The 228,057-nt window shown below is 58.4% G+C and overlaps 9 protein-coding genes across 25 annotated transcripts in view; 5 read left to right on the plus strand and 4 right to left on the minus strand.

Annotated features, from left to right (window-relative positions):
- Positions 1–2,711, minus strand: part of AK2 (adenylate kinase 2) — a 7,492-nt gene extending 4,781 nt beyond the window's left edge. For both annotated transcript variants that reach the window (XM_082329507.1, XM_082329506.1), the window contains exons 1-3: positions 2,573–2,711; positions 1,908–2,033; positions 1–18 (exon numbers count right to left, since the gene is read on the minus strand). The exon at positions 1–18 is cut by the window's left edge and continues 93 nt beyond it. In XM_082329507.1, the coding sequence (XP_082185633.1) occupies positions 1–18; positions 1,908–2,033; positions 2,573–2,689 (261 nt within the window). In that variant the 5' untranslated portion in view covers positions 2,690–2,711. The remainder of the gene's footprint in view (positions 19–1,907; positions 2,034–2,572) is intronic.
- On the plus strand, positions 1,969–10,504 carry AZIN2 (antizyme inhibitor 2). 5 transcript variants are annotated; one of them, XM_082329503.1, is made up of 11 exons: positions 1,969–2,056; positions 4,032–4,465; positions 6,413–6,579; positions 6,678–6,851; positions 7,639–7,811; positions 7,913–8,044; positions 8,398–8,563; positions 8,685–8,847; positions 9,119–9,231; positions 9,511–9,725; positions 10,136–10,504. In XM_082329503.1, exons 2-11 carry the CDS (start codon positions 4,204–4,206, stop codon positions 10,275–10,277), a joined length of 1,707 nt encoding a protein of 568 aa, XP_082185629.1. In that variant the 5' UTR covers positions 1,969–2,056; positions 4,032–4,203; the 3' UTR covers positions 10,278–10,504. The 5 variants fall into 5 exon arrangements, 4 of the variants coding, with proteins under 4 accessions (XP_082185629.1, XP_082185628.1, XP_082185630.1 ...); XR_014230105.1 differs by lacking the exon at positions 1,969–2,056 and adding an exon at positions 3,021–3,394 and having other exon boundaries at positions 9,204–9,231; positions 10,136–10,214; XM_082329502.1 differs by lacking the exon at positions 1,969–2,056 and adding an exon at positions 3,021–3,394.
- Positions 10,505–11,272: 768 nt separating this feature from the next.
- On the plus strand, positions 11,273–12,639 carry NDUFS5 (NADH:ubiquinone oxidoreductase subunit S5). Its single transcript, XM_082329458.1, has 2 exons — positions 11,273–11,608; positions 12,340–12,639. Exons 1-2 carry the CDS (start codon positions 11,393–11,395, stop codon positions 12,442–12,444), a joined length of 321 nt encoding a protein of 106 aa, XP_082185584.1. The 5' UTR covers positions 11,273–11,392; the 3' UTR covers positions 12,445–12,639.
- A 13,506-nt stretch (positions 12,640–26,145) lies between these two features.
- Positions 26,146–167,247, plus strand: MACF1 (microtubule actin crosslinking factor 1). 12 transcript variants are annotated; one of them, XM_082329574.1, is made up of 99 exons: positions 26,146–26,315; positions 57,633–57,694; positions 58,880–58,969; positions 61,650–61,727; positions 63,507–63,599; positions 69,928–70,094; positions 70,305–70,417; positions 70,510–70,616; positions 71,068–71,187; positions 71,293–71,388; positions 71,643–71,770; positions 71,884–71,977; positions 72,743–72,897; positions 73,037–73,313; positions 73,762–73,890; positions 74,170–74,247; positions 74,406–74,567; positions 75,182–75,286; positions 75,887–75,982; positions 76,354–76,479; positions 78,708–78,860; positions 79,345–79,499; positions 79,931–80,057; positions 80,500–80,683; positions 81,297–81,466; positions 81,740–81,918; positions 82,116–82,254; positions 82,731–82,924; positions 83,089–83,251; positions 83,563–83,646; positions 83,755–83,862; positions 84,491–84,589; positions 84,769–84,921; positions 85,023–85,111; positions 85,565–85,700; positions 88,806–94,079; positions 94,574–94,723; positions 95,146–95,361; positions 95,468–95,617; positions 96,451–96,684; positions 98,120–98,269; positions 98,358–98,591; positions 99,204–99,431; positions 99,874–100,395; positions 100,754–100,930; positions 101,444–101,567; positions 101,899–102,107; positions 102,494–102,811; positions 103,633–103,799; positions 104,912–105,068; positions 105,894–106,011; positions 107,493–107,555; positions 108,353–108,594; positions 109,033–109,162; positions 109,974–110,173; positions 110,894–111,389; positions 111,999–113,470; positions 133,059–133,220; positions 133,367–133,537; positions 134,476–134,642; positions 135,394–135,553; positions 135,990–136,316; positions 136,987–137,071; positions 137,940–138,181; positions 138,337–138,543; positions 139,405–139,524; positions 140,657–140,764; positions 141,132–141,350; positions 141,952–142,155; positions 142,947–142,955; positions 144,070–144,301; positions 145,044–145,270; positions 146,260–146,382; positions 146,488–146,589; positions 147,037–147,138; positions 147,245–147,418; positions 147,523–147,678; positions 147,845–148,042; positions 148,392–148,520; positions 148,844–149,017; positions 149,816–149,971; positions 150,110–150,316; positions 150,449–150,568; positions 150,799–150,968; positions 151,139–151,298; positions 152,001–152,195; positions 152,902–153,030; positions 153,111–153,254; positions 153,392–153,580; positions 153,924–154,041; positions 154,580–154,743; positions 155,926–156,088; positions 156,237–156,391; positions 156,647–156,721; positions 159,721–159,838; positions 162,403–162,614; positions 163,208–163,318; positions 165,227–165,350; positions 165,704–167,246. In XM_082329574.1, exons 1-99 carry the CDS (start codon positions 26,222–26,224, stop codon positions 165,958–165,960), a joined length of 22,299 nt encoding a protein of 7,432 aa, XP_082185700.1. In that variant the 5' UTR covers positions 26,146–26,221; the 3' UTR covers positions 165,961–167,246. The 12 variants fall into 12 exon arrangements, with proteins under 12 accessions (XP_082185700.1, XP_082185698.1, XP_082185706.1 ...); XM_082329580.1 differs by lacking the exon at positions 26,146–26,315 and adding an exon at positions 33,541–33,559; XM_082329569.1 differs by lacking the exon at positions 26,146–26,315 and adding an exon at positions 49,667–49,784.
- On the plus strand, positions 65,750–67,441 carry LOC309598669 (uncharacterized protein; the record flags this gene model as incomplete). The annotated part of the gene is made up of 2 exons (XM_082329430.1): positions 65,750–67,041; positions 67,417–67,441. The coding sequence occupies exons 1-2, from the start codon at positions 65,990–65,992 to the stop codon at positions 67,439–67,441; spliced, it is 1,077 nt and encodes a 358-aa protein (XP_082185556.1). The 5' UTR covers positions 65,750–65,989.
- A 1,092-nt stretch (positions 167,248–168,339) lies between the features above and the next one.
- Positions 168,340–180,276, plus strand: LOC309598609 (bone morphogenetic protein 8A-like; the record flags this gene model as incomplete). Its single annotated transcript, XM_082329349.1, has 7 exons — positions 168,340–168,766; positions 175,708–175,900; positions 176,454–176,602; positions 177,346–177,540; positions 178,183–178,262; positions 178,628–178,738; positions 180,127–180,276. The coding sequence occupies 7 exons, from the start codon at positions 168,340–168,342 to the stop codon at positions 180,274–180,276; spliced, it is 1,305 nt and encodes a 434-aa protein (XP_082185475.1).
- Positions 180,277–182,306: 2,030 nt separating this feature from the next.
- On the minus strand, positions 182,307–186,228 carry PPIE (peptidylprolyl isomerase E). Its single transcript, XM_082329382.1, has 11 exons — positions 186,182–186,228; positions 186,010–186,108; positions 185,859–185,902; positions 185,198–185,224; positions 184,920–185,001; positions 184,225–184,325; positions 183,975–184,098; positions 183,706–183,891; positions 182,980–183,122; positions 182,547–182,889; positions 182,307–182,326 (listed from the first exon to the last, which is right to left on the minus strand). The coding sequence occupies exons 1-10, from the start codon at positions 186,210–186,212 to the stop codon at positions 182,821–182,823; spliced, it is 906 nt and encodes a 301-aa protein (XP_082185508.1). The 5' UTR covers positions 186,213–186,228; the 3' UTR covers positions 182,307–182,326; positions 182,547–182,820.
- Positions 186,229–187,786: 1,558 nt separating this feature from the next.
- Positions 187,787–202,239, minus strand: PABPC4 (poly(A) binding protein cytoplasmic 4). Its single transcript, XM_082329586.1, has 15 exons — positions 201,487–202,239; positions 195,243–195,436; positions 194,763–194,878; positions 194,145–194,284; positions 193,781–193,875; positions 193,039–193,176; positions 192,344–192,439; positions 191,566–191,838; positions 191,211–191,298; positions 190,918–191,037; positions 190,220–190,347; positions 189,482–189,575; positions 189,220–189,350; positions 189,034–189,133; positions 187,787–188,126 (listed from the first exon to the last, which is right to left on the minus strand). Exons 1-14 carry the CDS (start codon positions 201,677–201,679, stop codon positions 189,047–189,049), a joined length of 1,893 nt encoding a protein of 630 aa, XP_082185712.1. The 5' UTR covers positions 201,680–202,239; the 3' UTR covers positions 187,787–188,126; positions 189,034–189,046.
- A 4,270-nt stretch (positions 202,240–206,509) lies between these two features.
- On the minus strand, positions 206,510–216,163 carry HEYL (hes related family bHLH transcription factor with YRPW motif like). The gene is made up of 5 exons (XM_082329392.1): positions 215,928–216,163; positions 211,711–211,777; positions 211,159–211,242; positions 210,614–210,695; positions 206,510–209,131 (listed from the first exon to the last, which is right to left on the minus strand). The coding sequence occupies exons 1-5, from the start codon at positions 216,005–216,007 to the stop codon at positions 208,464–208,466; spliced, it is 981 nt and encodes a 326-aa protein (XP_082185518.1). The 5' UTR covers positions 216,008–216,163; the 3' UTR covers positions 206,510–208,463.
- Between the last annotated feature and the right edge of the window lie 11,894 nt (positions 216,164–228,057).

Consider the following 228,057-nt stretch of genomic DNA (forward strand, 5'->3'; position numbering starts at 1 on the left):
CACCATCTCGTCGCTCACCTGCGGAGAGGAGAGACGGGCGCACGGTCAGGAGGGACACCCCGATTTTACACATAGCCGCTGGCCTCAGGCCAGCGCCCAGGCTGCATCAGACCCGTTTTACAGCTGTCCCCGGTCCCAGAGGCAGCAGCCACAGCGCAGGGCGCTGCTGGTAACAGGGCGAAAGCTGCGTGTTCAGGCCTGCCCACGTCAGGGAAGCACTCCCTGCCATGGGTGTCAACACTAAGACGTGGCTAACGAGACATTTCACGCCAGGGACACTCCAGCCCGCGCAGGGACTTGGACCAGCGCTGTAACCTCACTGTTACAAAGGTTGCTGTATTTCAAGGGAGACCGCCAGCTTGAAGACAAACTCCCTAGATTATTTTGTGTTGTGAATGGGTTTTAAAAAAAAGAAAGATATCGACATAACCTTTATTTCCTGTTACTTTGTACCTTCACCCACACATCCCCCTCAGCAGGCAGGCCTGGCCAGGAAGGGCAGAGTTGCTCATTGACTCTCGTAAACCTTGCGTGAAGGTAAATGCCCAGTAGCTGCTGACGAGCTCTGGCCTCGCTGGATGGTTTTTCCCATATCACGATCTCAGCATACTGCTGGGATTAGTGCCTTTTCTACACTGCAGCATCTGGACAGTACTGACAGATGCTGCAGCCCCAACAATAGCTGTTTATTCAAGAGCGGTTCTCCTCAGCAGCGCTGTTTTCTCCAGCACACACAGCTGGGACCCAGCAGCATCGGGGACCAGACTGTCACAGCACACGTAAATAAGAGCCCTGGCGCGGGAAGCGTACGGGCGGGAGGCAGTTTGGGTGAAGCAACAAGTCACTTCTGTGCTTTCCTGATTACCCCTTTTGGAGAAAAGCGTCCTGCTTCATAATCGAGCATAAAAACCCATCCCAGGCTCCGAACGCTGCTGTGCTCCCAGCTGGGTTATCACAGAGCCAGAGTACGTTGCGAGGACGTACCTGCGGAGCAGCCCGGTGCCGGCTGCTGCACGCACGTGGCAGATACCGCCAGCCTTGCCAGATAACGTCCCTATCTTTCATAACCAGCTGGGATATTGCAGGCTCGGTGTTGCAATGCAAGCTTTGAGTGAAAGCTGGAGATAAGCCACGTCGCTCTTGCCACCCGGGGCCTGCAGATTCTCCGTGGAGCGTTACAAGCCCATGACAGCCAGCAGCGATGCCCGAGATCTGCCCCGCACTGCTTCGCTTTGGGGCAAGTCGCTGCAATTTGCCATCCTTCAAGTTTCCCCAAGATATTTCAGTCATTTTGGCAAGATAATTAGATCCTGAGAAAATGAATGTGTCAGAGGTCCTAACTCTTGTCTCTTGGGGATCCAAAGTCTCTCTTTCACACAGCATTACACAGCGCCCACTGTAACTACCCCAGCAACACCCCTAAGTCTATTTTCACCTTACAGTTACAAGCATTTATGCAAGAGTTGGGATGTAGATGAACCCTCTGAACAAACTCTTCCACCCCACAGGGGTCCAGGCATTATGTCAAGAGACACAAGAGCCGCGAAGCATGGCTGCAACGTCCTGCAGCTCCAAGGACAAGCCTTCACCGCAGCGTTCAGGAGCCACAACCTGGACCGCACGCCGTGAACGTAAAAGCACCGTGGTGGAAAGCGCCAGCCCAGGGACAGAGAGGCTGCGGGTAAGCATGGAGTAATTTTGAAGAGCAACCATATTTGTATAGGACGTTTCTCCTGCAGGACAATGAGAAGGAGAACCCCCACCCCTGCCTTCACCCTACAATCTGCCCTTCCTCCACTAATTATCTTTTGTCACCGAGGCTTCTAATTAAGAGGTGAATTTTGGCTGCTCTCAAGCCCGGTGCTGCCAGACCGTCTCCCCTCCCAGCGCATCTCCCCACTACCCACCAGCTTCCCCGCATCCATCGTCTCTTTCAGCCGCTTGCCCAGCTCGGACCCCGAGGCCACCATGGCCCGCAGCATGTCCCCGGTTGCCAGGTGGCAGACGCAGTAGGTCTCGGCCAGCTTGGGAGCCTGCGGGAGAGGACAGACGCGAGGTGAGCTCGCCGGGAGGGTTTCAGAGCCGGGACCGCCGGGAGGGCTGAGGCCGAGCCGGGGCTTGGACCCCCCGCCCCGCTGGGGCCTTGCCCCCACCGGCAGCAGCGGGACGGCCTGTGACCGGCCAACACGTGGCAGGGCCCGGCACACAGCCCCGAGGGCCGGGTGCTCCGGGAGCGGGGCCAGGGCACCGGAGCCCCGCGGCCGGCCCTAGGGAGGGGATCCGCGACGAAGGGCCCCGGGTCCCTGGGGGCGGCGGGTCCGGATGCCCGAACCCCCGGGGGAGGGAGGCCGGGGGCCCTCCGGAGCGGGGCAGGCCGCACGCCCCAGTCCCTCGCCGGGGAAAGGAAGGTCGGACACCCGCGTCCCTCCAGGCGGGGGCTCAGACGCCGGGCCCGCGGGTGGGGAGAGCCGGGCGGCCCGGTCCCGCCGGCCGCTCTCGGGAGAGGCGACCCAAGACGCCCGCGACCCCCCAGGGAAAGACCCCGCCTCGCCTCGCCCCGGTGCCCCCTCACCTGCGTGCCCTTGCCGGCGCCGGGCGGCCCCAGCAGGACGGCGCGGATGCCCTGCCGGAGCCCCGGGCCCGGGGCCTGCCCGCCGCCGCCGCCCCCCGCCTGCGCGCTCGGAGCCATGGCCGCCGCCGACTGCGCGCCCGCCCCGCGGCCAATGGGCGGGGCCGCCGGCGCCGCGCGCCTCGTGGGCGGGGCCACGCTCCGAGCGGGCGGGGTTTCGCGGGGAGTGGGCGGGGTTTCGCGGGGAGTGGGCGGGGTTTCGCGGGGAGTGGGCGGGGTTTCGCGGGGAGTGAGTGGGGGTTCGCGGGGGAATGGGCGGGGTTTCTCAGGGAACGGGCGGGGTTTCGCATGGGGTGGGCGTGGTTTATCAGTGAGAGGGCGGGGTTTCGCATGTAGCAGGCGGGGTTACTGAGGGAGTAGGCGGGGTTATTGAGGAAGAAGGCGTGGTTAATTGTGAAGCGGGCGGGGCTATGGTGTGTGGGCGGGGCTAGGCGGCACCGCCTGTGCTTGCCCCGGCGCTGCGTGGGCTACCGGCCCCTGCGTGGGCTGTGCTGGCCCCGCTGCACTGCATGGGCTGCGCGTCGCGGCACTGCTGGGCGCGTCCAGAAGCCGGTGGGCACTGCGGCGCTCCGCACCACGGTGCCGAGACCCCGTGCCGCCCTGCCTTCCGCCCAGCGCGGTGCTCTCGGCGCGGCTCCCCGCCGTCCTGCACAGCACAAGGCAGGGCTGGGTGCTGGGCCGGAGCGGCGGGAGAACAGGCCAGGATCTCACAGGAGACAAAAGCTTCCTCGGCCCTGGTTGCCAGGAGAGTCCGTGGCTTGTAAAGTAAGTGGGAAAGACAAACTAAATTTTCTGATTAGACTTTCTAATTAAAAAAAGAAAATAGAAATTTAAGACTTTTTTTTTTCTGAAGGGACCAGCAAAGAATATATTGCAACCAACCGTCTCTGTCTTTGGCACTAATTGCATTTTTCCACAAGCAGATGAAAATCAGCTGATAGGAACAAAACCCCAAGATATCCAATCCAGTTATTGAACAAAATATTTAAGCAATTAAAAAAAAATTGCTATTTGATAACAGATTTAATGATAATCATGAGATCCTCTGTGGGAAGGGCTTAGATGTATAAGATAGTTATAAATAGTACAGATCTCTATATATTTAATTCCTGTGAAACTTGGTATCACATCCCTTACGTGACACATTCACAGCAGCTGCAAAGCATCCTTTGGTTCCAGCAACACTCCCAAGACTGGCTGCATTGTCCGTCTTGTGTTTATCAGAGACATTATTGGTGGCCAAATTCAGTTTATTAAATGGGGGATCAGGCGCTTCAGGAGACCTCTGTGTTTACCTAGGGCTAGGTGGTAGTACTAGCTGTGGAGGTACACCGATATTAAGGTAGTGCAGAAACACACTAAGTGAAAAGTGCTATTTCTGTTTCTGTTTCTCCTCTCAAAGCCAAGACCACGGTGTTGAATACAGGCGCCCAGGATAAGTCGGTCCCGCTCACCTCCTCAGCGGGGGCAGCTACCCCTCCACGCGCAGAACGTTGTCTCCTCAGCGACACCAGAGATCGCAAATTAACAAGAAGAAGAAAAAAATCCCCTGCTCAGCCTGTGGTGTTTGTGGGATGGTGCAGTGGAACCGTTTCCAAGTGCAGAAATGCAGGCAAAGCACAAATGCAGGCAAAGACAGGACTGATCGACCAGACGGGGCCTCTGCACCTACGGCAGAGCTGGATCTGCTGCTGGGGAACCCACTGAAACGGGCAGCAGCACAACCCGGGCAGAATCAGGCCCTGACGTCTTCCCGACTGCCTCCCCAGCCAAAGAGGCGCTGCTCAGCCTTTAGTCTGCAGGCAGCCTCGTCTCCCTGGCAGCAGTATTTCACAGGTATTTTTGGCACTCTTCCCCCCCGAGGGTTCCTGCGCGCGCGATGCACGCGCAGCCACGAGCACCGTGGCACTGGGGCCGGGCGGCGGGCAGGCTCGCGGCGCTCTGCCCTGTCAGGCTGGGGATGAGCTGCCGGCGCGGCGGGGACTCGGTGAGAACCTGGGGTGGCTGCTGGGGGGCAGCCCCAGCCCTGGGAGGGGGTGGGCGAGGGGGGGGAGCATTCCCCGAAAGGGATGAAGGATGCTCGGAGGCAGCTCAGCCAATGGGATGGCTGGGTTTGGTTGCCATGGCCACGGTTGTGAGGCAGAGCAGGGAGGGGGGTGCTGGGATACAAGGGGTGCAGAGCCCCCCCCCCCCCCCCGCAGGGATAGCTGGTCCAGGGGCTGGGGCAGGCAGGGAACTGGGGCAGGACCAACAGCCGCTGCTGGGGCCAGTTCATTCTCTTCGGAGACCCATGGGCATAATCTGTTTAAATGATTTCTAAGGTAACGGGGTGGGGGGGACTGCGGGGGGCTGCTGGGGAAGCTGGCTTGCCTGGCACAGTGAGGAGGGGGCCGATGCGGGATGCCTGTAGATCCTGAGTTTTGGGAATGGTGGGTGGGGGGCATCCTGCCGTCAGTGCCCCTCTCCCTCGCTAACCCCTCGCACTGCCTCTCCCCAGAGACCTCGGAGCCCCAGCGACAGCTACGCCTCGGGGTGCTGCGGGAGCTCGGCGTTCCTCGGGGGGCCCCCCTGGCAGCAGGCCTAGCCACCCGGGGGGGAGGCGTTGGACCCGGGTAAGGAGGGGATGTCCGAGGCTGGGGCACGTTTGCCCAGGGCTGGCAGGAATGACCCACTTAATTGCTCATCGTTTCTGGGCTGCGTGCTGGTTAGTGATGTCTTTGGGGAGCGAAGGGTAAGGCTGGAGGAGTCGCTCTCCTTTCCCAAGTATGAAGCTTTAAGAGCTTCAAAACCCAGTTTTTCTCCCCGTTCCCCATCTCTGGAGGTCACTGGTGGTGCTTGCTCAATGCATTACAACACCCCGCCGTTCCGGGCTCAGCGTGGTCTTTCTCCTAGTGCCCATCCGAAATGTCGTAAGGAGGTCTCTGCAGAGGAGGAGGTGGTGGGCAGCTCTGAGAAAGGAAACCTCTCTCTGCCACTCACTTCAGATCAGAGGGACCATGTTCCCGTAAGAGCCCTGGCGCTAGACCTGGGTTATTGGCGTGGAAATGTTTCCTGTGAGCTCGTGCTAGGTTTTCAGCTCCTTGGGTTATGGGATGGGCTGGAACCAGGGGAGGAGATTGTTAAAGCTAAGCGTGCGAGCTTAAAGCTAAAGCTCTGCTAAGTGTGTGAGTCAGGAAACACCGTGCAGCTCAACTTGTCCTCCCTGTGTCACGGGAGAGATGTGAAACTGGAACCACGGCGCGGATCCAGACCATCCCCAGGTCAGCCGGCATCAGCGAGCGGCCCGTGCCGTGCTCTTTAAAGATGCCTTCTTTTTCATGGGGCTTGTGTGCCTGGGAAGGTGGGTCCCTGAGACTTCAGCTATTTGAAAACCACAAGGGAACTTCACCCCGTGCGACATACAGCAGATCTAGCTACGTGTCCGAGCGTGAAGGGACACGTTCTGGCTTATACAGGCCATCCGCTTTGCAGTGAAGTTGGCTTTGTTGTTAGCTGTGCTGGTGCCTGAACTGCTGCTGAAGAAGGCAGGGCTGCTGCGTGCCAAAACAAAGCTCTGAGCTGCAGAGAAATGTGTCTCCTCCCCCTGGAGAAGATGCTTTAACCCACAGTAGGGCTCTCAGCTGAGGCGCTGGTTTGGAGGAGAGCAGCAGAGAGCTCTGCCCAGGGCAGCGCTGCCGTGTACGGCCCGTGGGAGGGACGGGGAGCACCTCGGGGTGCAGGCTGGGTGGTGTAGGCTGGCGGAGCTTCTGGGCGCTGCCTCTAATATTCCCTTTCTTTTTCCAGTGTGTTGCACACTTAGAGGCTGTACTCTACTCGAGGAGGCTTTAAACGACTGTTATCACACCTTGGCCATGAATGGGTACTTGAACGAATCCAACTTCACGATGGTGGAGGAGGGCTTCACCACCAGAGACCTCCTGGAGAACCTCCTCATGGAGCTGTGCCCGGCGGTGAGGGCTGGCAGCTCTGCTGCTCCCCGGCAGCCAACACTCCCTTGGCAGCGGCGGTCGTGGGGAGGCGGCTGTTGCTCACTCCGGCTTTCTCCTAGAGCGACCAGCAAGCCTTCTTCGTGGCAGACCTTGGGGACATCGTGAAGAAACACCTGCGTTTCCTGAAGGCCTTGCCCCGTGTGAAACCCTACTTCCCGGTGAAGTGCAACGGCAGTGACGGAGTGATACGGCTGCTGGCTGAGCTGGGGGCAGGCTTTGCCTGTACCAACAAGGTAGGGTCGTGGGAGGACAGCTCGGGATGAGCATCCTTTGGGCATTTGTGGGAGAGCGGCAGAGCTCACCCTCCTTTCCCAAGTTTCCACTCATTACATGGACATTTACAGGGGCAAGAGTCTCCCTCTGCTGTCAAAACCCTCCCAACACAGCCCAGAAATCCCCGTCCTCTCTTGTCTGGTGACTCAGGCTTGTTCCCTTTGACAGACGTTCCTGTCACTGGCACTGGTGTCCTGGGTGGCAGGCTTGGCTGGTGGCAAGGCACATCCCTGGGGTGCCACTGCCACAGCCGTCCAGCTCTCGGGGGCTTTCAGGCTGAGCCTAAAGCTCCCTGCTCCCTCCCGCTTCTCATTTACTCACAGCCAGATTCCCAGGGAGGATCCAAAGTTAAGTCACTTACTTGTACGTAGTTAAATAGGACGGGTTACCAGGAGGAGAAAGTGCCAAGAGTCGTGACAGCTCAGACCAGCGCCGCAGCCGTAACCCTCGCTGCAGCTCACATGGGACACACGCACCAAACCCACGCCTGCTAAACCCACTTGTTTTCCTCTCCTCCTGGTCTCATGTTGCTTGTAAACATCTTGCCGCAACTCACCTCTGCCAGGAAAAAGTCCACTGTGATCCCTTTGAGCTCTTGCGGATTTTCCCTGGAAAAGCCCAGGCTGCAATGCTGGCGGTTTGCCCTTTGCAATGCTGCAAGCTGGCCGAGGCTCAGGACCGATCGTGGCCGGGCACGGGCAGCGCCGGTCCCGGGGACCTGCCTACACGCGTGCCGTTTCCCTGCAGGCAGAGATTGCACGGGTTCAAAGCATCGGAGTCCCGGCTGACAAGATCTTCTACAGCAGCCCCTGCAAGCAGGTTGCCCACATCAAATACGCAGCCAGCCACGGCGTGCAGCTGATGACCTTCGACAACGAGGTGGAGCTGAGCAAGGTGGCCAGGAGCCACCCTCATGCCAGGTGGGTGTCTGGCAGCGGGGGGCCGCGGTAGGGGCTGGGGAGATGGCTGCCAGGTGACAGAGGGCCTGAAGACCCCTCAACACCGTGGCTTTGCTCTGCAGGATGTTGTTGGGTATTGCTGCTGACTCCAGCCCCTCTGCCCATCCGAGCATGACGTTCGGGACCACGCTCAAGTCCTGCCGGCACCTGCTAGAGACAGCGAAGGAGCAGGCTGTGGAGGTAGTTGGCATCAGGTACAGCGCACGGTCTTTCTTCCATAGGGGTGCTCAGCCCATGTTGGAGGGGACTGTGGGGAGCTCCGCCTTGCTGGAGCAACGCAGGGGTCCACGGAGCCACCGGCTGCTCTGGCTGGGAGTGAGGTGGAGGCTGGGACCTGGGGAGGCTGACCCTTGTTGGAACCGATTTGGGGCAGGTTTGGCCCTCAGAGAGGGTCTGGGGGGCTCTGCGGGGCCGGCCAGGCAGTCTCACTCGGGGTGGGGTGTGGGAAGCAAGAGCTGCCCCCAGTGACTGATAATCCCAGTGCCGTGTCCCCTCGCTGCCCTCTGGGGACGGGCAAACCCTGCTGAAACAGGGACTGTGCCCTCAGCTTTCACCTTGGGAGCTGTGGCCTGGAGCCCCAGGCCTTCGCTCAGTCCGTGGCCGCGGCGCAGCTGGCCTTTGAGATGGGCACAGAGCTGGGCTACCAGATGCACCTCCTGGACATCGGAGGGGGATTCCCCGGCACCGAGGACACCAGAGCCCGGTTTGAAGAGGTACACGGCTCCTGATGCCTGCACTCAGCAGGCAGAGAGCGAGGCCGGAGGGTCTCCCCTGGGTCTGGCTCCCTGCAGAGGGACCGAGCTAACCGAGAGGGAACATCTTCTTCCCATCCAGATAGCTGCCGTGATAAACTCTGCCTTGGACTTGTATTTCCCAGACGGCTGCGGGGTGGAGATCGTTGTGAGACCTGGGCGATACTACGTCAACTCCGCCTTCACCTTCGCTGCCAGCATCGCTGCCATGGAAGAGGTTCCCGCGGAGCAGCCCGGCTCTGACGGTAGGTGGGACGGTGGGACGGTGGGATGGTGGGACGGTGGGATGGTGGGACGGTGGGATGGTGGGACGGTGGGACGGTGGGATGGTGGGATGGTGGGATGGTGGGACGGTGGGACGGTGGGACGGTGGGACGGTGGGACGGTGGGATGGTGGGATGGTGGGACGGTGGGATGGTGGGACGGTGGGATGGTGGGACGGTGGGATGGTGGGATGGTGGGATGGTGGGACGGGCCCGCCCGTGTGCCTGAGCCCTCTCGCTGCTCTCCCCGAAGAGGAAGACTCTGGTGGGAAGAAGAGCCTTGTGTATCACCTCAGCGATGGCATCTACGGCACCTTCAGCTGCCTCCTGTTTGACAGCCCCTGCCCCAGACCTCAGCTGCACAAGGTGAGGCTCCGGCCCGGTTTGAGGAGAACCCAGCGGATCCCTTGCGTTGCGTCCCGTCGCCTCCGCCGGCCCTGCCCTCCCTCGCGCGGTGGCTGGCCCCAGGCTCCGTGCCGGAGGAGAGCAGAGGCCATGGGGAAGAGGCTGCGGTGGTGGAGCAGGAGGGCTGTAGCGAGCCCGTGGGCTCCCGGGGTCGGACCTTCAGGGCGGGTGGAGGCAAGGCAGGTCACCGGGCACCGGTGCATCCTCATCCCCTGCGGCTGCTCCGTCTCTCCGCCGCAGAAACCCTGCGCAGACCGCCCCTCGCGCAGCAGCAGCCTCCGGGGCCCCCCCGGACAGGCAGAGGACCGCATTGCCGACGGCCTGGAGCTGCCTGAGCTGCAGGTCGGGGACTGGTTGATTTTTGAAGACATGGGTGCCTACACCATCTCAACCTCGTCCCTGCTTGAGGGGTGTCCCCAGCCACAGATCACCTACGCCATGTCCCGCGTGGCCTGGTAAGAGACGGTCCTGCGGGAGCGGGGCAGGGGGAGAGGGCTGCGTCCCGTGGGAGGGGCTGCTTTTCCCTCCAGCTGGGCTCTTTGCCCAAGGGAGAGGCTCACATCTGAGTCCCAGAATCTGGAGATTCAGGGTAAAAACCTGGCGTCAGGGGTAAAACTCCCATTTTTTTAAACATTGACAAACTTGAGCCAGTTTTTGACTGGGGAATCATAGAATGCTTTTGGATCGAAGGGACCTTTAAAGGTCGTCTTTAAAGCCACGGGCAGCTCAGCTCTGGCCACGCAGACCGGGCTGTTGCTCTGGGGGACGTGAGATCCCCTGAGCTCCCCCTTCCCCGGGCCCATCCTGTGGCATTTCGGGAGGGGTTGCTCCCCTTCGCTCCCCCTCCGGTGTCTCCCACTTGCAGGAAAGCCGTCCAGCTCTTCCAGGGAAAGCCGCCGCAAACAGAAGACGACCGCGAGAGCGTCTGCGCCCCGCTCTCCTGCGGCTGGGAGATGGCGGAGACGCTCTGCGTCACCCCGGTCTTCGCTCCGGCCAGCATCATCTGAGCTGTGCCGCTACCCCGGGGGGTAAAGGTCCCGCGGCGGCCGGGCTGCGGCAACGCCTCCCGCCCAACCTGCCGCCAGCATCGCCCCGCTCCGCTCTCCCAGGGCACCCACGGGCGACCCACGGGCGAGGGCTTTGAAGTATGCACCATAAATCCCGTTCCTCCTGCCCGGGCGGTGTCGCGTGGCTGCTGAAGGGGTTTGGCGAGGGGGTGGCTGGTGCCGAGCAGGTTTGGGCTGGGTTTTTTTTTAAGAGTTATGGTAATAAACGGTTGTCCAGCGCGGCTCGGGGTTTTGTACGAGGAAGCCCCCGGCTCTTCCTCCCCGCCCTGCGCCGGAGGCGGCGGAGAATCGGTGTGATAAGCAGTTAGCTGCCTAACGAGGCTTTGCTCGTTAGGGAAGGTGGCTCACCCAAGCCTTGGACGCTGTTCAGGCATCCGCGGAGACCCTGGGATTTCAGGGGGTATGGAATGGGGGGGGGGTTCTGGCCTGGCAGCGTCCCCCCGGTCCCCGAGCCCTCGTCAGCCCTAACGAAGCCCCCAGCCCCTGGGGCGCGTGCGGGGGGTCCCGCCCGGGTACAGCGCTGCGGCGGGGGGAGCTGGGGACCGGGAGGCCGGAAAGCCAAAGAACGGGGACGCTACGAGACCCTGAAAGGCAGGGACTGGGGCAACTGGGGGGCACTGGGAGGACCCTGAAGCATGGGGGTGGGGGGTACTGGGAGTAATGGGACACTGGGGGTTATTGGTCGGGGGAGCACTGGGAGGGGACACTGGGAGCCCTGGGAAGGCACTGGGAGTACTGGGAGGACGCTGGGAGTACTGGGGGAGCCTCGGGAGCGGCCGCCAGGGGGCGCTGGGGCGCGGCGGGCGGCCTCCCCTCCGCCCCGCCAGGGGGCGCTGCGGCGGCGAGGGTCGCTCGTGCCGCTCGTGCCGCTCGTGCCGCTCGTCTCTCTGGCTCCGCCGGAGTCGCCCAGCCGCAAAGCGCGACGTGGGTGTCGCGGCGGCGGTTGCGCTTGACGGCGGGCGGCGTCGTGAAAGGCCGGTGAAGGACGGCGGCGGGGCCGGCCCTGGGGGTGTCCGTGTCGTGACAGTGTCCGTATCGCGACTAAGCGCGGAATCATGCCGTTCTGGGAGTTGCAGCGGCAGCTGGGCATCGATGTGGACCGGTGGCTGCTGCGGCAGAGCATGCGGCAGCCCTACGGCAAGGCCGGGGCCTGTCACGCCTTCGAGCGGGAGTGGGTGGAGTGCGGGCACGGCCTGGGCCAGACCCGCGCCCGCCGCGAGTGCCAGCCCGAGTACGAGGATTTCATGGAGTGCATGCACCGCACCAAGCTGGTGAGGGCCGCCGGGGCGGGGTGCGGGCTCGGGGGGGCCCGGACCAGACCGGGGGGGCACTGGGGCGGCTGGGGCGGGGGCTGGGAGCACCTGCGGCGCTGGGGAGGGAGTGCTGAGGGCCCAGGCCAAGCTCTTGAGAAGGTCTGGGGGCTCCTGGCCGGGCTGGGGAGGGGGTCGGGGTGGGGAGCGCTGCCGGGGGTTTTCTGGTCATCGAGGGCCCTGCCTCGATGGCACCTGGAGCCCCCGGCACCGCGGCTCGGCCGGCAGCGGGCCCTACCCAGCACCAGCGGGGGCCTGGCCCTGCGGCAGCCCCTTCCCCGCGGGGCGGCGGGGGCTGTGGTAGCGGCAGGGCCGAGTCCTCCGCAGTCCCTTCCTCCCTGCCTGCATGGCCCTCCTCCTCCTCCTCCTCCTCCTCACCAGCAGCAGCTACGGGCAGCTCTCAGCTGCAGCAGCCACGGGAGAAAATACAACCGGGTCAGCTGTGGCTGAAAACCCGATTGTCCTTGGTAGTAAAACGCGATGGAAGAGCCTGAAAGCCCCAAAGCCTTTGGCAGAAGGCGCGAACCCACGTCTCGGGTGTGGGAGGACCCCGCGGGCAGGGTTAGCGCGGGTGCCGCATGCCCGCGGCTCCTGGGGGGCTGCCGGGACCTGCGCTGGGGACCACCTCAGCGCTTCCCTGACTGCTGCCGCCCCGCGGTGTCTCTGCCCCGCCCCTGTGTGCGCTTTGCCAGGCCATGCGGCTGAGAACCATCCTCGAGCAGAGGGACAAGATGATCAAGGAAGGGAAGTACACGCCGCCTGACTACCACAAGGGCAAAGAGGAGCCGCGGCCTTGATTCGCGGGGGACGTGGGGCCGTCGGTCACCTGTGGAGTCGTTGTCCTGGAATTCCTCTCGGAAGAAAACCCGCGGCACAACCGGGTGACGCTGTAGCGGTGGGGTGGGGTCTGCGTGGGGGCCCTGCCCCTGCTGAAGCGGAATGACACCGCACCGGGCACCGCTTGGGCGAGTAAATGTCTCCTTCGGAACAGCGTTTGGCTCTGTCTTGTCTTTTTTTTCCCTGAGTAAAGCGTGGCTTGAGGGTCTCTCTCTGTAGCAGCGCTGCCGGGGGAGCTTTTGAGACATGCTAAAACACCGCAGCGGTGCTGGGGACGCGCCCTCCAGGAGGTGAAACGCTCCTGGAGCTGGAGGGAGCTGGTGCCGCCGGCCGTCCCTTGGTGCTTGCAGCCCGTCCCTCCCGCTGACCTGCGGGCAGGCCGCCCCGGCGGCAATCGCTGCTGGAACAGGAGGAATGACCTGAAAGAGTTAAATAAAAAAAAAACAAACCAAAACCCTATCCAAGCTTACCCTGCGAAACTTCATCTCAATTTACAGCCAGCCCGCGGGACTGGTGTGTGCTGGGCTGTTCGCAGGTACTCCCCAGCTGGCGGTAGCGGTGTGTGAGGTGAAAACCTGGCTAAAACAACTCGCTTCTGCCCGGATTCAGAGCGGTAGCGGATGGATTCTGTTTCTCTCCTGCCCTTTCGGTGCCTCGGAGGCAGATCTCCCCGCTGGGGGCTTTGCTCGGAAATGCCGCCTGTCAGCGGGATCCATTGAGCTCTGCGCTGGGCCCTGCTGACGGCGGCCAGCGGGCGGCCCTGGCGCGGCCGGGGCGGTTTCTCCCTCGGCGCGGGGCCCCGCGGGCGCAGCTGCTGCCCCTCCCTTCCCAAGGGGGTCTTTCCCCCCGTCCCCTCCAAATCCAGCACCGTTTTGTAACAGCATTAAAGTAGGTGAGTACCTGGAAGCAGAGAGGGGACAGATCTGCGCTTTAATCCACGTTTTTAATACCGATGACTGTGGGTTTAATGCTTAATCTTTGATGCAGGTGGAGCCTGTGAGGTTCCTGATCCTCGCAAATCCCCACGCCGGGATGATAAACGCTGACCTGAGCGCAGTGTAACCTCCGGCAGGCGGAGGCGGCCGCTGCCCCTCGCCGAGCTGTGCCGCGCGGGGCTGTTGCTCCCGCTTGAGGTCCTTAACTCCTGCCGCTGCCTTTGTCCGTGGATCGGCAGTGCTTGGGTGCCCGCCTCTGCGTTTGTCTCCAAAGAGAAGAGCTGTCCCCTCTCGAGGGCCGGAGGCGGCCGTGGCAGACCTCCTCTTTCGCCAAACGCCTGGCAAATGATTAACTGGGTGGGGGAGAAGAGCTGGTTCGATGAGCGGCCTGTGTTTAGATAGCGCGTGCCTGAAATTTGGGGGGTTCAAATTAAAATACCGCCTAACAGGATAGCCTGTGAAATTAAAATATCGCCTGTGACAGGAGTGAAAGCCCAGACTCCCGGCTGGGACCCCTCCCCTGCCCGCAGGGAGGGAGCTGCCGCCGCTTTGAGCTCCTGGGGGCCCGGAGCCCTCGGTGGGCACGGGGAGCCCTCGGGGGGTGGCTCACAGAGCCCTGACTGGGGGCGCAGACCCCTCGGATAGGATGCGCCACGTGGGTGCTGTGTTTTTGGGGCTCTCTGCCCTGCCCCTGTGCCGTCGCGGGGTGCCCGGGGTAGGGACCCGAACCAGGAGCGTTTCGTTATTTGCACGTGATTGAACAAAATGGAAGAAACTTCCCCAGTTTTCACCCCGGTTCCGCGCGGGCTGTGGCAGCGACGGTCTCGCAGGTTTTCTGCTGCTCCCCGTTGAGCTCCTCTCCCACAGCTCCCTCCGATCCGGCCTTTCCGAGCGCTGCCGGGAGCTTTCTCCCTTCCCCCAGGCCCAGATGGATCAATTACTACGGCCCAGATGGGTTCCCTCCGCTCGAGCTAATTCACGGCTGCAGTCATCCCGGCGCGTGGGACGGAGCCACGTTTCTCCCTGGCAGGGACAGGCAGCATCCGAGAGCCCCGAAATCCGGGTCCGGCTGCGATGAGGCCCCGGTTCCCGGAGACGGGGAGCTGCTCTCCCTGTCTGTAACGGGCTGATAATCCTCAGGGATTTTGTTTGGCGCTTTCAAATATGAAAACTGTTTGGTGGCGATTAGTTTCAGCAGAGGAAAACTTACGTAACGATGCCGGCGCTCCGGTGGATTACGGCGTTTTGGCTATAAAAACAGGCGAGGGGGAGCTCCCCGGGCAGCAGCGGAGGGAAACACCGGGCAGATGCGAGAGCGGTGTGAAGAAACGGGCGGAAATGTGACCGGTTTCAGGTGAAAACGCCCTGCGCGGCTCCCGGCCCTCAGAACGAATAAACGATGAACAGAGAGGGAAAACCGTGGCTGGGGATGGAAAGCGAACGCCGCCGCGTGAGCCGTCGGCTGCGGAGAGCCGCCCGGGGGGCTCCGGGGAGGGGGCGGAGGGGGCCCGGGGACTGCACGGGGGCCAACACGGCACCACCAGAAAGCGCCCTGTGCCCTGGGGCACCGGGAGCCGTTTCCCCACCGAGCCGGGCCGCCCTTCGCCCGCTGTCAGCCCCTGGCTTTCAACCAAGGGTGGAAATTTGGGGAGCGGGGCCAGGCGGGAGGTCAAATCCGGGGGGAGCCCCCGCGCCGTGCCTGCACCCCCTCCGTTGCAATCGCTCGTTAGGGATGACGATTAATTACCCTCCCCTTTCCCAGGAGGCGTTACGCTTCGGGGAGGCAGCAGTTTGCAGGGCCGGCCTCGCCAACGCCGACTCTTCTTGGTGGCAGCTCGACTGCGACGGTCGTTAACCGGGCGGCGTTGCGAAGCCCTGGCGAGCAGGCTGCGAGGGCTGGCACGCTCCCGGGAATCGCTGGTTTGCCAAAAAACCCAAAAGGCTGTGAAAGGGAAGGGTTGCTTTTCCAGGCAGAGGGGGAAAAAAAAAAAAGGGCTCAGCAAAAAGCCCGGCAACTTGCTGGTGTCGAGAGTGACTCATCTCATCAAGCTGTCCAGACGTCGGAGGAAATACTGAAATATATCTAAACACTTCTGCCTCCCGAGTGGCTCTTTAGATCCATCCGAAATCTAATTGTTCTGGCGATAGATGTTAACACAGCCAAGGGCAAGCGGTGAAATAGCAGGGACTGGGAGGAGCGGCTCTATTTGTCGTAGTTAAAAGCTCTATCAGAAATTTCAGCCAATAAGGAAAATAACCAAAGACCTGATGAAAACGATCGAATTCATGGAGAGAGAAAATAAAACGCCTCCCAGCTCTGACGGGAGGAGACCGCGGCCGAGGCTCCGGCCGAGCAGCAGCGATTGAAAATGGGTCTGATCATCCCGAGTTCCCCCGGGCAAAAGGGATTTGGAGCATCCTCAGCTTCTGAATGTAGTTCACCATGGAGCCCTGAACAAGATTCATTTCCAGCGGGCAGTAGATCCAAATTTATATTTCACTGTTTGCTTTTTTGGCGTTTTTTTGGCACGGGGTGAAGCCACGTCCCGGCTGGGTGAGAGGTCTCCGCCGGGGAGCCGCTTCTGCCGCCGGCACAGCCTCGGCCGGGCAGGAGCCGGCGCGGGCAGCGCTTGCATCGCTCACCGGCTGCTTTCCCAGCGGCTTCCCTCCCCCCAGCTCCCCCATTCCCGTTTTCCTACAACACTCGGCCACCCGGGAGCGGGAGCTGGGGTCCGGGGAGCGGGTGAGCCCCCACCTCCTGCAGCTCCCGCAGCCCCGGCCGTGCCGGGAGCCTCCAGCAGCATCTGCAGCTCCTCTCTGCCTCGGAGAGGCGGAATAAACAGCTCTCGGGAGATGAATAATTTATCAAAAGTCAAGGGAAAGGCAGATTTCATCTGCGGGCTCGGGCGAAGGCTTTAATGAGGGAGAGGGGACAGATACTGGGGCAGAGCCGGGTGCCGGATGATTTGCACCGGCACAGCCACGGCCCGGGAGCCTCCCCGTGCCCCCGTGGATGCTGAGCGGGACCCCAGGGGCTCAGCACCCACGGGCGGGCGTCCGCAGGGCCCCGGCAGGGAGGGGGGTCCCCGCGGTCCTGCTGCGAGGCGCAGGGATGGGGAGATGAAATGATTTAGGGAGGCCTCCCCCCGCCCGCCTCCCCCCGCCTCCTGAAATAACGATGCCCCGTCCCCACGTAGGCAAAACAAGGCACCATCTTAACCCAGATTCGTAGCGCAAATAATCCAGCGCCGCCGGGCGCCGTGAGGGATTTCTGGAAAGGTGTTTTGGGTGTGAAATCCGCGCAGGCTGGAACAGGCACCGTCTCCCGGCCGCCCTCGCTCCTCCACGGTTTGACGTGGTTCAAATCGGCCGGGTTTGCTCTGAGGGCACCGCGAGGCCGGAGCCCGGCCGGTGGCACCGAGCGCGGGGTGACGAAGGGACGCGTCACCCCGCAGCCAGCTGCGCGGTGAATCGTGTGCCTATGCCCCGAGGGCGAGCGGCGCCCGGCCGCGGTGGGTGGGAGCGGGGGCGTCGCGGCCATCGCCCCGCTGCGCGCCGGAGGCCGGGCTCGCCGCGGCCGGGCTCGCGGGGCCGTCAGCCGAGGACCTTCGCGCGTCGCAAACACGCGGCTGAGCCGCCCAACCCGTCCGGGAGCTTTGGGAACGGCACGAACAGCGTCTGGCTCTTCAGGCGCTTTCTTCCTCCCAACGCGTCTGGGGCCACGGGCTCCGGTGGGACGAGCCCTCCCCGCTCCCCGGCTCTTGTGGATTTTGGGGTCCCTCGTGGCGCTGGGACCCACAGCCCCCACTTGAGCGCAGCGGCTGCATTTGTCCGCCAGTGCCCAGTACAGCCCTGACCACCCGCTCAAGCGGTGCGAGACCTGCACGGGGGGAGAGAAGAGAAAGCAGTGCCGGGGCGGCGGGGCTGGCACTGGGGCGGCGGGGCTGGGGCCGGCCCACGAGGACTCCATTTTCCAGTATACCCTTTATTCTGGCCCGGCCGCAGCGGTATTGGGGCTCCTGGGTCCGGGGAGCTCATGCCCTCGTCACCAGCCAGTGCTCATGTCCGCGAGGCCTCGGCCGCTGCATCTGCGGGCTCGATACATCCCACCGCGCACCCACAGCCGGGCGGGTTTTGGCCGAGTGCGTCCTCCTGCGCGGCTCTCCCCGTCCCGGCTGCGCCCAGGCAGGGCTGCAGGGCAACACGTGCTCTTGAACAGCCGCATCCCAGGTGTCCAGGAGCAGAGTGTCACCACACCCCGTGCCGTGACCTCCGCTGTGTCCCACTCCTTCGCTGGAGGGACTCGAGGAAACAGCCGCTGGGAAGCAGAGGGACTCGTTGGGATGAAATCTGAAAACTGGTGGGGGAGAGATGCCCACGAGGCAGCCGGCTGTGCCAAGACCCCGGGAGGACTGGGGCGACGGGCTTGGCCCGGCCGCCTGCGACGCCGTGGGAGCAGCCGCGCTGGCCCGGGGCTGTGGCACGGCGCTGCTGCTCGCTGGGTCCCGCCGTCGGTGCGGGGCGGCTGGATCTGCCGTCAGCCGGAGCGGTTTATCCTGCTTCACTCCTGCCAAGCGGCTGGGGTTGTCCTGCAGCTCAGCCACCCCTTCGGGCTGCTGCTGGTGACCCTGCCTGCGCCACGGCTGCTGCCGGCGCTGCCCGGGCCGGGGCTGGGATGCCTCGCCGCCCCACAGGTGAGACCCCGGGTGGCCCAGGGCTTTCCCAGCGCAGCCCTCCGGCCCCTTCCACGCCTGCCCCTGCTCACGTCCCCCCGCGCCCTGCTCGTGTCCCCTCACCCCGTGCTCCCGCCGCGGCTGCGGGCCCCAATCGATGGGTGCTCTCATTACCCTGGGCCTGGAGGGATCCAGAGGATGGGGTGGAGCGGGGGGGTGCTGGGAGTGGGGTGCCGGGGGGGGGGCTGGGTGGGGTGTGGGGAGCTGCTGGGTGGTTTGGGGGGACCCCCTGTGCAATGGGGGTGCGGGGGGGGGTAGGGGCAGCCCGGGGGGGTGGCAGGCACCGGGGTGCCCCGGGGAGCCGGGTCGGGGGGAGCCCCTGGGGGGGTGCCCGGGGCCGGGCTGGCGCAGGGGCGGGCAGCGGGACCGGTCCCCGGGGCTGCGCGGGGCGGGAGGCGGCCGGGACCCCCCCGCCGCTCCGTGCCGCCCCGGTGGGCAGGGCCGGGCCGGGCCGGGGGAGGCGCCGCGGCGGCGGGAGCGGCGGGAGCGCACGGCGGGGCCGGGAGCCGCCGTACCGGGAGCGCACGGCCGGGAGCGGGAGCGGCTGCGGGAGCGGGAGCGGGAGCGCCGCGTCCTGCCCGCACCGAGCCGGGAGCGGGAGCGGGGGTGAGCGGGGCCGGGGCTGCGGGTGCGCAGCGGGGAGGGAAGGGCGGCGGATGGAGCGGGGATGGCAGGCGGAGGATGGGGATGGGGATGGACCGGGAACGGCGGGCAGCAGGCGGCGGGGCTGGGCTGGGGCTGCGGGCACCGGAGGGTGCCGGCCGGGGGGGGCAGGACCGGGGCGGGGGGCCGGCACCGGGGCGGGGGGGGGGGGGGCAGGACCGGGGCGGGGGTACAGCACCGGGGCGGGGGGTCCAGGCCAGCCCCGGGTGCCCCCGCAGCACCGTGCCCGCACCCCGCTGCCTCCCGCGCCTGCTGCCCCCCCTGCCCGCACCGCGAACCCGGGCTCCCCGCAGCCCCCGCAGCCCCCGCAGCCCCCGGCCCTGCCCCCCCCGCCCCCTCAGCCCCCCCAGCCCCTCGGTGCAGGCGTCGGGGCCGCCGGAGGAGACGCGGCTTTGGGCCGCCGTTCATTTTTTTGCAGCTTTTCCATGGGGGGTGAATGACTCATGGAATCCTTTCTCCCTTTCTTTCAATGTTTTTTTGGGTCTCTTTGTTCCTGTTTTGCTGATTAAATGATGATAATAAGGAAAGGCTCCGCGCGATGGAGGCGGCTCCTCTGCCGCGGCGCATCGGTTGTAGGAGCCTCAGTCATTTCTTGTGCATTTTTCCCGGTCGAGCTAGAGGACACAATGAGAATTATTTTAAATATGTCTCATGCAAGGTGCTTATTTGCCCAGCATGTGTACGCGGCACAGCTCGCTCCCTGCCTGCCACAGAAAGCCCTACCATTTTCCCCTACCATGATTAATAGGATTTTTAAAGCTGTTCCCCCTCTGAGAGGGGAAAAAAACCGCAGGTACAAAGAGCAGTGCCGATCTGATGGCTGCTTCTTGTGCTGAGCACAAAGAAATCAAACCCCAAAGGTTTGCTTTGTGGGAGTAAACCGGGGCCGGGGACGGCGGCGTGGGCTTTGCTGGTAGGGGTGGCCGTGCCACCGTCCCCGTCCCCGGGAGCCCCAGCTGTCAGACCCGCAAGGGGGAAACTGAGGCAGCGTTTAGGAGCTCTGGGAGGGCCGATTTCCCTGCCCAAGGGGGTGCTTGGGCACAGGCGCGAGGGCAGAGACGTCCGTGGTGGGACGGTCCCTTCTCCATCACCCCCAGCACCCACGGCGGGGAGGGAGCCGTGGCCGGCAGCCCGGCATCACGCGCTGTTTGCTCCTTCTGCAGGCTGCTGCCCGCAGGGACGTCCTGCCTGCCCTCCTGCCCACGCCGCGGGCCATGTCGTCCTCCGACGAGGAGACCCTCAGCGAGCGGTCATGCCGGAGCGAACGATCGTGCCGGAGCGAGCGCTCCTACCGCAGCGAGCGCTCGGGCAGCCTCTCCCCCTGCCCGCCCGGGGACACCTTGCCCTGGAATTTGCCCCTCCACGAGCAGAGGAAGCGGAAGAGCCAGGACTCGGTGCTGGACCCGGCCGAGAGGGCTGTCGTCAGGGTCGCAGGTAAGGCGGCGCCCTGTTGTGCGGCGGGTCCCCCCGGGGACGGGGAGATGGGGCTCCCCCCGCCGTGGTTGAGATGGTCTCGGGGCCGTCCCTGTCCCCCGCTGCTCCGCAGGGAGCCTGGGGATGGATGGGATGGGGAGGGGGGGATGGATGTGGCCTTTGGTGGCCAAGGCCCGGGCTGGCAGTTCGGCTCTGTGGTGGCTTTGTCCTGTCCGGGCAGGACTCGCCGCAGGTTGGTTCATACCCTCCGCACGCTGGCGTTAAGGGATGACTGGGCACCTCCAACGCTCGGGTTGGGTGACATTAAAGCACTTAATTAAGGACTAAATGGCTCCTTGGTGGAACAATGCCCTCGGCCAGACTCCGGGGAGGAATTTGCCCTGGGAGGTTTGTGATTCCCAGCCGGCTGATGGAGCTGGGGCTGCTCCATCGTGTGGTGGTGCCCATCGGCAGCCCCGTCGCTGTGGTCGCTGGGACGCCCCGGGGTCCCTGCGCTGCTGCGTCGTGGAAGGGGCCCTGCCCCCCGTGTCCCCTCGCCTGCAGCGCCGCCGTGGTGCCCCCCGGCTGCTGTCACACCCCCGGGGAAGGGACGGGGACGGGAAGGAGAAACAAAGACAGGGATGGACCCACCGTGGCTGATGGCTCCTTCTCCAGGCGCCGGTTGATGGGGCCGGTGGGGACCCCGCTGCGGGGCCGCTGGGGAGGGAGGAGGGAGGGAGGATGGAGGAGATTTGTTCAAGGTGGCGGCCTTGGGCACCGAAGCCAGGATTTGCATCTTCACCTGGGACAAACGGCCGTCGGGGGTTTGATCTGCGGCTGCCAGCGCAAAAGGGGATTCGGGGCCATGCCGAGGGCCCCCGCCGAGCCCTGGCCGGGCTGTTCCCGGCTGCCGCCCCAAGGGAACCCCGCGGCCCAGCTTTCATCTCGCTGGCGGAGGCGTGCACGAGGGCGGTGAGCTCCCGAGGCGCCCGCTCTGCCCTGCCTGCCCCTGCCAGCCCCCAGCCGACGGGCAAATCAGCCCCAGCGCTGGGCCCCGCACCCTGTGGGGACTCAGACTGGAAGGACTGGGAGCGGGGGGACCCCGGCCCCCGTGTGTCTGCAGCACCCAGCACCCGGGCAGATCCCACCAGGGCAGGAGCGGCAGCGGGATGCTGGCTGCCTGCCCTCCCTGCCTGCCCTCCCTGCCTGCCCCGCGCGGGCCCGGCGGGGTGCGCGCAGCTCGGGCCGTGCCGCGGTGCCGCTCGGGCGGGTTGTGCCGGGCAGGAAGAACCAGTTGATTCAAATGATGGTTCTCGAAAAACGCGCTGTCTGGGGCTGGGGGAAGCAAACGCGCAGGGTGCGGCCGGCCTTGCCCCGAACACCGGCACCGTACCCATCACCGCTCATGGACCGGCTCTGCCCCGAAAGCCCCATCCTGCTGGGTGCTGAGCACCCTCCCGCTCCCCGGGGCCGGACCCTCCTGAGGCACAGCCATTTCCCTAGCTGCGTTTCTCCCCGCCTGCCCGGGATGCCGAGTGCTTGGCGTCACGCTGGCTGGATCCAGCCCGTGATTAAAGGCAGGGGGATGTCACAAAATCTGGTCTCACGCAGATTCCCCATTAAAAATAACTTGCGAGGTGCAGCGAGACAGTGCTGAGCTGGGAAGAAAGAGTTTGGAGACAGTTTTGTGTCACCAGGTTTGAAAATGAGCTGAAATATTGATTCAGATCCTTGCATTATTCAGCGGGACTGTCTGCAGCGCGCCGGCTGCCCCGGTGCCCGTCCCCGCCGCGGGGCTCGGGGACGGAGCTGGGCTGGGGACCGGGGACGGCGGCTGGCGGAACGTGGCCGGGGCGAGCTGGCACCTCTCGGTGTGCCTGGGGAGGGGGACGGGCCGCGGCGCCCCGGGACCCCCGGGAAGGGGCACCGGGAGCCAGCCTAGCAGCGGGGACGGAGCCTGGGCATCGTGCGGGGCCAGGGAGCCCCGTCTTGCGCCCGGCCGTGGACATCGCAGAGGCGGCGCAGGAGCGTTAGCACCTTGGTGGTTTTGGGGGGACACACGGAGCTGGGGTGCTCTTCCTCCTCGCTGTCCATGGCGTCCGACAGTCGCTGCATCCCTTCTGGCCACAGGGCCAAGGGAAGGAGGATGGACCGTGCCCAGGGAGGGGACGTGGCAGCGAGGACCTTGCGGGAGGTGCCGGGGCCGCGGTGCGGGGGGCTGCGACACGTTGCTCTCCTCCCCAGGCTGCCTGCGCCTCCGGTATCTCCGGTGCTGGGCCAGGTCCCCAGGCAGGCTCTGGAGCCGTCCCCTGCTTTGCTGGCATCGCCCTGGAAGGCGGTGGCACGGGGGAGGCAGAGGGGGAGCGGGACGCGGGGGGTCGGAGTCCGGCCCTTGGCCCCGCGTCGCTCTGTCTCGCTCCAGCCGCTTGGCAGCGGGTGAGGGTGGTGGCGGGGGGGGGCGCTGCTTTCGGAAGAAAAGGCTCTTTCATCCTAAACCTCTTTGCACTTGATCTTGCCAGGGGTCTCGGTCTGCTGGTGGGGTGCTGGGGTTCGAGGGGCCGGGGGCAGCGAGCGGGGGTGATGGGAGAGGCGTCGCGGGGGCTTTCCAAGGGCCGCGCTTCGCCTGTTTGAAAAGGCTCCTGGGAGCCCTTTGTCATTCGGGAACGTCACCCCAGCCCCTGGCAGAGGCAGCGCCTTGGCTGAGCGGAGGGAGCTGTGCCTGCGCGGCATCCTCGGGGACGTGGGAACAGACCTCCTCCTTCTCCGCTGCCCTGGGAGCAGCAGAGCCGCCCGCTCGGAGGGACGGGGCAGTTTCGAGCAGCCCTCCCGATGCCCGAGGAGGAAGCACGCGCTGCCAGCTGGCCGGCGCAGATTTCCCCGTTCCCCGGGAACGCGTTTTCGGGTCAGACGGACGTTGCGAGTGCAGGCACCTCCGCAGGGCTCCGCGCGGGGCGGCATCGCGGGCAGAGCCGGAGGAGCCGCGTCCCCTGTGGCCGTGCCCTCGTGCCCAAGGACGGTTGCCCTGCCTCAGCTCTGCTGGCCACAAAGGCAGCCCCGCCACGAGGCCGCCGCGCCGGCGCGGTCGCCCGGATTTAAACCCTCCTCCCTATGGAGGCACTGCCGGGGATGCAGCCGGGCACCGGCGCTCGGTGCGACGTTAATTACTTTTCCTGATTAAGGCACCATGGTGGAGGGGAGATGCCTCCGAAGCCGGGGCGAGGGGGATGATCTGTGTAACCCCCCCAGGCCGAGGGCTGCGGGAGGAGGAGGAGGAGGAGGAGGATGGTGATGATGGCGGTGGCTGCCCGTGGCCCCTCGCCATCCCCCGGAGGGATGCGGGGTGCTGCCGGGGGGGCCCCTGGGTGATGCTGGGGTGACACACGATGTCTGGGCTGAGCGGGATGGGGCTTTTCTCGTTGCCATGGTTACCCAGCTGGCAGAGCCTGGCCCTCCGGTTGCCATGGGAACGGCGCAGCCAGGGTGAAAAAGCAACATCTTGTGTTGGCCAAAAAGGGCCGGGATTTGCCCCGGCGGGTGGGGGGCACGGGGCTGCCCGGGGGGGCTGGGTCCGGCCGGGGGAGGTGAGGGGGTGCCCTGCGGGCTGAGCGGGGGGGGGGCGGGTGTTGGGGGGCCGGGGGTGTCCCCTGGCCTGGGGACAGCCACCCGCCTGGGGACAGCCACCCGCCTGCCCCTGGAACGGCCGTTTCTGTGGGAGTTTTTGCTCTGCCTCGTCCAGAATGGCCGGGAGGGCCGGGGTTTGGGGGGGCTGATGGGGTTTCCGGTGGGTATGGGGGTGCCAGGCAGGTTTGGCTCTGCCACTCCATCCCCAGTTCCCCATGGGGTTTGCCCCTGGCCCTGCCGTGCCCCTTGGTGGGGTCCCCCCCGTCCCCCAAAGCCCCCCGGGTGATGCCAAGGGGCTCCCTGTTCCCCCACGGCCCCCCAGAGCGATGCCAAGGGGCCTGGCTCTCCCATCTCCCGCACCCCGTTCCCGTCCCGGTGGGAGGCTGCGGGGCGGGAGCTGCGGCACCCGGTGGCAGCGGGGACAGACCCCAACCCAGGAGACCCGGAGCCTGAGCCCCCGCCCCGCGCTGGGAATATCCCAGGGGATAAATCCCTGCCGAACCCAGCCTGAGATCAAAGGAGGTTGCAAAGCCGGAGCAGGGGGTCCCCCCCGCGCCCCCATCCCCAGCGGCGTCTGACTCGTCCTGGGCCTTCGCCCGTGCGAGGCTGGGTTAAAAGACCCCGTGGGGGTATTTTGGTGGGGGTCTAATCGTGTCCAGCACCCCACGGGTGAAAACCGGGGCTGGAGCAACGCGGGGCTGCCCTTGGGCACAGCCTCCGCCTGGCTGCAGCCGGGGCCGCTGCCGGGGGCCCCCCGGGGCCGACGGCCCCCCAGCCGCTGCCGTGCTGGCGGCAGGCGTGGGGTGCAGAGCCCCAGCGTTCGGCCTCGGTGGCTGGAGCGGCCGCCCGCCTGGCCGGCCGCGGGTGCCGAGCAGGAGCGGGACCCCCGTCCCGGTGGGCAGCGGGGCCCGGGGCAGCCACGATGCTCCCCTGCTTGGGTGTGCTGAGGAGCACTGGGATGCGCTGGGATGCGCTGGGATGCAGGGCTGTGGGCACAGTGGGAAGCAGTGCTTTGGTTGTACTGGGGGCACTGGGAGGTAATGCCCTTGTTGTGCTGGGCTCACTGGGGTGCACTGGGATTGCGCTGGGCTGCAGCACGCTGGGATGCACTGGGCTGCAGTGCTCTGGTCTCACTGGGGTGCACTGGGCTGCACTGCACTGGGATGCACTGGGATGCAGTGCTCTGGTCTCACCTGGGTGCACTGGGCTGCAGCGCACTGGGATGGACTGGGCTGTACTGGGCTGCAGCACTCTGGTCTCACTGGGGTGCACTGGGCAGCAGTGCTCTGGGCTGCACTGGGCTGCAGCGCTGTGGGTGCACTGGGGTGCACCGGGCTGTACTGGGCTGCAGCACACTGGGCTGCACTGGGGAGCACTGGGCTGTAGCGCTCTGAGCTCACTGGGCTGCACTGGGCTGCACTGGGCTGCACTGGGCTGTAATGCTCCGCGCTCACTGGGCTGCACTGGGGAGCACTGGGCTGTAGTGCTCTGAGCTCACTGGGCTGCACTGGGCTGCAAAGCTGTGGGCGCACTGGGCTGCACTGGGAAGCACTGGGCTGTAGCGCTCTGAGCTCACTGGGCTGCACTGGGCTGCACTGGGCTGTAACGCTCCACGCTCACTGGGCTGCACTGGGCTGCAATGCTGTGGGTGCACTGGGCTGCACTGGGGAGCACTGGGCTGTAGTGCTCTGAGCTCACTGGGGTGCACTGGGCTGCACTGGGCTGCACTGGGCTGTAACGCTCCGCGCTCACTGGGCTGCACTGGGCTGCAATGCTGTGGGCACTCCGGGCTGCACTGGGCTGCACTGGGCTGCAATGCTGTGGGCGCACTGGGCTGCACTGGGCTGCACTGGGCTGCACTGGGCTGCAATGCTGTGGGCGCACTGGGCTGCACTGGGCTGCACTGGGCTGCGCTGGGGGGCGCTGGGGGGCGCTGGTTGCCACTGGGGAGCTCTGGGAGGCAGCGCGGCGCTGGGCGGCGGTGACGGCGCTGGGCGGCGGCCCCGGGAGGCCCCGGCTGCACGGGGGGGCCCGGCTGCACGGGGGGGCCCTGCCCCGGCCCTGCCGCCCCCCGGGGCCGCCCCCCCCGGTGCCGCCCCCCGGTGCCGCCCCCGCCCGGGGGCGCCCCGCGCCGCCGCCAGGGGTCGCTGCGGGGCCGGGGCGGGTGCCAGGGGGCGGGGCCGCGCTCGGGGGAGGGCGGAGCGACTACGAGGGGGCGTGGCTCCTGCGGGGCGGGGCCACCGGGGGCGGGGCCGCCGGCGGTGGGCGGGGCCGGCGGTCGGGCGGCGGCGCGGGCGGAAGCGGCCCGGGCACAGACCGGCCCTGGCCGCCGCGCCGGCAGCTGCACCGAGGCCGCCGGCACAAAGGCCGCCATGGCCGGGTACGTGCCGGGGCAGCTCCCGGCCAACCGCAGCCAGGAGAAGGAGTTCGTCCAGGCCTACGAGGACGTGCTGGAGCGCTACAAAGGTACCGCGGGCCGGCGGGGCCCGGTGTGGGGCCTGGAGCGCGGGCGGGACCGCCCCGCGGGGGCTGAGCCGGCGCCGTCCCGGTGCCCGCGGCCGGGGCTCTGGCGGCTCCTCGGGGCTCCCGTTTGGTCGGGGTGGTTGGGGTGAGCATCCCGGCGTGGGCTGCCCGCGGGCCGAGTGGCCCTGGTGTCCCCGGCGTGGGGTGCCCAAGGGATGAGTGTCCCTGCATCTGAGCCCTGTGGGTTCCCCAAGGGAAGAGTGGCCCTGTGTGTCCCCTGCGTGGGGTCCCTGGGGTCCCTGCGTGTCCCCTGCGTGGGGTCCCTGCGTGTCCCCTGCGTGGGGTCCCTGGGGTCCCTGCGTGTCCCCTGCGTGGGGTCCCTGCGTGTCCCCTGCGTGGGGTCCCTGCGTGTCCCCTGCGTGTCCCCTGCGTGGGGTCCCTGCGTGGGGTCCCTGGGGTCCCTGTGTGTCCCCTGCGTGGGGTCCCTGTGTGTCCCCTGCGTGGGGTCCCTGGTGTCCTTGCGTGTGCCCTGCACGGGGTGTCGGGGGCCCTGGTGTCCCCCGTGGGGTGCCTGGCATTCCAGCACCCCACCTTGCCGCTCAGAGCACCACGACATCCATCATCCCTGTGCCCGTACCCCAGGCTGGCGTAAGGTACGTGGGGACCCACCGTCCCCCATCCCCGCTCCGGCTGCCCCGGTGTTCCCGTAAGCCCCCCGCGGTGCCGGGCTCCCCCTCCCTGAGCCGCAGCTGGGCAGGGGCGAAGGGCCGCCGCACTGCCCGGGCCGCTGTGCCGGCGGCTGTGCCGGTGTCGGTACCGGCAGTGAGTGTGCAGTTTTGATGTCAGTGGCTCATCTCCGGGAGTTGCGTGCGTTTCCATTCTTATTATTATTTTTTTTTTCCCCTCCTTGCTGCAGAGATAGACTTGTCTTGGAGCCCAGATTTCAGCCCCACAGGGCTCCCAGCGCTCTGTTTTGTAAGTTTAGCAGCCAAGTCTCTTTAAAATGCGGATGGCCGAGCCGAGAGGAGCCAGGCGCTCGCAGCGCCCGTTTCCTTTTCCTTTCTGCCTGCAGAGAAAGGGGAATAATGGATTCCCCGGCTCCCTGATTCAGGGGGTGCCACTCAAACCTCCCAGAGGTGGGAGAAACGCGCAGCCTCGCTCCGCTTTCACAGGGAGTGGGGAATAAAAGCCTCTTCGGGAGCCTTGGAAAGGCGCTGCATAATGTGACTCGGGCTCGTCCAAGTACTTGACAAACTTTTATTAATAAAAAGCCCCTTTGATGTAGTTGGGTTCAGCGTGGAGACGCGGAGGAAACGGTGCAGTGGGTGCCAGCGGCTGGCATGGAAAGAGCTGTCGTTTGCATTGGTTTTGCTTTGTTCCAAAAAAGAAAATGAAATTACAGTGCCTGTCCGTGCCGGTCCAGCTGGAGCACCACCGGCCGGCGGTGCCGGGCTGGGCCCCCCCTCGCCCGCGCCGTGCTCTGGCTGTCGGTGCCTTCGCTGAGCGGCCGGGTTCCCCCAGGAAGGAGGGCTTTTTAGGTAATACCTAATTTCTACACCAGGTTATGGTAAAAAGTTTGGAAATACCCTGCTGGGTGTTGTTTGATCTTGTTTGTGGTGCCTGTTTGGTGTAGGAGAAATGAGTGTTTATACTGGATAAAAGCTTTCCTTTGCCTTCGACCCCTTTCCAGCTCCCCATCCCTCCCGGGATGTCCCACCCGTGCTGCAAGGGCTGGGTGGGAGCCCCCAGTTCGGGTCGTTGGGCTCCGAGCTGGTGGACGTGTTGTCTCTTCCCTGCTTTCCCCCATCGCAGCTCCTGTGAACAGTTTGGTTTTTCCTGTCCGGAACAAGTTTTCCACTGGCTCGTCCCCTCCCCCTCTTAATCCTGCAAAAATGGAGAGTTTTCACCGAAACGTGACTGCTGGGGGCTGAGCCGCCTGGGGAGACCCGTGGGGTCGGTGTCTGGCTCGTGGTGGCCACCCCGTACCTGCTGCACCCGGGGCCTGGCGCTGCTGGCACCGGCTCGCGCCGTCGGAGGGCAAGGAGGACGCTTGGCGCTGCCGAAGCCGGGAGCCATGGGGAGATTGTGCATGCCTGCCTGCATTTCTATTAGACAGCTCCGCTCTATTTCTAATAGAAAATAGCCTAAAAACCCCAATCTGAGCAGCGGGGCCTCCACCGTCGAGCAAGCCGGGGCAGGTCTGGAGGCAGGGAGGCTGACGGCATGGGAAGGGTCCCAGAGCCGGCGCAGTGAGCTGCGAATCCTGCCTTTTACTGCCGAGCAGGGGTTAACCAGCTGGCAGATCCCCGTGATTTCTTTCTTTATCAAAACTCCCACCGTAGGCAGAGGAGAGCTGCCTGCGCGGAGGGACCGGGGCGCCGGGTAGGTGTGCTGCATCGCTGCGGCACCGGTGCTCGCCGGGGTGCTCCCGCTCCCAGGCATGCTGGGGGAGGAGGTTTGCATCAGTGCTGCGAGCTGGCGTGGGTGCTGCGGGGGCACGCGTCCCTGCTGCCGGCGGACCCGGTACTGGGTGCTGGGCGATGCTGTGCGTCGGTCCCGAGGGGGCTGGTTGAACAAGGGGATGGGAATGGGGCTCAAGGGGGGAATTCGGGGGGGGGCGTAGGCTCCGGTGCCACCTCGCAGTGCTTGGAGCGTGGCAGAGCTGCCCTGATCATGGCTTCCTTCGGCTGCTGGCATCCTCGGGGGGCACAGCACGCTCCGGGTTGTGCTGTCCCAAACAACGCCCAGCACCTGCAACTGGAAGGTCTCCAGCACCAAGACGTTCACCAGTCTGGCCCAGTTGAAAGCCAGCGGGCCGGTTTCCCAGGGCTGTGCTGGGGAGGTATGGCGCAGGGTGGCTTCCAGCCCCTCTTGCCTCATCGCTGGATCATGGTGCCGCAGCACATGCCGGGACGTGCAGTGCCGCTGCCGCGGGTGCCGGTGAGAACGACGGCAGCAGCGCGGGGGATGACGGCAGAGCTTTTGGGGGCCCCTCTGGGTGCTGGCGCCGGTCAGAGGGGTCTGGGTAGGAAGGGAAGCCCTGGTCCGTCCTCCCACGGGCGCATGGCATGCTGAGTGGGGCTCAGCGTCCGAGGGCTGCTCTCCGTTCCCGTGGCGCGTACCTCATATCATGTTTTGGGGGATGCTGACCCTCGCTGTCCCCCTGGGAAAGCAAGAGCCAGCACATGGCTCCCTGCTGCCGCAGCCCCCGGGATGCCGGGCAGCGCAAGGGTGCAGGCAGCGCTGCCGGGCTCCGTTCAGAGCACCGGTCACGCTTTCCGTGTTCAGAGCTCTGTAAACATTAACTAATCAATCTAGGTGAAATCCTTTCTTTTCGATAATTAACCCTTTTTGTCCTTGGGGGTAGAAACCTGGAGCTGTAGTGTCGGAGAAGCCCTTTCCCAGCCCTGGCGCCGTCTCTGCCCGCTCCGTGGTGCCCGGCACGTGGCCTGGCTTGTTTGGACTGGGACAGCAGGGAATGGCTTGTCACCTTGTCCGCCTAACCTGACTCCTGTTAGGAAGGGGACAACCTTCCCAGGGACTGGCGGAGAGCCCGGGGCAGGCAGAAGAGATGTGGGACCCTTGTATAAATGAACTGGAACGCGTTGGACCCCTCCTCGTGGGACTGGGGCCTTCCTGGTGGTGGGCAGCCATCCTGGCCATGCCCATTTGGGAAGAAACTCCTTTTTCCCCCCTCCCACTTGTCTTGTCTTCTGCTGTAAGAAATACAACTAGAGGTGTCTGGACCCCAGCACTGGGAGCTTGGGGCTTGAGGACCCCTTGCTGCGGGTGCCGGGTTGCTGCAGCCGAGTGGCTGTGCCAGCCTGGCAGCACATGGCTGCCTGCTGCCGCGGGGCCGCTGCCACCGGGATTTCATCCCGCAAGAATAAACATCGTTCCTGGACGGCGCTGAGTGGGCTGCACGAGGCCTCCGCTGTCTGCAAGAGCGCTGACGGGACCGGCAGCGTGGCGGTGACTCCTCGCCGGGGGGAGAGGAAGCCTGTCTTCCTCTTCATCACCCAGGAGGAGGGGTGGCCGAGTGCCGCTGTCGGAGCGGAGAGTCCCTGGCTTGAGCAAGTGTGGGGGAAGCTGGGGCTTTCCACTAAAGGATTGGATAGCGCTGATTTTTTTGGGATGCGTGTGGGAGTTGCTGGCTTCCCTGGTACGGGGATGGGGACCAGAGATCGATCGAGGAGGGCTCAAGAAGGTGGCAGGAGCCTTGGGCTGCCCCCAGGGACGGCCGGACCCGGGTGACCGAGGTGGACCCTCAGCGTGCCGTGGAAGGTGCTGTTTCGCTCATGTTTATTTTGGCCAACAGAGAAATGAAATTGGTGGTTTTTCAGGTGAGAGGATCCACCCTGCCTCACCCGGCCAGCTTTCTGCTGCCTTCACGGTGGAGTCATCGCCATCCCAAGCACCCGACGGTGCCTCCTGGCCTGGGCTCGCCTTGCCGAGAGCCTCCAGCATCCCCGGTCACAAAATCGGCAGAAGTGATTGCAATTGCCATCGTCGTCCTGGTGTCCCGCTAATGAACCAGGACCGTGGCTGAGCCCTGCTCTCAGGTCCTGGGGCTGTCGGCTGCTTCTCCTTGTTTCCATGTGCTTCTGGGCGAGAGAGAAAAGCCCCTGGGGAGGCTGGGATGGTGGGTGCCTGTGCGAGGTGGCCGCATCCGCGGTACCTCCCTGGCATGGGCACCAGGACGCGGCGTGACTCCCGCCGGTGTGCTGTGCCGTGCCGGAAAGCTTTGATCTTGTTTGACTTGATCTTGTTTCAGCGGCCAGCTCGCCACCGAGCCAAGCGTTTGCAAAGGGCTCGCGCTGTTCTCTCGCTCCTCTTCTTGCTGCCGAGCCGAGCGTTTGCAAAGGGCTCGCGCTGTTCTCTCGCTCCTCTTCTCAGCACTGCCTGCACGCGTTCCCGTCGGAGCCTTTTCCTTCCCTGCTCATGCTTTGGGGCGAGACCGGAGTCTTTGACCTCCGTCTGCTGGTTTCTGGCCAACCTCCTTTCCAGGCTCGTCTCGCTTGTGTCAGCTAAGTTTAGACTGCTCTGGACATACCGTGGCTGATGCCAGCAGCATGAAACCTCCCAGACGGAAGTAGAAAAAGAGGCTTTATTTAAATTTAAAGTGTCTTAACACCGTTGTTTGAATACCAGGGTGATGAGTCCCTTTATAAGCCATTTTTTGCCCCGTTTCTCCTGCACAGAAGGGCCGGGAGCCCTCCCTGGGGCTGTGGGCTCAGCCCGGTGGCTGCGGCCGAGCTGGTTCCTGCACGGGGCAGTGTTTCGCCGCTGGCTGGAGCAGGAGGGCCGGGGCAGGCGTGGGGCAGCGGGGAGGATGCACCGGGCAGTGCCGGGAAGCCGTGCGGCTCCTCCCGGGCCTCTGCTTGGCCAGGGTAGCCCTGGAAGGAAGGTTTCAGGGGGCACTTTGGGGTGAGCTGATCCCAGCCGAGGCTGAGCCGCAAGCAGCCGTGTGGGTGCTGGAGAGCAGAGCCGGCGCCCGGGGTGGGATTTGCGATTGCTCAGCCTTTGGCATTGCGGCGGCTCCGGTTTGAAGGGGGTGACCGGGGCGGTGTCGGTTTGAATCCATCACTTCTCTGGAAAGGAGCACAAATGCGTTGTCATTAATATTCCCCGGGGATGGTTTCCATGAGCAGCCTCTGATGTGTGCCCGTGACGGGGAGTGTGGGCAGGGCTGGCTGATGCCTGGTGCAGGCTCTGCTCACCCCGGGGGGCGCAGGGATCGCAGGGGACGGCATTTCCTCGGGGCTGTCCCCCTCGAGGTGCGACCGCGCTCCCTGAGCTCAAATCCATCCCTTCCCCGCTCCTCTCTGCGGCTTGGCCGTACCCAGGGCGTTGCTGCCTCGGGAAACTCGGCGCTGTGGATGGATCCTGGCAACGCCAGCTGAGTTTTCCAGGGCAGATGAGGCAATCGCTGCCCGCGGGGTGAGGCGGTGCAGTGCTGGGTGTGATGGTGCACCTGGGACAGGGACAGTAGCCTGCCATGAGTGGGGCCGTGGTGGGAGCCCTAATTTCTGGGGCTGGTGGTGGCTGTCACCCACGACCTGCCCCCCTGCCTGGCATGGTGGTGCAGAGCCAGCCTTGGCGGGTCTGTGGGCAGGACCTACAAACCGGCTCCTCTCCGCACCCCGACTGGTTGCTCACGCCTTGCCCATCCCATCGGAGTCTGCGGGTGGGGTGGGAACCAGCGGAGCTGCTGCTGGGTGGCGGTGGGAGAGCAGGGGGTGGAGGCAGGGTGCCGGTCTCCCCGGCACAGGGAGGAGAGCGGCTTCCTGGCAGCTTTTCCCTGCTGCCGGCAGCGTGGTCCCCTGCCTGGGCGGTCCCCGTCCCGCATCCCAAGCAGCCAGGCTTGCAGCATCCCTGCTGGATGCTGACCTCAAGGTCCCCCTTCTCCTTCCAGATGCTCCTTCTCGAGGCTTTTTGGAAGCTCCACATTTGACATCTCAGCGTTGCTCTTGTCTGGGGGGGCTGGGCCCGCTGCTGGGTTTGGGGGTGTTCAAACAGCCTCCAGCTCGGAGAGGGAAGCCGCCGAGGAGGCCCCCTGCACAGCAGCGGTTGCAAAGCACGGAGGATGCTTGTGTGAATAAGCCGGGAAGTTTCGTGTTGTGAGTTGTTGTGTGTCTGGATGGATCCCACCCGGCTCGGGGGGCAGGGAGGGGGATCCTCCAGCGCTGGCTTCCCGAGGAGATGTGTGGTGGGGCTGGGAGGCTGGGCGATCAGACGTGATGTATGTCTGGCTGTGGACATGGTTAAACAAGTCCTCAGATGTGATCTGCAACGTGTGCCCTGCCTCTGGGTCAGATAAGCCGAGTGATTCCTGGAAGGGGGAAAGCGGGGAGGGCTGTTGGGCAAGATGGTTTGGGAGATTTTGGGCAAGGAGTGGGATGCTGATCCCAGCAGGAGGGCTGGCAGGACGGGCCAGGGCTCCCTCTCGCCCGTCAGAGCAGGCTCTGATGGTGCCGATGGGAGGCTGGATCCATCGGTACCGGCAGCGGTGAGACGAGTTGGGCTGCAATGAGCATCTTGTGTTCGTGCCCGGTCCCTGCAGCCGTGGCCTCGCAGTGCCGGGAGTGCCCCTCCGTCACCCCTCCATGTGTCAGTGATCTGGACCAGAGAGTTCAGAGCGGCTGGCTGGGCGCTGCCAGAGCACGGTCACGTTTTTTTGTTGTTTCCCTGTGCATGACATGCTGCATTTCCATTTTTCATTTCCTGTTGGACCCTGTTTCCCTCCGGTGAGTCCAAGCCTGCCGGCGTGGACTGCGGGGCCGGCGCTGCGCCCGTGTGCTTGCAGCGGCTGCCTGCTCTCCCTGCCCTCCTCTGCTCAGATGAAGCATTTTTTACCGATGCCGGGGAAGCTTTGCCAGCCTCCTGCCTGTGATGGATGCTGTGTTTTGCACCTCTGCAGCACCTGTGTGGGTCTTCTCCTCTCCCAGCCTCTGCTTTTGCCCACCTCGAGCTCTGCTGGGGCCCCTGTCCCCTTCCTTGAGCTCTGCCGGGACCCCTGCCTGGGTCGAGGGCAGAGTCCTGGCATGGTTGGGGCCAGAGCCAGCTCTGCCCCGTCCTGCTCCCAAGCCCTTGCTCTTCCCTTGCTGGCTCCTGGCCAGCTGCCCCGCTCCCGTGTGGCCGTGGAGCTGCACCTCTGCTTCGGTGCTGGTGGGACATTTGTGCTGACTTCTGGTCACGTCAAATAAGGGTGTAACTTCTGTCTTGCTTTTTATTAATCGCCATTCAGGTCCACGGTGGCCTTTCAGAAGTGCTTCTGCCAGCAGCTTATTTTTCCCTGCAGGAAACCGTATACAAGGGCGCCCGTGGCAATGAGATTCGCATTGACCTTGGGCAGTTTTGCTACAAGAGCCGTCCTGGTAAAACCGTCCAGCGGGAGTGACTCCTTTCCGCACGGAGCAGGGCCAGGCCATCTTCCCAGCCCGGCGGTCCTGCACCGCGCATGCTGCCGGCAGCTGCCCTGCCAGCTAATTAGCATGAATTAGTAGCCCCTGCACCACCTCCCTGGTTGGAGCACCAGTTGATAAGAGGATCGCTATGAGTGATGCTGGGGACAGCTGGTGTGGCCGTGGCCATCGCCGTGTCCCCGCTGGGGGCTCACTGGAGCAGTGACGGTGCAGCCCTGCCGGCAAGGCTCTCCTAAAATAAATGCATCCCGCACCCCAGGCTTGCTCCCGCAGCTGCTGTGGGGCACCCGTCTGTGCCCTGGCTGTGGCAGCGTCCTTGGCATGGTGTGAACGGCCTCTGCCCCGCTGCTGGCGATGGTGGGGAAGGGCAGCATGGTCCCCTGCTGTCCCCCGACTCGTGTGCACACTGGGGAGCAAAACCCCCACCACGGGGCACTGCCCCAGGGCGAGGGTGGCGGGGACAGCCATGGCGCAGGAGGGTTTATTGCAGGCGGCTCCAGACGCTGCACGCGGAGACATTTCATCCTCGCCAGCTGTTTGGGATGCTTCTCGTTCTTGCTGCGGAGGGCAGTTGCCGGGCTGGGAGATGCTGGGATTCCTCAGCCGGCCGGGTACGTGGTGGCCGTCCCGGGAGCTGGGGGCTCCCCCCTGGCCCCGGTGCGCTGATGGAGCCAGCTGGAGCGATCCTCCCTGCTCCGGGAATTCCTGGCGTTCCCGGCGGGGAGAGGGAGCCGGGATGCTTGTGGATGGGGTCTGGCGGCATCAGACCTGCCTCCCCTTAACCCCCTCGGGACGGGAGGAGGGAAGCACCCTTCGCCCCATCGCCGTGGGGTTTGGAGGGTCCGGCGGGTGTCGGGCTGCCTTCCCGTACCACTGACCTGCTCTGGTGTTAGATGGTGCGTTAGGGAGAGGGGCAGGAGGCAGGCACCGAACCCCTGCAAGTGTGGGGTTACCCTTATCACCCTGGGGGTACAAAGCCACGGCGGCTGCTGGGGGGAGAGCTGGGGTGCTGGGGGGGGCCAGGATTTGCCTGGGGCAGCCACGTCTCCCTCCTGTGCTATAATTTCAGAGCGGTTGCCTGCTTGCTGTGTCCGTGGCCATCCTGGCAGTGCCTGGTCTCTCCCCTGTGCTGGGAAGGGGAGGATGGAGATAAATAAACTGGGGGCGTTGGCGGTGCTGCCTGCTCCCCCGCGCTGGGCTCTGCTCTCCCTGCCTGCGCGGGGGTGACGGAGGGGAAGGAGATGGTGTCCCCCGCACCCCTGCACGGGGCTGTTCCTCGCTTCCTTCTCGCAGCCCCTTTGTCAGCAAGAAGCATGTTTTTTTTTTTTCTTATTTTTGCTTTTTTTTTTTCTTTAGAGGAAAATTCCATTGTGCTATTTTTAGTGGTGACAACTTGGCTTCTCACAACAACTTTATTCTGCTCCCGGCTCTGCCGGCAGGCGCGGGGGGATGTCTGCAGGAGTGGCCCCGCGATGCTGGGGCTGCAGCCGGGCTGCGGTGTCCTGGCAAGCGAGGGCTGCCACCCCCTGCTGCCAACCAGGCTCCTCCGGCTCCGGCACTGTGCGTGAATCCTCAGCGAAGGCCGGCACAGCCGGGCTCTTCCACATGGCTGCGTGCCGGCGATTGGATCGGCTCCCTCTCGCCGGGATGAACGGGTGCCTGTCCCGGCTGCTGTGGACCCGTGCGTCCCCCGCAGGACTCGGGCAGCTCCCTTCGATGGCAGTGGGTCCTCCGGGTGTCACCTCCATCCCAGCCGAGCCCGCGGTGCGTGCGGGTGGTGCAGGGGGGCTGCGGGCGGCACCTCGCCACCCGCCCCTGTTTCCCCCTCGGAGCTCCCGGAGCGATTTTGGCTCCCCGGTTCCCAGGCAGACAGCTGTCGGGGGCACAAGCGGCAACTGGCCCACGGGGTTTGCTCCGCTCGCGAGGGAAAGCGATACCCCTGGTGTGCGTCTGTCCCCAGAGATGCGTCCGTCTGTCCATGGAGCCGCAGAGGAGCGGGGCCCTGTGCCCCCCTCCAGGGTTGCTGGGTTGTGCAAACTGGTTTTATTAACGTTTTTATGGGTAACGTGGGGCGTTGCCATGGGATGCTGATGGCTTTGGGAACGGGTGGATCCGCTCCCCTAGCACGCGGTGAAGTAGCCGGGGATTCATGTGCCGGTGCCTGCGGACAAGGGGAATCTCCTCACCCTGGCGAGATGTGGGGAGCTGCCACCCTTGGCTTCTGGGGGGTGATTTGGCTCCTGCAGCACATCCTCGCTCTGGTTTCTCTTCTTTCCCTCCAGAGAAGCTCAAACGCCGTGTGGGTGTGCCAGGACGGCTCTGCCGGGAGGCGCCGGCCGTGCCGAAGCCCAGGCGGGCAGATCCTGTGCTGTGCGGTGGGTCTTGCTCAGTCTGCTGGGATCTTTCTGGAGAGGCAGTGGGGCGATGCAGGGAATGCGTGATCTGCCTCCATGACAAGCATGTTTCAACACTGCTGATGGTGATGATATTGTTATTTATTCTTTGATTTGATAGAAGTCCAGGGACATGCCCGGTGGACACCAGTCTGGCTGAAGGGCAGCGATGAGCGGAGCAGGCGCTCAGATCCCCTCGGATCACGCTGGGCTGGTTCCTCCTGCCAAATAGTCCTTTAAAATTAATAAATCTCCTTTTTGGCTTTGTAAGTGCCTCGCTGCCAGTGCGCGGTGAGCATGTGGCGAGTGGGGGGAGCAAAGGTAGGAGGGACCCGGCCCCTGCCTGCTCCTGGGTCTCTCCTGGCCCTTTTTTCCAGCACATTATGGGAATTTTCTGGTGGCTTCTCCCACGCTGGTGGCCTGGTGTCAGAGTCACCAGGGTGGCTTCTTCCATAAGGAGAGGACCCTGCACTCTGCCACTGACTGAATTTTCCCTGTCTTCTGCCTGCCAGTCTTAAAGCCTGTTGGGTTTTTTCCTTCCCCTCCCAATTCCCTCGAACGTGCTCCTTGCTGGAAATATCCCCCGGACATTCAATCCCTGAAACCTCCGGCGTGGAGGGAGGGGTAAGGGATGCCGGGAGCCCTGATGGTCTGGGGCGCTTGTTGGTAGCGCTGGGCTCATTTGCAAAAAGGGAGGTGGCCTCGGCCATGGGAGGTTTTAATGCACTTCATCAAATAAGGAAACGCGAGGGCTGTGCCGCAGCTGGACTTGCCGGTGGTCAAAGGGTGACGGCGGTGAGGCCGGCAGGGCTGGCGAGCCGGTGACGGCGGCTGGGGCTTGTGGGTGCCCCAATGCCACCCAGCTGAGGAGTGGGGTAGGCTCGGCTGGAAAATGAACTCGGAGAAGTACAAGAAGTTCCTGGATGGACTTGGCACCCTGAAAGGTATTTCTCACCCTCCGTAGTGTGGATGTGCAGCACGGAGAGAGGCTGAGCCGCTCTGGCGTCGCCTCTGTGGGCTCCAGCAGAGTCCGACCATCTGCCATCGATCGCTGATTGAGGCAAATCGAGTCCCCCTGGGATGCCGAGGAGTCACTGGCTTCCCAGGGAGGTGGCCGGGAGGGGTGGTGCTTTCCATGGCTCTGCTTCACTTCCCTCTTTTGTCTTTTATTTGGATTTTGAACGGTGTGTCTGGGCACAAAGCGAGTGCTGGGGCAGCGGCTAAGCCAGCCCTGTAAGGCAGGCAGGGAGGCAGGGGAAGCTGCTTTGCAAATAACAACTGGAAAAGAAATTGAGCTCAAAATCCTGCTAAAGGGAATGGAGCTGGCTGCTGCTCCCGCGGGCCGGGGGCTGATCCGGCTCCGGTGAGGGTATTTTCACCTGCGTGGGTCCCACCGGCCATGGCGTGGGTCCTGCTGGTAGTGGGTGCACGGTGGCACCCGGGTGCAGATCGGTTCTTTTTTTTCCTCTCCCTTCTTTGCAAAACTGCTTCCCGATGCTCTGCCGTCTGCCGCCTCGCAGGCTGTCCCCGGAGGGCCGGCTGCGACACCCGATCGTGCTGGGCCAGCCCCTGGCAGGTGGCTGGAGGCCGGCGGCCGTTGTCCCCGCTGCCGCAGGCAGTGAGCCCGGGCTGCGGGCGCAGGGGCAGCGGGAGAGCAGCTCGGTTTGCCTGGCACTCCAGCTGCAGCAGGAGGGGATGCTTCCCTTGCTTTTTCCCCCTTTCTTTCTTTTTTTTTTCCCCCCCCTTCCTGCTGTCAGAGGAGCTTTTTGCTCTGGGACTCCCACCAGCCTCATCTTGCTGCAGACGGCTAGTGGGATTCGCCTGCTGGAAGGAAAGCGGAGAGGAAAGCAGACGGCACCCGGGATGCCATCACCTGTCATCTAATAATGCTCTTACCGACTTGCCCCCTTTACGGCACTGCCTCGGCGTGGCTGGGCTTTACCAGCTGATCCCGCTGTATAACAAAGGTGAATCAATTCAATGTTTAATTTAGCAGGGAGCCAAGGGAGTTGTCACCAGTCGGGCTGGCAGCCTCCCCACCCTCCCGTGCCGCTGCCGGGGCTGACGCGAAGGGTTAATCCCGCAGCTCTGTGGCTGACAGCTGCCCTGAGTTATCGTGTCCGGGAGTAATATAATTCACTTTCTTATGCTGGCGTGGTGTCTGTCATAAATTTTTCCTGAGCCTCGCTGCAGCTGGCACTGGGAATCAATGTAAAAGGAGCCCCCAGTCGCCGTGTGCCGTGCCGGAGCCTGGCTCCATCCCGATGCTGTGTTCGTCCCCCCCGTCTGCAGCCCCTCGGCAGCCGGAGCATGGATGGGCGCTGGGCTTGGGTGCCGGTGACCCCCCTCCGTGTTTTGGGGCCACTGCGAAAGCACCTGCGCTTGTGCAGGGGGTTTCGGGCCCCGTCTGCAGCTGCAGCTCGGCAAATTCCCCTCCTGCCTGCGAGAATGAGGTGCTGAGGAGCCCAGATGACATTATTAATAGTGTTTACAAGGTGACTGGCTGCAGGAGCTGATCTGGCAGCTCTCCCCTCTCCAGGTGCTGCCCAGAGCCCTGCCGGGAGCGCTGGCTGCCTGCGCTGGCTCCCGCATCCCGGCGCTCGGGGCGCTTTCTCTCTCCGCTCTTGTGAGACTGTAACAGGAACGCGAAAACATGGGTGGCGAGTCCCCAAGAAACCAAATCTGCAGTTTTTGGTCTGTTTTGCTGCCTCTAGCCTGAGCGATGCTGACTTGCTGGTTGTCACCAGCTGTGTTTACCGCAGCCCTTTGTGGCTTTAATTCAGAAAGTGGTGCAGGCAGGGAGACGGAGGAAACTGCGGCGTGGCAGGGAAGGGGCAGGGGATGCTTGGGGAAGGCGAGATGGCTCTTTGAGCAGGCACAACCACCCCTTTTGCACTGTTGGGGTGCTTCCCCATGCATCCAAGCGCAGAAGGGGTGCCCGCCTTTGCGAGCGGTTATGGTTAGCTCTGCCGTGCCCGCCGGCGTGGAGACAGCTGTGCCGTGCCTCTTGCCGTCGTGGTTTGGCATTTGCCGTGTAGCTAAGTGTGCTCTTCAGGGCTGAAAGCAGCCCCAGCCAGCCTGCCCTTGAGCTGCAGGGCTGGACAAAGCTGGAGGAGAGGAAGGTTTTATTGCTGGAGAGGTTTCTTTTCCCCTGCCTCCCCCCATCTCTATTCATCTCCCCAGGGAGGTGGAGGCAGCAGCGGATATTGGAGCTGGGAGCATTTCATATGTAAATGCCTGTGTGTGTAAGTCCAGGCCCCTGACCCCCGGCGCGGTGCCAGCATCCATCGCTGTCAGCCCCGCCGGCTCCGGGCAAAGGGCTTGGAGAGCATCCCGAAGGGCTTGGAGAGCATCCCGATCCCCTGTGCCCTCCTGGCTGCGCTGGAGCTGGGCGGCTCTGCTGCATCCCTGCCTCCGTGCAGGGACAAAGGATGCTCCTCTGGGACCGACCCTGCCCCAACAGCCGCTGCCCCGCTGGGTTTGGGGTCACCCAGCCTTTCCACGCTGTCTCCATCTCGGGTTTCCCGGAGCAGCGGCTGTCACAGCCCTGAGGTGATGAGACCCTTGGGCTTGGCTCAGGAAACTCATTTGATTACAAATTTATTGCTGGGTTAATTTTACCAGTGGCATGAGGATGGCTGGTTTCACTTTCTGAGGAGTTTGTTGTTTATTTGGCAGCCGGATAAAATCCAGCATCTTCTTGGCCTTCTCCCGTGCACGCCAGCTAATCTCCTGCCTTCATCTGACCTTGTCGCTGCCACGTGCTTTCCCCAGGGGAACCGGGCTCAGATTTTGCCTGTGGCCAGGCAGCCACGAGTGGGTCCGTGCTTGTTCCTACCACCTCTACAGCACGCGCGTGCCCAGCTCTGCTGGGTTTCTGATATTAAAAAAGAGGATTTTTTGAGATGTAATGTGCTGGGGGGGGATCGGAGCAGGAGGCGGCAGGAGCAGCATCCTGCCCTGGCACGGGCAGTGGGGCTGGTGCCGGAGCGGTGCTGTGGCTCGTCCCCGTGCGCCGCCGTCGCCGTTTGCTTTCGTCCCATCATGTGATGGCTTCCCCGAGGAGCAGCCCGGGCCGGGGCCGCCCAAGGTGGCCGGGTGCGATAAGAGATCCAGGGCCGCCATCTGCCCTGGCCGCTGCGGGTGGAGGCCCCGGTGGGTTTCGGTTCCTCCGGCACATGGCTCTCCTGGCCCCGTCTCCCCGTGCGTGCGGAGGAGATGCGGCCGGTTGCTCCTGGGGAAGGGTGGTTGCCTCTCCTCCGGCACGGCCACCCCGCGAGGTGTCCCCTGGGGAGCACAGCCGGCTGGGGGGACTCGTGGGCCGTGCCCTAACTGAGGATCCCCGGTGATTTACAGCTCTCCCGCCACAGCCTCGCGGTGCCAGAGATGGTTTTTGCTCCGGAAAGGTCCAACTGAGCCGGCCTAAGAGCATCTGATGGGCTTGGGCCAGGCTGGTGGGATCCAGCAGATCAGGTTGCTGCGCTGGTGCTTGAATGAAGCAGGCAGAGCAGCGTTAGCAACTGGATTATTTAATTTGTTTTTTAATGGGGATTAAGTTTCTCTGCAGGAGAGCGGGTCTCTAGGGAACAGAGGTTTTGGGCTCCTGCCTTCCTCTGTTTGGTTTGGTTTTTGTTTTTTTTTTCAATCCCAAATTCCTCTCTGCTGCTGCGTGCCAAGGCCGGCCCAGTCAGGAGCCGGGGGCAGCAGCTGGGATGAAGCATCACTTCAGAGCACGGCGCAGCCATGAGCAAAGCCCTGGCTGAGCCCACGGGCGGGATTCCCAGGGGTGTTTGTGCTCCGGGCAAGCAAGTGCGGAAGGACCAGGGCCGCATCCCGGGCAGGCGCAGGGTGCCGTTGGGAGGGAGCTCTGGGTGCCCTGCTCCCCAGCCCTGGCTTCCTCAGGGGGTCGGGACCCCCCGTCTTCGATCAAAGGGTGCTGGGGCTGGCTGGCGGAGCGGGCTGCCGCCCCTTCACCCGCCTCCCGCACGGTGCTAATCAGGTTTCACACTGCTTAGTTTGGGACATCTAATGAGATTAGGGCGCAAGGTTGCCTGCCCGTCCTCCATTTGCAGGGGAAAATGAGAGAATCGTCTTCTTCCTTCTCTTTGACCTCCATTTCTAAGATCGGGCTTTGCGCATCTCCTGTCCCAAGCAGGCTGGGGGCTTGCGGGTCCCCCAGCTGCCCTCGTGTTTGCAGCGTGGTGAGGCCGGTCAAACCCCGGGCTGCTTTGTGGGGCACAGCTGGGGGGTGAAGGCAACCAAAGCGGGGGCCGCGGCTTCCTACCAGCAGCTTGGGCTGCGAGGTGTGCGCTTGGCCCGCACGCTTGGGCTGCGAGCTCCCCTTGCCTTTTCTCTTGCTGTTTTCTATCGCTATTTGCAGGAAACGGGGAAAGGGGGACCGGAGCCGGGAGCTGTCGGGGAGGCCGTGCCCGGGCAGCCCGGTCGGGGGGAGCCCGGCCCTGACACCCCCGCGTGCGTCGTGAGCTGCTGCGTGGAGCCTGTGCAAACACAGCGCCCAAGCGTGGCCCAAACAAAGCGCAGCCAGTTCCCACTAGCCTAACGTTTTCCTATTTCTCCCGCTGCCAAGCAGCCTTTGGTTGGCGTTGGAATAACAAGCCTCTTTGCGGAGACACCGGGCCTTTTGTTAGCTGGTAAAAAAGGAGTTTTGATGCCGGCGATCCCCCCGCCCCCCGGCTTTCCTGCTCCCTAAGCCACTGCTGTGGGAAGCGCAAAGCTTGGCCTTGAGCGGCCGACAATGATCCCGCCGCCGCTGCTCCGACCCGGCTCCCCACGGTCCCTCCCCGGGCTCGGCTGTGCCGGGGCGCAGCCCCACACCCCAACCAGTTACCCCGCCACAGGGTCCGGCTCCTCCGAGAGGGGCTGGGGCCTGGGACTTCATTGAGGGGATTTTTCCAGGACTTGGGGTGTTTACTGGTGCTCAGCCCCTGTGCAGGCAGTGGGAGCAGGTGCAGGATGCGGCCAGGGCTTGGGCTGCTCTCCGGCACGGGGCTCTGCTGCTTGCCTTTGCTGGGGCTTCCATTAAATCTTGTGGTGGGGATTTTTTTGTGTGTATTTTATTTTGTTTTGGTTTTGCATGGCTTTCTCTCCGCCGAGGTGCCAGTGGGGCGTGCTGGGAATTACGGAGCGGGTGTTTACCCAGCCGTGGAGACAGTGGCTCTAGGGAGGCATGCGGCGTTGTCTCCGTGGCTGGAGGGGCAGGGAGGGACCTGGAGATGGCATCGCCTTCCTCCTCCTCCCCCGGCCTGGGAAAGGTGCCACCTCACCGAGTCAGGACAGGCCCCTGGGAAAGCGCAGACGTGTGTGTCCTCTTGCACGTGGGTGTGCGAGCAAGCCTTCCTCCACGCCCAGAGCCGGGATGGTGTTGCTCACTCCCAAAAAGCCGGAATGTTTTCTGCCAGGAGACCTATGCTGTTCCTCCGCCTGTGCATCCTCATCCTCCTCGCCTCCGGCACCGGCTTCACCTCCTCCCTCTCACCCAGCAGCTCCATGTGCATCGAGAGCTGCCCTCGCTGCTTGGCCATCTGCCTCCCGACATGCGGTTTTTATCTGTGCCCTGGTACCCAGCCGCTGCCTGTCCCCATCCCCTGCTCCCTCCTGCCCACTCCTCGCAGGGTGATGCCGGCGAGTCGATGCTGGCTCAGTGGGGTTTGGCGCTTTCCCGGAGCCTGGGGTTCGTGGCTGTGAATTTCATGGCATCATTTAATGAGCAAGCGCGGTACGGCTCTCTGCCAGCGTCCTCGGAGGGGTGACAAACCAGGGGAGGCTTCCGAGAAGTGGGAAGCGATGAAATAATGCCTGAACCGCTGCGTCAGCAAAAACCCAATGGCCTCGGCAGTCATCTGGGGAGGCTGCCGGGCGGGTGGATTGCTGGAGATTTTTAACACTGGGAAAGAAGCGGTGAGATCACCCTCGCCACCTCTTCAGCGTGATGTGCTTGGTTTCCTGCCGAGAGGGAGGTTAAAAAGCCCGGGCAGTGTTGGAGAGCGTCTGAACGAGACGTGTCTAGGATGCACGTGGTTCAGCAAAGCCACCGGCTGGGTGCGAGGATCTGCTGGGGTCCGTGTTGTGGGAGAGGGGGTCTGGGTCGCTTTGGGGGACGCGTGGAGGGGGCTGCGCTGGGGGCAGCTGGGCCGGCAGTGCTGATGGCTACGGACGCCCCGGGGAAAGGTGCTGAATCTGGGGCACCAAAAAGCAAACCCCACCAAGGAAAGGAGGCTGGAGCTCCATGCCAGCGCCCTGGGGACACCAGCTTCGTTCCTGCCCGCAGAGCTGTGGGCTCCAGGCGAGCGGCTCTCCCCACTGGTGCTGCAAAGGGAAATGGTCGCCTTTTGGGTCATTTCGGAGTTTCTTGAGGCCCTGGGTCCTCCTGTTGGCTCCATCCATCCCATCTGAGTCGGTCCCGTTGGATGGCCCCAGTTTGGATGTCACATTCCTGTAAACCCCAGAACTGCTGGTGTGCTGGGGGATTTCCACTCCTGCCCGGGAGCAGGAGTTAATGCTGAGCTGTGCTGCTGGGGAATGATTAAGCTGTGAGCAGGTGGCGGGTCCAGCTCCGCTGTTTGCTTTGCAGAATGAAAACAGGCAGGAATGATGTTTGCTTCCAGCCTTACCTCGAACCATCTTACCTCTGCCCTCCACCTCCATCTCCCAGCAGTGAGGTGGTCCTCGGGGTCCTGTCCCGCGTCCCCCTCACCGCCCCAAAGCAGCACCGGCTGCAGGGCAACAGCTCTGCCATGGGAAGGGAAGTCTTTTTTTTAAGATATAAGTCTTATTTTGGTGCCCAGACGTCTGCTGGAAAGGGGAAGATCTCTGCTCTTATCATCAGCGCTTCCTTTCCCTGGTTCCTCGGAGCTCAGATTTTACCGCTGATGGTGGCGGGGGGGGTCTGAGGTTCCCCCCCGTGCGGCCCCCTTCCCTCTCCCCGTGCTTTGCTGTGTCCAGCCAACCTCTGGCAGTGCGGGCAGGTCCTCTGCTGAGATTTGTGGTTAAATATTCACTTGTGCTGCCCTCTCGGTGCCGATGCTGGGCCAGAGGGGGCTGATGCAGAACGGCCCTTGAACCCTGGGCTGGACGGGGCTGCCCTGGTCGTTACAGGTGAAGCCCAGCTCAAGCCGCCCGGTTCCCTGTGCAAACACGGGGGTGATGACGGGGCGCTTGGAGCCTCAGCCCTTGCACATACACTTCTCCCAGGCCAAACCCCCTATTTGCACAAAACCCAGTGTTTGGGAGGTTGGTTTTTCCAGGGCCACGAGGAGCGCTGCCGCTGGCGAGGTTTTGTAGTCCCAATTTTTTCAGACCTTTTTCAGCCCTGGAGTTCGGCAGTGATGCCGAGGGGCTGGCGCGGGACCCTGCGGACTCGTCCCCGTCCCTCTTGGCGAGGCCATGGCCGCTCCAGGATGATGAAAGCCAGAAGGAAATGCAGGGAATGTGCCTGCTCTGCCAGGAGCTGCATGGGTAGGGCTTGGCGTCGGGGCCCGCCGAATGGCGAGGGGATCGGTGGCTCTGCCCGCACACGCACGGGCGGGTGATTCACCGGCGGGAGGAGAGACTTTTTTATTCAAAGTGGAGGAGCTCGTCCTGTGGGGATGTGCTGGGCAGCACCGGGAGTCGCGACCTGCCTCATTCCACCTTGTTTTTAATAGCCAGGATCACAAGAAACATCATCTTTGTTCTTGCTTTCCTTTCCCATGGCTCCTGGCGCCGCGGGCAGGGTGGAGCGAGCCCCCGCGCCCCGGAAGGGCCCTGCCCGTGCTTGCAGGAGGGGGTGCGCCGGCACGTGCAGATGCACTCCGCAGCCGGGGATGCATCTTGCTGAGCTGTCTGTCTGTCCGCAGCAGCGCTTGCTGTTGTTTGCAAGGAAGGCGTGATGCCGTGGGTTTAGCCAAGCTCTGGGTTTCGCAGGGGGAAAAGCTGTGATCCGGGGGGGAAACGACCCCGGCTGAGCACCGGTGTGGGGCACTGGCTCGGTCCCCTGGCTCGGGGTTAGGGGTGCAGTGGCTTAGCTTGAGCACTGTGCCCCCTATCCAGTCCCCGCAGAGGCCAGAGCCAAGCCGGGCTCCTTGCCCCGCTCTGGAGCGGGACCTGCCCCTGGGGCCGTGTCGGGGAGCAGCGGGTGACGCGTGTCTGCGATTTACCTGGGGCGTCCCTGATCCAGAAACCCGCAGCCTCCTTCCGCTCCTCAGCAATTCTCGGCCACTGCCATAAGTGACCGAGATTTGCCCTCGAAGCTCCCAGAAAGGAGGAAAAAACAACAGAAAGGGTAAAGCAGCGCAGAGGAAGCACGGCAGGAAACCTGGGCCCTGTACTGCAGTCACGAGTTTGTGTGTGCTCAGCCCCGCTGCCAGACAAGCCCTTTTCCCCACCATGGGGAGCGGGGTGTCCCCTGCCCGGTGTGGGGTGACCCCACTCCCCATTTGGGGCAGAGAAGCCCCTCAGTAAAACCCCACAGGGTCCCCTGGTGCACTCACAGCCGCTTCCATGTCCAGTGGTTCCCGCTGCGGGTGATGGGAGGGACTTTGGTGGCCTTGGCTGGGGGCACTGGCAAGCACCCCAGCCTGCTGTGGCCACAGGGGTGTCCAGGCAGAGCCCTGGAGAGACGCTTCACCCAGGTACCGTGCTGCTGGGGGCCAGCTCCGGCCGCCATCCCCAGCACCATCCGGTGATGCCCGCTTCAGCGTTTCGACAGTGCCACCTGGCTGCCACCTCCCGGGGCTGGGACACGTGTCCCTGGCTGGAGGCCATGGGGCCTCGGCTGCCTCCCGGGAGGCCACGGCACCCGGGGGACGGAGGAGCATCCCTGCAGCATCGCCCACCCCAATGCCGGGGTGCCTCCACCCCCCGAGTGGTGCCGGGGAAGCGTGGGCTGTGCCTGGCTCCCGTGTGCCGCTGCCCGGCAGCTTCCCCAGTCATATAAGGAGATGCCGGAGCCGGCAGCCGCGGCAGGGCTGTGTCGGCTGAGCATTACTCACCGGGGAGGCGCATGGCGGGGGGGGGATCGGCCCCACAAAACGCTTGGCTGGAGCCAAGGGTGACTCAGCTCCGGGCAAGAGGCACGGCCGGAGCGAGGGGGGCCCCAGGGCAGCCCGCGTCCCCAGAGCCGTCCCGTGGGGTACCCTAAAACCCAGGCAGGGCACTGGGGGGGAGCGGGTGCAGCGATGGGGGTGACACCAGTTTGGGTGGTGCACAGGGCTGTAAAGTGCTGGGCAGGGCACCCCGGGAAGCGGGGGGGTGCCCTGCAGGGTGGGGACTCCCCATGGCAGGGGCATGGCCTCTCCGCTCCCCAGATTCCTGCGCAGGCGGGAGATGGGTGTCCTCTCCCCACCCCTTTCCTTTCCGGGTCGCGGCAACCGTCGAAGCTGAAAAAGCCGCCTTGCAAGGAACTAAAATGAGCTGTTTGTGTTTCGGGTGCGCAGGGCGGTTTCCATGGCAGGGTGGGGGGGTGGCCTCAGGCTGCTCCCCCCCGGGTGAGCGGAGCGGGGCCGGCGGCCGCATCCGGGGCTGGGCGTCCCCCAGAGCCCCGGGGGGTCACCCCGAAACCCACCGTTGGCTGCCCGCACCCCGGCTCTGCTGCCGCCGGCTGGGCTGCAGCCGTTACCGGCTTCCTGCAGCGGCGAGAGGCGGCTGGGCCGGCTTGTGCCGAACTTCTGCCGGCAAGGGGAGCGCGGAAAAGAAGGGGGGGAACAGCGTTAAACTGGGTGGGATGAAGTGGGGGACCACCAGTGTCCCTGGGGCGTCCTGGTGCAGGGGAGGGATGTATTTATATATGTAAATATACATTAGTTTTATATGTATATGTGTTTATATATATATATATATTTAAAAACCCCATATATTTCTATATGGTTATATATGCTTTATATATGTATATATGTTCCTTTTGTCCGAAGGCTTGTCCGGCTGGAGCAGCTGGCAGTGCTCCGTGCGTTTTATCGGCCCCTCTGCACATGCAGCACCCGGGAAGCACAGGAGCGGCTGAGCCCCCGTGGGTGCAGCTGGGGCGAGGGGATGGGGAAAACCAGCTCCTGCTTCCCGGAGCCTTTTCTGCCGGCACATCCCAGCCCCAGCAGCCGCAGCCATCTGCCTGGCAGGGCACTAACTGCCCCGCTCGGGGCCATTTATGGTGGCCTCGTGCCTGCCATTACTCCTGCAGTGCTTCCCCTGCCTTAACAGAAAGCAGATTGCTTTAGATGAAAACTATACTGGGATATTTTTCATCCAGGCAGGGCTGAAGCTCTGGAAAATACATTGCAACAGCGGTGAGCCCCGAGGTAAATTATCTGTATTTTCTATCGCCCGTCTCATTAGCCTGAAGGGCGTTAGGAGGTCGCGGGTGGCGCGGGTCCCCCGTGGAGCGGTGCAACATTTGGGTCTGTTGAGTTTTGCTCAATATGGTTTTCTTGGGGGGCCTGGCCAGCTTGTGGCTGTTGGGTTTGGGGAGCTGCTCAGGGGTTATAATTTAAATCTCTGCTTGTATCTGGCCGGCACCCCAGACCTCGTGTGGTTTCACCATCCCATGCTGCGGAGCGGGTGCTGCTGGATGGCGGCCGGTCCGGGGCTGGCCACCGGCGAGCCTGGGCTCCCGGCTCTCTCTGTCAGCAAAGCCTGAGCCACGCTGAGGTTTTGCAGGTCTGCGGCCCTGGGCTGCGGCGTGCCGTCCTCGCCTTAACGGCTTTCCCCTTCGCTGCCGAGCGCCGGTAGCAGAACAACCCTCTCTTGTCTGAGCCCTTCTGGGAAGGTAAAGGCAAAAAACGAGCATTCAGTTCTGTACAACTTTCTGTCCAAGAGCAAGTTTTTTCCCCTGGGAGCTGGTGGGGGGACCCGGCACATGATGGGCTCTGAAAGCAAAACAGGCTTTGTAAGGAGCCTCTCCACCCAGTTTGCTTGTGGTTACAACGGCAAACGGGCCGGGGGACGTAACGGCTGTGCCGCGGCAGGGCTTGCTGCGCTCGGTCTCCCTGTGCCGTTTCTGTACCTCCGCTGCAGGAAACGGTTCTGAAAAGAAGCGAAACTCCCAGAGTAACGCCGAGCACGGCGCTAACCATTAATAAATAGGGTTGGGCTGCAAAGTCTCACCGTGCACGATGAGATGCTGGTGGCGAGCGGGGCACCCAGCCGCAGGAAGGGCCGGGAGGTGGAGGAACCTTTGCCTTTCGTGTTAGAGCATCGTTTGTGGGTGTTTCCCCGTGGCAATCAATGCATTTATCTCTGGGCATCCAGGGAGGGCGAGGGAAACGCGCTTGGGGTACCCGACTCCCAGAAGCCCAAATTTGGTCGCCTTCGTTTTTGCCCCTCTTGCTGGGCAGAGGGTCTCCTGCGAGCAGACTGGTTCTGGGTCCAGCCCGGGGTACTGAGCCCCCAGCAGGCAGCTGCCTGCTGCCACTCGAATGCTACCGAAGTGCTGCCTGCATCTCCCAGCTGCTCCCCCCTTCATCCCGGCTGCCCTCGGTGTGTTGGCATCGCCGGGCAGTCTGCGGACAGGGGACGCTGGGCCAGGCTGCCGGCTGTCACCCGCCAGGGTGGGCAATATTTTGTGCTACTCCTGAGCCCCCCAAGAAGAGCAGGGCATCGCGGTGATGCCGGCACGGCAGCTGCTCCCGCCGATCCCCCCTCACCGCGGCCGCCGGAGCTGCAGCCGACCTTCCAGCGGGGCTGGGAATGGAAATTGAGGAGATGACGTCTCTCCCCCCAGAGCGGGGGGGGGGGACGACAAAGTTTGGCCGCGTGAACACCGAGGAAAGATGTTTGAGCCGGCCTGACGCTCGCTTTCTCCCTGCACCCGCCCCCCCGCGAGCTCCCAAATCTCCCTGGTCCCGTCCTGGCGACGCTGGCTCTCCCTGCGCCCTGCCAGCTCCGGGTGTGCGGCCAGCTGGAGGCAGAGGCGCAGGCAGGAAGTTTCGGAAGTTTCTGCAGGCAGCGGCTCGGCGTCCCCCGTCCCCTCGCCCTCCCAGCGATGCCAGGCTCCGACAGCGGCAGCTTCGGGAGAAGGAAATTCGGAGCTGGGCTCGGGATAGCGGGCTGGGATTAGGGGACAATGCCTCTTTCGGAGAGCTCCTATCTGCCGCCCGCTGCCTTTGTCTTGAGCCACGTCCTGGGCATCGCCGGCGTCCTGTACTGGAGGAGCCGGAGCAGACAAGGTAGGGGTGGCCCCCGCGGGGGGAGAGGCGCTAAGATGGCCGGCGTGCCGCTGGCGAGGGTCACGGCTTGTTTTCCCTCCCCGAGAGCCGCGGCAGCGACACGGGCAGGGGCGGACGTGGCCGGTGGGGAGGAGGATGCAGTGACAGAGATCTTCCCAGCACAGCCACCCTGGTCCCCGTGTCGGGGGGGGGGTGGCAGAGCTTTTGGTGCCTAAATTTGGTCTCGCCACCCGTTCCCGGCGCATGTGGGGGGTGGGAGCAGCTGGGATGGGGGTGTCTCGCTGGGAACGAGGCTGCTTTTTGTCTCGGCACAAGCCTGCGACACGTGGCTGGTGTTCTGCCTCCCGGCTCCTGCCCCGGCGCAGGCGGGCGTCCCTCCCGCCCCTCGCCGTGACAGCAGCGTCTCGGTTAGCCACCGGCAGCGGCAAGACATGGTCCTGGGAGCTCCTCCCGGCGCTGGCACCGGCTCGCTGAGCAGCTGGGGCTGACCCTGCCTCAGTTTCCCAAAATAGGGCTTGCACATGACCACCGCCCGAGGAGGGCGAGGATTCGTTACAGGGACGTGCGATAGCTCCGGGTCCCAGGCAAGGACTCAGTAGCTCCTTCTCCGTCCCGACCTTTTCCTCCTGGGATTTGTTTGTTTTGATTCCTCCCTCTTTTTTTCCAGCAGGGCTTGTTCTCTCCCGTTCCTCCGCACGGGGCCTTTTCCCTGTATCCGTGACCAATTCCCCCTTTTCTTTCACTTTTTCTATGCGAAGGAGCGGGACCGCGGAGCCCGGGCAGCGTGCAGGGACTTGTCCCCAAATATTGCTCGTGGAATACACTTCTTCCTCCCCCAAAACTGTTGGGAGAGAGATATTGAGACTGAGTTGCACAAATGTGCAGAAATGTGCCCTGTTACCCACTAAACCCAGCCTTGCTGCAATTCCTCCTGCGGACCCGCCGTCCGCTTAATTAATCTTGGTGTCCGGGCAGTGTTGTGCTCGGCTCCATCCAGGGACCTCCTGGCCGCTTCCCAGTGTGGCTGTCTCCTCCCGGCTCCTCATCCCCGTCCCGCCCCGCCCCGCTGCTTTGTCCTGCAGAAATCCGTCCCTTTTGGAAAAAGTCCTGGTGCAAGTGTTGCAAGCAGCCAGTATATTCAATATCTGTTTTCCTCCATCGCTCCTTCCCAGTAAAGGTCCGGTAATACCCGCCCCACGGGCGCAGCATCCTGGAAGACGAGGGTCATCTCGCAGCAGGTTTTGCTGTACCAGTAACCCCTGCGATGCTCGTCCAGCTCTGCCGAGCATCCACCCGGGTCTCTTTTGCATCACCGCTTCTCAGGTGTCTCCCTCATTAAATATCCAGGTGCTGGATGGTTTTCCACTGCAGGTCTCTCTCGTGCATTCTTCCAGGGTGAATCAGGCACCGTTTCCTCTCCCTGTTTCGAAAGGCTCTGTTAAATCCTGCCCAGTCGGCTCTGCTGTCATGATGGATTATGTCAGCCCGCGAGTTGGCAGCCAGCACATTTTAAATACCTTGTGCTCCTCAGCCAGCCGGATTTTTTGCATATCCCCCATCTTAAAAGTACCACGATAAAAAAAAAAAGTGCATTCCCATTCTTTGCTTGCCTCAAAGGAGTTCAAAGTGGAAGCGATGGGTTTCAATGCTTTCAAAATTTGTTTCTAGACACTTATACATAACAAAACCCTCCTTCACCCCAAGGCTGGCTCTCGCTGTTTAATGCACAGAGCCGCTTTCATGCTGACCGTGGGCTCGGAGATGTCCCCAAGATCTCTGCGAGCTCATCCCGTGCAGTGCCCCGTCTGACGTCTCCCGTGTTCCTTCGGCTTTAGCAGGAATTAATGAGCAGGAGCGGAAAGCTCGGGAGCCGCTTCCAGGCTTTATTCCAGCAGGAGAGGCTGAAGGAGCCAGTGGGGGACACTGAAATCCCAGGCTGCCTCCCAGGGATGGCAAAGGGCCGTCCTGGGCGAGCACTAGAGAGCCCGGTCCCAGCGCCGGTGGGACGGAGGGTGCCTGGTTAGGGTTAGGGAGGGTCCCTGGCCAGGCACCCTCCGTCCTGCCGGCGCCCGGGGCTGGGACTGGGCTCTCGCAGCAGCAGCCCGAGACAGGAGGAGGTGAATGGTGATGGAGTCTGACAGCAAGCGAGGCCAGCGATGGTGGAGGAGAGCTCCTGGGGGCAGCGGCAGCTCCTGGCTGGGCGTGTTGGGAGCTGCTGGGGACAGGCAGGCTGCCAGGATGGAGGCTGCCGCAGGCAAACGGGGAGGGGGGAAATGTCTGTGCTTGGTGTTGGGGTGGTGCTGGGAGGGTCTCCAGCACCCGGTGGATGAGAGCCCTCCCCATGACGATGGCAAGTGCCTGGGGGCCCTGGGGGCCCTGGAGTCCGGCGGGACGGTGAGTGGGAGTTTTTCTTCCCACGCTCGGCTGATGCCCCTTGTTTCGAGTTTGCTGGAAACCAGCTATGGAGCAGGATGGTTTTCCCCATTCCCCCTCGCTAGCTGGGTTCGCTTGGGGGACCAGTAGCAGCGGGAAAACCCCCAAACCCACCTCCCTCTTGGGCAGTCGCCTCTGCTTCGTGGTCCTTGCTGCTTCTGGCCCCTCCGTGGAGGATCCACACTGCTGTGGGGGAGAGCAGACGGCGTGCCGGTGCCTTTGGGATCCCCGTTTCTGGGGGTGCGGTGGACTGCGCTCTGACGTGCAATGGGGGGAGAGGAGGTGGGGAGGGGATTAAACAGCATGCGTGGTCCTGCAGAGGTTTGGGCCTGAGGTGCCGGCAGCTGAGGTGCAGGCAGCTGGACCCTGCTCCTCGCTTGCTCCGGGGAGCAGCCGGGATGGGTCTCGGAGCGCTCCCGGGCTGTCCCGCAGCGGTCCCTGTGCCCTGGGGCTGGGCTCTGCCTGGGCAGCGATGGGGACAGGGACAGCACGGCTGTGGCTCAGCTGGGCTCCGGCTGCGTTGTTGCCTGACTTGTCCAGGATTTTGCCTGCGTGCGAGTCTCACCTGTCTTGGGAAAGCAGCAACATGAAAGCACTTTGCAGCTGGAAGCATGCGGCTCTGATAGCATCAGCGGTGCTGGAAGCCATCGGATGGATGCGTGGCACACGGGTGTGGCCAGTTAAGGACTGTGGTTTTCACTGGTGCTGGCAGCAGGGTTTCCGTTTGCCAGCGATGTTTCCTGCATCACTGCCACCAGCCTTTGCTCCATGTCCTGCGTGCGAGGGGACCCGAGGCTCCGCAGTCAGCCTCTCCTGCCCTTGCCTGCCGCTGGCTTGTCTTCGGAGGGGTGCAGATTTCCTCTAGCCACTGTAACCTTCCCGCTGGCCATGCCCTGCCTGCTTGCCTGCCTGCCTGCTGCCTGGGCCGCTGCCTCTGCTCCCTGTCCCTGGCTGGTGACAGGGTGGTTCTCAGTGGCTGGGGCCAGCGAATCCCTGCTAGACAGGGGAGAGGACAAGCGTGGGGGAGTTACAACAAGTTGCTTGTCAGGGTGACTCTGGAAAAGATTAGCCAGGGAGAGATAAGCTTGCAACGCCTTAATATTGTTAGTAAGCAGTAACTGTGCATTATTATTAGCTCAGACGATAGCGTGGGTGCAGGGTGGAGAAGTGTAATCTGGTTAGAGACCCACCCAAAGGTGGGGAGAAGGGGCAAAAAAAAAGGAAGAAAAAAACCCCATTTCTGCAGGAGATGAGAAGGGGGAGCGTGCCGAGGAGCCGCTGGCCCACGGGCACCCCCCGGGTCCGGCGTCGGAGGTGCCTCGCTGCAGACCTTCCGTGTGCGACTCGGTGACGCGCCCCTGTCCCTGCGTGCTCCCTGCGATGCTCGGGGACACGCTCCCGCCTTCCCCCGGCAGCAGCTCGGCTCCTCTCGCCCTCCCGGCCAGGGCAGCAGGGCTCCTGCCGGCAGAAGGTCTGCAGAGGGATTATATTTAGAAGAAAAGGAAGAGAGGTGGTGATAAGGAGGCCCCCGTTATCTCCCCGCGTGCCAAGCGGGGCTGCGGCTGGGTCCTGGCTCCGGCATTTCAGACCCGGGAAATGACTTGGGAAGAAGCTTTGGGCATGCAGGCGGGAGCGGAGAGAACAGCCCGGCATTGTCCTTCCCGTCCCCAGTGCAATTAACTGGAAAACAAGACGAGGAAAAACAAGCCAAGAGCCTGCCAGCGAGGCAGTGCCCGGCTCCACGGGGTGAGCCTGCGTCCGCACCCCCAGCCCGCCGGCTTGCTGCTGCTGCTGCCGGGAGCTGCACCGTGCTCTGCACCGCCTCTTGCTCGCTTGCAGGAGGGAGCAGCTCTCCCCTTCCTCTCTGGGAGCTTTCCCAGCAGCTTTGCTGGCCATTGGGACCACGGGACGGTGAGGATTTTGCTGGCACGGAGCTGCCACGCCGGCGGCACCCTTGGCTGGGAGCACCCGGAGAAGGGCGAGGAGCAAGGGAAGAGCGGGTGAAGCAGCCGTTGACGTTGCGGCAGGGTTTGTGGCGATGCCCCGGAGGAGGAACGGCCGGTGCCCGTACTGGGGGCAGCGGGTGTAGGAAGTGATGCAGTTGGGAGGAGCTGCGGCTGAGAAGTCACCCACCCGCACCCTTTGGGGCCAAGGTCAGCGAGTGGGTGGTGCCGCCAGAAGACCCTTCCCCAGGAGCTGGGAGGCAGCCGCCGCTTTGCTGGGACCCAACGCTCCCCATCCCGGGCTCGGGCGATGGAGGAGCGGCATCTCTTCGGGGAGGGGAGGCGGCTGCGTGCCTGCCTGGTGTGCCGGATGTGCTGCATCGGTTAGTACCCACCGCCTTCTCCTTCCCAGCCTGCAGGCAGCCCCCACCGTGCTGCCGGCACTGCGCCGTGGCTGGGGTACGGCTCAAGCTTTATCCACCCCGAATTAATGCCAGGGTTGGGAAGGGACACAGCACCGTGACTCTGGGGGGGATCGGGTGAAGTAAAGGTCCCTAAAAACACGTGGGGGTGACGCAGCTTCCTATTGCAGGCGGCGGCCGGTGGTGCCAGGTGGTGGCTCTGTGGCTTGGCCACATCGTCCCGGGAAGCCATGCCGGGCCCAGAGCCTGGTGGGGCAGGGAGCGAGGGCAGCCGAAATTCAACCAGCGGATAGTTTTCGGCACCTGGTTGCGTGCCTTGGCCGGGGGACAGAGCGGGACGCAGGGGAGGTGATGTGCCGGTGGTGTGCCACGTGTTTTACTGCGGTGCTTTCGGATGGGGGAAGCCGTGGGGTGGAGGAGGAGGAGGAGCGATGTTAGATGGTGCTTTCAAATCTGCCTGGATTGAGATGTGGGGAGGGAGGTTTTCCTGAGGGCCCCTGGAGCCGTGGCTGCCTGGCCGGTGCAGGGACCCCCCAGTGACCCCCCACCCCGGGAGGGGGGCTATGGGGCCATGCGGGCAGGACACGCAGCGTGGCTGGGGAGCCCGGGCCGAGAGATGCTGGTTTTCTCCCTTTTCTTGATTTTTGGCTTAAAACCAAAGGAAGAGGTGCTTCTGCCTGGTGGACCGTGATGTTGTAGAATCACAGAATGGTTTGGGTTGGAAGGGACCTTAAAGATCCTCTGGTTCCAACACCTTCCACCAGACCAGGTTGCTCAAAGCCCCATCCAGCCTGGCCTTGGACATTTCCAGGGATGGGGCATCCACTTCTCTGGGCAACCCGTGCCAGTGCCTCACCACCCTCAGCGTGAAGAATTTCTTCCTTAGATCTCATCTAAATCTCCCCTCTTTCAGTTTAAAGCCATTACCCCTTGTCCTATCGCTACCAGCCCTTGTAAAAAGCCCCTCTCCGGCTTTCTCGCGGGCTCCCTTCAGGTACGGCACGGCTGCTATAAGGTCTCCCTGGAGCCTTCTCTTCTCCAGGGTGAACAACCCCAACGCTCGGCCTGCCTTCACAGGAGAGGTGCTCCAGCCCTCTGATCATCTTTGTGGCCCTCCTCTGGACCCGCTCCAACAGGTCCATGTCCTTCTTGTGTTGGGGACCCCAGAGCTGGACGCAGGGCTCCAGTGGGGTCTCAGGAGAGCGGAGTAGAGGAGGAGAATCCGCTCCCTCGCCCTGCTGGCCACGCTGCTTTGGATGCAGCCCAGGATACCGTTGGCTTTCTGGGCTGCGAGCGCACATTGCCGGGTCACGTTGAGCTTCTCATCAACCAACACCCCCAAGTCCTTCTCCTCAGGGCTGCTCTCAATCCATTCTCCACCCAGCCTGTGTTTGTGCTTGGGGTTGCCCTGACCCATGTGCAGGACCTTGCACTTGGCCTTGTTGAACTTCACGAGGTTCACACGGGCCCACCTCTCCAGCCTGTCAGGGTCCCTCTGGATGGCATCCCTGCCCTCCAGCGTGTCGACCGCACCGCACAGCTCGGTGTCATCGGCAAACCTGCTGAGGGTGCGCTCAGTCCCACTGTCCACGTCCCTGACAAAGCTGTTAAACAGCGCCGGCCCCCATACCGACCCCTGAGAAACGCCACTCGTCGCTGGTCTCCACTTGGGCATTGAGCTGTTGACCGCAACTCTTTGAGTGCGACCATCCAGCCAATTCCCTATCCACCGAGTGGTCCATCCATCAAATCCGTGCCTCTCCAATTTAGAGACAAGGATGTCGTGCGGGACAGTGTCAAATGCTTTGCGCAAGTCCAGGTAGATGACATCAGTTGCCCTTCCCTTATCCACCAACGCTGTAACCCTGTTGTAGAAGGCCACCAGATGTCAAAGGGGTGTCTTAGGGTAGCGGGGCTTGGCCTTTCCCACTCTATCCCAGGGACCCCTGGCCTGGACGTAGCAGCTCTCGGGAACTTGGAGTCGCGTGCCGTGGCTCGGTACCGAGGCACTCTCTTTTCCTCCGAGATGATGATGTTAAAACCAGGCGAGCCCGTTTGGCACAGGACTGGCTGCCGGGGTTGCCCTGAGCCCTCCCCGCTGCCCAGGCGTGGGGAGGTGGGGGCTGAGCGAGGCCCCCGGTGGGACCCTGCAGCGGTGTGGCCCCATCTTACGCCCTCTCCTTTCGCCTTGTTTGCCTTTGTTTTTCACGTGATATTAGTTTTTGCGCCGAGAACGGGCAGGGCGAAGCCTGCCGACAGCTGCCCCATCCCACGTTGCTGTTTGGCATCGCCACGAATTGCCCGGCCCGTCACCCCGTGGGGCTGGTCGCCGCTCCTGCTGCTCCCCGGGACTGGGACCCCCCGGGGATGGGACCGGCGTTGTCACCCTGTCCTGCCGGCGTTCGGAGCCCCCCACGTCTGGCCAGGGCGCCCTCGGCTGAGCCGCGGGACGGAAATAAACGTTAAATCCTGACAATCCAATGAACCAAAAATACAGCGACAGAATAAGCTGCTCATTGCACCCGCTGCTAGTGCCCGGCAGAGGCCCGTTACGGGACATCTGTGGGGTTTATATAATGCGTTAAAGCCTGCCGGGAGCGGGCAGGGGAGGGGGACACCCTCCTAAAGCAGGGGGGCTCGGGCAAACCCCACCTCCCTCCCTGCGGGGGACAAGGAGGCACGGAGGTCGTGGCCGGGGGGGACACATTTGGGGGTTCGGTTGCCGCTGCCGGCTGCAGTTATACCCATCCCAATCATCCACGCTGCTTTTATTCGAATAACGCTATTCTCCCCCAAAAAAGCGGTGTATTCGGTTCTAGCTGCGCGAATGCTCCTACCTCTCTGCCCGAGCGAGACGTCGGAGCCGCGTGAACGGCCCCGTCCTGCGCTAACCCGTGAATAAGCAGCCTCTGTTCCCCTGCGGGCGCAGGATCCGTCCGGCGGTCCTGGCACCGGCGGCGATTCCTCTGTCTCTTCCCCTCATTTCAAAGTCATTTGAGTTTCTGCATGAGAAACACTGACCGAGAGCCGCCTTTGTCTTCTTTTGACAGATGAACGGGACAGAGTCCAAAAGAAAACCTTCACTAAATGGGTCAATAAACACTTGATGAAGGTAAGAGTCACGTATTTTATTATAAAGCTGGTTAAATGACCGTCTGTCTGTCGGTTCTGGCTCAGGGCTGGCAGATAAATACCTTTTTTAAAATTTTTATTTTTTTTTTTGTCTGGGAATTTTTGCACTGGATTTGAGTGTTCGTACGCATCTGTACTGAGAGCAGAGACGGTTGCGGTGGAAATGTGCCGGTGCCTTTGGAGGGCACTGTAACATCACCACCCAGCCCTTTCTATTGCATTTGCCTCCTCTGCACCCAGTCCTTGCTTTAACGCGAGGCTGGTGCATCCCCCCGCCTGCGGCGGCGGGGGCGAAGGGGGCGAAGGAGGGGATCGGCGGGGGCGAAGGAGGGGATCCCGGCTTTTTTTTGTCTTTCGAGGGATGCTCCTGCGTGGAGAGGAGCCCCAGAGCACGTGAAGGGAGATGCTCGCAGCCATAAGTAGCTAAGCAGGATTAACATCGCACCGCAAGGTGCCTCCTGCTTTTCTTGGTTAATGCCAGGTGTTTTTTAATTAATTCTCCATTTGGGGGAAAAAAAAAAAAAAAAGTCATTTGGGCATTAGGTGTCAGCTGTATTTTCCTGCCAGCTTTGCAGACCTCTGCGTCAAGCTTTTGGCTACTTTCTAAATCTTACAAAGGAGGGGAAAAAAGAAAACTCTTGAGGCCACCTGCTTGAGGCTGCTGTGGGAAAACATCTGGGGTTTCCCAGCTGAGTAAGACCCCCGGGCGAGGTCTGGGGGAAGAGCGGGCACGGAGGCGGCCTGCGGTCAGCCTGCTCTCGCAGCCGCGCTGCCCCGCAGAAACCCCCTCTGCTCTCAGATGGCAGCTGGGCGCCGTGTTTTGGGAGACGCTGTAAGGTAGCGTAAGCAATTAAACCACCGCTTCGGGACTCGGCTGCCCTTTCTGCAGAGGTCTGAGTGCGATATTCCCGGATTGCCTGGAGTACGGATGGTTTAACAGTTTGCTTTCGTGCGTAACGTTGGCAGCAGCTTTTGCCAGGTCATTTGGGAAACGGGAGGCCGCTTTCCTTAGCGATAATTCTGGAATAACCGTTTTAAATGCCCGCGGCTTGGAGGGAGACGGCTGCTTGCAGATGCCGCTGCCTTCCTCCCGCGCTCTTGCAAGCAGCGGGAGAGCGCGGGAGGCGCGTGGATCTGATGGCTTTTCCTCCCCGGCTCTCCGCAGGTGCGCAAGCACATCAACGACCTCTACGAAGACTTGCGAGATGGCCACAACCTCATCTCCCTCCTGGAGGTGCTGTCGGGAGTGAAGCTGGTAAGTCCCCACGGCCGGGCCGCGACGCTGCTGCCCGCCCCGAGGCCCCCTCCGTCCTCCCCCTGCTCCCCTCCGCTCCCAGCCATCAACTGTCATTTCTTATGCCATAGTTTTGTTTTCGAATGTCTGTCGTTGTTTCTTTTATTGTTATTACTATTATTATTTATTATTATTTTATTTATTTTCACTCAACATGGTGCTCCCCGGGCTGGTCTCTTGGATACCACCAAAGCGAGTGATTACGGTGCCCTGGGTAGAGCCCTCTTTTTGTGAAAGCTTACACGCCTTCATCTTCTGGATTTGGCTCCATATTTAAAATAATGGATAATAGTGGCTTGGACTACAACTGTTTCTGTGAGAGCGCGCCCAGCAGCTTAGCTCAGATTTGGCGGAGGGCACGCTCCTCGCTCCTGCCCCGTGCTCGGCTCTTCACGAGTTGGGTTTGTAGCAGTTGGTGGCGTGCAAACCTCTTCCTGCATCTTGAGCATCGTAGAGTCCCCCTCCTTCCTCCTCCTCCTCCTCCTTCTCAGGCTGACACATTCACTCAGCTCTGGGAAGATCCTGAATGCTGCAGCAGAGTAGCACAGCAGGAATTATTTTAGTTTTCCCCTAAAATAGGATCTGGGTAAAGATCTCCCAACTCCCTCCGTTACCCTCCCGAGATGCCAAATCAGTTTTTGTGGGGGCTGAAAAATTGGATCGAGCTATTTGTGATCCAGACAGTTTCCTTCTCTTCACTTTGGCTTTCAAAGCCAGGGAAAACTTCCGTGCTCGAGCCCGGGGTGTGCCGGAGATCCAGCCGCCTTCATCCCCGCTCTTTCGTTTTTCCTTTTACCTGGGTGTTGCATTTTGGTTTCCATTCTGTCTCCCTGTTGTGTCACCCTCCCATCGCCGCTGTCCCTCCCGTCCTCGTTAGCAAATAGAGCCGCCAGCTCAGAGGAGCCTTCGCCTGGTGAGAGCGCCGGCCTGGTGCCGTGCAAGCAGTGAAGAGCGTGAGGAGGAAGATGATGATGATGAAGAAGTAGGTTGAGTTGGCCCCGGCCGCAGCCTATCCCTGGCGGACACTGGAGTGCCGTCAGATAGTCCAGTGCAGCCCAGCATCTCCGGAGGCTCCAACCTTCCCCTCTGTGTGGTTTTAGCCGGGGTTTTTGGTAAAACCCACCCAACTCGCCCCGAGCGAGGGTCTGCGGAGGGGAAGCTGTAAGAGCGGAGAGGCGCCGCGGGCCTCGTTAGCGGGCTGTGTTCACGTTAACTGGATTATCTGCGCGCGCATTGCGGTGTTGGCCTGCGGGCAGGGCACGCCACCCACCTGGTGTGACAGCATGTGTCCCCGCCACGGGGCGGGAGGGGACAGGGACGCGGGTCCTGCACGCTGCTCCTGGCCGGGCCCCCTCGGGGGGCTGCGGTGACGGCTGCTCACCTCGCACTGCATGGACAGGCTCCGGGCACGGGCACCTTCTCGTGGGGCTGGTGCCACCGTGGGGTCCGGGCCACGACTGGCAACCCCGTGCATGTGAGTGGAGGTGGGAGCGAGCACAGCGCGGCCCCAGCTGAGGGTTACCCCGAAGGGGCCGGACCCCAAAACCTTGCTGAGGTGCAAGAGAAGGTGTGTTTTCCAGCCCCCTTGCTCTGGGTGATGATTCCCTTGTGCACGGTGTCACCTCCCTCCTGGAGCAGCACAGAGGAGCTCCGGTTCCCTGCGGCCCTGGAGACGTTCCCCCTGCAGCGATGGCTCTTCCCCTTCGGGCTGGGGAAGGAAGGTGCCTCAGAGGTGTCCTTGCGGGTCAGAGCACCCTGGTGGCACCTCCTGTTGAGGCCCAGACTGGGATTTGGGCGTTGATCCTCTCCCTCCTGCTGATTCGGAGCAGACCCAGCATCCCACGCCGGCTGGCCGGGCTCCCGTGCGGAGGTCGGAGCTGCGCGCCCAGCCCTTCCTCTGCTCCTTCCCTGGGCCACGGCTCAGCTGCTGGGATCCTCGGAAAATCCCCCTCTTGCAGCAGCGGCGACAAGCACAGCCCAGGGCGTCTCATTTCTCCCCTCCCCACGAGTTCAGAGATGGCACCTGGAGCAGCGGCCCCTGCCCGCACGCGGGAGGAGCTGAGCCGGGTCTGCAGGGGCCGATGCCGAGGTCGGGGTTTCTCCGCCATCAGTGGGGACCCGCAGCCGGTCCCTGCCCGGGTCCTCACGTCCTGCTGCGGAGCAGATCTGCTCTGCTTCCACCTGGACGGGTCGGACTCCGTACCCGCTTGGGTGAATCTCTCTGCTGAGCCCTCTTCCCAGTTTGGCTGACCGTGGGATGGGTGAGATCCTGCCCTGGGATCTAGAGGCTGAGCCAATCCTGCCTGCTGCTGGCAGCTGTGCAGCGCCCAGCTCAGAGCCTGGATATGGACCCTTGGGGTCTCCTGGCACCCAGAGGAGGTCGAGATCTCAGGGTCTTCCCACCTCCGTGGGCTTTTTGCCCTCTTTCAGCAGGATGGTGCGTAGCGATGACTTTATTTGCCTCCAGAGCAAAGAAGATAGACCAGGGTGGATGGAGTGCACGGGGGGTCACACCAGCACGCTGAGCGTGGGGGGCTGCCCCGGGCGGCTCCCGGGGGCATGTGGGGGGTGGCTGTGCATGTGGGGTGCTGCCGGCCCGGCCCCGCGAGCCTGACCTGACGCTGCCGCCTCTCTCTTGCAGCCGCGTGAGAAGGGGCGGATGCGTTTCCACCGGCTGCAGAACGTGCAGATCGCCCTGGATTTCCTGAAGCAGCGACAGGTAAGGGCTGATTTAGGCTCATCCAGAAGTAGAGCTGGGTTCTTTGCAGTTCTTTCTCCTGGTCGGGGCTCGGGAAGGGCGTCGAGAAGCAGCATCAGCCTGTGCTGGGGTGTGCCGGACCCTGCAGTGCCGGTGCTGGCTGAGGATGGCTGCCAGGGGACTTTCCCCCATAGGCGTTGTGTGCTCTCAGAACCGCCCATGCAGCACAAAAACTAGTATCAAAATGAAGGATCAGACTCCAGTTCTGGGAAGGGCTTTTCCAATGTCACAGACAGTCACTTCTGCGCCCCGAAAGCCTCACGCAGGGCTTCCCGGCAGATCCCGGCGGCGGGGACGGGCGGCTGCGGCACTTCCGTGCCTTCCCACCAGCTCAGGGGAGATGGGGTAGCTGGCTCCTGCTCGGCCCCACGCAGCCGCGGCCTCGGTGCTCGCACAGCCATGTGCCTCTGTGCGGCATCACCCCTCCGGACAGCAGCACGGACCTATTGCCCAGGGCAACATCGCCCTTTGGCTTTTCGAGGACAGGCTCCCTCCGCCGAGCTTTTGGGAGGTGCTGGCCCCGCAGTGCCTGTGCAGCTGGCAGAGACCAGGGATCCTCCGCACCCCTGGGCAGATCCCGCCCGGAGCAGTGGGATGCATCCCGAAACTTGTTGGCTCTGCAGGTGAAACCCCCGCAGCCGGGTGTCCTGTTCCGCCTGTTGGGTCAGGTCTCCCCGCCGTGATGCTCCTCAGATAACGCCACGACGATGATAAATTGTACCAGTTCATGCTGAAGCAGAGATTTTTCTCTCTGCTGGCCTGAGGGCGCTGAATAAATTTGAGCACGTGCCCCACTCCAGGGAGGGTGAGCCGCTCCCCTCCTCCTCCCCGGCCCCTCGATAGAGACATTTTGCCGAGGGCTCTTGGGAGCTTGTTTCTCTACTTGGATGAAACAGCTTTTTCCTTTGAAGTGTGACGGCCTGGTGACAGTGGCCTTGCTGGGACGTCTTACCCCAGATGCTCCTGCTAGAGGTTGTGGGGTCTCCTTGAGTGCTGGGGAGCGGGGACGCCCCCGTGGGGAGCCCACCGGGGAGGAGAGCCCAAAGAACGTGGCGGCTCGCGGGAAGGCGGCTGCAAGGAGAGCAGGAGCAGCAGCCGGGCAGCACCGCTCCGGTTTGCATCTGCTGGAAGCGCCGAGGCTGGTGCTCCCGGTGCTGCAGGCATCTCCATGGGGTTCAGGGACTGCACGTGCATTTAAACCAGCTCTAGAGCAAAGCAGCTGGGAGGGAGCAGCTCTGGGACTGCGTGGGGCCGGAGTCTGCCGGGACAGGGGCTTTCGGTGGGTGCTGGGGAAGGGCCCTCAGTGAGGGCAGCGCTGGCGCTCCTGCCTTTGTTAGGGCTGATTGATTAGCAGCTTGGTTTTGAACCCAGGAGGGGGTTAATAAAGCTCGGCCATCCTCTTTTAACCATGCTCTGGTCTGTAGCTATTAAATTATGCACTAGCGCTCAGGGCTTTGGGGACGAGGCACTTCTCCATGTGAGCTGAAATAAAGCCATTAAGTGCTGGGAAAGCATTTCTAGATAGAGAGTGCTAGAGATGTGAAAAATCCTTCCTTCCCCGTCCCTGAGCAGGAGCATGGGGTGGCCTCGCCGCTTCTTTGGGAAGCGCTGGGGTCGCGCGTCTCCGCTCCCTCCCTGCCGGAGCGTTTTGGGGTGGCCCTGGGGACGGCGTGGTCAGGGACACGTCCCCCCACGCTCTCTGGGTGAGGCTGATGGGGAGCTTTGTTGCTTCTCTTTCAGGTGAAACTGGTGAACATTCGCAATGATGACATTACGGACGGCAACCCCAAGCTCACCCTGGGGCTCATATGGACGATCATCCTCCACTTCCAGGTAGGTCATGAGAGCTTCTTGCTGAAGGACACGGGGCGGACGGCGGGAGCACGTTGTCTCCCCAGGGTGCTGGCGTCTGTCTCTGCGTGCGCGTGTTTTGTGGCGATGCCGGCACGCGGATCGGTCTGGAGGATCAACACAACGTTGCAGTGTCATGGAGACCGGTGTCGGGGAATAGCAACGCCCTTTTCTCATCATTTACATAATGAAATCATTAACGATGGGTTGTGTGCGGTGGCCTCCCGGTTGGCACCAGGGTTGTTGGCGGGGGCTGTTTGCTCAGCTGAGTCTCTGGAGGAGAAGAGCAAATTTGGCGGGGGCCGCGGAGGGGACAGGCTGAGCTCGTGCCCGTGCAGGGCTGTTATCCCAAGGCGTTCCCAGCCCTTTGGGTGGTCGGCGCAGCCACGGGATCCTTTATTGGGATGGAAAATGTCAGCTGTGCGACAGCGGTTCGGGACAGGGATGGGAGAAGCTCTCTGGCCCAGCTGGGGTGCTGGGGAACGCACTTAGGACCGTCTCCAGCAATCGTGTCCTATAGATGCTCTTGCAAAACAGGGTCTCGGGTCTTTAATAGCCTCAAATTGTCCGGTTGTAGCTTTGATGCCCTCAGGGGGACGACGCGTGGCCCCTAATGCCACCACGGCCTTGCCACATGGGGCTTGCTCAGTGGTGCTGCTGCCAGCAGCTCGTTAGCGATGTGACATTATCTCTGGGGCCGTCACCGCCGCGGGACTGAGCCCCTGGGAGCTGCCGCGGCGCGGCTCCCTGCCGTATCCCTGCTGGTGTCTCTCAGGCGAGACTAGTGCTGGCTTTGAGACCTCGTAAGGAAGCTTTTCGTTTTTGGAGGATGAGTGGGCAGTGCCCCGGGGAGCTGCCCCCTCGCCTGGGCCACGCGTGTGCCCCGTGCCAGCGCAGCCAGGCTGGCCCCACGCGCTGGGTCAGCCCCTCCTGACCTGTATTTCTCGGGAAGAGGCTTTGGGGGGGAGCACGGAGATAAATTGGGTGTAAGGCTGCTGATGAGGCGCTCTGCTGGTGTTTTGGCCCTGCGAAGCAGCCAGGGTCGAGGAGGGTTTGGATGCTGATGAGTCACCGTCGTCTCCGGTGGGGCCCTGGCTGGTGGCATCCTGTCCCCGCTGTCCTCGGGGTGGCCCTGCTCTGGTGCGTGCTCTGCTGCAGGGGACCAGAGAGGGGACGGCAGAGCCCAGGCAGGAGCTCCTGGGTCGCCTCCGCGCCCAGCTGGGAGGGGACACTGCCACCCTGCCGCGGGGGACAGGGCGGGTGACGTGGGGGGGCCCCCAGGGGAGCTGGGCTGGTACCGGCGAGCCTGCGCGTCCTCTCCCCGCCTGCGCTAACGGGATTTTTTCTGCGGTGGTGGCTCCATTGTGAACCTCTTAATCTCCCCTGTCCCAGTGCCGCTGCCTGGGGGCAGGCGGCTGGGAGAGCCCTGGGGAGGGGTTCGGGGTGGGCCAGTGCCCCCTGCTCCCTGTTTTCTGTCTTCTCCCAGCTTTTGGCATGTGTTCCCCTTCTCTGGTCCCTCCGAGCTGGCGAGAGGAGTCGGGGTGCTGCATGCTCCTCAAACCTCTGCCCTCGGTGGGGTTTGGGGCAGGAGCTGCAGGAGAGAGGCAGGACATGGGGCCGGACTGGGACGGGAGCATCGACGCTGTCGTAGCCTTGTGGCACCCCGCGACGGCGGCTCCCTGAAGCGATGCCGGGTCCCCAGGGCACCTTGGGCTGCCCCTCCGTGCCCCGAGCTGGGTGAGCCTGGCAGGAGGGTGGGCATATGAGCCGGGCTCTTGGGGCTCTCAGCATTGAGAATTAAGGAGCAAACCTCCGGAATTGGAGAGAAACACCCCTGCGGGAGCCGGCGCGACGCGTCCCCGTTGGCGTGCATGCAGAGCCGCTCTGACTCCTCCCTGCTTTTTTTTTTTTTTTCCCCATTTCTTTCCCACCCCTTCCTTTATGCTACCTTTGCCAACCTTCCCCGGGTTTTGTGTTTTTTATCTCCCCCACCTCCCCAGCCTCTCCTCCTCCTCCTCCCCGCTCCGCTGCCTGATTCCTGCTCCCTGTTTGTGTTGGCGAGGGCCGTGCTCCAATTACCTCATATTTGGAGAGAAGGACGCCGCAGCCAATCCCCGCTCCCTCTGCTTTTAGGTCAAGTGATTTCTGAACTGCAGTGAGATGCTTTGAATTTGTCTTCTCGCAGCGCCCAGGCTGTAAGATGGCTGTCTGGAGCGGCGGCGGCAGGGCTGGCGGGGGGGAGCGGAGGCGAGGGCCAGTCCGCGGCACGGTGTACGGCGTGCGTTTGATCCGATGAAGCCCGGCTCGGGATTTATTCGGGAGCCGGCGACTCGCTTAGCTGCGTTGCTGCCGGCGCCGAGGAGGAGGAGGAGATGGGGAATTCTCTGGGCTGTGTTAAAGAGCCGAAGGAAAAAGCTGCGGGAAAGGCACCCCTGTCTCCCAAAAAAAGGGTCCGCTTTAAACGGAGACGGAGGGGGAAGAGGAGAGCGATGCCGGAGGCAGCCCCACAGGAGGAGCCCCCAGCCCTGGAGGTCGCTGAGGATGAGGAGGTGCCGAAGTCGAAGGCAGCCCCCCGGCAGGAGGGAGGAGAGGAGCCCGCCGGGAGCCGGCATCACGGGGGGGACCCCAACCCGGTGGCCCTGCACCCCGGGCTCATCGTGCAGGTGAAGGAGCGGTTTCAGGGGGAGGTGCAGAAAGCTCGCCTGGTGCTGGAGCCCCGGCGGCTGGGTGCGGCGGGGGCTTCCCCGGAGGAAGGCACCACCGTCATCGCCCGCTTGCTGGAGAACCCGGCCGAGAAGGACTGCGAGAAGGCGGTGAGCCGGCTGGTTGAGCTGCAGAGGAGCGGTGCGGGCAGCCGCCGGGCCGTGCTGCTGCCCCTGCGCGGGGGGACCGATGGCCGTGTGGAGGGGCTCCTGTCCCCGGCGAGCGCCGTGTCCGGCGAGGAGCCAGCGAAGAGCTGGGAGCTGGGGGCCAGCAGCGCCCTGGATGCCTGGGGGAGAGGAGGCAGCAATGATCCCAGCTCCAGCGTCGTGTGGACCTGCTCCTCTGTGGCAGAGCCGGGCACCGTTTCGGAGCTGTCTACGCTGTCCCCCATGGTGGATCAGCTAGAAAACCCCAGCATGGGGAGAACCTCAGGGTTGCCATCATCTCAGGCCAGGGAGGGAGATGGGCATGGACTGCCGGCCTCCCGCAGCCCGTCCTCCTTCAGCGGGCGCAGCGGTGGTGCAGCCCGGAGCTCCTCGGGGTACGGCAGCGACCCGGCACGCCGGCCGGCCAAGGGCACTGGAGCTGGTGGGACGGCGGCGTCTCCCTCTGAAGGCAGCTGCAGGCTCGCTGCGGAGGGCTGGGCTCGGAGGGGGAGCTCGGGGACGGACGGAGGAATGGTCAGTGTCTGCGTGTACCCTCACCCCCTTTTTGGAGCGGGGTGGGGGACCCGGTTCAGTGCACCCCAGATCCCAGTGGCCCCTGGGGATGCACATCTCTGCAAGGTGCAACCTCGTGCTGAGCGCAGGCGGGAGGACTCTGGTGCAGAAAGCTCCCAGAGCCTTTTCCCCTATGAACGTCTCTGCCGGGAAAGCATCCCCCGGGGATCACCCTGTCCTGTACTCTGCTCCTGGCACGGGCGGCCAGAGAGCGGCTCTCGCCGGAGCCGTGGGTGCGGCCGGCACTCACACGGGCTCTCGGTGCCGTTGCGTTTGCTGTTGGCAGCGCGCTTGCTGTCGGTGGTGGCACGCGTGCCATCGGGGCTGCTGGGTCGGGTGCGAGTTCGGGGTGTCCCCTTTCTGCTGCCCGCACGCAGCTTCCAGGCGGGCGGCAGCGGGTGAACGTGGAGGCTCTGCCTGCTCCAAGGGTGCTCGAGGAGGAAGAGGAGGGGACGAGGCTGTGTTTGCTTTGGGAGCCCGTCGTTGCTGTTTGGAGGTCGCTCTTTGGGGCTGGCAGGGCGGGCTGAAGGTACCATCGGGTTTGGCCAAGCTCTGCACGAGGTTGGAGGGGCAGGAAAGGGGCTGTGGTCCCCGATACCTTTGCCGGGTTGGGACCGGTGTCACAGCCACGCTCCGGCCTTCAGTGTCCTGCCACCGGTTGCTTGATGCGCAAGGCTGATGTTGGAAGGGTTTGGAAGGGGCTGGCCCCGGGTCCTGCGAGTTTCTGCTCTCTCTTCTCGCCGGTGCCTCCCTAAATCTTTGTCCTGACACAGGCATGTGAAGAAAGGAGGGTGGAGCTGGTGCCGCATCCTGCGCCTCTGTAAGCACATCTCTAGGAGGGTCTCCTGCAAGGATGCCTTTGGGGAGAGGCCCAGTGGTTGGAGAACCCTGGTGCTGTGTGTGAACGATTAAAAATAAAGGATTTATCTGAGCTGGGTGCCGTGAGGAGCTCCCCGATGGGCAGCGGTGCTGGAGAGCCCAGGTGGGGCACAGCCGATGGGTGGGTTCGCAGAAGGTTTCATTCTGCTCTTAAGTAAGAGCTGCCAGGTAATCGATAAGGGGGTGCTGGGCAGGTTTGTGGGTCCCTCCCTGCTCCCGGCAGGCGTGGATGGTCCCATCCTGCTGCTCGCCCAGCGCATCGCCCTATCCATCCTGGCTCTGCTGCCGGGTCCCAGCATCCTTAAGGAAACCCAGCCCCGGGGCTGGAGGAGTTAAAGGCAGTGCCGGCGGTGTGGCAGCGGCTGACAAAGAGCAGTTTTGTGTGTGATGAGAGTATCAGGCTCGGGAGAGGGAGGTGAGCTGCAGCATACCAATTACACCGCCGCTCCCCGTGCCGAGCTCGGCAGCATCCTCCCCGCCGGCGGGAGAGGCGGCTAATCCTGCAGGTCCCTGCCACCTGCCTGCAAAGGGATCTCTGGCAGCCGGGACCCGTGCAACGCCAGCACCCAACTGGCTGTATTTTGGGGGGGAATAAAGCAATTGGGTGTTTTCAGGGCGGAGGGGGCTCGGAGGGGTGGCGGGTGGGGCTGGGTCCTGGCACACCTTCTCCCTGCAGCGCCGGGAGGAGGAATCCAGCGAGCAAACGGCCCGCGTTGCCTTTCCAGAGGCACCCCGGAAGATACGCGAGGCTTGCGTTCTCCCCTTTGTCTGCCCCTTAATTAAGGGGAGGTAATTGTACTAATTGGGGAGCTGGGGGGGGATGGGCGAGGAGGAGGCCGTGCCAATCAGAAATATGCTGGCATGCGGAGACACGTGCGTTTTGTCACGTGCGAGTCTGGGATTCGCAGCCAGTCCTGCGCGTCTGCCGAAGAGGGGTCTGTGACCCTCGGTCTCTTTTGTTGGGGAAGTGGGTCACGGCACCCCTGCCACCAGCACCCCCGGCACGGCGAGGCAGAGGGGGGACGTGACAGCCTCCTCCCCATCCTTGCCTTTCCCCGCCGGGATGGAGCTGGTGGCACCACTCCCGGCGGCTCCGCTGGCTGGAGGGCGAGGAGAGACCTCTGCTCCACGCGTGTTCTCACACAGCGCCTCCGAGCGCTGTTTCCCACTCCTTAAGTTGGTTTTGGTGGGGTTTTTTTTTTGTTACGTGATGCTCCAGGTAGAGCATCCCCCGCCACGCCGGCCCCGGCAAGGGATGGCGTCAGTGGTCCCTTCTTGGGCGCTTTCTCGCTGCCCAGCCACGGGTGCTGCTGGATGGGGACCGTTCCTGCGCGACTACCGGGTGCCCGAGGGTGCTGGGGCTCCTCGCGGTGGGTGCTGGGCAGGAGCGGGCAGCGAGCGGGGTTCTACAGGAGGGTGCGCAAGCATTGCTGTTGGCAGAGCGTGTTTGGGGCGGGAAGAGACCCGCCCGGGCCCCCGTCTTGCCAGGGCGTTGTGTTCCCGGTGAGCTGCGCCCCGAGCCCTGGCTGGGGGGGACGGTGCCGGTGTAATGCGCCGGGGCGTGCCGCGGGCTGCCGGCGGCGCAGCGCTGCTGTCTGGTGTGCTGGGAGCATGTGTGGCAGCAGCTGCTCCCGAGAGCGGAGCTCGGGCGGAGGAGCGGCTCCGGTGAGCTCGGTGGTGGTAGGAAGCCGGGGTCCGGCGGTGGCAGCTCCTGTGCCGGCTGCACCTCGTGCCCCGGTGAAATGGGCTGGCCCACGGCTACGCCTCCCTCGCCTGCCTGGATCTCCAGTCTGCCCAAGCCACGCCGCACCTCGGCACCCCGGTGCTCTCCTGCAGGCCCGGTGGTCCCTTCCCGAGTCTGTCGGCTCTGGGGTCCCCTCTCCCCCGCAGGAGTTTCCTCCCGCCCTTCCTGGCGGCTGCCAGGTCTCGGGCAAGTTCATGGAAACTGGACACGCCCGGTGCTCGTTCCTCCTCCTGCATCACCCCGTGGCTGTGCCGCTTCCTTACAGATCTCCGACATCTACATCAGCGGGGAGTCGGGGGATATGTCGGCCAAGGAGAAGCTGCTTCTGTGGACACAGAAGGTGACGGCGGGTTACATCGGGGTGAAGTGCACCAACTTCTCGTCATGCTGGAGCGATGGGAAGATGTTCAACGCCCTCATCCACAGATACAGGTAGGCAGGAAGGAGCAGCGGAGAGCATCGTCCGGGTGCGAGGAGGGGCTGGGGGCCTCCCGGGGGTCCCTGCCCACAGTTGGTGATGCTCTGTGCTTGGCGACGTAGGTAAGGCTTGCAGGGAGCAAGGTCTCTTTTACTGGAAATCAGTGCTTTACTGGAAACCTTGCGCTGTTTGCCGATGTCGTGACTCTGGTGCGTGTCTTGCAGGCCAGATCTGGTGGACATGGAGAGGGTGCAGATCCAGAGTAACCGGGAGAACCTGGAGCAGGCCTTCGAGATCGCCGAGAGGCTGGGGGTCACACGGCTGCTGGACGCCGAAGGTGAGCAGCCGGGGGAAGCGTCGGGCATGGGGAGATGCCAACCTCTCCACCCACTCTCATTCCTCACTGCCTTTCCGCTTCTCCCTTGTCAGATGTGGACGTCCCCTCTCCAGACGAGAAATCCGTGATAACTTACGTGTCTTCAATCTACGATGCCTTTCCCAAAGTCCCCGAGGGAGGAGAAGGGATCAGCGCTATCGTAAGCACCGCTGCGGGTTGGGATGCTGGGACAGCGATTTGGGAGGCAGCTGGTTGTTGTGGGAAGAGTTTGGAGGTTCTCTGGCTGCCGTAGCAGATGGCCAACGGGTGGAAGAGGCTCGGGGTGGAGGAAGGAGCTTCCCCATTAGCGTGTCTGCCCTGGGAACTGCCGGTGTGCCTGTAGGGCCGCGGCGTTCTCCAGGCTCTGCAGGTTTGACCTCATGGGAAAGCCGAGCTGGCTTCCAGGGAGCAGCTTGCAAGGAAGATTTTCCTCCTCCTCCCTCTACCTGGGATGGCATCACAGCAGGGAGGCACAGGCAGATGATCCACCCCGTAGCTGTGACCATGGCACCTCGGTTCCCTCTGCTCTGCTCGGCAGGGCCGGGCTCTGCCTCTTCCCCAGGGAGACCTGCCCGCCGGCAGTGCTCTGCAAGGGTGCTCTCGCCCCGCAGGAGGTGGATTCGAGGTGGCTGGAGTACCAGAGCCGTGTGGAGTCCCTCATCTCGTGGATCAAACAGCACACGATACTCATGTCCGATAAATCCTTCCCCCAGAACCCTGTAGAGCTAAAGGTAGGTTCTGGACAAGGTCCATCTGCAGCGTCCCATGTGCTCGGCACCGAGAGCTGGGTGGTGGCATTCCCCAGGGTGGTTTCTGATGAGCCTTTCTCATCCCAGGCACTTTATAACCAGTACATACACTTCAAAGAAACTGAAATCCCAGCGAAAGAGCAGGAAAAAGGAAGGATAGAGGAGCTCTACAAACTGTTAGAGGTAAGTATCATCATGGCTACCCGGAGGCTTGTAGGTGGGAGTGTTGTGCTTTTAGCAAGACTGAAGTGTGCTCAGTTCAGGTTTATTTTGGAATGGAGAACTGGAAATAACCCTCAGGGTAAATGATGTAGCAAGCAGCACGCTGCAGGAGCGGAGGCAGAGCTGTTACCTTAAAGCCCCGCTTTCCTCGCTGTAATCTCTCTCTCGCCAGCTCGAGGAGGTAGGAAATGCCATTCTGTTGATGTTTTCCCCAGGTGTGGATTGAATTTGGACGCATCAAGTTGCCCCAGGGCTACCACCCCAACGACGTGGAGGAGGAGTGGGGCAAGCTCATCATAGAGATGCTGGAGCGCGAGAAGCTCCTGCGGCCGGCGGTGGAGAGGTCGGTGCTCTGCCCATGGCAGGCAGAGTCCCCTGCGGGGACGTCCCCCGCTCCCCTGGCTGGAGGGACCTCCCAAAGCCTGTCTCTCATTCTCTTTCTCTCTGTCATTGCAGGCTGGAATTGCTGCTACAAATCGCTAACAAAATCCAGAATGGTGCTCTGAGCTGTGAAGAAAAGCTCACTCTGGCGAAGAACACGCTGCAAGCTGTGAGTGGGGGGGCTGTTATTTTCCCCCTCCTAATTTTTTTGTTTATTTTTTTGTTTTCCTGCCTCTTCTTTTATGCCCATCTCTTCCCCTCTCTTCTGTGTGGGGTGGTGGGTTCCCCTGGACAGCTCTCCTTTCTCTTCTGACGTTGAGCCTGGCCCAGAGGGGCTGTAGGGGCGGTGGTGGATACCTGGTGATCTATGGCACGAGGGCCTGGGGGACAGGGCAGGGGAACGGCCTTGCCGGGCAGCAGGCTGCCTCCGGGGATGCAGCTAGCGAGGCTGGACGTCTGCAGAGGTGATGGCTTGGAGGAGAACTGCAGTTCTGGGAAAGCTTGTTGTATAATGAGGCTTAAAACCCCCCCAATCTGTTTTATTTGTCTAAAAGACGGGCAGAAAGGACTCGGTTGCAGACTATAGCTACCTGGGTGGCGAGTAGATTTCTGAAGAGGGGTGTTTTGTTCGGGGAGAAAGAGGTGTAAGGGTTGGGAGCTAAAAATGGTTAAACGCAAGCAAGAAATGAGATGCCCGTTGAAGTGACTGTCCATGGGACTAACCACGGGAGCCCATCTGTCACTAGAACCTTCCAGTTCATCTGCAGAAGCTTTTCTAAGGGGGATGTCCTGGGTGATGAACTCATGTTCTTCTGCTCGAGTCAAGCTTCTTGTGGATCAAAAGGTCTTTTTGGTCTTAAAGTTGATGCTGGGTTGCTCTCGTGTTCTCTCTGCCTGGGGGACCCAGCCCTCAGCCCCCTCTCTCTCGGTGCAGGACGCTGCTCACCTGGAGTCGGGCCAGCCGGTGCAGTACGAATCCGACGTGGTCGTGTATCTGCAGGAGTGCGAGGGGCTCATCCGCCAGCTGCAGGTGGATGTGCAGATCCTTCGGGATGAGAATTACTACCAGCTGGAGGAGCTGGTGTTCAGGTGAGAGGGGCCGTGTCCGAGATGGTCCGTGGATGGAGAACCGCGGTCAGGGGCTGATGCACGGGGCTCCTCTGCTCTGTTGTGGGGAAGGAGGGAGTGTGCGTGCATCTTCTTACCCGTGCCTTGCTTGCTCTTCCAGGATCATGCGGCTGCAAGACGAGCTGGTGACGCTGAGGCTGGAATGCACTAACCTGTACAGGAAAGGCCACTTCTCCACCCTGGAGCTGGTGCCCACGTCCACGCTGAGCACGACGCACTTGAAGGGCGAGTCCCTGACGAAAGGGCTGCACACCTCCTCTGCCTCCTGGTTCCGGAAGCCCATGACCAGGACAGAGCTGGTGGCCATCTCTTCTTCCGAAGACGAAGGCAGCCTCCGGTTCGTGTACGAGCTGCTGGCCTGGGTGGAGGAAATGCAGGTGAGCGCTGGCTCTCTGGGCCAAATTACCTGCCTCTGCTCACACTGATGTGGGAAGGTAGGAAGCTGGTCTGGGCTTTTTTCTGCCTTTATCTGTGAATAATTGCTTTGATGGTTCAAAATTTCTGGAGAGCACCGACGCTTTTGTCTTGAGTTGGCTTTTCTCTCTCGTGACCCTGCTGCTCAGTGGGTATCAGAAGATCCTTTCAAGGCTGGAAGCAAATCTGTACCGATCCAGTCGGTCCTTTGGTCTTATGTGGGCGTGAAGCTTGTGAAGGCTGTCCCAGAAATCAGTCAGTGTTGGAGCACTGGCTTAGGACCTTCTACCAGGACTGGCGTGGTGTTTGTTCCCTCTTGAGTGATGTAGGAGGTTTCCTTGCCCTCGTGTCCTTTTGAGATATGCTCCTGAAGATGAGGAGTGCTGACTTGGGCCTCTTGGCCTGTTTTAGATGAGACTGGAGCGGGCAGAGTGGGGGAGCGACCTGCCGAGCGTGGAAACCCAGCTGGAGACCCAGCGGCACGTCCACACCAGCGTGGAGGACCTGGGCTCCAGCGTAAAGGAGGCCCGGATGTACGAGGTACGGTGGCACGGGCTGGGGGACGCGGTGCGCGGCACGATGTGTGCGGGAAGGTCGGGGCGTCAGGATCAGCTCTTGTGGGTAAAGGTGCCTGGGGCAGAGGTATTTTGTAAGGACGGAGCTTCTGACTTGACGCTGGGCTGGTGCAAGAGGCTGCTGCCCTGGAGCCATCCTCTGCACCTCCTTTTGCTCCCGCAAAGCTGGGGAGAAAGGATCGGAGATGGGGTTTCAAGGGATGCCATCCTGTGTCGGGTAACAGGAATATTTTTCATCCTTCAGGGTAAAATGTCTCAGAATTTCCGTGCTAGCTACACGGAGACGCTTGGCAAGCTGGAGACGCAGTACTGCAAGCTGATGGTGAGTGGGCTTCGAGTGGGCTTATTGCACTGCCCGGGGAGCGCGGGGTCCACCCCTGCCGCCCCGCTCCTGAGCATCCCTGCTCCGAGGCTGGGGAGGGGGGAAGAAACCGGTTGCCTGCAGAGCAGGGAAGAGGAATCACGCTTCGTTGTGTTCAGGAAACCTCGAGCTTCCGGCTGAGGCACCTCCAGAGCTTGCACGGGTTTGTGTCCCGGGCCACCGCTGAGCTGATTTGGCTGAATGAGAAGGAGGAGGAGGAACTGGCCTACGACTGGAGCGACAACAACCCTAACATTGCAGCCAAGAAAAACTACTTCTCGGTGAGTGACCGCGGGGCAGGGCTGGTGGGACGCGGCTCTCTTGGGTGCGCTGCTGCTGCTTTTGGTCCGCGGCGGCACCTTTGGCTACCACCAGACCTGAAGTCCCCAGAGGTTGGATGCTCCCTCCCAAGTCCCTGAGCTTGTAGCTCATGAGTGCAGCTGATGAAAGAGCTCTCCCTAGAGCAGAAAGTGCAAAAAAGTGTTTGTTTAATTGAGTTTCAATCGAAAAGGCATCAAAAGATGTCTTTTTAGCACTATTTGGAACTGAAGGCATCTTTAGCAGGGGAAAAAAAAAGTCTGAGCTCAAGAGGAAAATTGATTCCTCTTTAAAGCAGTATAAATAAATTGCTGTCTTCCACAATCATCTGGAACTGAAGAGGTCCCCGGGCAGGTTTCCAGTATCTGCGTTCCATCTGCCCCGCGTGTTTGGTGCACAGGAGGCATCCTGATGGCAGCCGGCTGTGGTGCTCCCGTAAGCCGTGCTGGTTTCCCTGAGATCCACCGGCATTCGCTGCAGCGCTCCCATACCGCCTGTTGTATTGGTCGGACACCTGCTCCGAGCGAGGCTGCTCCCCGTAGCCGAGATTTGGACTTTGCTTGTGTCCTTCGTGCAGGAGCTGACGACGGAGCTGGAAGAGAAGCAGGACATCTTCCGCTCCCTCCAAGACACAGCCGAGCTGCTGTCCCTGGAGAACCACCCGGCCAAGCAAACCGTAGAGGTGAGCGGCTGCGCGGAGGAGCCCCAAGAATCGGCTGGCAGCAAATCTTCTCACCCAGGACTGGGAAACTTGCTGTCCCATCCCAGGGTGCCCTTACAGGCAGCCAGGGCTGATAAAGTGTTTTATGGTGGCAGAAGAACATCAGTGCAGTGATAGAGCTGCTTTATTCTGGGGAGTGCCATGAGGAGCTCGAGGCCGTTCCCAAATAATCCTCACCTCAAATTAAGGCACAGATACGCTTGTCCAGAGCATGAGCCTCTCCTGCAGCGAGGCGGTGCAGGGAATGGCCTCGGCTCCTTTGGAGCTATCCAGGCTTCCAGAAAAACCGTGGTGGTGAAGCAAAGGGCTGCGGGGACATCTTTCTCCCTGGTGTTTCTCTCTGGGGTGGGAGAAAGCAAACCTGTGCTTGCCGCAGCCCCTGGCATCTCTGGTCCAGGGTCTGCCATCTCCTGCTCTTCGTGCCTGTGTCCAAAGCCTCCTGCTTGCAGCCAGATCTTGCCCGTTTATGTACATCGTGCCGCTGTAGCTGTGTCCTTCCCGTGACCCTCCTGGCTGGTAAATGCTCGTTATTCATCCCCGTTCGGTGTGTGTGTTTCTCAGGCCTACAGCGCTGCCGTGCAGACTCAGTGGCAGTGGATTAAGCAGCTCTGCCTGTGCGTGGAACAGCACGTGAAGGAGAACGCCGCCTATTTCCAGGTACTTGGGAGGGACAGCCCAAATTTCCCTGGTCACCACCCTCTGCATCCCACTGCATGAGCTTCATACACTGCTGCTCCCTTCGGGGGAGAGGGAAGGAGGGATTTGTGTGCCCATGGGGGCTGCTTTCTCCTGAATCATCTCTTTCTCCTTAGCTAAGCTCTCTGGGGATGTCTCGCTAGGGCAAAAGGGATCAACTTCCACGTAGTTCTGGCCATCCATGTGGGATGCTCACTGCCTTTGCAGCCCTAAGGCCAGAATAGTGTCAGGAGCTCCTGGTTGAGATGTTGGGGTGGTCCCTTGCTGTGCTGGGTGCTGCTGACCGCTTGGTGGACTTGTGCAGGCTTCCTTGACCTTCTTTGCCTTTGCAGTTCTTCAGCGACGCCCGGGAGTCGGAGACCTACCTGCGCAACCTGCAGGACTCCATCAAAAGGAAGTATTCCTGCGACCATAACACGAGCCTGACGCGGCTGGAGGACCTGCTGCAAGACTCCATGGTGGGTTCTCCGACATCCCCGCCACCCTGGGCGGGCGATGGGTGGCCTTCTTGCTCCGGTCCAGCAGCATTGCTTGGGGCACCTCTTGCTTCCCAGGGAAAACTGGGCTCCTTTTATTCCCGCAGCAACGCAGTTTCATGTAACGCGGTTTGTTTCCTCATCTCGGTCAATGTTCTGCTTTTCGTTGGAGCTGCTGCATGTGTTTGTACGTGGCCATGGGGTGCAGGCTGGGTGCCGCACCGCTGCCTGGATGTCACGCTGCCGATGGTAGCCAGATCTCGGTCGTTACGACAGCCGACGGGTCGCTTTGGTTTAGAGGCACCGTCCAGCATCTTTCTGTATCCTCGGGGTGCAGGGGCGTGTGCTGTCTGTGCAAACACAGCTTGCCGTGTGAGCTGGCTCTTCCCCTTCGGTGCCCATCATGCCGTCCTGCTCTGCACGGAGCCGGGCGTGTTCTGCAGACGGAGGTGTCGCGCAGAGCCCGTAGCATGCTCCTGTGTCTGCTTTTGAGCTGGTGCTTGCTAGGAACGGGGTGGGATGCGGAGAAACGCGTGCTTTTTATCCGGACCAAATCCCACGTTAATCCATCGCGCTGTGCCGGTGGGGGGAGAGCCAGGGCAGCCCGCCGGGGACGGGGGCTTGGGGGCTCGGCAGCGCTGATCTCTGAACACGTGGCCTGGCTTAGCTGTGGCGGAGCAGAGAGCAGATGATGGGCAATCGCGCTGCGATCTTCTTGTCCGAATTGACCTGAAAAAAACTAACCTAAAAACAAACGCCAAGGAGCAAAGCATCAGATGGTGTTTGAAACCAGGGCCGGGGGAGGATTTGGGCTGTGGGTTGACCACTGAGCCACTGGTGGAGGTGGAAGGAGGTGACGTTTGGGGGTGTGGAGGCAGGTGGCTGCTTTGGCTTTGCTCTTAGTGCACACCACTGATTTCCAGCGTGTCCCCAGTGAAGCTGGGATGCCGTTACTGGGTGTTCGTGATGGGTGCATCAGCTGGGCTAGGACTCGCCGTCTTCTTTCCTGGAGGCCTGGGAGGTCCCATCCTCTCTGTCATGGCCTCGGGGTCGTCCTGGTCTGTCCTCCCGCGCTCCCAGGATGCGGAGCAGCCAGCCTGGCTCCCGGGGTCCGTATTTGTGAGCCCTGCAGCACCTGAAGTCTGGCAGGCGCCGTCCGGGGTGGGAGAGGCTCGTCCGGGCAGCCGGAGAGTGGCCACGATCTCAGGACTGGGGCAGCTGCCCTGAGCTCAGCTATATTACTCTTTCTTACCTAATAAGTTAAAGTTGTATTTCTTCCAATCATGCTCCCTGGGACAGGCACAGGTAGTTTATTTAATCATTTATTCTTTTCTTTTTCTTTTTTTTTTCTACCATTAAATTATCCTCCACTGTTGTTAGCTCACTAACCGACCCCGAGAGTACCAAGCATGAGGGAGAACATTTTTCTGGGATCCTTTTTCAACTTTTGCAGCCAGAATGGGCTGAGCTGCTACTAATCACACGAGCTGCCAGTGTCGTGATCCGCACACGTCTCCATCGGTGCCGGAGGCTGTTCCAGGGGAGCTTTGCCACCAGTCTCCCGGGTTGTCCCATCACCAAACCCAGCAGGGAATCAATTATGCAGCATTTTCCTCCAACCGGCAAATTTCTACCCAAACCCAGAGACCTGTGCGATCACTCCACCACTAGCCCCTTCTCCTGAGATTGTTTTATCCGCATAATTCATCGTATCTGCATTCCAGCCATTGGTTTAAACATGCCTTCATCCTTTGCTTTAGAAAAGGGAGCATGCTTCTGTGGTCTCTCCTCCAGAAAACTAAACGTCCCCGGCTTTGGGCTGGAGCTTGTCCTGCTCTTGGCCCCTTACACCTCCTGGGACTTTAATTTTGGTGTATGCTGTGTTCTCTTTTTTTCCCTTTTGAAAGAAAATGTTTTCTTGTCCTAGCAGCAAAAGAGCCAGAGGCGTGCATGCGGCTTTGCAGGGCAGTGGGAGTAGTAGTGGAGAGGTCCCACCCCGACCTGAAGTCCGTTCTCCCTTCCATCCCATCTCCTGACCCCTCTTCCCATCCCGTTAGGGCAGCAGGATCCTCCTGATGTGTTTGTTCAGCCCTTGAGATCCCAGCGTAGCTCTTGCAGGCCAGCGTTGGGGTGGGGGGTGCCGAGATGCCTGGGAGAGGCCTCTTCTCCCCTGCCTCGAGCAACCCGTCCTTCATCCTTCTTCCTGCCAGGACGAGAAGGAGCAGCTCATTCAGTCGAAGAGCTCCGTTGCCAGCCTGGTGGGCCGGTCCAAAACCATCGTTCAGCTCCGGCCCAGGAACCCGGAGCACCTCGTGAAGAGCACGATCCCCATCAAGGCTGTTTGTGACTATCGGCAGATCGAGGTGAGGGCTGGAAGGGTGTCGGCGTGACTCTGAAAGGGAAGACGGGGACGAGGCAGGGGAGCAACGCCCGTGATGGTTTAGGATGAGCTCTGTGGTGTCTGTCAATGGAAAGCAGGAACGGAGTGGGAAGACGGGAGGAGGGAAATAACACGGCTGTTTTTCCTGGAGCTGATTTCCATGTCTCAGATTTATTCTGGGCAGGATCTAAAGCCCTTTTCCCCAGGGAGGATGGGCTTCATCAGCCTCAGCCAAATAAGCACGTGGGTGGTAGCCAACTCTGTTAAACTTCCTTGTCCCTTCTTCTCCAGACGTGAGCGTGTTGCACTGCTTGGCACTATCCCAGGCTTTTGCTTGATTAAAATATATATCTCTCTATATTTGTGGAAGCTGGCTCGCCCCCAGGAGGGGAGCTGGCAGCAAGGGCAGGCGTGTGCAGCCCTGCTGCTGGTTTCTGACGGGCCGGGTGGTGTTGGTGCCGCCGCAGATCACCATCTGCAGGAACGACGAGTGCGTGCTGGAGGACAATTCCCAGAGGACCAAGTGGAAGGTGATCAGTCCCACGGGGAACGAGGCCATGGTGCCCTCTGTCTGCTTCCTGATCCCCCCGCCCAACAAAGAGGCCATCGAGATGGCCAGCAGGTAACTCGCGGGTCTCTGCCGCGGGGAGGTCCCAGAGCTGCAGTGGCAGGGGGTTGGGGAGGGGGTTGGTGGCAGGGGAGGGGACAGATCTGGGGTGGGAATGGGAGAGGAGCTGGGGTGGAGGAATAGGAGTGGGTGGCACAGGTGATTTGTGGTGAGGGAAGGCATCCCTCGTGGTTACACAGCTGCCAACTCCATCGCAGCAACGGCTATAGTAGCTTGCAAAAGAGAAAATGATGATTTGGGAGGAGGGATCCCTCCAGGGATCGCTGGCACTGGCCGGCAGGAGCATGGCTCGCTGCGGGCTGCCGGGCTGGGATCGCTGCCTTGATGGGCCGCTGGCTGGCAGCGACGGCTGGTGGATTAACGGGGTCAGGGCTGAGCGTGCTGGGGAGATCCAGGGCTGACGGATCTGCTCCTTCCCCTTGCAGGGTAGAACAGTTGTACCAGAAAGTGATGGCTCTCTGGCACCAGCTCCACATGAACACAAAGAGCCTCATCTCCTGGAACTACCTGCGGAAGGACATAGCCCTGGTGCAAAGCTTCAGCATGGAGAAGGTACGGCAGGAACATCTCTGCCTGGCTCCGGGGCTGCGTTGCTCCCTGGCCGGGCTTCTTCATGTGGCTGAGGGGGGAAAGGAGGTGTTAAAGGGAAGACCAGAGACTGCAGGGTTGGGGAAGTCAAGGCTCTGTGCACCTTGAACAGTGGGAAAACCTGAGCTTGGGGGTTCTGCACAAAATGATTGCAGTTTTTCCCAATAAAAAGAGCATCGGCAGTTTGCTGCTGGGCTGTCATAAGCATAAGAGATTGTGGACTCAGCGTTTCATTAGGGAGTGAGCAAGGCTGGAGGGAGGATAAGGCTGATATGGAGGAGCTTGTCCCTTCTCCTCTAAAAAGCAAATACTTGGCAAACGGAGGTGATTAAGGTGGGGAGGGTGGCCTCAGTGGTGTGTAGGAAGTTGTTCCCGCTGGTGAGATGTGCTGCTTTTCCACTTGCAGCTCCGCTCCTTAGCGCAAGGGGAGTGCCAGCAAGCCATGAAGAGCCTCCAGGCGCACTACGAGGATTTCCTGCAGGACAGCCGCGACTCGGAGCTCTTCTCGGTGTCGGACCGGCTGCGCCTGGAGGAGGAAGTGGAGTCTTCCAAGGAACACATCCGGCAGCTGCTGGAGTCCATGGAGAACGGTGAGCTTCAAAGGGCTGATGGATTTACCAGGAGCTGTGAGGACTCATAAACAAAGGATTTATGGGATGGCTTCAGTTGCTTTTTTTTCCTGCGCTAGCTAGTTGATGGTGTAGGCAGCTGCTCTCCTTATTTCTCCATCCATTCAAGTGTTCGGCCCTTGTCCAGCAGTGTTCCTGCAGAGAGGGCTTGGCTTTGCAGCTTCAGCCTAACTGCTGAGTCCTCTTACCCTGATCTCGTTGGAGATGGGTTTAGTCATTAGTCAGGACGCATTCTGAGCGAGGAGCTCTTCCTGCATTTAATCTCTAAGAGAACACACGTGGCGGTCGCGGTCCCGCTGTTCAGAGCAGCGGATGGCTCCCGGCGTGACGCAGCAGGGCTGAGCGCCGCTGAGACTGGGGACTCCGGCTTCACCGTGCGAGGTGCCCTCTGGCTGGGCTCGTTCTCAGCTGCGTTTGAACGAGATGATTTGATGAACTTGTTTTCTGGCGAAGCAGAGACCTCGGTGTCAGTGCGATGCTGCACTGGGCTCCGGGGCTCCCGGCAGGTCCCGTTTGGGGCAGACACCGGCCGAGGTTGTTTGAGCTGCTGTTTTGGTTTGTCTGTGACTTGCAGAAGACAAGGATGAGACCGTTGCCAGGACGTATCTCTCAGAGCTGAAGAATATCCGTCTGCGCCTGGAGGAGTGTGAGCAGAGGCTAGTGAGCCGAATCCAGTCCCCGAGCAGCGCCCGAGCAGATGGTGATACTATCCAGGAGAACACCATCCGCATTGCAGAGCAGGAGGTCAGTCCTGCTGCTGTGAGACGCGGAGGGGAGGGAGGTGGTGGCCGCTGGTCTTTAGCGTGCGCCAAAAATAGCTTTTAACTTCTCCAGGGTAAACGTGTGGGTGGTGGGTGCATGACTGTGTGGGGTTCGGGAGGATCTTCCTGCACAGAAAGTAGCAGGAAACCTCTCCAGGTGGGCTCCCTGCTCCGTTTCATACCCGGCGCCTTTGCCAAGGGCTTTTTCTCCCCCTGCTTGGGCTCTCCTTTCACCTTCTTTCCCTTCCTCCCGTAGCGCTTGCAGGAGGATCTGCAGCGGCTGCAATCGGACCTGCGGTTCGTTTCTGAGAGATGCTACAGCTTCCTCGAGAAGGCGCCTGCGGGGTCCAGCACGCCCCACTTGCGTTCCGAACTTGACTTGGTGGTGAACAAGATGGACCAGATGTATGGGCTCTCTTCCATCTACCTGGACAAGTGAGTCGGGATGTGCCTCTGTGCCTAAATACCTTTTCGTATCGGCCTGACTCTGCTGAAGACCTTTCTTCTGGCCCTCTAACGCACCGTGCGCTGCGCTCCATCCCTCTGCGGCACGCGGTGCAAACAGCCTCGCCATCAAGAGGATCTCGGCGAAATTTTGGATGTCATTGTGCTGCCTCTGTTTGATTTGCCAGGTTGAAGACAGTTGATGTTATTATTCGTAACACCCAAGGAGCAGAGTCTCTGGTCAAAGGGTACGAGGTTAAGCTGAGCCAAGAGGAGGCAGTCCCCGCCGACCTGGCAGCCATTCAGTCTCACAGAGCGGCGTTACAGGTTGGTGCCGTTCGCTTCCCAAGGTGGGCAGGCAGAAACCGGCCAACGCTTTGCCGTTTATCCAGCAGGGGCCTTCCTTTTCTCTGCTGAATTTGTACCGTATGCCATTTTTCTTGCCTCGATATAGCTGCCGGCAGGATTTTGTGCTGCTTATGGGATCCCTTATTGCTTTTGTAAAGGTAAAGGAGCTGCTCTGGCTTGTGCTCCCTCTTGCAGGGCACATGGAGCATCTTGGCAGCTACACGTCCTGCTGCTGTAGGACAGGGGCTGAACCAATCTGACTCGCTCCAGGCTGGGAACACGGTCCCCTCCATCTCGTACCTCCTATAATCAGCCAGATCTTTGCAGGTTAAGGAGAGTGGGACGATAAACCCCTTCTCAGGCTTGTCAGCTCCGGGCAGGAGGGTGTCTCTGACTTAATGAGCCTTTTGCTTTTCATGGCATTGAACCGGTGCTGTCTCTTGCTGGTTTTGCAGCAGTGGCTCGGGGAAGTGAAGGACAAGAGCTCCATCTTCTCCACGTTGGAGGAGGAGATGGCAAAGGCGAAGGTGGTGGGAGAGCAGCTGTACCGGCTGAGACAAGAGCGCAGCATCGACCTCGAGCGCTATCAGGAGAAGGGAAGCCAGCTGTGGGATCGCTGGCAGCGAGTCTGCGCCCAGATTGAGACCCGGTGAGAAACCTCCTGCCTCCTTTTGCAGATTTACTTTCATGCTTCGGCTGAGAGCTTGGGTCAGGCTTATCAGCAGCGATATTTGTCCAGATGGTGGCCGGGATACCCCTACAGCCTACGGTGGCATTTCGCCCTCCTCTTATTTGTCTTGGTTCTTCTCTCAGCCACGCGGAGCTGGAGAGCATCCAGGAGGTGCTGAGTGATTACCGGCAGTGCCACAGTGCCCTAATCCAGTGGATCGAGGAGATCACGGTCCAGCAGGAGCTGATGAAGCCGGGGCAGGCGGAGGACAGCCGGGTGCTGTCGGAGCAGCTGAGCCAGCAAACGGTACGACAGGACCTTGTGATGTCTCCACGGCCTGGGCGCTGCAGTCACCATGCCCTTGCTTTTCTTTTTCTAAAATCTTTCCATCTGCGAGCTTGAAAATATGAAACACAGTGGGGAAGAGGCTGCAGGCCTGATCTGGGTGTCTGGGAAGTGGAGAAACTCTGCTTAGCTTAAGGGGGAGATGAGGCCTTGCATAAAAAATTGAAGAGGACAAAGACTTTACCCAAAAGGGGAGGGATGGGGACTGAAATTCAGCTCACCACCCATGGCAGCTGTCCTGACAAGTGTTTTTGCTTTGAATTCTGGTGAAGGCTTTGGCTGCAGAAATCGAGAAAAATCAAGCCAAACTGGACCAGTGTCAGAAATTCTCCCAGCAATACTCAGCTGCCGTCAAGGTACGGGTCCCCTCCTGCACCTAGATAAGGCTGGCTGGGCAGAAGCGGCCGCAGCGCAGTGCGCGTCTCGCATGCTCCATGTCTCTCCACCCCCGGTTGCGTTTGCAGGACTACGAGCTGCAGCTCATGACGTACAGGGCGTTTGTCGAGTCGCAGCAGAAGTCTCCCATGAAACGCCGGCGCATGCTCTCGTCCTCGGACGCCATCACGCAGGAGGTAGGAGCACGGCCGCCCGCCCGACCTCGCGAGGGAGAAATTGTGCAGGGGGTTCTTCGATGCCGAGCAGCCTCTGTGAAATGAGCTCCTTTCTGCTGAACTCTCTTGTATAAATAAAGTTTCCACCCTCGCTGTTTTTTCCAATAGCCAGAGAGGATGGCTTAGTGCTCTAAGCACCAGGTATGAAATACCTAGACTCCTGGGAACCCCTGGGTCAAATCCAGCGGGGTCGGCTCAGCCCTTCAGCCTTGCGAGGTAAATAACCAGAGCGCCACGCAGCGTTACTGTGTGTGGATCTTTGGGATGAGACCTGTAGGGACCCAAGGTCTTGTCTGCTCCATGTGGATATGAAAGATCCCGGTAGCCCTCTTGTAAGAGTTGAGCATCCGCCCCAGTGTCCGTGACTGGAGTCTCCCCTTCGCTCCAGTGTTGTGCAGCATGCCGTGTGTGGCCACAACCCTCCCCGTCAGACTCGCTGCATTTCATTGATGCTGTACGGGGTCTGCGAGGTGCCTGGGGGCTTCCCAAGCGAGAGATGGTGCATCCATGTCATGTACTGTAAAGTACGTCGCTCCGGATCCGCCAGTCGTGGCTGATGTGCCCTGTTTCTCCCTCTCTCCCTTTGCAGTTTATGGATTTGCGGACTCGCTATACAGCCCTGGTAACGTTAACCACGCAGCACGTGAAGTACATCAGCGATGCTCTCCGGCGGCTGGAGGAGGAGGAGGTAAGGGTGTTGTGTGGAGCTGAACTCTGTTCAAAGTGTGCAGGCTCATTTCCTAGCACCCCCGAGGGTGCTGCTCCCCGTTCAGGTTACATCTCGGGCGCTGCTCCCGACAGCCTTCTCCGCCTTTGGAAATCTGGGGCCCCTTTGACGTGGTTATCTTCTCCCTCCTCTGTTTGCAGAAAGTAGTGGAGGAGGAGAAGCAGGAGCACGTGGACAAGGTGAAGGAGCTCCTGGGCTGGGCCCTGGGCTTGAAGCAGAGCGTACAGGGCAGGACGGCGGCTGCTGGGAGCAGAGAGCTGGGCGACATCGAGAAATCCATCTCGGAGCAGCAGGTAAGCAGGGGGGCAACTGTCAGGCAGTTTGTTTAACTTCTGATCTTTTCCCACAACTGAATTAAGCTTCTTTCTTTCTTTTTTGTTTTTTTTCCCGACAGGCCCTGAATGAGGAGCTGGCTGCAAAGAAGGAGCAGGTCTCTGAGGCCATCAAAACTTCACAAATCTTCCTGGCAAAACACAGCCACAAGTGAGTGCGGCCCGAGGAGGGGAGAGGCAGGGAGAGCAGTGGGGGGAGATGAGACACCTTAGAGCTGGCGCCGGTGGGCTGGCGTCCCCGGGGTCCGGTGCCCAGCTCCCATTAAAAACAGCGATGAGCTGCACGTGGAAGTTGTCGTCTTTCTTATCTGCAAGAAGAGCTATGAAATATGAAACCCATTTCTCCTGTTAGGACGATATTAATCTGTTTTAGTAGTGATCCAGCCCTGATGTTTGGGGATTCGATCGTTACAGGGCAGGTCAGCCTTTGCTGAGCACAGTTACCCTTGCTGGTTTTAGCTGAGCTGGGCAAGGAGTAGGGCAGTGGGAAGGGGGGACTCCTGGGGGATTTGGCCTTTTCCTTCACCAGAAGAAGACGTTAATTCTGCAGAGCTGGGAGATGGTTTGTGCAGTTTCCCTGAGAGATTTCCCCTTCCCCTTACAGGCTTTCCCATCCAGAGAAGGAACAGATTTCTGCTCAGATCGGTGCCCTGAAGGAGACCTACCAGGCGCTCTGCAGCGACTCCACGGAGCAGCTCCAGCAGCTCCAGAGCCAGCTGGCTCAGGAGACGGAGCACAAGGTACTGGTCCCCGCTGGGTCCCGTGGCTGCACGGGCACAGGGTGTGAAAAAGGTTTTGCTCGGTTGCGTGTCTCATGGCCACCAGCCGCTCACAGCCCGTCGACTTTCTCACTTGCACATGGTTGCCCTCCCTTCTCTTCTGTCCATGCGTCACCCGAAGCACCCAGGCTGGGGTGGTCCCTGGAGGCCAAGCAGGAGCCGTTTGCCTGCTGCCTTCCAGCTCAATGGGAGAGTTGTCCTTTGCAATGGTTTTCGTCAGAGCTCTGCCCTGTGCACGGGGGTTGGCTTGTTGACGCTTGGTGGGCAAGCGTGTAGATGGACCTCTGTCCTGGAAACGGTCCCCTTAGCAAATCTGTGTCCTCTGAGGATGCCCTCGCAGTGGTTTAACCGCAGAGGGCTCCATCTCCCAGGCTTCCTGCGTGCAGGAGACGCGAGAAGGTGGGTTTCTGCAGAAGGGCGTTTGCCCGTGCGGTCTCATATGTCTCGGGGTCTGGCTTGTCTCAGCTGTGGCTGAATGAAGTTGCTCTCCCCCGTGGAAGGCGACCGCATCGCCCAGGCCCTCGGCTGACCTGGGAGACCTTCACGCCCCGTAGCTGGACCCATTCCCTGGTCCCGTCCACCAGCGCTCCCGTCAGTCCCCATTCTTGTTTCGCTGGGTAGGGAGGGCTGAAAGCGCATCCTTATTGCCTCTGTTATGAGCTGTCTTCGGTCATTCACAGATATACGTGTACGTGTTATATAAGTGTATATACATGTGTCGATGGATATATTTGTGTGTTTGCTTGCTGGCTCCCTGTACTCTGAAGCAATGGCCCGCTCTGATCTGGATGCGTGACGCAGGTTTTGGCCGTTGGGTCCGTGAGTGAAGCCCTGTTCGAGCCGCTCGCGGGAAGAGGGCGACGGGGCTGCTTGTGTGAATTCTGCCTGTCCGGCTTTCACCTAAACATGGTGTTTCTCTCCAAATTGGACTTTATAGCCCATTTCAGGTGTCTCAATGCGGTCAGTGCTTTCTATTGCAAGCCCTTTAGCCCTCGGGCTGGCAGCAGAAAGCTTACGGTGAGCAAACGGACTCGTTAGTCGCCGCGAAGCCATTACGGCTTTGACGCTTCTGCTGCCAGGAGAGCGGCGGAGAGCAGCCTCCCTGGGGAAAGGGGGCTTTTTCCTTTCCCTTTTCCTCCCTCCCGGGCAGGAAAATGACTTTACAGCGAGCGCCTTCTCCAGGCCTTGCCGGGCTGTTTTCCTACAGCATGAGCGCGCTTTGGGGCTCAGGCTAGAACAGTTTTCACTCACGCACTTGGCAAAGCCCAGGAAACAAAACGAGAGATGGCAGTGGGGCTCCGCCGTAATCCCGGCCCGTCTAGGAGACGCTCCCCGCGGCTCCCCGCGGCTCCGGTGCGGTGCAGTTGCTTCACTGTAGAGGGAGCATGAGGAACTCTTAACATTTGCTTGCTGGAAACATCCAACTGTCAGAGAGAAGTTATAAAAGACAAAAATGCAAAGCAGAACGTGCTAAATTGAGCATGATGTGTCCCTGTACAGTTTGTGTTTCATGTCAACTGTTTTTAAGATTAACTGACATCCTTGCTTACAAGTTTAACTAACCCCCCGGGATTTAAACAAACAAAACACACAAAGCGAAAGAGGACGACCTGTGTGGGGGGCTCTTTTTGCAAACAAAACAGTCGCATGCTGGACGCTAACACCAAGCTTTACACTGTGTGTGATACGGCTGAACTGCTCCATAAGGCTCTGTCTTTAACTGCTCAAGGCACACCCTGCGACTCGGGTAAGTAAAAGCCTTTTACCTCCCTTCCCTCCCATCTCCTTTTTTATCGTTCTCTTTTTTTCCCCCCTCTCCTTTCTTCTGTCTTTCCACGGCTTGTTCATCTCCCAGCGTGCATGCCTGAGTCTGGCGACGGTGGCGGAGAGCTTAGGTTTTTGCAGCAGGTTCTGCTGGCTCCGCAGCAGGAGGCGGCGGGGGAACTGCAAACCAGCCTGGCGGAGGCTGCACCCTCTGCTGTGCCGTACCCGAGCTGCGCCGCAGCTACAAACACCCCCAGCCGCCCCTGCTGTCGGACTCACCGACAAAAAAAAAAATCTAGGGGTCTTGGGGATGCCAAAGGAATTAATTCCACAATCCAGATGCCCTCCTCCCTGTCCCCACAAAAATATTTTAGTGCTTGGGCCACCCTTGTACCCAACCAGTGGGACTGGGAGACACCCAAAGGTCCAAAGAACCATCACTCTGACATCTGAGTTATTACTCTCCCTGCGGGGATACCAGCAAGAAGTGAAAAGCCCCTCCAGAAACACCAAAGAGGATGGTCTGTTCCCAGTCTGTCCCTGTTTCTGTGCTGGGACCTCCAACTTCTTACGCTTCTCCCCTTGCCCTCTCTGAAGAGCAGAGCTACTTCGAGGCGCTGGAGCGGGGCAGAGTGGGTGCTGCTGGTCGTGCCGGGGAGCCGCCCCGCATGCCGCACTCCTGCCCTGACGCATGGCCGGTCTGTGCGGCTGGGGAGCTGCCCCGTGGCACCGGGCTCTGTGGTGGTCCCCGGCTGTCCTGGCACTTGAGATCTGCTTGGGGAAGCGCAGGATTTAAGCATGGCAGGAGTCAGGGTGGAAACTGCGCTGGGAGAGGTTTCTAGATACCCTGAAGTGGACGTCTTTGGGGGTTTTTCTCCTCTGAGTACAGAGTGGGATTTGTGTGGTCTTTACTTTTTAAAACATGAGTAGTTGAACGGCTTTGGTGTGCTTGTTGGTCTCCTTCCCTCTGTTTCTCCGTGGAGCGTTAGGAGCACTTCTGGGTTTTGCTGCTTGCCGCTTTGCTGCGTTCCTGTCGGTGGATGTTGGAAGCATCTCGGTGCTGCCCTGGGTGATGGACTAGATGAGCATTAAACCTTGCTGGCAACGTGCAAGCTAGCAAATGCACCAATTTGCGTGCCTTTGGAGTTGCATTTCAAACACTTTGGGACTCCTTTCTAGCCTGTTTAGGGTTTTTAAACTTTTTTTTTTTTTTGAAACTGAGACCTCCCTGGACCTCATACAATCTGAGTGCTGGCAATGCTCGATTTTGATTTAATTCTTTTCCTTCTCTTTCTGTTCTAGGGCAATGAAGCAGTGGCAGGAGTGATCGATCTTGGCACGGTAGAAATATTCCCTGTCTTTGGTGCCATGCAGAGAGGTCTGATAGATCAGGACACTGGCCTCGTCCTCTTGGAGGCCCAGGTTATCACATCTGACTTAATCGTTCCAGAGACCAATGAGAAACTCTCCTTGGAGAAAGGCCTGGCAAGAAACATCATCGATCTCAGGACTTTCCAGGTGCTGCAGGAATTGAAGGATGCTCTCCACAGGGTGGAAGAAGTCAGATGTGAAGGGAGGCAGCTCCTACCTGTCGTTGCTGCGATAGAAGAGGGGAGGATCAGTGAGAGCATTGGGCTAAAGATTCTCGAGGCTGAGCTCGTCACTGGGGGCTTTAAAGTCCCTCAGGGCAGAATCAGCATGGAAACAGCGGTGCGAGAAAGGCTCCTTACCCCCCAGCTTTATTCCAGACTTCTGTCTCACCTGGAGGGTGGCAAGGATTTGATTGACCCCAACACTGCTGAGAAGATCGGTCTGCCCGAGCTCATGCACCGATGCATCACCCACCAAGAGACTGGGCTGAGGCTGCTCCCGGTCAAGCAGCTGGCGGGTGGGATGGTGAGCTTGAAATCAGGCAGAAAAGTCAGCATCTTCCGTGCAGTCCAGGAAGGGCTGATAGACAGGCAGGTGACGGTCAGGCTGCTGGAAGCCCACCTCTTTGCTGGTGGCATTGTTGACCCCAGGACAGGGCACAGGCTGACTGTGGACGAGGCCGTGAGACATAATTTAATTGACCAGGATTTGGCATGCACACTTCTTATCCGGCAGCTTCAGACAGGTGGCATCATCGATACCGTCACGGGAGAGAGACTGACAATTGACCAAGCTGTAAGGAAAGAGTTGGTAGCACCAAGGATTGCGTTGGTGGTCCTGGAATCCCTGTGGTCCTTCATGGGGCTCCTGTGGCCAGAGACGGGGGAGATCGTCCCGGTTGCAGACGCTTTAGAGCAAGGAATCCTGTCTACGGAGTTGGTTTACAAGATTCTCAGCAAGAGGCAACTCATTACGGGTGTCTTTATACCAGAAACCACTGAGGTGTTGTCCTGGAAGAAAGCAGTTGAACACGGCATCTTGGAGAGAGATGTGGTAAAGAAGCTGAAATCCACAGCCATACCTGATGTCATGGCCAGCGTGCAGCTTGCTGGCTCTCCAAGCAGAAGCAGGCACGGCCAGAGCTCTTCTGGAAGGAGTCCCACAGGTCACAAAGAGCAAAGTGACCCTCTGCTAAGGAGTGACGACGAAAGGCTGATGTTCCACTTGATGACCCACAGCTATATCAACATCCATGATGGCCAGAAGCTGCTCCTAGTGGATGGAGAGTTGAACAGTCTCACTAAAGCCCTCATCCAAACCCAAGAAAATGGATCCTGTGCACATGTGTTGGAAGAGAGTGAAGGCTTTGAGGAGACAAAGGCAAACGCAGCTCTTGAAAGCGAGCCTTGCAATGGTTTGGCTTTGCAGCAGCTTGAGTTTCAATTTGCTCCTTCAAAAGAACAAAGCGAAAAGGTCCTGCCGCCCAGAACTGCTTTGGAGAATGGGGAGGTGGTGATGGGACCTGAAAGCCTCCTGTTGGAGGATGCAGAAGATATCCTGCTTGTGAAGGAGCAAAAGCAGATTCGTACCGAACAGGCTGCCATCAAGAGTGAAACTGATGCTGAATTTGGAAGAGAGCAAGTAGCTTCTACAAGCAAGGACAAACAGGTAAAGGTAAAATTATCGATGCCGGGACGTCCCGGTGACCTTGGTAGCGGATTCAGAGAAACACAGGAAACGATGATTGAGGCAGAAGAGTCGTCCAAGCCTGCTACAGTAGATGGAGTGGAAAGTATTGAAGCTCAGAAGAGGGCATCAGAAAGTAGGGCAGTTGTTGTGAAAGGAGAAATCTGCGTACCGATGGATGTTTCAGAAAGTAGAGAGAGACTGGAAATCATGGCAGAGAGGTCTCAGGATGTGGAGGAACTTGAACTAGAGGCAGAAGATGTTACAGAGATTTATTTGCTAGACGAGGAAACAGTTGAGAACGGCATGCTGGGAGGAGAGGAGGTTGTGCTCCCTAAAACTGGAGAGGCAGAGCAAACAGAGAGGCAAAGTGAAAACGCAGAAAGTGTATTGGAAGTGGAAGAAGGAGAGGGGGAAGAAGTACCAGGCAATGAGAGCGTTGATGAAACATCCCTGCCAGCCCCTGCAGAGCAGGAGGCGGAGGACGCTTTGGAAATGCTGTTAATGCAGCTCCAAAGCGGTGGCATAATCCACGAGCAGACGGGCAAGACTCTTCTTCTAAATGAAGCAGTAGCCTGTGGAGTGGTGCCCAGCCACACAGCTGTGAAACTAATGGAGAAAATGAAGATGTTCAGCGGCTTCTTTGACTCGCATACCTGTGAATCCTTAACCACCGAGGACGTCATTGAAGAAGGTCTGATGGATGAGAAGCTTCTCCAGAAGGTATTCGCATCTGACAAAGCGATAAGTGGCGTTCTTGACCCAGGCAATAACTTTGTCTACTCTATCAAGGATGCCGCCGCGGTTGGCCTTCTGGACAAGGAAACAGCAATGAGGATCCTGGAAGGGCAAGTGGTTACTGGAGGGATTGTTGACTTGAAACGTGGCAAAAAAATATCCGTCACTTTGGCTTCAAATCTGGGCCTCATAGAGCCAACGGGTCAGAAAGAGCTGGTCAAGCTGGAGAAGGCTTCCAAAGGGAAAGGCACTGATGAGGTGACCAGACAGAAGCTGATTAGCTTACAGGCTGAAACCAGTGGAATTGTGGATCCTAAAACGAAGCAGCCTTTGACTGTTGCACAGTCTGTTGAAAAAGGGCTCCTGAAAAAGGAAAAAGCTTTTCAGCTCTTGACCAAGCAGATTGCTGATGGAGGAATCATCCATCACATGTCTGGAATGAGGCTGTCTGTAAACGATGCAATGAAACATGGTTTGATCAATCAAGATTTATGTAACGAACTCATGAAAGCTGAAAGCGTGTGCCTGCAGGACTATGTTCATCCAGCGACGAAGGAGAAGCTGCCCTTGCACCAGGCAGTGTCGCTGGGGCTCGTTAGTCCGGACTTCCAGAGGAAAGTGCAAGAAATCCAGGCTGGGAGTGGAAGCATTATTGATCCTGCTTCTGGCCAGAGACTGGCACTCTGTCGAGCGGTCAAGGAGGGCTTGCTGCCCAAGCAGGTTGTGGAGAAAGCCCTGTCATCTTCAGAGATGAAAGAAGGAATTGTAGATCCCGAGACCTGCATGATCGTTCCGTACTCAGAATTCATAAAGAAGTGTAAAATCGACATTGAATCTGGCCAGAGGTATCTGGAGGTCCATCCCTTCAGAGCCATCAAGGATGAGGTGACGGGGAACAAGCTCACGTGCGCCGAGGCGGTGAGGCTGGGGAAGGTGGACCCGCTGCCCACTCTGCGGTTGCTGCAGGCTCAGGCAGACAGCGGCGGGGTCGTGGAGGGTACTGTCAGCAAGAGGCTCTCCCTGAGGGCTGCGGTCGAGCAAGGGCTGCTGGATGAGGAGATGGCCAAACTCATCGCCACCAACCAGATGAGGACTGGGGGAATTGTTGATGCTAGCAGTGGGAAAAGATTGACTTTAAAGGAAGCTGTTGAAAAAGAACTGATTAGCCAAAAATTAGCTGCCGGTCTTCAGGAGGCACAGATTTCCGAAGACAAATATGGCTCTGAGGTCGGCAAAGTAGATAAGCCCCACCTTTTCCAGGAAAAAATGGAAAAAATGTCTCCAAAAGAGGAAGATGTCATCCTCTCTACCAGTGCTGCTAAGAAGTCTGATGGTGCTGAGCATAAAGCCAGATCCGAAGCCACGAGCTACGATGTGGCTGGAGGTGCTGCCACCAAGAGATCCCCAGTGATGCCGACGGAAGGGAAATCAAAACCTCAAGAAACTTCAGAGGGTGGTGTAACGCGTCAGCCCCAAGAAAAGGTTGCACTGCCTCCAGAATACCCCCCAGTATTAGGTACAGCATCTCTCTCCAAAGAGACGGTGGCGGTAAGGGCTATGGAAAAAGGGATTGCGAAGAGCAGCTCCCAGGTGAGAGCAGCTTGGGGGAAGGAGTTGAGGAGAGAAGTCGTGGATCGAGGGACAGAGAAAGTGGAGGGATTGGGATTGCAGGAAGAGCAGTCATTCTTGGACACGGAGGTGCTTCACAATGCGGAGGACAGCGAGGAGAGGAGGAGGAGAGGGTCTGTAAGTGCAGAGGGGGTTGTGGCAGGTGAAGAAGGTGCAGTGGTGGCTTCTGAGCAAGGAGAGCAAGCGGGCAGCCCGGATGGGGTAACACCAGCAGCCCTGAGAGAATCTGGTACGGTGGGTCGAGGGAAGGGAGAGATGGGTCCTACAGGGTCGGGAGAACCCCCTGAGATTGGCATCCCTATGAAGCCCGCAGGAGACGAGCTTGCAGGTAAAAAAACTGTCAAGCACATCAAAGGAGAAACCCTGAGATTGGGTGCAGAAGGTCCAGCTGATCAAGAGAAAACAAGTGAAACTGAGCTAAAACCTACCCAAAAACAGAAAAGCAAGAAAAAGAAAGCAAAGCAGACTGGTATCCCAGGAGGCAGCGCTCAGCCGGAGAGATCTTCTGCAGAAAAGCAGTCCCTTCCTTTCCTGATTTCCAAAGAAATTCCAGGGAAGAAGGAGGAGGAGGACTTCGTCTCAAGCACGCCAGAACCAAAACGTGAAACCACCACCAAGATTACTGCTGGGCTGGCAAGAGACGCAGCCAAGCACATGGGGAGCAGCAGGGATGAAAAAGAAAAGAAAACAATTTCTGAGAAAGATAAAGAAAACCTCACTGGGGGTCAGGTGTTGAAAGGGGAAGCTCAAGAGGTGAGGAAAGGTGGGATCAGAAATGGTCACGATTCCTCGGTGGCATTGAGCCTAGAGGACAGCGTGGCCCAGGAGGACACCAAGGTGGAAGCCACCAGTGATGTGTCCAGTGCAGGCCCTGCAGCAGGCGAGCTGCCCGATGAATTAATTATCAGAGAGGAACCCAGAGAGGTTCAGGAAACCTCTGCAGTCCTTGAGCTTGGAGAAGAGACACAGCAAGAGCAAAGAGTGGAGACCAGCACAGGCCAAGGAGGTGCCCCTGTTCCCCCAAAATCCCAAGGAGAAGCGCCCCAGGAGAGGAGCAGGCAGGCGGGTCCTGGCGATCGGGGCTTGCTCTTACCCGTGATAGTGGAGGGGGAGCTGCTGGAAACCTCGAGGGAATCCACGAGACCAGCCCAGGTAAATTGATGCTTTTTGCTGTTTCGACTTTTTTTTATGAGCTATTTGTGCGTGTTTGATGTTAAATCTGTCCAAGGTCCTCAGCAGAGAGGACGGCCAGAACAAGAGGAGTGGATGTTTGAGCTTGACGTTGCAGTATCAGCTGCAATGGATTTGGCAAAGGACCCAGTGATGTATGACTGAAAACACTCGAGGCTTAGTTGTGGCTTCTTTTTACTAGAGCATTACTTATAAATGACTAATAAGTAGTGCTCTTTTTTGGCACTTTTACTGTAACACCAGAGATCTCTTGCCATTTATAAGCTTATGTTGGAAAAAGAACCATGTGTTGTATTTTTCCTGTAGTAAATCTTGTAGATAAGGCTAGCGAGTGGAAAGACCCTGAAACGGAATGTTATTAACAGATTTCTTCTTTGGAAAAAAAAAAAGAAGAGTATATAATCCTTTGTTTTCTGTCTAAATCTGAGGTTTTGTTTTACTGTTTGATTCTGTAGATCATGTTCAGCAAGAAGATGTGTCTGGAGCACGATGAGAAGCTGATATCTTATCTCTCCATGCTCCGAGATATCGAGATGAGAATCAAACGGGTGCAGCCGGCAGAGCAGAATTTGGCAGCCCTGCACGACCTGCTGCAGCAGGCGGAGGTAAGCGAGGCTGGGCCAGGCTTGGCCGGCGTTAGGCAGGACAGAGCTCATCCCTCCTCTCCCCAGCTTCATCCATCGTCCTTACACCTCCTCCCTGCTTCTGGGAGCCAGCTGGGGAGGTTAGTCTCAGGTTTAACAGGCATTTATATGCAAACCCTATCCAAAACCCCGCTCTGGCACTGCCTCTGGCTCACCGTCTCCTCCCTGCTTAGACGATAACCTAAGCGTGGCTGAAATGAATTTTACAGCCTGGAGAAAGACAGGGGAGTGCTGGCAGCTGAGCGGGGCTGGAGGATGGTAATGAATCTTTCTAGGAGATAGACGCAGTGTTTGGAGCTGGGTCTCCAAAACCTTTCCTCAGCGTTGGCAGCGGGATGATGAAGTCACCGTATCTTAGACATAACGATGCTGTCTTGCCTCAGGCCCTGGGCGCTGAGCTGCAGGAGCTGAGTTTCCCAGTGAATCAGGAGTTGGATGCCGTGCAGTGGATTGTGGCCAACCCCCCCGAAGAAGTCCCTGAGCAATTACTGAAGGCTTTGGAGAAGGATGCCAAGAACCTCCAGAAGTCTCTGAGCTCTGCGAGTGATGTCCTGGAGTCCCGGCTGCAAAACCTTCGCGGGGCGGCAGAAACCGAAAAGGTAGAGCTGGCAACTGTCCCCGCTGCCTGCTGCCCCCCGAGCATCCCAACGCTCCTTCCCTGGAGCGCTCTGCTCCTTCTTTAAATGATGCATTTCTGGTTTTAAGGCTAAAATCCTGGCACATCACGAGAGTCTCCAGGACAAACTCCAGGAGCTGCTGAGCTGGGTCTCTGGCACCGCGGAGTCGCTGGACGGCAGCGACTATCACCACGCGACTGATGCGAACAGCTTGAGTCGCTGCCTCCAGCACTACAAGGTAACCATGGCGATGCCCCTAATCCTTCTGGCTGGTGAAGTTGCTGTCCTCTGCGTGGAGGAGAAGCTTTTAATCCTGCTTCCCTCCTGGAGCCTACCAAGGGTTTGCCCTTATCCTTTGTTGCAGGAGGAGCAACAATATTGTATTTGCTCCAAAGTCATTTGTTTCCACAATACACAAACCATCTGCTTTGGCCTGTTGGGGAGGATGCTCAAATGCAGGTGTGTGGTGGGGGCCGAGAGACCGGAGGGATTCCCGTCAGGCTGTCGAGGAGAGAGCTGCCTCCTCCGTGGGGGTTCTGAGAGCCTCCTCCATCACGCCTGCCCCGCTCCCCTTCGACTGTCCGAGGAGCCCAGGCTCCCCTCCGCGTTTATTCATCTTTTAGCGATAGCTTTCAAGATTTGGTCAGTTCAGCATCTCCTGTTTGCTGGTGGCACCTTGGCATTGAAGTCAGGGGATCGAAGGCTTTGAGAGCCGATGGTGGCCCGCGGAGTCACCATGGACTGGACGGAGCTGGTGGCAGCTCCAGGTCGGGGTCATCTTCAGAGCCAAGGGCGGCCCTGCACGCGCGGTCCAGGCGACCTCTTGGCGAGGTGCTGGAGGCCTGGTGCAGAGGCACGTTAGAAAATTGCTGCGGTGAGATGCTGTCACCTCGATGCCGAGTGTGCTTTTGGGAGCGTTTGGGGTTTCTGGAACATACCGTTCTGGTGACAACGCACTTGTTTTGGGTGCGTACTGCTGCCTCTCCGCGTGTCCCTTCTGAAGCCGGCAGTGCAGGAAAGCGCTGGCTGCAGAGCCGTTTTGCCTTGACAGGTCTTTTCTCCCCCGTTCAGGAGCTGAAAGAGCCCCTCGCTGACAACAAGTCTCAGCTTGACACCACTGCCTTCGACATCCAGTTCCTTATCTCGGAGCACGCCCAGGACTTGACCCCGCAGCAGAGCAGGCAGCTGCTGAGGCTGCTCAATGAGCTGCAGAAGGCTTTCCGGGACCTGTCGGAGCGCGTGACGGCTCGGGTGGAGGTCCTGCAGGTCTGTCTCCAGCAAGCGGAGCAGACGGATCAGGTGAAGGTTGTGAGACATCTGCTTCCCGGCTGCAATTTGCTCGCTGAAACGCTTCCCAGCCACGAGAACGTGCGCTGAGACACCTCGTATTTGGGATTTCACGTGCATGCCACTCACAGTTTATGACTTTTCATTGCACATCATGAGCTTCCTCTAAAGTCTGTCTTCTTCCTACCCTGTAACTCCCAGGCGAAAAGTCGCTTTCCTCCCAAGCGATGGAGGCCTGCCGAGGTCTGGGTAGCACAGCCGGGCAGTCCTCTGCTAGACATCGAGTTGCTTTGGGCTGGGTGGCATAAACCCCACCAGAAAATCCCTGTGCAGAGGGGCCACCACAGACACCTGGCAGCTTTAATGTCTTATTTCCACTGCACAAGTGGGTATCGCTGTCCCAGAGAAACAGCCGATGATGTACCAAGGCAGCAGGCGGCTGCGAAAGCAAGTCCTCAGGTCTCTGCTGCGTTGCTGCAGCACCCATCACTGCATGGATCCTCTTGTTCAAGACAGAATTAATGGGGTTTTTATTAACAGTTGCTCTCTGTAACTCTTGCCTGTCCTCTCTGGAGTGTGTGTGTGTGTATATTAACCAGTTTGCTTTGCTTTTTCAGATTGAGTGTGCGCCCATCCTAACCCAGGAAGAACTCGCTTTGCAGCTGAAGAGCTCTTAAGAAGGCTCTTTCAATTTGCTTCTGTTGTTTATCTTATGGCTGGGAGAAACAAGCACAGTGTTTTGCACAAGTTTGTACATCACCTTGCTGAAATGCCCAGTGAAACTCAAAAACCGTTATCTCCCCTGGGAAAGGGGAACAGGAACGTTGCAGGGACTCTCGGGTCACATCATGCTCAATTGCTCAAACAGGCGCTTCTGTATTGTGCTCTGGCAGCAAAACGGAGGAGCTGGATCAGCTACAGAAACGTTTTCTCTCTCCCGGGCTCCCTCTCCAACCCCAGGCTCAAAAAAACCCAGCCTACTTAGGTTGTTTGGGGCTCCACAGTGGTGCTACCTGACCTCAGGTTGTTGTTACCTCTCATTAGATGAGTTTCTGCTGCAGTTTTCATGTTTGTAAGGTTGAATGGAAAAGGCGCAGAAACTTCTGGTTGAGCTCTCCCACGAGAGGAGCGCGCGACCTGGAGCGTAGCTCCGCGTGGAGCTGAACGGGCTTCTCAAAGAGCAGATTGAGAGAAACCTGCTCGAATGGTGGCAAACGTGCGGCGAGCAGCTCCTGCTCGGCAGGGACTCGGCACCTCAGCCCCGTTCCTGCAGCGCGTGAGCTGGAGAGGGAGCGGGAGCACGTGGAGAGCTGCAAAAGCCGTTTTCTGTGCTGCATCCTCATCTTCAGGAGATGCTCCAGCTGTAACCTCTCGCCTTGCCTTTCAGCAGTGTGCGTGACCGGAGGTGCAGCGCAGGCACTAATGTCCCCTCTCCCCTTCCCTCTGCCCGCAGACGCTGCAGGAGCAGCAGGCAGCCCGGGCGCAGAGCCTGGCCGAGCTGAGCCGCTGGCTGCACCAGGCAGAGGACACGCTGGCAGAGCAGCAGAGAGCGGCCAGCGAAGGGGACCTGTCCGCCTTGCAGCAGAGGCAAAGCGATGTTAAGGTCAGTGCTTTAAAAATGGAGGTCGGGAGGCGGAGAGGCTCGGTGCTGCCTCAGGAGCGCACGGAGCCTTACGGCATCCTCTGCCTAGGAGCTGCAGAGGAACATGCACACCCGAGCCGCCTCCTTTGCCGGCGTCCTGAAAAGCACAGAGGAGTTTTTGGAGGAGAACAAGGCAAAGATGGAGCCCGGGGAGCTGGCAGCACTGCAAGAGAAGCTCCAGCGTGCCAAGGAGCAGTACCGGTCCCTGCAGGAGAGGACGGAGGTGGCCCAGAAGGAGCTGGAGAGCGCTGTGACTGCTGCAGTGCAGCAGGAGACCGAAAAGGTAACGTGCAAAGAGCCGTAGGCCCCAGGCTCTGCTTGAGGTGGACGGCGAGGTCCAGTCGGTGCCATCAGATTCATGTGGGGTCCTGGTGTTCATCTGCGTGATGTGGCATAAAGCAATTTGCTGTTCCCTCCTGTCTGTCCCCCAGGCGAGGTGCTCCCCAGGCGTTTCTCTCATGAAACGTCTTGAGAGCTGCAGCCACGGAGGAGCTGGTTGCGGAGGGAATGGGGGAGTAAAAGGCACCTTGCTCTGCCTTTGGGTGACCTGTAAGGGGAGCGGGAGCGTCGGGCACCTCCACGCGCTGGCGGCGAAAGCGATGCTGGCACCTGCGTGCGAGGAGTCGCAGCCCTTGGCGGGGGGACTCTGGGTTGTACCAGGGTGAGAGATGCAGCGTAGCAGAGAGGCTGAGTTTATTCACAGCTTCTTTGCACCTTCCCCCCTTTCAGAGAGCCGCAGTGTTTTGGAAGGCTGGGAGTGTCTCAGGTGTTTGCTGTGGCTGGAAAACTGTTGGGGGTTTTTCCTTCTGTTGATTTTTGTCTCCCTCCTCCATGCAGCCGTTTGCTGATCATGCATAAAACGGGTCATTCTTATCTGGAGCCTTTGTGCTTTCAGGTGAAAGCTGCCAAAGAGCTGGAGGAGAACAGCAATAAGATCGATTCCCTTTTGAACTGGGTGGCATCGCTGGAGCAGAAGGGAGGGCTCCTGGAGTACAGACCGCACCCCGTCGAGCCAGCGCCAGGGGCGCGAGCAGGGACAGGCACTCAGGACGTCCCCGACAGCCGTGTCGTGGGAGCAGACAGCGCTGCCGAGAGCCTGGATGAGGAGTACAAGAGGCTGAAGGTCAGGACCCACACCTCGTCCCTCAAAGCTTTCTGCCCGACACGCTGCCCCTGCCTCTGGCTGCTGATGCGGCTGGGAGCAGGACGGGGCGTCAGATGGGTCTGGCCTCCGAAACACGTGTTCAGGGTGATTTTCCATATGGGAGACGTGGGAAGTCCCTGCCTGGCTTCCCGGGGGACGTGCGCCCTGTGTTGGTGGGTGGGTGCCACGGCGCGGTGCAGTCAGGGTAACGAGAGGTGCCCATCGTGGTCAGAGGAGGGGTTGCTCCCCGGTGGGCAGAGCCCCTGCCTGTATCCCAGCCTTGGGGCGTTCCCCCACCTTCCCGGCGCTGTAGGAGGGTGCGGAGGCTCAATCGCGCGCGTGGCCTCGCTGCACCCGCCGGGTGCTGGTGGGCAAAGACCCTCGGTCGCAAGCATCACCTTTGCTGTCTGGCATCTTTCAGGCCCAGCACCAGGAGCTGCTGTCCCAGCAGCAGGACGTCATCCTGGCCACGCAGTCAGCGCAGGCTTTCCTGGACAAGCATGGCCACAGCCTGGCTGGGGAGGAGCGGGACCGGCTCCAGGGCCGGCTGGCAGAGCTGAAGGACCAGTACGCAGCTTCCCTCTCGCAGTCGGAAACGCGGCTGAAGCAAGTGCAAGTCCTGCGGGACGAGCTGCAGAAGTTCTTGCGGGATCACGGGGAGTTCGAGGCTTGGCTGAAGCAAGCGGAGCAGGATCTGGAGGGGATGTACAGGGGGGACAGCGACCCCACGGCCCTCCGGCAGCTGCTCCTGCGACAGGGGAGCTTCTCAGAAGACGTCATCTCCCACAAAGGCGACCTGCGGTTTGTTACCATGTCGGGGCAGAAGGTGCTGGATGCGGAGGGAGCTGCTGGGGACGTGGGGTCCCAGCTGCTGACGTCCGGGAGCGTGGTCAAGAGCAAGCTGGAGGATGCAACGCAGCGATACACCACGCTACACTGCAAGGTACAGGAAGGGCTTTGCAAGGCTGGGAGTTAAACCCTGGGTGCCATTTTCCTCCTGTGCGTGTTGAATGAGCAGGGATGGCAGAGAGATGTGTAACTCAAGAGTACCTGGCTGGACTTCTAGCACATATGTAGATTGTAGGACAGGGGTTGTCTTCTTCAGGGCTTGGGCAGGAGTAACACCCTCTGTGTTGGTGTTGGCCTGCATGTTGTCTCCTGTAAATCCTTTAACACATAGGGCAAGATTGTTTTGTATTGTTTTTTGTCTTTCCTGGTGATTTCTGTGCGTTTTCCAGCAGCGCCCAGGTTGGTCTGTGCTTGTGTGCATCCTCCCGTTATATCTTGTTGCTCCTTTGCAGTGCACCAAGCTCGGCTCCCACCTGAACACCTTGCTGGATCACTACCAGCAGTTCCAGGAGGTGGTGGAGTCTCTCAGGACGTGGCTGCAGGAGAGCGAAGCTGCTGTTGGGAAACTGCTCTCGGAGACAGTTTCTTCAGATCCGGCCGTTCTGCAAAAGCAGCTCACCAGCGCTAAGGTGCGGGGTGCTTGGGTGATCTCCTGGGGGAGCGTTGGAGCCTGTACGGGTCTTTGGCCGCTGCCCTGAGCAGCCGCAGTGCAGTCAGGAGCAGGGAAGAGACTCGATCCCTTTGGGTTTTTTGCTGGTTGAGTGCAAAGATGTACCTGCAGGCTCAGGAGGTCCCGGTGCTGCAGATCAGGTGGAGCCGGACCCTTCCGAGAGCTGCTCAGAGCAAGAACCAGGGGCTGCAGTCACGGGCTGCCGTAGGGGACATCCCAGCGGGATGCGGGGAGACGTTCCTGCCCCGTGAGGGTGGCCGGGCACCGGGACAGCCCAGACCCCCTGAGCCAGCTCTGCGTGCAGCATGGGGTTGGACCTTCCAACCTACGTTATTATTTTTTCTTAGCGATTTTGTGATTTAAACGAACAGGATCCCTCAGCAGGGTTTAGCTGGAGCACTGAGCTCCCCGCGGGTGCAGGTCTCTCGCGTGTGACCCACTGGTGACTTTGCCCTGTCTCGTGTCAAAGCAGCAGCTGCAGGGAGACCTCGCTGAGCATCAGGTGCTGGTGGAGAAGCTCCAGAAAGCGGCTCGGTCCCTGCTGGAGGTACAAGGGGAGCCGGCCCCGGACCACGGGCACGTTCAGGAAACAACGGGTACGGAGCAAAACAGCCGCCGGCGTTAGCAGGGATGGTTGGGGAGAGCGTGAAAACCAACCAGGGAGGGAGGAAAGAAGAAATCTCCCACTTTTGGGGGAAGATGGGGCAAAGGTGCACAGCAACGCGTCTTCAGGGCTTGTGTTTGCGCGAGGGGAGGGCTGAGATGCAGCGTGGCCATTTGCGTTGGGTCCCGTGTCTCGCTGCTGAGTTTGGGGATGGGGATTCATCGGCTGGGGTTTGGCAGGAGCCAGAGGTTGTACTCGCTGCTCCCTGAGCACCAGGCCAGAAGCTCTTTGCCACTGATTCTCCTTTGTGCTGAACTCCGCAGATGCCATCGTGAGCCGCTTCCAGAGCCTCTCCCAGCAGATGGCCGAGCGCTCGGACCTGCTGCAGAAATCCATTGCCCAGTCCCAGAGCGTCCAGGAGAGCCTGGAGAGCCTCCTCCAGTCGGTGGCTGAGATCGAGAAGAACCTGGAGGGAGAGCAGCCGGCCGTGCTCTCCTCCACCTCCATCCAGGACTCACTGGCCACAAACGTGGTAAGGCTGGTCCCTGAGCTCCCCCGCCTCAAACACGCCTGTCTGCAGGACCCGAACCGTGCTGGCAGTTGCTGGGGGCTAGCTACAGTGTTCTGAAAGCACAAAAAAACCCCTAGAAAGGGATATGAGCAGAACCTTTAATTTCTTTAAGCCAGGACACAGACCTGTTGAAAGTCTCTCTTCTGCTGACAAGCAGGGCTTAGCTATCAGGCACCTGGAAAAGGCAGAGCAGGTTGGGGAGGTCAGAAAGGAAAGAAAAACCGGGATAGAAAACTATTCTTGCCCGACTATTCTTTCCCAAGGGCGGCCCAGCCTCTTCATGCCAGTTCAGTTTTGCTCAAGAGCCTTCCTAAAATGGCCTCCCTTTCTGTGTGTGCTTACCGCAGAAGCTGAAGCAGGACATCGCCAGGCAGAAGAGCTGCCTGGAAGCCACCCGTGAGATGGTGACGCGGTTCATGGAGGCGGCGGACAGCCCCACGGCCTCTGCCCTGCAGGGCAAGCTGGCAGAGGTGACGGAGCATTTCGGCAGGCTGTGCCAGCAGCAGCGGGAGAGGGAGGACGCGCTGAAGGGCCTCCTGCCGAAGGTCGAGCAGTATGAGCAGCTCTCGGAGAAGTTGCAGCAGTTCACGGAGAGCAGAGCGCGGATGTTGGCATCTGGGAACCAGCCAGACCGGGACATCGCTCACTTCTCCCAGCACATCCAGGTGAGATGCAGGGGGAGAAGACTCCACCTGCCTCAGGTTTCTAGGGCAGGGACATCTTGCAAAGATTTCTTCCTGGGCAAACAGCCCCTGGTTCACTCCCAGGCTGGCAGGATCCGCAGGACCTGTGCTGGCTCTTTGCCTGGGCAAAGGAGCGCAGCCAGAGCGGCTGAGGCTGTTTCCAGCAGTGAGAGAGGGGAATGGCATTTCCCTGGAGCCAGGCTGCTTTTCGGAAGGGCTCTCTAGCCAGGCTCTTAGGGGCCAGTCCAAATATAGCAAGGTTTTACCGATTAAAGACTCCACAGAGTTAATACAGCAAAACGCCCGAGTGTTGGCAGTAAGCGCAGCGCAGGATGTGACAAAGCCCTTGGAGAGGCCGTGGGTCCCGGTGGCCGGCCGTGGCTGCGCGGGATTCCTCCCTCTGGCCTCCTACGAGTGCTCTGCTACGGGAGGTGGTTTGGCCACAGCCTCAGAAAAGCTCTAAGTTGGCATAAAACCAGACACTTGTGCTGCGGGGGGGTTGATTTGGCTTGGTCTAGGGCCCCCCATCCCATTCACGGCATGGCCTTACAGCAGCACCGGGGAAGGTGGGACCTGCACCCACAGCTGCTTGAAGCATTTGCTGAGCGGGAGCTGGGGGAGCAGGTGGGACCGAGCCGTGCCCACCCATTCGGCGCTGGAGCAATTCCTGGCGCTGGTGCAATTCCTGGCGCTGCCCGCGGAGGGTCTCTCTGGCTTGCCAGGACGTGGGGCTGTCCGGTTCATCCCCTCCGCCCGAGCCTGCTGGCGAGGGCACGGTCGGCATCGCCCTTTGCTCTTGGCAGGAACTGAATTCGGAGCTGAGGCAGCACCAGGAGGACCTGGCCGCCCTGGAGCACCTGGCTGCGGAGCTGGGCTCCTGCGGCTTCGCCCCCGGCGCCTCCCAGCAGCAGGAGAAGCTGCAGAGCCTGAAGAAAGACTTCCTGCAGCTGCAGAAGGTGGCGAAAGAGAGGTGAGTCCCAGGGACCCGGCCGCTCTCTGGGGAGGTGAGTTTGGGGGTGGCTTTGTGGTCAGAGCAAGACCCCGTGCAGATCTCCCTTCCATGGGGGGCACGAGCGAACTCTTGCTGCCTCCCTCCTCCCACACCAGGAGACGTAAGGCAGCTCGCTCCAGCTGACGCTTTAAAAAAAGCCTTGGCTGGGGGCGTCGTGAAAAATTCCTGGTGCTGCAGGAGCTGGCGTTCGTGCATTTCCCGGCGTGTGGGCTGCCACAGCTCCATCCCAGAGCATCTTGCCGGAGGGGAGCGGGATGCTGGCGGGGGATCGGGAGCCTGCCCCAGGCGTGCTCTCCGGGAGGTGACAGAGCAGAGCAGGCTGTCCCCAGAGTCCCCTAAAGTGGGGGTAAAAGGGAGTTGTAGCAGCAGCTTGAGCTTGAATCAGCCCTGGCAGCGTGAGCAGGATTGGAGGGGCAGCGCGCCTGTGTCCCCGGGGGGTCACACCTCCCAGGCTGTATCTCCAACCTCCCTGGTGAATACAGGGAAGGTGATGGGGAAAAGCAGATGAACCTCATAATAATCCCCAGAAATCCAGCACCGCACAGAGAGCTGCCTCCGGCCGGCCCTGCGCAGGCTGCTCGCAGCTGCGGTCGGTGAGGGTGAGCCGGAGGGGCCGTGGCTCCCGTCCGGGGGCCGCCTTGTTCCTCGGGGACGGGCTGAATAGACGAGAGCTGCGGCCGGGGAGGAGGGGTGGCAGAGCCTGGCCTCCCCGGGCTGCAGCTGCCTGGAGCCAGACGGCATGAATGAGCCCTGTCTTCCCCAAATCTTTGCTCCCCCCAGGACAAAGAGAGCGGTGCAGAGCCGGCGCAGGTCGGCAGCGGTGGTCCCACGGTGGTGCCGGAGCGGCCCCGAAAGTGCCACCGGCCGCGGCTTGGGGGGCCAGCAGCAGTGAGGGGCTGGCTGCGGCGTGCACCCCGCTTTGGCTGGCGCTGCGTGCGCTGTTCCTAAGCAACATCTAATAATAAGAATATAAAGAAGGGCTCCTAGAGACACAACTGTGCTACATTCAAGCGGGGGTAATTGCAAGGCAAAGCACGAGCTCTGACTCTCTGAAACCTTTTCACTCGCAGAGAAAAGGATGCGTCGTCCTGCCAGGAGCAACTGGATGAATTTCGGAAGCTGGTCGGGGCCGTGAGGAAGTGGCTGAGGGAGAGCGAAGGCAAAATGCCGCCCGCCGAGACCTCCCTGGGCACCCAGGAGCTGCACAAGCGCAGGCAGCAGATCCAGGTGGGCAGCAGGAGCCAGAACCAGACTGGGAAACTTGGCAGCTGGTGTGGAAACACTGGAACGTGGAATAAATCCCAGGAAGCGGAGTCCTGGGAGATGTTTTATGGTCTCAGGAATCCTGGGCTCCCCTGTACTTGCTGGTGGGCTGCAGCCCCTGGTGTGTGTGCGTCCCGTGGTCCCTGGCTTGCGGAGAAGGGAGCAGTGTGAAGGTCCCTCTGGGTGCTGCCTGGTTTCCCTTCCTTCCCCCTGCCTGCTCGGGGCAGGGATTTGGGAGTGGGAAACCCCAGCGCAATCGTTTTCATGGAGCGTTTCCCCTTGCCAGACGTGGAAGGTGACCTCCCGTCATCCGAGCCCCCGCTCCCCTCCAGCACCGCCGTGCTTTACATCAGGATACGCCAAGGGTTTGACTCAGAGGCAGAGCAGCGTCTGCTGAGTCACCCGCGGCCCTCGCACCCCACGGCACGCCGCCAGGCTCCGGCACGCCGCCGGGCTCCGCCGAAAGCCGCGGGGACTGGACCCGCGTGAGGCTGGGTTGTGTCGAGAGGAGGAGGGAGGTCCCCAAAACAGTAGGAGGGAGAAGTTTCCTGTGACAGACCCGCTAGTTAGGGAAGAGCTTTTCACTCTTTGGTTCCCCCTGACAAAAATAAATGTAAAGACACCCACTTTCCCGGTGCAGTCTGCTTGCCGTGTGCTGGTGCGACCCTTGCCGGTTCCCTGGGTGCCATCTCCGGTGCCACCGAGTCACCGCAGAGGTGACGGGCGAGGAAGGAGGGCTGCGGCGGGGCAAGCGCAGCCTCCCATCCCGGCCTTTGCTCTTTCGATCAGGATCTCCTGGAGGAGTGGAAGGGGAAGGGGGCCCAGGTGGAGGAGATCGGCCGCAGAGGGACCCTCCTGGAGAACCTGATTGTGGAGATTACGGCCCCCGACACCCCATCCAAGGCCGGTGAGTCGCAGCCCAGCTTTCCCGACGATGCCTCCTTCCTCGGAGCTCTGATTGCTCTCGTTGCATCTTCTCTGAGCCTACCTCAAGCAAAAAATGGGGTTATTTCCCCTTTTTAACAAACTTCAGAGGGCCCGTGGTGCTCCGAGTATCGCGAGGCTCAGCCCCGTGGTCAAGTTGCTGCCGCTTGTTGTGTTAATGCACCAGCCGAGCGCTCGGAGCCCACCAACTTGGCTTAATTTGCTGCAGCATAACGAGCCCTGACTTACCCTGCCTTTGCCGTGAGCCCGGCGCGGGGACACGTAGCGCTGCTCGGATGGGAGCTTCAGGCTGCCGCAGCGCGGGGGTCCGGGCTCTCGGCCCCGCAGGGCGCTCGTGGAGGCGGCTCCTGCTTTCTCTTGGTGATGTGCTTCAGCCTCCTGGGGACCGGAGCGTTTTGATCAAACTCCAGTATTTGGGTTTCGTATCTGGATGAAATTTAAGACTGCAATATTCAGATGAGATTTACTCGTCTTCTTTTTGGCTTCCAGTCTGTGAAGCAATGAGATTATGTCTGGTTCGTTTGGAAACCAACTAAAAGATGTCTTCCAGCTCATGAGAACAAGTCTCTGGACTCTCCCCGTTGATGGGCATTTATGGGAATTCAGTCGAGATCTGGTTGTTAGGGTTCACTTGATGAGCAGCTCAGCGGGAAACCTCCAAGAGAGGCGGGGAGAGGCTTGGTGTGGGTGACTCACAAGGTCACCCACGCGGGGTGAGCGAAGCTGTGGCCCCTTACATCCATGAAAGCTTTAAAATGCGTGGTTAGAAAGAGAGGGGCTGACCCGATAATGGTTCTGATGAATCCTCCTTTGGTTACGAACGTAGCTGCGATACCTGGTGTCCAAGGAGGGGATGCTGACGCATCCTGCGTGGAGCCTCTTGGCAAAGAGAGCGTGTCTGTGCACCAAGGCAGGTTTAAATAGCTTCATCCCGTAAGAAAAGGAGAATATGGGGGAGTTAATCTATTCAGGGGAGTTAATCTCTTCAGGGAAGGCATTCAGAAGTCTCACTTGATATCATAATTCACCAAATCGTGCTCGGGGTAGCAGCTTTCCGGGGTGGAGAGGTGGCCAGCGGCCCCCAGTATTATGGTCCATGCAGGTGCCACGTCCACCTTGGATGGTGCTGGGAGAGGTGCCCAGCTCCAGGCAGCTTCAGCTCTTCTGCTTCTGGTCCAGCGAGGCAAGAGCAGGTCCAGGAAAGCGGAGGGTGCGGGTGGTCGGGAGGAGGAGAAACGAACAGGCTCCAAATCGAACGAATGCCGATCGCTCGGCGCCGAGCCGCTGGGTTCATCAGCGCCAGGCGGGTGGGCCCGTGGAGACGCCGCGTCTGTGCTTGGTGGCCGGTGTGGTCCATGTCGTGGAGGGCCGTTCATCGCTTGCTGTCTGCATTCCTAACACGTCTGTCTTGTCCCTCTGTCTGTCTCCGTCCCCTCTGCTCAGGTGCCGCGCTGCCCGCTCCGGGAGGGTCGGTAGGCAGCGTGAACGGATACCACACGTGCAAAGGTGAGCTCGCTGTCACCGCTGTGCCGGCACGCGCGTGCCGAGGTCGCCTCGCCGTCTCCGTGTCCGTTTTTGTCTGTGCATTTCCATCCGTGAGAATATAAACCCCAATGTGACACCGTCAGCATCCCGGCGCAAGTGAAATGAGCCTGCAAATAGGCTTGTGAATTCTCGGCCGTGCTGCGCGGTAGCCGGAGCCGCGGGACGGGCAGGCGGTGATGGAGGATGTAGGTCAGGCTGAAGGACGGAGCGGGGCAGCTTTGGGGAGTGACAACACCCTGACACCCCATCAGGTGGTGTCAAAAGCTGATAAATGGGAGATCGTTTTAAAGCTTGCAATTAAATTTATTGGTTCTAAGGGATTATAACCCAGCCAACCCTTCAGTTTGAAGAGCAATTTTAATTATTGCCCGTTATCTGCTGTTAGTTCGCCGGTTCAACGAGATAATAGGTGCATAAAAATGGCTTTATACTTTGGTGTCAACTTACTTAACACTGTATTAGCAGTGACATTGCGAAAGGGGGGCTCAGCTTGCATCAGTCTCACAAACACGAAGGCATTTGCTTTGTTTGCAAACTGTCAACATGCATATGCGGTGCAATGGGAAGGGCCCCTCTGGCACGAGAGGTGAGGATGATCTGACGTTGCTGTGCAGACAGACGGACAGCAGCGCGGCCTCTCGCTGTGGCTCGGGCTTGGCCGGCTGTGGCTGCCCAGGGCTAGATTAGTACCTGATAGTCCAGGTCAAGATGGGCAACGCAGGCAGCGGTCCTCATCTCAGGCTGCTTTTTGGGAACAGATCTGACCGAGATCCAGTGCGATGTGGCGGACGTGAGCCAGCAGTACCAGGGCCTCGGCGCGGCGCTGCGGGAGCGCCAGCAGCAGCTCTCGGCTATGCTGGAGAAGATGCAAGAAGTGCAGGAGGAGGCAAGCTCGATGCTGAAGTGGCTGGAGTCGAAGGAACGAACGCTGTCAGAGCTGGACGCCTCCTCCTCGCCCACCAAGACGGAGACGATGAGAGCCCAGGCTGAGCACAACAAGGTAACTCCTCTTCCAGAGCACAAAAACGGGGATCTGAGGACCTCCTCCCAAAGGATCTCGGGGATGTGCTTTATTGCAGCAGGGCTAGGAGGATGAGGAGCGAGGATCTGCCCTGGGTTAAAGAAGGGCTTTCCCCAGCCGTGCTCGACCCTCTTTGCTTTCAGACCTGGTGCTTTCCGGCATTTGGCTCGGGGGCCAGGAGTTTGTCTGTAGCCCTTGTTGCTGGGTCACTCCAGCTTCTTCGGGAAAGCAATTCCAGCCTTTCCCTGCTCTTGGAGCCAAGTTAGCTCACGATATTGCTAATAAAATGAAGTGACTTCATTAAAGAGCAAAGAACAGAAATTGTCCAACTCCAGCTTGTAGCTGCTGCTTCGTTCCTACTCGGTGATTTCATTCTTTTGCCCTACATATGAAGAAGTTCAAATGATTATTTTCCAGGCATTTCTGGCTGAATTGGAACAGAATTCTGGGAAAATCCAGAAGGTAAAGGAAGCACTTTCTGGCTTGCTGGAGAAATACCCGGATTCTCCAGAAGCAGCAAACTGGAAGAAGATGCAGGAGGACCTGAGTAAGTGCCTGAAGCGCTTCGTGAGGCTTCGGTCTTGAAACATCGCGTTAGCGGTGGTTTGGGATTGCAGGGTGATTCCAAAGTCACGGCAGAGCAGAGTCGCTTCTAATTAAAATTTAGTAAATAGCGAACTTCTCTCCAAGCTGTCTGGTGTGCAAGGTGTTCCTGAGATGAGTGCTGTCATGATTAATGAAAGCTCTCTGATGGATGTATATTTTAAAGACTTGCCTCCTTAAATTACTTCTTTAAAAAAAAAAAAAGGAAAGAAAGAAAGAAAAAAAAGTGTTAGCGACATGGGTTGATTATTTTGATTAAAAGCTTCACTGCTTGATGTAAAATTCTAGTCATTAGTAAGGCTATCCTAGGTAATTAAATGTTGACTAAACAAGACTGTGTGTTTAAAAAGAAGCCCAGAGATTCTCTTCTTTGAAATAGCAGGACCGCGTTTACGGAGTTCTCCGTCCAGGAGATCTGAATGTGCTGTGTGAGGACTGATACACATGAGAGTATCCTCATTTATCGAGCCAGGGATGTGAGATGGCTCCCCCAAGGTCAGACCAGCTCGTGGCAGTAGTGGCTAGAGCACAGAAATCCTGCTTGCAAGGTTTTTTTTCTATGAGCTTCAAGACCACGTAGCCATTAGAAATGGGTAACAGCTTGTTAGATGGAGAGTGAATAGAGCCACGCTAGTTTTATTGAAAAGCCGAGGCGGTTTCCCATCGGGGAAACCATGGGGAGGGTAAAAAACCTTCTCGACGGAGGGGTGGGCTGGCCGGGAGCACGACCACCGCCAACGCAGCCGCTGCTTCAGATTGCAGGTGGGAAAGAGCCAGCCAGGCGACGGCCGAGCGGCAGCAGAAGCTGGAGGAGTCGGCGAACCAGCTGGCCAGCTTCCAGGCTGCCGAAGCCCAGCTGCGCCCCTGGCTCATGGAGAAGGAGCTGATGATGAGCGTGCTGGGACCCCTCTCCATCGACCCGAACATGCTGAACGCGCAGAAGCAGCAGGTCCAGGTGAGGCTGGGAGCTGCGTACGCGTCTCCACGGTGGGTTCAGGACGAGGAGGGAGGGTGTCTCAGCCAGTACGAGAGGGGGAAGATTGCGCTCAGAGTTATTTGTCTTGCAAGTGCTCTGTCATGCAGCGAGTGTTGGGAGACCTCATGGCTCTTCTCCCAAGTCCTCCAAACCCCGCTGAGCACAAGCGACTGTGAATAACTTGAAACGGGTGCAGCGCTCGAGCTCTCTTCCCCGCGCTGGATTGACTCATCCGTGAATCACTTGGCCCCTCTTGGAGAGTGAAATTGCTTTAAACAAGACCGGTGCTGATGCTCTGCAGGACTTGCTAATGCTGCCCCTCCGCCTGGCAGCCTGCCCTTTCCGTACCTCCTGCTTCCAAATTCGAACGTGTCCGTAACCGGCCACATCATAAAATAAAACGCCCCAGTTAACATAATTAGATTTCCTTCTCATCTAACTGGTTTATGTTACGTTACACAGCAGTAGGACAAATAAGAGAGAGAGCAAAGTACTGAGGCCGCAGACCCCTCCCAACTTTTTCAGTTGCAAGGTCACAGTAAATCGTGGTCTTCCCGGCCCAGCGGCCGTCCCACCCCAGGGCTTCTTCCTACCGATGCCGTGGGCTGGATAAAGCCCCTGGAGGTCTGGTTTGTTTTGGCTGTGTGTATGCGGAGCTGTCAGTTTTATGCAAACATTTTTATGTTATTTCTCTTCCAGTTTATGCTGAAGGAATTTGAAGCTCGCAGACAACAGCACGAGCAGCTCAACCAGGCAGCTCAGAGCATCTTGACTGGCCCTGGAGATGTTTCTCCATCCACTAACCAGGTGCGGGAAGAGCTCCAAGGGGTTAATCAGAAATGGTCCGAGCTAACAGAACGCCTCAACTCCCGCTCCAGCCAAATAGACCAAGCCATAGTGAAGAGTACCCAGTACCAGGAGCTCCTCCAGGGCCTCTCCGAGAAGGTGAAGGCAGTTGGGCAGCGCCTGAGCAGCCAGTCTGCCGTCAGCACGCAGCCCGATGCCGTGAAACAGCAGCTGGAGGAAACCAGTGAGATCCGCTCGGATCTGGAGCAGCTGGAAGAGGAGATCGCAGAGGCTCAGACCCTCTGCGATGACCTCTCTGTCCTGATCGGGGAGCAGTATCTCAAAGATGAGTTAAGGAAACGTCTGGAGACGGTGGCGCTTCCTCTCAAAGGGCTGGAAGACCTGGCAGGTGAGACAGCACGGAGAAGTTGCTTAAGAGGCGTTGGGATGTCGAACTCCACCCCTGCTTTTTGCCAAAGGGCTCTCCCATCACTGGGTTTCTAGGAATAATAGGGGAAGCACTATTTCTCATTTTTTAGGGTGCTTCATGGGTGGTTTATGTGGGACTAAGCACAGGAGAGTTCACGCTCCAGACATACCTGAGCCTGGAGAGTGAGCAGAGGTGTTTAGTCCCACCGCTGTGGCTCTTCAGCAAGCCTGCCTGGCTTGCAGCAGTGGGGCATGTGCTGTGCTTGGGGGAAAAAAAAAATGGTTCCTAAATTCAGATTGGGGCATGGAGAAGACCCAGTGGCCACCCTCTAACCCTGGGACACCTCTTCTGGTTTCTAAGAGGTTGCATTTAGAGACTAGTCAGGAGAACGGAGACTACTGCGTTACCATCGCCTGTTACTGCTTAAGAAATTCATGAATCAGTGAGCAAAAAGGCTAGTGATGCAATGGAAAGCTCCTTCCTGTTAATCAAAACACAGTTGGTGCATCTGAGATGATTTTAAATAATTGCACTTTGCTTATTTGATTTCAGCTTAATTGTCGCGTTCTAATCTTATTTCCATTTCAGCCGACCGGATGAACCGACTGCAGACTGCACTTGCAAGTTCCCAGCAGTTCCAGCATATGTTTGATGAACTCAGGACCTGGCTAGATGACAAACTGTGCCAGCAAGCTCAGAGCCAACTGATTTCTGCTAAACTGGAGAGGCTACAGAGCCAAATTCAGGAACAAGAAGAGTTCCAGAAGAGCCTCAACCAACACAGTGGCTCCTACGAGATGATTGTAGCCGAGGGGGAATCTTTGCTGCTTTCTGTCCAGCCTGGGGAGGAGAAGACCACTCTGCAAAACCAGCTGGTCAGCCTCAAAACACACTGGGAAGAGCTCAGCAAACAGGCTGCTGATAGACACTCTAGGCTCAAGGACTGTTTGCAGAAAGCTCAGAAGTACCAACGGCACACGGAGGACCTCCTGCCTTGGGTGGAGGACTGCAAGGCAAAGATGTCAGAGCTGGAAGTAACTCTGGATCCGGTGCAGCTGGAGGCGACTCTTCTGAGATCAAAGGCTATGCTGAGCGACGTGGAGAAGCGTCGCTCCTTGCTGGAGATGCTGAACAGCGCTGCCGACATCCTGATTGATGCTTCTCAAACCGATGAGGATGACATTCGGGATGAGAAGGCTGGGATCAATCAGAAGATGGATGCCATCACAGAAGAGCTGCAAGCCAAGACGGGCTCCATCGAAGAAATGTCACAGAGGCTCAAGGAGTTTCAAGAGAGCTTCAAGAACATTGAGAAGAAGCTGGAAGGGGCGAAGCACCAGCTGGAGATCTATGATGCCCTAGGGCCGCAAGCCTGCAGCAACAAGAATTTGGAGAAGCTCAGGGCACAGCAGGAGGTGCTGCAGGCCCTGGAGCCACAAGTGGATTATCTGAAAAACTTCACTCAAGGTCTAGTAGAAGATGCCCCAGATGGGTCCGACTGTTCCCAGCTCTTAAGCCAAGCTGAGGTGGCTCAGCAGGACTTCAAAGCTGTGAAGCAGAAAGTAAATGACTGCTGTACGCTCATGGAAAACAAGCTCGAAGGGATCGGCCAATTCAATAATCGGGTGAGGGAGATGTTCTCTCAACTGGCAGATCTCGATGATGAGTTAGACAGCATGGGCCCCATCGGGAGAGACTCTGACAGCCTTCAGTCCCAAGCAGAGGACGTTCGCACCTTCCTGGGCAAACTCCACAGGCTGAAGTCTGACATTGAAGCTTCTGAAAGTGAATGTAAGAAGATGCTGGAGGATGAAGGGAGCCCCGATTTATTAGGACTGAAACGTGAACTGGAGACGCTGAATAAACAGTGCAGCAAACTGACCGAGAGAGGCAAGAACCGTCAGGAGCAGGTAGAAACGACACTGTCTCGTGTCGAGGACTTTTACAGCAGGCTGAAGGAGCTGACCCACATGACAACCGCGGCGGAGGAGAACGAGGCATTGCAGTGGGTGGTGGGAACAGAGGTGGAAACCATCAACCAGCAGCTGGCAGACTTCAAGGTAAGTCTTTATGCTCTCAGGTTTCTCAAGTGATGTTTGGTGTTTGAAGGTCTCTCTAGTGTTGTGGTCTTTTGTGTAGGAGCTCTAGTCTTCAGGCTCTCGCGGCTTCGTTTTTCATTGCTGTAACGTCAGCATTTTTGGTGTAGTAAAATATCCTTGGTCTGGAGAATGTGAGCTCAACTGTTGGACTTGATAGTCTGCGGTGAAAAGGTGCAGAAAGATTTTGTGATTGGGAGGAAGAAACTTTTTTCCCTGTTCTCCTTGTGATGTGTAATGTTGGCGTGCCAGTACCTCGTGGGCTTGTCGAGATGGTTGGCATTCGGGTTTTTGTGGAGGGAGGGATGGTTTTGAGTCCATCTGAGCTGTAAGTTGGCTTCATCTGAGAGCCTAGTCCGCATCAGATCATCCTGTAGGTCCTTCTACCTGGTCTACCATTCCTGCTTGTTGTTCACTTCGTCTGGGACATATATAAGTCTATTTTTGGGGTCCTTGAGTACAACTAAAGCCACAGACAAACTGTGGGGCGAGGGACGCATACAGGGAATAAAACCAAGGCCAAGTTTTGCCGTGGGCTGTTCACGTTTCCAGCAAAGAGCTGCTAGAGACCATCAAGGCTTGCATGAAGTGCTGAGAGAGGGAAGAGTTGGAGTGTGTTTGATATTTTTTTACACAGCATTATGGTGTTGGGTCATGCTGTTACACTACATTAATTATATTAATACTGCTTAGAAATTCTCTTGCTGTGAAACTTCTATTACTGATGTGCTCGGTAGCTGATGATTGGGCTGATTTACATCTGGCTGCTCGTTTCCTGGTGTTAATGGGGGCTGGGAGGGGGAGGCGTTTTTACAGCCATTTACTTTTCATCTCATGGCTAATTGATCCCGTTCCACCACTTAATAGCTCTGCGAAACCTTCACCAGGACAAGGTATTTCTGTTTTGGGGATTGCCTATCCAAAAAAAGAGCTTAGAAATGTTACTTACGGGGCAAACTCAAACTCGTCTTTTCGTTGTCCTGTTAACTCTTGTGCTGGGCAGTCTTCTGCATTGAGCTTGTATTGATGGGAAGGGTTTAACTTCATCATTAAACACCACACAGTTGCTTGGAGCAAATATATCCAAAAAGGAGTTTCTAGTCCTTAAAACCAGTGAAACTTTCCTGCAGAGCAAGGGATTATTCCTGGCTGAGCAGCTCTCATTAGATACGATGACGAAACCCAGCGTCGGTGCAGATTGCTTGGTTGACCGGGCTGGCGAGCGGGGCTGGCAGGCGCAGCTTAACCCATCGTAGCACTTGCAAATGGTCTATATCTCAGTGACCTTGAGGATGACCCTTGAAGTCAACGGTGTCCTGGGCTGCAGGAGCCAAGGGTGCTTTGGGGAGTGATGTGTCCTTACCAGGAGGCATCTGTTGGCCGTCGAGGCCACACGGTGCAGTCGGGGTCTTTGTTCACGGAAAAATGAAAGTTGCAGCAGTGATGGTAGGGTTTTGCCGTGTAATGGCTGAGAATAAAATGGGGGAGAAGCAAGAAGGGTGGATGGAGCAATCGTGGTTACGCAGCGGCATTCCTCCCCTGCACAGTTCATCCAGAGAGCAAGCATTTTTGCACGAATCGTAAATGTTGCAGAGCAGATCTTTGCAAAGCCTCATCTTACAGTTCTCTCTAAGGGGAAATGCAATCCCAGATCCTGATCTGCACGTGGAAGGGCATCGCAGCATACGGGCAGGGACCGTCTGTACTCCATACGTGCGGGAGGGAGAGCGGTGGAGACGTCTGGCTTGGGCTCTGGGGGGAGCGGGGACCATGGGGGGCTTTTTTTGGTTGCACCAGGCTTTTCTTTCTCTGCGCCTAAGACAATATCACAACTGTCTCCCTTCTTGGACTGCAAACAAGATGGACGCACAGCGTGTCCGTGGGGACCAGAGGCAGCTCCTCAGCCGGGCAGCGCTCCCCGGGGCGGCGTGGGGACGATGCAGCTGAGCGTGGGGAGGAAGATGGGGTGGCCGGGGCTCTGCAGGAGCGGTCGCGGTCCGTCTGTCCAGAAGGCTCAAATGCAGGCAGATATTATGTCTTAAGGCATTAATTTTAATGAACATCTGTGTAAATGAGATGCAAATTAGGCGTGGCCCCAGGGCTCCAGGCACGTTGCCAATGCAGCCCTGACAAAGGTGGGCACTTCTGGACTCATTGTGTCCAGATTTTAATAAAGAAGATATATTGAAGGCTCCGACGGAGGCCGTGAACAGATGACTCTCGAAGCAGCCTATACTTGAAGCTTCCTATATATTTTTCTTTTCCTGCCTGCAAACACCCCTCAAACTTGCCCCAAAAGGCCACAACCTCCAACAAACCCTTAACTTTTGGAGAACTGCCACCCGTGCGTTTCCTCTCCCCCCCCAGCCCCTTTCCCAGGTCGCAGGGGGACTAATCCTGGCGACGGGAGGGATGAGCCCTCTCCCGCTCTAAGCGCTCCTCCTGGCCGGGTTTCTCGGAGGCGGGAGGCTGGGAAGCAGCTGTCGGATCTTGCTCGGGGGGCGAAGCTTTGTTTGCAGGAGGTGTTTCGGTTCAGCGAGCGGGTGCAACGGTGGGGATGGCTGCACCGAGGGGCTGAGCCCACGCCGGCTCCCGTGGCCATCGGAAGCCAGGACAGAGATGTAGGGTGGACCTGGCCCTCAGAGGGTGGGGGAAAACTGGGTAGGGACTGGTTCGGAGCACCACGTTGTTAGAGGATCGTAAGAAACCCATCTGGAAGAGACTTTAAGGGGTCACCTAGCCTATCCCCTAGCTTTATGGTGAGATCAAGTGCAGCTGAAAGGCATTTCTGTGGTTTGGAGCCTGTGCTTATATGGACATCCTGATGCATCGCTTCCGATACAGCTATGCTACAGAAGAAAAAACGTGGTTTTAGCTTAGGTTAAGCTGTCAGAGCAAAGGGACCTCATCTTTAACTCCTGGTCTGCAGCGTGACTTTAACCCAAGTGACTGTCTTTCCATTGCTGCCTCTCTGAGGAGCCCCTTTTTTGTATAGAAGGGTACGAAAAGTTGGAAGAATCTTTCAGCGCCGCGTCTCCGTGAGCATCACGGCCGAGTCGGGCTCTTCAGCGCGAGGGACGAGCGACAGCCGCCAGCGAGAGCTCCTCGTAGGAGCTTTCAGGCCAGGGCATTTCTTCCCCCTCCGCCCTTGCTGCTGTCAGCTCAGGTTTCTCAAAGCTTACGCTGATGTTAAATTTTAATGACTGGAATCAAATGAGCAACAGTTGAAATGTTACTAAACATAACAGCTATGTTGATTCAGTTTAGCAAACAGCAGAATTCCCCAGGGAAGCGATTCCCCAGGTACGGATGAGAGATGAAGGGTCAGCGGCGGCGCGGGGGTTTTCTCCATCACGTGCCCTCCAGCACCAGCAGCCCCTGAGCCAGAAGATCCCGAGTTACAACCCTTCCTCCCAAAGACTGGGAAACTTAATGCTGTGCTTCGGATAAAGCTTGTGCCGTTCGGTGCGAGGGGCTGATCCTCCTTTCCCCGCCCAAGAAGCAGAGGTGAGGTTTGCTGGTTTGGAGCGGTGGTGCCAGGAAGCCCCAGGCCTGGGCTCGTCTGCTCTGGCCAAAGGGGATCCATCAGCCGGGCAGCGAAGAGCTGATGGAATCAAATTCTTCGGTGTTTTTTTGGGAAGACGTCTGTGCTGGGACAGCTTGGCCTCCTGGCTAAGCGAGCTCAAGCCTGGGTTTGTTTACTTTATCTTTTATAGAGTGGATTTTGAACTTGGGTTTCAAAGCCTGGCTGGTACTTAGCGTTGGCAGTTCTGAGCTGGGACCCTCTTTGAGTCACCGTGTTGTTTTTGGACGAACTCTAACGTTGCCACATTTCACCTACAAAGCAGAGCGTAACGCTCAGCCCCCGCTAGCAGGGATTTTTAGGCTTGCTGCAATATAAAGCGACACTCGGGAGTGGAAGGATGCCGCTGCCTCCCCAGTCACGTCATGCCAGAGCTGGTTTTGGCTTGCTGGGGACACTTTCCTCCCCATGCCGAAGACGAGAGCAGGAACTGAGTTGTGCTCGACGGCCAGAAGGGATTTCTGCAAGACGCCGGAGAACTTGACCCAAAATGAAACCCAAGAAAAAACGTCAAACTTGCCATAACCAAAGGGGCACCATCACATTCGAATCGGCGCAGATGCAGTTGGCTGAAGGGGAGGACGCACGGTGACGCCTCCGCGCGTGGCTGGACCTCCATTGACTTGCCGGCCCCCTCCCGATGCCGCGCCGCGGCCCCCGCCGTCACCGCAGCTGCGCTTCGCCCCACGTCTGCTGGCGGCGTTGGGGCACGGCGGAGGAATGCCGGCGAGCCGGGACCTGCCGCAGCTGGCACACGCCGCGCCGCTTATCCAGGATCTCGCCTCCGAGTATTAATTAAACCCCACCCTTGCCCCAGCCGAGAGGAGGCGGGGAGCAGGAGGGGGTCTGCCGCGGGGAGCAAGGGGCCACCGCATCCGACCCTTATGGGCGACAGCTTTGCCAGGGCAGGTCGTGGGGAGCGGAGGGAAGAGATGGGATTTTGGGCTCCTGCCTCTCCTCCTGCCGCGGATTTTTAGGGAGGTTATTTGAAACCGGAGTTGCTCAATGCAGTGAACTCGGGCACCGCTCCTTCGTGCCGGTGAAGGTTTTATGCTGGACGATGGCGAGGGGGAGGGAGAATCCCTAGACAGCAATAACTGAAGCTGCACTCCCGTTTTATTTTAGAGCAGGTCGGGTCGCCCAGGGCCCGCGGAGCCGTTGTGCCTCCAGCACCTTCTTTGTCTGCTTAAGGAAAAAAAATCAGGAAAGAAAATCCCAGGAGGGGTGATGCAGTGAGTGAGTAAGGCCCTCAACAGCGTTACTCATCTTGCCATACAGATGCTGCTGTGTCTAACCCTGCTCCGGGTCCTCCCCGCTTCACCCTCAGTAAAAGCAGCAATTAGCCGGGGCGCTCGTCGCGAGCCCGCGCGCGCTCCCGTGCCCTCCCTGCCGCCGTCCCCCTTCGCGGCAGGAGGACGTCGGCTTGCTTTGGCGCTCTATTTATGACTCTTAATTCCCCCAGCCTTTCAGACAGGGAGCTGGCTCGACGGCGCTATCAGAAACGCCGCTGTTGCTAAAAACCGTTTGCCTCGTGCCCGGCGTCCCTGGGTTTCTCCCAGGTGCCGCTGCCAGAGGCTGCTGCTTTTCGGGAGAGGGGGCTGCCGGTGGCACGCGGCCTTGGGGGTACAGGGGAGCTCACGGGCATCGCATCCCCCACGTGAGCTGTCATCGTTGCACGGGGTATCAGTGGAAGGGGAGACACGGGACGGGGACTTGGCTGCCCAGCGCCGTGCGGTGTTTCACGGTGGTTATTTTACAAGAGGACTGAAACGGGTGGTTTCTTCCCAGTTTATCCCCTTTACGTTTGCAGAGCGCGCTCCTCGGCGGGCTGGGGACAAGCACGGTCCCTGATTGCACAAGCGACGTTTTGTGATCTTCCTTTGCAAGGCACGCGTATGATGATCTTCAGGGTCTTTTCCAACCTAAATGATTCTGTGATTCTGTCTCCGGGACCAGCGGCTCTGCTCCTGCCGCTGCAGAGCTGCTCTCGAGGATGGGCAGAGGAAAACCGGCATCTTGGGATCCCATCTTGGGATCCCATTTTGGGATTGCAGGGCTGAACCGGAGAGCAGGAACGAATCCATGTGCCGATGAGGCGAGGTATTTCCACCAAAGCATTTACGCTCAAAGCCTTAATTTATCGAGGCAGCGTGTTAGCCGCTGCTAGCAGGCACGTGTGCTCGCAGGCGATGCCCGAGCACCCGGCCCGGGCCTCCGTGGAGGCTTTTTTGGTGACTCCGCACCCGATCATATAGCCAAAGACCCCGTAGCTGGGGGTGCGTCGCCAGCGGGAGCTTCAGGGGTGGGTGGGAGAGGGGAGGTGGGTTTCTGGGATGGGATGGGGCAGGGAGGGGACACTGCCACTTGCTGTGCCCCAGCCCGGCCGAGGGTATTTTTAACCCTTCTGTGCCCCCGGAGGAATGCATGCGGCTCCTGACAGTCGTCCAGTTGGGAGCAGCTGGGTGGGACTGGGCTGGGAGCGGGGACAGGCTGCACAACGGTGTCTTCTCGTTGAATGCTTTCCAGACCTACTTAAAGTATCTCTGGCTAGTATTTTGAGCATCAGCAACACACGCAAAAATGCCTCCTCTCTGACAGCTGTTAAGCTGCCTTAAAGGCACCATCTCCCCTCGCCGGAGAAGAGGATGATAAATGGGGGGTGATAAGCGCGGGCTGTGCCGGGTGACGGGGCTGTCACCGACCCTGGCTGGGGCGAGCGGCCCAAGCAGAGCTGCAAAGCCTTGGTGGTGTTGGCTGCGCTTCGAAGCTGGCAATCTGGGGGTGTTGTAAATAAATGTGTTTGCACAAGAGGCACTTGAGCGCGAGTGGCCCCTGCAGCCTCCTCGTTCCTTGGAAATAAATTTTATGGCAAATAAGGGAAGAGCAAACGCGGTCCCGGAGCTCGGCCGCCCCGAAGGGAGCCGTGCCGTGCGCTTGTTCATCAGCGAGCCGCGGACGGGGTTTGACCTTGACTTGTCAGCAGGCGGGCAGAGAGGCACAGGCACTTTCCCGATCCCGAGCAAGCCGAGAACAAGAGCGAATTAAGCCGAGAGCTGCCGAGATCAACCAAATCACAGGAAGGCTTTTTCTTTTTTTCTTTTCTTGACCGTAAAACAATGAGGCTGTGATCAAGCGGTCCCTTTTAGCAGCCGGCTTGGGTCACTGCTCCAAAGCCACCCACTTGCAGATGCTTTGGTGACCCTGCCAGGTCTCAGCTGAGGGAGATGGCCATAGGAATGTCCTCTCGCGGGAGCGCTCGTTAGCTGGTGGTGGTGACACCTCGCAGTGTTTCCAGGAGATACTAAAAATACCAGCTTTGCATAAGACCGGGAGAGCTGAGGATCCGAGGGAGGAGGAGATGGGAACCTTTTTGTCTGCAAGGGCTGAGCAGAGGAGGGAGAGGAGCCCGGTCCCGGCGGGACGCAGCCACGGAGGGGGGACCCGTGGGGAAGCGCCTGGTGGAGCGAACGCGGGACTTTGCCATCACCTACAGCATCCAAGCGACTCGCCGTTCTCTGCCGGGCCAGGGAGTGACTGTGGCCGTGGGGCCTGGAGCGGACGGGGGCTTCTCTGGGGAAGGGCTCGGGCTCGGATTAGTCACCGCAGCGTTGCGGGAACAATTGCCAATTCTTCTGCCGAAGGAGTGGTTTAAAATGTCTCCCATCCAGAGGATTCTCTGGATGATAACACACTTACCTCACTTCCTAAAGAGCCTCCAGAGCAGTGTATTAATCACCCCGTCCCTCGGCTCTCCCTGCTGTCCCCGATTGCTCGGACACCAGGTGAGGAGCAGCTTTGGCAGTTTTCCATTTCCCCGGGGTGGCAGCACCCTGCCCGCGGATGCTGGGTCACCGGCAGCGTGGAGCAGGGTGGCCGGAGAGCCCAGGGTGCTTCATCCACCCTCACGCAGCACCAGAGCAAAGCCTGGCAGCCACGGAGGGCAATTTGTAGGAAAATCTGGGCAGCTGAGGACAAAAATGGGCATTTTGGCAGATCGCACCTCCCGTGCCCAGCCAAGCCCCCGGCCGCAAGGACCCACCGCCCCGGCACGTCCCAGCAGTCCCAGCCCGGGTTGCTCCCGGGGTGTTTCAGGGTGCTCTGTGTACACAGACGGGGTCCCAGGGGAGCCCCAGGCTCCGCAGCGATCGAGCGCCCAATGCCACGGTGTGGGGCTGCGCCTGAGCGCTGCTGTAACACGCGGGCCCCAGGCTTCATTGGGGAGAATTATTTATACCAACATCTATATTAGCTGCCTCGCCAGGAAAGCGCTATGGTGCAGCTCCTGCACCCTTGGAAAAACAAAATGAATTTAAAAATGCGGTGTGCACTGCACATCCGAACTGCAGAACGTTTCTGCAGGAGTTTGGTTTTTAACATCCTTCTAAAACTTTCCCAGGGGAGGCGCAGACCCCCGTGGAGCCAGCCCGGGTTTCCTCCCACAGCCCTGCAGAGCAGAGTCCCAAATTAACGGGCTACAGGTTGCAAATCGCTGCTTGAAAGGCGCCGGCTCCCTGCATCACGAACAGCCGTAGGGATTGCGTGGTGGCGGAGGCCTGACGTGAAATCGGTTTGAAGTCAGCTGTAAGGCAAGGGGATGAGGGAGCACCCAGCCCGGCACGGTGGGATGGGATTAGCCTGGGTGCTGTTGCCTGGAACGGGCTGGGAGCTCAGGGCTTGCCCACGCGGTGCCGAAACGGCAATCGCAAAAATTTGGCAAAAGGAGCGAGTTTAGGAGAGCAACAGCACTGAAAGGGAGATAAAGAAATCCCTCAGACCTTCTGACAAACGCAGCAAAGGCTTTAAAAAACACGAATCCTCCGGTAAAAATCCCAGCAAAACCTAAGAAGTGGTTTCTAAGGCAGATTTTGGGTGTGCGCGATTGGGCTTTGTGCTTTTGTCGGGGTGTCTGGGGGAGCTGAAACCCCCGCCCTGGTCCCTCCGTCGGGCTGGAGGCTCTCGGGGTTTGTCCTTGGCCGTGGTGCCATGTCCCAGCCCAGCAGTCCCTCCTGCCGCCACCAGCTTGGTGACCCACACGGAGTCAGAGGTGGGGTACGCGGTGACCCACATGGAGTTGGACATGGGGGACACGGACACCAAAACCTGTAGGGACAAAGCTCGTGGTGCAAAGGCAGGAGCTCTCCTGCATCGACCTGGGCAGGAGGGCACCAAGGTGGAGATTAAAGGAGCTTTGAGGATGAAGAAGGCCCTTGGTTGTACCCTGGGCTCATTAGCGAAGGGTCCATCGCAGATCTTGAGCTGCCTTTGGGCTCTCTTGCTCGTCACATAACACAGGTCCCTCATTTCCAGCTGCTGAGATGCATTAAAAGAAAGCTAAAAATATATTGGTTTCCAAATACTGCTTTCCCATGTAAACAGTGGCGGCAGCGGCGGGCAGGATGTAACGCAGTCGTAAACAGGGTGACATCACCCCGTGACGGGGAAGGCACGCGTCCCCGCGCTCCGGGGCCGGTGGCCATATGAGGAAAGCTTGAAACCTACGGGTCCGGGAGCCAAATGGGGATGCTCCCACTCGGAACAAGTCTGGGAAAACCTCCGGGTGGGTTTTCGCTGCGGGTCTTTATCTGCAGGACGCGGCTGTGGGATGGCCTGGGGTGGCTCCGGGACACAAGAGGCTCTGGGCTGGGTGGCAGCGCTCGGCAGGGCCGGTTGCTCCTCTCCCCAGGGCAGGCTGGCTGCCGGAGCACGGGCATCCCAGCGCCCGCGCCCATCGTCCGCAGCCGTGAACCCCAACTGGGGTTTGGCCAAAGCATGCTGGTACCGGGGCAGGCGAGAGGAGGTTTGGGGACTGAACGAAAGCCAGATGAGGGGTCCTGGTGGTCCCTTCTGCCCAGCGCCGCTGCGCCGCAGGTCCGGCGAGCTGCGAAGTGAGCAGCCGCGCTCTCCTGAGCTCGGGGCTGTGGCTCTGAAGCTCTATCAGCCCTTTATTTCAGTCCCGGCACTGGCTGCTGGCAGGGCTCCATGTGGCAGGGCCGCCCAGAGACACCCAAAAGGACAAAAAAATCAGACGGGACCTTCGCGTCCTGCCCCGTCCTTCCCTCGCACCAACACAAAGCTCGAGCGAAGCCCTGGAGTTGCAGTTCCCAGCACCCTTCGGCTTCTGTCCCCATCGCCGGGGTGGCACTTGGTGGCTTAAAGCCATGACTTGGGGAACCTGCGAGAGCCCCGGCTGGGGTCTTCAGGCCAGGCACAGCAGGTTTTTAATTGGCTTTCGTACTTGCCGAATATTTCCCTAATGGTTTTAGAGACAGGGGGGATGTGTTGGAGGAAGACTTGGCTCGCTTCTGGCACGTGACTCGGTGAGGAAATTGGAAAAGAATTTCTGGCTGTGAAACGGCAGCTCCACGTCGAGATCGTTCCTTCTTCGCAGTGGAACAAAAAGCCTCTGCGCCCCAGCCCGGATGCCTGGGATTCCTCGCGGAGGGGCCCCGGAGCGGTAACGGTCCTGCTCCTGCTCCGCCAGCTCCCGGCCAAGGTGGTAGCGGGGGAGCCGGGGGCGGCTTTGCCGGAGCGCTGGCACGGCGCGGCCACCCTGCCCCTGTTGTTTCAGCTGCGCTGGATTAATAACACGGACCAAGAGCTGCTGTGTCCCCCGCCAAGTATAAATATCTGGGCTTTGGGACGCTCCTGCAGTGTTGGCGGCCAGGGCCGGAGGAGGCTGTGGGGCCAGCCCTGCCCGGCCGTCTGTCCGTCCGTCCGGGCTCGGGGGGATAGGGCGGGGACAGCCGTGGATGGGCAGAGGGGCTCCCGGGGGGTTGCTCGTGCACCTCGCCCAGGCCCCCGCTCCCTCCCCGCCTCCCACTCTTTTCCTTGGCCATATTTAATCATGGAAATAAGAACAGGGGTTTCCAAAGATTTCCCGGTGTGCAACCAGCCCTGCCGAGCGCTTCGGGCCACGTAACGGGCCTTTCTCCTCCCCAGCCCGGAACCCTTCCCTTCCACAAAACGTCCGTTCCCGTCTCTCCGAAAGGAAAAAGTCCCTTGAGGGACACGGTGCTGGAGCTGCGGCGTGCGCGGTTGGTGCCGGGGCAGCCGGGGACGAAGGGTCCGAGGGCTCCTACCGCAGCCGCGCCACCGCCTTGGCCAAACCCTGATGTTTTCGGAGGCAGCAGGCACCTGCAGCGCCTCTGAAAAATCGAGCTTTTCATCTCTGCCGTGGCTTCACCCTCTCAGCTGTGACACGGCCATTGCTCGCCACGGCCGGGCGGGAAGGCTTTTGGTGAAGCTATGGCACGGCAAAGCGCGGACCCAGATCACCGTCCCCCAGCGTTGGCGCTATCGGGGTGCGCGGCGCACGCTTTTATGCATTAAGCACCTGCCTGGCCTCTCGTATTTTTATCCCGGCGCTATAATTCATCCCCAAAGTAGCAGGCTGGGTGGCTGGTGGGGCGGGTTGTTGCCTGGAGATGCGTGGAGGCTGTTTCAAGCCCTCCTGGTTGGTTTTTTTTTTCCTCTCTCCCAAGTCTGTGACTTCCCTCAGCATCACTTCGCAGCAGTGATTCACGCTGCCGGGCTGCCTCCCTCTCCCAGCCCCACGGCAGCCGCTTTTAATGTTCCCCATCTCTTCAACCCAAGGGTCGGGGGGGGGTGGAAAAGAGGGTGATGGGGTGGGGGGAGCACGATGCTGACCCGGAGCTGGGGCTGTAATAATTAGTTGATGGGAAAAGGAGGCGAGCCGGGCGGTGGCAAGTTGCGGGTGGGTTTTTGGCAGAGCGGTTGGTAGCGCTGGCAGCGATGCGGCCTTGGGGAAGGCAAAAATGGTACTGGGGGGGGGGGGGGTGTGTGATTTAATAACTCGGTTCTTTGTGCAGGGGTGGGTGGGAGGGGAAGGGGCCCGGGGCGGGGGGGGGGGGGAGGCCCCCTCCCGGCTCGGGGCTCGGCTGGGAACGGCCTCCCCACGCCGGATCGGGGAAGGGCCGGGGCCCGGCGCGGACAAAGGGCCGGGGGAGCGGGGCTCGGCGGGGCCGGTGCGCGGGGGGAGCCGGAGCCGCCGCCGAGCCAGGGCGTTGCTGCTCTTTGTCGGGGGCTGCCGCCTCCCCCCGGAGGAGGGGCCAGCCCCGGCGGGGCGGGGAAGGGGGAGCCCCGGGCCGCCGCCGGCCGCGGAGACCCCCCCTCCCCTCCCCGGGTCGGGCTCCGGTACCCCCTTACCGGAGGGGGGGGGGGGCCGGGGGGGGGGAAGGGACCGCGGCGCCCGGGGAGGGGGCGGCCCCGCTGCTCCCGCCCCGCTCCGCCCCGCGGCGCCGCCCCCCGCCCGCCCCCGCCTCCCCCCGCCCTCCGCCGGCGCTGGCAGCGCGGCGGGAGCCCGGTGCTGGCGGCGAGCGGCGGCGGCGGGGCCGGGGCGTGCGGCGGCCTGCGCGGCTCGGCCTTTTGTTCCGCCGGCGGGAAGGAGAGCGGGCGGCGGCGGCGGCGGCGGCGGCGGCGGAGGAGGAGGAGGAGGAAGGCGGCGGCCCGGGCGCGCCATGCATCCCCCCGCGCCGGCCGGGGGCTGCCCGCGGGGGCGACGCGGAGCCCCCCGCCCCCGGCCCGGCCGCTGAACCGCGCACAAAAGGGGCGAGAGCGGCGGGGAAGGGGAGGGCGGCCCCGGTCTCTGTCTGTCCGTGTGTCCGTCTGTCCGTCCCCCCCTCCCTTCGCCGCGGGGACCGGCCCCCGCCGCCACCCCCCCCCCCTCCCCGCCATGGCCGGGCCGCCCGGCGGCGCGGAGCCGCCGCAGCCCGCCACCGGCCGCCGGGAAAGTTAGTGCGAGAGGGGCCGGGAGGAGGAGGAGGAGGAGGAGGAGGAGGAAGGAGCAGCAGAAGCAGCAGCAGCAGCCGCCTCCGGCCGCGGCTGCTCCCCGTCCCCCCTCCGGGTCCCGGCAACTTGGGGGATTTCATGCCGCTCCGTCCCTTTGCCATTTTTGGATGCGTTTCATAGCTAATTTTTTTTTTTTCCTGGGGAGAAAGAGAAAAAAAAAAGCGAAGACCCAGCAGCCTTCCTCCACCGCCGCAGGACTCGGCGGCGCGCCCCGACCGCCGCGCGGCAACCGGCTGGATTTTGGGGGTTCGGCGGCTCTCGGTGGTCCCCGGTGTCGCGGCGGGGTGACGGGAACAACAATGCCATCATGTTTTTGAGACAGGAAACCTCTGAGTTTGCCCTGAATGAAGAACTTCCTGTGTTTAAACTTGCACGAATATCCGCTGACAAGCTCAGTTCAAATGAAAACACGAGAGTCGGGGGGAGAGGCTAATTCAGACCAGCTGGACTTCCACGGGACTCAGAGCTGGGCAGAAAATGCGAGGAGCCGCTCGCCGCTCGGGCTGCGATACGTGAGCGGCCGGGACAAGCAGTGCCTTTGTTATTAAAGAAGGACGGACGGGATAATTTAAGAGCTTGAAACTCTTCCGCGGTTTCTGTCGCAAACGGCGATTGGGAATATTTTATCGAAGCTGTCGGATTTGGATGGTTTTTGCTGATGGATGGGGTTTTTTTAGGGGGATGGGGGGGATGAGATGGGTTGTTTCGCTGCTCGGGACCGCCGGTCGGGCTGCTGAGCCGGCGCGGTGCTGCCAGCGCGCCCTCCCATCCCCGTAGCGTCGCTGCTTTGGGATTCGAGTCTGCCACGGCGGGTTTGGGACCTGCTGGCCGTGTGATGCTTCCTGCGGTGGCGGGCGAAAGGTTGCCGGGGCGGTTTCGTCACCCGTAAGGACGAGAGCATGGGCAAACCACTGAGCCGGCCAGACTGTTTACGGCAGAACCGCACTTGCCTGGGGAAGGGCGAGGAGGAGGATGGTTATATAGAGGATTGCTACGTGCCCCAGAGGTCGATATACGACACAATGAGAATTAACGAGCAAATCGATCAGGGATCGAAGCTCAACCAGCTTTCCAAGAGCACCCTCGGCAAGGGGGACAGCAGCACCATATCCAGCAACGGGACTCTGGGAGCTGCCAACGTCTTCGAGTCCAGGGCGCCAGAACCGAAAAAGTTGGATGAGCGAGTCATCTTCGACGCGCTGAAGCTCAGCAGCGACGTCTCCAAGCCGGCGCCGGCTCCACCAAGGAGACGACCGAACCCCGAGAGGAAGGAGAACGTCAACCGGCGGTCGTGGAAATCCTTCATGCCGCCAAACTTCACCGAATTTGCGGAAAGGATGGGGGCTTCGCTGAGCGAGGTGTCGGAAGCGGGCGCCTCCAACCCTTCCCTGCGGGATAAGCGGGAGTCGAGCGCCATGCTCACCGAGCGCCCGGGCCAGTCCGACCACGACGAGCCCATGTCCGAGTCTCTCACTTTGGAGCACGTCTCCAAGTCATCTGGTGGAGCGGAGGCTCTAACGGCCAAGCAGTTCGGCGCAGACGGCTACGGTGGTCCCCGGGATGAGCGCCAGCCCCTGCTGAACGCCGGTGACGGTCGCGGCGGGGACCTGGCCAGGGCTCGACGGCTCCCCAGTGCCACCTGGCCACGAGCCAGGAAGAATTTCATCAAGGGAAGCCTCAGCGATGGGCACCAGGAGACCCTGGAGGCCTCCGAGTCGGACTGTACGGTGGAGAATGTCAACCTCTCTCCGTGCCTTAGCGAAGAGCTGCTGGATGCGGGACTGGATATTCTCATCACCTCCAATCTCAGGGAGAAAACGGAGTCTGAGCTGAGATTTGAGGAGGACGAGCGCTGGGTGATGATGGAGGAGTGGGAGGAGGCGACGCTGTCAGAGAGAGGAAAGGCTGTTCTGGTGGCAGAGGAGAAGAAGAGCTGTTGCTTGGCAGATATTTCTGAAGAAAGGGAACAATTTGCTGCTCCGGCGGACGGCTCTGCCCCCAGCCCGGGCACCTCCCGGTCCTGCCTGTCCCCCGGGGGTGCCGGCAGCCCCCTCACCGGCAGCGCGTGCTGCACCGAGGATGCGGCGGTGCAGTGCGAGGCTGAGGACTTTGCTCGGCGTTCGGAGCGCTCGGCCAGCCCCGCGGACCCCGAGTTGTCCGACACGGACTCGGTGCAGATGTTCCTGGAGCTGGAAGAGCAGTGTCTGAATGAGGACGAGGGCGATGGGGCCATCCCCAGCTGCCTGGAGGTTCAGGTCTCTCCGATGGACTCGGAGGGGCTGGACCCAGATTCGGCCAAGCTGGCTGGGGCGGTGGTTGAAGCGTGTCAGCATAGGGCCCCTTTGGACATCAGCGCTTCGGACTCTGCCGTCGTGTCGGATCTGGAGGACTTTGATGTCACCTGCAGCTCGCTGCAGCTGCTGAGCACGCTGGAGCCAGCGACAGAGCCCTTCTCAGAAAGGGACACCTCGGCCGTCACCCCGACGGACTCGGATGGCGGGGCCTCACCCAGCCCCGTGGCCGCAGCGGGGCCGGGCTCCCTCCGGCAGTGCTCCCCAGCACTGGCGGAGGAGGATGCGCCTGACCCGCTGGTGGACCTGGAGCTCGAGGACGGTTGTGCGGTGGCGGTGCTGGTGGCTGGTGGGATGCCGTCTCCTGAGATGGGTGCACACCCAGCCTCTGGCTTGGAGGGAGCTGGTTACCCCAGTGCTCCGGTGGGGTGGGATGAAGATAACCAAGACTTGCTGGTCCCTGACGGTGAAGTATCGCAGCTCCCCGAGGAGACCTGTCCCGGCCGAGTGTCCCCCTGCCAGCCCCCGGCTCCTGACACAGTGGCCGAGGAGCCTCAGTCCCCCCCGCAGCACAACGAGGACAGCGTCGAGGGAATGGATCCATCTGGGACCCATCACCTTCTGCCTGGAAGGACAGAGCTCACTAACTGGGATGTCCCAGAACTGGTTTCTGAGGAGGAAGCCACAGATTTGGGATCAGAGAGCGATGGAGCTGAGGGCCAGACTCATCCGGCAGAAAGCAGGGATGCTTGCTACAGTTCTCTGCCACCTTTCCCTGCCGGCTCTGCATCAGAGCCGGGCTCCGAGGCTCCGACAACGTCCCTGGCACCTGCTGAGGATCTCCCGTGGGAAATGGTTCCCCTGGGCCAGGGCCTGGCTCTGGAAGGGGCTGCCCACGCCGAGGGGTCCCCTGCAGAGGTGGCTGTCACGCACGGGGAGGCACCAGCAGCCATCCTGCAGCCGGGAGACCTGGACTTGCTGTTTGCCTGCGGCTGGGAGGACCGGCCGGCAGCACGGTGCTGTACCGTGGTGCTGAGCGAGGGGGTCCCACGTGCTACCAGCCCGGCTGCCCCAGAAGAGCTTCCCAGGACGTCACCCATTGCAGGGCAGCCTCCCCCCGATGCCATCCCATGGGATGCTGGGGGGCTTGCTGCTCCAGCTGACCCGTCAGCACCGGGGGATGTGGCTGTCCCAGAGCCCCAGGCTCAGGAGATGCCACCAGCCACCGGAGATCCTACCACGGATGCTGAGGAACTGTGTGTTGAGCACCCAGCTCCAGACACCACCACCGCCGCCGTGCCCTTAGCAGTGGAAGAGCTTCTGGATGCCCCACCACCGTTTGCTGACGTGCCTGTTGCCACTGTGCCACCAGAAGCGGCCAACCCCCTCGTCTCCGGTGTCAGGGATCTCGGCGGTGGCCCTGTGCCACTGGCAGTGGGGGGGCCAGTAGTGGCCTTGGGGGATGTAGATGACTTTGCCAACATGGTTGTGCTGCCCATCGGGGAGCACCTAGCCACCAAAGCGCTGGCTTTGGAGGATGACCCTATTGCGAGAGTGCCCGTAGCGGAGGTGGCAGCTTGGGACAGTGCCTCCGTGCCGCCGGGCACGGAGGGTCCCCCCTCCGCCTTCCCACCCCTCCTGGAGGGACCCACCACCCCAGAGCTGCACGAGACGCCGGGCGCACCCTCCGCCACGGCACCCACCGCACAAACCCTCCCCGGGGCCGTGCTGGGGGACGCCCTCCGTCCCCCCAGCCGCGGGGGTGCCCCTTCCCCAGCACCCGGCGAGGTGCCTGCGGGCGTGGAGGGGCCCTCCGCCACCGCTCTCTTCGCCGAAGGGCCTCCCGCTCCACCAGATGGATTCGTTCCAGATAACGAGGTATTTGTTGCTCAGGCGCTCGCAGACGGGGTTTCGGGCGCAGAAATCGCTTTATTTTGCACTTGAGGGGTGGGTGGGAGATGGGACCGTGCTTGGTAACTCACGGCCACGATCTGCGGGGTTCAGGTTTCGAAACAGCCTTCTCCCTCCCAAAGCTGCCTTGAATTTGGCAGGCAAAAAGTTTTGGGGGGAATTGTGTGTTTTTATAAGACTGTCACTGATTATCTAAACTATTGTCTTAAACTTTTTTGGCTTATTAAAGTACGTTATGGTCACTCAGACATAAATCACAGGCTTCAGAAAAACCTCGCCAGATCCTGTAGAGAGAATCCAAGAGAGAATCCTGTAAAACAAATTAAGTGCAAATAATTCCTGTCCTGTGCAGTCACCGCTTTCTGTAGCTTTTTAAGCGAGCAAGAAGGTGCCGAGGCTCTGAACGCGCGCGGGAAGGGGCTCAGATTCTCTCTGGCGTTTGGGGATTTGCTTTACCGTGCCGTGCTGGCGGCTTTTGCCTGGAGAGACCTCGGTGGTGGAGTTCCCACAGCCGAGTGCTGATTTACTGCCATCTGGATTAGGAGAAATATCACTAAGGAGACATCAGAAGTTAGTCAGCGCCGAAAATCCCGATTCGGTAGCAATTACTCATCCTTTGGGCTGTGCCACCCATTTCAGAAATGGCACGTGGAGGGGCTTGGCGAGGTGCTTTCACATGGGGGGGTCCATGTGAGCGCGGGCTGGGGCACCGGCGCGGACCTTGGCGAGGAAAAAGAGCTGTTGGGTTCTTGCCGTTGTCTGAAATTCACTGCTTTGGTGTCAGCGTGTCCTCGCTGGTGGGACCCTTATTTTACGTGCGGCGTCTCTGGTTGTTAACCCCATCAATCTTCCCCTTCCTCAAATGTTGTTGAAGCCATTGGCAGCTCCGGGTCTGCAGCGGGGCGATGCCGGTTCTTCCCACGGCGGGGCCGGGCTCCGCGTTCGGCAGCGGTGGGGTTAAGGAGCGCGGCCGCCGGGGAGATGAGGGAAGCAGAAAGCGAGGGGATGCTTTGGGAAGCATTTCTGGGAGCGAGGAGGAGGTGTGGTGGAGCAGATGTCCTTCTGCTCGCCAAGATGTCTGTCCAGCCGCTTCACCTGGGCAGGACACCTCGCTCTGCGCCTTTCCCTGCCCAGCAAAGGGTGTACGTTAAATATTTGTTTCAAAGCTGAGTCACGGTGAGGTTAATGAACTAAATCGCTGGAATCTTTCACGAGCCCAGAAAAACAAGTGTGTTTGACGTGCTGACTCCTCAGGCCATTAGCGCGATTATCTTTGTAACGATCCTGGTGCAGCAGTGGGCTCTGGGGCTGTACCGCTTCCCGGGTTGCCGGTACCCGCGGCCCGATGGCCGGGCTTTCTGCGGGGCTCCCTCCCTGCCCGCCTGCTCCCAAGCCCTGGAGTTTGTTTTCGAAGCGTGCGGAGGGCTCGGACCCAGCCCAGCGTGCCAGACTTATCAGCCTGGTCCTTTTGTGGGTTTGGCTGCTCGAACAGCCGGCTCCATATACAAACAGTAACGGGAGAAGCGGCCAGGGAATCGGTGATTTCATGTCACCATTTCTTTCTTATAACCGTGGCATAATTCTCCCTGAGCAAACAGCTCTGGACAGCGTCTGCCAGCACACCCTTCGCTTCGTGTCCTGGAGCGATACCTCCCTGCCCTTGAGTGGCTGAGCTCTGTCGGGAAGAAATAGGTTTTTCTTTGAAAATGGGGCAAAGAAAGTCAAGGCAGCCCCTCTTGCTCAGGCCGGGAACTTTTTGTGCGTGTGTGTTTGGGGGTTTTTTGTGTGTTTGGGGGTTTTTTGCTTGCCTTGTGTTCCTTCAGAGGCAAAGTGATTGCCAGGTCTGGAGAGCTGTGCCATCCAGGAGCCGCTGCTCTGCTAGGAGAGATCTTGCATCCGAGTGGGAATTTTTCGATGCCGTCCATGTCCGTGTATTCTCGGGCGCGCGAGGAGGAGGCACGCTTGAGAAAGCAGGCGGCTGGCTGCGATCCGCCCCGCTTCCCAAAGAGGAAATATCGCGACAGGGCCAAGGGCCCTGATCCTGTCCGGCGCTGGGCGCGGGGTGACCCGTGCTCTGGATGGGCTCGTGCTCCAAGGGACCAGAGCAAGCGATGAAGGACTCCGCTCCCCTTTTTTGGGGCTTGTGCTGTTCGCTGCGGGGAAGCAGCGGGCTCGTCCCTTGGGACCGGGCCATGCGGCCACCCCAGCCGTGCCGGAGAGGGACCGTGCGCAGGCGGTCGCGTCAGCGGGTGCTTACAGCAGATCCGCAGCTCTGATAAAGAGCATTTACCTCCTTCGCGGAAACAGGATTTTCCCTGCTGCCTCTCTTTACAATGGGAGCTTCATTCGCTCTCCTCCCCCTTCCCTATCAAATTTTTTTTGGTTTAAAAAGCTTTTCCCCACAGGATTCCCAGGCAGGACCATGCCAAATATGCGGTGCAGTGAACGACTAGCACATTAATTGCCTATTGCCTTTGTCTTTCGAAATACAGCTAGCTTCTCAGTGTCTGTAATTTTGTGGTTAACAAAACTCATGTGATGTCAAGTCTCTGTTCTCAATAGCATCACTATAAGAATTGCTTGGGGTTTTTCCCCAGGAGCATTATTTCCCAATCTGTTGGCTGACCAGAGCTGCTCCTCTCATTTCTTCCCCGATTTGCTCTCTCCACCTCACTCCGGTGCTTGGAAAAAGGGGATTTACCCATTTAAAAGCAGAGGTTGCTGCGTATAGATCCTGAGCTCTGCTCCACACCAGCGAGTGCCTGCGACATCTGTGTTAGTGGGTCAAGGCAAGGGAGGAGTTTAGACAAACTTGCACGACTCTAATAAAATCAGTGCAAGTAGCTACTGCATCTTCCCTAGAGAAGAAAGCCTGTCGTATCTATTGAACGATGGAGGGGCTGTAAGAGCAGCTCGCGGGTTATAAATACCTCTTCTCTTCCACCCTTCCCATCCCCAGCTGTTCCAGAAGGAGCAAGTGGATCCTCTCCAGCTAAAACTACAGCAAGTCAATGGAGTTGGTCAAGGGCTCATCCAAAGCGCCGGGAAAAACTGTGACGTCCAAGGGCTGGAGCATGACATGGAAGAAATCAACACCCGCTGGAACACCCTCAACAAGAAGGTGAGAGCATGGGGAGGGGCTGTAACTGGTTTCTCTGGGCCCCGTTGGGGTCTGGTAGAAGAAGGGGGTCATCGACAGGGAGCTGAGGCTCCGGTGTGGATGCATGACCAGCCTGACCATGCGGTGGGGTTGTGTTTGGGGTGCAGGTGGCCCAAAGAGTTGCCCAGCTGCAAGAGGCCCTGTTGCACTGCGGGAAGTTTCAGGATGCCCTGGAGCCGTTGCTGAGCTGGCTGGCGGACACCGAGGAGCTCATCTCCAACCAGAAGCCTCCCTCCGCGGAGTACAAGGTGGTGAAAGCCCAGATCCAGGAGCAGAAGGTGAGCAAGCACAGGGCAACGACTGGCTCGATGGGAGGGGGAGCTCTGGACAGACAGACAGACAGACAATATTTTGGGGGTCCAGCTGTAACAGATAAGGCGTAGCTGGGATGTCCACAAGCCTGCTTCTTTCACGGTGGGTCTTCTGGTTCCCCACATCCTAATGCCGTAAACAGGCAGCTCGTTTGCCCGCGCTCGCTATCGCCATCGTCTAAATCACCAGCGTTATTTTATTGCCCCGCTGCCTCTTGAAGTTTGCTGCTGGTTTTGCTGGTCGGCCGTGTTTTTCCAGCCCTAAGTTTTGTTTGTGCTGGTAATTCTGCTGCGTCAGGAGCGAGCTGGTGTTGTAGGTACCGGTTTGGGTATTTGGACAAAATGAGTGTACAAACTGTAAGAACCGACCCGAGGCGTGCCGGTGTTTGCAGAGATAACAGCCTGGGTCGGCGCCTGCCCTTGTGAGCAGGCGGATGAAAGTTCAAGTGTGGTCGTGGTAAAACGTTTTAGAAATAAATTCTTACGGCGGCTTGGTCTGATGCATGGAGGCTTTGAAGAGGAAATTTATTTAAAGTGAAAGTTAAAAACTTGGTCTTGATAAGTTTGGGGGGGTGATGGGGAAGCCTCTGAAAGCTTCTCTGGCACAGAAGTGCTTTGAATCTCTTTAGAATAGAATAGAATATTTCAGTTGGAAGGGACCTACAGAGATCGTCTGGTCCAGCTGCCTGACCACTTCAGGGCTGACCGAAAGTTAAAGCGTATTATTATATTATTTTTTTTTTTTTAACTGGTTTTGACGGCAGAGGCTGGCTTTGGTCTCAGCCCCGTGCTTTACCGTGGTTTTCGGACACAATTAGAGATTTGCTATCTCTGGGGGCTAGAAGAGGTTCTGCTGATCCAGTCTGGTAACTTTTATCTCCTTCCTTTCACTGCTGATGCTAAAGCTGCTCCAGCGACTCCTGGACGATCGCAAAGCCACCGTTGAGATGATCCAAGCGGAGGGAGGGAGGATCGCGCAGTCGGCCGAGCCCGCGGATCGGGAGAAGATCGTCGGCCAGCTGGAGAGCCTGGAGCGGCGCTGGGCAGGGCTGCTGGGCAGGGCGGCCGGCAGGTGAGAGCGCCTGTGCCGCCGGCCAAAAACACGGGGCCGGCTCGTCCTGCAATTCGCGGTGCCCCGGAGCTCGGGGTTACAGCACGCGGGAAGCTGGCGGAGATTTCTGTGCAGATACATCCTGGAAACATGGAAACAGCTGGAAAACATGAGAAATCAAAGCCTGTTTGGGGAGCTGAAGTTGATAGCGGTGGTTTACAATGGCAGGGAAGAGCTCAGATTAAATAAATTCCCTGCAGGGGATGGATGTTATTTTTATTCCTTTAAGCGTTAACATTTAGCTTTAGTGGCAACATCCTGTTGACACCTTTCTGCTGCCTGAATCTCGTTTATGAGTTGCTTGTTGCTACATAAGCTAATATTTGAGGTTATAAAGTCACTTCTGAGGGCCAGATTTGAGCTCCCAGTGTTTTAAATCACTGCCAGCTAGATGGGCTGTCCATCTAGAACTTGCGCCGGTGCCGGGCTGTCTTTGAACAGAAGCTCAGCAGCTCTGAAACCCCAAGAGCCCGGCCACAAGCTGGGCACGTCGGAGGATCTCCGAGATAGTGATGGGAATGGAAGAAAAGCAGCGCGGTGGGGGGGTGAACTGGACCCTAAAGGCGCAGCTGCAGGAAAAAGCTTATTTTGCCATTGCCCTTGGACCGAACAGGGCTGCTTCGGTTGCCTCTTCCCGTCGCTCGGAGCTGCTTCCCATGCCCGGCTCCGACAGGGAGCTGCTCCTTAGCGGTTTGTTATGTCCTTACTATAGGCAGAAGCAGCTGGAGGACATCTTGGTCCTGGCAAAGCAGTTCCATGAAACCACGGAGCCCGTGTCGGACTGGCTGTCGGTGACGGAGAAGAAACTGGCCAACTCGGAGCCCATCGGGACCCAGACTGCCAAAATCCAGCAGCAGATCAGTCGGCACAAGGTAGGACCCGTGCGTGAACGGGAGCTGCCGGTGGAGGCGGTTGGTATCGGGTCCCACCCCGGTGGTTGTTTCTGCCATGACGAGGGGGTTTTTGGCACGAACAAGTGCTGGAGGAGTTACCCAGGCTGCTTTATGTACAGAGAAGGCTGCAAACCCTAACCCACCGGCGTGGGTAAATATTAAACTGATGTCTCTGCACCTCACAGCGAATGTATCTGGCTCTGGATAGAAAACCCATTCCTGTTCTTGTGTTTCTTTTAAACCTTTTTTATTTTGATGCAGTTTGCCCGTTCACGGGTGGGTTTCGTGTCTCCTTCATTCCTTCAGTTGCATTCGTTGTTTCTGTTTCCCCTTTTATGTTTTGTTTTGGTTTCTTTTTATCCATTTTTTCACTCATTTTCCTTTCTGTTGTCCATTTTATCCTCCCGGCATTCAGGCTCTAGAGGAAGAGATAGAGAGCCACGCGGCCGACGTGTCTCGGGCGGTCGGTGTCGGGCAGTCCCTCTCCTCCCTGAGCTGTGCCGCTGAGCGGAGGCTGCTGGCAGAGAAGCTAGACTCTCTGCAGACCCGCTACGGCGAGGTCCACGACCGGTGCTGCCGGAAGGCAGCGCTGCTGGATCAGGCGCTGTCTAACGCCAGGCTCTTTGGGGAGGAGGAGGTGGAAGTGCTCAACTGGCTGGCTGAGGTCGAGGACAAGCTCGGCTCGGTATCCGTAAAGGATTACAAACGGGACGTCCTGCAGAAGCAGCATGCCGACCAGCTGGTATTTTCCATTTTCTTCCATGTTTATGTTGTTTATTTCGTTGCGTTTATCTGGTTTTATTTTTGTTTCTGGTCTGACTTTAATTTTGCAAAGCTCGTTCCACTGCTGGTTCCCTTCTAGGCTTGGAGAAGCGTAAAGAGATTTTATGTGTTTAAAAACAATAATTGTGGCCCCAAAAACGGGTTTCCCTGGGGAGAAGCTTCAAACGATTCATTTGCTTTGTGAACAATGTCTGAGCAAGCTTAGAGCATGGCCACCCCATGCCTTCAGAAAGCTGGATGCTGTTTGCAAGAATGAAAGCTTGAAAAGCCTGGTGGGTTTTGTGAGCCAGGCTGGCCACCGCGGAAGCCGTCTGCTTCCGCTCCCCGGGGGCCGTGCAAGCTCTTTTCAAGAGTGAGGTTGTGTCTAATGCAAGGGCAAGTTCTTCAGTAGCACATATCCAGTGGGTTGGGATGGGTTTGCTCTAGGATTTGAGCCTTTGGGTCCCAGAAGTCCCAATAAGTCCCGTAGCAGGAGAAGGTTGACTGGACAAGTATCAGATCTGTTGTCCGCCCTTCCCGCGCTCGGTAGGAGCGGTTCGTGCTCTGCTTGGCATCTCTGGCCAGCACTGGCCGGCGGGACTTGGGGACCTGCCCGCGGAAGGATAACCCCAATTTGCCTTTCTCTCCAGGCTTTGAACGAGGAAATTGTGAACAGGAAGAAGAACGTGGACCAAGCCATTAGAAACGGGCAAGCTCTTCTGAAGCAAACCACAGGTACCACGAAGAGCCGGGCGCGCTCTGGCCCGTGCGGGGGGTCTGGGAAGCCCCCCATCCTCTGCAGGGTTCTCCCTCAGGTCTAATTTCCTTTCGGATACTCCCAAAGTAGCTGGTTTGCATCCAGACCTGGATGCCGAGCCACAAGCACTCCAGCTTAGTAAATCCCAAGTACCAACCTCGCGTCTTCGTGAGCGGGTGATTCCCACCGCCGGGGTGGCGATGCTCAGCGCTGAGCAGCCCTGCAACGCGAGGGAGGGTTTTCTCATTGCATCCAGCTGCTAAATCACATGGAAAGAGGTTAAAAATACACCCAGCCCTTTCCTAACATTGCTTTCCCATACCGAGCAGTTGTTGCTGTTGCCACGTGGGTGTGAGTTTATGTTTACGAGTGGGAAGAAAGGTCGGGGCGATGCATTTCCTTCAGATGTGGTCTGCTCGAGCAGCTGTACAGACCTCTGTCCTTGTGGGAGCCGTGTAGCAGGAAGAGTGATCACAAAGAATTTGGCTTGCAGTTTCTTGTCCTCTTGGAAACAGCAGTAAAGAGCGAGCTGGAGCTTTTCTCTTGGAGCTATGACACCTTAGTTGAGAATTTGAGTTCTCGTGGCTTTGGGGCTTGTGGCAAAGCCAGGCTTCGCAGCACGCTTCCATCCTGTTCCAGGGGGGAGGTGGACGTTACGCTGGCTGGTAGAAAATGTCAGCTCTAAGAGTAGCTTCCTGGCTGTAAAAATAGGCTGCTAAGTTGTACTGACATAAAGCGAGACTGAAATTAGCTATTTAAAATGGGGCAAACGGGGCAGGTGGCTGCTTAAACCGTCTTGCGGCCCCCCCAGCCCAGCGTCATTTGCCCCTTGCGGCTCTCTCGCAGGGGAGGAGGTGTTGCTGATCCAGGAGAAGCTGGATGGAATTAAGACCCGCTATTCGGACATCACCGCTGCCAGCTCCAAGGCGCTGCGCACGCTGGAGCAGGCTCGGCAGCTGGCCACCAAGTTCCAGTCCACGCACGAGGAGCTCACTGGCTGGATGAGCAAAGTGGAGGACGAGCTGGCTTCCAGCGGGGGACAGTCCCCCGCCGGCGAGCAGATACCCCAGTTCCAGCAAAGACAAAAGGTGAGGGCTGGCAGAGCAGCACCCAGGGGACGGGGACGCGAGGGTGGGAGCCGGCGGGGGTTTGCTCGCTGTTTTGAGAGGCCGGGGAGGAGCTGGAGGGGAATGTCACCTGCAGAGCACTGAGAAGGACACGTGTCCATGGGTGCCTTCCACAGGAGCTGAAGAAGGAGGTGATGGAGCACAGGCTCATCCTGGACACGGTGAACGAGGTGAGCCGAGCCCTCTTGGAGCTGGTTCCCTGGCGAGCCCGCGAAGGGCTGGATAAACTCGTGTCGGACACCAACGAGCGCTACAAGCTGGTCAGCGACACCATCAAGCAGAGGGTGGAAGAAATCGATGCTGCTATTCAGAGGTCTCAACAGGTAATGGGATAACCCCGCCGGAGGCTGGCGGGGTTTCTCAGCAGAGCGGGAGCGAGCAGCTCGGCACCACTCCAGCCCACGCGGCGCAATGGCGGCGGGAGGGATAGCGAGCGCAGCCCGACGGGAGGGCCGGATCCTATCGGGAACACCAAGAAATGAACTGGCCCCACCAGCGGTGTGTGGCCGCAGGGCCGGTTTCTGACCCGTCCCGTCGCGTGTGGTTTGGATAGGGTAACGCTGGGGCAGCGCCGTGTTATCCCGCCTGCTGGCTTTTGCTTGCGTGGGTGAAGTAGATGGTGTAAAACCGAGGACAGGTGACTTTCAAGCCTCGAAAAATGTCATCCCCTGTTGTGATAGCACAGGGATTTGTTTCAGACGAATGGTCCTCAAAAAAGGCTTGCTCTGCACGGACTGGAGGCTGTGGAGGGCTGTGGATAACTGCCCTCGCTGGCTTTGAGCGCTGACTCCATGAAGCTGAGCATGCAAGCAAAATGATCGTGTAAAACAGAGGCGTCCCTTTCCCTGTGGGCAGGGAGGGTGTAGGGAGAGGGGGTTGCTCCACCGCGCTCTGCTGCGCTGAGCGCCTGTGGTGCAGCGGTGCTCCGTGCCTCGGAAGCGGCTGCGGGAGCCGCCGGCTGTGGGACAGCGGCTGCCGCTCCTCTCGGAGGGGAGCGCGGAGTCAGCAGCCCGTGTCCACAGCAATGTCCCCTTCTCCTCCCCGCCTCTGCACACCCGGGCGAGGCGTTCATCCCCCGCATCGCGCTGGGTCCCCCCATGTCTCCCACTATCCCCAACTTGCCGTGTGCTCCGTCCCTGCTGCCCGTCACTAACCCACGCTGCCTGTCCTCTCCCGTGTGCCAGTACGAGCAGGCGGCCGACGCGGAGCTGGCCTGGGTGGCTGAGACCAAGCGGAAGCTGATGGCTCTGGGTCCCATCCGCCTGGAGCAGGACCAGACGACGGCTCAGCTGCAGGTGCAGAAGGTACGTGCGTGCTCGCTGCCGGGGGGGACGGGGTGGGCAGCGAGGGGGGATGTGGTTTGGGTGACGGGCTGGGGTTCGGGGGGCACAGCTTTACCCTGGGGTTTGTAGCGCTGAGCCCAGAGCACCAGGAGAGATGCAACCCTTGTCCTTGGTAAGTAAAAGGAAAAAACGAGGAAGAAAAGACTTAGAGAAATGAAGGGTTGGGCTTCCGAAGGAAGAAGCCTCCTGTCCGTTTGCAGGAGCTGAAACCTTTGCACGGCCGTTTGGGGCTGGATGGGTGCTCTTGCCTGGACTGCCCCGAAGAGAGCCGCTCCTTCCCAAGGCTTTCCCCGCGGCCGCTGGAGCTGCCCGGGTCTTGCAGGCGCTGGCGGCGGGAAGGGTTTAGAGAAATGTATATATTGATTAATGAGGGTGCTTTTACAGTTGCTTTTTGCTCATTGTTCCTTGCAGTGGGGGACTCCTCATTTCCCTCCCGGCAGCCAGACGTGGAACAAAGAGACGCTGGGGGTTTTTTTATATCTTTGAGATGAGCTCATGCCTGAAAGAACGTGCACTTTAAATAAACGGCCCTTTTCTTCCCTTACCAGCCTCGGCAATCAGAGCAGCGTACAGGCTTATTGGATTTAAAAAAAAAAAAAAAAGAAAAAGAAGGAAAAATAAGACCTTGTTATAAGGGAGGGGGACTGAACTGTCAAGCATTAAGTTAAATTGAGCTCAGCTTGGCTTCCCGCTGTTAATCACATGGACCTTGGGAATGGCAAAATTATTGGTAGATGCCGTTGTGGAGAGCATCGTTTCGGGGGGGTAACGTGTTCGCTAAGGAATGGATGGTGGCGCTTGTCCTCCGGTGAGGACCCTGGGTGTGGAGGTTGACTGACACCTCCTTTCCAGAGCTGTTTTCAGGCCTTTGAAAGAGAGAGGTTGATGTAGATGAGTCATGAGAAAAACATGCAGTAATCTGCATTTTCAGCCAGATTTTCAGTGTGCCGCAGGACACTTGTGCTGAGTTTTGTGTGGTCTCTGCTGCCTGCTACGGCTGGTGCAGGCAGGAGGGTCCCGTGGACGGGCTGGGGGGAGAGGTTGGGCTCGGCTCTGATTTCTTTTCCTTTCTTTGGACGTTTCCTTTCTGCAGGCTTTTTCCATCGACATTATTCGGCACAAAGACTCCATGGATGAACTGTTCAGCCAGCGCAATGAGATCTTTGGGACGTGCGGGGAGGAACAAAAAGCCGTTCTCCAGGTGAGCCTCCCTCTGCCATTTACCACGACAGGGGAGGCAGAGAGGGGAGAGAGGCGAACGCTCAGCTCTCAAACAGGCTGAAGTAGTTTAAAATTACTCCATCTTTAGTAATTCCCACCAGCGTTAGCAAAAATGTCTTTACATTTATTACTCCCCTTTATTGCATAGTTTTATTGCGGTGTTTGGGGATGGGGGGGGACAGCGGAGATTTCTGAGGCTGCTTTAATTGGAATTACAGCTCGCGCGGATGGAAGGCCACCAAAGGCACCTCCTGCTCTTCCAGCTCGCGGCGTGCAGCTGGCGCTGTCCCTGGGCCCTTTTGCATCCCTCGCTATAACTCTCCTCCCTCTTTTTTTTTTTTCTTTAGGAGAAAACCGAGTCCCTGGTGCAACAGTACGAAGCCGTGAGCCAGCTCAACTCGGAGCGCTACGCTCGCTTGGAGCGCGCCCAGGTCCTGGTCAACCAGTTCTGGGAGACCTATGAGGAGCTGAACCCTTGGATCGAGGAGACGCAAGCCCTCATCTCCCAGCTGCCCCCTCCGGCCATCGATCACGAGCAGCTCAAGCAGCAGCAGGAGGACATGAGGGTAAGAGGACACGGTGTTTGCATCTCCTACGCCATCGGTTCTTCTACCTTAAACAGAGGTGCAGCGCTTGCAGGGGCGAGAGCGCCTTTTTTTCTGAATTTTTCTGATTTTTTTTTCCCCGTTCTCTTCTTTTTGGGGCTCCTGCCTATGTAATACAAGTGTGCCGTGAGCGTACCATGTGGAAATCACTAGTTATGTTGGAGCACATCTTACTGAAATACAGATTGCGCCCAAGAGAGCCTGGCTGCCTTCGAATCTCCTGCCTGATTGTGGCAGGGAAAACCGCTTTGTGCTTTTAGGGTAGAGAGCTGCAAAGTGTGTTTTTTCAGTGGTGTCCCCCGTGGGGCTGTGGGGAGGGTCAGGAGCCGGCTGTGCCGGGGAGGGACCCGTGCCGGGCAGCGTGCCGGCGCGTGCAGAGCCGTGGCCATGTTAGGAAGAGCCGAGTGCCATGTGCTTGGCAGATGCTGGGTCGAGACATCCACGGTGTGAGTTCACTACCAGATACGATCGCGGCTCCTGGAGTGTTGTGTGAAATAAATAGGCAGAGGCTTTCAATAGATTTCTAAACAAATGTCTTTTTTTTTTCCCCCCTATTCCCTAGCAACTGAGAGAGTCCATTGCTGAACATAAGCCTCATATTGACAAGCTGCTGAAAATCGGACCGCAGCTCAAGGACCTCAACCCCGAGGAAGGGGAGATGGTGCAGAAAAAATACTCGACGGCTGAGGCCATGTATGCCAAAATCAAGGAGGAGGTGTGCCAGCGGGCTCTCGCGCTCGACGAAGCCGTCTCGCAGTCCACCCAGGTACGCTGGGGTGCCAAGGAGCCGGGGCTTCTTATCGCGGTCCCCTGGGGAAGCCACGTGCTTTGAGACGCGGTTTTATTCTGAGTGTTAGGATCGTAAAACCCTTTACAAGGCACAGCGTGGTCAGGCACCTCCAGGGTCGCTTCCCGCTGCTCAGCACTGGCTGCGAAAGCAGGGGAGAAGGCGTTTGAATCTTCACATAGTAAATAGGGTAATAAATTTTTACAGCCTCAATAATGATGCTGGTTCAAAGGGGCTGTTTTGGCATCCACCCAAGGCTGGAAGGGCCCAGAGAACCTCTTTAAAGAGCTTGGAGAGATAAGTTTCATTTCTGATAAGCTGCGTGCAGCGAATGGCCATGGGACCCTTTGTATGGGAGAGTTAACGGTCATCTCCAGGGCCTGGGCATCTCCGGGGAAGGTCCGCGACTGCAGGAGCAGAGATATGAAAGGCAGGGCAGAGACTGTGGATGCTAAAGTCCAGAAAGGGGGTGAAGAGTTTCTGTTGCTGAGGGTTTATGACCCCGTTATGTTTCATTTCACCCCGTGTTACCGTAGCACAGTTGGTTTTTGTCATGTCTGGGTGTTTTATTTTTTTTTATTCCTGTATTGTGTAGTCACTTCTCTTGGTTTGCACTTGTATTAACTCCGAGTTTTTCCCCCCACACCCCCCTCCCGTCTCATCTCTCACTCCCATTGTGGAATGTGTTATCTGTGTGTGTTGCTGCCTGTGCCCGTCCTCCCCACATGGTCCCATTTCATTCTTGTGTTGACTGCGCCCCACCATTGCAGATTACGGAGGTAAGCCCCACTGCCACAGATGTTCATTTACACTCTTTCTTTGGGCTGATTCTCTTTCACACCCAGATTTTTATTTCTGGTCCGTGCACCGCTCGGCAGAACGTGCTTAAAAATTAACTCCGGGGGCCTGAGGTCACGTTTCTGAGATGGCTTTCGTTGCATTGCCGCCTGGTCTCAGCCGTGGCCAGCTTCTGCCGGGAATGCTTCCTGCAAAGCAGAGGTTTTGCTTTCAGAGCAGTTTACCCTGATGCGTGGAGCTTTCTGCTCTAGCTGGACTTGCCGGTTTGCTCCTGCTTCTTGGCTGAGCCGGCGTGCCCCTGATCAGCTTTGCACCGCGAGCCCGTCTCCTCTCTGCCGATAGAGCCTGGGACTTGGCGAACACCAGCACCGGTGTCCTGCAGAGAGGGACCAGAGCTGGCAGCCAGAGCGCAGAGCTGTCCCCCTCACCAGCAGAGATGATTTGGGATCTTTAAGGCCAAAGTTGACTTCTCTTAAAAAAAAAAAAAAAAAATTATAATAATAAGCCCTGCTAGACCCCTTCCCCTCTCACTCTTGGCTTTCTGATTCTGCTTTTGTGGAAGGCCCAGCTCCGTGGCAGCTCGCTCCTCCCTGTGTGCATGCAGCCTTCCGCCATCTCCCGCTGACCCTGGTGGTTTTCTTGCTGGCGTTGCACCGAGCGGAGATTCCCATCGGCACCAACCACGGGCGCTTTCCCAGCAGCGTCTTTGCGCGGATGCTCAAACAAACGGGGCTGGGTTTTCTTGCCACGCTGCCCATCTGCAAGAAGCGGGGTGGCAGTCAGAAATGTGAATTTTGTAGGGTTGAATCCGGTGACAAATCGCTGCCGTGTTTGGTTCACAGTTGCCCGTGCCGGCTCTGTGAGTCTGTATGGCTGCTGTATGGTTTGAGCCGGCGCAGCCTGGGGCTGTTGGCAGCAGAGGAAAGCAGAGGCAGGCGTGAACAGGAGGCTGCAGGTTTAATTGCTGTTGCAGGCAATGTTTGTCCTCTCCGAGAGGCCGCTGGGTGCAGCGCTTAGGGCTGTTGCACACGCAGGGAGCAATGCAGCGTTGCTTAATCTCATCTCGCCTGCCCTGATGGACTTGCTCTTCTCCAGTTCCACGATAAGATCGAGCCCATGCTGGAGACGCTGGAGACCCTCTCCTCCCGCCTGCGCATGCCGCCCCTCATCCCCGCCGAGGTCGATAAGATCCGGGAGTGCATCAGCGAGAACAAAAACGCCACCGTGGAGCTGGAGAAGCTGCAGCCCTCCTTCGAGGCTCTGAAACGCCGCGGGGAAGAGCTGATCGGCCGATCGCAGGGAACGGACAAGGACCTGGCAGCAAAAGGTATCTCGGGGTGGATTGAACAGGAGGTGCTGGCTGGGCTGGTAGCAGTGCCCGGCTTCTGCTACCCAAACCATGGCTCCATCAGCGTGGGGGAGGCTTTGATGTCCCAGGGGTGTGTTTCAGAGGGTCTCCTGGCCTTAAGAGGAAGGGTGAGACCTCTGCACGCAGATATCTGGTGCCTGCTTCCATCTGGAGCAGACAGGGTGGTATCAGCCAGAGGAGAAAGAAGTATTTGTGGCTGCTCAGGCAGAGGTTTGAGCTCAGCCGAGCTGAGCCATCGCCCTGAGCTGATCTCTTGTGGCAACCGTTGGTGGCCCCTGTGAAATGATTTGTTGGTGTCGATTCAGCATCTAATGGAGGGAAGGAACATCCCCAGCACAAAAAGACCTGTCAACACGATTGGCACTAATTGGCACCTTTCTTGGCAGCTCAACACTCAGCTCATGGGCTGAGTGAGCGTAGACTTCACGCTAGAGGTGGCCAGAACAGAGCTTCGTTGGAGGAGAGTGCGTGGGCAAATTTGCCCTGAGCTTGCCTGCACTTAAATAAAGGCTTTATTTCTGCAAGCTGGAGTTTCTCATGTCCCTCAGTATCTCTGAGTTCATGCTCTGCTAGTCCTGGTCATTTTTAATTCCTATTTGAATATTCTTTTGGCTGTTTCTGAGTGGAAAGTGTTTGCAAAATGTTTTTGAGTTGCAGAAGGGTTTCCTTCTTCACTGAATGTTTTCATTCCCTTCCTCAGTCATCCAGGATAAGTTGGATCAGATGGTCTTCTTCTGGGAAGACATCAAAGCTCGGGCGGAGGAACGTGAAATGAAGTTCCTTGATGTGCTGGAGCTTGCAGAGAAGTTCTGGTACGACATGGCAGCCCTCCTGACTACCATCAGAGACACGCAGGACATCGTTCACGACCTGGAGAGCCCAGGCATTGACCCCTCCATCATCAAGCAGCAGGTGGAAGCGGCAGAGGTGAGGACCACGGGGCCGTACCCCTGTATGGAACTTGCCTGCACCCAGCTTGTAAGCTAAACTGGGGTAGATCTTCGATATGAGCATGGCCAGAAGTGGCTGTAAAACAGTTTTGTAGGCAGGCAGTCGGATTACGAAATGTTATTTCCATTGCAATTTGGAACTGCAAGGAAAAAAACAGAAGCGGATTTCACATATCCCTCCCCACCACCACCGCCCCCTGCTCCAGACAAGGAAATGATGCTTAAATCACTTTATCTGCTACTGTTTTGGGAAGCTTCTCAAGCGTGTGGTCAGAGTTGTGTGCCCACTTGTTTTGAGTGATGTGGAAGTTTGCACGGTTCTGCTCCCCGTCTGAGTCGAAGGCATCTGAGTGCTGTCTAGCGTGGGACGTGTATATGTAGATTTTGGTTAGACCGGAGGTAATTGTAAAGCTGGATGGGCTTGGATTTGTGTGGCGGTGTTTGGTTGTTTCAAATAAGTGGTGAAATCCACTTCAGGTGGATTTGACTTGGCGTGGACCTTGGGGAGCAGGGATGTTTCTTTATGCTTTGCTAAGTTTGTCCTTGGTATTTCCCTTTTATATCCAGTCCGACTTTGGTTTGAGACTCAAAAGTTGCAAAAACTAATTCCTATATTGACAAAATACTCCTGTAAACAGTGCATCTCTCGTAAACAACATCTTCAGCCAGGCGGGTCAGGCACACGTCAGGCTAAATACAGACGTCCTTATTTTAGTTCCCCCAACCCCTGCGCGCAGCAGCGCTGCCGCCGTGGGCAGAGGTGGGAGCGGACCAGGCTGGCGGTGGCGATGCTGGTGAGCAGGGCAGCCGTTGCTCGCGGCGTAACCTCGTCCTGGGCGCCGGCGGCCCGGCTGCGGGACACCCGAGCAGGAAGGACTCTGTGCTTTAGCCCTCCTGTTCATGGGGCAATTTTGGAAGAGCATTTAATAATAAACATTTTTCTTTTGTCACTATTGTTATATGCAGACTATTAAAGAGGAGACGGATGGCTTGCATGAAGAGCTAGAGTTCATCCGACTCCTTGGAACTGATTTAATTTTTGCCTGTGGCGAAACTGAGAAGCCAGAAGTGAAGAAGAGCATTGATGAGGTAGGAAAACCATCAGGCTCTCCTTCAGATAACATCAGGTAGGAGCCAGCGGGAGCTCTGGTCGAAGAGCCTAACGAACTTTGTGGGCAATCTTGTGTTCCGCAGATGAACAACGCGTGGGAAAATCTAAACAAAACGTGGAAGGAGAGGCTTGAAAAGCTTGAAGAAGCCATGCAGTCGGCTGTGCAATACCAAGATACGCTTCAAGTAAGAGGCAGGGCTGTTATTGTGGGGTGGGTAGACCTTGGGAACACCACTGCGGGTCCTCTCCCTGCAGTTGTACTGGGATTTGCACTAATGCAAAGCAGGGAAATGTCTCCTGGGTGAGTGTTTGCGGCCTGTGATGGAGCCTGAGCTCAACAACCAGCTCCAAGGAAGAGCAGATACCTGACGGCGTTTGTCTTCCCAAATCTCTCTTCATTTCTGCACGAAGCAGCAGGATGAGCCTGGCTGCCGTCAGGTCCTTATGTCGGAAGCAGGAGAGGGGAGGAAGGAGCTTGCAAAAGCGTGTGTTGGCCAAGCAGGCATCTCTGCCCCGAAAGACAAGTGTCAGGGTTGCGGGGCGATGGAAGCGGCAGCCGCGTTTCCCTGATCAGCTGCGGGGGGAGCGCGCTTTGCCATTGCCTTTGCTAACGGTGTCTGCGCTCCTTTCAGGCCATGTTCGACTGGCTGGATAACGCCGTGATCAAACTCTGCAACATGTCTCCTGTCGGCACTGACCTCAACACGGTTAAGGAGCAAATGAACGAGATGAAGGTACGCGGGCGGAGTGGGACCGGTTCTCCGGGGCTTGCTTTGCATCGCAGAGCTCGCGCTCCAGTGATTCATTTTGTTCTGGTTTTTGTCCTGCTTGTTTTGGCAGGAGTTTAAAATGGAGGTTTACCAGCAGCAGATTGAGATGGAAAAGCTTAATCACCAAGGTGAACTGATGCTAAAAAAAGCTACAGATGAGACAGACAGAGACATCATAAAGGAACCACTGACAGAGCTGAAACATCTCTGGGAGAATTTGGGCGAGAAAATTGCTCACAGACAGGTAGAGAAGACCTGGCCTCTCGCGGGTGCAGGGCTGAAACTCGCTGGGATGCTCCCCCTCCTTCCCAACTTAAACTTTCCTTTTCCATCCCTGTCCTTGCCCAGCATAAGTTAGAAGCCGCTCTCCTGGCGCTCGGCCAGTTCCAGCACGCGTTGGCGGAGCTGATGGCCTGGCTGACCCACACCGAGGAGCTGCTCGACGCACAAAAACCCATCAATGGAGACCCCAAAATCATCGAGGTTGAACTCGCAAAGCACCATGTGAGTACTCCCACTCCAGGTCCATTTTTAGTCTATTCCCGTTGCAGGAGTTGGTTTCTCGTGAAGGGTTTGCGTTGGTTCGAGTCCGGGAGAGCATGCAGGAATTGTTAATTTAGAGAGGGGGTTTAGAGAGGTGTCCAACGTTTGCCCACCACGTCTCACCTAGGTGCTGAAGAACGACGTCCTGGCCCACCAAGCGACCGTGGAGACGGTGAACAAAGCGGGCAACGAGCTGCTGGAGTCGAGCGCAGGGGACGATGCGAGCAGCCTGCGAAACCGCCTGGAGAAGCTGAACTCGTGCTGGGAGTCGGTGCTGCAGAAGACGGAGGAGAGGGAGCAGCAGCTGCAGTCCACGCTCCAGCAGGTCGGGGAGACGCGTCGGGGGTCCCCCCCGTGCAGTGGATTGCTGCTGAGGGTCCGCTTCCCCCTTTGCTTCCAAGGGGAAAGGAGTTGGGGAGACATTGGGATTATTTTCTGCAAGTTTCTCATTTAACTCTTAGTCCTGGAGTGGTTCTGTGCCTGCCCAGAAGCACGGCAGGACCAGGCACACCCTCGTGGCTAAGGACCTACCACGTATAACCCTCCTTAACGCTCTGGCGCATCCAGCTCTGCCTCTTTATCTGGTTTCGAAGCCAACACAGCGTTAACCCTGGCATATGATCAATGGGGGCTGATGTCATCTGATCCGTGGCCGATTATATGTTCCCGAACAGGCCCAGGGTTTCCATGGTGAGATTGAAGACTTCCTCCTGTGGCTAACGAGGATGGAGAGCCAATTGTCGGCATCAAAACCCACAGGAGGTCTGCCAGAAACTGCCCGGGAACAACTCAATGCCCACATGGTAATTTCTTAGGAGAGATTTTTTAATGCTTTCAATTCAGCAAGCTCCTGTCTGTCAAACATCAGCATCAAAACTTCTCCCTTCGGTACCTGATGGGAAGAAGAGTGCTTCTCTGGTCTCCTCTTGCAGATAATTTTGCACTTGGTGCCTGGGACAAGCATCACGATGCTTTAACCACCTTTCTCTGCTCAAAGTGACGCTCTTACTGCTGTCACTTTGCTGCCTGCCCTGAACCTGTTTCCCATCACCCTGAGTCGCAGCAAGCCGTGGCCCCTCTCCGAGCTCTCCCTTTGCCTAACGCTCGGGTGCTGCCTGCCTTGCAGGAGCTGTACGGCCAGCTGAAAGCCAAGGAGGACGTCTACAGTCAGCTGCTGGCCAAGGGGCGACTGATGCTGCTGAACCGCGACGACTCCGGCTCTGGCTCAAAGACGGAGCAGAGCGTAGCGCTGCTGGAGCAGAAATGGTGTCTGGTCAGCACCAAGATGGAGGAGAGAAAGGTAGCGTTGGCGTCCACCCTTGCCCCGTGAGCTGGTCTGATGGTTGCTCCCTGCTTTGCTGCTCTGCTTTCCCCGGAGGGATGGAGCCGGTCAGGGCTGGAGAGGAGGGCTGGGTTTTGTTCTTTATAGACAAGCTCTCTCTTGGTTGCGCAGGTTGAGTTTGTCTTTCAGGTGGTGCTGTCTGAGCGTCAAGCTGTTATTTTATTTTTTTTCTAGGTGGTCATCAGAGTTGGTTAAATCACACAGAAAATGAGGGTAAAATTGCGTTTTGGGTTAATTTAGAGGAGAGGTGGGAAGAAATCTCCCGCGGCTCTGAAAGGCAGGCTTTGTTGGTCCTCTGCGAGACAGCAGGCCAAATCCTCCTCCGAGCTGACTCCATCCTAGGCTTTTGGCCGGTGATGAGATAAAACAAGGGACGCGGTGGCCTCAGCCCAGAATAAATTTGCGGTGCTGCAGCTGTTACCATCGAAATATCATCCACCTCATTTACCGAGCCGCTCTCCCCACGGCGATCCCTTTCTCAGGAAGCTGAGGGTGACGCAGCTGCTCGTGTGCCGATGAAGGTCTCCCCTTTCAGGGCCGATTCTTGTTTTGAAAGAAAGCGGTGGCTTTCACCGAAACCCCCTCCCCTTGGTAAACAAGTCGCGTTCCCAGGCCAAGGCAATGAGGTTCCTGTTAGAGGGACGTTTCGGCAGGGACACAAAGGCCGCCTCTGTCTGCGAAACCGCAAATCGTGAGCTCTCACCCTCCGTGTTGTGTTTTTTTTCCCCCTCCCTTTCTCCCTCCCCGCTGCGGCAGGCGAAGCTGGAGGAGGCGCTGGCCCTGGCCACGGACTTCCAGAACTCCCTCCAGGACTTCATCAACTGGCTGACGCTGGCCGAGCAGAGCCTGAACATCGCGCCCCCGGCCAGCCTCATCCTCAACGCCGTGCTGGCCCAGATCGACGAGCACAAGGTACCGGCGCCGTGAGCACCCGACGGCTCCCTGGGATGGAGGGAGCAAGGGTGGCACCTCATCTCCCCTGCGCCCACGGGCTGCTCGCAGGCACGTCCAGCTCCCTTACGGATAAGAGGACATCTTTGCCATTTGCAGGTGTTCGCCAACGAGGTGAACGCTCATCGGGATCGCATCATCGAGCTGGATCAAACCGGCAACCAGCTGAAGTTTCTCAGTCAAAAGCAGGATGTGGTGTTGATCAAGAACCTGCTGGTGAGCGTCCAGTCCCGCTGGGAGAAGGTCGTCCAGCGCTCGGTGGAGCGGGGACGGGCTCTTGATGATGCTAGGAAGCGAGCCAAGCAGGTGAGAAACACGGGAAGGGTGCGACAGACCCTGAAGTATGGCCAGCCTTGGGGAAGAGGAGGTCCCAAGACCAGAAAGGGACTGGGGACACCACCAGGGTTAAGTTTCAGACTTGCTCCTGTTTCTCTGCAGTTCCACGAAGCTTGGAAGAAACTGGTTGATTGGCTGGAGGACGCAGAGAATCACCTGGACTCAGAGCTGGAGATTTCCAATGATCCCGACAAAATCAAGCTCCAGCTCTCCAAACACAAGGTAGAGCTTTGCCAAAGCGAGACCGGCGCTGGACGCTGGGCAGAAGGGTGCTTTGTGGGGAGGGGGAGCAGGGCAGCATCTCCTCTGCCGTCAGGACAGGAGAAGGGCACGTCCACGCTTACTGCTGCCATGGAAAGTTGTTCAGTTGGGGATCTTCACAAGCACCGTGTACCTTCAGAAAGGCAAGGCCAGGCTTTCTGAAACGGTTTTGTTTTCTCTCCGGTTCCCAGGAGTTCCAGAAGACGCTGGGGGGGAAGCAGCCCGTCTACGACACCACCATCAGGACAGGCAGAGCCCTCAAAGAAAAAGCCTCGCTTCCAGATGACACTCAAAAGCTGGACAATTTACTGGGAGAAGTCCGGGATAAGTGGGACACAGTGTGCGGCAAATCTGTGGAAAGGTAAATCCAGCCCCAACGTTGTACCAGCAGCACTACTTTGCCGAGGAGTCGTCAAAGTGGAGAGCAGAGATGGGGAGGCGATTTCATGGGGTGGCTGGAGGAGGTCACGGGGACATGACAAACGGAGGTGAGTTTGTTCGTGGAAGTTCACGGGGGTGTTTGTTTTTCAGGCAGCACAAGCTGGAAGAAGCCCTCTTGTTCTCTGGCCAGTTCATGGATGCGCTGCAGGCCTTGGTGGACTGGCTCTACAAGGTGGAACCCCAGCTGGCTGAAGACCAGCCTGTCCACGGTGACCTGGATCTGGTCATGAACCTGATGGATGCTCACAAGGTGAGAGCACCTTTTCCAGCTCTCCTCTGGGACACGAGTAGGCCTTGTCTTCCCCAAGAGCCAAAGAACGGAGGAGCCAGAGCTGGTGCCTTGCTGCAGAGCTGCGTGTCCCGCTGCTTTGCTTTGCTGTGGTGGACAAGGAGGGCAAAACCAGGGCGAACAAGTGGGAAGAAACTTTTACGTAGGTTACAGGAGCTGGAGCTCTGTTCTTCTGAGATGCTATCAGTCAGGTCTGTGGAGGGTTTAGTTTTGAAAAGGTGGCTGAATTTATAGTGCTCTATAAACTTTGGTCTTGGCAGTTCTCTCCAGCGTGTCTTGGAGACTGGTGCTCCTGGGTTTGGGTTAGGTCATATGCTGAAATCCCCGGACGGGGCTTGGGCAGCCGTTCACGGCAGCTGTTGCATTGCAGCCGGAGCTCCTGGGCTAGAGCTTGCCTGCTCCAAGTCACGAGTGCTTCTGCCAGGGTGGAAAGTTGGGGCTCCTGCCCACGTACTTACACTGAAACACGCCCAGGAGCTGCCTGCGCTGTCGGGCTCCCTGCCTGCCTGCCCTCCCGTCACACCGGGTCGTGGTGGATCCCTGATGTGGGTGCAAAACCCATGCTACAAACTATGTCAGATGTGCTCCCTGGTTTATTCCCCATGTGAAACAACTTGCTGGGACTGACTGGCTCCACTCGGCTTCTGCTCTTTCTCCATCCAGGTCTTCCAGAAGGAGCTGGGGAAGCGCACGGGGACGGTCCAGGTGCTCAAGCGCTCCGGCCGGGAGCTCATCGAGAACAGCCGGGATGACACGACCTGGGTGAAGGTGCAGCTGCAGGAGCTGAGCAACCGGTGGGACACGGTGTGCAAGCTGTCCGTGTCCAAACAAACCCGTCTGGAACAGGCCTTGAAGCAGGTGAGCAGAAGGCTACGGGTGGAAATGGTCCTGGAGAGCTTTGCCTGGGCTGCAGGTTTGTGCCGGGAGGTCAACACAAACCTCGGAGAAGAGGTTTTGCCCGGTGACTGATCTCCTGGCCGAGCAGGACACCCCAGCCCTGCAGCAGTTACCAGTGAGAACTGCAAAGCGGCGGGTTGGTGTCAGTTATTTACTTTATTCTTTTCCCCAAAGAAGAGCCGATAAAGGCTGATTTGAAAAGGGAGGATGAAAAGATCTCACCGACGTGCACGGCAGGAATAGAGCGGTGATCAGAGACTGCCCAGGCTGGCGTTTGCTAATGTCCGGTGCAAGACACAGACCTAGATTGAAGCTAAAAAAAACCCAAAAAAGTCAAAGGCTCTTAAATAGTTTTTTTTGTCAAGTAGGCAGTTTACAGAATAAATTGCCCAGGTGTCAAATTGATCAGAATACAGGGAGCTGTGCTGTTTTTAAAAACATTTAGTTCCTCAGCGCAGCTGATGCTGAGGGGAGGGAGGTGCCCAGCCGCTGCGGGACCCATCTGCTGGTGCTGCACAAACCCAGGCCCACAGACAGGGCTTGTTTCTCCTTTTTTCTTTTGTTTTTAAAACCCCTTTCAGCCCTTTGTCTCTCCAGCTCTCAGCAGCGAACCGAGCGGCCCGTTTTGGGAGAAGGAGGGCTAACGCCTGTGCTTTTGTCGCCACAGGCAGAGGAGTTCAGGACGGCCGTGCACGTGCTGCTGGAGTGGCTCTCGGAGGCAGAGCAGTCCCTGCGCTTTCGGGGAGCGCTGCCCGACGACGCCGAGGCGTTGCAGTCCCTCATTGACACACACAAGGTAGCGGGGAGCTCTCAAAGACAACCCGAGCAAAATTTATGGGGGAGAATATTGCAAAATAATTCATTTGGGCCTTTCAGGAGTTCATGAAGAAAGTGGAGGAGAAGAGAGTGGACATGAACGCGGCGGTGGGCATGGGGGAGGTCATCCTGGCCGCCTGCCATCCCGACTGCATCACCACGATCAAACACTGGATCACCATCATCCGAGCCAGGTTCGAGGAGGTGAGTCCACGAGGCTTTGTTGCAGGCCGGTGGTGAGAGGCGGCGGTGGACACCACCACCAGGCGTGGCCGTGTGGTGTTGGTTCCTGCCCCTGGTTTCCCACCCTGGGCTAATGGTCGCCTCTGCATTTCCAACAGGTTCTCACGTGGGCGAAGCAGCACCAGCAGAGACTGGAGTCTGCGCTTTCCGAGCTGGTGGCAAATGCAGAGCTTCTGGAAGAGCTCCTGGCTTGGATCCAGTGGGCTGAGACAACCCTGATCCAGCGGGACCAGGATCCCATGCCGCAAAATATCGATCAGGTCAAAGCCCTCATCTCCGAACACCAGGTGAGCCCAGCGCCGAACACGGCGGACACTGGGGAGAGGGGCAGGGGGTTCCCGCCCTTCCATGGAGGAGGCATCGACTTCTCTTGGAAGTCCCTACTAAAACAGCGTGTGACCCAACTGGAGCTGTCACCTGGGAGCAAAGCCAGCCCAGGGGACGAACTCCAGCGTTTGCAGATCCCAGCCAGCGCTGTGCAATAGCTTGACGACAAGCCCCCATTGCCAGTGCTTAATGCTCCCATCTCCTCTGGGGGCTTGGCACATCCCAGCGAGGATCTGGGGCAACAGGAGATTGAAAACATCTTGAAACTGCAAAGGTTCTCTTGTCCCTTCTGTATTTTGACAGTCCTTTATGGAGGAGATGACACGGAAACAGCCAGACGTGGACCGGGTCACGAAGACGTACAAGAGGAAAGCTACTGAGCCCCCCCACGGGCCTTTCATCGAGAAGTCCCGCAGCAACAGTACGTCTCCGCTCGATTCACGGCTTTCGGTGAAACGTGCTACAATGGGAGGAAATGAAACGCATAGGAAACTAATTAACTTTGATTATCAATTAACAAGGCATCCTGCATTGACAGCCACCAGGAAGGCGGTTGAAACTTGTCAGGAGGGGAAGATCCAGGTGGCATTTGCCAAAACGCCCGTCCCGGGGTGTGCGGCGCCTGGGGAAGCTCATGCTGTCACCGCTCTTCTCTTGCTCTCTGCAGTTGCTTTGTGATGAGGTTTTGGGGTCTTTTTGCACGTTGTTTCTCAAAGCCGGAGTCTGTCGTGAGTTCCCGAGTGCAAAGGGAGCTCCGGGGTGGTTGGGTGTAGAGCCCTCCGTCGCCCTGTCCTCGTACCTGGGGACGCTGCGTCCCTCCAGAGAGCAGCCAGCGAGGCCGGGGGAGGGTTTCTATTTGAAAAATGAAATACTTTTCATTGCTGCCCTTTCCTGAACCGCTCAGACTTGCTGAACCCATCAACACCACCTCAAACGATTCCTTTTCTCCCTTTTTCCAGGAAAATCCTTGAGTCAGGCTGCCCCCCCCAGCATGCCCATTATCTCCCAGTCGGAAACAAAGAACCCCCGGATTAACCAGCTCTCGGCCCGCTGGCAGCAGGTCTGGCTGCTGGCGCTGGAGCGGCAGCGGAAGCTCAACGATGCCCTGGACAGACTGGAGGAGGTAACGGCCACCGGCTGCTCGGGGCTGGGGGGGAGCCGTGCCGGGGGTTGCTCGCCGGAGAGGTGCGAGAAGCGTTTTAAATTAGTGCTGCCTCTTGAATTGCCCGGCTCTTGCAGGCAGTTTCTGCTGCCTTTCTGAAAATGCCGAAAGAAGAAAATAACTCCTAAAATATTAAGGCTGAAAGCTACCTTCTGTAATTAACTGCACGCTAATTAACTGCTTTGTGCCCCTGCAGTCAGTATCTGTAGAGGTAACGACAGCCAGGCCTGCTTTACTCCTAGCAATTAGTTTAACAATTACTGTCTCTATCTTTTCCAAACATCTAATGTAATTTTTGTTTTTATTTATGCTTAACAAAGCAGCTATGCCCAGAAGTGAGTGTTTTTGTTTTTTGTTGCTTTTGCTGTAGGTCAGTTCAGTTTATCCGTATTAATGTTTTTTCTTTGTTGCTTTTAACTCCAAGAATGTTTAGAGGACAAAAAAAAAAAAAGAAACACGCTAAAAATTGTTGCATTACCTGAGCTGCTTTAGCTGGTGGGGTCATGGGAGCCCTTTGGGGGGCGGATAAGAAGGGTGTTGGTTTAAATTGGAGGGCGAGTGGCTCGTCAGAGGCTGGTGGCCGAGCCGCAGGGCCGGGGTTTGCAGAGCTGAGATGTGCCCCAGCCGCTGTCTTACCTGGAAGACGAGCAAGAAATCCCTTCTTGGCTGCTTAGAGGGAGAGGGGAGAGGTGCCCAAAATGGTGCCGGCGGTGGGTATTCCCCCCGGGCAGAGCCCGGCGAGTCGTTAGGCGAAATCTGGGTGAGGAAGCATCCCCAAACGCCCGAGCAGAGACGGGGTGTGTGTGTGTCCGTGTGCAAGTAGCTGATATCTCCGCGTATGTGTTCGTATACCACCGGGGGGGATGCTGCATCCCGTGTCGATGGTTCCGTGATGCGCGGTCCACGTGGTGGCTGTCGGCTACGCTGTGTGTCCTTCTGTTCTGGAAAGTCGATTTGAGCAGCCCCCTCGTTAACGGGAGTCGTCTGGATAAACCCAGATAAACCTTCCCGGGAGGGCGGGCAGTGGGCGTTAGCATCGGGAGCTCGGCCACGGGCTCACCTGAAGGTTTTAGGGTGCTGTAGAGCCGGGGGTGCTGCTCCTTCAGGGATTTCCCCCGCTGACTCTCACGGGTTTCCTTCCAGTTGAAGGAGTTTGCAAACTTCGACTTCGATGTCTGGCGGAAGAAGTATATGCGCTGGATGAACCACAAGAAATCCCGCGTCATGGACTTCTTCCGGCGCATCGACAAAGACCAAGATGGGAAGATCACCCGGCAGGAGTTCATCGATGGCATCCTGGCCTCTAGTAAGTCCCTGCCCACCTAAAACGAGCTCAGAAAACAGCCACCTTGGTGTGACAAGGTTGTCCCTCCTCGAGGACCGAGATGCAGACCGTGCTCCGGCATCCCCGGCTCTGATGAGTGAGGTCCCTGCTCATTTCTCCCTCCTTCCAGAATTCCCCACCACGAAGCTGGAGATGACTGCGGTGGCCGACATCTTTGACCGTGATGGCGACGGCTACATCGATTACTATGAGTTTGTGGCTGCTCTCCATCCCAACAAGGATGCCTACCGCCCCACCACTGATGCCGACAAGATCGAAGATGAGGTGAAGCACCAACAGAGATGGGTGCTCGAGGGTGTGGGGTGGTTCAGGCTGCAGGTTGGCAGTGGGGAAGACAAAAAGGAGGAAAAAAAAAAGGATTGTGGTGGTGCTGAGCCAAAATAATTGGCTGTTACCACCAGCACCGACCATGTTTTTGAAGGAAAGGCTGCTTAAGGCTGTGTGTTATCCAAGCAGTGCCTTGTATTGGGGGAGACTCCCAAAATCCTGGTCCCTTACCTCTCTTGTTGGTGGTGGCAGGTCACCAGGCAAGTGGCCCAGTGCAAGTGTGCCAAGAGATTTCAAGTGGAGCAGATCGGCGAGAACAAATACCGGGTAAGGCAGAGGGGGCCGAACGCTGCCCCGGCGGCACAAATCCCGCTGCCCCTTCCCACCCGGGGCGAGGGGGGATCACTGACGGGGTGCCCGGCCTGGCGCGGGGGGACCCCCCTGGGCTCCCTGGGGCGAGACGGAGACCTCGTCCTCCGGCACGCCGGCTCCCGGCGGCCGAGCCGTGTTTGCCCAGCACCGTCCTCAGCCCCAGGGCGTTCCCCGAATCGGGAGAGCATAAAAGTGGCCCTGTTCTGGGGCGGCCAACCCGCCGGCCCCGTGAAACGCTGCATTCACTCCGCCGGCAGCCGCCCTTGAAGTTTTCCTCATGGATGAGTGTACCTTACGCCTGTGTTTTTCTTAGCTCGCTCCCGAAGAAGGAGAATAATTTCCTTAAAGAATCTCTTTGTAACGGGTTGGCTGTTTATGTTTCAAATCGTTCACCGAGGTGAACTGGTGAAACGAGCTGGCAGCAGAGCTGCCCGCTTTCCTGCCCGCTGTTTTCAGGGCTGATGCTCGGGCCGGGAGGAGCCGAGCCGCAGCGCTCGCCACCCCCGGCCGCACCGGCCCCAGGCTCCCCAAACTTCTACCTTACACCCAAATAGCATAAACCCCACAGATTTCTAACTACCTGCAGTTAACAGTTTTCGTTATTATTGCACCGTTAATCCCATAAATGTTTTTCTTGTTTTTCTTTCCCCTCCTCTTCCTCTCGACTTTCCTTCCCCCCCCATCCCCTCTCCCTCCACAACTCCTCTCCCTCCGTAGTTCTTCCTCGGCAATCAGGTACAGTTTGCCTTGCGATCCTGTCTCTCACCTCTTTTTTTTTTTCTTTTTGGTTTATTCTTTTTGGTTTTTTAACAAACGTAGCTTTGTGTGTCCGTGACGCTGCTCTGTCCTTTGTTGCTGTGGGAGGATGTGATCTGTGAGCGCTGCTCAGCAGAGCCTGGTACAGAGGAGTGCCTGAGCTGGGAGGGCCGCCCGAAAAAAAGACTGCTTTGGGCAGGAAAAAGGGAAAAATTCAATGGAAAAAGCAGGATTTGGCAAAAATGGAGAGGTTTTTCTCTCCGTGGCTCCTTTCTCGGATATGTCGGGGATGTTGATGGTAACCAGTCACGGCGCCCTGCGGCGGGGAGCGCTGGGATGCTGATGGGCCGATGCCCGGGGCTGCCCTCCCTCGGGGAACGGCCAGCCCGGCTGAGATGGCGGGGGTACAACTACCTGCGCGAGGGCTGTACCAGGCTCTGGTGGGTTTGGATCGCAATCGCTGTGGAATGAGAATGCCGAGTCCACCCCTTTAATCCCGTAGGTAACGATAACTAAACCCTCATCCCCGCTACACCCACTGAGTAACTCCTAACTGGAGCAAGGCTCGCAAAACCTGCATGTATCCCCGTTACTGTCGTGACCCGAGATGAGCGGTGCAGCGTGCGTGAGTGCTGGCTGGTTTTGGGGGCAGAGCTCTTTTTTTAACGGGACCGGAGCATCACATCTCGTTACGGTGTGCCCGCTGCCCCCGCTCGAACAGAAAAGCGTATTTTTCACGTGAAATGATGGTGCCCCACCAAAAACATGCCCAACAAGAAACAAACCTGGCTGTTGGGAGCGAACGGATCCAAGAGAGCTCTGGCTTTAATTTAGACAGTGGTTATAGAGACGTTTTCAACAGCAACTGAAAACTAATGTAAATGCAGCAGTGGAAATGAGAATTAACATGTCCCTGGTTTTCCCTGGTGCAGAACAGGCTCTTGAAGGACACCTTACGTGGAGCCCGGGGAGAGGGAAGGCAGCTCCCCTGCCCTCCTCCCTGCCCGCAGACACCGCGGCCCTGCCGAGCGCGGCTGCGGCAGCTCGGTCACCGCGGCGCGGGGGCAAGCGCGTTTTGGTAGGACCCCGAGCGGGGAGACCCACCAGCGCGCGGTCCAGGGTCCCAGGTCCCCGCGGGAAGCAGGCTCGGAGATGCTGTTACCTCCTGCCCCTCTGCCTGCCGCGCCCCATCTCAGTGTGGCTTTGCACTCTCTGTTTTCGTTTAATCTCTTGATTTGTCCGTTCTTATCCACTCAGGGAAAATGTTGCTGCCTTTTTTTTTTTTTTCCCCCTTTTTTTTAATCATTCTGAAGATGGTCTTGCTTTCCAAGGCTGGTTCCCCTATCTTCTCATCACAGCAGGTGCTCTGTAGCCCTGGATGCGGAGCTGCTGCATCCGAGCAAGGCTCCCGGTGTCCCGCCCCGGCTCTGCCGCCGCCTGCCCCACGCAGAGGGCAAGCAGGAGCCTGGGCTTGGCTGTCCGGGCGATTTAGGGAGCTTTGAAAAACAGACACATGCTTCTGATTCAGGGTGCACTTGTTGGAAATTGCAGGTGTTTAAAATCACTAATGAACATTGCAATCACTAATCAACATTGCTGCGGGATTCCTGCCTGGATTCCCATCACTCTGCACTCACCGAAACATCCTCGCTGGGCGATCTCTGCGGCGGGGGCTTTCTGGCTGGTGGGGTCAAGTCTGAGGCTCGGTGAAATCCCTGGACTTCAGACTTGATGATGAGAGGTTTCTCGCTCAGCGGTGATGCAGCACGGCTTGCCTCGCTGATTCACCGGCACTCAGTGATCTGAAGCAGCCGGCTCTTCTCCACGTGGGCTGCACCAGGAGGGGCAATGCGTTGCCAGCCCCTATTTCCTTCATAATAACAGGAAAAACTACAATTCTGGCTGAGAAAACCCATCCAAAGACCAAATTCCAAATTCGTATTTGCTGCTCTCAAAAAATTCTCTCTTTCCAGCTTTAAAAGTAAAGGATTTGGATAGTTTCATCACTTTAAAACTATTGAGCAGAAAAACTCCTGTAAATTGGTACTAGCCTGCACTTATTCCAGAAGAACCTATCTGGAGAAACCTTAAAAAGCATGGAATAGGTCAACAGAAGCGTTTGGTGCAGCCTGCTGCGGGAGGGAGCCGAGCATCCCTCCTTGTGCCCCCCTTCTCTGAATTGTTTCTTGGCTCCGCAGTTCGGCGATTCCCAGCAGCTGCGGCTGGTCCGTATCCTGCGGAGCACGGTCATGGTCCGTGTCGGCGGAGGGTGGATGGCCCTGGATGAATTTTTAGTGAAGAATGATCCTTGCAGAGGTAAGGCTGGGTTTTATACAACTGGGATCTTCTCGCCCAGTAAGGGGAGTTTGAGAACTTGTCTGCTGTGACGGTGAATGGCCAGAGGTGCCAGAGGAGCGGGTCTGGGTTATCCGAATAACGCGGGACCTGGAGAAAACAGATCCGAAGCAAACCGTAGAACTTAAAATCACGAGATTTGGCAATACTGCAGCAAATCTCGCAGCGGTTAGCCAAGTGGCTTGGGAGGAGAAGAGGGAAGGGTTGTGTTTCTTGTTTTTAAGACCCCAGCGAGCGGAGCTGCGCTGCCGTGCTGGGGGTCTCGGCGTCCCTTTGAAGCGGTCGGTGCGTACGTGGGCTCTGCGGATGATGGAGTAAGCGTCGTAAAGGTGAACTGAAAAGGTTCAAAGCCAGGAGATGGTAAAATCCTGGTCTGAGACGCTCTGGGGAGAAGGTGCTCCGGCCCAGCATCCCTGAACCCCTGGTACGGCCGCACTGGGCTGTGGCCACAGGGCACTGAGGGTCCAGCCCTGTCCTAGTGAATGAGGAGACATTTCTCCTGTGACCTTGAACGACTTGATTTCTCTCTGATGCACTTCTAATGCAAGTTTTCTCAGTTCATTTGTTGTCTTTAGAGCAGCGGCGTAAGGAATTAATTTGGACATCCTGAGCTGTGCAGGACCATGCAACTTAAATACCTGTTTGCAGCAAGAGCCGCTGACGGTGCTGGGTCGTCTTCTAGTGCCTTAAAATTACCTCTCTTCCCCCAGCTCTGCCCAGAAGGGTGGAAACGTGGCCCTTCTTTTTTCTGGATTGCCACGTGCCAAATTTGAGTTGCAAAAGGGTTGCATTTAGACATCGTTGTCCCCGGGGCTGTTGAGGGCTGGGTTGGATTTCTGGGGGGGATTTTGAGCACCGCGTCCTGCTGTACGTGTGTCGATAAGCATCACCTTGCACAAGTGCGTCCCAGGGATTGACCAGCCCAGCAGTGAAACAGAAAAGGCGTTTCAGTTCAGCATTAAGGCAGGAAAATTCAAGTGCAAGAAGCTCTTGGACAAACTGAGCGTAAGGAAAACACAGCAGCACATGAGAAGGGAAGAAGAACCGAGATCTTGGGTTTTTAGGGCTGAGCAGTGTTTGCTGGAGCTGGTTTGGTGGGATGCATTTGGAAGGGACGGTTGGGATAACGCAGACCAGGGTCGTATACCGTGGGCACAGAGAACCAGGATCGCCTCCTTTCCAAAACCTTCAGTCTTGAGGTTTTATCGTGGTGAGAGCTTTTGGGATGGAAGTGATGCTCTGCTGCGGCTGGCCAAGAGCCACGACCAGGGAAGGATGGGCAAGGATGGCCAGGAATGAAGTGCATCAAGGTGCAAAAAAGCAGGAATCTGACGTGTTCTCCCATCAGAAATGCCGATCTCTGCTTCCCGCAGCGGGGAGCCCTCGCCGGAGCAACCCCCAGTGCCGTTGGCGGGGGGACGGTGGGATGAGCAGCTCTGCTCTGGCAAAGAGGAGAGCGGGCACCCATCAGAGGGGCCCAGAACCCCGCCTTTCTGCCCCATTGCTCCAGAAGGAAAGGAGCGTTTAATACGCAGCCCACTGCGTATTTTGGAGAGCTTAGGTCTGTACTCCATATGTCCCTGTCTCACCAGGGTCTCCGAGATGTTAATTGCTTCAGATATGTCTTCTTCAAGCTGCTGCCTAACCGTTCTTTGCTCCTGCTGTCTAATGGCTGTTGCTGAAAGCAGCATGATTTACCGCGTGTGCCGCTTGCTTCGGGGAACCTTCAGGGTTTTCCTGCTCCTCCAGCCTCCCCCGTTCGTGCTTCGCAGCAGCTGTTTTACAGCGCTGACATGGAGGTTATTTCCATCCCTTGCTTATCTCAGCATGGCGCTTCCCTTCTGGAATTGCTTCCTTGGCTTTCTGGTCCGTAATGCATCAGCTCCAAAGTCGCTGCCGTGTCCCGTAGGGCTCGGTGCCTGCCTTTGCTCTCTGTTTGGCTGCCGTGAGTACGAACCGTGTTGGCGCGCATCAGCTGGTCCGGGAGCTGAAGACCTTCTCCCTGCTTGGTTGCCCCTTGCTCGTCAAAGGGAGACCCTCCAGCTCTTCGGGGCGTTTGGATGAAAATTTTAAAGTTGGCTTTTAATGAGTGGTGGTCACTTCTCTCTCTCTCCTCTCCCCAAAAATCGGTGAGGAGCTGCCCAGAGCTGTGAGAGAGCAGAATCACAACCCTTCAAAGCTGCTCTTCCTATTTTTAAGCTATGTTAAAGATGACATTGTTGTAACGCGGGGTGTTTAAAGGCCCTCGGGCTTGCTTTCCCCAAGACACTAGAGAATGAAAGGCCATCCAGTTCGAATTCATGGGCCTCAGGCAGCTTTTAATCAGCCAGTTTCTCAAAGAGCTGATCCGTGGCAGGAGGTGGTTAGGGCAGAGCAAGAGAGCCGGGACGATCTCGCATCCGTCCACTCGCCCTCGGAGATGGGACATTGCAAGGACACGCGCTCCAACCCTGAGCCTCCTGCGCCCCGGTAGCGACACGGGGTTCACGTGAACCTCAGCTCTCCTCTCCTTTGTCCCCTTCCAGCACGAGGACGGACCAACCTTGAGCTCCGAGAGAAATTCATCTTGCCGGAGGGAGCCTCCCAAGGAATGACACCGTTCCGATCGCGAGGCCGAAGATCAAAACCATCCTCGCGGGCAGCCTCCCCGACACGATCCAGTTCCAGTGCCAGCCAGAGCAACCACAGCTGCGCCTCCATGCCATCCTCTCCCGCAACTCCGGCCAGCGGAGCCAAGGTGGGTTTCGCGCGTGGAGCCTTCCTCTTTCCTCTCCTTTAGAACCTGCTGGCCTCCAAACCCCTCCTGGTGAGAGGAGGAGCTGCAGGAGGTGTATGGAGGAGGAGGAGGAGGAAGGTTGGGGATCAGGGGCTTGGTGGTTACTGTGGTCTCTGGAGGCTGTTATGGTGTCTGCAGGAAGAACCCCGCTGTCCGCGCGGGATGGATGGGGTGGGATGGTGCAGGACAGGTTTTCAGCCCAAGCTGGGCGCTCACGGCTCTGCGGAAGGGTCCCCGGCTCTCGCCGTGCAGCTGAAGGCTCCCGGTCCCCGAGGCAGGGCTGTGCCGCAGCCGCGGTGCCCGGCCGGCGCACGGGAGGAAGCCATCGCCCGTCGTCTCTCCTTTCCCACCACATCGTCTGCCCATGCATGTTTTATTTCATCATCTGTTTGGGTTTTTCCCCTCGATTTTAATTTATATATTTCCTGTTTGGTTCTCGTTTCATTTTAGTGCCGTTTCTCCCCATTCCAGATACATTCCCGTTTCTTTTTATTTTTTTTTTCTTCACTCACTTCCACCTCTCCCCCCCCCTCCTTGGATTTTCCATTTCACAGACTCCACATCACTTCTCTCGATGTTATGACAAACCCTGGTTGATAAACAGTAAAGCGGGCACCCCCCTGAGGGGATTCGATTATTCCGACTTCCAGCTCTCGAGCGCCGAGGTAGAGTATGGTCTCGCAGCCCCGAGGACCTGCCGACAGGCCGGAGTGCCGCTGGCACGGAGAAGTCCTGCTCCCTTGCCTGTTTTAACGCTTTCCTTGTGGTAGAGCAGCGCTTGTTAGCACCGCTAACGCTCCGACTGTTAGCGTTTTTCATGGGTTTCTAACTCGGATTAAATAAAACATCGACTTTAGAATCGAGCACAACTGCTTGCCGTTCAGATCTCCCCGCTTTCAAATTGAGAGCGCGATGTTTATCCTCTTGTGCTTTAAAAAAAAAAAAAAGAAAAGAAAAAAAAGACACTTTCCAAGCTTTAATAGCTTTTAAGCATTGAAAAGCAGCCGTGTTCGGCTTTCAAAAATTGAAATCCAGCAGCCGAGTTGAGACTTGAAAATCAGCTACAGCGCATGCACAGTAACCACATCGCCTTCATTTTTATGAAGCGCTTGTATTTATCACCGTGTTGCAGCACGTATGGTGTGGCCGGCACTGTCACCGCCTGGATGCTCCCAGGAGGAGGAGTTCAGGCTGAGACTTTGATCTCCCTAAAGTTTCAGCCTCCTCGTGGACTTTCCTGACCTTGTGAATCGGTGATGAGAAATAGCTGGTGGATCTCGGTGATTCACTGAGCGGTGGTGCGCGCTGGCAAGATAGCCGCGTCTTGCTCGGCGGTGCTTTCACGCAGAAAAGGAATTCTTTTTAAATCATCATCGGGTCAGGAGCACTTCCCCAGTTGCCCTAAATTGCCTGCTTGCTGCTGTTAACTTGTTTATAAAATAGGATCAAGGACAAGAATCGAAGTCTCTGATGATGAAAATGGTACCTTCGCAATCACGTGTTAATGGATTTTAATTCCCCCGGCGCCCGAAGGGGAGCACGCTGCTCGGCTGCCCCTCTCCCACCGCCCTCTCCCCCGCTGCAGCTCCAGTTTCATGACATTGCAGGACTTCCAAGTTTCCTAAAAACCACAAAATCGCAGGGGGTGGAGGGAAACCTCTCCAGCTGTTGCTTTAAAGCTCACGGGGAAATGCCCTCCGGTGTTAATGCACAGCTGGGTGCCGTCCCCGCGGCGCAGGGGACAGGGGACGCCCCGGGCCGTCGCTTTCCGCCGCGCTGCCCCGAACCCGGCGCTTTGGCTGGTGTACGAAACTGGAGCTGCCCTTTCCAGCTGGATCCAGGTGCCCTCGCCCTGCCGGCACCCTGCCGGGCCCGGCACCTTCCCCTTCGCTTTCTTCCGCAGCGGCGGGAGCGGAGCTGCCTGTTGTGCTGCTTTTCCACCCTCCGTCTGCGTTTGCAACGTCTTAAAGGTCAGGGAAAGCACCATTTCGGGATGCGGCCGAAGCCGGTTCGCTGTGTTTTGTGTCCCAGATCATTGCTGGTGCCCAGCTGCTCGGATTTGGCTGCCCTTGGCTGGTGGGTGCACGGACCCGGCCGGGGCACCGGCACCGGCGACGTCCCTCCACCTCGCAGACTCACGCTGCGCTGATGCCTCCCTACAACGGGATGCGTTTCTCAAGACGCTGCATTATATTTGACCTCCCACAATGGTCCTGAGCTGCTTAGATGCTAAAATACCTCTTTTTGCAAGGTTTCACTTTCTCTCTGTGGAGCTTTTGAGCCCAGAAGGTGCTGTCGTCCTCCGATGGATGGCAGCTTTGCTTTTATTTTTTTTCCCAACAAATAGCTGTGCATCAGCCTGCAGCGCACAAACTGCCGTCACCCTCCAAATTTTCAGGATCCAGGCTTTTTTCTTTTTTATTAACCACTGCTGAAACGACAGCTTGTGTTCTCCTTGACCATTAAGATGGGTGTCAAAACCCTTTTGCCGAGGTGCTGATCTCGGACTTGATCTTGGCCCGTTATGGCCCAGGTGCCCCCTAAAAGATGCTCTGCCTGTGCTTCCTCCCAAGGTGACCCCCTCCGCGGGCAGCAAGCTGAAGCGACCCACCTTCCACTCCAGCCGAACCTCCCTGGCTGGGGACACCAGTAACAGCTCCTCACCAGTCTCTACAGGTGCCAAAACCAGTCGGGCAGGTACGTTAGGTGCAAAGACCGAAAAACTCCTGCTGCTGCTCTTCCTACTTGGTTACTTAAACCGGCAGGGAAAATATTCAATATGTAGGGAGCCCGCCGCGAGCTGGGGAGGCCGATGCCCGGGAGAGGGGATGCTGCAGCGGTTTCGCAGTGCCAGGGCTTGCTGCTGCTTCGTTAAAAGCTCGGGAATGAATTGGTCCTGGTGCTGAACCCCCTCTTTCAGGGGTGCTGGGCGGGTGGTTGAACGCAGCCGCGGCGGTGCTGGGGGTTCGGGTGCCGGTCGGTCCGGGGGTGGGGAGGAAGCCTCCTCCTCCTCCTCCGCCTGCTCACGGCGCTCTCGGCTCCCCTTGCAGATCCCAAAAAAACAGCCAGCCGTCCCACCAGCCGCGCCGGGAGCCGCACGGGCAGCCGGGCCAGCAGCCGGCGGGGCAGCGACGCCTCCGATTTTGACCTGCTGGAAACGCAGTCGGCGTGCTCGGACACTTCGGAGAGCAGCGTGGCCGGCGGGCAGGGCGGCTCGCGCCGGGGGGTGGCCAAGCCCTCCAAAATCCCCACCATGTCCAAGAAAACAACCACTGCCACCCCAAAAACTCCAGGCCCTAAAAGATAATACTGTACCCACGCCCTCCTGAGAGAAAGAAAACCCAACCTGTGTCCAATTTTTAACCCTGCTACGTACATTGGATGTATATTTATTCTAAATGGGAGAAACTATATTGTTAAAAGTGTAAAAGAAAGTTGTGTTATGAAGCTGCCTTATTTGGGGTTGGTTTTTTTTTTCCTTTTTTGTAAGTTACTATTTTCATGTGAATATTTATGTAGATAAAAATTGCCTCTCGGTGACCCCTGTTTAGAGAGGGGCCTGCTGAAATGTGGGAGAGAAAGGAGGAAAAAAAAAAAAAAAAGAAAAAGAAAAAAAAGGAAGCAAAAAAAGGTCAAGATGTGAAAGTGTAAAGAAAAACTAAAATATAAATAGGATTTCTGCGCGGTGCAGGGTGCGAACCTGCTTTATCTTTTAGGATTGTTTCCTAAATGCATCTTTATAAACTTAACTTGCTGTCTCAGCAAGGTAAATTATATTTAAAAACAAAGACCTGAATCCTACAGTGTTCAAGGAACTCTCTTTTTGTAAATCACAGATACCTCAACCAGAGAAACATGAGGTGAGGGGACTTGGGGCTTATGTTTCCATTTTTTTAAAGCTACGTGGTTTTACCTGAAGAAAGCGGAGTTTGACTTAATAAAATTTGCACACACTACAGCGAAGGTCATGACAATTGCTGTCTTGAAAATCCTGTCCCGACCACTTCGTTTTTAAAGAACAAAAGAGAGGGTGCGGGGTTGGGGAGGGGGCTCACGCGGCCGGAGGAGAGCACGCTGGTGAGATCGCGGGTCTGGGTCACTCGGATGCATCCCGTAGCGGTGGCGGGTCCTACAAATTAGAGGATTCTTCTGGATTGAAGGCCTAAGAGACCGACCCAAGGTGTTCCTTACAGAATCGCTATTTATCTGCATCTCTTTTTTTCCTATTTATTATTTAACTGGTCATTCCACTTCCAACCAGGCTGAGATTGATGTGACCTCTGCTCCTAGAAGAAATCTGGACTTACACGCACAGTTGCTTGTCCTTGAAATGAGTCTCACCAGCACACTTGCTACAAGTCCTGTCTCGCTTTTGTACGCTACTTTTTCTTTGTAATAAAATCAAACTGACCAAGTGACCAGGAGACGGGCTGGGGGAGAGGGCTCGCCAGAGCCCCTGTATTTATTAAATAGTGTTCCTCGCCGGCTCTGACCGTGTTGCTGTGTGATTCTCTCAATTGGTTTAAATTGAGGCAAAACTGAAGCTCTACCAATGAATTGTTTAAAAACCAGACACATTTTTGTATTAAAATTGCTTGCGGTAATAAACAATCTTGCCTCCTACTTTATTCCACAGCGTTAGCTTTTTAAGCGCGAGAGCTGGAGCTGGTTATCCCGCGCGGGGAGGCGACGGCTGGGCCAGCCTCGGGGTGTCTGCCCGCTGGATTCCTTGCAGGACGGAGCGGGGAACCACCAGCCCCCAAATTAGAAGGCCCAGGTGGGTGGGTGGGTGCTGGCGAGGGTGCTCGGTGGTGTGGGTACCCGCTGGCGAGGTGGGTGCCTGCCGGTGAGGATGCTGACCGGGGAGGGTAGCTGTCGGAGTGGGTGTTTGCCGGTGAGAGCGTCTGGTGAGGTGCTGTGTGGTGGGGTTGGGTGTTGGTGAGGTGGGTGCTCAGAGAGGTCGGTGTCCGGGGGGGTGAGTGTCCGTAGAGGTGGGTACCCAATGCAGGGGGGGTGCCCATGGGGAGGGGTGCTGCTGAAGCGGGTGCCTGTGAGGGTTTGGGTGGCCACGGGAGCAGATGCCCATGGGTTTGAGTGCCCATGGGAGTGAGTATCCATAGGGGTGGGTGTTCATGGATTTGGGTGCCCACGGGGGTGAGCATCCACAGGGGTGCGTGCACATGGGTTTGGGTGCCTTTGTGTTGGGGTGTTCATGGGTTTGGTTGCCCACAAGGGTGAGCATCCATAGGGGTGAGTGCCCACGAGGGTGAGCATCCCTAGGGATGGGTGCCCACGGGTTCGGGTGCCCACGGGTTTGGGTACCCACGAGGCTGAGCATCTGTAGGAGTGGGTGCCCACGAGGGTGAGCATCCCTAGGGATGGGTGCCCACGGGTTCGGGTGCCCACGGGGCCGAGCGTCCCTAGGGACGGCCGCCCACGGGCCGGCGTGCCCAGCGATGCGCCCCGCTCCCCGGGCCCGCCGGGCGGGGAGGGCCGGGGCGTCCCGGAGCCGTGGCCGGGGCGGCGCCGCCGGCGGGACCGTCCCTTTCCCTCGCCCCGCCGGGGCGGGCCGGGGCCGGGGCCGGGGCCGGGCCCAGGACCGTGCCCGTGCCCGGGGCCGCACCGCACCGCACCGTGCGGGCGGCGGGGCGGGGGCGGGGGGGGCGGCCCGGGCGGCGGCGGTGCCATGGGGCCGGGGCGCGGGGCGGCGGCGGGCCGGGGTCCGCTGGGGGCCCTGGCGCTGCTGTGGGCGGCGGCCGTGCTCTGCCAGCTGGGCAGCGGCAGCGTCCTCCGCCGCCGCCTCCACGCCGCCGGTTTCCTCCAGCGGCGGCTGAGCGGCGGCGAACGGCGCGACCTGCAGCGGGAGATCCTGGCCGTGCTGGGGCTGCCCGGCCGGCCCCGGCCCCGCGCCCCCGCCGCCGCCCGCGCCCCCGCCGCCGCCGCGCCGCTCTTCATGCTCGACCTCTACCACGCCGTGGCCGGCGAGGAGGAGGCGGAGGAGGAGGAGGAGGCGGCGGTGTCGCGGCCGGTGCTCACCGGGCTCAGCACCCAGAGCCCCCCGCCCGGCAGCGTCGTCAGCCGCGCCGACACCGTCGTCAGCCTCGTCAATATGGGTGAGCGCGGCACCGGGGGCACCGGGGCGTGCGGGGCACCGGGGGGACCGGAGCCTGCGGGGGCACCGGGGCGTGCGGGGCACCGGGGGGACCGGAGCCTGCGGGGGCACCGGGGCGTGCGGGGCACCGGGGGGACCGGAGCCTGCGGGGGCACCGGGGGGACCGGGGCGTGCGGGGCACCGGGGCATGAGGCGGCACCGGGAGCACCGGAGCCTGAGGAGGCACCGGGGGCACCGGGGCGTGCGGGGGGACTGGGGCGCACCGGGCGGACCGGAGCCTGCGGGGACACCGGGGCGTGCAGGCAGGATCCAGGCGGCTTTGGCAGGACCGGGGGGACCGGAGCCTGCGGGGGGACCGGAGGGACCGGAGCCTGCGGGGGCACCGGGGGGACCGGGGTGCACGGGCAGGATCCAGGCGGCTCGGGCAGGACCGGGGGACCGGGGCGCACGGAGGGACCGGGGGGAGCTGCGCAGACCGGGTCTCACGGGCAGGACCCGGCGGACTCGGGAGCCCCGGGCGCGGAGGCGGCGGCCGAGCCCCGCACAGGGCAGCGCATCGCCCCGGGGCGCTCGGGGGTGCCGCCCGCAGCCCCGGGGAGGCACCGGGAGGCACCGGGGAGGCACCGGGAGGCACCGGGAGGCATCGGGAGGCACCGGGGAGCAGCGGAGGGCGGGACGGGGCGCCCGGGGCTGCGGCGGCCGCACCGCCGGGGCTGGGCACGGCGCGGAGCCCCGCTGCCCGCGGCGGGCAGGGGAGCGGAGCTGCTGTACTGGCAGCCCCGAGCATCCTCGGGCCCCGGGTGCTTCCTCAGCGGGGCCCTGCCCAGAAAAGCCTCCTTTGCACAGAGCTGAGCTTAACTCCAGCGGGAGAGCGGCCGTGAGGGAGGCAGCGGCCGCGGGGCTGCACCCTGGGTGCTGGGGGAGAGCCGCCGTGGGCCCCGGCGGGCTGCGCGCAGCCTCGGCGCGGAACCCAGCTCCGCTTAAAAACGTGGAGATGGAGAGGGGGAAAGTCCCGGAGCGAGGGTGGGCTGAGGGCCGGAGGGCTGGGGCCAAGCTGGGTCAACTCGGTGAGCTTCTCCCCCAGTTGCAATGAACTGGGCTGCTTCCCCCCAGCGCCGTCCCCATCGCAGGGCAGCGGAGGGAGGCTGGAGGCCACCGCGGGATGAGGCAGGCTCGTCCTGCTCTGCGCGCCCCATTTCGGTGGGCAGACGGGAACCGGTGGCGGGGCGCGCGGGCAGGACAGCAGCTCTCGTGTCAGCAGCAGGGTGGACCGAAGTACCCGCGGTGGGACACTGAATCACGGCTCAGCATAAAATCCTCCAGGTTGCTGGTGATTGCTGGAATCCCGGCCAGCTGGTTACTGAGCAATGCCGGGCTCCAGCCACCGTCCTAGTCCCAGGCGGTTGCACGAGCGGCAGCGAAAGCAGAGCTATTTCCAGCCAGCGTCAGCGGGGCCACGAGCACTCGGGGCACGAGGGGTCCCCTCACGAGGGCAGGCACTGGGGTGGCCTGGAGCCAGCAGGATGAGCAGACCGGGCGGTCGGATACGGAGCTTTTCCCTGCCTCCACTCATTGCTTTAAGGGGTGTTCGGGTGTCCCTGCCCGGGCCAAGCACAAGGCTTTTGGGGAGCATTGGTGCAAAGGCTGGGGGCCGAGGTGCGGGGCAGGGGGGTGTCAGTAAGCCCGGAGCAGTGTCCTGGCCCACGAGCTGTGGATGTGGCTAGTGTCCTGGGCTCGGGGAGAGCAAGGCTGGATTCGGCTGCTGCACCGTGGTGTGCCAAGGGGCACGCGATGGGAAGGTGCCTCACCGTGGCACCCCCAGGGCCCCTTTCCTCCCCCGCACCCCTCCGGGCCCTGCAGGGGTCCCCCCCCAGCCAGTGCTCTGAGCATGGGGAGAGCCCCCGGGAGCCCCGGCAGGGAGGGGACCTGCACCCTCGCGTCCAGGGGTGAGGGAGGGCCGTGGAGGCATCGCCCAAGCCCTCTCCATCCATGCTTACATTCCCTCTGCCACGCGTGGATGCAGGCACCCAGCACCCAGCGCCCGTCTGGAGCCCTTGGGGCCGTGGGGGCTCAGCGGCCCAGGGCAGCCAGGACCGAGGGAGGCAGTGCTGGGGCACCAAAGCCCAGCGCCTTCAGCACTCAAGACCACACAAGCACGAAAAAGTGCTTTAAAATGGCCAGGTTTGATGACAGCCAGGGTGGGATGGTGGGGGGAGCTGCCCGGCAGGCGTCGGTGCTGGCACTGGGGTGCTGGCACTGGGGTGCTGGTGCAGGGGTGCTGGCACAGCTCCTGGGACAGCAGGGAGAGTTGGGGAAACAGAGTTCCAGCCTTCAATTTGAATGGCTTTGATTTCTGTGGCTTCATCAGCCCCTTCATGTTAATTAAATAAATTTTTGTGGGAGAAGGCTAGCTTTCATTTGCATGCATAATTTGCTGCGCAATTACCCTGATGGGGCATGCAAATGGGGTGAGTCGTTGCTCCATTGGGCACTTGGACCTCTTTGCTCCCAGCCACCCCACGTCGCCCTGTGTGAGCCGGGCCGGAGCGCGGCTCCCAACGGCACACCTGCTTTTTCTGGGAAGGGGAAATGACAAACCTCCCCGGCTCCCGAACACGGCCCGGTTTGGGCGGGCAGAGCGCCCTGCCTGCCTGCCGGCCGGGAGCAGCGAGGGCCTCCGGGCAATGGGCGGCCACCGGGCACCTTCGGTTGGGTTTGGTGATGATGGAGCCACCCGTCCCGTCCTGTTCGCTGCCCCTCAGCGTGAAGATGAAACACTTCGTATAACCTGACCCGTGCTATTTCTGTGCGCTCACGGAAGGAGTCAGGTGGGTTGTATTTTTAAGCCTGGGGTAAGGCTGGGCTTTGAGATTTCTTCTGGGCCAGGGCTGAGCCACCGGCTGTGAGTCACGGTTCCGCGCAGGGTATAATCACGGAGCAGAGAGGCTTGTAACGGGAAGGCGAGGAGGAGGCTGGCAGGGCCGCGGCGTGCCCGAGCCCCCCGCGACCGCCGGCAGCACCACAGCGCGCACGTCCTCCCTTTCCCTCCCCGGGATGTGGCCGGACTCCCCCCGCGGCCCCTTCGGATGAAGCAGCGAGGCAGCTCTGCCCGCGGCTTTCTGGCAAACCCTGGCTTCACCGGATTTGCTTCCCGGGGAGCACTGCGGGAGGAAGGCAGGGCAGCACCTTTGCAAAAAATAGATGCGGTGCCCCGGGCGCTGCAAGGAGCCATTAGCGCCGGGTGGGAGCTCACAGCAACCTCTCTAATTTGGCCAGGGAGCTGGGGTGTGCTGCTCCGCTCCCCACGCTGCAGAGCATCGCCCGCTGCCGGCCTCGGCGCCCCAGCGGGTGCTCGCCCTCGCCCCCACACAATGAGCACTGAGATCCCACTGCTGCCAGCAGCAGGGTCAGGATTTTCGCACTCCTGACTTCATTTTGCAGCCATTTGTGCCTCCTCCTCCTCCGGGCATCCGTGCTGGCTCCACCAGAAAACCCGGCGCAGCCGAGGGACGCGCGGCAGATTTTCCGGCAGCGCGGAATGAGCCCGTGCAGAGGTGTCGGTGCTCTGTACGCACCCGCCGTGCGTTTTAAATGGGAAAAGCTTTGCGAATAAAATCCCCTGGGCTCCACCTGCGGCACCGTGCTCTCGGCTGGCCCTGGAGCGGGGGGACACAAGCGGGGGCCGCGGCTGCCTCGCAGCCGGGCTGGGGGTGCGCGGTGCCGAGCCCCGTGTCCTGCGGCTCCTGGGAGGACGGAGCAAGCGCCCGTCAGACAAAGCGGGAGCCTGGCAGAGGCTCGGCTGCATTTCGCAGCACTTGGGATAACTCCTAACTCCCTCTCCGCTTCGGAAAGCTTATTTTTTCCTGCTTGCAAGCGAAGGATAACATCTTCCTTCCATCTCCTTTAAACCTATTTTGGGATTCAGAGCACTTGATGTGGTTGAATATCCTGGCATTTCCTTTTAATTTAGTGTCTGAAATGATCATGGGGACCATTGGGAGCAGCCAGGACCAGTAATTACGACTGATGCGCCGTTTATAGAAACAGAGAAAGTTTACAATAAAAAAGTGCAGCTAAAAATAACCTGGGGAGCAGGCCGAAGGGCGGGCGGCCCCATCGCCCCATCTCTGCGAAGAGACTGGGAAGAGACTGGGAGCTGGGAGACACAGCTGGGCATCCCCTGCCAGGGGTTGCGTGGCCCCACAGCCATTTATATATACGTATAGTATATTTTTGTTATTGTTTTGGGGGTGGTGGGAGCGCAGGGCATAGTTGTGGCATTCAGCTTTGGGGAAAGACGCAGCAGCTCGTAGGGGCGAGACAGTAAACGCCGAAGGAGGGGGCAAGGAGAGCAAAGAGCTTGGGTTGGGTGTTTTTAGTGTCTCATCCGCAATCCGGATAATCCGCCCACAGATAATTGAGGGTTGGCAGCGCGGCTGAGTCAACCCGCCTCGAATCAGGAGCAGGTTCCCAGGCGCGACGGGCTCCTGGCCGGCCGGGGAGGGCCCGTTGCCCGCACACCCCCAGCACCGGCAGCGTTTTAGCACCCACTTTTCTGCCTGGGCAAGAGGCACTGGGTGCTTTCGGGATGCGACACGCGCTCCCTCACTGCATGGTCATCATTTTGTAGCCGTTTATAATTTTGCCAGAAAAGAGGGGTGTATTAAACCTCCCCCAACCTGCTGATCGTCAGCCCAGGTCGCTGTTCGCTAAACGCCGCGCAGCCGGTCCCGTCCCCATCGCCCTCCTCTGCCGCGCTTGCCCCGTGTCGCCGCAGGAGAGGATGCTTCGCCCTTGGGGGTTCCCTCCTCTGCTCCACACAAAGGGGGAGAAAGCAGGGATTCCTCCTCGTCTCTCACCCCAAATACCAGGCAGCTTGCTGTTAAGTCCAGCTCATTTCATTCGTCAAGGGGCACCGCTAAGTGTGGTCTCCCTGCGCAGTTCTCATCCCCGGCCAGGTTCTCCCTGGGCTCCCCTCCCTGCCAGCTCGCCCTCCTCTGCCTTCGGCCCCCGCCTCCTCCAGCACCTCCACAGCGCACAGAGGGGAAGATTTCATAGCAAACCACTGCTTTAGCAAAGGTTTTCACCCTTCTCCGGGGCCAAAAAAATCACTCCGGGGTCCTTTTCTGTGTCGCTGGGTCCCTGTGACCTCCTCGGCTCTGCCACAAACCCCCCCGCCCGTCCCCGGCTCCACCCGAGCGGCACCGCAGCATCGCTCGAGCGAGGAGCGCGGTGATTTCCCAGCCAGTGATCAGTCTGGTTGGGTCTCGCCTGATGCCAGCGGGCAAAGGGGTGACCCCTGAAATACCCGGGTGACCGAAAATACCCGAGGGGACAGCGCTTTGTACCTGGGTGACCCACCGCAGGACCTGCCGGTTATCAATGGGCGAAAAAAAAAAAGGAGGGGATTCCTCTGCTTGTGTTTTGGGGGGATTTAGGGATTTTTTTCCAAGAGCCGTGAGGCATCGGCGGCCTCAGCAGCATCTTTGATGGCCCAGCAGCGTTAAACCAGCAGCGATGGGTCAGTGGATGAAATGGAAATGCAGAAAAGGGCCGGGGAGCCCCGAGGGGCTGCAGCGGGGTCGGGTGCTCCCGAGGGGCTGCAGCGGGGTGGGGGGCCGCAGGGTGCGCGGGCCCGATCCGGCGCCCCGCAGCACCCTCCCGCCCGCGGCTGGCAGCCGCCCCGCCGCAGCAGGAAGCGCTCTCCGCAGCCGCCCCGGCCCGCCTGGCCCTGGGCTTTTTTTATAACATAGCTTGTGGTGAGCCCAGTAGCTGGAGGGAATGTAGGGCTTTTTTTTTTAAAAAAAAAAAAAAAGAAGGAAAAAAAAAATCCATGGATGCATAATTAAAATCTCATCATTCCGTTTGGAGACTTGCACCACGCTGCTCCCCCTGTATAAACGGGGACGGCCACTTTATGGCGTATTAAATTTGGAATGTTTTTTTTTTTCTCCCCTGGAATCAGTTAAAAATTGCATTTAAAACATGCGTTTTTATTTTATATTTAATTATTTGTTTGTTTTATTTTTAAAAGTAAGCGCCGGGTCAGATTTGTTACATTGCTTTTGTGCCTGAAGCAGGGGGAGCTTTAATCACTTTAATTATATTCAGTCATGGCAGCCTGGAATATTTTTAAAGAACAATTTGAAGAAAATAATTACATATTAGAGAAACTGTGTGGGGCTGCCTTACTGTAAAGAGAGACGGCAGGCTTTTCTTTATGGACTTCATATAAAAAAAAAAGAATCACCAGATTTTTTCCCTTCCCAACATGCACTAGATTTCTGCAGAAAGTCAGTATTTTCAGTAAAAAGCAAGGTTTTATTTTTACGGAGCAGAGACCTGACAAATCCCCCCCATCTCCCGTAGGCTGCAAATCTTTCTGTTTTCAGGGGAGAGGGACCCGTGACGCCCGGCGACGGCCCCGCGAGCCCCGGCCTGCCCAGGCTTTGTCCTGCTGCCAGAAAAGCTTGCAAAAACCCCGATTCCTGCCCCTCTGACCCCAAAACGCGGGGTTTTGGGTGGGGTTTTCACCCTTCGGAGACGCACAAAGGGCTGCAGCCCCTAAACCACGGGGCAGCTTCTCTGTGCACCCACCACAGCCAAGCCTTCGTGCTTTTTATTTTTATTTTTCTTAATAATAAAGAACGAGGGCTGGGGGGCTGGTGGGTTTGCAGCAAAATGAAGTTGGGGGGATTGTGCAGAAATGGGGGGGTTGCATCAGGATTTGAACTCTCGGGAGGGGAGAGATGGGAATTTGCAGCAGCAGCCGAGAGCTCAGCGGGGCGAGGGGCCCGGAGCCAGCGGGGTTTGTCCCCAAATCGGGGGCAAATGGGGCCGGTGGGACTCGGCGGGGGGCTGCAGGCTCTGGTCAGCCCGTCAGGGTGGCCGGCGGCACGGTGAGGGCCCGGCACAGCCCTCCCTGACCCCTTTGCTCCGCAGTCGAGCAGGACCGGGACATCTTCTCGCCAAAGCCGTACTGGAAGGAGTTCAGATTCGACCTGACCCAGGTGCCCACGGGCGAGTCAGTGACGGCTGCCGAGTTTCGCATCTACAAGGCGCGGGGTGTCACCCGCCACGCCAACACCACCCTCCACGTCAGCATCTACGAGATCGCCGCCGAGCACTCCAACAGGTGACGGGGCCAGAGGCAGGGATGGGGATGAGGATGGGAATGAAGATGGTGGGGATGGGGATGGGAATAGAGACAGGGATGGGGATGAGGATGGAGACATGGATGGGGACGGGGATGGGGAGGATAGCGATGGAAACAGGGACAGGGATGGGCATGAGGAAGGAGACAGGGATGGGGATGGGGAGAGGGATGGGGATGGGGATGGGGCCCCCGGTGAGCACCAGCCCCAGCACTTTCCCTTCCCAGCACCACGCAAATGCCGAGGGAAGCAGCACCGCCGTAGCTGGCTGTTCCCACGCTTCCCACCGGGCAATGTCACACGCCAGCCCTTCGGCCGGGGCCAGCAGGATGCTTTTCCCAGGGCAGCTGCCAGGGTGCCACCATCATGTGCGGCACAGCCGGAGGCACCGACAGCCGCCATCCTGACGCTGCTGTGCCGGGACCTGTATGGACACAGGCACCGAGGACTCATTTCTGTGAATTATCGCTGGTGCCGGTGCCCTTTGGGGACTGTTACTCACCTGCTCGGGTTTTTTTCCCCCTATTTCCACAGGGAGTCTGACCTGTTCCTGCTGGATATCCAGGACCTGCATGCCGGGACCGAGGGCTGGCTGGTATTTGACGTCACGGCCGCCAGCAACCACTGGTTAGTGGATCGGAAATACAACCTGGGGCTGCGACTCTACGTGGAGACGGCTGACGGTAAGCCTGGCCAGCCTCCCCGCAGCGTTTGGGGCCAAATCCCCAGGAACCGGAGCCCTCGTCTCCCCTCTTGGTGCCGTGGCAGGCAGCGGGGAGGGTTCTTCTGGCTGCAATTTTAAATTTCCAGCTGTGATGGAGAACAGCGGGCGCCAGAAGTCGGCAGCGCTGGAGTTGCAGGCAAGCCCTGATGGCGAAGCCTCCCAAAGGCCTTCACACTAATGGGGTTCCTGGTGTGGGCTGTAATAACCCCGTCAGCGCTTAATGAACTCCTTACCTGGAGGAGCCTTGTGCGTGTGCGCTGGAGGATTAACCCTCTTCTCACCAAGGGGGCAAATCTGCTCCAAAGGTGCCTTTCGCAGGTGTGCAGGCACACAAAGCATCTCCGCTCCCATGGAGGGGGAAATCGCAGCCGTTGGTGCCCCATCCATCCCCGTCCCTCGCAGCTGAGCTTCCCTCTCCAGGGATGAAAGGGAAAAAAAAAAAAAAATCAGTTGCTTGGGTCTCACTTGGTTTTTCTCCTTGAATCGCCCTACGTGACCATCGCGTGGTGGTGGCCGCGCAGGCTGAGGCCGTGCCACCTCTGTGAGCAGCCCATCATACGCCCGCCCGGGGGGGAAGCAGAGCAGGAGCTCCTGGAGGGCTCCAGCTACTCAGGATGCCGAAACCGCAGCTCTGTGCTGCAAATTTCCTTCTGTATTTTTTTCCTCCTCGCTTTAACCGACCGAGTGGTGCCGTCCCTGCAGGGCACAGCGTCGACCCGGGCTCGGCGGGGCTGCTGGGGCGCCGGGGGCCCCGCTCCAAGCAGCCCTTCATGGTGACGTTTTTCCGGGCGAGCCCCAGCCCCGCACGCGTTACGCGGGCGGCCAAGCCCCCGAGGAGGCGGCAGCCCAAGAAAACCAACGACCTCCCACATCCAAACAAGCTGCCGGGAATTTTTGGTAAGAACCCGTGGGGTAAGAAGCGACCCTTATCAAAAAAAATGGGCTCTGCTGTTGCCATGATCGAGGGATCTATTTTAGTACCTTGTCTTGCAAGGAATCCCGATTTTGGCCCAGAAACGCAGCCCGGGGAGCAGAGCGAAGAGCTCTGGGTTTTTAGGATTGGGGTTGTTTGCAGTTCAGGAGGTGCAGTGGGGCTGGGGCTGGCGCCCTCGAGGGGACGGGGTTTTGGGGGGGGTTTCGGGGTACCTGAATATTGGACTTTTTGCATCATTGCCCTCGGTTTGCATCATTGCTCCACGCATCACCCCGGGAGGGTGTCACGGCCCCGGGAAGCCACTCAGGCAGGAGGGGAGTGAGAAGCCCCAGCTCTCCCGAACCCATTTACCTTGGGAAACCCTCGAAGCCAACTCCGCCATGAGCAGAGCTGGGGTTTAGCCCTTCCCAGGCCGAGTCCCCTCGTCCCGGTGTTGGAGCAAGAAATTTCAGGCTGGTCTAAAGCTTCTTTCCAGCTTCACGGAGGACTAACGCTGGCCTAACCGCAGTTCTGTTCAATCCCACCCTTGAGCGGGGCTGGCTGCGGGGGGGTGGTCGGGATGCTGGCACCACGGGGCTGATGCTGCCTGTCCCCTTCTCCCGCAGACGATGTCCACGCCGCGGACGGGCGGCAGGTCTGCCGGCGCCACGAGCTCTACGTCAGCTTTCAGGACCTCGGCTGGCTGGTACTTGTCTACCGGGAGAATTAAATGCAAAAAACCCCATCGTCCTCCCCCCGGGGCTCCCTCTCAGCCCGGCTTCTCCTGCCCATGAAGCAATCCGCACCGTGCGAGCAGTGCAGGGCAGCTGGGAGCTGCCACAGCCCCATCCCGGGAGCTGGGAAGGCAAACATGAACTGCCACAACCCCAAACCCCACTGGTGACCCCGAACAACTCATAGCTCAGTCCAAAAAATCAAAATAAACCCTTGCTGCTGGCACAGCCACCCGGGGAGGAGCCGGCTGGGTTGTTTTTGCAGGTGGGGAACGGATGAAGGGGCGCAGGAAGGGTGAAGCCCACGGCATAACCGGTGCAACCCCTTATTTTGCAGGACTGGGTGATCGCCCCGCAGGGGTACTCAGCCTACTACTGCGAGGGGGAGTGCGCCTTCCCCCTGGACTCCTGCATGAACGCCACCAACCACGCCATCCTGCAGTCCCTGGTCAGTGCAACCGCGAGGGCAGCGCCGGGGGGATGCTGGGGGCCTGGGGGAGCGCTCGGAGCCCGGCGGGTCCCGACGGAGAGCTGGGTTTGGGGCTGGGTACGCCTCGCCTTGGGAGCGTTTAGGTCGGAGGGTGCAGTTTAGCTCCAGCTGCCACGAAAGCGTGGGTGGGTGCGTGCGCATCCGGATGGGTGCTTCCCCGTCAGCTGGTGGGCAAGGGCATGGCGTCGCCCGCGCATCCTCCTCGCCAGCCGTGCACGAGGGTTTCACCCGAGGTCCCACGAATCACCGCCGTGGCTCAGCGCCCAAGCGTTGCGCTCAGCATATTTGAAGCAGGGCGGCTTTAATGCCCCGTTTTTCCCAAACCCACCCTGCATCCCAACCAGTGCTTTAATTTCTGGAATTTCCTGCCCTGTGAGTGTTTGATTTCCCAATGGCAGAGTCACACTGGCTCCGGTGATGGCGGTTAATTACAGGGAACACCGAGCCCTCGCTGGAGCCTTTGAAGGTGTTGCCTGGCAGGGTTTAATTTTTGCATTGACAAAGCTGCCAGAGGCCCCGTCCGGGGCTGAGCACGATGCTGGCAGCGGTGGGGAGGGGTCCCCTTCCCCCCTACGCCCACCCGTCACCCCTAAACCCAACGCTCTTCCCAAACCGGAGCCGTTTGGGCAGGATGTGAATCACCTGGCGCCTGGATCCGGCTCTTCTGGGAAGCACCGGGGCAAACGCGGCCGCGGAGCCGTGCCAGCCCCGGCCGGTGCTGCAAATAGCAGGGTTTGACAGCAAAAACACCGGACTTCCGAAGTAGGAGAGCTCGGCTGCCCCTGCAATAAATTAATCGCACATGTCGGGTAAAGCCGGCGAGGGCTGCGTGCGTCCAGCAGCCTGCAAACCTCCCAGCTTACATTTTACGGCAAATTGCTGGGATAATGCGTGTCCTGAGCAGGGGGTGGAGGAGCCGAAGGAGAGTTGTGCTCAGAAAGGCGTTGTGTACTTAAGATTTGAGTGCAATGTGTTAAATTTGGGGCAGAACTGAGCCCTGACGGAGAATCTCTATTGCAACAGCATCCCGCACCCCCCACCCACACAGGAGCCAGACTTGCGCTGCCCTATTCTTTTTTTTTAGCCATTTGCCTATTTACAGTGAGAAAAGGGCCCAGAAATCCCAAATTAACGAAGGGGCTGCCTGGCCCACGCAGTGCCACGAACCCCGATCCAATATAAACTTCAGCAAGGACTGCCCAGAGTTTAGAATAAATATTTTTGCAAAAAGCTGGAAATAATCTCCCCATTCACCCAGGCTTTTTGCAGTTAAGAGCTGGTTTGATGCTTTTTCTTCTGCCCGGAGCCGCGTTCGCCGGCGCTGACGGGCTCCATCCATCCCCCAGGTCCACCTGATGAAGCCCGAGGCCGTGCCCAAGGCGTGCTGTGCCCCCACCAAGCTCAGCGCCACCTCCGTCCTCTACTACGACAGCAACAACAACGTCATCCTCAAGAAGCACCGCAACATGGTGGTGAAATCCTGCGGCTGCCACTGAGGGCCGGGTCCCACCCCGGCCCCGCCAGAGCCACGCGACGCTGGGTTTCTGCTGCGCGTGTGGACGAGGAGCTTCGTGGGCTGCATCACAGCAAAGTCCGTTAATAACAATAAATAATCAAAAGAAATCCCTCCCACCCCATCCTAGAAGTGGATGTAAATAATAGAAAACTTTTATTCTCTTACTACGCTTAATGGGACCCACACGTATATATACATATCCATCCAGGAAAGAGGATTTGTGGCCGGTTACGCGGCCGTTTTGTTCGCGGCCGTGGTGTTGCCCCCCGCGCTGCCGGCTCGCAGGCTGCTGCCGGCTCCGGCGGGCGCAGAGGCGCTTCGGGCTGCGGGGCAACCGGCACAAGGCAGGCGGCACCCGCGCCGCGCCGGGCCGGAGCTGTTTCTAGCCCTGTACGTCTCACTCGCCTCTAACCAGCGCTTTTAATTCCCTTAATGAAAACACCGTCAGCCAATTAAGTAGCTGGCTGACAAACCCGCTCCTGTTTACTTAAAGTTCACGAAACTCAGCCAGTTGGAAAAAAAATAAAATGTCCATATTGAGCTATGACACTGTTATAAAATAAACGCCTAGTTTGGAAAGTAAACACGCAGTTTCTCTTGCTGTTTGTTTTTTAATAAATGTCACAGCACAGCAGCGCTCTGTTCGGCAGATGGGATTTCGCAATGAAAAAAATACCCTGGATTGGCTAAAATTGGACCTGTTTGCTTGAAAATAAGCCCCGCCAAAGCGTTGGGATGTGAGGTTTAGGTCAGGTTTAGGTGTCTCCCCGGCTGGGAGAGCGGCGGCGCTCACCGGTGGGTGTTTCCCCTGGGCTCACGGCACCGGGCAGCTTCCCCGTGCTATTTGCACAATTAAGTTATTTATTTGCTCTGATTTTAAAAGGGAAGGGCCTGGCTCGTTCCTCGGCTCGGGCACCCGGGGAGCCCTGCGTCACTGAACAAATAACGAACCTGGCTTACCAAATGCAAAGAAAAAAATCCCAATAAACCCACCCAAATAAGACAGATCTGCTCCCTGCCAATGCCCGCTTCCCGAAAAAAGGTCTCTCCTCTTTGGAAAGATGTCCTCTGCCGCCCGATTCCCCGTGAAACCCAGCTCGGGATGCGACGGCGGCTCTGTGGGACGCGGTGCCTTCTGCAGGCCGAGAGCCCAGGGCTTCCATCGCCTCCCTCCCTCGGGCCAGGGCTCTCCCTGCCCCGGGGGTCGCTGACGATTTCTGCAAGGTTTGTCTTCAAAAATTTGAGATTTAAGCACCAAAAAGAAAGGAGCGAGGAAGGGAAATGCTGGGCTGGTTCGTCTGTCTGTCGGGTATCGCCTCCGAGTGCCCCTCTCTCCCCTTGTCCCAGTTGTAGGGCAACGCGCGACCCCCAAGCAGCGTGGAAAACCAGCAAGTGAACAAAAGCAACCCCGCGTTTATTAGGGAAAAGCAACAGCCCTGATCTGTGAGCGGCCGGGCCGGTGCAACCACACATCCCCAGTCGCACAAGATTTTAAAAGCCTCCCCTAAGCCCCAGCCGCGCACACCTGACCTCATCTCCGCCCGGCAGCCCCATCCCTCCGGCGAACGCCTGCGCAAGCTCAGAACCGCACAGCCCTTCCTCCCCGCGCCCGTTCCCAGAAGCACCCAGTGCCGTCATTTCATAGCAAACCCCAAATCAATCACTTTCCAACGACGCGGCTCCCTTTACGGTGCACGGCCAGAGCTACCCGCTGACGGGAGCCATAAATGTACGCGTCTATCCCGCTCTGCAAACCAGAGTCTGGAAATTAAACCCCTTCCTACAGCCTCATCGCTTCTTTTTTTCTTCTTCTGTCACCCAAGGAGCTGCTTCGTTTCCTGGTAACTCCTTGTCCAGACCTTGTTCTCCCACTTCAACACCCCAGGAACGCCCTCCCTCTCGGATGGAGATGGAGTTGGAGCAGGCTCGCTTCCCCGCAGGACGGCCGCCAGCCAGGGGCCTGCCTCCCTCTGCTGATGGGAAATGAGACTACAGAGCCAGGGACACGCCAAAAACACCTCCACGAGACCCTGCTGCGGAAAAAGCACGAGATTCGGCTCTGCTCCTCTTGCCCCGGCACGGGTAGCTTCCCCTGGAGCCAGGATTTAGGCATCGGATTTGAGAAGATGAGGGCAAATGCAAAAAAAAAAAAAGCATCTTTGCTCAAAAGCAAAGACCATCTTCACATGGTGAGAATTCAACAGCCAGGGGTAGGTCCTCGGTATTTTTAAAACTAGGTTTTATTTTTACCTAAGATAAAGTCTTTCCGGAACACAGCAGCAGAACCGGCCCTGCCCCGCTCGGGGCAGCGCAGGACGGCGCAGGCTGAAGCGATTTCTCCTCGGGTGGGTCGGCCCCCCGCAGCGCTGTCCGCAGGCACGTTCACACCAAGCTTGGCAGGGGAATTTCCACAGAAGCCGCGGAGCTGGGCGCTGCTGGGGGGTCGCGGGGCTGTCCCACCCCAGCCGCTCCCCGGCCCCTCCTGGCCAGGCTCACCCCAGCCGGCTCCCTGCAAGAGCCGAGCTCACGGGCACTCCCCGCAGTCCGAGATGATCACCTTCTGCTTCGGTTTCCCGTCTTTGGTGCCCTGAGCCTTTGAGAAAAGGGCAGCAGGAATTAAAGGCACGAAGTCGAAGGGCGGGAAGGTCGGCTCTGTCCCGACCGTCCTGCTGCCGGCACCTACCTCGATCTGCCGCACCACGTCCATGCCCTCCGTCACCTCCCCGAACACCACGTGCTTCCCGTCCAGCCAGTCTGTTTTATCGCAAGTGATGAAAAACTGGGAGCCGTTGGTGTTTGGACCAGAGTTTGCCATCGATAAGAGCCCTGAGATCAAAAAGTGCAGCGTTATGGCTGGGGAGGGAGCGATGAGCTCCACACTGAGCCGCTACTTCAACCCAAACCCATTCCCATGCCCCGCAAAACGCTGCCAGTTTTAGGAGAGCCTCTGAATATTAAAATCCACAGAAACTATTGGAAACCAATTACATTGAGAAACACTTGCAAGCACGAAAGATGGAAAGTGGTGGAGACTGCTCATCTATTTTTAGTTGCAGTAATAGAAAAGCTGTTTGTATGGAGATAAACCTGTTTGCTTTTTGCTGCTTTTCGTAGTCACACTGCAACATTCCTCCTTTAAAATCAAAGCGGAAAGCAGCTTTGAAACTCTTTCTCCGCTGTGTAATACTGGACATTAACAGCGTGTGGATGGAGAGCACACAACGCGTTTCTGCTTGCTGAATGCCGGCGATACGCAACAGTCTGACTGCAGCAGAAGCATTTGGCCAGCGTAGATTATAATTCAGGGCTGCTACTATCAACACGGTCTAGGTCAAAACAGCCAAGCGTGGCCCCTAGATGATGGTGAGCCATTTTGCTCTCCAGCCCCTGCCTGGGGAGACGGCTCTACCTGGTCCCGTGTGTTTGAGAATGAAGTTTTCATCATCAAACTTCTTCCCGTAGATGGATTTGCCTCCGGTGCCGTTGTGGTTGGTGAAGTCGCCGGCCTGGCACATGAACTGGGGGATGATGCGGTGGAAGCTGCTCCCTTTGAAGCCGAAGCCTTTCTCGTGGGTGCAGAGGCAGCGGAAATTCTCTGTTTGGGGGCAAGGCGGAGAGAGGTGAGAGCTGCGTCGCAGCTGGAAGCCACCACGCTGGGGAGGCTGACCCTCTCCTCACCTACGGTCATGGGCACCACATCTGAGCGCAGGAGGATTTGCAGCCGCCCCGCGGGTTTGTTTCCGATCTTGATGTCCATGTAAACCTGAGGGTTGACCCGCGATTTCTTGGCAGGAGGCTCGCCCTGGGCAGGAAAAGAAAAAAACAAGTTGAGATGACAGTCCTCTGCTCTGCCGCCACAGACGGCTGGCCCCACGCTCTCAGTCTTCGGGACAGCAAGGATACAGATGGTTCCGGTTGTTTTTCCTACCTCCTGCACCTCTGGTTTGGGGGCCTCTGCTCCTGCCTCCTCTGTGTTCTCCTCCAGAGTCTTCCCCGAAAACTTCTTCAGCCAGTCGTCGTCTGACCAAACTGCGATGGCAAAAGGGAGGGTTAGAGCACAGGAACCGAACCAAAGAGCCAGGCGTGAGCACGCAGCGGCTGCACGGGTCAGGGTGCAGCACGGTGCTGGCGGCAGGATGGCAGCCGAGGCGTGGGAGCACTCGGGTGGCAGCAGCCTACCCCAAAAGACACAGCGTGCGGGGAAATAAGGGACAAAGTCATCCCTTCTTCCTCCGCACATCACCGGGCAGGGCAAGCTCTGTTCCCTGCGACAACCCCCATGCAGGGCAATTGCTCGGGATGGCCTTGGCCCCATCCGCTTTTACAGATGCGGCCAGACATGCGGGTAATTCTGCCTGCCACGTGTGTGCGTGCTGTGCCCTGCGTCAGAGGGCACAAAGGCAAATGTAAGTGCAGCCAGGAGTATTTCCATCCAAGGAACTGGGAGATACTTTTGGTTATTAGGTTATTTGGTTATCAAGATGCTGCTCAGATCCCCAAGATCCCAAATGGGAGGCAGAGTAGAGATCTCTGCCTCAGGGTCTGGGGAACCAGAGAGAAAGGCTGATGCACGAAGCTCTGAACATCCACGGGGATGCTCGCCTCTCCCGGGCACCGACTCACCAGGCCTGGATGATCCTTCCTTAATTCGCATTGGTTTGGCCAAGTTCACACGAATTGTCCTGCCGAAGAGCTCAGACTCGTTCTGCAGAGGAAAAAAAGCAGAACAAAGCCCACCAAAAGGTAAAAAATCACCGTGCCCCCCAAATCCCTGCAGAGGTCAGAGGAAAACAGAGCTTGCGCTCTCTGTGTGGCACACGCCACACAGGGCCTCGCTCCGTGCTACCGGGAAGACGGCAAAGCCACGCGTCTCCGCAGGCCGGTGGGAACAGAGTCCGTACCATGTTGTCAATAGCTGCCGCTGCATCCTGCCAAAATGTGAAAGAAAATCATTATTATCATTTCTTCTCTCTCTACCTTTAAAAACAAGGCTCAGCATACATATCCCCCAGCATTTCACTGCAATAAAGATTGCCAAAGGACTGTTTTCCTAAACCTCATCTACCCCAGGGCTGTAAGAACTGATGGATCTCGCAAGAGCCGTATCCAAACCAGCACCTGGGGCTGGTTCACCTTCCCACAACCAACCCAGTAAACCCATTTTACGTATGGTGCTTCATCGCTTACACCAATATTTGAGCGAGGAGGAGAGATCTCGTGTATAAAGCCCAGAACAGATTGTAAGATGGCAAATATATGACAGCCCGTGCTGCCCATGAAGCCAAGAAACCCACTGCTGCTGAGCTCCCGGGACAGCAGGAGAGCCCTTCGGGCCGCCGGCGGCCGTGCTTCAGCCCCAAAGAAAATGGGAAAAGCGGGAATTTGGAAAGGCCGAACGGCAGCTCCTCCTGCTTGAGGGCAATCCGAGGCTGTGGCTGGTGACCCCCGCCTGCTCCCATCACCTGCATCGCTGCGGGGAACCCACAACCCAGCGGGAAGAGGACCCAGCCCAGAAACACCGGGGGAGGAAGAGGAGGGCCCGAGTATTTGCCCTTTTCTCACCTCCGAGAGCTCAAATTCAATGAAGGCGAATCCCCGGTGCTTTTCTGGAGAGGGACAGAGAGAGAAGCAAGCGGTCACGGGCAGCGAAGCCACAGCGGGCCCCGGGCCGCGTCCCCCCGGCAGAGCCCCGCGGCCGGGCCCCTCCACGCACCGGTCTCGTAGTCCAGCGGGATCTGGATGTCGGTGATGTCCCCGAAGGGGATGAAGGCGGCGTGCAGCACCTTCTCGTCCACCTCCTCCGCCAGCCCGCCTGCGGGGCGGACAGCGGTCACCGCCTGCGGAGCCCGGCCCCGCCGGGGGCAGCCCCCGGCCCCGCCACTCACCCACGTACAGCACCCGCTTGGTGGCCGCCATCTTGCCCGCGGCCCGGCCCGCCCCGGAACCGCGCCCGCCCTTCCGCGGGGGAGCGGGGCCTCCCCGGCAGCGGGGGGGGGGGGCGGTTCCCATCTCAAATTTTTCAAGATAAACCGCGCAGAAATCGTGCAGGCTTTTAAAATCTTGTGCGACTGGGGATGTGTGGTTGCACCGGCCCGGCCGCTCACAGATCAGGGCTGTTGCTTTTCCCTAATAAACGCGGGGTTGCTTTTGTTCACTTGCTGGTTTTCCACGCTGCTTGGGGGTCGCGCGTTGCCCTACAACTGGGACAAGGGGAGAGAGGGGCACTCGGAGGCGATACCCGACAGACAGACGAACCAGCCCAGCATTTCCCTTCCTTGCTCCTTTCTTTTTGGTGTTTAAATCTCAAATTTTTGAAGACAAACCTTGCAGAAATCGTCAGCGACCCCCGGGGCAGGGAGAGCCCTGGCCCGAGGGAGGGAGGCGATGGAAGCCCTGGGCTCTCGGCCTGCAGAAGGCACTGCGTCCCACAGAGCCGCCGTCGCATCCCGAGCTGGGTTTCACGGGGAATCGGGCGGCAGAGGACATCTTTCCAAAGAGGAGAGACCTTTTTTCGGGAAGCGGGCAGTGGCAGGGAGCAGATCTGTCTTATTTGGGTGGGTTTATTGGGATTTTTTTCTTTGCATTTGGTAAGCCAGGTTCGTTATTTGTTCAGTGACGCAGGGCTCCCCGGGTGCCCGAGCCGAGGAACGAGCCAGGCCCTTCCCTTTTAAAATCAGAGCAAATCACCACCGTGTTCAAGGGGGATTCTTGCTTGTTTTACGAGGAAAACAGGACGGACACCACGGTACTTACAGCCAGAGATGCCGGGAGCCCTTTCTGCTCTCCGGGGACGCTCCGTCCGCCCGCTCCTGGGGTTTTCCAAACACAAACGAAGCCTCAGTTCCACTACGGAGCAGGCGTCGTCTCCTCCGGGGTGAAAAAGGCGTTTTAGCTGGCCACGCTCCTTCCGCAGAAGCGGCTGTAGTGTGGAGTCCAACTCCTCTTTCTTTCAGAATTGCTGCACGCTATATACTTACTTGAACAACACTTTTTATCCCAAAGGATCGCCCAAAATAGGTTACAAATCGTTTATGAACCCCACTGCCAAAACACAGCCGACTTCAGGGTATAAAATACCAACTGCCCTGCAATGACAGAACCATTGAGGAAAACATCCAGCTGAAAAACATAGAAATATATGCAAAGAACAGCAAAGTTTCTCCTCTCCAGCAGAGGATAAAAAGGAAGCCAACTCCCTTTTACACTTCAGTTGAGAAATACCTCCCAAACCCTTCTATTTGATCCCCACTCATAGTCATCTCCCGTTCAGACACTAACCAAACCCAACATAATCGTCCTGTGGCATAATTTTAACACCGCTGCTTCAAAACAGTGATCGTCCAAAGTTAACAAGCAGAATAATGCAATTAAAACCACAATTTTAATGTATCAATCATATGACAACTGCCTGCCAGTTTCATTTTACTAAGCCACATCACATTACTTATCAAATCTAGAGGAAAAAAAACAAAACACAGTGAAAGTTTTTATTCCTTTATTGATAAATGCTTTCCAGACTTTCCAAACTGGATTGTTCAGTTAAAACCAAAACCACAAAATACTTTCAACCTAAAATCCTCAATGTCCTGCTTAGAAGACACAAAGGGTAGCTCTGTTCTGACCACAAAGGAAAAGCTTGCAAGCCCAATTCCGGTTTTGGAAATCTAGAGCTTCAGAGTTGGCTTTTTAAATAAGATCTTAAAGATTAATTTACAAAATGCAATATAACTATGTGATATGATGCACGGCATTGAGATCTGCAGGACAGTGAAGAATCTCCAAACATCGGGAGCTGATGTCTATGAAGGGGCTATTTGGCTTCTTCGCATCCTAGATGAAGAGACGACAAGTTACCTCCGTGCAGCGCACCCCCCTCCAGGCTAGCGAACTTCCCAGCGTTACAAACCGTAAGGACCCCAGTATAATTTGCAAGGCAAGAAGCTGTTAACGGTTGTGGGTAATATCCATTTCTGATCATCTGCCAAGAAACTCAGACTCTTGAGCAGAGAAGCCACTGACTGGAGCCACTGAGAAATACATGGCTGAAAATGGAAGAACCCTTCATCGTTCTTCATTTTGAGTTGTGACATCCGACCACAACAGCCTCGCAAAAAGTACTGAAGACATCAATTCCAGACAACCCCCCGAAAACTGGATCATCAAAAGCAAGAAGAGGCATTCGAAGAATCAAAAACCTTATTCAGAAGTTAAACAAGAGCCAGCTTCAAACACAGGAGACTACATTTGCTTGGACAGAGCTATGCAGTGACGTGACATTCCTGACACCAGCACTTTACCAGATACTGTAGGCAGATGATTGTCAGGAAAAGGAACGGGCATTAGCAGCCTATTTAGCCCCACAGTCACTAGAACATCGTGTGTCTCTCGTTTTATTTCCCAGATTAGCAGTTTCACAAGACTTATCTCAACACGTTATTCCTTCCTTGACGTGTCAACTGCTAGGAACACTTCAGGGACTTACGCAACATCTTTCTGATGCTTAAAGTAAGGTTTCTGAAGAATATTTCTAAAGCTCCTGCAATAAGGACTCCATTGGGAAACCGCATTAGGTTTTTTTTTCCATTTTGCCTTGTTTTTTTTAAAGAGTGGACTAAAAGCAGCAAGTGCTGCACCCAGAGCTACACGGGCCTCCAGACTGGCTGCGTTCACTAACCGTCATGCTTTATTTACTCCAATTCTGGAAGCTTTAAGTGACGCTAAGGACCGAGACACTCACCAGTCTTCCTGGTTTAAGAGGTAGCAGCAACCACGCCCACCTTCTGGGCAGCTTCTTTCTTGGCTTGGTGAGCCTGCAACACTGCAACGGCCTCCTCCACCTCGGGGAGACAAGTTATTATGAGACCTGTTCTCTTGACCAAAGCCTCCCACAACCCACCCCATCTAAAGGAACGGGCCAGCTTACCTTTGACCGGAGGGATTCTGGAGACTCTAGCATGTGCAGCAGCTCTGAGTTGTCAATCTCTAGCAGCATTCCTGTGATCTTCCCCGCAAGGCTGGGGTGCATAGCTTGAATCAGAGGGAACAAACGCTCTCCTGGGGAAAAAAGAAAAAAAAAAAAACAAAAACGAGTTCAGACAGCCAAGTTTCAGTTAAAAAGTCATCTTTGAAACCCAAGGGGATTTCTGAAGTAAAACACGATCTGTAAGAACCGGAGTTTCACTTACCCAGCATCTGTTTCTGCTCCTGGGGAGGGGCAGCAGCCAGCATGGAGGCTGTTAGCGGTTCCTGTCCCTGCACATGCACTGCAGGCTGCGGGGCCTAGAGAAGGGCAGACACGAGGGTTCTGAAATAGATACTAGCCTGGTTGCTTCATATTTAGAGACAATAAGATATTCCCTCCTTCTAAAGCACAATCTTTGCCCAGCCTACAGCAGACTTCAGGTCCAGAAAAGGAGAGATAAGGCGCCCTTGGTTCACCAACACGCTCCCTCCAAGTCCTGAACTCAAAACTCCCTAATATCACACACGGGCACTGTAAATATCTTACAAAAACCAGATCAAACATTGTGAGACAAATATCACAATTGAGAAAGAGCAACATCCATGCCTGCTTTTTTTTACAACGCAGAGGTTTGTGGGAGAAGCAAACTGTGCCTTCAATGATACCCTAGGAAGGATTTGGCAACGAGGTGAGGGAATGAATGGTTGCAAAACGGGAAACCAACAAACCAAGAAAAATATCCTCACAGCAAGTCTGGGTAAGAAAGGGCCTGCAAGTACAAGACAGAGAAACCAACTAGGTTGTACCTAAGGTACAACTGCAAGGTTTTTAAATTCTAAATTACGATGCCTGTCTGGGTTATAAAAGTCGCTTGAAGTTTCTGTAAAAACCCTTCAGCTGCATGTAAAACCCGTTGGGCTGCAGCAGCTGCGGGGACTTCCCAGCCCAGACCCTCGGTTACCTGCAAAGGCTGTACAGCGGGGTGAGGGCTGCGGACACTTGAGGCATATTTATAAGGAGGAACCGCTCTGGGAGCGGGCGCAGCTACAGGCGGACGAGGAGCTAAATTCTGTGCTGCGGTGCCAACGCCTGCAAAAGAAGAGAAGAACAGAATTACAAACACCTGTAGCAACACGCAAGCAAGTTGGGATGTCTGATATTAACTGCTGAATTCAAACTGTGCTCTGCACAGTCTAATACTTCCTCAGAAACTGCTCTCCAAAATGCAACTGGAGGGCTATTCTCCCTAAAACTAAACCATGGATTCCACGTCCTGCACTTAAGATATTTTCTAGTTATTCGCTGGAATAAAATGAATTTGGATGCTCTACTCCAAAAACAATATCCATAACCTACAGAGCCTTTTTTTTTTTTTTCTTTTTTTGGAGTGGTAAATGTTGCAGAGGTGTAGAGATGAGCTCCAAACCAGTGGAAAGCAACCCATCTGGATTTCCACTGCTGTGCTGTAGCACCAACTGTCCCCAGACCTGCACTGCACAGCAAGGAATAGGAAAGATTCAGGTGCTGTCTCTGCCCCTTGCTCCAGGTGGCCTTTGGTTATCCGGATCTGACAACCATCTTTGGAAGTAAGAGTCAAGTCTCAATAGCATCCTCCTCCCTCACAGACAAGGGGAAGAGCCTGGGAGGCAGACACCTTACCAACTCGCTGGGCAGCGGCAGGGAGGCCACGAGAGGCCGGAGCATTGCCGGCAGGGGCCAGATGGCGCAGTGCTGGCCGTGGTCCAGACTGGCGCATGGCATTTGGCATTCCCTGGAAGCCTAATGGAAGAAATGAGGGGAAATCCTCAAAATAGAACTGACTGGCAAGTCAGGACAGTCAGCTACAGAAAGCAGGTCGGGGTTGTGCATGGAAAGGAAAGCATGCATTGTTCTCGTTGGAAAGTACAGCCCAGAGGGTCATACAACCAAAATATTGTCTCTAGCACGCTCACCTTGAGGTCTTCCCCCTTGCTGCCAGCGTGGGTTGGGTCTCATCTGCGTCATTTGATTGGGTGCATAGTAAGTGGGTCTGCTCTGAGCCTGAAGAAAGATCAGACAAGCTCAGAGGCAAGAACTAAGTGAATCTCAAACATTGTTTACAACATGGTTTGGCAGTTGTTGCCAGGACTCAACGCTCGATTCGCGTGAAGAGAACAGGCAGCTGGGAAGTCACAGAATTAACTCCACTAACTGCACCCCTCGTTAGGAGTTATTTGCTTATAGGCATAAGAAATGCTCAATGAGATTATTGCAGCTGAACCACCAAAGCTCCAAGACAGGTTAAAAAACCACACTAGCTCAGCTTACCTGGGGCACAGCAGGCATGAAATATCCCCCAGCAGCAGGCTGGAACTGATTAATAATCGTGTTGGCAGGCAAGGCTCTCATCCCAGCAATGCGCTGCATGTACTGATTAGTGAGATGGGCCTTTCGCTCTTCTTTCCTTTGTGCGAGAGCAACATACAACGGCTTTGAGCCCACGATTCGCCCATTCATCTCTGTCACAGCTTTTGTAGCTTCCTCTGGAGAGGAAAAGCAGACAAAGCCAAACCCTTTGCTCCGTCCATCTTCCAGCATCACCTGCAGTAAAGATCAATTGCTAGTGGAGTACCATTACAAGAACTCAGCCTGAGAATTCGTATTTTTTAAATGTCGGATTTCAGGCAGGTAGGACATAACTGTTGCAGAGGTGTAGAGACAGGTACTCGATAAATGAAAAGTCACCTGTCTGGATTTACTCTGCTTTTCTGTCAGCACCATGTGTCCCCAGGCCCACACTGCGCAGTAAGGAATGGGAAAGATTTGGTGCAGCCTCTAAACACACGTAGGGAAATGCCATTTCATGCTTACTGGGAGTCACCTCAGACAAGCGTGTTTGCCACCTCCAGCCTCCCGTTTCCACGAGGAAATGAAGCAAGTTTTCAGTAAAATCCCACCGAGACCCAGAGAAATCTGTGTATTTACGAGTCCAGATGCTCTCAGGACCACAATGACCAGGGGATACAAGAATTGCCCTTCAATCCCCTGTCGATAACAGTTCCTTCTTCAGGCTTTAAAATCCAAACACCCCCAAACCCCACAATACCTTGGCACTCGTTATTGACCCAAAAGGTGAGAACTCCTTCCTCAGTTTTTCATCATCTATAGTGTCATCTAGGTTTTTAATGTATAGGTTAACACCCTAGAAGGGAGAGAACAATAAGATATTCATAACGTTAAAGAAAATCTTGAGCACACTGACTGTTAGCATCCATCTGCCAGAGCTGTAATTAGTCTGAAAACTCTTAATTTAGCATAATGTTCCTTTCGTACCACCCGAAGCTGAAGGCGCTAAGTGTTGCAAAGGCGTAGAGACAAGTCCCGCTGTGGTGAAAGGGAGCTTGTCTGGATTTCCTCTGCTTTCCTCTTGCATCATGTGTCCCCAGTCCAGCACTAATCGCAAGGAGTGGGAAAGATTCAGATGCGATCTCTGACACGACCCAGTTTTGCCACAAATTAGAGAGACAACAGCAGGGGGTTATGCTGTCTCTTTCCATCCTTCTAGGTATCCCCATCTGAAAAGAAAGGGGACCGCATGACTGTTTTCTCATGTCCTCCTAAACATTTTATTGCCAAGACCATGCCCTGATGCCCTCTCTGTCCCAAACACCACGGAGTCGCCTTTGCATTGTCACTCCCAGGATACCTCATCGGACAATGACCGATTACTTCGTCAATTCCTTTCAAGTCTGCCGAGAGACTGAAAATGGTGGAAGTTCAGAAAAGGAACAGACTATTCACCTGGTACCGGCTGAGCCTCTCTTGTTTTAGCTGTTCAAACTTCCGTTTCAGCTCTGCCTGGCGCTCGACCTTCTTCTGTGCTCGGCCTACAAATACCATTTTCCCATTGATATCCTTTCCATTCATTTCTTCTACTGCCTGGACAGAGGGTTCAAGAGGAAACTGTCAACTGCCGAAACAAGACAGCATCTGATCCTGTTAAGAACAGGACTGTTCAAAGCTCACATTGTATCTCTTCCTGTTAGCCAATAAACCAGGGCTGCCCCATTACCTTTGCACCGCTTCCACGTAACAACGGCTAATTAAAGACAAACTGAAGTAATCAGGAGAGCCCATGCTGACACCACCACTGTAAGCGCTGGACTAACAGCAACTTGTGAATTTATCCCCACCTCTTCTTGCAATTAAGGCCAAATTTTAACAGGCGTTCTACTTAGGGAAGAGCATTTCTAAGCAATGTTCTCTATCTAGACGCCTTCCTCCTCCTGAAGCCCTGCATTGTAATATTTCTTCAGCAATTAACATCCTTGATTATACCACTGCACTCTGTGTGGATCTAGTGATCTGCAGAAATGCCCTTGAATTTCAAGCTAGTAAGGTGGAAAAGGTTTTAAGTCCCCACATCTAGAAGAGGTTATGCCTGAGGCAGAATTTTCTCTGATTTTAGTAACAGGCTCCTATGATAAACCAAGTTAGTTTTTCTTCTCTGAAGGTACCCAAGCAGCATAAAAACCAGTCATACCTTATTAGCATCTTCATGCTTTTCAAAGCTTACAAAGCCAAAGCCTTTGGATTTTCCAGTGGGGTCTGTCATCACTTTAACACTCAGAGTTTTACCTGTTACCAAGGGACAGGGTTAGTAAAATATCATAAAACTATTCCAAGACTATTAAACTCCATATAATAGCCCCAGCCTTCTCTCTCTCATCTGCTGGTCAGCCTCTGCCTCCTGTCCAACATTTGGCACAACTGCTACCCACACCTCAACTCTTTGTAATCCTCAGCCTCAAAGTGACCCACGTAGACCTATACGGATAGTAGCAGCACTGTCAGACTACCACGGGTCACGAAATTCACAGCCTCGTTAAAAGTGTTTCTGTGTTTACCATATTTGCTGAAGAGCTCTTTTAGTCTTTCATCATCCATGTCGTCCCCAAAGTTTTTAATATAAACATTGGTGAATTCCTTTGCCTTGGCTCCCAGCTCAGCCTCCCGCTCTTTACGAGACTTGAATCTCCCAACAAATCTGTAAGAAAGAATGAAGATCCCAATAAGCAGCTGGTTTTCAAGAGTGGAAAAACAATGTGATTTGCAGTGAGGCAAAAAAATGAGTGTGTAGTAGGAGCTGGGAATGGGGACAAGAAAGGGTGACAGGAGAAGGACAAAAGGCCACAGACCAACCAGAAAAATCACCTGTCCTATGGCGGAGAGAGTCGGACAAGGATGCCCACCCAGCTCTGCAGTGGAGAGAGCACTGGCCGCAGAAACCCACCCCCGCCCGCTAGCGGAGAGGGAGCAAATCAAGGCTTGGTTAGGGAAACCCACCAGCCCTGTAATGGAGGGGGAGCAGGCCATGGCTTGGGCAGGGTCACTCACCAGCCCTGTAGTGGAGAGGTAGCAGGCCAAGGCTTGGGCCAGGAGAACCAGTGCCTTGTGTGTCCCTGTTAATACCGAGATGCATCACGGTTCATGCGATCGTTGCTGCTTCTGGCTGTGACACTCACACTTTGCGGTCGTTTAGCAGCATGCCGTTCATCTTCTCGATGGCTCTATCTGCAGCATCCTGGGTCTCAAAGTGCACAAATGCGTAGCCCTTAGAGCCATTCTCATCACACACCACCTAGACATGTGGAAGGAAAACAAAACGTCAGCTCCCTGTCACGCTTAAACACAAGGCCAGCACACAAAAACAGGTTACTGCCAAGGCTCAGCACAGGGAAGACGTTGTGTGTGTTTCAGATTTGCACACTTCATGACCAAATCTGATGTAGCTTCAACGGTCAACTCTGCCTTTTAGAGACTGACTCTGGTCAACTCTGCCTTTTAGAGACTGACTCTGGTCAACTCTGCCTTTTAGAGACTGACTCTGGTCAACTCTGCCTTTTAGAGACGCCACTCCTCGCTTGGTGAAAGGTGTCCCTTTCGCTTCCTACACTGATCGTGTCACCGCTATAACAGAATCGGACAAAGTAACCACATCTCACCTTGCAGGACAAAATATTCCCAAACGCTGAGAATGTGTCATAAAGTGCCTTGTTATCAATGGATTTGTCCAGGTTCTTAATGAAGACATTCCCAACCCCTGACTTCCTCAAGGAGGGGTCCCTCTGAGACCACATGATGCGAATGGGTTTTCCTTTGATCACATCAAAATTCATGGTATCTAGAGCACGCTCAGCTGCAAGAGAAGTCAAGAACAGATTTCTGTGGTTTGTTAAAAAAATAAAGGTTTCCATCACGTGGGTGATAATTTTCTCTGAATTTTACTCAGCTCATGGAGACATTTGGGCAATATCACAGGCAACCAATTTCGATGACTTTTTAACTCAATGTTTCAAGGGAGGTCTTTGCAGCACGGTCACTAGACATGTTTAAGTATATAATAGGTTTAATAGACTATTTTAAATGTACATGATAGTAATGTTTTAACAACCACGGTAAAATGAATGTCAAAATGCCTGGGGTTTATTAGTTATATTCTTAATTATTATAAAAGTAAATTGCTGCACCCAAAGAAGGAAAGGAAAAACATGAAACCCTGGGGAAAAAAAAGGAAGTAACAAAAGTGACTGTTTGGCTTGTTTGCTCTTCGTGAAGCTCACAACCTATTTCTATTAAGAGAAAAGGATCATCTCCCTGTCAGGTCAGGGAAAACATGCACGAACACGTGGCTGGCTGGGAAGAAGACATGAGTCAGCCTCTATAACTTATGTGGCCAAAAAATTATTCCCAAGTTGCTCAATCTGAAGATGATAGCAAGAGCGGACAAAACTCTGGAAAAAAGTCCATATACCTGATCTGATCAACAGGGAAGTATTTATCTAAACTCTAAAACCCCTGGACTGTCATTCGAACTTACACTGAAACCCGCTCCACAATTCTATTTCTGCTACCTACCGATATATTAAAAGGATCATTACGTACACACATTAGGATCTTCTTCATAAAATTGAGATGCTTGGGACTCTTCCGTGCCAGAAAACACTCCCAGCATGGAGTGCGCAGAGAAAAAGAAGGGCTGTTAATGCCCAGCATGAAGCAGTGAAAGAGAGGGATAGACAGGCATTAAAATCAAGGAATATTAACAGGGCAGAACCCAAGTTTTCCAAATTTGCTTGTGTCAATTCTTCCAGGCCACCTTCACCCAATGATACTTACCGATTAGATTTCAGGAGCAGCAAATTCAAGGAAAATGCCAATTCAAACACCTTCTCCTTTCACATCACTGCTAGTGCAACCAGAATAACGACTCAGCATTTCATGGAACTCCAGTGAGACACTGCCTACAGAAGCCTCCTGCGCTCCCTACCCCCAGAGTCAGTTTCAACTACTGCATGGAAGTTTCTCGGAGTTTTTCATGTGCTTTGAAAATGTTTTTTGTTGTTGTTGCTACTTTTTAAATTGAAGTGGTGCTGTCGCTATTTTCCCCAGTCCTTCACACATACCCCCAGTTGGAAAACAACCTCTGATGGACTTCACTCCTGAAGTAGTCAGGCTTGCAAAAAAAAAAAATTAAGGAAGAAAGTTATATTTCCTACAACTCTACTAGCTCTGTTGAGTCAAAGGTGTTAAATGCAATTAACTGCCATGCTAAAATGATTCCTCAGCTGCTATTCTGAATCAATGCAACTGAGGTTCTTCCTGCAGTCCATTCCTAGTAGGCACTTCAGCAGGCGACTTGGTCCAGTTTGTCAAATTTGGCAGTGTTTATTTATAGCAGGGAGAGGTCCTCCAGAAGTATGTGTTGGCAAGGACACAAACTAGTTGCGTATACTATTTGCAGCAGAAACAGGGCTCCTGCTGAAAGGTGACAAGCAGATGAAGCAGTGGCACGCAACCAGGGGGAACTGTGTAACGCTCCGCAGCAGCTACCGAGATAGAGACTCGTTACGAACTTACTCCCAGTTCTTTCAAGCTTCCTAAGCATATACTTAAGCAGATACTATTGCACTGCTCTTTCAGTAGCTCACTAGTATTCCAGTCTATTATTATACTCTGCTTGAAATTCACTCAGACACTTCTTGTGAGCAGGGGTATAAGAAAGCCCTAGATGGATTCCCTGATTCGAGGGAGGTCTGCCATACCCACGGGTGGAAATGCAATCACATCACACCAGTACTGAAGACAACCTGTAAAGGATCAGCATGAGTTATGTGAATGACTCAGACGAGGCACATCTGATTCATTTCCTTAATCTGAGCAAACACCTTCTCATTTTCTTCTATTTAAGCCACAAAGCTTCAGCCACTTCAGTTCCTGTATCTGTTTCTCTCCCACTGGTTCCTGTCATCCTTCCAGCAGACTCAACTGCAACTCATATATAACATTATACACACTCTTAACCCCTTTCGGGCTTCCTTTTCATTCCTCTTCCATAGCCTTCTGGATAGGGAAAGCATATGAACACGCCTTGCAGCTTACCTTAGGCCTCAAAGTAATTAATCTCCCTTGCAGGCTCCCTGATGCAGAGCTAACACTATGCTGGAATTAGCAACCGTGGTTGAGCACCGTAAAGACAGATAACCGCACGCAGACACCAAGGTCCACCCAGGAGAAACTCTGCACAAGGAGTTTTATTCTGCAAGATGGCTGCTCTGCAAACCTCCCGGCTCTCGCTTACATCACTAAGCAAAAAAGACCCGACAACAAAAGCACATAGCACAAATTTAGCCACTTTTTTTTTTTTTTTTAAAAAAAAGAGATGTTGCATGCAGAACAGACTTAAATCCCTTGATTGCTGAAGTTAGAACAAAATGCTGTTGGTAATGAAGCATATACAAGTAACCGCTCTTCCCTTTTAGCTTCACACCTGCATTTACGTTACACAGGTCTTCTCTTCCATTGCCTTCTCGTCTTGAAGGAAGAGACAAAAGGTTTATCTATACTCTTCTACACCTTTCTTCAGAGACGCTTATCTAATCCCACCTCTGGGTTCCTTCTTGGCTTGGGAAATGTTCTGTTTTCTCTGTCCTTCCAGAACAGCTTATCTCTGTAGCCATATTAAAGTTTCTCTGCTTCATTATCTGAGTTGTCATGTCATGACTGTTGTCAATGTTATGAAACCCTGGAATGTAATCAAGTTGCATGAGAACACATGAAAAAGGAAATTCAGCTTTTCTTTCCAATGAAATGAGTTTGTTTTCTTTCCCTTCTTCACAGTCAAAAAGAATAAATATTAACGACCACAGCTGAGCCTGGACTAGCCAGAACTTTGAAGCATTTCCTTAATCTGCCTATCACAGCGTGACAGATTCAGTATTCAGCATTCACTGGTTACTACGCCAAAGAACTGCAATTGAAAACAGCAGAGCTTATTTTCACTAAAAATAACCTCTCTGCAGCAGACTACCAGTTAGACAATGCATGTCCAGAAAGTAACCCCTTCCAGGGTCAAGCATCACTCCATTAGCTAACAAAAAATGTAAAGCAAAACGCAAGCTTTGAATCAATTCGGACACAGGAACTCTGGAGGTACAGAGCACATCAGGATGCGACAGCGTGATCTCCCGGTGGCCCCATGTAATGGGGAAGAGTTCTGGCTACTTGACTCGCTTTGTGGTCTTTCTCTAGTCATACGGACAGAGTCTTATTTCCCACACAAAAAAGTTAAACCATTGTTTTCTTCAGATTGACAAAGCACTCCTCCTTCCACAAAAGGTGCCAGGGAAATGCAAACTATCATAGATCAACTTCTTTAACACCTACCACCACCTCAAGCATACCAACAATGTGTCCACCAGAACTTCCCCACAAGTTTTCAGAGTACAAAGCTTCCCGGTTACTTTTATGTGGTATTTTGTGGCATCTGCTATCACCCGTACATCAAACCAGGTCCCTACAGTGCTACAGAACACCCCCTATCTTTTCACAGATTCAGTAAAATGAAGTCCAAAGGCATTTCTGATTATGCATTCCCGGACAGAAATACAGATCCCTCCTTTTGGAAAGCCCTCATGCAGGCAGTACTGAGTACTGCCACCTTGAAAACAAAAGCCAAATTTCTGCATTTGACAATAAGAATTACATTCTTCATACGCAGGTCTTTGTTTCGGAGAGACCGCAGCACACCACCAACGGGCTCACCTTTCCAAAATTATCTGTTTATTACATTTAGTACAGCAGCTGTTTTTTACATATGCAAAGTAACACACACTGCAGTTTGCCAGACGGAAGAAAACAGGAGCATTTCAGAAGAGATCTCTTCATGAGGGCAGGAGGAGTTTGCGTATTTCTCCTTCCCGATATTCACTCAATGATTAGGTTTAAATCACTTGACCTTCTAAGACCTACCAGTAACAAGACACCACTTACTTTGTCAAAGTATCACTTGAAGTGCTGGGACTTCCTAAAATGTCTGCTGCCTCTCCAGGAGCCCAGAATGATGCTCCCTCCCTCTAAATTCCTGCCTACTTATTACCATAAAAGATTACCTTGAAATACATTGGAAGGCCACCTGTCTTCGTGTTTGTATGAGGTGCAGAACTTCTTTCTACTAAAGCAAGCACATGTGAGTAGCCACTCTTCCCTTTTAACACCATAACTACACATATTACACAGGTCTTCTCTAATTTAAGAGAACTTTATCTATAGTTTTGCACCCCATCTCCCCAACATCTATCTAATCCGAGCTCCGAGTTCCTTCTCGACTTTGTTTCTGCTGCTTGTTTTTATTTCTATTTCTACAGATCATAGCCTAGACAAAGGCAGGTGAGCCTGGCTAACTGTACCTTTGCTTGCACAGCACATGAACGGACCAAGGTAGTTTTAGAAGAGGGAGTCAGAGCAGACAGGTTCATCAGAGCAGGAGAGGACCACATATACAGGCTCTCAGGTTCTTTCCTTCTCACTGAGAAGTTTCAAAACACATAAATACATTGCTTAGCCTGCATAAAAAGCACTTCTGAGAGTCCCATGAATGAGAAATTGTGCGCTGGGGTGCAAGCTAGCTTTTTATCAGCCTAGCAAGAGAAAGGATCAGAAGCGCTCGATCAGATCAGTCAGCATCCCAAGGAAAGGACATGCAGAAGGTACTTTGACCTGGGAGAGGATGGAAGCTAGGGTGGCACATAGTGACAACAGACCACGTAAAATCCAAACATTCCAGCCAAGAGCTCAGTCCCAGGGGCTCTGCTAGCTTGCAGGAATACAAGTTTGTAATAACGTTTTTGTGTTCCACACAACAAACACTTTGATCCAGAGTCCATTTATTACCCTGTGCAACAGACAGACCACTCTCTGCTGTCTGTAAAAATGTAAAGCAGGATAACCTACTACAGGCCAAAGGAAAAGTTTACTTGCTGCTGAAGTCTGTGCTGTTGTGAATTGATTCTGAATTCAAGGGAAAAGTTCGCTTTCATCTATCCCTTGGATGTCTCTATCGCATATAGATACTGCTAAATCACAGCAGAGAGCAATAAACTTGCACCAGCCAACATGCAAGGGCTCTGAAAACTAGGGCAGAAAACGCTGACCCATTTTTCTTCCCAAAAAGACATATTCCAAAACGACCTCTTCTGTCCCATCTTTCACATGCTACTGCTGCTTCAGCTCTGGAATACCTACTTGAGCAGGAGCCAAATTAAAGTATGGAAAAAAAAAAAAAAAAAAGAGTCTGGCAAGAACAAATCAACCTGGCTTCTGCATGTAAGACAACCTGGTTTCCCACGCATTGAACAACGCATCTTCTTTCCCATTAATACAAGAATACCACTTCCCGGACTGGGCAACCCATCTGGCTGCTTGCACAAACGCAGCAACCTGCAGTCCACCAGAGCTCCCAAATATTAAACCGGAGTGAGTGGGCAGCCAGAGGCTCAGCCAGGCAAACTGAGCCTTCAACCAGGGCTGGCTACTCTGAACTTTTTCTGCTTGGATTGACCACACGAAGACCCACACAAATAGTGCAAACCTACACGAGAACGATGGGGGGCACAGTGGAGATTATTCTCTTATGCGAGCTGGAACAAACCCAAGTCTCCAAAGTTTAAAATAAGTAAGAGAGAAATAAGTCTATCAGAGGTGTTACCAAGATGTGCATTTGCAGAATATTTTGTAGACACCAAGCAGTAAAAAATATTCCAGCTTCAGTCACTAGAAGTGATTACTTACCCTGTAACTGTAACATTTTGGTACATGGCAATACACGGGAACAGCAGTGTGGATTAGTGGGGAAAAAAGTGAATAAAAGTGAAGAAAAAAGCCGTAGATGCGGTTGTATATCTCACTTACCATCTGCTGGCTGCTGGAAGTTGACGTAGGCATACCCAAGGGACCGGCGGGTGATCATATCCCTGCAGACCCGAATCGAGAGAACGGGGCCAGCGGGGCTGAACTTCTCGTAGAGCATGGCCTCGGTGACATCGGGGTGCAGGTCACCCACATACAGCGAGGCCATCGGGTAACTGCTGGCAGCTGTGTTCATCTTCCACCCAGCGCGCACTCCCACCGAGAACTAAGGGTTTTATTCTTGTGGTTTCTTTAAGTCAAGCTTTTCGTAAATATTTGAACTGAGGGGAAACTCAAAATCTTATTTAAAAGCCTCACTAAGCGGGGGCCTGCAGAAACAGCTTAGGAGAGGGGGGCTGGCAGAGGCCGGTGACCGGGGGACACCAGGCCCCGGGACAGAGAGCGGCCGAGGCGGGAGCAGAGGCCTGGAAATCAGCAAAAAACAAAGTTAAGCCTCCAGGAGAGCGGGGCTTGGATATGAAGCCAAAATGCATACGCCGGCACCTGAGCGTTTCTCCTGTCAGCTCTGGGGGCAAAACCCTCCTCGATCTCCCTAAAACCACGTCCCTTATTTTGCTTTAAGAGTCTAATTTAGCCCCGATTCTCCAGAGTGGAGGCCGTTAGATTTTCTGAGGTTAAAAAAAAAAAATAGTAAAAATAATCCTCTCTGTAATATATATTTATACGAACCTTTCTTTTAAAATTAAATCTTCTCTGCTAGGTTTATATTATATATATATATATCTATAAAAAACAGAGCGGCTCTAGTGGGGCAATAAATAACACGCGGCGGCGGTTGCGCGCCCAGAGGGGCGGCCGGGCTGACAGGAGGGAGCGGGCCGGAGCCGCGCTCGCCCGGCGCCCCCGCGCTTCCCCGTGCCCTCCCTGCCCTGCGGTCCCGGCCCGGGGCGGCGCTGGGCCCGGACACCGACTCACGCACTGCGGGCCCGGCGAGCGGAGAGGCGGCGGCGGGCGGCGGGCGCCCCTTTATAGCCGCCGCGGCGGCGTGAGCGGGCCGCCGTGCCGCGGAGAGGAGGCGGCGAGGCCCGGCGGGGAGCGACCCTCGCCGCCCGACGCGTCGCCGCCGCCCGCTGCAGCGACCCCAGCGGGGGGGAGGACCGCAGCCCGCCCGGCCCGAGGCGAGGCGGGGCGGGGCCAGCGCGGGCTGACGGGGGCGCCCCCGCTCGCCATTTTGGGGTCGCCGCTCGACGACCCTCAGCGGGGACATGGCGGCCCGCGGCCCCTCAGCATTCCCCTGCCATCGCCCTGGCTCCAGCCTCCTCGTGTGCCCCAGGACAAGCCGGGCCTCCGTTTCTTTCCGAACCGCTCAGGAATCGCAAATCCCCCCCTGGGGAAGTTCTGGCCCCTCACGACGAACGTGCGGCAGGAGGGACTGGTGCCACACCGCCAGTCAGACCCCAGCCCCTCGCCGCTCCTCAGCGAGACCTGGTTTTCCTCAGGCTGCCCAACAGCACCCACCCCTCACCTCTCAGGGATGTCCATCTCCCCCAAGCCAGCAACCAACCCAACAAATAAGCACACCACCTTCCTAATCCTTCAAATCTATATGGTTGCCATCAAAAATGGCACCCGGGCAGCGTTTGGAGGACAGCTGTGCAGTCTCACAGCTCAGTCCGCGTACTGATCCCATGGCGGCTCGAGCGACACCAAGGTCTTGTCCCTGCCCGGGGACGGCGGGCCAGGTTTAGAGCGAAACGATCCTCTGCGGGCAGCTGGCAGGGACACGCACCCACAGCAACGCCCCCCAGAAGGGTGTTTTTGGGGTTGTTTTCCATCCCATCCCCATCCTCTGCATGCGGATGCCTCGCAGGGCAGCTCAGTCCCACCACAAAACACGAGGGGCCCGGGGGGAGCCTCCTGCAGAGAGTGGGGCCATGGGGCTGGGACCGGGCAAGGAGCAGGCCGAGCAGAGCAATGCACCAAGACAGCGAATAATTCCTCTGGGATAATTTTTCTCGCTGCTCCAAGCTATGGTTTTGGAGGTGTCACTGGCGGTGAGATGAGGAGCGGCCGTAGCTGGAGCCGTTCCCACAGCCTCCTCCTCTTCAGAGCATAATTTTCCCTCAAATAAGCGCGAGTTCCTGCGGCAGCCCCAGCGCTGCGCCAGCTCACGTCATGGGCCGCCCTGGAGCGGGACCAAGGGTCCTCGACATCTCCCCATGGAAGCGAGCTGTCAGTCCCTCTTCCCAGGGTGAGGGCTGAACAACTCCAAATGCAGAAGAAAGCTGCTGGAACAAGAGAGGGATTCGCCCCCCTCCACTGTCCCACAGCTTCACACTCATGAGATTCAGCTCCGGGGAGACCCATAATTATCTATTTTGAGCATCTTCAGCAGAGCGTGAGGACACAGCAGCGCGGGATCCAGTGATTCATCGGTGACCTTCAGGCACCATGGATGTCCTGTTAAGGGGGACTAAGATAGTCTACAGAGCCTGGTAGCCGCTCTGCTGTGACTTTTCGATTCTATGTTACATTGCCTTTAATTTGCCTTAAAAGTGGGATATGATGTTATCATAAAAATGGGATATGATGCCTATCCCTTCATTACAGTGGAATAATCGAGAGTAGCAGAATAAAAGGTAACAATAGCAAAGTAAATTGTAATCTTTTGCAATCTTTTCAGTCCAGGTTATTTTCTAAAGACACAAATCATCCTCCCCCTGAGCTCATCGTCTTCTTCCCAACAGCCGGCGGTGCTGGGCGGCAGCACCAGTACGCACCGGTGGGATCACGCCTGGCGCCTGCCGCTGCTTCGCGGCTCGGTCCTCCGCAGCCCGGCATCTCCTCAGCTGGGAAACCACAGGCTGAGACAAGCGTCTTGCTGTGGAAGGAGTCCAGAGTGGCTCCCGCTCTGACAGCTAAAGTCAAAACACGGCAGAGCTCGAAGAACACGTTTCCACATAAAATGCCCTTTGGCTGCAAGCAGCCGCTGTGGCTGCACTGAGAATGGCTTTTATTTGAAACATATTTATTGACATTTACGTCCCCTCCCAGGGGACACCATGCAGACCACAGAGTCCTGTGTCCTCCTCGGTCCTTCTCACTCCCGACACGAACTGACGGGCTGGGGGTACCCTCTGCCCACAGGGGCCCAACACCGCCCCAGCGACCCCATTGCTCTCGGTACCCTCAACACACGAGCAGCTGCTCCTGGCGACCAGCGATGCCCGAGATCCTCCCAGTTCACCCTCTCAAGACCTTCAGCAGTGCCTGGAGCAAAGGTTACATCTTCTAATGTCTTCATCTCGCCAGTCCGTCCCCATCGATGGCGCTGGTGTAAGCCTTGGAGGCCTCCCAAGCCGCTCTGCTATCGTGTGTCTGAGCGGTACCTCAGTTGCCGATGGTCCTCATAAAAGATCATCCATTTTTCAACACGCATGGCAAGTTTGCAGCCAAATGCTGACCCTGGTTTAGGATTTCTCCTCCTTAGCTTTGGGATTTTACCAGCAGAGGGCAGGCCGGGATTGCACTGGAAGCAGAAAGACGCAGAAGCGCAGAAGGGAGAGCATTTCACCCAGGGCAAGCACTGGCAGAAGTGAGATAAGCAACATTTTTCATGCAGGGGAATTTGGGAGAGCGGGACTCGCACCTGCTGCACAGCAAATCTCCCGCAGCCTGGCAGCGGCCTTGTCCCCTCCGAGTAGCAGGCGAAGCCTCGTTCATCAGGACCCTGTTTCGTTCCAGCCTCGCCGCTGTGGGAGCTGGAGGGGTGTTGAACCACCACCGTGTGCCACCGAGCAACCCCAGCCGGACTGCGCCGAACGCAGCCCACGCGTTCCCATAGGCCTCTTCATTATGGGTTTTTTTGCCTGAAGAACAAGGATGAAGAGAGTGCGCGGAGGGCTCGGGGATTTCCCCTACAGGGTAGATCAAAAGTTGCCAGGATGTGTTAGAGGAGACGTTCAGGCTAAAGAAAACCCTGGGAAAAAAAATGAAGCTCCAGTCCCGGGCTACTGCTCTAATCACCATGTTGCTGTGGGGAAAAAACCCCACGGGCCTGAACCGATGCCCTCCCACCCGCTCCGGCTCCCGTTTGATCAGCAGAGATCAGGAAGCGGGGTTTTTTCACTGTCTCTGTTTTGTTTTACCACTGTAGCCTGCGGGGCTGGTTTGTATGCCTGCCTCCCACGGAGGGTAATTGGGTTCCTCTCTCTGGCCGAGGCCACACCAGAGCACTGAGCTCCCACCGCCGCCTCCAGCCGGGTCGGGGCAGCCCAGGCACCAGCGGGACGACCCGTCATCAATAGCCCTATTATTGCTCTTGAAGCTTCTCTCCGCTTCCAGACGGATGCTGCGTTATTCCACCACAGCTGCAGTTGCTCCCTTCCAGCAATTCCCAACACAGCACTTAAGGCAGGGATTTATGGGCGGTTTTGAAAGGCATTTTGGAGCGAGAAGGAGTTATGGGAAAGGAAGTCGAATTCCCACCATTCCCCGGAAAATTCTCCCAGCATCTTTCACGAGAAGGATCATTTACTGGTCCTTTCCTCAGAACAGAGACAAGCTCTCAGCTGTGGCTCTTTGTTTAGTCCAAAGCGTTTCCCGACAGCAAGAAGCAGCAGGGGTTATTCTGGTCCTGCTTGCAAAGGGTCAGGAGACCGAGGCGAGGCCTCAGCGTCTGGCTGCAAGGCTCTGCTGGACCCGATTCGTTCCCTGACATTTTTGTGGATGCTGGTAGCTCAATTAAATTATTTGTTCTCAAGCCACGGATTATTGCCAATCTCAGGGCAAGTGTTGCTGACTATCCGGCTGATTTTGACTCACGTAACGGTTTGCGAAGTAAAAAGTCATGGGACCAGAGCTACCAAGAGCAGCGGCTATAAAAAGACCGGCAGGGATGTTACCTTACGAGCTCCATCTTACCTTTTTGGAAGCTTTTCAGGAACAAAAGCTCACCTGCTGCAAAACTAGCAGTCACCCAAGCAGGCTGGCTTAGCAGAATAGATTCACATCAACACTACATTTCACAACCAGGAGAGGGGTTTGAAAGACTTTATTTGACACCTTCGCTGGATGTCACAGCTCGTGAATCTAACAGCTCTGCACAGTGTAAAGTGAGGCCGGGCTACTTGCTGTGAGCTCTAGCGTGCCGACCAGCCGCAGGAACAAGCCGGGTCCGCGAGGACCTCCTCTGACTTTATGAAAAGGGAATATGTTGTTCCTGGCTGATGCTGGCACTTCGGGACAAGGGTGAGGAGAAGTAGCAGAGGCATTTCTGTGTGTTAAGTACGACGACTTTCATCAAAACAACTGGGAGGGACTCACTTTCAAAACAATAGCAGATACATACATTGACATGCACATGGCAGATATAATCTGTAGGAACGCAAACACCAGCTCATCCACACAGTCTAACCGGCTGCGCGTTGACCTGAGGCCTGGGGAGAGCATCTCCCATTCAAGGGAGATCTTCTCCCTCTTTTTTACCTTTCTTTGCACTGAACCTTTCCACACTTTTCTCTCTTTTCGTGTCACAGTGCTGTAGAGGTGGGTGAGACCCCTCGGGGTGGGCATGCCACCGGGTCCAGGCTATTCTGCACGTGTATCCCAGCAGATCAAGGCACGGATGCAGGGAAGGGGGGCTGTTCGGATGAGGGGGAGCACTGGGAGACCCTGCCCTGGCCACCACGGGAGTTAGGGACATGGCACGGGAGCAGGGTGGCTCAAGAGCTTCAAGTTTCTGTTCCTTTCTGCCCAAAGAAGAGAGGAGGGGAGGACAGCCGGAGGAGCAGAGGCATATCTGCCGCGTCAGTTGTCCAGGGGCACGCAGGCCAAGGCAGAAAAAGCTCCCGGGAATCAGGACAAGTGCAGACCCAGAGCTTGCCGAGGTCCGCAGTGGAACCTCAGCGGGTTTTCGTCCTGGCCCGGGGAGAGGGATGAGCAATGTGAGACCAAAACATGGTGCTGAAGAAAGAAAACAGAGCCATTGTGGGAGGAGAGGGTGAGGGCTGCAGGGCTGAGAGAGAACGAGGGAGGCACTTCAAACGCAGGCTGGTCCGACCCATTCCCCCCCTTTGCAGTCATGGCTGTTCAGCAGGGGACAGAGGAGAGACGGCTTCAGCGGGGAGACTGGCAGAGGGAAAGGCCTTTTCTTCTCACTTTGGCCGTCAGAGCCTTCCCCTCCGTGACAGACGTCCCTTTGAAATCTTCTGTCTCACCTCGTCTCGCCTCTTCGCACCTCGGCGCGGAGCAAGGGCTGCAGAACCCTCCCTCCGCCCAGGCGGCCTGGCCGGCTGCTCCTGCACGGTTTGTGCAGGGACCCAGCACAGGCCCTGCGGACACGGCGGTATTTCAGCTCGGCTGTGGGAACGAGCTCTGTTAAGCTGTTGCCTCACTCCACCTTAAGGGCACATAAGTGGGAAAAGCTGGTAATGCGGTGAGGAAAGCACGGGGATTAGCAGGCAGCCAGTTCGTTAAGGGAGCTGGGGGGGCTGTCGCCTGCCTTGCTGGGTGCCAGCGGTGCTGGGGAGGGGGGTGAGCTGCGTCCGTCCCACCACACTAAAATTAGGTGCGGCAGCTCGGGGACACATCACAGGGAATCAGCATGAGCAAGTCTCTGGCAGCTCTGAGTCCCCAAGGAAATAAGACAGTATTTCAAGGCTGGCTGTTTTCCAAAGGAGAGCAACGCTGGGCTCCGCAGAGGGGTTTGCTGGAGGAGGGACAGGGTTGGGATCTGCGTGTGCCCCCTCCCTCGTAGCCAGAAGGGTCTGGAGTACAGCCGCATGCAGACAAGTGCATCGAATTGGATGTGATTTACGTTTGCAGGCATCACGAGGGAGAGGACGTGTGATGGCGAGGCAAGGAAGGCAATGTGAGGAGGGAGGGAAGAGTAAAGAGAATTTTCTTTGTGGATCCTTGGCTTCTGCAAAGCAGGAAAGATGCCTTTTCAGCTGAGTTTGTTCTTAGGCCTGTGGGCAACGAGTGCTGAAGAATTCCTGTCTCCGAAGGGGAGGGGGGGGTCAGAAAGCCCCGATTTCAGTTGCCCAGGAGCGGCAGATCCTGGATGTCCCAACCCTGATCCCGGGTCCCTGCGCAGCAGCGCCCAAGGCGGGAGGCACCGTGTAAGCCGGCGGAACAGGGACGCCAGCGGAGGCTGGCGAGAAGAGGAACGTCGCGATTTGGCTGCTCTTGGACGAACCCTCTCTCAACACGCCCGCTGGCGACGGCATCCTGGGCACGGCTGCTACGGCTGCAGACGAGCCTGTGCCTCGGGCCCTCCGGCTGGAAGAGGCCATCCTGCTGGCCAGGAAGCTTCGGCGGGATGGCAGCATGTCGCTGGGGACACGGCGAAGCGGGGCCGGCCTCACAGCGGGGCTTGGGTAAGCCAGGGAAGATGCAGTCAAAACAACCGGAGCAGGAGCAGCCTCCCTCCTGGGGATCTGCACGGGGCCAGCAGCGCTGTGGAGGAAGGACCACGGCCACGTCTGAATGGGCAGGAGGGAAGTGGCCACAGGCGAAGGCTCCATTTCTGCCACGTAATTATTCAGGTGGGAGAGGAGTCGCAGCCGGATGGGGTCAGCGGCGTTTTGGCCCTCGAGGATGCCCAGGTACCTGACGACTTCCGTGAGACATTCGCGGAAGCCGATACTCCTGTAATCCACGGCCAGAGCTCGAGCATCTAAGAAGCCTGTAGGGAGAGGACACGGGTGACAGTAAGCCCAGGCAGAGCTCAGGAATGTGCTTTGATTTCACTACCCTCTCTAATGCACTGTGTATTTCACTTGAGGCACTTTGCTGCCGTGTGATATTACTGAAGCAGATAGCCAAGTGGGTGTCCGAAAGGACTGGACGTTTGCGTGCGTGAGAATAGCATCTGCGGTTATCTCATCGGGATAAAACTGCCAGGGTCATGAAGCCTCTTACTCCAGCATGTGAGACGAGTAAGAGGTTTCATTAACCGTGCTCAGGAAGGAAGAAATTTTTCCTATTGGACTCTATCCGTTATCGCTGCTGGAGACATGACTGCGGGCTCGGTGGGCACTGGGTCCCTCTTTGCAAACGGGCCAGCCCCGGTCTTGCAGAACAGGGGAACACTGTGTCTCCTCGATGCACAGCTCAGCACCGTTTTCCTCTGCTCGCGTCCCAATCTTTATACGCCATATAAACAGATGTCCGGCTGAAGGACACGGGACAGTGGCAGAACCAAGACCGCTGGGCCGAGAAAGCTCGAAGCCATAAAAATCAACAAAATAAAATGCAACCGACAGCTGATTTTTAGGCTTCTGCTCCCTCCTTGCAGCTTCATGAGACGATAAGCAAGAAAGCAGAGAAAGTCACAGCACAGCGAAGCGCTGGACCACTTTGCTTGACGGGGTCTCTCGTGACAATACAGCCCTTTGTTGCAGTGCAGTCAAACTGAATATCTAAACAAATGTTCCAGACCAAGTTAGAGCTCTGAACCAAAGCCTGGATGCCAGCAATGTCCCCAGCAAGCCAAAAATGGGTGGTAAGCAAGCCAGAGGCTTCTTTACTGGAGCTGTGATCTCCATCCTGTTAACTGGAACAGGACAGAGGGTCTGTACTGAGGTCTCGGTACAAATAAGACCTTTGTTGAATTTTGCACAGGGCTCCCTCTCTCTTCTTATAACAACCAAGAAACAAACAAAAAAAAAAGAACAGAAAGGGAAAAAAGCCTTGTTTATTTGCAGAGTCCCCATGCAGAATTCAGCCTCTGCAGGAAATGTATCCCAGGGAGGAGGTAACGAGTTTAATATCGTTTTTCTGGAAGCGGGCTCCATTTCTGAGCAGGACTAAGCGCGTCTCTGGCTGGGCAGCTTTTCGCAGGGTGTGGGACAACAGCAGTGGTGCTGCCCCTGTGGGGCTTTGGGACTTGCTATCCCACACACCCCAGTCTTCCAAATGTATGCATGGGATGCTGAGCCATATGTTAGACATAAGAAAAACAACAGGGCAGGAAACGTCCATCTGCCCTCCTTCGAAAAAAATATTTCCCTTGGGAAGCAGGCAGGGCAGCATTCGTTTTGGTGCTGGCTGGTGTCAGCAAGGCACGCCAGCACCAAGGTATTGCTTGCTGCTAAGGCCGATGAGGAATTTTCCTTCCAGGTTTTCACCTTTGCCTCACCCATACGCTTATAAGAGCAATTCTCACCTGTGCCTCCAGTGGCGTGAAGCATTTTTAAGTGATCTACTGTCATTTGTAGAATTTCTGCCTTCTCCAGCTTGGAAGACCCCTGTGTGTTGGGAGCAGGAAAAAAGAGCAATTCATCATTTTCTGGTCTAGGGTTTTGTGCCTCTCGGGTTCCCGATGACTTCTTCCCTGAAACCTTCCTGAAGCCCAGGAGTGCTGAGGTTGGAGCAGGGCATCCATCCAGGGCACCGGCTCTGGTTTTTACATCAAGGGAGTAGAAAATGGAGCTCCTTCCCAAGATCCCCCGATACAAATTGAAAATACCCATTTCTCTGCATGTTCATATCTGCAAAACACTTTCTGGATTGAATTTATCCTCCCCAGGGCTCCTGAATATTTCTTAATATTGTTTTACCACCCAGTTTCACCACCTACTTGCTCCCTGAAGTGATGATGATAAGAAAGACATAGCATTGCTCCAGACTTTCTCATTCTGAGGGCTCTACCCTTACACGCTGAACCGCAGCCCGCGCGGGAGGACGAGCGGAAATCGTGGACACACACACCTGCTTCTCGAAGGCGGTGGGCACCAGGCGCCGCAGTTCGGAGAGGCTGCTGTTGATACGGTCACGGCGCCGCTTCTCAATGATCTGCGGGAGATTTCCAAGTGGAGAGAAGAAACCACGGTCATTGACAGCCGCAGCTCACAGACCTAAAGCCCTCGTAGCAGCTACGGCAGGTTGCGAGAGGCGCTTTGAACAGGGCCATATAAGTAAATGTTTTGGGTGCAAAAGCTAAGCAGAGAAACATTAACTGGCTGGTGCGATAACCCCAGGTGAAATCGCTCTCCGCCACCCCCATCCCCACCCCTTTCTGCCAGATTTGAGGCCAAACCTCTGCAAAAAAAATCTCCAGTTGGCTGCGGGGAGAGTTCTGCAGGAGATGGAGCAGGGAACGGAGTACAGCCGATTTTGCACTGTGTCCCCGCAGTAAGGACGTGCCAAGAGCACCCCACCGCACAGAGGGGATGGCACGGGAGCCCTGGCACGCACCCGGGACCAGCCTCACCCCCCAGGGAGACACAGCACAACCACCCTGGTCACGCAAGTGAGACTCACCCCTCTCCGCTTCTTCCTGGCTTGGATCTGAGACGTCGTAGTGGGAGACACAGACCTGGAAACGTGGCTGGAAAGGAAGAAGAGGGAATCATTTCTTACGCTAACTGGAGAGAAACCTCTGTTGCACATATGCTTTACACACGTTTGCCATCTGCAGTTGCCCCCCCCCCCCCCCGAATAATGTCTTCTGTGGTTCCCATCTCATTTTTACCCACAACACAGAGCTCAGGAATTGGGGACGGGGAGCCACGCAGACTCGAATCCCCCTCTCTCCCCTCCAAGAGTCTTCCACCAGCCTGGGACAGATTTCTGCCCCAAACTGCCCATCCACTACCAGGCACACGTCTCCTTCAATTCAGCCTGTGCTGGCATCTCCACGGGGCTGGAAAAGCAGTGATCCGAGCTCCGGAGTTGTGGCCTTTTTTGTGCGAACCTCCCGGCTCTCATGTCTGAGCCTGCCCTGTCTGCAGGGCTTTGCATTTCGGAGCTACGATAGCACGAGCGTGCATCTGCGCTCCCACCCAGGGCGGCAGCAAAGGGCTGGTCGCTCCTCAGGGTGAGGCTAACGGCAGCGTTGATGTGGTTTCTGAGGGCTTCCTGGAGAGTCGCTTCACAAACCACAATTTTTGGGGGTGGGCTGTGATATTCTGAATGCACGGACACCCCTGAACCAGACAGAGCGGGGCCAGGAGCCGGGCAGGGGGAACCCCCGGCGGGAGGTGACGGAGCAGGGACCCTGCCTGCTGGCCAACAGCCCCAGGGACCAGCTCTGCCTCAAGGGACGAGGCGGGGACAGGCTAAAGAGAAGGGTCCCACAAACCATCCTGTGCCTGGTGGGCACGGAGGAGGCTGAAGACACCAAAGGTCAGCGCTAGACATGCACGGGGAGGCAAAGTTCAATCCCTAGGTCCCCACGGAGGTGACGTGTCCGTAAGGATGGATAACCGGGCGTGGGAAACTCCTTGGAGCAAAACCCCTCTGCTCGGGGGGAGGCCGGCTGGGCCACCTTCCACCTCCCCCAAGCGGGTTTTCTGCCTCTGGAAAGCGGGACCGGCTCAGGGCGCTTTCTGCGCCTTACGAAACTCGGCGCAGGGATGTTAACACGCAGGCGAGACGGCAGTCTGCAACCGCGGCCAGCACGGCGCTCCGGAGGGACTCGGAGACCGCGTAAGACATACAAATCTGGAAAGGGGCATTTGGGTTCACCCCGTCAAATCAAAATATTTTTCAGTTTGACGAAGCATTTTAATAGCAGTCTATTAAAGATGTTTCTGCAGAGACACTGCTGTCTGCACAGCAAGCCAAAAACTAGACCAAACTCAGCCCATTAAAAATACATTTTGTTAGGCCCAAGCGAGGTGCTTTCAGAAGTGGTTTTACACCATCAGACGAAATAACGCGTTCTCCTACTGACTGCTCCGCTCCTCTCCACACAGGTGCCCTGTCCGAGCGGCTGCTGGGTGGGCTTTCTCTGGGCATAGGTGCCGGCTGGCTTCGCGAGTACGAACACGCGTCGCCCGTATACATGAGCACACGTGTGATGAGCATGTACGATGTGAGAACGGGCTCTGCGCGGACGCCGGGGTGTTGCACGTGCAGGGGGCAGGTACTGAGTGCACCTGGCAGCGCAGGAACGCGCAACAAGGGGTCTGCGACAGTGAATTTTGAGACTCTCTTTGCAGAGCTGGCCGAACGCGTTGCTCTTTGTGAGCTACAGTTCCAGATGTGGATATAAAGACCTAGTTTACTGCAAAATATATTTTAAAAATGTTTGACAGATTTGAACCACATAAAAGATACCGTAACTATATTCTCGGATGATTAAAATTTCTGCATTGCTCTTTGCTTGATTTTATAATTTACAGCAGAACTTTGGCCGTATATTCAAAACAAAAAGCAAAAAACCCACCAAACCAAGGGGTATCTTGCACTTCTGCAGTGACCCCAGAGTCTAAACTGGCTGCACGCGCTGAACCAAGCCTCACACCCGGAGTGACTCACCCTCGCTCTACGGGGGAACTGGTTTGCCCGAACCACGCGCCGGATGGGTAATGGGCTGGGAACCCCAGCCAGCCAGCCCGGCTGCCCCCCTCTGCCCGCATCGCTCCACCTCGCTCCCCAAAATGAAGTCTTTCATTTTGCCCGATCCGCCAGCATCCCACGCAGGACCGCGTTACTCGGGGTGTAAACTCGTCAGGGCAGGAACAGCTCTTTTTGGCCATGTGTTTGCACGACACGAGCAACAACATAAAGGTATACAAATACCACCAGAGCACAGCGCTGCCCGGTTCCGCGACTGGCTTCAGAAGACAAAGATAGCAGCAGCACCGGAGAGAGAGCAAAAAACTCCTCGTTACTGTTCACCGAAATAAAATCTTGTGGCAATTCCCCTATTTCATCCGTCGGGGTACTATGGACTCAGTGTGCTGCACTGATGTAAAGCGCTGGGATACGTTTCACCTGCAGCAGGAACGTAGGTTAAATATTGATGCAGTTGGAAACTGCATAAAGGGGGCAGTGAATTTGTGCAGGACATTACGTGTCGGACATGCCCGACTCTGCCCGTGACCGTATCGGCGAGAAGCAGGCTCATGAATTTATTCCCATGAGAACCTGAGCTTGGCAGCGGGCAGGGCGACTTCTCCGCTCAGGATACCAAGCAGCAAAAGGGAATGAATTCATCTGGGGCCTCGCTGGACACGGAGGGAGGGGGACACTTGGCTACTGAAACAAGAGTTCAAAAGCAGCTGATTTTTGGACGAGAACAAATAACAGAGCCCTCCCTTCATCCCCAGCGCCGTCTGCACGCTCGGAGCCCGGGCATGCCCGCGAACGGCTGACACAGCACGGGAACCCGGGCTGCGAGCGGCGGCTGGGGATGCCCTTTGCCAGCAGAGCCGCAGCCCAGGGGAGCGTGGCGAAGCCTGAGGACGCTGCCTGGGGAACCGCGCAGAGGTCCTGTCCTCACGATTTCCTCGCTATTTCACCCAGCGGCAAAGCCCCAGAGCCGAAACTGCGGCTCAGCAGGGATGGAGCCCGCGAACTGCGGCACTGGAAGTGCAGGCTCGAAGCGGGGCACCCTGCGCTGGCACCCTCAGCCTTTAATGAGGATCCCAGCCCCAGCTGGTGCCTTACCAACCCATCAGCAGAGCAGAAGCGTTTCTCATGCAAAACCTCTTCATTTCTTCCCCGTTCCCTGGGAGCCCTTGGGTGGCCGGGACCCCAGCGGCACCCAGGCAGCTGATGGGTGCCTTTGCTCTGGGGGGGCTGCCCCATCGCGGGGTGCAGAGACCTGGGGGGGGGGGCTGCCCCATCGCGGGGTGCAGAGACCTGGCGGGGGGGGGGGGGCTGCCCCATCGCGGGGTGCACAGACCGGGGGGGGGGGGGGGGCGGCTGCCCCATCGCGGGGTGCACAGACCGGGGGGGGGGGGGGGCCTGCCCCATCGCGGGGTGCACAGACCGGGGGGGGGGGGGGGCTGCCCCATCGCGGGGTGCACAGACCGGGGGGGGGGGGGGGCTGCCCCATCGCGGGGTGCACAGACCGGGGGGGGGGGGGGGGCTGCCCCATCGCGGGGTGCACAGACCGGGGGGGGGGGGGGCTGCCCCATCGCGGGGTGCACAGACCGGGGGGGGGGGGGGCTGCCCCATCGCGGGGTGCACAGACCGGGGGGGGGGGGGGGGCTGCCCCATCGCGGGGTGCACAGACCGGGGGGGGGGGGGGGCTGCCCCATCGCGGGGTGCACAGACCGGGGGGGGGGGGGGGGCTGCCCCATCGCGGGGTGCACAGACCTGCGAGGCTCCCGCTAAGGCAGGTCAGAGCTGCCCTTCTCCCCCCCGGGCAGAAGGCAATTGCGCTGGCTTTCACTAGCCTTTTCTCGCAGGCCATCAGCTCGGCCGACGGCGTTAACGCTCGCACCGCCGCCCGGGTCTCCCCCCGGGTCGCTCCTAGCGCCAGCCCAGCCCAGGCTCGCAGCGCGGGGCGATGCCCAGGGCAGGACCGGCCCGGCCCGAGGGGGTTAAGCCAGGTCCCGCCGCCTCCCGGCGAGCCCGCGGCGGGGCCCGGTGCTCCCCGCTGCCGCGGCCCGGCGAGCGCCCACCCCGGGGAGCCCCGGGGGCAGAGCCAGCGCCGTGGCCGGTACCGGAGCCCCCGCTCCAGCCCGGGCTCCCCGCAGGGACCCCAAAACGCGGCTCGGTCCCGTCGCCCCCGCCCTGCTCACCTGTACTCCTCCTCCCGGCCCACGTCGATGGTGCCGTCCGACTCCGTGTCGGACGAGCTCTCCTCGCACAACCGCTTCATCCTCGCGGGCGATCTCCTGGGGGGGGGGGAGGCCGGTGGACTTGGGCGAGGTTGCCCCACGCGTGGCCCCGCTGGCCACCTCCGTCCTTCCCCGCCGTCCTCGGGGAAGTGCCGTCCCTCCCCGGGGCTGCGCGGCGGAGCCGGCCCCAGCGCCTGCCCGCCTCGCCCGGCTCCTCCCCTGCCCTCGCTCTGCCTTTCACACCCCCGGCTTCTCCCTCGCTCCCCTCCGGGGCCGTCCCCAGCCTCCCCGGTTCCCGGGTTAATGAGCCATCTCCCGGGAGTGACGGATTACGCGGCCGCGCCGGCGCTCCCAGGTTCCCAGCAGCTTCCCCCCCCCCCCTCCTCCGCCTCCTCCCGAAATCCCAAGTCTTCCTGTAAAAGGAACAGTCTGTGTGAACCGTCTCATGTCCCCCCTTCTGCCCGCGGCCCCCCTCTCCCCACGGCCCCCCTTCCACCCGCTGCACATTGGCCTCAGCCCCAGTTTAAAGGGACCAGTGACCTCACTGGCAACAGAAAACCGTGGGAAAGAGATGGGACTGATAAAGCCTTGAGTTGTTTCAGGGAAAAATCAACATCCAGCCCCACACGCACACACATGTCTGCCCCGCTCTGCGCGGCGCAGGCACTTTTGGAGACTTATGATTCAGATGGAAACCAGCTTATTCGAAGCGCGGCGGTGTTTGAGGACGCCGCTCAAAGGGCCCTCGCCTGGGATTAATCAGTGGCCACGGCCGAGGGCCGGGAAGGCAGCGGTAGCACCGCGCTCGGAGGCGTCGGGACGGGTTCGGCACCCCGGCACGGTGCCGCGGTGGTCCCGCCGGGAGCCGGGCCCCCTGCCACGCTCCCACAGCCTTGGAGCATCTTCAAGTGCCTGCTCGTGGCACTGCCAGGGCGTTTGAGACCTACCCTGTAAAACAAACTGACCAAAGCCCAACTTTAGGTTTTATGACGCTAGGATGAATTGCTGTTTTCTTGTCTCATTCCATAATGCTGGAAACTTTGACCCGCAGCCCAGCGTCTAGGGAGCATCTCGCTTTCCCTGAGCTCGCGGGAAGGAGGTAGGAGTCTGTTTTTCAGAGCCCTGCGCTGCTCAAATCCCCCAAGGCAGCAAAAACGTGTGCGTGTGGGAGAGAGAGAGGGGAGGAGGGAGAGCGCTGAAGTGGAGGTTCACAGTACAAAAATAATGCCTTTTCTTTTGAAACAAAAATAATCAGCGCTGAGATCTGGCAACACGTGGATTTCCCAAAGCCTTTTGCAAAGACCGTGGCGGCGATAAGAGCCCGCCGCCGCTCGGGCCAGCCGAGCCACCCCGCCGTCCGTCCCCCGTGCGAGGAGGCGCCCGGGCGGGCGGTGGGGTGCTCCCTGTCCGCCTCAGCCATCTCCGCCAGCCCCGCCGCGCCTGCGATCCCCCAGCGCCTCGCCAGCAGCTCCCGTAAGAGCCAAAGGCCGGCTACCAACCTGCCCGGCTCCCAGGCCTGCCCCAGCCCGGCACACGGGGGCTGAGCGAGGCACGGCCCTCGTCACCGTTTTTTGAGACTGAACCGCCCCGTCCTCCCTCCCAAAGTAAAAGAAGAGAGACCCGAACCAGCCATCCTGCGCCGGAGAGGAAAACTGACATCTCAAAAGCGTTTGTAAACCAAAAAAAAAGGAGAATAAAACATTTGCTTTAGGTTATAGCACTTTGTTTCTGCAATTTTGGTGTTTTGTTTTAATTTTCATTATAAAAAGTGGTCAAGAAACCGAGCTGTTATTAGCTCACATTTCAAGATGGAAAGTTACTTTGAACCAGAAGACTTAGAAATGTGTTATTTTAGCAATTTTGAGACCCACTCCTCCTCCCTTTCCAAAGTGATTTCACTTAAAAATACATACATCTCCAAACTAAACTTCCCATAAACATGTGTTTTTGAGAGATTAATACTCTTTCCACTGATAAAACCATTTAAATGGGATCCAGAGATTGGTTATTTCAGGCTCTCGTTCATATCGCAACGAGCCTGAACCACGGGGAGCCCAGACCTGCCACGGAGGAACACTTTTCTTCTCCATTAGAAAGGAATTCACTGTCCAGACTCCGTCTTTTCTGGGCCTTGTCTCAGCATCATTATCTGGGTTCAATTGAAGTGTAATTGGCAACATGTTTTTCTAGGATTACACTTCATTATGAACAGAGCGGGGGCCCCGAAACCCACTTCTCCTGTAATCGGATCCGTTCCCCTGCCTGTGCTCCTGGAGAGCGGTTTATAATCGCTCCCGGCGAGCCCTGGGGGATTGCGAGGGCCATCGGAGACGTGCCGAGACCCCTCGCGGGTCCGTTCCACCCAGACGACAGGGAAGGATTAAATGGGCTTAGCTGCGTGCGAGGGAAGCCGGGTTTCAGTAAGCGTCGCCCACATCTCGCCGGAGAGCGCGGGCAGCCCTGCCCCGCTGCGGACAAGGGGGGAGGCCGGGGGAGATGGGGTCTAAGCGCAGAAATGGGGTTTCTGCCGCCTGCTTGCCTCTCACCGAGCGGCCGTGCAAGCTGTTCCCACGGCACGCTTGCCTGCGGTGGCAAAGGCTGGCCCCAAGCGCAGAGCCGCAAACAGTGGGTGACCAACCTCTGCCCAGAGCCGATCCGCTCTTCCCCAGAGAGCTACGGGCTTTGCCACGGCCAAGCCAGGCAATTATTAGAGGAAATCTCTCCCCCGGCCCAGCGTTCAGGGCCGTTTCCCCCGTCTCTGGAAGCTCAGCAAGCATTGCTGCAGCGCCCGTCCCCGTCCCCGGACCCCTGTGAGCCCCTCCGGGACGCCGGAGCCTGGCGGGAGCCGTCCCCCGCGGCGGCTGCCTGTGCCTCTGCCTGGCGGGAGCCGTTTCCAGAGGATGGGTGTCACGAGGACGGGGCTAAGCCATCCATCGCACCCAGCGCTAATGGGCCACCCTGCTTCGGAGGCCAAGGAATAAGTGAGCCGCAAAGATTGATGTCCCTTCTCTGCAGCAGGAAAAACTCTCCGGGCCAGGGCTGAGGGTGGCTCCCTGCCAGGGACCTGGGATTGCCCAGGCTGGCCCGTGCCAGCCCGCTCCTGGGGGTGAGGGGCTCCAGCCCGAGGTTCCCTGGGGGGGGGACGGTCAGCCCAGCCACCAGCCCACCTCCCGTGCTGGGACCAGGGCCGGCCGCTCCCTCCCCTCCCTCCCGCCCAGCTCTGGGAAATGTCCCCGGAGAGCGGCCAGCTGCGAAAAGCTGCAGCAGCTGGAATGTGGGAGGGAGGGCAACGCTTCTGCAAAGCCAGAGGCAGCGAGGAGCAGGACGTATCTGTTACCTCCCCGTGAACTGACACCTCTGATTTAACCCCGTGCATGCCTGGAATGCCCTGTCCGCACGTCTTCAGTCAACATCACCTCCTAACCTCAGGTCCCACCACTGGCTGCCAGATCCACAGCTGTAATTTCAAAAGCAGAGGCCTCGCAGGGATGCTGGACGGGATTCCTGGCTGCAGCGCTGCGGACAGGCTGTCTTGTTCTGTGGCTAAGCAGAGGGATTCATCGCAGACGGGAGAATCGCGCAGGGTTTTCGGGAGGTGATTTGGGATGAAAGTGTGTAGGTACGAATACGATATCACCTCTGTGTTTTGTCAGATCTGGAGCGCGGCCAGGAGAGGATTGTTTGCCGTGGCTCCGCTCCAAGCCAGAGGCACTACAATCGTTAACTCCCCCCCACTTCCCCGGCCCACGCAATTCAGAGCCGGCCCAGCCGACTGCTAGGGGCAGTCCAGGGGAGGGAAAAACAACATTTTCCCACAAACCCGTGGCCTCACCCTTCCCCAGGCAGGGACAGGGCTGATCCTGCATCTTCTCGGGGCCCGACTGAAACTCGGCGCTACCCTCGCCGCCCCGGCATGGCTGTCTGTGTCCTCACGCCTATTGCCCCGCGGCGGGTCTGCGCCCGGCCCTGCCGCCGCTGCCAGGAATGCGGCTCGGCTTGGGCAACCGTGCAAACCCCGTGGGATGGGGCACCGTGAGGCTGCACCTGCCGGGCCACCTCGGAGGTGCTGCCCTCCCTGCAAGAGCTTCTGCCCCATAAGATGGTGCTTGTGCCCCTGCGCCCGCGTCCAGGGCAAGGCTGGGACCCGCAGCCGTGAATGCCGGGCGTAAGGCGGCTCCGTCACCGCGTCCCCAGGTCAGCGGGGCTGGAGGACAGCCAGGGACAGCATCGCCTTCCTGCTCCAGAATCGGCCGTGCATCCCGACGGTTAGCGTCAGACGACGCCAGCGTTTTAGTCCTGACTGCCCTTGATATGCCTCAGTTTCCCCACCCATAATAATGCTAATGCACTGGGCACTCACTTTACAGAGAAGCAGCGATGAGTGATAATTAATATTGCACCAGCCCTGCTGACAGCTGGGGTTACTGGCTCCTCCAGGAGCCCAAGCCGAGGTCAGGGCTTCCCTGTGGCTACACGGAGAGGGCCCAGAAACTTACTGTTGGCAGACACAGGTCTGCTCCTCTCTCGTGTCTGGGACCTGGAGAGGGCGATGCGGACGAGGTGGGCTGCTGCAGCCCGGGACGGTCTGCACGACCGCTGCACCGGGCTGCTGCAGCCCGGGATGGTCTGCACGACCGCTGCACCGGGCTGCTGCGGCACAGGACGGTCTGCACGACTGCTGCACCGGGCTGCTGCGGCACAGGACGGTCTGCACGACCGCTGCACCGGGCTGCTGCGGCACAGGACGGTCTGCACGACCGCTGCACCGGGCTGCTGCGGCACAGGACGGTCTGTACGACCGCTGCACCGGGCTGCTGCGGCACAGGACGGTCTGCACGACCGCTGCACCGGGCTGCTGCAGCCCGGGACGGTCTGCACGACCGCTGCACCGGGCTGCTGCGGCACAGGACGGTCTGCACGACCGCTGCACCGGGCTGCTGCGGCACAGGACGGTCTGCACGACCGCTGCGGCGGGCTGCTGTGGCACAGGACGGTCTGCACGACCGCTGCACCGGGCTGCTGCGGCACAGGACGGTCTCCACCACTGCAGCCCTCCGTGCTGCACTGGGCTGCTGTGGCACAGGACGGTCTGCACGATCGCTGTGGCGGGCTGCTGCGGCACAGGACGGTCTGCACGACCGCTGCGGCGGGCTGCTGCGGCACAGGATGGTCTCCACCACTGCAGCCCTCCGTGCTGCGGCGGGCTGCTGCGGCACAGGATGGTCTCCACCACTGCAGCCCTCCATGCTGCGGCGGGCTGCTGCGGCACAGGATGGTCTCCACCACTGCAGCCCTCCGTGCTGCGGTGGGCTCCGTGGCTCTTGGCTGCCGGGGCAGGCTGAGCCGAGCCCGGAGGTGCCAGCCCCGCTCCCGCCTGTGGGCGCTGGGAGGACAGGAGGCCTTAAGGCTGCTCCCGTGCTAAAGCAACAAGAGGAGCTGGGATGAGAAAACCCATCCCCGTGAAGCGAGGCCCTGGCCTTCCCCCAGGGCCAGTCCCCAGGGCTCCAGGGAACACAATGCCTTTGTTTGCGACTTGGCCCGCACCAGGAGCCCTTCCCTCGCTCAGCCCCAAAACACCAGCCCTTCAAAAGGCCTGTTCCCCCCCTCCCCTTCCCCCAGCAATGCTAATGTGCCAGGCCTCTTCTCATGAACCCTGGGAGAGATCGGGCTGGTAGACAGTTTCACCACTTGTTAAATGTGTGTTTAGCGATCTTGTGAGTAGACAAGAACAAATACAAACAAGCCGGGCGGGAGAGCCCCTGCCCCTCCGCCCTGCCTGGAACGCACCAGCCCCAAAGCCTTTCTTCTCTAACCACTTCAAACTTTCATTTCTTCTGAAGCCACAACAAGGCACACTTTGTAAAGCAAATGAGTAAACAGCAACTTTCAGCTTAAAAGGAAAACAAGGGGGAGGGACTGTTTTTAATTACTGGATTTTAAAAAGGGCTTTATTCGGTTAATTGCTTTCTGTTGTAAAATGTTCTTCTGCGCACAGCCCTGGTTCTAGCTGCATTGCTGCTGGCCAGATGGCATTGCAGAGGTAATGACAGCATGTGCGTTCGCTGCTTGGGTACACAAGTGCCTTTAACATTCACAGACATCCCCCCCAGCCCTCCCAGCCTCATGGAAATGACAAGAGGCACCAAGTTTTGCTCAGACATGACCAGTGGTTTGGCATGTCCAACTCCCATCCCTTCCAAAGGACGGGAGGAAGAGCAATCGGCACGCACAGAAAAGCCTCTGCAGCATTTCAAGTCGAGTTCCCAAAAGGGCTAATTGCTGTTGATTGTCTTGGCTGCAGCGTGTTACCTTCCTAGTCTGGGGTAATAACCGACGTTCGTGCGAGGTGCCGCGCTCGGCTCGGTCCTGCCCGACGGGGCGCCTGTCTCCTCAAAGCGGGGAGAGCGACAGCGCTGCGAAGTCTGGCACGGCAGCCGGCGTGCGTGTAGGCATGTGAGCATATACGTGCGCGTGCGGCTTGGTGCAGCAACGCGAAACGGATTCCAACTGTATCCCTGATGATCACAACCAGCTTGGAAGATACCCCGAGTCCCTGTGGAGACAGAAGGATTAAAAATAGAGAGCCAGCTAAGAGGTGCACGAAAGGACCTTCAGCAGAAGCGCCACCAGCGCGGAGCTGTGAAGTAGTCCCTGCGCTGGGGACAGATGGCACGGGGAAGGGACGGGGAGAGGAGGCAGCGGGAGACTCTTCTCCAGGTGGATCGGCCTCAGGAGGGGAAGAGCGGGGAAAGGAAACGGAGCAGGAATGGCCTTGGGCTCCCGGCGCATGGAGCCCCTGAAAGCCCTGCGGCTCCTCGCTGCAGCCCGGGTGCTGCAGGGGTTTCCACGAGGCCCCGGTGAGCGGGTGCCTTGCGGGTGGCTCAGAGTCAGCGCAGGAGAAGATGGAAGCAGGTTTGTTACCAGACACGGGGCTCGCAGGAGCGCGTGCTCTCTCCTCCCTTGCCAGCCTAGAAAATACCACGAGGAAGCGCGCACGTGTGGGGAAAGAGGGGCAAGGAGGCCCCAGGTCCTCATTCAGTAGGGACGGGGATCATCCCCTGCCCCTCCGCACACCGGCCCGAGTCTGCTGGCTCGGTCAAGACAAGCTTCGAGCACAGAGCAGGGGAAGTGCACGTCCAAAGGGCTTCCAAAGCCGCCAACCCTCAGCCCCAGAGGCCCCAGGGTGAGGGATCGCACAGAGTTCAGGGCAGGGGCTGAACCTGCGGCGATCGGGCTGGCCCGGGGGGAAGCCGCTGCGCTGCCGTTCTCTCCAGCACTGCGAGCTCGTGGCTTTCCTTCCTCGCCTGGCTGCTCCCCCCGTAGGGTCCCCCCCAACCCACGCTGGGGCTTCCCACGCAGCTGCTTCGAACGGGCAACCTCCTTCCCAAAAACGACCGCAGGAGAGAACATCGACCGCGGTGCAGGAGAGGAGGGGAAGCATCCAGCCTTACCTAGAGGCCGTTCGGAGCAGGGCTGGCAGCCGGGCCGCGCGGGGAGCGCGCCATGCCCGCGGCAGCAGGCAGCTTTCCTGCGGAGGAGAGCTTTTCCTGCGCCCGCCGCGGCGGGTGGGTCTGTTCCTGCCAGCAGCCAGCAGCTGGTGATGAATGCTCACTTTCTCTAATTGAATAGCAGGAAGTTAAATCTTGTTTCTTTGCCTCTCAGGCTGTCAGCTGGAACAATTGCCCACCTGTGGCACCACCCCGGGGATATAAATAAGGAACAAAACACAATGCTGCCAGAGGAACGGACCGCGTTCCCAGAAGATCTCCCGATACTGTATGCCATATTGTGTGCCCACACGAGAGAGGTATCTGTGCTGCGGCGGCGGCGGGCGCGCAGGCAGCCCTGCGCGTTTCCAGGCAGCCGCGCGGGCAGGGGGGTGTGGGAACGGGTTGCAAGGCGATGGGAGCGAACACGCGGGGGGCACGCAGAGAGCGCAGCCGTGGCACGCCGGGAGGGAGGTGCGTGCGCGAGCAGGCTGCCGCCGCGAGGAGCGGCAAGCGCGAGCGCGCGGCCTCGTGCGAGCGTGCACAGCTAGGCGAGTGCTCTTGGGTGACACATACCACCGCGAGATTAAGTGCCAGGCGCTTTGCAGCAGCTGGGGTGGCCGGTGCTCCCGTCTGGCACGCTGGGTTTGTCCCGCGGCCGCCCTGCGTCTCCAGCACCCTGCGCAGGCAGGCGCGGAGGCGAGCGTGTGCCGGTGGCTGCCCCGCGCGCTTGCTTCCCTGCTCGCTTTCCCGTTTCGCCAAGCCCTCTGCCAGACAGGCTGCAAAGCCGAGAGCTCCTTCCCGGAGCTGCGCCTTCCCTCCCCGCCACCCAACGTGCTTCCCCGCCACCTCCGGCACTCACATCATCAGTTCGCAGCCGGGCCCGGGGCTCCTGCCGGGATGCTCCCAAGGCGGCGGCTGTCACAGCTGGACCGAGTCTGGCAGTTACGCGCAGCTGGAAGAAGCCCAGCTGAGGACGAGGATGGAGGAAGTCCGCTGCGAGCAGCGCGGACCCTCCGTGCGCAGCGGGGAGCGGGGGAAACGCGGTTGGGAGGGCAGTGGGAGACACCGACACACATGCACACGCACGCACGCGGGCCAACATTGTTGCCACGAGAGGAAATTATTAATTTGCTGGGAATAAAGTCGGCAGCAAGTCAAAAACCCATCCTTCCGAAGCGCCGGAGAAAAGCCTCCTGCCCTCCCCCTCGCGCCCTCCCTGCAAGCAGCCCCGTCGCCTTTGTGCTGCGAGACAGGCCCGACGCGAGGGCGTCTGTCTGGGCACCACGTCCCCACGTCGGGATGAAACGCAGCCCGGGCTTCGCCCAGACACCGGGAGCCCTCGCTCCCCCCCGCGGGACTCGGGGCGCCCCGACCCGGCGCTCCCGCCTCCCCAGCCCCGCGGCGGGGGGACGCGGCCACGGCCCCCTCCCAGACAGCCCTTTTGTCAGTCACTGTGGTAACAGCCGCCGCGCAAATGCCGCTTCCCTGTTTGCTTTCCCCCTGCCTCCGTCGCGGGGGCGGCCGCGGCCTCCCTCCCTCCGGCTCCGCGAGCGGGAGCCGGGGTATTCAGGGCTCGGCAGCCTGAATGAAGCCAGATCCCTGGACACATTCCTGTGGTTTTTTTTTTTTCTTCTCTCCTTCCCTTTTTCTCTTTATCCCCCCCCTCTTCTCCCTCGCTTGGCACAAGCTAAAGGATTCAAAAGGAAGCCAGGCTTGGCAGACACAAGGGGAGGAGGGAGTGGGGAGATGAAAGAAGGCCTCTCTCCAGCTTTCTCTTCCAGTTCCCACACTCAGCCCGGCGCGGAGGGCTCCTAATGATTCCCAGCCGCACCTGGAGGAGGCCGCCCGGCCGCTGAGGCAGCGGGGGCCTGTTTATACAGCCCGCAGGAAAGGCCCCCACCGCCCCGGCCGTGCCATGTGGGGTGGTCCCCCAGCCTGGTCACCCTGGGTGACAAGGTGCTCGAGATGGCCGTCCTGTCTCAGCGCCTGAGATGGCTGCCTTGCCGCGGTGCCCGAGACGGCCACCCCGCTGTGGCACCCGAGACGGCAGCCCTGCCGTGGTGCCCAAGATGGCAGCCCCACCTCAGCCCCACCGTGCCCAAGATGGTATCTCTACCTCAGTGCCACACTGGCACTTATGGACATGGTGCCCCATTCCGGAGCTGGCGCTGAGGAAAACCTCTCCATTCCCAGCTTGGCGGGCTTCAAGCAGCTGCCCTTCCCCACGGAGGACGTACCCCACGAGGTGGCGGGTTGGGGACCGCCTGGGGGCTAAGATGGCCACGGGGCTGCGCTGAGGCAGAGACGCCCGCTCACACGTTCCCCAACCACACGCCTGACAGGGAAGGAGCAACAGGCGGCACCGCGGAAGGCGGCGATGCCGCTTGGAGCGTGTTGGCCCGCGAAGGACGCCTGCGAGGGGGACGCCTGCCGCCATCGCGCCCTCCCGCCGCGTCGTGCAGCCCTTCACGCCCTCTCGTGGCACCCACTCGGCACCACAACCGTCCCCGTCCCCGTCCCCAGCGCCACGGTGGCAGACACGGGCCCGCCGTTCCCCGGGGAAAACGCGTTCCCGTCAGGACGGGCGTGAATTTCCACCGCGCGCAACCGTTTCCACCCGCGCACAAATTGCCGGCAGATGTGGCCCAAAAGCAAGCGCCGCGCGGGGCTGGCAGAGCAAATTTTCCCTCATTTATCCTCCCTCTCATGCAATTCCATAGATAAAGGCTCTGTCGGTCCTTGCCGCCTCTGGGCAGCGTTTGGTAAGGCGGTGGTCCGGTTGCTGTGACTGGACGCTGTCCCCGTTGCGGGGGGACGGCGTCGACTCTGCTGCCTGCGGATGCTAACTTGCACGGCCCTGAACAGGTTTGCTTTCTCTGGAGGGGGAAACCGCTGCTCCCTGCTCATGGCCACGGTGACAAGGACACAGCCGCAGCACAACCGCGGGCCAGTTCCAGCCGCGGGGCTGCTGGTGGGTTCCGCCGGCCGGCGGGACATGAGCTCCCACCAGGTAAAGCTTAAAAATTCAGAGCCGGTCCTGGGTTCTGCATCCCCTTTTTGCCAGAGAGGAGGGATAAGCATGCAATTCACCCTAAGGGAGAAAATAAGCACAAGTCCCATCCTGTGGGCAGGACTGCTCGATGCTATCCCTGAGGATTTTATTTATATATATATATATTTTAAACACTAATACCCATCTCCTCTCAAGTCATTCAATCAGAAAATTCGGCACCGGTTGTGCCAAGCTCACAGCAGCGTGGGGCTGGCCGCTGCTCCCCGGTGGGTGCAGCCATAGTTGCCTGGCATCGGTAGCCCCAGGGCTGCCGAGACCCCCTCCTCTCCTCCTCGACGGGATTATGTGCGCAGTCCTATCCGGCACAGCGCTGCCAGCAGAGCTTTGAAGCGCAGCCCTGGAAACGAAGCTTTCGCTGCAGGAATGGGAAAATGCCAGGACAGAGAGATCTCCTCCTCCATCGCTCACTGGCCTGGGCAGAACGGGGAAAACGAAGCAGGTTTTGAAAAGGCAAATCTCCAGGCGGGGAACGGGGCGTATTTGCTCTGCAGTTACAAGGTCTCTGCCCTCTTGCATTTTGCTCCAGCCCAGTAACCAAAGGGTTATTTCCACCAGCGTGGGCAAGGCACAGAGCTATTCCCACAGCTACCTTGAGGACCAGCATCAAGCTGTGGAAACCACTGGCTCCCAGAGCTGGACAAGCCCCAGCTCTGGGGGGAAGAAAGAAGCGGGGTGGAAGCTGGGTCTATTTACCCCACTGACTCTTTCTGGTGAGGGGCCAGGCCTTAAACAGAAACCGTCTGGTGCATCTTCCAAGGAGCTGGCCCAGCGTGGAGCTGCCTCTTGGCAGAGGGAGACGCCGGCTTCCTCCGTCAGCGGGGCGATGAGCAGCTTCACACATGCTCCACTGAGTCACTGCTTCGTTGGTGGCCTCCCCAGCGCGGGATGGCTGAGCCCGGCCGCCCCGGGTGCACACGGGGGAACCATTTGAGGCTCCGGTGACAGAGGCATCAGCGAACACTGCTATAAATAGTGGTGTCGAAGGAATGAGATGGTCAGGCTGTCCGAATTCTGGCATGGCCCTGCTAGCGCTGATAGCAGTGCCCTTTGCTTGTTCTCTTGCCGCCAGGTCCTCTTATCTATTCTCCCAACTCCGGCTGTTTCTGTTACCTTGTCACCAGGTCCCCTGCTCTGACATTGCAGCCTCCTGGGATGGCTGCAGGTCCCTACTCTGCGCTCCAGAAAGGACATAAAACTATATGCGCTGCAGGGACACGGTGGAGTCCCCGCCAGTGCAGCCTGGGACCCCTCATGGCCAACACCACTGGGCTGTTGGGACATGCTGGGAGCTGCTGCTGGGCATGCAGGCATCACCACGGAGATACGGGGTTTCACTACACTTAAGAGCACTCCTGCATTTCTGCTTTTCTTCTGCAAGGAAGATGTTACCTCTGGATCATTCCGATCTCTGTTACGGTGATGGGGAAACTGAGGCAGGGAGGTGTCATGACTTACCCTACGTACATGAGGACCAGGAGAGCAGAGCTCACGCTCTGCCGGAGCTCCCTGCCCTGCAGCTGGTCATCAG

Source organism: Platalea leucorodia, assembly GCF_965183815.1.
Source record: "Platalea leucorodia genome assembly, chromosome: 18".
Taxonomy (NCBI): domain Eukaryota; kingdom Metazoa; phylum Chordata; class Aves; order Pelecaniformes; family Threskiornithidae; genus Platalea; species Platalea leucorodia.

Coding starts and splice junctions, on each gene's coding strand:
- HEYL (XM_082329392.1), bottom strand. CDS start 216,007: ATGAAGCGGTTGTGCGAGGAGAGCTCGTCCGACACGGAGTCGGACGGC. Junction 210,696..211,158: donor CCACCGCCTTCGAGAAGCAG/GTGTGTGTGTCC, acceptor CCCAACACACAG/GGGTCTTCCAAGCTGGAGAA. Junction 209,132..210,613: donor TCACGCCACTGGAGGCACAG/GTGAGAATTGCT, acceptor CTCTCCCTACAG/GCTTCTTAGATGCTCGAGCT.
- NDUFS5 (XM_082329458.1), top strand. CDS start 11,393: ATGCCGTTCTGGGAGTTGCAGCGGCAGCTGGGCATCGATGTGGACCGG. Junction 11,609..12,339: donor GCATGCACCGCACCAAGCTG/GTGAGGGCCGCC, acceptor GCGCTTTGCCAG/GCCATGCGGCTGAGAACCAT.
- MACF1 (XM_082329569.1), top strand. CDS start 49,682: ATGCCTCTTTCGGAGAGCTCCTATCTGCCGCCCGCTGCCTTTGTCTTG. Junction 63,600..69,927: donor CGATCATCCTCCACTTCCAG/GTAGGTCATGAG, acceptor GCTTCCTTACAG/ATCTCCGACATCTACATCAG. Junction 152,196..152,901: donor TGGAACAGGCCTTGAAGCAG/GTGAGCAGAAGG, acceptor TTGTCGCCACAG/GCAGAGGAGTTCAGGACGGC.
- PPIE (XM_082329382.1), bottom strand. CDS start 186,212: ATGGCGGCCACCAAGCGGGTGCTGTACGTGG. Junction 186,109..186,181: donor CAAGCGGGTGCTGTACGTGG/GTGAGTGGCGGG, acceptor TCCGCCCCGCAG/GCGGGCTGGCGGAGGAGGTG. Junction 183,892..183,974: donor TGTGGTGCCCATGACCGTAG/GTGAGGAGAGGG, acceptor GCCCCCAAACAG/AGAATTTCCGCTGCCTCTGC.
- PABPC4 (XM_082329586.1), bottom strand. CDS start 201,679: ATGAACACAGCTGCCAGCAGTTACCCGATGGCCTCGCTGTATGTGGGT. Junction 191,299..191,565: donor TCATGCCTGCTGTGCCCCAG/GTAAGCTGAGCT, acceptor ATCTTTCTTCAG/GCTCAGAGCAGACCCACTTA. Junction 189,576..190,219: donor CCGCTGTACAGCCTTTGCAG/GTAACCGAGGGT, acceptor GCCCTTCTCTAG/GCCCCGCAGCCTGCAGTGCA.
- AZIN2 (XM_082329503.1), top strand. CDS start 4,204: ATGGTGCAGTGGAACCGTTTCCAAGTGCAGAAATGCAGGCAAAGCACA. Junction 6,580..6,677: donor TCATGGAGCTGTGCCCGGCG/GTGAGGGCTGGC, acceptor GCTTTCTCCTAG/AGCGACCAGCAAGCCTTCTT. Junction 9,232..9,510: donor CCAGACCTCAGCTGCACAAG/GTGAGGCTCCGG, acceptor TCTCCGCCGCAG/AAACCCTGCGCAGACCGCCC.